The following is a 278937-nucleotide window of genomic DNA, read 5'->3' on the forward strand; positions in this document are numbered from 1 at the left end:
TCTCCATAGTGTTCTAGATTTTCTGACAATTTCTCTCAGTTCTAGAATCATCAGCATTCCACACACATGTGTTCTGGATTCCCTGGCATGGAAAAAGCTATGTCAATATTCCAGATCTACAAGCATTACAAAATGCCTTCATATTCTAGATCCCCTGATCCCCTAACATCCCAACCCACCTCCTATATTTTGACTTCCTAACATTCGAACATCCCCGTGTTCTGAATGCCCTGGCATATAAAAACATGCCCAGAGTTTAAGTATCATAGGCATTCCAGAACACTTTTAGAATCACTCACCTTTTAGACCTACCATTTGTGTTCTAGATTCTTTGACAATCTAGAACCCCCACCATTATGGATTGCTTGGAATGCAAACAAACTCTCTAGTGGTCTAGAAAGGCTGACATTCCAGAATATACCTATGCCCTAGATTTCCTAGCAATCCAGATATTTTCTGTTATTATTATATTATTATTATTTCAGAGAGGAAGGGAGAGGGAAAGACAGACCATCAATGATGAGAATCATTGCTCGGCCACCTCCTGCATGCCCTCTACCAGGGGTGGAGCCTGCAACCCAGGCATGTGACTTAACCAGGAATCAAACCGTGATCTCCTAGTTCATAGGTCGACGCTAAACCACTGAGCCATGCTGGCCAGGCTTCTGTGTTTTAGAGTTCTCAGCATTCCTAATCCCCAGCATGAAAAATATTCCTACTGATATAAATTCATAGGCATTGTAGAACATTCCCATTCTACAATTATTGACTTTCCAGGTCCTTCTGTCAAGAAACTTTTACAGTCTGGATTTTCTGGAATGCAGGAGAGAACCCTAACATTGTTCATCCACTAGAACTCTAAAATATTCCTGTGTTCTAGATTCCCTAACATTCTAGACCTCTCTCACCATGTTATAGAAGCCCTGACATTCCAGAAACTGGGATTCTACAATTAGCATATCCTAAAATCGCTTGCTACTCGTCTGGCCCACTCTCTCTCCTCTTCATTGGTCCAAAGAAAAGATGCTGAAGATTTCCCTGAGGAGTTGCCATAGTAACAGGCATTATTTGGGGGAAATCCCAAGGTTGTCCAGCTGGGCTGAGCTGAATCTGTCCCACATACCCTCTCAGGTGTGGGCAGAAAAGGGGCGAAAGACTGGGAAGACAGGGGTGTGGGCCAGATGTTTGCAGTGGTGAGATTTTGGGTACAAATGTTAAGGATGTGGCAACATCTGTGTTTCTGCCAACCTGTAGCCATTCATCCCCACTTGTGGTAACAAAACCCTGATTCAACTTTCAGAAACTCCTCTTCTACTGTCAACATGGGCCTGAAGTCACCTCTTGGCTAGTGAGGTCACATGACCCCTGGAACAAGAGAAGACCTCCATCCACTGGCCATAGTGATTGGTTCAGGGATGGGCGTCTGACGTCACTCAATGAGAATCAGTCTTGTGATTTTTGTGGCTGCTAGAGGAAATAAAGTTGCTAAGGAACTACCTGAACTACCTGAAGTTATCTTGGCACAAGAGGGAAAAACCTGACTGAGAACCCCTGGATCCAGCCATGCCTGAAGCTGATGTGTAAACCTATACATTTCTTTTCTTTGCTTAAAGCAGGAGAGACAGATGTCTCTGAATCTACAGCCTGGTTGGGCCCCATATCTCTCCCACCCTTTCCATGGGGGTCCCCAATCATCTAAGAATGTAAGCAAGGTGTTGGCAGTGAGAACTTTATTAGGAGAGGGTAACTTTGGCCCCAGAAAAAAAGGGAGATAGAGGAGATCTAGTAACAGTGACCATTCCAAGGAGACCCTGGCCCTGAACCCAGGGCTCTGACAGGAAGCGGGCAGGCACCTGAGTCTCTAGGACCTGAGCATTCAAAGGCACCATGGCAGCTGCGTTCAGAAGGAAGTTTCATTGAGCTTCATCTTGGGGGGTGCAAGGGGAGCCCCAAGACCCGTGGAGGGCCGGGGGGCTGGTGTTGGTGGCCGTCGGGTCTCTGGCCCACTGCGCACCAGTTCCTGGCAGCGTTCCACAAAGCTGCCTCCCCCACGGCGCCGGGCCTCAGCCTGTGGGGGGCTGGGGCTCCCACGGCGGCCACACAGGGAGGTGCTGCTGGAAGCTGAGTAAAGACTGAGGGGTGCTCAGAGTCAATGCAGGCCATGGTGAGGCAGCTGAGCCAACCCCCCTCCCAGGCCACCATATTCTGTCCTCTCCCCCAGTGCACAGAAGGGGAAGTGGAGTCATGCCTACCTGGTGAGAGAAGTGCGGGGTGAGGGGCTGGGGAGAGAGCCCCGCGAGGAAGCCAGTGGGGCCAGGTCACACTGCTCCAGCTGTTCCATGAGCTCTTCCTCCGTCAGGCCACCTGCTGGGGGCCAAAGAAGCGAGGTCAGGGGGCGAGACAAGGATTACAGGGCAAGGGACAAAGGTCATGTGCAAGGATTGAGGTTGGGATAGCAGAAAAGATGCAGAGGTCAAGGGACAGGGGTCAGAAACAGAGGGATTGAAAAGCAAGGGCAAGGAGGAGTTGGGGGGCGGGGGAGAAAGGAGCCAGAGGGTAAGGGTGTGGGGAGGGAGATGATGAGGAAGGGAGTTGGGGAGAAGCGTTCAGGGTGAGCTTGCGCGGCTTTGGACAGGATTGAGGTGGGGTGAGTAGTACCAGGGGCTTGGCCTAGCCCCTCCATGGCCGTGGTCAGGTCCCACATGGCCAGGCTGCCGTTGGCCTGGCCGGTGAGCAGGTAGCGCCGGGGCCGAGAGCCAAGCCTTCGGGACCCCTCACACTCGAGCACCGTGAAGGCAGTGGTGGGCGAGCCGTCCACGGAGCGCACGGAGCACACCCTGAGAGGGAAGGCGGAGGGGTCACCCTGGCCACACCAGGCCACACCAGGCAAGCCCCAGCTACGGCTTCCGTTCCTGTCTCCACCCCAAGCATCTTCATCCTTCCCCAGTCTGCTCTCTTGGGTTCTGGCCCTGGGGTCCTGCCGGCACATTCGCCCTGTGTCCCAAGGGGGCCTCAGGACTCTCCCTCGAATCTGCTGCTCCCTCTTCCCACCTCAGGGAAGGCCAGATTCTCATCCCAAGTGCCTCCCTCACCTCATTGCTGCCCTGGCGGTTCCGCATTGCCAGCAACTCTCCCGTGGCCCTCCTCCCCGCTCGAGGCGTGGCCCTGGTCAAGCCCTGCCCTCTCCAGCCAGGCACCTGTCCAGCCCCCATGCTGGGCTCTCAGCCTCCTGCCACACTCCAGTCCCTCCTCGTCACAGCTGCCACGGCTCCCAGTACATGCAGGCAGGACAGTCTCAGCGCCTCCATGCGGTCGACAAGGCCCTGCCCCTCTACAGCCCCACTGCTCACCTCCAGTTCTGAGTTCTGGCCCCCGGAGACCATGGGCACTTCACTGGCTACCCTACTTAGCCATTCCTTGCTAGTCTCTTCAGGAAAACCCTCCCAGGGCCTCCTTGCCAGGGTGGAGCTAACAGCTCCTTTACAGCTCCCTGGCCCCCGCCCCCGCCCAGGCCCCGTCCCACCCTGGCCACACTGAGCAGTCTCCATCTGAGGGCCACCACAGGCACCAGCTCCTCCACCTTCACTCCCAGCCATATGTGTCACACCTGATACTTCGGTACGTCCAGTCCCCAAACATGGGCCAGGCCCATGCTCCTCCCTGCCCTTGCTCCTAAAGGCCCCTCCATAGCCCAGCTGGCCTCTTGTCTTCTCCTTTAACCGCCCTGTCCACTTGACGGATGATCCTCACCGCTGACCCGTGGATGAAAGACGCACGAAAAGCTGGCTGGCGCTTGGCACCACCTTCTGAATGAACACTTGCTGGTCATCCCGCTCACCGTAGGGGCCTGGGCCAGACAGGGGTGAGAATCAGGCTTGCTGGGTCCCTGAGACCTCCGGGCCCCAAGGCTCTGCCCCAGCCCAAGACTAGATCCCCATCCCTAGATTGCTGAAGTTGGGTAGGGTCAGAGAGGGCTGGGGATCAGCAACAGTCAACAGGGTTGAGGGACATCAGGGATGGGGGTGATCCCAGGTCAGGTGGCAGTCAGCAGGAATCAGTGGGGGCAACAGAATTAAACAGGAGGAGCTGGGAGTAAAGGGAGCTCAACGGGGGTCAGATAAGGGGTCAATGGAGGCCAGGGGTTAAGAAGCACCAATGTCATTGCCAGCACTGCAGCCGCCATGCCCATCGGCCGACTCCAGGGCCAGGATCTTGAAGGAAGCAAGTGGGGTGGAGCCCGGCTGGGTGGAAATCATGCCACGGAAGCGAGTCACAGACCATGTCCGCACGTGGTTGTTGTCAGCACAGACTGAGGGGCAGGAGGGCAGCAGGTCAGGCTGAGCGGTGGTTGCCCAACCTCCCCCAGCCCCAGGAGAACCAACTTTCAAAGGTGTCAGGACTCAGAATTCTTCCCAGAATTCCAAAATCCTGTTGGCTCATCCTCCAAAATCATTCAGAGCCTGATCTCACCTTACCCTGTCTGCTGCCTCCAGCTGGTCCTGTCCATCTCATCTCCTACCAGGACTACTGAAGCGGCCTCCTGCCCCCATTCCCTGCTCCAGTCCTGTCCCCACAGCCTGCCCACATGCAGCCAGAGGGAGCCTGTGCACACCTGCTAAGGTCACAGCCCTCCTCTCTCAGAGACCTCCTGGGCGCCATCGGAGTCAGGCTCAAGGACAGTCTTTGTGGCTTACAAGGTTCTATCGACCTGCCCCTTCAATCTACCGTCTTCCTTACCCACTGGGCACAGGGCTCTTCAGATACATCAGACTCTCCCACCCCAGAGCCCCTGCCTTGCTTCTTCCCTCCGCCTGGAATGCTTGTCCCCACAGATCTGCACTGTTCACGCCCTCATTTCTGCTCAAAGATTCTTCCTCGGAAAGGTCTTCCTGGAACCATGCATGGCCTGTGACCCTGACACTCTCTAGCCCAGTGGTTCTCAACCTGTGGGTCGCGACCCCTAAGGCGGTCGAACGACCCTTTCACAGGGGTCGCCTAAGACCATCCTGCATATCAGATGTTTACATTACGATTCATAACAGTAGCAACGAAAACAATTTTATGTTTGGGTCACAACATGAGCAACTGTATTTAAAGGGCCAGAAGGTTGAGAACCACTGCTCTAGCCACTCACACAGCTTTGTTTTTCTTCATGACCCTCATCATTGACTGGTATCGATTTATATTTGTATTAATTTGTCTGCCACCCCTACTAGAAAGCCAGCTCCATGAGGATCGGGACTTGACAAGTCTTGTTCATCACTGTGTGCCGTGTGTGCCTGGCACACAGTAGGTGCTCAACAACCATTTGTAGAATTGATGAGTTATTCATTCTCCCTTAGACTGGCCCCTTTATACAGTATCCTCTGACTCCTGTGATTACTGGCCCAGGTCAAACTCCTCTCCCCTGTAGAGTTCCCTCCCTACACAATGTCTCTCCCCAGTGGGAACCCTCATCTCCCTGGCTTCATGCTCCCATCCGAGCCACCCCTCCTGCAGGGAGACGGGCACGTGGGGCAGCCCACAAGCCCACCGGAGATGAGATGCTTCTCTGACAACATGATCTTGGTGACGGGGCTGCGATGCACGGTGAAGGTCTGGAAGAGCTGCGGCCCCGAGCCCACCGTCTCGGGGTGCTGCACGATGACCCGCACGCCCCCTGAGCTGGTGCCATAGGCGATCTCAATCCAGTTCCCACTGTCACCTGATGAGGCACCAAGGAGGAAGAGAGGAACAGGGTCACAGAGGCAGAAACCAAGGCAGAGAGAGACAGAGAGATGCAGAACAGAGACAGTCAGGAAGCAAGGAAGAGAGAGAGATGATAAGGTGGTAAGAAGATGTGGAGATGGGGGAACGGGGACAGAGTGACAGGTCAGAGAAAGAGAACCAGAGACGGAAGTAAAGACGAAGAGAGGCAGAGCTAACATGAGAGGGAAGAGAGAGAGAAACTAGAGAAACAGGGAGACACAGGAACTGAGAAAATGAGTCATTAGGAGAAATATAGAGACAGAGGCAGACAGACATAAACAGGGATGGAATTAAAGAGAAACACAAAAAAAATAGGGACATATATAGACAGCAAGACAAGAAAGTGCAAGCCCATGTGTCTGAGGGATACCCCACCCTCGCCAACTTTCCAGATGGGAAAAGTTATTTTCCAAGTGTCAGAAACTCCATGGACCATCTGAAGGATTGGGGATAGGGAAAACATGGTTGCAATATTTTGTGCAGCAATTAAAAGCAATGGATTAGGATTATGCATCACCACATAGATGGATATTAAACTTAGGGCCAGGTGGGCAAAATAAGAGGACAATTGAGATAGACACCCGGTACCATTTACACAAACTCAAAACCTCTTCATGATGCCCATTTTGTAAGGACACATACACATGAAAAGACAAATGTTAATCATAATAGAATAGTGGCATATGATGGGGAGAGAGTGGGAAGAAAAGGGAATGAAACAAGAAAGTGGCCTTATGGGGGATGAGTGATAAGGTGAAGGGGAATATCATCAATAATATTTTGATAAGTTTACATGGTGACAGATACTGTAAGGTATAAAAATGTTGAATCGCTATATTGTACACCTGAAACTAATATAACTAACACTAGAGGCCCTGTGCACGAAATTTGTGCATGGGGAGGGGGGGCGGTCCTTCGGCCCAGCCTGCACCCTCTCCAATCTGGGACCCCTCAGCGGATGTCTGACTGCTGGTTTAGTAAACCAGCAGTCGGACATCCCTCTCACAATCTGGGACTGCTGGCTCCTAACCACTTGCCTGCCTGCCTGCCTGATTGCCCCCTAACCACTCCCCTGCTGGCCTGATCACCCCCAACTGCCCTCCCCTGAAGGCTTGGTTACCCCCAACTGCCCTCCCCTGCCGGCTTTGTCACCCCCAAATGCCCTCCCATGCCGGCCTGATGGCCACCAACTGCCTTCCCCTGGTAGCCTGATTGCTCCTAACTGCTCTCCCCTGCTGGCCTGGCCACCCCCAACTGCCCTCTCCTGCCGGCCTGGTCGCCCCCAACTGCCTTCCCCTGCCAGCCTGGTCGCCCCTAACTGCCCTCCCCGGCAGGTCTGGTCACCCCCAGCTGCCCTCCCCTGCAGGCCCGATCACCCCCAACAGCCCTCCCCTGCTGTCCTGTTCACCCCCAACAGCCCTCCCCTGCTGGCCCGATCACCCCCAACAGCCCTCCCCTGCTGTCCTGTTCACCCCCAACAGCCCTCCCCTGCTGGCCTGGTCACCCCCAACAGCCCTCCCCTGCTGGCCTGTTCACCCCCAACAGCCCTCCCCTGCTGGCCTGGTCACCCCCAACAGCCCTCCCCTGCTGGCCTGTTCACCCCCAACAGCCCTCCCCTGCTGGCCTGTTCACCCCCAACAGCCCTCCCCTGCTGGCCTGTTCACCCCCAACAGCCCTCCCCTGCTGGCCTGTTCACCCCCAACAGCCCTCCCCTGCGCCTGCTGGTCTGTTCACCCCCAACAGCCCTCCCCTGCTGGCCTGTTCACCCCCAACAGCCCTCCCCTGCTGGTCTGTTCACCCTCAACTGCCCTCCCCTGATGGCCATCTTGTGAGGACGTTACGCGAGAGCCACCTAGGTTTTTATTAGTATAGATAATATTATATACCCACTATAGGTAAACCTTTTAAAAAAGAAAGGGGCCTGCCAAACCAGTTTGGCTCAGTGGATAGAGCGTTGGCCTGCGAACTGAAAGGTCCCATGTTTGATTCCGGTCAAGGGCATGTACCTTGTTTGCGGGCACATCCCCAGTGGGGAGTGTGCAGGAGGCAGCTGGTCGATGTTTCTCTCTCATCGATGTTTCTAACCCTCTATTCCTTTCCCTTCCTCTCTGTAAAAAATCAATAAAATATATTTTTTTTTTTTAAAAAAAGGGGGGCCTTACATGAACACATGCTGTGAAGTCAGCTGTAATATGAACCTGTTCCTGCTAGAAAAAATGTACTGTGACCATCCCCTCCCCCCATACAGACAAGTTCATTTGAGGGGAAACAGAGACCGACGTGTGGAGGCTAACCACAAAGCTTCCAGAAGAACATACAGGGGGAGTCTTCACAACCGGGGGGTAGGCAGGTATCTTAAGGTCCAGAAAGCACTAACCATACAAAAATTAACCATTATGCTAAGTGAAAAAAGCCAGGCACAAAAGGTCACATATTGTGTGATTCCCTTGGCATGAGATGTCCAGAAAAAGGCAAATCCGGAGACAGAAAGTAGGTGAGGTTTCCAGAGGCTCTCAGGAGTACGATTGCTAACGAGTTCAAGGTTTCCTTTGGGGGTAATAAAAATCATATTCTGGAGTTAGACAGGAGTGATGGTTGTACAAACTTGTGAATCTACTAAAGAATCACCAACTGTATACTCTAAAATGGTGGATTTTATGGTGTGTAGATGATATCTCAATAACAACAAATAAAAATCAAGCTATTTCTCCATATTTGAGGTTAAGGAAACAAACAAAAAAACTGTCCCAAGGGAGAGAATTCAGCTTCGTCCACTGTAAAACGTGCCTCCTCTTTGTTTTACGGGCACGCAACCATCACGTCCTAATCAGAGAGATGGGAAAGAAACCCACAGATGGACGCCTAGTGGCCAGTTTTGCCCCTGGTGGAGAGGCCAGCCAGTGCTTATACACAATGGTGCTCAGTGAGCATTTGCTGAATGACTAAGTGACAGGTAAATCTGTCTCCTCTTCCGTTAAGTCTCAGTGGGTCACACTACCCAAGCAGTGGGGAGACAGCTACAGACGGGGTGGCTGCTGGTGGCAGAGGGGAGTCAGGTAAGAGCTTACTGGTCTTGGGGGTGAGGTAGACGCTGAGGGCTGTCACCCCATCTTCTGCTGGGTCCCGGTAGAGCTCGCTCACGAGGAGGTCATTGTCCTTCATGCGCAGGGGGAACTTCTGCACGTCTACAGTGGGCGGGAGGGTAAGAGGGGCTATTCAAGACGCCCAGCCTCTCCCGGCTCCCACTTCCCAGGGGAGGCCCGCAGGAAGCTGCTGCTCACCCACGTAGTAGATGGAGCCATTGCTGCAGCCCAGGAGGAGGAAAGAGCCTGCCGCGTCGTAGCTGGTGATAGGCTGCACCTCCTGGACCTGGGGGCGGCGGGGCAGGCTGACGCTCTGGATCCCTCCTGCCTCTGCTCTTAGCGGCCCCTCCTGGCATGCCCTCCCCTTCCCGCTCCAGAACCCACCGACAGTTTCCAGGCCCGTTTCTCTGCAGCCCTGCCTAGCGCTCTAGGCCTATTTCGATCTGTGTCTGTCTCTAAATGTCTCTTGGTCAGCGCTTCTGTCTCTTGGCCTCTCCTCGCAGCTATATCAATTTCTCTATTCAGCTCCGTCTGTCTCTCTGGGTCCCTTCATCTACCACAGGCATTCCATTTTGGTTCCTCTCTGCCCACCCTTCTCTCTCTGTCACCTCTTTCTCACATCCTCTCTTTCCATTTGCCTGGTCTCTCCCCCTCTGTCTGTCTCTTCCTCCCTCCTTTCTCTGCTTGTCTGTCTCTCTCAAACACTCACACTTTGGCGGAAAACAATACTGCAGGGGTATTTTTTATTTTTATTTTTTTTACATTTTGGACACAGCTAGGGGGAGGTGCAGAGAGAATGTCAGATGTTTGCACATCTCTCTGGGTTTCATACGCAGGGGGAATTTCTGCACACCTACACCATCTCCTCTCACCTGCTTCCCCATCCAGTGCCTGGAGAATCCGCTCTCCTTTCCAAACTCACCCCTTTCCTGTGAGCTGGCAGCCCCTCTTCCAGGAAGGCCTCACCGATTGATGCTCCTTACACACACCCAGGCTCTGGCCCCCTGCTGGGCCCGCTGGCTCTCTCCAGGTGGGGTGGACATAAGGGAACCCCGCCCTGGGTCTGTGCAGTCTGGATGCCTGGGAAAGGAACAGCTAGCGCTCTGACCTGCCAGTGCTTGGTGACGGCATTCCACACCCCAATGCGCCCTGTGTGGCTTGTAGCGATGAGCTGGTTCCCTACAAAGAATAAGGCCTCCACAGGAACCCCCAGATGGAAGACTCCTGTTGAGAGAAAGGAGCGCTCAGCCAGGGCCCTGCTTCACAGGTGAGAGGGGCATAGCAGGAAGAGGTCTGAGGGCCAGAGGAGTGAGCTGGCCAGAGTCCTTACAGGATGGAGGATTCCAGAAGGAATTACGGGGATTCTCCTGAGGATCGAGACTTGTTAGGGAACAGATTAGTTAACAAGTCAGAAATTTCTAATGGGAACACAGAGTCTCACAGGCTTGGGATTCCACTGGCATGAAGAATTCCAACAAAGTGAAGAAATCTATCAGGGCAGTGAATTCTGACAGAAGACAGAATAGCACGTGGGTGGATTTTTCTACCAAGTCAAGGAATTCTAGCGGAATACAGAATTCTAAAGGGTTGGAGCACCCTGATAATGCAAAGAATTCCTACGGGCATAAGAACTGTATAGTGGGGCTTTTTTTTAACAGGCCACAGTGCTAATGGGACAGAAAAATCTAACAGACGACAGGTGGGAAGAGAATTCTGCAGGGCAGAGGCTTGTGGTGCCATACCTATCTCAGATCCACCGCCTTCTGCCTGCAGAGCCCATAGAAGGATCTCGCTGCCCGTGGCCGCTGCCACCATCTTGTCATGCTCACCCAAAGCCCCACCGAGTACCCTGGCTGTGAGTGCCAGTCGCTCAATGGGCCAGTCCAGGCGGGGACTGGAAAACACCAGCTGCCAGCCAGAGGCTTCCTTCAGCCTGCAGGATTGGGGGGCATCATCAACCCTCACCCCAAGCCCTCCCCGTCAACAGGCTCAAAGCCTCCTGCCACCACCCTCCCTAAGCACCTGTAGCAGACAAGAAACTGAGTATAGGCCACGGCGATCCAGTTGTGGTGTCCACATACTAGGCGCACCATCCCTGGCTCCTCCGGCAGCCCTTAGAGGGGAGAGCAAGGATCAGAGAAGGGTCACCAGGGCCCCACTGGCTGTCCCAGCCTCCCAGGAGACAGAAGCATACCAGATGGGGAGGGAGGGGCTTTCTCATCTAGCATTCGGCCCAGCAACCCCGCGTTGCCCAGGTTGGGGGGCATGGTGTTGCTCCTTCGAACAGGCGCTGGCCGTCCCCCTGCCTGCTGGGGCCCCACCAGGCTGTGCCGGTTCCGCCGCTTCATTGGAAACACTATGGCAGGGAGAAGGGCAGAGTGACAGTAACTGCAGTAACTGTAATAAAGGCCACTTGGCAAGCCCTCAGGGTGTGGCTGACACTGATTTCCCCACGTGGGCAACAGTCTTCTGACGAAAAGAATTTAGGTGGTAACGGGGACACGGCATTAAGTGAAACTGAATCACATAGCAAGTTACTCCATTTCAGTTTCTTTCATCCCATCACAAATGAAGAATCAGTTTGGTGATGCCGTAATATTGATTTTCTCCGATATCTGCTAATCTTCCCTTTTTAAAAATGGAAGCCTGTTCCCTTGGTAGACAACAGCATCTAACCAGAGTTTAATAACACTTTATGTTTGGACCTTATTTTCACATTTACTTATGGTATAAAGGCAGTGATATAAAGCTTCTATTTAAAATCAATTTTTACAAAACAGGGTAAAGTGAAGTTAAGAAAACAATAGTATAGGTTTTCATATTTGGCAAACTTCATTAAGGTAGTAGGTATTGACTGAGGTTAGGGAAATAAAGCCATAAATTGAATTTTCCCACTCATTTCCTTCTACCAATCAGCAAAGCTTAATGGACGACAGTTCCCAATAACCATGTTTTCCATGGCCAGTGGGCTGGTTGTACCAAGGGCGAATGGAGATGAGTTAATAAATCCCCTTTAATAGTTCTCCCCTGCATGCAAAGGACCCAGTTCTTCCTAAGCCTTCCCACAAAAAAAATCAAACCTGGACCACAACGCCCATCGCATGCGCATGCGATAGAGCCTCAAGAGGTCCTATGGCTTCACTGGAAATGCTGTTTCCTACTTCCTTTCCCAGCATCTGATATAGAACTACAACTCCCATAGCGTCTCAGGGTTCACAGCACGGACACCCAAGGGCTGCAGCCTTACGGGAAATGTAGTCTTTATTCTAGTCACCCATCCCTTAGCAGTGCCCACCTGGTGGAGGCAGGTAACCATTGAAGAGAACGTTTCCACAAGAAGATCGATCCAACTCTTCCCGCAGCTGCAGGCGGCGAACTGAGGCAGGAGGACTTGAGGATGAGACTTGGGGATACCGAGGCCAATTCCTCCCTCCTTCCCCACCTTTCTCCAAAGAATACCACCACTCCCCTGAAACCCAGGACCCAACAAATCCAGTGCTGTCAGCTCTGACCCAACCTGCTTTCCGGAGAGAGAGGGATGAGGGAGCTCACTAGCGAGCTGGTGTTCTATGCAATTAGGATGCTAATGGGGCCCCCACTTACCCAGAGGAGTGAGCCCATAGAACTGGGCTTCGTGGAGGAGGCTGGAACCGTGGACACCCCTGGGTAGTAGAAATGACTAGGGGTTAGTGTCTGGGTAGTAAGAGTGGGCAGAGAATCCTAAGGAGAAAGCTTTCAAAACTGCACGGAGAATTCCAAGAAGGGGCAAAATTTGACAGGTGAACGTGTGTGTGTGTGTGGGGGGGGGATTTTAAAGACATAATTTAAATATGGCCAAGGAGCTTAAGCGAACATTCTGAAGGGAAGAAGAGATTTCTCGATGGGGGGACGGTGGGGGACTACCCTTTACCCTCCATGCCAACCTGGGGTCCAACTCTTTGGTGCGCAGGAAGTTGAGGATGGGGGCGAAAACGGTGGGGTCCCTGTCGATGAAGATCTGCGGGGAAGGGGTGCAGAAAATGGACGGTGCAAAGAGTGGGGCTGCGTGGAGATCCTGTCCCTCCTACCCGCCGCCCCACTTCAGGTCTCGCCCAACTCACGGCTCCGGTCTCATCTTTCAAAGTCGAGATGCGTCCGCTCAGGAGACTGCAGGGAGGGGACACAGCGCAGGTGTCACGGGCCGGGGTGTGTGCTTGCGGGGCGAGGGGGTTCGGTGCCCCCCTACCTCCTCCTCACGCCCCACACCCCCGCCCCTAGCACGCGCTCCCCATCACCTGGAGAAGAAGGAGTCTGGGATCCAGGTGAGAGTCTGACGGGAGGTACTAAATCTGTGCGGGGAATGTGAGCGGATGGAGATGATGTAGGGAGGGTGAGGGTCACTGCCCCCGACCCCGGACCCAGTGGATTCCCTGCCCTCCCAGGGCGCCAGTCGGGGCTCCCGCGTCTCCCGAAGAGGCGGAGCAATCCTTGCGGACCGGATTCCCCGGGGGAGGCGAGTGCTCCAGCCCCGCTCCCCGCCCCCGAGCGTGAGGCCTCGGGAGTCTCCTACGCTCACCTCTTGCCTCCCACGTTCAGATGAATCACCTCCCCCGGAGGTCCCCGGCCTGGGAAGCCCTCCGCTGCCGGCGCGGCGGCTGCCATGGCCCAGGGCGAGCCGGCCGCCCAAGCACCTACTTCCGGGTGTACCTCCGACCCCGCCCCCACCGCGTGCTCATTGGGCTATAAACTCCCGGAGACGTTGGCGATTGGACAAAGCACTCATCCGTCGCAGTTAAATTCTCCGCCTTCTTAAAGGAGCCCACCTTTCCTGTCCTGGATGGGGTGGAACTTGGCAGCTCCATGGGGAAGTTTAGTTAGGAGGGTTAGCAACACGTTCCTCCACCTCTCTGGGGTTCCCATTTTTGGAATGGCATCTAGGTGCTTTGTCCGGGGCACGTGCTTAGACCCCCAAAATGAGTCCACACAAGGGGGACACATTTACATGTTCTATGCAGCTGCAGCGGTTCTCAACCTGTGGGTTGAGACCCCTTTGGCGGTCGAAAGACCCTTTCACAGGGGTCGCCTAAGACCATCCTGCATATCAGATATTTACATGACGATTCATAACAGTAGCAACATGACAGTTATGAAGTAGCAACGAAAATAATTTCATGGTTGGGTCACAACATGAGGAACTGTATTTAAAGGGCCAGAAGGTTGAGAACCACTGCCAGCTAGTCTTTCCCCTCTATCCTCCCAGGCCCCGTGGAACGCGAACAAACCGGCAAGGACCGTCAAAGCCAAAAGATTTATTATAGGTACATACAGTATGCATCTGCCACACCGCCCCACACTCCCGGGCCCCAGTGGCTCCCCCAGGCGGTCGTGGGGGTGGGGGGCGGCCCACAACCCGGCTCCCTCACCCCCTGGGAGGAGCTCCAGCCTGGAGCATGCAGGGAGAGAGCTTCCCCGCGCCCTTCCCTTGCGAAGTGGCATTTACAGCTGGAGGGGGAGGAGAGAGGAAGACAGTTTTGAGCTTTGACGTCCCTCCCATTAAAAGCCTTCGCGGATGCGGGGCGGGGGGGGGGGGGGGGAGGGCAGGGAGGAGGTCAACGTTTTGCAAAAATAAACTAAGTCAGGAATTAACCGCATGGCTCTGAGGCGGCGGAGTACGGGGTCCAGGGCCCCTTCACTCCGCCTCCCCAGACAAAGATCAAGGCAGCATTGGAAGTGAGGTAAAGGCGGGGAGGGGGTGTTCCCTCCCCACCCCCTAGCACCCTGGATGGTCCAGGGGACCTCACCAGCGCCCCCATACCCATACCTAGGGCGGAGAGGGGGGCAGGGCTTATCGCCCCTACCACTCCAGCTTCTTGGGGCAGGATCTGGGTATCCGGGCAGGGGCTTGGCTCAACGGGCCCCTTACCCGCTCCCCCAAGCTCAGTTATTGCATAAAAATAATGGAGCCCCAGCACCTGGGGTGGGGGTGGCGAGCGGGAAGGGGCCGAGATATGGCTATAGGGGCAGCAATCTCCCCACCACTTTTTGGGGTGCAGGAGAAGTCCCCTCCTTTCCAGTGCCCGTCATGGCGCGTCCGTCCGCAGTGTTGGTGAAACTAGGGGCTCCAGCCCCTGCGGAAGAGAAAGTGTCTTTGTGCCCGCAGTGCGGAGAGGAGGGGCGGGAGTTGTGTCAGGCCGCGGGGATGGGAAGTCACTTCCGGCGCCCGCTGGCCCTGCGGTCCCCCGTCTCCCTCTTGGGGTTGCCCTCGTCTGTGGACGATGTGGTCGGTAGTGTCTGTCCCCAGCGGGCGATCTCGGTGTGTTCTGCCACGGAGGCGGCTACTGCCTCCAGCCAGCCATTCATCTCCTCCTGAAAAGGGACAGAGTCCGCATTTGGAATACAGGAGGCTGATTAGTATCAGCAGACACTTACAGCATGGTAATAATATTAATAGACACCTATAGAGAGAGCACTTACAGGCCCTGTACGTACTGTGCATGATCAATTTATGTAATTCTCACTATCACCCTATGATAAAAAGCTATTTTTATCTCCATTTATATTTTTATTTTATAAAGGAAAAATGCAGAATGTGTTTCATTAGAATGTCAGGATGAATTTATCTCCATTTTAAAGATAAGTAAAGGAGTCATGGAGAGAATCAAGGCCTATTTCATAGTCTCTTATGAAGATGAAATAAGAAGTGTTATGTTCAACATCTTTTCAACCCACCTCCATGCCTGCTCCTGCTTCCCTGACCTTTCCCCTCGCCCCAGCCCCAAGGTCCACTCATGTTCCTGTCTTTCTCACCCACCTCTTCCTCCCTTTCCCACAGGCCTGCCCACGTCCAGCCTGTGCTCTCCCCACTTGAGTCCCTGCCCTGGCCGCCTCCTGGGCTCCACACCTCCACTCGTGCCCTGTCTGATCTACCTGCATAAGGCAGCCAAAGGGATCTCTTATGCACCCCAGTAACCCTCCCTTGCTCAAAACTCTGCCAAGGCTTCCCAGTGCCCTTAGGACAAACACAGTCTCCTCTGGCCCACACAATCCAGGCCCTGGGACCCTTCTTCCTTGAACTTTCCTCAAGAACAATTAATGCTTTGCAATTCTGCACCTCCAGTTCTTTGTACTTGCTGTTTCTCTACCTATATCTTCTCCCTCACCTTTTTTAGCCAACTCCCTCCTCTTATCTTTCCAGTCTGACCTCATAGGTGAAGCAAGGGGTTGGACTTTGTCCTAAGAACTCACTCATTGCCCCCCTGGCTAGGTTAGAAACTTCTGGGCTTTGTGTCCATGGGCTTTCCCATTACAGCCCTGGTAACTCTGGTTTGTGCTTCCCCCTCACAGTCCATCACTCTGGAATGGGGACCAGCCAGACAGGTGGTGCCTGAGATCCAAGTCAGGGAGAGAAAGAACCACATCTCACCTCATCTTTAGCCTGGAGCAAAAACTCACTGCCATCCTGGGTCCTGCAGGAGGAAACACAGGACTATGGGATCTGGGGCAGGGGTATGCCCATCCTTCTAAACGTTTTTCAGGGGAGCAGGGGATTGCTGGGAGGGGGCAGCTGGGACTTGAATCCCTCCCTCTTGCCCATGGGGGTGGTGGTAAGGTGGCTCACTGGAGCTTGAAGACGTGCTTCTTCTTCTTGTAGTCACTGGCCACCTCGCTGATGGCCTTGTGCAGGCTGAGCAGTGGCTCCCCACCGTGCGTGCCCCCAGATGCTGGGCCTTTGGCGTCCTTGTAGAAGCCCAGCTCCCCCTTGCTGAGCACGCAGTACAGACTCACCCACGACCTGGGGCAATGAGAAATGCTCAAGGCAGAGCTGCAGCACTCTGCCTGGGCACTCTTCATCCACGGCTTTCATGTGCTGAATCCCTTGGGGCCTTTCCTCTACTAGGGCCATAGGCCTTGGGTGTTCCTGAGCTGAGGTCAGGATCTAAGTCTCTCAGTATCCTGTCTTTGCCCAGGCTGGCACTGCTGGGGTTGCCCTTCTGAATCCACTCTCACATTGAATTTCTAGAAAACAAGACTTAAGCTGTCTCCTCTATAAGCCTTTGGCTTGGGCATGTTCCTAGCCAATCCTCTACCTCCCAAGGAATCACCTGAAAGGAGAACTATTGGTCTACTGCCTGGAAAGAGGAATTAGTCTCCTCATTCAGCCAAAGCCTCCATCGAGGAGAAGACACCCATTTATTCCCACCTTGGCCTCAGCACAAAAAAAGAAAGACTACCTGAGACCACAGGCAATCTCAACCTGTGTGCTCATTTCATGCCACGGATCTAGACTTCACTCTGCTCATGGCCAGTGCCGCTACCCTTTTGGCTTCCCCTCTTCCCAGAGCCTGCCTCCCATTAGACAGAAAAGGGTTGGACAACCAGAACTGGACTTCAAGAGTTTGGGCTCAGGACCTTCTCAAATCTTCCCGCAACTTTAAACTTCGAGGGTGGGCCACCCATTCATTGGTTAGATGGACCTCTCCGGGCCCCACCTCACAAGTCATTGAAACCCTCTCCAGCGGTTCTCAACCTGTGGGTCGCGACCCCTTTGGCGGGCGAACGACCCTTTCACAGGGGTCGCCTAAGACCATCCTGCATATCAGATATTTACATTACAATCCATAACAGTAGCAACATTACAGTTATGAAGTAGCAACAAAAATAATTTTATGGTTGGGTCACAACACGAGCAACTGTATTTAATGGGCCAGAAAGTTGAGAACCATTGCACTAGACTTAGACCCCACATCCAATTCGTTGTCAGCTTTAACAAACTCCTGGTTTGGTTGCTATGAGATTGGGTCGCAATTTATTCCATTTTGGAGCATTTTCTTCAGGTCCCGCCCCCTCTAAGCTCCACCCGCTCACTCATTGGCCACACTGACTATAGGTCTCCTCTTAAGGTCCTGCCCACTCCGCCACCGGTTGGACGCTCTGACGTTAAGCCCCACCCTCCCTCCTTGCGCCCGCCTCTTCACTCATTGGTCACCCTGAGCTTGGGACCCGCCTTCAAAAGCCCCGCCCACACGCTCACCGGTTGGATGACTTGCGGTTAGCGTCGACCTCGCGCTTGCGCAGCAGGAAGCCCTCGTGCTGCACCGTGTGAGCGGGCGGGGGCGGGGGCGCGGGGGCGGCGCCGCCTTGGGCCGGGGCGGAGCGCGAGCGCCGGCTGCCCCCGCCCTCGCCACCCTCTCGGGGCCGCGGCCGCCGTCGCGGTTTGGGCCGGTCGCGCGCCCGCGGCCGGTCCGGCCTAGGTGTCCGTTCCGGGGGCTCAAGTCCGTTGGGCAGGCGGCCGGGGGGAAGTTCGCGAGGCTGAGGCAGCGACGTCTGTGTGAAGAGAGCGGGAGAGGGTGCTGTCCAGAGGGGGCGGTGGGGCCCCCTGTCCGAGGCCTTCGCGGGTCTGGGGCCCATCTGAGCGCAGGGCCGAGTGTCTCGGAGGCGCGTAAGGGCGGACGTCAGGGCGGGAGGCCAGCTCCTGGGGCCCGCGGGCCTCGGGAAGAGTCTGCGAGAACTCCCGCGGTTTGGAGTTCCTTGGATCTTGGGGAGGAGGGGCATGAAGGCGGGTGCAGGCAGGGGGTGTCCCCGATGTCTGTAGGGGGTCTAGGCTTCTCTCCGCATGGCTGTCTACCAGGGCGCTTGGGACCCCGCTGGCAGGTGTGGGGAGACTCTGGGGTGTGTGTAGGGGTAGGAGTAGAAATTAGGGGGCAACTCCGTCCCCTGAGAGCCTCTCTGCAGGGTTCAAAGGGGGGTGCCCAGGGCCAGGCACTGGTGTTTCCGGGACCCTGACCCGCGCTCTGAGTGGCCATCCAAGGCTCCACTTACCCCCGCAGGGAGCCCTGGTCCCGCCTCCCTCTCCTGCAGCTGCTCCACAATGTCCGCCAGGGTGGCCTTCCTGGGGCGGGACAGAAAGACCAATGGGGCTCGTGCCTTCCCTCCAGGACCCGCCTGGGGGCCGGACAGTCGCCGTCGCTCAGCCCGTCGTTGGCCCGCACAGCACCGCGGCTCCGGACACGGCTGCGGACGGAGGACGGAGCCTCTCCCCGCTGGAGTTTTAAGCAACAGAACGAGCAACATGCAAACGGGCCCTTTCCAGCCTTTGGACCCCTGTGGCCTCTCCCCACCCCCTCCTGACTCCCAGCCCCCGGCTCCCCTTTCCAGCCTGGCCACTGCGGTCCTCATCACTGTCTGGGGATGCGCTGGTTCCCCCACGGGACGGCGAGCCCCACAGAAGCAAGGCGAGGGCTTCCTGGCGAAGGCACGCTTCATCCTGCTCTGCCCAGCACGTGCCACACACAGGGCAGGCTCTCCGGAAATGTTCACCGAATGCAAGCTTTAAGAAGGGGCCGAGAAGTCACGGCCACTGCCCCGGCGGGTCTGGCTCAGTGGACAGAGCCTCGGCCTGCGGACTGAAGGGTCCCAGGTTCGATTCCGGTCAAGGGCACATCCCCAGTGCAGGGTGTGCAGGAGGCAGCTGATCGATGTTTCTCTCCCATTGATGTTTCTAACTCTCTATCCCTCTCCCTTCCTCTCTGTATTAAAGAAAAAAAAAGGGGCCGAGGAGTCAGGGCCACTGCCCTGGCGGGTCTGGCTCAGTGGGAGGGTCCTGAGTTGATTCTGGTCCAGGGCACACGCCCAGGTTGCGGTTGGAAGGCAGCAGATGAATGATTTTTATCTCATCATTGATGTTTCTCTCTCTCTCTCTCTCTCTCTCTCTCTCTCTCTCTCTCTCTCTCTCTCTCTCCCTTCCTCTCTGAAATCAATAAAAATATAAAAAAGTTAAAAATGAAGTTATTGTCACTGAAATGTATTTGACCCAGAGACCTCTTTCCGGGGACACAGCTGATGGGACTGATCCGCTAAAACACTGGTTAACTGTCCTTTGCTTCCGTGGATGGAACCGAGGCTGCGGGACAAAGGCCGCCCCTGCCCTCTCTCAGGCTCCGGCTACATCTCTGCAGAATGGATGCCACGGCTCTCCCTCCCAGCGCAGGTCTCAGCAGGAAGCCGCTCCACTTTGCCTCGAGGCTGCAGGACTCTCCGCCCCCCCCCCCCGCCCCCGCCCCGACACTGGGCCTCACCCCCTGGCCAGCTCGGCTCGGGCGGGCGGCTCCTGCTCGCTGGACTCCTGCCGCTCCAAACGCCGCTCCCGCCGCTCGCGCCGCCGCTCCATCTGCTCGTAGCGGCCCAGGGTGAGGCTGTGCGCCGCCTCGTGCTCCACCGACTCCTGCCGCTCTGGCCTGCGCCTCCGTGCAGTCTCCTCGGAGTGATCTGCCGATTCCTGGCGCTCCGACCGCCGCCTCCTGGGCGGCTCCTCCGCTCGATCCGCCGACTCCTGGCGCTCTGGCCGCGGCCGGACCTGCTCCGCTGGCGTGGGGGCCCGGGGCGTCTCCGCCGAGCCCTCCGGTGCGGCTGGTGGGGCCGCGGGCTCCGCCCTCCCCGGGACCTCCGGAAGCCGGTCGATGCGCGGCTGGAGGCGCTCGGGCTTGAGCTCCTGACGCACGTACCCCACCCGGGTCCGCACCTCAGCAGACAGCGTGTCCGAGGCCCGGCGGGCTAGGGGCTCCAAGCCCCTCTCGTAGCCCCCTGGTCGCAGCAGGGGTGCCGCCTTAGCTGCCAGTTCCGTGGGGTCCCCAAAGAACTTGCGCCCCAGCAGAGGGGTGGGCGGTTGCTTGCTCTGTTCAGCCTTGAGTTTCTCGATCTGGGGGTGGAGGGGTCAGGGTCAGGTGGAGGGCGTGTGGGTGTGTGTGGGGCGGGGGGGGGGGGGGGGCGGGTAGCAGCTCTGGGTTGTCTGCTCTCTGCTAGGAACTTAAGTCCCACTTTTCTCCAGCAAACACCTGGTATTCTTTTCAGAATCAGCTAAACCACACTTTTTCTGGGTGCCTCTCTGACCCCCATTGGCTCTTTCCTTAATGGTCTCCTCCCAGGACCTTAAGACTTTTGACTACAATGGTCTCTCCTCCTCATTCTTTAAGTCGCAGATCAGACTCCCCCAGGCCAGGCCACGTGCTCTAGCTCCCACGGCCTCTGTGCTCCCCCATCCCAGTCTGGACTGTCTCTGCCTGGTGACAGGTTTCTCTCTTACGGGCCCGCCCCCCAAGACTGGGAGCCAGTGAGGGTCTGTCTGGGCCTCACTTGACAGAGCTCTGAGCACGGAGAACCAGGGTGCCTGTCTCATATAGAGGGGTGGGGTGGGGCTGGGCAGGATCTGGGTGCTGACCGTGGTCAGGCGCCTCAGAGAGCTGAACCTTTCTTCCCAGGCTGCCGCTGCTTTGCGAAAGGCCTCGTGTCGTCGGATGAGCTGCTCCACCTCGTCCACACTGCTGCCCAGCTCCCGGCTCTGCAGGAGTGGCTCTTGGGCTGTCAGCCACGCATCTGCCACCACCGCCTCCTGGGCAAATTGGTGCACCTCCAGCACTGAGGAAAGACATGTGGGGTAAGGGTGCTGGAGGCACCGGTGGGCCCTTCACGGGGCAGTGGCTGTCTTCTCTGCCCTCCGCACCCCCCTGGCTTCCTCTATGCCAGCCTGCACCTCTCTGAGCTCTGCAGGAATGAGGCTGGGCTACTTCTGAGGGCACCAGCTTCTCCTCTAAATATCTGCCACCAGAGAGCTTCGATGTCAAGACAGCCCCTTGTCCACCCTGCCAGGCCTTCATGTTTGCTACTGGGGAGCTGTGAATAGTGTGCAAAGCAGGCCTGTGTCACCCTCTGGGCCTTTCTAAATGCACTGGAGAAGGTCCCTGTGCCCTGGAGCCATGTGCGTCCAGGCCCCACTCACTCTGCTGCAGCCACTCCCAATGGCGGTCCCACTTGTCCGACACTTCCTCCTTCCTGGTTCCCAGCTTGTCCAGCTGTGCCTGGATCTGGGAGTGGTGGGCAGGTGGGAGAGGCGTCAGGGTGGCTCCCACCCCAGTGGACACAGATAGCGGAGGGGAACCCCCTGCGCCCCTTCCCACCTCATCGGCCATGGCACTCTTGTTGAGCAGCAGAGAGCGCCCCAGCTCCTGGCAGGCCGTCAGCTCCGGCACCCGCGCCTCCAGCTCGGTCTTCAGGCCCTGGTGGTAGTTCATGAGCACCTCCACGGAGGACACATCCCTACAGCAGGCAGTGGCAGGGTCTGAGCACAGACAGCCTCCCGCCCCCCCCCCCCCCCATATACACAGCTCTAGTGGGGTCCAAACCCTGAGGCCACAGTTCCACACCATCTCCAGACTCCCACCTCCTATGAACAAGGCCAAGGTTCTCCCCTGGTTCAATGACTCCAACTTTTCCCAGGCTGCTACAATGTCACACTGTTGTGATTCTACGTTAGGCTTTCAATAGCCAACATTTTCCAATTTTCTAAAGCTATGCTTCTGAAGGTTCCTCCAGCCAGTGATTCTAACCTTCCAAGTCTGTGCTGTTCAACACAGAGCCACTGGCCGTGGTGGCAGATAAGCACTGGCAGTGTGGCTGGTCTGAACTGAGATGTGTTGAAGTATAAAGTACACACCATATTTTACTTACTATAAAAAAGCATCAAATATCTCAATAATTTTAATATTGACTACATGATGAAAGTATAGTTTTTGGGTTTCCCAGCTGAAATAAAATGAATTACTAAAGTTCATTTCACTTGCTTCTTTTTACCTTTTTAATGTGGTTACAAGAAAATCTTAAATTATGTGTGTGGTTCACATCTGTGGCGTTGTATAACACCAGGACAGTGCTGTTCTCAGCTGTCATGTGTCCAAAACAAATTCCACATTTCTGAATGTTCCACTAGTCAGCAAGTATAGCTTTATAAGACTTAAAATGCCCAAACTTACTTGTGAAGGTTTCACATTGTAATGATTTCTACCTGAGACTTAGACCATCGAGAATGATCTGATTCTCCTCTGAAATTCTCCAACTCTGTAAACTCGCCCGTCACTCCCCTGTGACTCCTTTTCCCTCCACCCTTGAAGCTAACTCAAATGATATGACACCTGAGATTTGTTTTAAAATAACTCAGCAAGGGGTGGGGGAGGGAGTACAGAGATGAAACAAGATTGGCCAAATGTTGATAGTTGTTAAAGCCAGGTGTTCGTCACACACACATTATCTATTATAGCTGCTTCTGTATATATTTGAAATTTTTCATAATAAAGAGACTTTGTAAATTCTGGAAACCAATCACTTCTCCCCACCTCTACAACCACCACACTGGGTCAAGCCACCATCATCTCTCACTGGTTTATCACAGCAGCCTCTTAACTGGTCTACCTGCTTCCAGCCTTGCTTTCCACACTATTTCTCATGAGGCATCGAGAGTGTTCTTTCTCAGATGTGCATCATATCTCATCACTCCCCTGCTCTAGTCCCTTCCACGGCTCCCATCTCACTCCCAGAAAAGGCAAACACCTCGCCAGACCCTATTGCCCCTCAAACCTCATTTCCTATCCTTTCCAAGCTCCCCCTCACTCTCACCATCCAGCCACAATGATTGTCTAGCTCTTCCTCAAACATGCCTGGCCACACCTACCTCACCAGGGCCTCTGCACTTGGAAACCCTTCTCTCCAAACTTACCCAACTCATCATCACTTTATTCAGGTCTCAAACCTGACATCCTCAGAAAAGCCTTGCCAGCTAGCACCTCATCCCCTTACCTTGCTTTATTTTTCTTCAGAGCACTTATCACTATTCTATATCTATATAATAAAAGCCTAATATGCTAAGTGTCTGACCATTCGTTTGACCATTCGACCAGTTGCTATGATGTGCACTGACCACCAGGGGGCAGACGCTCAGACCCGTAGGTTAGCTTGCTGCTGGTGTCTGGCTGATCAGGACTGGGCGAGACAGGCTGGACACGCCCTGGAGCCCTCTCATAGTCCCTCCCCAGCCACGATAGTGCACTGGTGGGGTCCCTTGGCCTGACCTGCACCCTCTCGCAAGGGTGGACCCCACGGGGGATGTAGGAGAGCCGGTGTTGGCCTGATCCCTGCAGGCCAGGCCGAGGGACGCCAGTGGTGCACGAATCCATGCACTGGGCCTCTAGTCTAAAATAATAATACATGTTTGTTTACGTATCTGTTGCCTGTCTCCACCCTCAGAATATAAGCCCCATTAGGGCAGGGCTTGGCCTTGCTCACTATCTGGCACACAGTAGTCATTCAATAAATATTTGCTGAGTAAACGAATGTAGACGCAAGGCCTCACAGTCACAGAAACAATGCTATGTGAGTGCAGGCTTAGTTCCTAAAACCTCCCATGTGATCCTCTTTTCCTCATCTGCAGCTGGACCCAGAGGGTCCAGGAAATGGCTCGCAGGGCAGCGTGATGGAAGGACCTAGCTCCCCATCACTTGGTTCAGGCTTCTGCAGGGCACCCACATGAACCATTATGTAAGCAACAAGTTCATGTCTACCAGGTTAAGCCACACATACAGTCCACACCTCCCTGTCCCTATCATGGTTGCAGTCCGTCCCATGCCATGACACCCTGGGAAGGAGAGAAGGCACGAAGATGCCCTGTGCTCTGAGCCCCCAATATTAGGCCTAACAAGGGGTCTTAATACACATAAAGCATTTATAACAGTGCCTGGCACACAGAGGTGCCTTGCAGGTATTGGCTATTGTGATTCTTACGGGAACAGGACCGCTGATGGGCTGGGGGTGGCTGCCCAGAGCAAGGTAGGAAGCCTGAGGTGGGATGAGGAGCACCTGGGCTTGTCAGCTGCCCCAATCTGTCCGGAGATGCCATCCATCCACGAGAGCAGGTCCCGGGCCTGGCTGTGGAATCGCAGGGCATCGGCTGTGGAGCTGACGTGCAGGCGGGCGTCCTCGCAGGCTGCTAGCAGCTCCTTCCAGCCCTGCATCACCTCCTGCTCCCGGCTGGCGATGGCCTCCGCGTGCTCACCTGCATACACCGTCCGCAGCTGTGCTGCCCCCTCCTGCAGCTGCCGTACCTGAGGGGCACGCCAGGTCGAGCACCAGGCCTCCATGGAGTCCAGAGCACCATCCCTCCATGGGGTCCAGGCTCCGCCCTCTCTTTCCCCCTTCTGCTGGCTGGGTACAGAGCTTAACAATGTAAGAAGCTCGCACCCTGGTGATAGCACAACTGGGTTTCCCTTATCTGTTGCCTTTCTTTTTGACTTACCTGGGTTCTGACTTCTTTTAGACCTACCACCAGATTTCTCTCAGTTCACGCTCTGCTTTCTTTTGGTCTGAGGCTCTATGTCTAGTGGGTCTGTAGACATTTCTCAGGCCCACCTCTGTCATGGTTCAGGCTGATCTGATTTCTTTCAGGAAATTTCTTTCCCTCTCAATGTTTATGAGACATGCTGTCCATTTTTTTTTTCCACTCAATTTTTTTCAGACTCATTACCTACCTGCTACTGCCCAAATTCCTTCAGATCGGCTATTTGGTTACTGTCAGGTCTCCTGCCCAGTTCCCACTGGTTCTACTGTGTGAGTTCTATTGGACTCACTGTCTGTTGATTCAACCTTAGAGCGATCACCACATTTCTATCAGATCCACCACTTAATCACTATCAATCTCTCTGCCTGGTTTCTAAAAGTCATCTACATATTTATGAACAAATAACTGTCCAATTTCTGCCTTCCATTATGCCTGCAACCCCGTTTCCTTCCGTTCTGCTGTCTGAATTCTCTTAGGCCCACAAGTTTCATTTCCATATGATTTCTCAGCTCCATCTCCCAGTTCCTGTCAGACCCACTGCCTGATTTCTATTAGCTCCTGTGCTTTCCATTAACTACACCCCATTGAAAATTGTTAAGGAAAATCATATGATTTCTATCAGAGACCTGCTGTCTACTTTCCATCTGCCCACAGCCACATTTCTCTTAACCCTTCCACAATCCCCTTTAGACGATCTGAATTTGGGTAAGATTCACTTCACAGTTTGGAGGAGAATCCCTGCCCAACCTGCATTGGAAATACTGTCTAATCAGACATACTGCACCACTCTTTTCTGCCACTGTCTGATTTCTGGGTGCCATTTCCTACCTGCCCACCATCTAATTTCTGCCTGTTCTGTAGTATCTGCTCCACCATCTAATTTTAAAATGCTCTACAGCCTGATTTTTGCCTGCTGTGTTGCCCACATCCCTTGGCCATGCTGCCCAGGCCCTCCCACCTTCCCTCCTGGCCGCCGTCACCCCACCTGGGATACGAGGAGCTGCAGGTCATGCTCAAAGGCTCGAAGAGTCCGCTGCATGGAGCTGGCACTGGGTCTGGGCTCAGGCGGGGTGGTCAGGTGGGGCAGTCGCCTCCGCTTCTCCTCAATCTGCCCCTGAAGCTCCCTGGCGTCACTGAAGAACTTGTGCAGCTCCCGAGAGGCAGCCAGCAGCTGGGCCCGGGTGCCCATTAGCTCCAGCAGCTCAGCCCAGGCCTCATTCAGCCCATCCTTCCACTCAGCCATCGTGGCCGCTGCCGTATGGCCACACTCGATCAGTTCATCCACCATCTGGTTCACGGCTGCCAGCCGCTCCCGCCCTGCTGTGCCGGTCTCGCTGGCGAACTCTGAGAATTTCTCCTGCAGCACCTGCCACCAGGAAGTGGGGGGCACAGCATGGGCACAGGTGTATACACCAGGTCCCTCCAGCCCACCATCTGATGGCAGGTCAGAGTAATAACAGTAATAATAATAATGAGTCATAATAAAACATAACATCTAACACTTATGGAGCACTTTGTAGCAATAATAGTAACAACAATAATAAAAATAATAAGGTGAAATAATAATAACACTCACTGTGTTAGGCATTGTGTGTGCCAAGTACTGTCCTAAGTGCCTTACGTTACAGGTATCCCCCTTATCTGGGGTTTCACTTTCCAAAGTGTCCGTTACCTGCCGTCAACTATGGTCCAAAAATATTAAATAGAAAACTCCAGGAATAAACAACTTATAAGTTTTAAATTGTCGCCATTCTGAGTAGCATGATGCCATCTCAGCCCATCTCGTTCTGTCCTGCCCGGGACGTGAATCTTCCCTTTGTCCAGCCTCTCCTCCCTTGTACACTCCCCGCCTGGAGTCAGTAGCCACTAGGTTCTGAGCTTGATGCTCACGTTATCACAATGCTTGTGTTCAAGTAAGCCTTAGTGCACTTAACAATGGCCCCAAAGCTCAAGCGATGTATTGCTGGCAACTTGGAGATGCCAAAGAGAAGCTGCCCAATGCTTCCTTAAGTAAAAAGGCACGTATGTGTAGAAAAAACACAGTATATATAGGGGTTGGTACTATCCGTGGTTTCAGGCATCCACCGGGCTCTTGGAACGGACTCCCCGTGGATAAGGGGGACTACTGCATATTAATTCGTTTGGCTTACAGCAGAGCCATGAGTAAGTGCTATTATTATCCTCGTATTACAGACGGAGAAACGGGGGCCCAGAGGACCTCAGTCGCATACACAGTAGCCTCTGGTGTTCTTGTTGTTACTGACCGTGACATGCTCAAAGTCCTGGCCAAGCTCAGGCGAGCCAGCCACCACCTCCTTCTCGGCGATCCAGTGCTCGAGCTCGTCCACCTGGCGGCTGAGCTGGTACAGCCAGTACTGCTGCTCCAGGCCCACCCTGCGCTCCTCGCCCAGCTCCTTGAGCGCCACATACAAGCGGTCCACCTGAGACTGCCGCCGGCTGATCTGCTCGCTGGTGGGGGACAGGGCGGGGCAGAGATGGAGCCCCTGAGGCTTACAGGACAGAGCTGAGGCCCCTGCCACCCTCCCAGGGCATGGCTGTCTCCTCTCAACCTTCAGGTAGGGCAGTGCTCCCTGGGACTCCTCCACACAGGACTCTGTTTTCTGTAAGTGTTGGAGTCCGTCAACCCAGTACTAGCATCTCAGCACTCGGGGGGAAACTGCCTCCTTACGCTCCCTAAGCTCCCACCCCTCCCCACACACAGCCTTTCTATCTGCGGCCGGGCCCCTGCCCTCCAGTGACTTGGATGGGGCTCCTGACTGCCTGCTTGAGTCCGCAGCCAATCCTCCTCACCTCCAGGTTTGTGTGGACGGAGGTCTAGCCCTGTGCCCCCTCTCCGATCTCACCCTGGTCCAGGCCTCCCAGATGTGACTCCTACTCCCGACCTCAGGGAGGGCTCCCGCCTGCCCACCTGTCCGGGTGCCCCAACTCCAGCAGCGCCCGGCACTGGCGCGACAGCTGCGCGATGCTGTCCTCGTAGTTCTCCACGCCCTGCTCCAGCTGCAGGTGCTTCTTGAGCAGCTGCAGGGTGCTCTGCTCGTCCTGTGGGCACACGGCGCCGCGGTGAGGCGGCGGCGGCCGGCCCCGGGCTCCAGCGCCCCCAGACCCCCGCACCCCTAGCCCGGGCGCACCTTGCCCTTGTCCTCACTCATCATGAGCAGCTCCTGCTCGCCCAGCCACGCCTCCACCTCGGCCAGGTCGAAGTAGTACTGCTCCACCTGGAAGGCGGCGTCCAGGACCTGCTGCCGCCGCTCGGCCGCCTCGCGCAGTCCGGCCCAGGCGCTCTGCAGCTGCTCCTGGCCGCGGCGCACCGCCTCCGCCTCGGGGCTGCGCAGCGCCGCCAGCGCGCCCGCGCGCTCCAGCACCTCCTCCAGGCGCGGCCCGTGCGCCTGGATCTCCCGCCGCAGGCCCTGGGGACGCGAGGTGGGGGTGCGTGAAGAGCCGCGATCGGAAGCCAGCCAGGAACGCGTGCGCTTCCGCAACTGGCACGTCCCAGGAGAGGCGGGCAAACACCGCACATCAGCCAGCCAGGGCCAGGCCCCACACAAGCCGTTACTCATTCGCTCACTCGCTCAGACCCCGTGTGGCAGGTGGGAAAGCAGGCACAGGAGGCGAACACGTCACCCTGAGAACAGGTAGCTCGTAGGGGGGTGACAGGATTTGAAAACAGGCTCCAGAACCAAGACGCCTGGTGACACAAGAGAACACGGGCCTGGCAATCAGGCTGCGTAGGGACAATTGGAGTATAACTTGTACATAGCAACGTGCACAAATCTTAGGGGCACCCAGATCAGCACAGGGAACACTCCATCACCCCAGACTTTCCCTCCACCAGCTCTGTCCTTGTGGAGTACCTTATTTAACCTCTCCTGGGCCTGTTTCCTCATGTCCCTTCAAATGGAGATAATAATAGTCAACACTTATTGAGTGGCTGCTAACTGCCAGGCACTTTGCTGAGTAAGGGCTTTACATAACACAGCCGCTCATCCAGTCTTCACTCCAACCCCATTCTCATTGTAAAGATGAGGAAACTGAGGCACCAAGAGGTTGAGGAAAACGGCCAAGTCACATGGCTAGTGGCCGCCTGTGTGGGTGTTGTACCATGCTGCACTAAGAACTGTGCCTGGCACACAGTGGGTGCTCAATCAATATCAGCAACGATTGTTCTTTTAACAGCCCCTGTGGGCCCAGCCCTCTCACACCCGGCTGAGCTCCAGTTTTAAACATTCAGTGCACTTGAAAGTGGTGAGCCGGCTATGCGCGTCCCCAGCACCGTCCACAGCAAAGAGTAATTTCATCAAGACGGAAAAACAAAATGTGAGAAAAACTCCAGCCTCTTAAAGAGCTCCATCTGGTGCAGCATGATCACGAGCCTTTCAAAATAATTTGTGTACCCACCTCCCCACCATCCTTGCAACTTTTTTTTTGTTTGTAAAAAGGGGTACTGACAAACCTACCTCAGGGGGTCATTGTGCAGATTAAATGAAATAACCTACATGACCCCTAGGACAGTACTTGGCACGTCATCTTTAATCAATGCATTTTTGCTGTTATTATTATTATTGTTATTATTATTATTATTCCTCTGTTATGTGCCTTACTTTGAGCTTTGGTAAAAGAGTTGCTTTGACCAAAGGTTTTCTCTCCTAACCGATTGGAGAACCACTGCTCTAGACCAACTCTCTACTATTTAGACCTGAAAACTGAGGCCCAGAGAGTGCAACAGAGACCTAGTGATTTTAGAGCAGTGGTTGGCAAACTGCGGCTTGCGAGCCACATGCGGCTCTTTGGCCCCTTGAGTGTGGCTCTTCCACAAAATACCACGTGTGGGCACGCATGTACAGTGCGATTGAAACTTTGTGGCCTATGTGCAGAAGTCGGTATTTTGTGGAAGAGCCACACTCAAGGGGCCAAAGAGCTGCATGTGGCTCTCGAGCCGCAGTTTGCAGACCACTGTTTTAGAGGCTCAAAAGCCCCACGGTGCTTAGCTCAGAAGTCAGCACTCTCTCACTGATCCTCTCTGTTCTTGCTCCCTGTGGGCGTTTTGAGATTTTGTTTGTTGTTTTTCTTTTTCGTGGCCCAACAGCCACTCCCCTTCTAGTCAAGGGACTCTGACTTTCTTTTGGCGAACCTCCTTGCTTCCGTCTCATCACAGGTAATTAAGTTAAGGCTGGCTCCACCTGCTGTTCAGAGAGTGGGCCCTCAGCCGGGACCAAGCCAACCTCAGCAGGCTAAATCCCTGCCTTCCACGATTAGCTCAGGAAGTAGACATGTGACTCAAGTTGAGCCAATAAGAGTTATTCCTGGAACTATTGCTGATTACTGAGACTGGGCATCTTTTTAAAGAGAGAAATTTTCTTCAGTTTTGTGTGGGACATAAACTTGAATCTGTTGGAGGTCTCTTACCACCAGGAGAGGAGAGTTGGCTTAAGAACAAAACTAATGCAGAACAAACAAAGAAGCTGAGCAGAGCAATTTACGACATCATGGGAGCACCTGGACGCATCTGTACCTGCTGTGTTTTCAGCGACAAGATCCAATTAATCCCGCCTTTTGGCTTTAAGCACCTTGAGCATTTTCTATCACTCAAATGCAAATGTGTCCTAATCCCCTCCAGCGACCAGAATCCGCTCACCTGGTTCTTTTTGATGTACTGCTGGACGGCCTGCAAACCATTGCCTCGCTCCATCTGCATGGCCAGTGGCAGCCGCTCCTGGACCCATGCCTGGAGAGGATACAGGGAGCCGGTCAAGGGGAGAATGCATCCCAGGATCCCTGCATCCCAGCTAAACTGTGAGCCACCTGCACAGGATCCAAGGCCCTTTGTTGCCTAAGAGCCTGCTCACATCACTGGCCGCCTCTCTGGACAATGCCCCGTCTTACTCTCTGCACTCAAGCCAGGCCCATGCCTACCTCTGGCCTTTGCACAGGCAGGCTTTCCTTCCTGGAATTCCTTTCCTCCTCCCTCAGCAAGCTCATGTGTACTCTTTCTTCACATCTGAGCACAGACACCCCTTCCTCCAGGAAACCCTCCCTGACTTCAGACTTGACCAGTTGCCTCCTCTGGGCTCCCATAGCCCTCTGACCACCCCCCCCCCCCCCCAAATCACAGTCCTAACCACCCTGTGACTATCTGGGGACAGATAAGTCTGTTTTCCCCTTTGGATTCTGAGCCTCTGTGGGCAGCAAAGGGGTCTGCCTTGGTCATCCCCGTGACTCCAGCATCTTCCAAGCACAGGGCTGGAGCCAGAATGAATGAATTAGTGAGTGAATGAATGAATGAGCAAATCAGGAAGTGAGTGACGGAAAGGAAATGAATGGATGAATGATGAGTGAATAAATTAATAACAAGTAAATGAGTGACGTACAAAAGAATGAGTCAATGAATAAATGATTGAAAGCGAGTAAATGAATGTGAAAAAGCGAATGAATAAGTGAATGAGTGAAAGATTGAATTACTGAATCTCGGGTCTCTTAAAACCCTTGAACCCGCCAAGGTCCCTTGGCCTCGCCCCCGCCTCCACCCCGTTGGCCCGGCGACCCTCCCCTGGCCTCACGCCCCGCCCCGTGACCCTGGTCCCGCCCCCTCCCGCCCCGCTCCCCGCTCCTGGCCTCACCAGCTCGTCGTCGAGGTCGTGCGCCACCTGGTGCAGCTCCTTGGAAGCGAGCAGCAGGCGGCGGCGCTCCTGCAGCGGCTCGAGCAGGCGGACCAGGCGCTCGCCCACCGCGCTTTGCCGCTCGCCCACCAGCTCCTTGCTCGCCGGCTCCAGCGGCAGCGCCGCCGTCTGCGCCTGCAGCTCTCCCACCTCTCGGTACCACTCCTCCACCTGCGACTCCATGGACTGTGGGAACAGGGCAGCGTCATGGGCCCCGCTCTCCCTCCCGACCCTGCGGGGGCTCTCCAACACCGTGACAGTGACAGCAGGGCCTCGCTGCGCCCACCAGTCCACTCTGCCCTTGCCCCAGTCCCTCAGAAGCCTGCCCTCCTCTCTGACCTGCAACCCGCTTGGCTAGTTCCTGCCTCAGGGCCTTTGCCTTTTGCTATCCCCTCAGCCGCGCAGGTACTTCCTTGTCAATTAGATTTCAGATCAAATATTACCTTCTCCAAGAGGCTCACCTGACCCCTTGGACTAAAGTCGTCCATTAATTCTTTTAGTTCTCAGAAAAACCTTCACGGTTGATGGTATCCCTGTTTTACGGAGGAGAAAACTGGGGCCCGGAGAAGTTAGGTAATCTGTCCAAAGAACCAACATTTCCAAATTGCAAAAATAAATACAAAATTCTAGCGACTTAAATGGTTGATGTGATATAGGATAGGCACAAAGTGCAAAAGCAGAGGAGAATTCATCGATTTTATAGAAGCCATTTCAAATCTCCAAGGAAAAGATTCAACAAATGGTCATAGGCCAACTGGCTAACCAAGTTAGCTGGATCTCTTCCTCACTCTCTATGCTGAGAACAATTCCAGATGGATTAAGTGGAATAAGTAAACCCACAAGGTAAATGGAATAAGAAAACCTGGGCAAATGGTTTTATAATCTTGAGATGGAGAAAATCTTTCCAAGCACAGAAACCATAAAGGGAAAGATTTACAAATTTGGCCACATAAAATCCTTCACATCAACCAAAGTTTCTAGATGTAGTTAAAGGCAAATGACAAACTGGAAAAATATTTAATATGTATTAAAGCAAGGAATACTGTCTTTAATAATCAAAGAATTCCCCTTTAAACTACTCCCTTTGTTTCCACAGCACTGAATTGGGTGTTTTTATTTGTAGGTTTTGTGTTCTGTTTTTGTTCTGCATATATATATATATATATATATATATATATATATATATATATATATTGATTTCAGAGAGGGGGAGAGAGATAGAAACATCAATGATGAGAATCATTGATCCGCTGCCTCCTGCACGCCCCCTACTGGGGATCGAGCCTGCAACCCGGGCATATGCCCTTGACTGGAATCAAACCCGGAACCCGTCAGTCCCCACTGAGCCAAACCTGCTAGGGCTTGTTTTGCTTTTCAACCCTATTCTTTTTTTCTTTTTTTTTTTTTTTTAAATATATTTTATTGATTTTTTACAGAGAGGAAGGGAGAGAGATAGAGAGTCAGAAACATCAATGAGAGAGAAACATCGATCAGCTGCCTCCTGCACATCTCCTACTGGGGATGTGCCCGCAACCAAGGTACATGCCCTTGACCGGAACCGAACCTGGGACCCCCCAGTCCGCAGGCCGACGCTCTATCCACTGAGCCAAACCGGTTTCGGCACAACCCTATTCTTTTTTTCTTCTTCTAATCTTTATTGTTGAAAGTATTACATAAGTCCCCTTTCCCTCCCATTGACCCTTCTAGCCCCTCCCCGCCCCTCCCTAGGCCTTCACTACTCTATTGTCTGTGTCTATGGGTTATCAACACTAATAAAAGAGAAAAATGGTAATTGGCGTACGACGATACCCTTTTCATTGGCTAATCAGGGCTATATGCAAATTAACTGCCAACTAAGATTGGCAGTTAACTGCCAACAAGATGGCAGTTAATTTGCATATGTAGGCACAATGCAGGGAGGCGAAAGGGAAAGCAGGAAGAAGCCCCCTGCCACTGACAGTGATCAGAAACCCAGGGGGGAGCTAAGAGCTGGGGGGCAGGGCAAAGGCGGCCCCAGGGCCGCCTTTGCCCTGCCCCCCAGCCATGATCGGAGAATCAGGTGCCTTTTCCGCCCTGGCCAGTGATAGCAGGATGTAGGGGTGGAGCCAGCGATGGGAGCTGGGCACAGTCGAAGCTGGCAGTCCCAGGAGGTAGGGGCCCCTTGCCTGGGCCTAAAGCGAAGCCCACGATCGCGGGGCCGCTGCAGCTGTGGGTCCCCGCTGCCCGGGCTGGACGCCTCAGCCAGAGGCATCCTGCAGGGGCAGGGGCGGAGCCCGCGCAATCGTGGCGCCCCCTGCTGCCACTACAGGTCCCCGCTGCCCAGGCCGGACGCCTAGGCCAGAGGCGTCAGGCCTGGGCAAGGGGCCGATCCTGCGATTGGAGGGTGATGGGGGTCAATGCCTGAGGGCTCCCAGTATGTGAGAGGGGGCAGGCTGGGCTGAGGGACACTCCCCCACACACACCCAGTGCACGAATTTCGTGCACCGGGCCCCTAGTGTATATATATGCATACAAGTAATTTGGTTAATCTATTCCTACCTACCCACCCACCCACAAGGTTTACTCGTAATCTCTTCACACCCACCAACCAGGTTTTTTATTGGTCTCCTCTTCCAGAATGTGAGTTTCATGAGGGCAGAGGCTGTGTCAATTCACCTTTGTATTCCCGAGTTCCTAGAACAGTGCCTGACACATAGCACGTCCTTCAACTGTGATTTGTTCAAGGTACAAATGAATGACATCAACAAGGAAATACCACCCAGGAGAGAAATGGGCATCATATGTGAAGAGGCAACATACAGAAGAAAAAATAAATGCATGAAACATGCCTAGTCTCACTAATGAGCAGAAAAATACAATTAAACAAGGTATCCTTTTCTATTCATCAGATTGCCAAAGGAAAAAAAATTAAAAGGTCAATAACATCTAGTGTTGACAAAGATGCAGGGAGATAGCACACTCAGCCACATGGGCAGTGGTGTAAATGAATAGAGCCTTTTTGAAGGGCAATTTGGCAGGTCCTATCAAAATGCAAACTGTGTCAAAATGCTTTGATCCAGCACCTGTATATCTGATTCTAAAAATATATCTAAAGAAGTACTGGCACATATGCACAAAGATGTCTGTCCAAAGATGTTCATTGTAGCAGAGATGTCTGTCCAAGGATCTCATCATAGCAGAATTTATAATGGGAAAAATTGGAAACAACCTCAATGTCCATTAGGAGTGAAATGGTTAAACAAATCCATAACAGTATTGAATGATAGCCGAGACTTACTGCCAAGAGGAAAAGCAATTTTCAACATACATTTTAATATATATTTGTAGTGGATTGCACATGCCTAAAACTTCCCCGGAATAGCCCACTTGGTATGGCTCAGTGGTTAAACATTGACCTATGAACCAGGAGGTCATGGTTCCATTCTCAGTCAAGGCACATGCCTGGGCTGTGGGCTCGATCCCCAGTAGGGGCATGCACGAGGCAGCCAATCAATGATTCTTATCATTGATGTTCCTGTCTCTCCCTTTCCCTTCCTCTATGAAATCAATAAAAAATATTAAAGAAAAAAACTTCCCTGCAATAAACAAGAATTAATAACAGATGGTACCTATTCTGGGGATGGGAATGTAGTGAATGGGAATGAAGATGAAGTAGACTTCTCACACAGGGTTTTTATATGTTTCCCCCCCCCCCCTTATTTTTACCCAAGGATATGTTTATTGATGAGAGAGAGAGAGAAAGAGAGAGAGAGAGAGAGAGAGAGAGAAAGGGAGCGAAAGAGAGGGGGGAAGGAAGAGATTTTATAGAAACATGGATGTAAGAAACATTGATTGGTTGCCTCCCATAAGTGCCCTGACTGGGGATGGAACCCAAAAACTAGGTATGTACCCTGAGTGGAATCGAACCCACAACCTTTTGGTTATGGGACAACACTCCAATCAACTGAGCACCTGACTAGGGCTATATGTGTTTTTGTTGTTGTTACTATTCACCCGAGCATATTTTTTCCATTGATTTTTAGAGAGACAAACTTCTATGTGAGAGATACACATGGATTGGTTGCTTCCCACACATGCCCCGACCAGGGCTGGGGATGTGCCTGCAGCAAAGGTATGTGCCCTTGACTGGAATCGAACCTGGGACCCTTCAGTCTGCAGGCTGACGCTCTATGCACTGAGCCAAACCGGCTAAGGCAGTTTTTTGATGTCTGAAACATAAAATGTATTTATTTAAATTTTTAAATTAAACATGAAAAACAAAATAAAAACATTAAAAACCCCAATAGGTAAATTTGTAAATGCTAGAAAGAGGTCAAGAAGGGTGCACACCAAATAATAACTGAGGTTCTCTTTGGGGTGTGAGACTGGGAGGTATACTGAAGGGAGGCTTTGTTTCACTGAAGACTTGTAGGTTAGTAAGATCTTTTACTCAAAGTAATATGCACATATGACTTGTGTGATTCTAAACAGATGGGGGGAAGCTAGAAAAGAAAACAAAATAACAATGAATTGAGTGGTAACAGATTAGGGCAAAAGACTATAAGCCAGAGCTTAAAACTTAAGAACCACGTCAAGATTTTTGTTCTAAGGTTCTTTAGTGCAGAGCTGTTGGTTTTGCCTACTCACCACCCATCTCTTCCTTCCTTCCCAGCACCTCAAATCCCACTCTCAGGTCCTGAGCTTCTTGGGCAACTAATAAAACCTACAGGGCCAAGGGTGACCACATGACCCAAGCCTGGCCAACCAGACACTGAAGTCACCCTGGCCATGGGATTGGGTTATGCGACCTATGCTGGGCCAATGAAAACCCTCTGGCTTCCAGAAGAGCTGATGAAATCCAGTGGGTCCAAGAATGGTCATGTGACTCAGGCATGCCAATGAGAATACTGAATCACCATGGCCACAAGGGTTGGGTAAAAGATGGCATGTGACCTAAAACTGGCCAATGAAAACTCTTTCCACTTCTGTTGGAACCCTGTGTGAGCTCAGAAGGGGTGCTCTCTTTCCCACGGGGTTCCTGAGCTGATAGAAGGTAGACCTGCTATACTGCGGGCCATCTTGCCATGACGGGAAACAGGCTCCCAACAATGAGGCCAACACGGAGGGAAGCAGGGTGCAGAAGCTGAAACAGAGATGCCTGAGGACATAATTTGAGTAACTGACCCAGCCATGCCAGAAACTGCATACCTTCTGAATCTTTCAGTACGGGCGTCAACATATCCCTTCCTAGCCTAAGTCAATTTGCGTTTAAGTCCTATGAACTGCACGACAAAGGGTCCCAGCTGATACAGTTCATATTCTGTAAGGGTCATAAAAATGAGTGAAAATCAAACTATAACAAGTCAAAACCATCTAAGATGGAAATTTTTAAAAGGCTTCATCATAAGCTACAGAAATCAAAGAAAAATAAAATAGTAACCCCAAAAACCTTTTTCGCTAGGAAAATGAAAATGAGAGTTCAGGAAACTCTTAAATACAGTCTGAAATGTGAACGTTATAAGTTCCACTTCCCATTAAATGAAAACCCGTCCACAACCTCCAGCAAGTGACCATATGACCTAAGACGGAATGATTCCAGACATTGACACTTTCCTACTTCAACGAACATGCCACGTATTTTGAACACCCATTTAATGTATATCCTTTCCTGCAAACATTGGCAAAGAATGCAGAAGCACACTGGTCATTATACACACAAAAAGATGGCCAGCCTCTTTCTATGTTCAGGGCAAAGCAAATTAAAATAACGACACGACAGTTATCTGTCACTTCCCAGATTAGCAGAAATGGAAAAGCTTGCCAATGCCTAATGGTGGTGATGCAGGGAAGATGGATGCTGCTAGTCGCTCTGCAGGTGTCCCACTGCCTTTTCAGGAGGGTGTTTAGCAATACCTACCTTTAATGCACAGACCTTTTGGCCTCAGAGTGTCACTTTAAGGACCTTTTTCTCCAGAAACACTTGCACCTGGGCTCAAATGCGTACAGACAGAGATGTGTGCTGCAGTACTATTAATGCTAGCAGATTGGAAACAGCCCAAAGATCTCTCAACAGAAGGCTGGTTGAAGACAGACTGCCCAACTGGCCCATGGAATACCACGCAACAATTTAAAAGGATGGTATAGCCATCGATTTTGTGACAAGAAAGGACACCGAGGGTATTTTGTCAAGTAAAAAGGCAAGCTTCAGCATGGTGTGTGTGCCATATGTATGTGTGTGTGCACAGAGTATTTCTGGGAGGATAGAGAAGAAACTGTGGAGAGCAGTTACACCCCTGGAGAGTGTGACTGTGGGTGTGGAGGGGAAGGAGGACTTTTTCCTTTTCACCCTCCTGCTTGACGTTCTTACCATGACAGCAGTAACAGGTAACACATCCTGATGCTCGCTCCATGCCAGGCCCTGCCCTAAGCACTAGACAAGGAACAACTCATGGATCCCTCACAACAGCGTATGAGGTCAGGAAGGCGGGGAGGGGACGATCGATGGTTTTGTTCACAGTTGGATCCCAGAGCCGGGCGCTGTGCCTACACAGAGCAGGTCTCTGCAAATGCGTGTTGGCTTTGTTTGACTAGTCGCCCTGCTGTTGTCTTCTCTTAGCCGGGTAGCATTAAAGGTTAACATTAAAAAAATTAAACCAGAGGAGCCACGAAGTACTGATACACCCCACAACATGGATGGCGTTTGAAAACACTGTTAAGTGAAAGAAGCCAGACACAAGGCACCACATGTTGTATGTCTGCACTTACGTAAAATGTGCAAAATGGACAGGTGTCTGGAGGCAGAAAGTAGATCAGTAGAGGGAGCTGATGGGCACAGGGATTCTTTATGGGGTGATGAAAATATTCTGGAATTAGTGGTGAGAGTTGCTCAACTTTGCAAATGCACTAAAAACTACTGAACTGCTCACTTTAAAAGTGTGCACTTTATGGTATGGAATCAGATATCAGCTTTATAAAAAAGAAAAAAAATTTAAGACAGAAGAAGGAGGAGGAGGAGGAGGAGGAGGGGGAGGAGGAGGAGCAGGGGTGGGGGTGGGGGGAGAAGGAGGAGGAGAAAGAGGAGGAGGGGGGAGCTCAAAAGAAAAGCCTATTTCCAAAAAAGCCTCAGGCGCCGGCTGGTAGTGACACAGTCAGTCCTAACCCCAGATCAATCTGATTCCTACTCAGATCCACCTTGCTGCCTTCCCATTTACCAGAGAGGGAAACTGAGGCTCACAGAGGAGCAGTCCCTGGTCCCGAGTAAAAACTGCCAGAGCCAGAATTTGATCCCAGGATTCCGTGACCACAAAACCCTAGTGGTTCTCCGTCTCTCTGCTTCTTTGTAAGTGGGGACCTGGAGGCTCACAAAAGTGAAGTCACTTGCCCGTGGTCACATGTTGGTGGAACGGACCATGGAGCTCCCGAACCTGGCCTGTTCCCCAGGGCCCAGGCCAAGCATGTCAAACTTGAGGCCAGCAGGCCGCATGCCAAAGGAGGCATGCAGTCTGCTGGCCAGCCCAGCGGCGAGTTTGACATGCTCGCCCTAGGCCATGCTGAGCTCGATGAAGAAATGTGGCACACAAGAATGAAAACCGGGGAGGAAGGTGTTTCCTTGGCTAGAGAAGGAGCCGTGCTTAGGGTGGAGGGTGGTAAAGAGTCCCCAGGGGTTCAGCCCAGCAGCTGCAAAGCCTCCAGCGCACTTCCCTGGCTGAACCCTCAGATGGCAGGAGATCAGTGTTTCCCCCCAAAGCAGGAGCCAGTGGCTGAGCCAGACCAGCTGGCCAGGCCCCTGAGGACTGGGAAAGTGGGGGCTGGGGATGCCACCATCTGGCCCCTCAGCCAGAAGGACAGTTGGGCAGGAGGTGCTGAGAGAGGACTCTGGGTCACATGGCCTAGACCTGCTGCAGCGGCTGGAGATCGAGGGAGAGAAGCCGAGATGGGAGAGACAGAACAGAGAGAAGCAGTCACAGGAGAACTGGGGGAGCAAGACAGAGAGAGGGAGAGGGAGAGAGGGAGCTGGAGAGAGGGAGCTGGAGAGAGGGAGGGAGGGAGAGAGGGAGAGAGGGAGAGAGGGAGAGAGGGAGAGAGGGAACCAAGTCCAGAGAAAGGCTGAGGGGAGACGGATCATTCACACATCCACCCCCCTCCAGCGGGAGCCAGTACCTCCCCAGCCCAACCTGGCCCTGTAGCCTGAGCAGTGGAACAGCCAGGATATGTGTCCAGCTGGGCCACCCTCTCCCTCCGGCATAAGCCCAGTATCTGTGCTCTCCAGAGGGCCCCAGGGGACAACGGGCTTTGGGAGGCCCCTCCCCTACCCAGCGGCAGCTCCTGAGGCCCAGCTGGGCTCCATCTGGGGACCTTGGCCACTGAGTCACTCCTGCCTCGAGCTCAGGCTCCCTCTGCTGGGGAAAAAGGCCAGGCGTCCTCTGCTGGCGCCATTGCCAAGGCTCTGTGACCTAGAGCGCCAGCCTCCTACCACCTCCACCACCCGACCCCCTTTGTCTCCGGCTCGCCCTTAAACAATGGGGACCCCACTTCACGGTCTCCAGGGCTTGGTGGGGCTAACGCTAACCGCACCCCATGGGTAGGGAAGAGCCGGCTAGAAGGCCCCAAATCCTTCCTCTGAAAACTGAATGGCCAAAAAGAGAGACAAGGATGCCCAAGCTCACCAGTTCCCCCCCAAAATGCAAATGCAAACACCACAGTGAGATGTTTCCGTCCTTGAGAATGGGACAAATCTAAGGGCCTGACACCAGGCATGGGTGAGCTGGAAGGAAGCAGGGACTCCCGGTTACCATCACTTGAGCAGGCAGTTTGGGAAGATTAAGTGAACTGAAGATGGTTCTGACTTTGGGCACTATATTAATGCTTCATATTATCACCCCCCAAATACATTTACAAAAAGCTGTACAGACAGGGAAAATGCCCGCATGGTATAAAACAGAAACAAATGAAACAACTCCTTCACATAATAATATAACCACTGTGAAGATGAAGAAATAACTAACCCCAATAACTTTTGAACACAGTATAGTGGTATCTCCTCTGGTTGAAGACAATTAAAATGTAAAAGCCGGTAAACAAATACTGAATCCTAGATTTGTTGGGTCAGCAATCCTGAAACCACTGTCTGCATTGTGTCCTGTAATCTTCATAACGTCCACAGCAGGTCAGTACTGCTATCATGCCCATTTTACTGAAGAACACACTGAGGCACAAAGAGAAGTAATTCCCAGGGTAAGTCACAGAGCCGGGGCTTCTCCCCAGGCAGCCAAGCTCCAGCATCCATGGCCTCGACCGTGATGCTGTGCTGCCTCCACAGTCCTGCTGTCAAGGAGTGGCTTAGCAGTGGGGTCCACCCATGGCACAGAGGAGGCACTTGAGGCTCAGAGCAAGAGGAAAGCCACTTGCCTAACATCACATAGCTGGTAAGTGGCCTAAACCCAGATCTGCCTGAGTCCTGAGCTTGTGCCTTTACCCACCACAGTAAGAGGCCTGGGAAGAGTTAGTCATCACAGTGAGGCCACTCATCACCCCAGTAATAGCTGCTGCTGGGCTGGCTGTCTTCGGTTGCCACTCCTGACCCACCAGCAAGCTTCTCCACCCTGCTCTGTGCCCCAGGGGCCTGACCTGTACGCACCCTACCCTCTGGCTTCCAGGTGGGGTGGGGCCCAGTGCAAAATGAAAATGCAAGGCCCCTGTTCAAATACCATTCAGAACTTTAAGACAGCGACAGCAAGCATTTAACCAGGTGTGGGACCCTGTGGGAGTGCATGCACCCATGAAGGAGGCCCTGGTTGGGCTATGGGGCACAAGCAGGAGGTGGATGGAGAGAGCGGAGAGAGCAGAGAGAAGCCGGGATGTCATTTTCCGGCTCCTCCCTGCAGCAGTGCCAAGGGCTGGCTGCCATTCCTGGCCAAGGGCCCCAGCTCCCACTTGGCTCTCCCCTCCCTTTCCTCCCCTGGCCTCTTCAGGGGAGGTAAAGTCTCCAGCTTGAACCCCACCCTGCTCACCCTCTCTGTGGCCTCCCCATTCCCTGCCCACACCGTTGTCAAGACCCCTGTCAGGACCCTCCTCAAATTGACCTCAGTGGAGCATGCTTCTGTTCCAGGTTGGGAACCTGACAGTCACAGACCCCATTTCCTGGGAGTTCACCACATCCCAGTGCACAACCTCGCCTGCTCTGGGAGGCCCTGATGTAGTTCTGCCTGAACGTGATGACAGAGGCTCAGAGAGGGGTGGAACGGTGCCCTGGCTGGGGTTTGAACCCAAGCCTGTCTGCCTCCCTCGCTGCCCACACTTTCCTCCCTCGGCCCCTGACTGCTGGTACTGCCAGCTCCCTCCACTGACTGACCATCTAGCCACCACTTGTCTCTGCCGATATTCTGGGCGATCCCTCATCGCAGACTTGGGGCTGAGTCATCCCCATGTGTCCACTGCCTGTCCAGCCCATGGAGTCCAGCCCATGGATCAATTTTTCAGGGGCCAGTGGGAGGGTCACCTTCCCTGCTGTGGTCTGGGAGTATCAAGGGAGGAGGGTGGATGAGAACTAAGCACGGCCCTGAATGGTCATGGACAGCCCTTCCCTGATAGGGCTGCTGGGAGGAAGGGGTATCTGTGCCTGGCATGGAAGTACATCAGAGGTTCTCAAAGTGTGCTCTGGGGACTCCTGAGGACCCCAAGATCCTTTTAAGAGGTCTGCAAGGTAACAACTCTTTTAATTAAAATACTAAGGTGTAATTTGCCTTCATCATTCTCTCCCAAGTGTAGAACCAGGTTTTGCAGGCCCATGTGGCCCGTGCCCCTAGAGCAGAATGAATGCAGCACAGATGACAATCCTGCGCTTCCATTAAGCAGGACACAAAAGAGAGTTGCAGCACGGAAAGCAATGCCAGTCTTCTGACTACATTTTCTTTTGTTTTGAAAATATAGTTATTCCCTTTTTAAAAATATATATATTTTATTGATTTTTTACAGAGAAGAAGGGAGAGGGATAGAGAATTAGAAACATCAATGAGAGAAATCGACCAGCTGCCTCCTGCACGCCGCCCACGGGGGATGTGCCCGCAACCAAGGTACATGCCCTTGACCGGAATCGAACCTGGGACCCTTCGGTCCGCAGGTGGACGCTCTATCCATTGAACCAAACCGGTTCAGCTAGTTATTCCCTTTTTAAAAAATATATTTTTTATTGATTTCAGAGGAGAGGGAGAGAAACATCAATGATGAGAGAAAATTATTGATTGGCTGCCTCCTGCATGCCCCCTACTGGGGATTGAGCCCGCAACCCAGCTATCTGCCCTTGACCAGAATCGAACCTGGGACCCTTCAGTCTGCAGGCTGATGCTCTATCCACTGAGCCAAACCAGCTAGGGCTAGTTATTCTTCTTAAAAGAAGACTTTTGGGTTAATGCTTTTGGGTTTATCATTGCTATTTTTAAATAAATCAATAATTTAAGTATATCTGTTTTAATTTTTAATGTAGTAAATATCAAATAGGTATAATCCATACAAACAAAAGCTCTTTGGATCTCAGTGACTTATGGGAGGTAGCGGTGTCCTGGAGACCAAGGTATTTGAGACCCACTGGTGCAAATAAATCAATGACACCACGAGCATCGTATTCAGATGTTGTCTCTTCGCTCCTTTGCCTGTCTCCCCCACCAGATTGTGAGCCCCATGAGGGCAGTGATTTTGTCAGTTTTGCCTGCTGCTATATTCCAGCACCTAGAAAAGCATCTGGATACAGTAGGTGCTCAATAAAGATTTGCTGCATAGATCAATGATTATATACTAATTGGCATCGTTATACTTTTGAGTCAACTTTTTCTGCCAGACCCTATGCCAAGCACTTCATACGCATAACCATCCAGAAGGTGGATCCTAAGGACTATGAAGGCTATAGGGACCTGGGTTTAATCCGGCCTCTGCCACTGGCTACCCTGGGCCAGTAAGGTCACTTCCCAGAGCCTCGGTTTCTCTTCAGTCATGGCCAGGCATAGTTCCTGGCATGCACAGGCAGGAGCTGGCACACCTTGGGAGGTGAGAGGCAACACCTACAGTTGCACCTCCTGCCACTTACGTCACGTGGTCAGACACTGAGCGTCCCCCAGCTGTGTCTGTTCTCTGAGAGCCCCCGTTTGGCAGGGAAGACCCTGGCCAGCTGTGTCCTTGGCCCTGGTGCTCTCCCTCCTGTGCTTGTTTCCCCATGGGTGAAGTGGGGGATATGCTAGTACCAATCTCCGAGGGCTGGTGGGAGGTGTCAGTGAGAGCTGGCTGGGAGACCGGGCGAGGAAGCACTACACAGACGTCATTATTACTCGGTGCACAGCCAGTCCCCTCCCTCTGGGCCTTGGTTTCTCGATCCAGGAAGCGGGTGTCCGGGTCTTGTGAAACCCTCGGTGTACCAGTTATTCACCCACTGCTTCTTGGCTCTGAATCCTTGCTCTCCCCTTTGTACTCCACGCCCTAGGGGTCCTAGCTGCTTCCAACACTTACTACCAGCTGGATTGCCCCAGTATTCCCTTTCTGTTCCCAGTTCTTCTAACACGATTGAAAGAAGTCCCTGTCTTAAATCCCCTCTGTTTGAAATACCTCGAGCGAAGTCTAACCCGGCTCAGGCCCCACTGTGGCACAGAAAGCCCCCACGGGTCAGCCAGGCCCTACCTGCAGCTTCTTCAGCTGGCTGTTGACGGTGGCCAGGTCCCCCCCAGGGTCCACGTCTTGCAGCTGGCTTTCCATGTGAAGGAGCTTCTTGTCCAGCTCAGCAAAGCTCTGCACCAGCTGGTCAGCCTTGCTGGCCTCAAAGAGCTGCCGAGCCTTGGCCTGGGTGGTGCTCTCCAGCTCGGCCCAGCACTGTCGGATCTCGCCCAGCTTCTTCCGCACGGAGGCGGCCAGCTCTGGCTTCTCCTGCATCAGCTGCTGGCCCTCCTGCCCCAGACAGTGGGAGTCAGGAAGTGAGGGGGAGGGGTGGATGGTGGGAAGGGACAGGAAAGTATGGGGGCAACAGGACGGGATGCAGGGAGAGATGTGGAGAGAGCGGGAAGGAGTTGGGGACACACAGACAGACATGACGGGTGGATGTAGAGATAGGTGAAGGGATTAAAGAAGCCAAGTTGTGGGAAGAGAGACAAGGAGAAAGACAGACAGGCAGATAGACAGAAGCGTGGGGAGGGCGACAGAGAGGCACAGAGACATGGGAGCAGGCAGACAGTCATAAAGTGATAGCCACAGAGACAGTCCCATAAGTTCAGAAACATGGGTAGAGGGCCATAAAAAAGACGAGAGAGAGAGAGACAGAGAGAGAGAGAGAGAGAGAGAGAGAGAGAGAGAGAGAACTTCCATTAAACTCAAAGTCAAGAAGAGTGGCTTTGCCGTGTGCCACCATTTAGGGGGCACCTATGGCCACTTAAGAGTTTAAGGCCCACCTGGGTGTCTCTGTTTGAGTCAGAAGAGTGGGGATACCCAGGGCTGCAGGTCTAGGGGTTCAGCCAGAATAGGGGGTAGTTTTGGGGGTTGAGCCTTGGAGCAAAAATCTGCCTGGGTCCCACCAAGACTGAAGTCAAACTCCAATATATGTAGTTCTAGAGCCGTGGTTGGCAAACTGCGGCTCTTTGGCCCCTTGAGTGTGGCTCTTCCTAAGCCTTAGGAGTACCCTAATTAAGTTCATAGCAATGTACCTACCTATATAGTTTAAGTTTAAAAAATTTGGCTCTCCAAAGAAATTTCAATTGTTGTACTGTTGATATTTGGCTCTGTTGACTAATGAGTTTGCAGACCACTGGCCTAGAGCATATTAAAAATAACAATACCAGAGCAATTAGAGCTCCTGGGTGCCTGGCTTTGTGTTAAGCACTTTATGTGCACAAGAGCCCAGAGAAGTAGCTATATTCATTATTTTCTTAATTTTAAAGCAGAGCCAACTGAGGCTCAAAGAGATTAACACAATTCCCCAACACACAGCTGGGAACAGGCACACACAGACACATTTAGAACCCAGGGTTGTAGGAATGCAAAGTCCACTTTAACCCTAGCTCCCTAGGGCTGCCCCAGCCTGTCTACTTGATGCTCTATCCTAGATGCTCCAAAAGGTGTGGAAGGAAGCCTGCTGGGGGAGGCTGCAGGAAAGGGGAAACACAGGGGTGGGCAAAAGTAGGTTTATAGCTGTGAGTATGCGGTTTTTCTTCTTGTATTATTATTTCTTTATTCATTATTTTATTATTTATTTGTATTATTTGTCTTGTTATTGTTATTATTTTGTATCAATTATGATTTATCTTCTAGGTAAATAAAGCTATTGTAGCAACCATAACCTGCATGTCTTTTTCCCTAGGAACAAATGTAAACCTACTTTTCCCCTCCCTAATATTTAAAAGCTAGGAGGGTATGGGCACCATTCAGAAGAGAAGCTGCCATTTTACAAATGGACGATCAAGGCTCAAAGAGGTTACACGAATTGCTCAAGGCCACATAGCTAGAAGCAAACATGGCAATGATCTGAACCAGTTCACAGGTGTGACAGCAGCAGGCTGGTGGTGAGAAGTGGGCTTCCTGGGGGCCTTTGGCGCCTGGCACAGGAAGAGGGACCTTCTGCATCCTCACCCTCTCGATCTTCTCCAGCCACTCCTTATTCTGAGCCAGCTCGGCCATGAATGCCTGGTGCCGGAGCCATCTCTTATGCAGCTTGTGACCATCTTCCCGTGTGCCATCGCGAGCCATCAGCATCTTCTCATGGATCCAGCCATCCAGCTGTGGACAGGAGGAGGGGCTCAGTTGGTTCTCCCAACCTGGCATAATTCTCATCCCCTCCAGAAGTCCCAAGTTGAGGGCCAGGACTGCTAGGTTTGGGGCAGGGGAGGAAGGGATGGAAAATGTTTGCAAGTGAAGCTTTTATATGCATGTGTGTGGCGGGGGTGGGAGGGAGGGAGGATGAAAGGGTCCCCAGAATGCCCCAGTCCTTATCCCCCTTGCCCTCAGGGCAACCCTTCCCCATAAGTCCTAAGCCCCAAGGCAGGGCTCCTGAGCCAGTCAGCCTTGTCCCACTCACGCCCAAGTCCTCCAAGCTAATTTAGCTCATTTTCAACTCAGCCCCCGGAGCCACCCCCACCCCCCCACCAACAGCAACATTTAGACCCTTTGATTCAGTCTCAGCCACCTCCAATAAGGACCAGTTCAAGATCCCAACCCACTCCTCAGGGTATCAAATGAAGCCTCCATACCTAGCTCCAGCCCCCCTACCCCCCAATATGACCAGCTGAATCCCTAAACAATCTCCCAATTAGTGCCAAGTCTAGTTCCCTCCAAACTAGCCCTCCAATCTGGGGCAGGCCCATCCCCCACAGCTCATATCCAGCCTCCTTAATGAGCCCACAGGACTCCTTAAATCTGGCCATGAGGATCCAATCCAAGACCACAGTTCTCCCAAATCATAACCAGTCCTAGCCCCCTATCAAAGTCAACCCCAATGCAAGCCACAGGGTGCCTACTAGCTCCCCAAATGAATCTACCCTAAAAGCTAGGCTCAGACTCCCCAACATGGACTAGATAGAACCTCCCCAGACAGCTAACTCCCTAACTAACGGCAGTTCTAGTCTCCCCACTCACCAACAAAACCAGTCATGCAAAATGCAAGGACTCAGTGGGCCCCTCTCACTACCCGAGCAGGACCAATCACAAGGGTGCTTTCTGAGCTCCCAAATAAGACTTGAGCCCCAAGCCCCAACCTCCCCACTCATGACCAAAACTGGCACCTGAGAATGTTTGCTCCTCCCCCTTCTCCACCTCCCCCCAGTCACAAGATCCTCCTCCTCCCTCCTGCCAGAAAAAAAAAAAAAAAAAAAAAACCACCAAAAAAACATGGACTCTAGCTCAGCGGTCCCAGGAGGCAAATGCAGTCATAGCCAAGGACAAATCCCCAACTGGCCAAACCCCACTCCTCGTCCCCAGAGCATATGCTCCCCAGGGGTCCTGGACAGCCTCAGACACACACGCGCGCGCACACACACACACGCACATACACTAGAGCCAAGGCAAAGGCGGAAACCCCTGACTCAATTCATCGGTTCCCACACACGGTAAGAGTTTGCCAATGGAGGCACAGATCGCAGTGAGGACAGCCTCTGAAGGACATGGTACTCTGTCATCAAGGTAAAGCAACCAAAAGTGATTGACCCCATCACCAAGGGCAAAGACAGTCCCCAACAACCTGGGGAAAGCCCCCCAAACCAGAGCCTCTCAAAGCCAGAGCAAGTCCAAGACCCTCATCGTCCAAGGCAGACCCCCGCAAATGTGAGTCGCCCCGTCATCTAAGGCTAATACAGATCCCGAAAGATCCTAGGAAAAAAACCCCAAAGGGTGAGTCTCCCAACCCCAGGAAAAAATCTCCGATTCCCCATTACCCAAAGGAGAGCACCTTAGAGAGGTTGAGACCGCCCTAACCCCCGGGACAAGTCCACACTACCCCAAGAGTATCCTTAAAAGTCCCCCCGTTTCTGCCTCGGTCCCTTGGGACCCGTTCTCCCAGTCCCGCCCGCAGCAGCACCGCGGACAGCTCCTGGCGTCCCTGTGCCTGCGCAGGGTTAGGGTCCTGGCGTCCCGCCAACCCGCCCCCGCGCCCCTCCCTCCCGCGGCCCGGAGGGCGAGCACGCGCCCAAGCCCCCTCCCCCGCCCGCCTCGACGGGGGCGCGCATCAGCCCCCGCGCCCCACGCCCGGCGCCCCCGAGACCTGAAGCGGCGTCGGCGTTGGCTGGGTCCCTGCGGCGGGCGGGCGGGCGGGCTGTCGCCCCTTCACTGCAACGGCGGCGGCAGCGGTGGCGACAGAGGCTCTCGCGGGCGCGCGCCCCCGCCTCCGCCCGCGCACCGCGGCAGCGCGCCCGCCCGCGCGCGCCCCCTGCCTGCCTCCATGCCAGCCTCCTTGCAGGGCCCCAGTTGGGGGTGGAGGAACATGGGGGTGGGGGTTCTGTGCCCTCTCAGGTGATTGCTACTTGGTCCAGAACCTTCTCACCATGAGAAGGGGGAGGAACTGCTGGACCAAATGAAATGTCGGGAGCGGGGTCTATGTGAGGGGGGGAGCATAGGGTGGGGCGGGATGGGCTCCTGAGCCATTTCTAATGGGAAGGGGCTCAGACTCCGGGATACCTCGGTCACAGGGTAGAGGAGGGGGAGGGGTGTGGAACATCTATAAAACTTCAGTCCAGAATAATATCCAGTGGGAAGGACAGGGGCCGGGAGTTCCTGAATCCATTTCCAGTGGGCTTCCTGAGGCCCAGGCCCATCTCTAATAAGCTTCAGTTATGTGGGAGTGGGGGTTGCAAACGTGAGAGAACAGTTTAACCATCTTCAATGGGGGGATCAGGGCCTAGCTCTTGGTTGGGGGAAACTAGGTACTGGATCATCATGTGGGGGGAGGGCAATGATTCTGGGTCAGGTGGATGAATGAGGCCGGAACCATCTCTGTATGGGGGTTACAAAAGTGTTTCCTGGGCCACCTCTGGCCATCTCTAATGTGGCCAGAATCCAAAACGTTTCTATGGGATGCAGGGGGCGGAGGGGGAAGCAGTGTGACTCCTGAACCTTCTCTAATGACTGGAGAAGGGATCTGATTTGGGGCGATCCTTATGGGTGTATAGATCATCTCTAAGGGGGCAGAGCTTGATTCTTGGACGCTTTTAAAGGGGCAAAGGCTTGTTTCTGGACCATCTGTGACCGAAGTTGCGCTCCGGGCTGCTGGTCCACTCACGCTCCCCCCACCCCCTCCAGTCTCTCGCTCCTCTCTCCTGCAGGCAGCAGCGCGCTCCTTGCAAATCACCAGAGGAAAGGGAAGGTGAGATCGGCGCACAATCCCGCGGGACCCGAATGCGCGGACGCGCGCACCGTTGCCAGGGGCTCCCGGGATCCCTCCCTCCTTCCCCAAAGCCCGCGTTGGCGGGGGAGGAAGCTACGGAGCATGCGCACGGAAGGGCTCCGCGTGCCTCCCGGTGGCTTGGCGTGAAAGTCGCCAGGCGACCCACTTAGACGGGGCGTCCCCACCCCCACCGCCCCTCTGCCCCGGAGCACTTTCCTCCCTAGGAAAGAAGTCACTGTGCCCAGCACCGCTGGAATTCCTACCTCCTGGCAGTCTCGGAGGAAGTGCTGCAGCTCAAGTTGGTCGTGTAGCTTCTGCATCCACTGGTGGGCCCGAAGTTGGTTTTCTTGGCTCCTAAGGATGGGGAGATCGGGACTGGGGAAAACCTGAGTGGGAGCACTGGCTGTAGGGCTGTGAGGGAGGGCATGGGGCTTGGCAGGGAGAGGGAGGGGGAGGGGGAGGGGGAGGGGGAGGGGGAGGGGGAGGGGGGAGGAGACAGCAAGGTGGGAATAGGGGAAGAGGCAAAGAAACATCAGTGGGGTAGAGCCAGGGACAGAGGTGGAGAGGTGCAGAGAGAGAAAGACAGAGACACAGACATCTAGGAAGAAAGAGATACAGACAGTGATAACAGAAAACTTAGTGAGAGAGATTGTAAAGGCCTAGAAAGAGGTAAACAGAGACACACATAGACACAAGACCAGAGACAAAGAAATAAGCAAAGACCTCAAGGGGGGTGGTTGACAGAGACCTAGAGACAAAAAGAAAGAGACCAAGGTAGAGAGAAAATAGGAAAAGGAAAGGAAAGAAATGAAGCAGTATTATTACCAGAGACAGAAAGAGAGGCAGCAGTAGGGGGGGGGGGGGGAGAGAGAGAGAGAGAGAGAGAGAGAGAGAGAGAGAGAGAGAGAGAGAGACACGCAACAGAGTTGGGTAGAGGGAAAAGAGCAGGGCCTGGGGAAAAGAGGGGCTGGAGCTACCGGGAGGGTGGACCCTTGGCCTGAGTGAACTGACCAGACTTGACCCAGGCCCCAGGCCCACAGTGTAGGGTAAAGTGCCCAAGAGGCCTGGTGGAGGGGCTGGGAGCATCTAATTTCACTGCGCCTTGAACAAGCCACTCCCACCCCGTGGCCTGCGGCTGGCTGCCCTCTCTGCCCGAAATGCTCTTCTCCCAGACATTTACTCAAATGTCACCTCAGTGAGGCCTTTCTGACCACTCCCCAACACTTTCTGTCCTTCTTTCCTTCTTTATGGTTCTTCCTTGCATTTAACACGAGCACAATGTGTATGCTATTTGTTTATCTTGTCTTTCTCCCCCAGGAGGATGTCATTCCATGAGGGCAGGAATTTTGGTCTGTTTTGTTCACAGCTGTATCCCCAATGCCTAGGAAAAGAGTCTGGCACATGGTAGGTACTCAATACATATTTGTTGAATGAATGAATGGATGAATGAGAGACAGAGAAAGAGATGACAGAAACAAAGGTAAAGTGTGTGTGTGTGTGTGTGAGAGAGAGAGAGAGAGAGAGAGAGAGAGAGCGAGTGAAGGCAGAAAAACAAGGAGAGGGAGAGGGAGAGGGAGAGGGAAGGAAAGAGACACAGAGATGCACGGGTAGATCGAGGCTGGAGGCCAAGAGACAGAGCAGGTGAGAAAAAGTTGCAGAGAGCCAGGGCACGGTTGGAAGAAAGCATAGGAAGGGCCAGAGACAAACAAGCAAAGGACTGACTTTTTCATGCCCAGACTCAGCTCAGAAGCCGATCAAATGCCTCTGAAAACGAACTGAAATCAATCCCTCCAGGCCATCACCCATCAACATGTCAACCATGAGTCCTCAGGTTGAGGAAAACCTCCTGGAGGGTGAAAAGTGGCATGGTTCAAATCCCATCTGGGCCACTTCCTGGCTGTGACCTTGGGCAAGTGAATGACCCTCTCTAAGCTTCATGTGCACTATGCAGATAAGGACAGCACCGGGCACCCAGGCTGGGCCAGGGTCCAGGCTAGGCAAGGCCCACAGACAGACGAAGTGACTTGCCCAGAATCTCACAGGCTGAGGGGCGGAGCTGGGACTAGGATCTGACTCTGTCTCAGCCCAGGGCCCCAGCCCCCAACTCTGCATGGCTGTGCCCCACTTTTGTGTGTGGACAGTAATGCCTCCCTCCATGAGTGGATGTTTTATCACTTCTACCTGATGGGAAAGCCATCCCTAGACCAGTAAATAACTGGAGCTGGGAGGAGGGGTGCAAGAATTGGGTCTGTCTCAATTCCTGCTGTGCTCCCAGCCTCACCCAGCACCAGCCTTAGGCAGATGCACCCTCTGGGCTCACACAGCCCCCCTGCAGTTCTCCCATCCTGGCCCTGATCACTGGGCCATCCTTGTCAGACAGTGGGCGAGCTCTGTGAGGGCAGGAATCGTGTCCTATACTGGTCACTGCTCTGCCCCACACAGGGCCCAGAACACAGTACAGACCCTACCTGTTTAATTGGCTGAAGAATAAATGAATAAACAACAGAATGAAAGGAGCAACTAATGACTGAAAAGGGATGAAGAGTGAAGCAGAGAATGACCATCCTTCAGGTTCTTCCTCCTCAGTTCTGCAGGGCCCAGCATATAGCAGACACTCAAGAAATAAGAGACAGCCCATGCCCTAGCTTGTTTGGCTCAGTGGATAAAGCGTCAGCCTGCAGACTGAAGGGTTTCGGGTTCGACTCTGGGCTGCAGGCTCAATCCCCAGTAGGTGGTGTGCAGGAGGCAGCCGATCAATGATTCTCTCTTATCATTGCTGTTTCTATCTCTTTCTCCCTCTCCCTTTCTCTCTGAAATTAATAAAAATATATATTTAGCCGAAACTGGTTTGGCTCAGTGGATAGAGCGTCGGCTTGCGGACTGAAGGGTCCCGGGTTCGATTCCGGTCAGGGGCATGTACCTGGGTTGCGTGCACATCCCCAGTGGGAGATGTGCGGGAGGCAGCTGATCGATGTTTCTCTCTCATCGATGTTTCTAACTCTCTATTTCACTCCCTTCCTCTCTGTAAAAAATCAATAAAATACATTTAAAAAAAATATATATATATATATATATTTAAAAAAAGAGAGAGAGATAGCCCTGGCAGGTGTTTCTCAGTGGTTAGAGCATCGGCCCACACACCAAAAGGTCTCAGGTTCGATTTCCCAGTCAAGGGCAAGTACCTGGGTTGTGGGGTCTCCCTCCCCTCCCCCGCCTGGTCGGGGCATGTGTGGGAGGCATCCAGTTGATGTGTATCTGACATCGATGTCTCTCTCTCTCTCTCTCTCTCTCTCTCTCTCTCTCTCTCTCTCTCCCTCCCTCCCTCCCTTCCTCCCTCTTTCCCTTCCTTCCTCCCTCCCACTCTCTCTGAAAAGCTTGAAAAAAATATCCTCTAGTGAGGATTAACAAACAAAAAAAAGAAACAAGAGACGAAAGAAGGGTCAGGCCTGGAGTGGGGGACACTGGATCATGAGTTTTTGGCCTCAGGACCAGAATCCCCTTAAAAGTTTCCTTTAGAAAGCTCCAGCCTTGGAAAAGGAGGCTGGGGCCTTGGGGTGTGGATGGTGGTAAACAGGTGTGCTTTCCATCAAGAGATGGGAAGACATGCCCGCCGGTGTGGCTCCGTGGTTTAGCATCAGTCAATCCATGAACTAGGAGGTCATGGTTTGATTTTAGGTCAGGGCACAAGCCCGGGTTTCAGGCTCGATCTCCAGTTGGGGGCGTGCAGGAGGCAGCCGATCAATGTTTCCCTCCCATAATTGATGTTTCTATCTTTCTTTCCTTTCTCCTCTGAAATCAGTAAAAATATTTTTTTTAAAAAAAGAGATGAGAAGACACAGGGAGGGCCGCCGAACCCTCTGCCAGCCTGGATCAGGGCAGAGAGGGGAAAGCTGGGGTCACCAGGAGGGGCAGAAACAGTGAGAGTGACAAGGAAGTGTATCTGAAGGAAACCCTATAAAGGACTCTACTTAAAAGCTGAGATTTTGTTTTGCTTTGTTCAGGGTCTAGAATAGTGCCTGGCACACAGTAGATGCTCAATAAATGTCTTTGCTTGATTAGTATAAGGACAGTTAAGAGACAGGGCAGCGGTGACAGGTAGACAGTGACACACAAACACACACTCTGCATACCACTTCCTAGAGAACCACCCGGTGTTCATTCCCAATATTTGACAACCAGCATAGCAGGGGACACCATCCCATCTGAAAAGCTGGGACAGGACCTGTGTGTGGCCATGAGCTAGGAATCCGGGGATGTCCCGGGTTCCCAGGGAGGGGCCAGAACAGCAGGGCAGATTTGGGGCATCCAGGAAGATATGGTAACATTTTCACAACCAGCCCCGCTATCCCAGGCTGAGGGCAGGGCTCCGGAGAGAAACTTTTCATCATATATCCTCTTGTATCTTTGGGTTGACAACCACCAGTTAGTTACCTTTTCACAAAATGTCAATTTAAATAAAATCGAAAAGCAATATAGAATTAAATAGAAATCAGAGAGGGGCAGAGAAGCAGAAACTGTGGTAGGAAGGAGCGGAACCTTGGCCTCCTCACCCCTCCCCTTCCCCCTGGGACTGAGGGACCTACTTCTCCAACAGCTGGGCCACAGCCTCCTGGGCCTGCTCCCCGTAGATGTTGCCCTGCCTCAGCAGGCCCTCCGCAGCCTGCACGGCCACATGCATCTTTTGCTGGTTCAGCTCCATGGTGGTGAGAAAATCCCGGTGTTGTTTCAGTGCCTCCTCCACCGACTCCACTGTGCCCGGGAGCTCCAGACCCGACAGCGCCAGCTCCTGGGAAGGGTGGTACACAGGTCAGATACTCTCCCCACCTCCCAGCCCCCCATTCCAGGACATGGGAGAGGTGGCCAGCCTGGGTTGCCACACCGCTCTCTTCCCTCTTGCTTCTGGCATCAAACGCATCAGGTATGGTCCCACCCCACCCAGGGCCTGTGCTCATGCTGGTCCCTCTGTCTGGCAGTCTGTCCCTACAGATAACCCCATGGCTGGCTCCTTCACTTTCTTCAGATCTCTGCCAGAAATATCACCCTTCCCCACCCCAGCCATATCCCTCCCCCCTGCTTTATCATTTATAGCATATACCTGACATAATATCATATATGCATTCACTCATGTATTGTCTCCTCCCCCGCATATGTACACACACACTAGAATGCCAGCCATGTGCAGGTGGAATTTTGTATTTTGTTTCCTTATGTGTTCTCAGCCCCTCAGGAGTGCCTCCTACTGGGGAGGCACTTAAATACTTGGTTAATTGATAAAGATGGAACTGGTAAAAAGGGGGCGCGGGTCAGAAAGGGTCTCTCAAGGCCACCTCAGCTACAATGTTTAGTAACCCTATGAATCTAGGGCAGTGGTTCTCAACCTTCTGGCCCTTTACATACAGTTCCTCAGGTTGTGACCCAACCATAAAATTATTTTCGTTGCTACTTCATAACTGTAATGTTGCTACTGTTATGAATTGTAATGTAAATATCCAATATGCAGGATGGTCTTAGGCGACCCCTGTGAAAGGATCGTTCAACCGCCAAAGGGGTCGCGACCCACAGGTTGAGAACCACTGATCTAGGGGCTCCCGTCTGTCCCCCCAGATAATCCTCCCACGAAGTCAGCTTTCTCTAGGTGACCACCACTGATCCCCGGAAGTTGGCCCTACTCTTGGACGATCTGAAAACTGGTGTTCTATCTTGCCCAAATCCCAAACTTGGTTCCCAAGCCACAATGATCTCGAAATTGGATGGCTGTTCCCAGAGAACCAGCACACTTGATTCTCAGGCTACAAACACAGTTCCCGCCTCCGGAGAAGCCGCAAGCTGCCAGCCCCATACGATCATCTGCTAATCTAAGCACCCACACCTCATGATCCACAATCATTTACTGATCCAAATAATCTCTCTGCCTGAATTACCTCCTTCCATAGTTTTTACCCTCTGTCCTCTGTTAGGATAAAGATTATCCACCCCAAGATTTTTTTTTGAACCCCATTAACCATCACCAGTCATCCTCATACTCCATTTCCTTCCAGATAAGTCACAAACACAGGAAGCCACTCCAATGAACAGCCAAGTGCATTACTCACTCAGGATGGCCCACAAACTGTTAGTCACCTCAGCTAAGACATCAGCCCTCCCATCCTAATCCTCAAATTCTGTTACACGCATGCCCACACATGTTCACACCGGATGATGCACACATGCAACTATCTATACCAGATACTTTCCCCACTTCCACTCACCTCCAATAGACACAAACCCAATGGTCCCCGCAAACACACGCCTCCATTCACTTCCCTGTCGCGTCAGTTCCGCACAGTCTCGGACCCCGACCCGGACCCGCGTGAACCCCCAAGCTGGCACCTGGTTGCGCAGCACGGCCAGCGCCTGGCGTAGGTCTCGCAGGAAGAGCTGGTAGACGTGCGCCTGGACTAGCGCCTCCCTGCGCGCCTCCCACAAGCCGAGCAACTTGTGCCAGCCAAGTTCGAGGTGCGGCAGCCACTCGTCCAGCGCCAGGCCTGGGCCCAGCTCTGCGCCGTCGGCCGCCAGCAGCGCCTCGCTGGCCGCCACGATGTGTGCATAGTCCTCCTCGCGCTGGTCCACTTCCTCCTTGAGGGCCGCGTGGCGCGCCAGCAGCGCGTCTGCCTCTTCCAGGCTGCCGGGGAGGGGTCCCTCGTCACCGCCCGCCGCCTCCTGGGCGCGCACCAGCCAGTCCAGGAAAGCGTCCAGGTCGTGAAGGAAGCGCTGCAGGCGTCCAGCCGCCGCCACCGCCTCGCCGCAGGCCTGAGCCGCGCTGGCCAGCGCTCCCCACTCGGCGCCCAGTTCTTCCGCACCCTGGTGCAGGCGCGCAGCCTGCGCGGGGAAGCGCGCGGCCAGCAGCGCTGCCTCCTCCAGGAGGGCCGCCTGGCGCGGTTCCAGCGCTTGCAGAGCGGCCTCCAGGCCGCTAAGGCGCCACTGTAGGGCACCCCCGGCGCGGGGCGTGCTCTCCACTGCCCTCCGCTTCTCGCGCACCTGGGCACGCACCTCGGCCACTTCCAGCACGTGGTTCTCCACCAGTAGCACCGCGCTCGCCTGCTCTTTGCGCTGTTCCACCAGCTCCACGATGCGGTTCCACCTGCCCAAGGGAAGGAGGGTGGCTCGAGGGGGACAGGGCCGCCTCGTGGGTGTGGAGGGCCCACGGACCGAGGGTAGAACCCAGCCACTGTGTGACCTTGGAAAGACTTTATATTACGGAGCCCAGTTTCTGCCCGTGTAAAAATGGAACCCTACCCGCACATTTGCTTAGAGCAGCGGTTCTCAAAATGAAATCTGAGCGAGGTCAGACTATCTTCATAACAACGCGAAGACGCTATCTGCCTTTGCACGCTCATTGTCTCCAGGGTGCACAGTGGAGTTTTCCAGAGGCTGCAGGACAAAGACCCAGCACGGAAGCAGACCCGAGAATTCAGCTGCCTTCTTTTAAGCCACAATAAAGAGATTTGCAAAAATGTCAAACAATGCCATTCTTCTCACTACACCTTTTGTTTTGAAAAAAATAGCTTTTTTTCATGAAAAAATTAACATAATAGGTTTAGTATTATTTTTAGATGACAATATTTTTATTTTTTATTTTTTTTTAAGATATTTTATTGATTTTTTACAGAGAGGAAGGGAGAGAGATAGAGAGTTAGAAACATCGATGAGAGAGAAACATCGATCAGCTGCCTCCTGCACATCTCCTACTGGGGACGTGCCCGCAACCCAGGTACATGCCCTTGACCGGAATCGAACCTGGGACCTTTCAGTCCGCAGGCCGACGCTCTATCCACTGAGCCAAACCGGTTTCGGCAATTTTTAAATTACTCAATTTATTTACTGAGTCACACCAACCGGGCATTAATTCCTAATATAGTAAATATTGATAGCTATAACCCACTAAATTAAATTATTTGGGGTTAAGACTCCAAATAACGTAGCTTAGTGGGTTATAGCGTGTAAAGAGGGTTATAGAGTGTAAGAGTGTAAAGAGGTTCTGAGACCGAAGAGTCCACACACCATTAGTCATCTCAGCTGAGACATCAACCCTGTGGGAAGTGCTAGTTGATGAAATTAGATAATACGTTGGGTTCAATGAAAAGTAATTGATCAGGTACCATGAACCAGGTGCTGAGGACAGAGTGATGCAAAAGGAAACCTGTTTTTATTCCAAAATAAATTAATGGAAAAATTATGTACTGCTGTGTGTCCTCGAGCAAGTGATGACACTGTTCTGGCCTGAGTTCCCCTTCATAGACGGTGTGTGGTCCAGGTTACAAGCATAGGATCCTAGCAGGGTGGCCTGGAGTCAGATCTGAGATGTGTACCCTTGGCCAGTAACCCTCTCTATGCCTCAGTTTCCCCATCAGTAAAATGGACACAATCATAGCATAGCACCTGCTTCATAGGGGTGTTGTGAGGGTCAAATGAGCTCTGATCTATGAAATGCTTCAAACAGTCCCTGTTTGCTGCTGTTACTGAGTGAGGATGCTCTTTGGAACACATCAAGCTCTTCTCTGACTCAGGGCTTTGCCTCAGCCGCACTAACTGCCAGGTCACCATCCTCTAACTCCGGCATGAATCCTGACAATTCTCTAAATAGCTTGTTCATTTATTAGTTTGTTACCTCTCTGCCCTCTCCAGAATGGACATGCCACAAAGGCAGAGATTAGGACCCAAGTTCAAGTTCTGCTCTGGCCAGATTTGCCATGGGACCTTCAGCAAATCACTTCCCTCTGTGACCCTCATTTCCCTCATCTAGAAAATCAGGATAATAATGTCCATCTCACTGAGTGTGAATGAGGTCACGTGGCTAAAGCACTTGGCAGACAATCTCACTAAAGGCGGCAACATTCTTCTTATCCTTTTAAGCCCTGATGCTTCCACATTGGCAAGGCTACAAGGCTATACAGTCACTGGATATAGCTACCATATAGCACAGCAGTTAAGAGCACAGTCTTTGGAATCAGACAAATCCAACTTCAAATCTAAGCCTGACTCTCTAATTTGCTGTGTGACTGTGGGCCAATGTGTTCACCTTTCTGAGCTCCAGTTTCTTCCTTTCTAACATGGAGTAATCTATACCCTACAGGGTTGCTGGGAAGACTGAATAAATGCGATCAAGCCCTAGCAAGTTAGGCTCAGTAGACAGAGCATGGGCCTGCAGACTGAAGGGTCCCGGGTTTGATTCAGGTCAAGGGCACATACCTCAGTTTCAGGCTCGAACCCTACCCCTGGTCAGAGCATATGCAGGAGGCAACCGATCGATGTGTCTCTCACATCGGTGTTTCTCTCTCTGTCTCTCCCCCTTCCTTCCACTCTCTCTAAAAACCCATGGGAAAATATCCTTGGGTGAGGATGAAATACTAATAAATAAATAAATACAAGCAAGAGCCCAGCTCTGGATTCAGACGGAACTGGATTTGACTTCCGCTTACTAGACTGAGTAATCACGTGAAGGATTTCACCTCTCTGGGGCTGCGTCGGAACCCTGCCCACACTGGGAGAATTGCTGGTAGTGTTCTAGGTAGAAAGGTATTCATTTGTTACTATTTTTAAAGAGCCCTGAATTTTGGAATCTTTACTATGAAAACTGGAATATTGAGAGTTAAACTGAAGTGTATAAAATGCTTAGAAAAACTTCCAGGAGATATTAAATATACAACAAATTATTTCCGAACAAATAAATTAATAGCCCACTGAAATGTACTATATCCTCATTTTATCACATCATCACTAGCCCTGGGAATTAACCTTTTTTTTTTTTTTTTTCAAATTTGGGTGATTTACCAGGCCATTATCACCTCAGAGGTTTGAAATTGTCCATTCATGATTTCCACGGTCGAGTGAATGAGGAAAGGAATGATGGAAGGAACTGTTTTGAGGTGCCTGGAAAGCCTTCCAGCCCCTACCTGCTGTTGAGATGGTCCTGGCAGGAGAGCACCTCGTCTGAACTGGGGTGGCCTCCTTCCACCAGCTCCTGGACCGTGTGGTTCACATCCAGGACACGGCCCATCAGACTGTTCATCTCCTGGTCCAGACTCTCAAATCTGCAGAAAAAGGATGGACATTTTCAGAGAGGCCTAGACCCTGGGGACCTGACCACTTTTTGGCTTTTATCAAACTGCCTTCTCCCAGGTCTTCTAACTCTCCAACCTCACCTGAGTTCCCAGGTTCCTTTGTCAGCTCCTCTTCTTTCTACCTGCTACTTAAATGTCCGATCATCAGGGCTCTGTCCTGGGCCCTCTGCGCTTTCCCTCACACCCTGCCTGGACCACCTCACCCTCTCCCCAGCCTCAGTCCTCATTCCCAAACTTATGCCCCCACATCTCAGTCTCCTGCCCCAGCTTCTTTCCTTTTGAGCTGTCTCCAACCTCAAAGCCTGCTGTACACCCCCTCGGGGTCCTTACTCCCAGTGTGACTCAAACTCACTTCAGTATCTCCCCCCAGCTTGGTACTTCCTCTGGGTCCCCATCTCAGGAACAGCCCACTACCCACCAGGCCAGAGCCCTGGGCCCTGTTTTGGACAACTCCCCACTCCCAGTCTGTCCATCCTCATGGCCTGTCCACTTGGGTTCCTGCCCTGGTCTAGTCCTGTCCCCTCCTACCTGAGTCCCCACCCCAGCTGCCTCTTTGGGCTCCCAGCCACCACTGTCACCCCCTCAAACCCACCCTCCATATAGCAGCCAGGAAGATCTTTTAAAGCTGGACAGGTCCTCCCTTGTTTAAAACAATACCCACAGCACCCTAGCGGGTTTGGCTCAGTGGATAGAGTGTCGGCCTGCGGACTGAAGGGTCCCAGGCTCTATTCTGGCCAAGGGCACATGCCCAGGTTGTGGGCTCTATCCCCAGTAGGGGGCGTGCAGGAGGCAGCCAATCAATGATTCTCTCTCATCATTGATTTTTCTCTCTCTCTCTCCCTCTTCCTTCCTCTCTGAAATCAATAAAGAAATATATGAAATAAAATAATCCCCAAAGCTGTGGCACAGGTAACTGGTCACAATAAGGACAGGGACCTGACCTGTGTTCCCAGCAGTGCCCAGCACAAGACCTAGAACAGAGCAGCAGTTCAGAAAGTACCTGCCGAGGGAAGGAATGGATAAACAAGGTGCTCAGAGAAAGAGGTGCAGAGGGTTCATCCACTAATTTAGCTCACTCCTGAGTTAGCCAACAGGCAAAGCAGTAGCTACAGGGTGGTAAGTGCTGTGAAGAAACGTAAAGCAGGGCAGAGAGTGACAAGGGCCAGAGCGAACTTACCGGCGAGGGAGGTGACATGTGTACATGGCAGTGGGAGTCCCGGGGGAGGGCCCAGGCTGGGCTGTCCCGGGAGGAGCTTGGGTTAGTTTTGGGCCAGGTGACTATAAGCCTCTTAGCAGTAACGGCAGCAGCTCCTGGGACGCTCCCTGTCCCCAGGCATCTGCTAAGTGTTCCATGCTTAGGCGCTCATTTATTGTTCACCACAACTTGTGGGGTTGGGACTATCATTCCCGTTGCACTGGAACCCTGACTCCAGCTGGGCTAATACAAGAACTGTTGAACCAACGAAGGTGACAGGTGAGGAAGAGGACCCTGGAGTCCCACAGTGCGCGCTCACCGGTGCTGTACCACCTCCACGTCGTCGAGTGAGTCGGGGACGCGCATGCCAAGCAGCCATTGCTCCTTCTCTCCGATCCACAGCTCGCACGCGTGCACCTCGCCGAACATGCGATAGACAGCGAGGGCATCCCGCAGCCACTGGCGCCGCAGCGCAGCCATCTCGGTCACCTCCGCGAACAGCTGCTCGGTCTCCACCACGCGCACCTGCAGGGCCACTACCAGGGGCCCGGCGCCGCTAGCGCCCCCCAGTGTCGCCAGCTGACGCCGCAGGCTGGTCACGGGCCCTCGATGCGCCTCCACCTCTCCGGTGAGCGCCCGGTGCTGGCGTGCCAGGCGGCGACTGGACGCCTCATCGTGGCCGAAGTCGCCGGCAGCTGCTAAGCGGTAGGCGTCGCGCAGCCAGTCCAGGAGCCCGTCGAGGTCAGCGCCGAACTGGTGCAGCGCCCGCGCCTCCTGCAGCCGCCGCTCGCGCCGCGCCGCCGCCTCTTCCAGCCGCTGCCAGCGCCGCCGCGCACTCGCCGCGCGCTCCGCCAAGCCCACCAGGTGCACCGCCTCGGCGCCCGAGCCCTCGGCGCCGCCGGCCGCAGCCAGCTCCTCGCCGCGTCGCAGGGCCTGCTGCAGCATCGCCCGCCGCCCGCCCAGCTCTCCCTGCAGGATCTTGTGTTGCGCCAGGAGGCGCGCGGTGCTGGACAGGTCGTGTGCGCCACCCGCTACGCCCGCCCCGCCGCCGCCGCCGCCGCCGCCGCCGCCGCCTGTCGCCTCTAGGAGGCGCTCCTTGTCGCGGGCCCAGCTCTCGGCCTCCTCGAGCTCCTGAAACAGCGCCCACAGGCTCCTCGAGGCCTCCAGCTCCGCGCGCCGCCGCGCCGCCTGCTCCTGCAGCTCTGCCAGACAGCCGTGCACATGGTTCACGCGGTTGCAGATGACCTGCGGGTCGCAGGGCTGGTAGCCTGAGCCAGGAGAAGGGGAGGATCCCGGGTTGGGCTCGGGCAAGAAGGCACCAAAGAGGGGGTGGTGCCGGCTACCTGACCATCCCTTGGCTCAACTTCACCAGAGGCCAGGTTATGGGTCCCCTCTTCCAGGCAGCCTTCCCTGACACCCCGAGTCTGGAGCAGCCGCTTTCTCTGGCTCACCTAGGCTTCTCTGCTTCCCCCATCCTGGCCTTGGGCCCTGGGCTATCATTGCCTGATTTGCCTCCTGCACTGGACTGGGAGCTCCTTGAGGGCAGGGCCTGCGCTGTCTCATCACACCTCAGTCCCCACCATTGTCCAGCACAGGGTGGAGCCCAGAGCATCAACTTAATGAAAATAGTGACTTGACTGAATGATGGATGGAAACTGAAATTCAGAGGGTCCTAGAATCAGTATATTTTGCATAAACTGTGTTTCCTTCAGAACTGGGTCAAATGAAACTGCTCTACTCTTAAGCCATTTTCTGGGTTCCCTCTCTCATTCTCTGTTGCCTTACCTATTTACCCCCAGTGATGGCCTGAATTCCCTTTTTCTTCAAAAGATTCGTTTTCACTCAGCCAGCATGGCTCCTATGAACCAGGAGGTCATGGTTGGAGTCTCGGTTGGGGCACATGCCTGGGTTATGGGCTCGATCCCCAGTGTGGGGTATGCAGGAGGCAGCCAATCAATTGATTGTTTCTCATCATTGGCGTTTCTGTCTCTCTCCCTCTCCATTCCTCTCTGAAATCAATAAAAAATAATTTTTTTAAAAAACTAACTTTCCTCCCTGACCTCTAGTCTATGATCCCAAAACTAATAGGTTGCAGCCAGCATTTCTTTAATGTAATAGCATCAAATGAATAAAAAACATCAGAATCCAATGCACAGGGTAAGGGGTAGCATTTTTAGAAAACATTGGGGTGTGTGTGTGTGTGTGTGTGTGTGTGTGTATGAGTGAACTCTGGGTCATGAGTAAATGCATTTCTGACTGGGTCACAGCACTACTAGATGGAATGTGGATTTCTTTAATTCTGGACATTCACAGAAATTGACTCAAAAACCAAGGCATCCAACTAAATAATAAATGGAGACAATGTATCCAGCCCAATGTCACAGTGTCCTTTAGTCTCACAATCACCCCATGAGGTCAGCATCCTTACTAGCCCATCTTACAGATGAAGAAACTGAGGCTCAGGGAGGGACGCTGCTTGCCCAGGATCAGCTAAGACACTCTGGACCACTTGTCAGGCAGTGCAGCCTCCTGTCACCATGACAACACACATCCCCCACTAGCCTGTTTGCTGTTTTCATGGTGCTGCTGGTTGTCACCAAGTACCAAGATCTCACAAGAAGATGGTGGCCTCCTGTGACAAACAGCCCCAAGGTACAGGACAGGGTCCCCTCAACCTCTCCTGCGGCTCTGATGCGGGTGAGAGGGGCTGGGCCAGGACTGAGATGTCTTCACCAGGGCTCGGAAGGACAACTCACTTGCTCTTAGCACGTGACCCAGCCTGTGTGAGTCAGAAACTCTCCCACCACCTTTCAAGCCTATAGGCTCTTCCTTTCCTAACAAAGCTCCAGGATTTTAAAGGGTCCTGACTCCAGATAAAGGAACAAGACAGATCAGCCTCAAAACCCTGTTATAGGCTCTGCAGCCCTGGGCCTCAAAGCAGCTCTGGCTGATGTCAGTGCACACAGGGAGCACACGCAGCGTACGACATCAGACAAGGCACTCTGCAGCTGTGCCCAAGTGGGACAGAGTGCGATCCCTCCGTCCCGATGTCCGGGCACACACAGCAACAAGGTCACCCCTTCACCCAGCTAAGGTGGACGATTTCTTCAAATTCCCGAGAAACAATTAAGATGTGCAATCATCACCTCGCCCCCACTTCCTGACAGCATCCAGTCTGCAGCAAGATACACTACACAAACGCATCCCAAGCCACTGACACAGGCCACATCCCATAACAAGCCCTTCCTAACAGCCTCTTACTAAGATTCCCCAAGGTCTGTGCAAAGAGCCAACAACCCAGCTTGTTTTGACTGACGGGGTTCCTGGTGGTTTTGGCTGGAGGAAAATGACATCAGTAAATTAGAATTTTAGTAGAGTCAGCCTCAGTTTTGCCTCTTGGCATCCATGCCCCTGCTTCTGGTCATGGTGGCCCACCTCCTCTCCCCCAGGCCAAGTCTTTGGAGGGAGCTGACCCCACTCTTGGCCCTGTGGTGGGTACATCACAAAGATGTGGCCAATTAGATCACTGTATAGTCCAGGGCCACTCTGCTTGTCTGAGCCACGGGGATGGAACCCACAGCGGGCTAATGAAAGCTCCCCCTGGGCCTTTTGTCAGAACTATTGGGAACGGGGCACCTGACTCTGCTGGAGTCTGGGGGCTGCTGAAATGTAAAAAGGGGCTGGGTGACCCCAGGTCTACACCACAAGGGAAAGGGCTGCCCAACAGTGACACAAACATAGAGAACAGAGTCAGAGAGAGAGAGTCTTAAAAGCATCATTGAACCATGCCTGGATCCAGCCCTTCCTGAAGCCATCTCACCTCTCGGTGGACATTTCAGTTATATCAGCCAATACATTCATTCCCTCTTCCTCCTCAATGCTCATTGAATTGAGTTGCCATCACTTGCTGGTGAACAGGCCCTGACAATACATTACATTACACAGTCCTTTTACGATACTCATTGAGATCCAGCTGTAAGGGCTTAGCACATAAAAAATGCTCGATAAATGGGAACTATAGCTACAAACTCTCAAAGCAGGAATAAATCACATGGTTCAACCTCCTACTCAAGGCACTAATTTCTCTGATGATACATCCCCGATGGAGTGGGATCCTAGTCTGTGCTTGGATGCTTCCAAAGACAGGGAGCTCATCCCTTCCTTCTCCCTCTCAGGAGTCATTCGGCTTCTAATAGCATCAGCTATGGAAGTCTCCTCCCCAAGTCCCAATGTCAGACTCACCCTGAAGCTGGGAGAAACGCAGAGCAGCAGCGTTGAGGGCCTCCACCCGCTCGCTCTGGGCAGCAATGTCCCCCTCCAGCAGACCATGCTTCTGCAACAGGTCCTCTGCCTCCACCAGGTGCTGCCCACACTCCTGAGACAGCAGCTGAGCCTGTAAGAGGGGCAGCACTGAGGATATTTTTGGCATTGGCCCTGGGCCACTCTGCTCCCCCCCCCCCCCCAATGACCCAGGCAGCCCTCTGCTCTCCTACACCATCGCCTGAACTCTGACCTTCGTCTCAGCCTCCTTGTCTCTGCCCTCATTTCTCTCTCTGAATGTTCCATCGCTCATCGTCTCCACGTTTTGGGGCCCTGGCTGTCACGATGTCTGTCTCCTGCTCTCTGTGCCGTCTCTATCCTCTCCCAGCTCTCTCTGCCTCCACCTCTTTCTCCCTTACACTCTGTCTCCATCTCTCTCTGTCTTTATCTCTATCACTATTTCTTTATCTCCATGTGTCACTGTCTGTATCTCTCTCTGCTCCCATACTTCTTTTCTCCATCTCTCTCTGTATCTCTCTGTGTGGTCTTTCTCAAGTAGATGCCATCTTCCTGTGCCTTTCTCTGTAGCCATTTAGATTTCCATTGCTAACTTTGTGTCTGCTTCTCTACCACTCTCTCTAGTGCCCCCCCCCCCTTTCCCCTGGAATAATCTTTCTTTCTGTCTCTATATCTCTGTGTCTTTTTAGTCTACTCCTCTCTGTGTCTCTGTCTCTTTCTCTGCCTCTGGTCTCTCCCTGTCTCTTTTTCTCACTCTTTCTCATTGTCTCCCTTCTTTCTCTTTATCTTTCTGTCTCTCTCTCCTTCCCCCTCCCTGTCTCTGGTAGCCCTTTCAGTGCCTAGATCCCTCCCGCCCCTCCTGGCCCACCACACCCACCCTTGGCCCCAGTCTGGCCCCCACCTGCATCTCCTCCATCCAGTCCACCATGTACACCATCTCCTGGAAGACCTTCTGCAGGGCCAGGTTCTGCTCCAGCCGTGCCCGCCGGGCGCCCACCAGCCCGGTCAGCAGGGCCCACTGGCGCAGGACGCTGTCCCGCTGGGCAGCCACCCTCCGGGCGTCATAGTAGCCCTCGGTCGCCAGTGCCTGGGCCAGCTCCGCCACGCCCTGCACCCGCTCCTCGTAGGCGGCGATGTCCGCCTCGATCGCCTCGTGCTTCTTCATGGCGGCCTCCACGGCCGGCAGCTCATAGCCGAAGTTGTCCTGGGGCAGGGCAGACGCAGACACTCACCCACGCGCCTCAGCGGCCCAGGGTGAACTTGGAAAACGCCCCACCTACTTCCGTTACCCTGGAGACCAGCCCCATCCTTCCCTGTTACATTTCTAATCCTAAACATGTTACCTAGGAAACAGGCCCATCCTTCCATTTCCCTAAAGATTGGGGACCAGGCCTACCCTATCCTGTTACCTAGGAGACCAGTTCTATCCTCCTGAGTTACCGTGGACACCAGGTACAACCTCCTTTGTCACTTAAAAGATAATTAAATACTCTCCCTATTCCTGAAAAAATACGAATTCTGCCTTCTCTAGTTACCCGGGAGACTAGCCTCGCTCTCCTGTTCCCCTGGATATCAGGCCCTCGCTCCAGCCCTCAAACACCAATCACCTAGGGCAGTGATGGCGAACCTATGACACACGTGTCAGAGGTGACACGCAAACTCATTTTTTTTGGTTGATTTTTCTTTGTTAAATGGCATTTTAAATATATAAAATAAATATTAAAAATATAAGTCTTTGTTTTACTATGGTTGCAAATATCAAAAAATTTCTATTTGTGATACGGCACCAGAGTTAAGTTAGGGTTTTTCAAAATGCTGACACGCCGAGCTCAAAAGGTTCACCATCACTGACCTAGGAGAACTATTTTCCCTTCCTACCCTCTTGTCACCTAATCCAAAACTTCTCTGTTGCTTAAGAGATTAAGTCTTGCCTGGCCAGTGTGGCTCAGTAGTTGAGCGTTGACCTATGAATCAGGAGGTCACGGTTCAATTCCCAGTCAGGGCACATGCCTGGGTTGCAGGCTCAATCCCCAGTAGGGAGCATGCAGAAGGCAGCCAATCGGCGATTCTCTCTCATCATTGATGTTTCTATCTCTCTCTCCCTCTCCCTTCCTCTCTGAAATCAATAAAAAAAATATTTAAAAAGGAAAAAGTGTCTTAAAAAAAAAAGATCAAGTCTTCCTCCCTAGTCCCAGAGCATCAGCCCCATCCCTCCCAAGCCCCATGCCCAGTACCTGGGAGACCAGGCGCTGGTTCTCGTTCAGCCAGCTCTCCCTCATGGCCACCTTGTGGTCGAACCTCTGGGCCAGGAGTCCCAGCTTCTCCTGCCGCGTCAGCTCCGCCCGAAGGGCAGCCTCCCGCTCATGCTCTGCCTTCTCCAGCAGGCCCCAGGCCTAGGGAACAGAGGGGCAGGCAGACTCCAGTAACTCTCCTCGTTTAATGGCCCCGCTTTCTCTAAGGTGAGCATGTCAAACTCGCGGCCCATGGGCCACATGCAGCCCACAACAAATATTACAGCAGCCCAGCCAATGTAACGGTCTGTAAGAAACATTTTAATAAAATGCCATAACTTAATTTTTACAATATCCTGTTATACATAATTATTAATAACGAACTCAACATTCGCCAATGACTGGTTACTATAATCGTGTTGCATTCATTTCCCTCATGCACCTTAGTGCAGGCACGCCATTTCTCTCCACTAATACTAGCAGCGAATATGTTAGTTTTGTACTGACTTGTTTGGTGTGCGCAACAGGAAATATTTCGCTTTCGGAGAACAAGAAAAATAGGTTTGTTTGCATTACGCTTATTAATTTGTGCAGTTATTCAGTGTCTGGTAAGTTAATGTTCAAGAAAAAATGTTAATTTTTATTAAAATGTTCTATTATTTTATGTTAACAACTAATCATTTATTTCAGCCCTTTATATTCAGCATGTCTCTATTGAAATAAACCTACGTTTCTATGAACATTGAAGCTTTTGTTTTTTTGCGCCACATAAACCTAAACCTTGTTTATTTGGCCCGTGTGAGCCTTTGAGTTTGACATGCCTGGTCTCAGGTCACTCCTAGGAATAATGGCACTTTTGTGCAAATTAGAGGAAACACATTGCTTCCTCATGACCCGTTACTGCTGGGAACTGTCGGAATGAATATCCCATCCACAATGTCTACATGGGAAGTGCTCCCCTGAGCGGGGAACACCCTACACAACTCCCCAGAGCAACGCTGCCTCCCACATCCTCAGCCTCACCTTGTCGATATCCCAGATGCCACAGCCCTCCCGGGGCACGTAGAGGCGGCGGTTGCAGGCACGCAATTTGCTCTGGATGCTGAAGAGCAGCACCTCCAGGTTCCCCTTCTCCTGAAACCTGAGGGTGCTTGAGCTCAGGAGCCCGCCTCCACACCTCCACCTGCTGCCCTCCCTCCCAAGCTGGGCCTCACTTGGCGGGCTTCTCCAGGGTGCAGTAGGCCATGAAGGCCTGGAGCTGCTGCTGCACCCCGCTCAGGGAGTTGGCGAACTTCTGGTTGCTGATGAGGCCCACAGTGCGGCGGATCCAGGCCAGCAGCTCGGTCGCCAGCTCCTCGTAGCGCTCAATGATCTTCTCCACTTCCAGCACCTGGTCCAGGACCTGGCCCACATGGGAAGCTGGGGTCAGCCTCACGCAGGTGTGCCCCATGGGATTCCCAGGCTCCCACCCACCCCATTCCTCGGTTCCTCATACCTTCCCAATCCGCTTCCCCTCCACAGCCAGAGCCTTCATCTTGGAGAAATAGTGGTAGAAAGAGACCACATAGGTGATGATGGACTTCTCATCCGGAGCCTCCATGTTGACATCTGGGGGTGAGGGGAAGTGGGGGAGCATGACAGTGAGCATTCAAGCAGAGGGATAGAAGTTATTGGGGCGGGAGGGAGAACCCACTCTTTTAAAAAAATTTTACTGATTAATTTTAGAGAGAGAGAGGACGAGAGAGAGAAATAAACGTCAATTTTGATGTTCCACTTAGTTGTGCATTCATAGGTTGCTTCTTGTACATGCCCTGACCGGAGATCGAACCCACAATCGTGGCATAGCAGGACAATGCTCTAACTAGCTGAGCTACCGGCCAGGGCAAGAACCCACCAGCTGTGTGACCATGGGCAAAATAACCAACCTCTCTCTGTTCCTTAATTTTTGTATTTGACAAATGGGGACCTACCTCATGGGATTAATAGTTTCTGACATATATAAACCACAATAGAGAAAGTTTCTATTATTGTTAGCATTTTATTTTTTGTTAACCCTCACCAAGAGGATATTTTTCCCATTGATTTTTAGAAAGTGTGGAAGGGAAGTACAGAGAGAGAGGCATAGGTGTGAGAAAGACACATTGATTGGTCGCCTCCTGCATGCTTGGGGAGCAAACCTGCAACCCAGGTATGTGTCCTTGACCAGAATCAAACCTGCAACCCTTCAGTGCTCGGGCTGATGCTCTAATTACAGAGCTCACCAATCTACCTTCCACCTCAGGGCCTTTGCACACACTATTCTTCTTTTAAAAATATTTTTTTATTGATTTTTTACAGAGAGGAAGGGAGAGGAATAGAGAGTTAGAAACATCGATGAGAGAGAAACATCGATCAGCTCCCTTTCTGCACACCCCCAACTGGGGATGTGCCTGCAGCCAAGGTACATGCCCTTGACTGGAATCGAACCTGGGACCTTTCAGATCGCAGGCCGACGCTCTATCCACTGAGCCAAACCGGTTAGGGCATATTCTTATATTCTTATTGTCTGGAACACTGTTTCCTCTTCTATGTGCCTAACTCCCACTCATCCTCCAGGGCTCAACTCAAATTTGCTCAGACAAGTCTCCCTGTTCATCCTGTCTAGAGTTGGTCTCTTGTTATTCTTCCTCGGAGCAGCTTATCATTTCCTCCTAGTTCCTTCCAAATTTCTTATCATAATTTGCAATGAGATATTCACTTATGTGATTATGTCCTTATCTGCAGTTTGAGCTCCAGGAGCACATGGACTCTGCCCGTCTTTCTAACCACTCTCCCTGCTATGCCCAGAACACAGTAGGAGCTCAATAAATATTTACTAAGTGAATGATGGTTTATGAGGTTTGAGGTTAAGGACATGGCATTTGGAGGCAGCGTGAGTTTGAATCCAAGCTCAACCACGTACTGCACGGTCCTTAGAAAATAGACCTGCCCGGCTGGCATGGCTCAGTGGTTGAGCGTCAACCTATGAACCAGGAGGTCACGGTTCAATTCCCAGTCAGGGCACAGGCTCAGGTTGTGAGCTCAGGCCCCAGTGTGGGGTGTGCAGGACGCAGCCGACCAATGATTCTCTTTCATCATTGATGTTTTTATCTCTCCCTCCCTTCCTCTCTAAAATCAATAAAAATATATTTAAAAAGAAAGAAAGAAAATAGACCTAAGTTCTCTAAGCCTCAGTTTTCCCATTGCTACAGCAGGGACAGTCACAGTGCCTGCCGCCTAGGAAGACTGTAAGTATTATAAAGACTAGCTGCCACAGAAGAAAAACTCAACAAATCCTAATGACCATTTTAATTAATGCATGGAACGCGCAACCTTATACGCAGCCCACCTCGTGAAACTGATGTTCACTACACACCTACCATGTGCTAGGCACTGAGCACTAAATACGGCTATACAAGGCAAGCAGAGGAATGCTTAGGACCATGAAGTCTGGAGTCAGAAGTCCTGTTTACTGGTTTTCAGTGTGACCCCGTACAAGTGACTTCACATCTCTCACCCTTTAGTTTTCATCGCTTTAAAACAGGATTAATCAAGTTTGTCCAACCAGGTCAGTGTGAGGATGAAAGGGAACAGTTTTGATCAAATTCCCAGCCATGTGCTTGGCACAGAGTAGATGCTCAGAAAAAGAGAGCAGCTGTTATTCCAGAGGTGGGGGATTGGTGTGGAGTGTGACTGTGGGTTGGGGATGAGGCTGAAGTCTGGGCTGGGGCTAGAGATGGACTGAAAACAGGAAGGGGCGGGGCTGAGGACAGAGCTGGGGATGGGGACAGACATCGGGATGGGCTGGGGATAGGTATGAGGTAGGAAGTGAGATTCATGGATGGGGAGAGGGATAATGTTGAGAAGGGCTTTGGGGTTAGGGATGGGACAGTGTTGGAGTTGGGTATGTGTTGGGTCTGGGGTTAGGGAGGGAGGGAGGGGTTTGAGGGGAGATGACTGAAGATGGATTTGAGAAAGGGGAGATAGAAATGGAAATGGGTTGGGTTTTAAGATGGAGATGGAGCCCTAACCAGTTTGGCTCAGTGGATAGAGCATCGGCCTGCGGACTCAAGGGTCCCGGGTTCGATTCCGGTCAAGGGCAGGTACCTTGATTGTGGGCACATCCCCAGTGGGGAGTGTGCAGGAGGCAGCTGATCGATGTTTCTCTCTCATCGATGTTTCTAACTCTCTATCCCTCTCCCTTCCGCTCTGTAAAAAATCAATAAAATATATATATATTTTAAAAAGATGGAGATGGCCGAAACCGGTTTGGCTCAGTGGATAGAGCGTCGGCCTGCGGACTGAAGGGTCCCAGGTTCGATTCCGGTCAAGTGCATGTACCTGGGTTGCGGGCACGTCCCCAGTGGGAGATGTGCAGGAGGCAGCTGATCGATGTTTCTCGCTCATCGATGTTTCTAACTCTCTATCTCTCTCCCTTCCTCTCTGTGAAAAATCAATAAAATATATTTAAAAAAAAAATAAAAAGATGGAGATGGAGAAAGTAAGGGACGTGGGGATGGGCAGGGGGAGGGGATGGAGGTGGGGAGGGCAGGGGGCTGGGAGGGAACTTGGGATTTGGCGTGGTGTTGGGGTAGAATGGAATAGAGTTTGGGATGGCATTGGGGATAGCAGCCCCAAAGAGGGAATCAGGACTGGGGTCATGCAAGGCTCACCTTCCGGGTCCAGCAGACGTGCCAGCCCCAGGTGCTGCTCAGCCGTGCGGAAGGCTCTCTGCAGGTTGTAGTTGGTGTTGGACTTGGTGAGTTTGCTGAAGTCCACGAGATCGGGCCTAGGCAGGGGCACAGAGTGGGCAGGCAAGAGGCAGGCTCCAGAGCCAGTGAGCAAACAGGCAAAAGTCATCCTTGTGTGAGTCCCGCCCAGGGCGAGGGCGGGAGGGGCATGGCCCCAGCAGGGAAAGCTGTGCGTGCTGGCACGTGTTTGCGCAGCACTTACGGTGGGCGTGAGCATTGCAGGTGTGAGGACACGTGTCTGTCAGACTTCAGGGTGCACACGGTCTGCTTGAGTGTTTCTATGCAGTGCTGTGCAGTGGTTAGAAGTGTGAGGGCTGCAGTCAGCCTGCCTGGGTCACACCGCAGCTCAGCCACTTCCTGGCTGTCATCTGGGCGAGCTACTTCATCTCTCCGTGGCTCCGTGTCGTCATTCTCATTTGTAAAATGGGGACAGTAATAGCATCTGCCTCATAGGGTCACTGACTATTCAATGACTTATTGGAAAGCATTTAAAACGATTCTGGGTACACAGAAAGCACTCGATACGTGTTACCACTGTAAGCTGGGCACCATTACAACTTGTGAGTTTCTGGGTGTGCAGGTGCAGCTGGGTCTCCCCTTGTGTTTATGGGTGTGTGTGTATGGGTTCTGGCTTCTGCCACACAAAGTCCCTCCCAGCCCCCTAGTCTCAGTTTCCACAATCTGTCACGTGGATGATCATGTGGGTGTGATTTGTCTGGGTGCCCACCTCTCAGCCAGGTCAGTGCCAGGCTCTGAGGGATGGCTCTCTGGGGTGCACCAAGAGAAAGGACTCTGATGGGAGAATGTGCTGTGCACACACTCAGGCGGACCGTCCACGGGGGAGTGAACTCTCCACCCTGGGGACAGCAGGCACAGGCTGTGTATGTCCTGAGTGCCTGTGTGCACACATCTGTGTGAAGGCTAGCATGTTTCCACGTGTGCACAGGGTATGTGGCCTGGGCAGAGGTCTATGTGGTGTGTGCACCTGCGTGTGTGAAGGGGAATGTATATGTGCACAGAGGTGAAGGCACAGGTCCCGTGTCTGTGATTGTCTGTATACATATATGCACAGGCATGTACCTGAGAAACGTGAGGCAGGGGGAGGGCAGGGCTGGGTTGCCACAGACCAGGCGGTACCTGTGCCGGTGAATGAGGGCGTTGAAGGCCAGGCCGTCCCGCCAGCTGGTGGTGAAATTCTGGATGTTTACCTCTGGGTAACTAGCAGCATGGAAGGGAGAGATAGAGGCAGAGATGGAGAAAGTCAGGAGGGAAGAGGGAGAGAGGGAGAGACAGACATGGATGGATGGATAGATGATAGATAGATGATAGATAGATAGATAGATAGATAGATAGATAGATAGATAGACAGATATAGATAGATAGATAGATAGATAGATAGATAGATAGATAGATAGATAGATAGATGATACAATGAGCCAGGGAGATAGAGATAGACATAAAGATAGAGACAGAGAGAGATTGAAACAGACAGGAGAGGGGTAAAAAAAAAAAAAGAGGGGCAGAGGGAGGAAGGAAGAGACAGAAAGGAGGGAAGAAGGGATGGACAGAGAGAGCAAGATACAGAGATGGGGAAAGAAAGGAGGGGAGAGAGAGACAGAAAGGGAGAGAGTAGGGAGGGAGGGGAAGAGAGAGATACCAAAGAAAAGCAGACATACAGGTAACCACTGATACAGGGAGAAACAGATCGCACTGCAAGACAGACAGCCCCAGAAGGATGAGGGACAAGGCCCAGTTTCCTTCTTCCTCCCAGGGGCTGCTCACCAGAGGGCACTTCAGTTACAGGCCACAGTCCTCCCTGAAGGACAGAGAGGTGGGAGTCCAGGGGACATGCCCAGCAGATCTGTGCACCTCCCTTCTTAACCCCAGTGAAGGCACCCAGGACCCTGAATTTCCCACACAAGTTGCCCAAGCTCTGGTGTGTGCCATGCTAGCCTGGCAAGTGGCTCTGTTCATGAAGGGAGAGTGACTGAAACCTGGAGCTGGAGGATCCACACAGGTGCACATGAGGCCTCTCGGGGTGCAGGATGAGTTGGGGGAAAGAGAAGAGAGCAGGCTGGGGACAGTCCACCACTTTCTAGCATTGATTTCTGAGGAGTCCAGTTCTAATTTGAACCTGGCTTCCAGATTGTTACACAGGTATGTTTTTTTAATTAGGTTATTTTAAAAATACATACATATACACATATACATGCATATATGTACGTACACATATATGTACACACGCGCGCACACACACACACACACACACACTCTCTAGAGGCCCGGTGCACGAATTCGTGCACAGGTGGGGTCCCTCAGCCTGGCCGGCGATTGGGGCCAATCAGGGTAGTCTCACCCAGTCCCTATCGGAGAAATTGGGGCTGGTTGGCTGGCAGGGAGGGACTGTGGGAGGTTGGCCGGCCTGGGGAAGTTGGCTGTGGGAGCATTCTGACCACCAGGGGCAGTTCTTGCGTTAAGCGTCTGCCCCTTGGTGGTCAGTGCATGTCATAATGACTGGTTGACCGGTTGTTGGGTCGTTGGGTCACTTAGGCTTTTATATATATATACTAGAGGCCCGGTGCACAAAAATTTGTGCACTCAGGGTGGGGGGGGTGGTCCCTCAGCCCAGCCTGTGCCCTCTCACAGTCTGGGACCCCTCAGGGGATGACCACCTGCTGGCTTAGGCCCGCTCCCCGGGGGATTGGGCCTAAGATGGCAGTCAGACATCCCTCTGGCAGCCCAGCAGCCCTCGGGGGATGTCCACTTGCCAGCGGGGAGCAGGCCTAAACTGCAGTCGGACACCTTTAGCGCTGCTGAGGAGGCAGGGAGGCTCCCACCACCACTGCTGTATTGGCAGCCATCAGCCTGGCTTGTGGCTGAGCAGAGCTCCTCCCATGTGAGAGCGTCCTGACCACCAGAGGGCAGCTCCTGCATTGAGCGTCTGCCCCCTGGTGGTCAGTGTGTGTCATAGTGACCAGTCATTCCCAGTCATTCTGCTGTTAGGGTCAGTTTGCATATTACCCTTTTACTATATAGGATAGAGGCCTGGTGCACAGGTGGGGGCCAGCTGGTTTGCCCTGAAGGGTGTCCCGGATCAGGGTGTGGGTCCCGCTTGGGTGCCTGGCCAGCCTGCATGAGGGGCTGATGGCTGTTTGCAGCTGGTCACACCCCCTTCAGGGTGGGGGTCCCCACTGGGGTGCCTGGCCAGTCTGGGTGAGGGGCTGAGGGCCGTTTTCAGGCTGGCGGGTGACTGAAGCTCCCAACCTCTCCTTTTTTTCTTTTTCATTTTTATTCTTGGATTTATTTACTTTCTATGGCTGTCACTGGAACTGAGAGCCAGCTTTAGCTCTGAGGCTTGGCTCTAGCTCTGAGACCTCGGCTGCTAAAAACAGGTATCTGGGTTTGTTTGGGTTCTATAATTGAAACACTGTTGCAGCTCCAGCTCTGAGGCCCGGCTGGCTGAAAGCAGGTTTCTGGGGTTTGTTTAGCTTCTATAATTGCAACATTGTTTCTTAGAATGCAGCTCAGAGGCCGGCAGCGGCAAGCGGGGAACGTTGGCTTCCTCCATCACTGGAGCAAGCAAGCCTCCTGTTCGTTTCAGCTGCCTGGCTGCCGGCCGCCATCTTGGTTGGCAGTTAATTTGCATATCACCCTGATTAGCCAATGGGAAGCATGTCAGAGGTACGGTTAATTACCATGTTTGTCTATCCTATCTAATAAAAGAGAAAAATGGTAATTGGCGTACGACGATACCCTTTTCATTGGCTAATCAGGGCTATATGCAAATTAACTGCCAACTATGATTGGCAGTTAACTGCCAACTATGATTGGCAGTTAACTGCCAACTAAGATTGGCAGTTAACTGCCAACAAGATGGCGGTTAATTTGCATACGTAGGCACAATGCAGGGAGGCGAAAGGGAAAGCAGGAAGAAGCCCCCTGCCACTGACAGTGATTGGAAACCCAGGGGGGAGCTAAGAGCTGGGGGGCAGGGCAAAGGCGGCCCTGGGGCCGCCTTTGCCCTGCCCCCCAGCCATGATCGGAGAATCAGGTGCCTTTGCTGCCCTGGCCAGTGATAGCAGGAAGTAGGGGTGGAGCCAGCGATGGGAGCTGGGCACGGTCGAAGCTGGCAGTCCCAGGAGCTAGGGGTCCCTTGCCTGGGCCTAAAGCGGAGCCCACGATCGCGGGGCCGCTGCAGCTGCGGGTCCCCGCTGCCTGGGCCGGACACCTCAGCCAAAGGCGTTAGGCCTGGGCAAGGGCGGAGCCTGCAACCGCGGGGAGCTGGGGGTCCCCTGCCCAGGCCTGACACCTCTGCCGGAGGCCTCAGGCCTGGTCAAGGGGCCGATCCGGTGATTGGTGATCGGAGGGTGATGAGGGTCAACTCCTCTGGCCGAGGCATCAGGCCTGGGCGGGGGGCTGAGCCGGGGATTGGGGGGATATGATGGTCCCCTTGCCCAGGCCTGAAGCCTGGGTCAGAGGCGTCAGGCTTGGGCGGGGGGTGGAGCAAGCGATCAGAGGGAGATGGGGGTCCCCTGCCCAGGCATGATTCCTGGGCCAGAGGCCTCAGGCCTGGGCGGGGGCCAGAGCCAGTGATCGGGGGGAGATGGGGGTCCCCTGTCCAAGCCTGACACCTCTGGCAGAGGCGTCAGGCCTGGGCAAGGGGCCGATCAGGCAATCGGAGGGCGATGGGGGTCTATGCCTCTGGCGGAGGCATCAGGCCTGGGCAAGGGGCCGATCAGGCGATCGGAGGGTGATGGGGGTCTATGCCTCTGTCAGAGGCGTCAGGCCTGGGCAAGGGGCCGATCCTGTGATTGGAGGGTGATGGGGGTCAACGCCTGAGGGCTCCCAGTATGTGAGAGGGGGCAGGCTGGGCTGAGGGACACTCCCCTCCCCACACACACCCAGTGCACGAATTTCGTGCACCGGGCCCCTAGTTATTAGATAGAATAGATATATACACACATATGTGTGCATATATCCTATATAATAAAAGGCTAATACACAAATTGACCAAATGACAGAATGACTGGTTGCTATGATGTGCACTGACCAGAAGCCAGGCTCACGGCTGGTGAGTGCAACGGTGATGGCAGGAGCCTCTCCTGCCTCCACAGCAGTGCTAAGGATGTCTGGCTGATGGTGTAGGCCCGCTCCCTGTGCAGGCCTAAGCGGTCAGTTGGACATCCCCTGAGGGCTCACGGACTGCGAGAGGGCGCAGGCTTGACTGAAGGAACCCCCTCCCCTGAGTGCACAATTTTGTGCACTGGGCCTCTAGTATATATATTTATTGATTTCAGGGAGGAAGGGAGAGAGAGAGAGAGAGAGAGAGAGAGAGAGAGAGAGAGAGAGAGAGAGAGAGAGAGAGAAACATCAATGATAAGAGAGAATCATTGCCGAAACCGGTTTGGCTCAGTGGATAGAGCGTCGGCCTGCAGACTGAAGGGTCCCAGGTTCGGTTCCGGTCAAGGGCATGTACCTGGGTTGCGGGCACATCCCCAGTGGGAGATGTGCAGGAGGCAACTGATCGGTGTTTCTCTCTCATCAATGTTTCTAGCTTTCTATGTCTCTCCCTTCCTCTCTGTGAAAAATCAATAAAATATATTTTTTTAAAAAGGGAGAGAGAGAGAATCATTGATTGGCTGCCTCCTGTATGCCCCCCACTGGGGATTAAGCCCACAACTTGGGCATGTGCCCTGTCTAGGAATCGAACTGTGACCTCCTGGTTCATAGGTCGACCCTCAACCACTAAGCCACACCGGCCAGGCTGTTAAGCAGGTTTATTTATCAAGGTCAGAAGAGTGGATGTGTTTTCTTTCCAGTCTATTAGTTCCACATGTAACTTTTGACACAGGATTTGAGCTGTGACTTGCACTCACCCCAAAGGAGCCCCCAAGGTTAGGGCCCAGTCTGAGTGGGGCTGGGGGAGGGGAGCTTACCCGGCTGTCTTCATCTGACACCACAAGAGTAGCGCATCCTTGGCAGAGCGTGTCTCTCTGTTGTCCTCCGTCTCGATTTTGATGACTTGAATCTGTGAGGATACAAAACTCAGCTTGGGGGACCTGGAGGGCTTGAAGCTGGGAAACCCACCCCCACCCAATTGCCAGGGAGGGAAGTGGGTAGCAGTAGGTGGAGACAGGGGTGGGGATCAGGAGTGGGCCAGGCCATCCACAACAGGGGGCGGGCAGTGGTGGATTAGGGTCTCAGTTTCCAGGGATGTTGCCATCCTTGATGTCTGGGCCACTTCCCTGATCCCGGCCATCATCATTTCCCGCCTGAGCTAGTGCAGTGGCCTCCATGCTGGTCTCCCCACCCAGCCCCACAATCTGTTCTTCAAGTGACAGAGGGACCCCGTGAACAGCCAAATTAGATCACGTGCCTCCTATCCTCAGCCTGTGGCTCCAGCTCACGCTGGGTAAAATAAAAGTCTCACAATCCCCTCTCGGTATGCTCTGGCCTCACCCTCAGCACCTCCCTCTCCTCCAGAGACCTCTGTCCTACCACTAACTCACCAGTGTCCTCCCTCCCCGGGGCCTTTGCGCTGGCTGTTCCTTTTGCCTGGGTCAACCTTCCCCCAGGTCCCCACAAAGCTCCACCTCCTCCTTGAGGTCTGCACTCTCGTCACCTTCTCAGTGAGGACTTGACCAACCACCTGATTTTAAATCTCAATATGTCTATCCAAATTGCACATCCCCCCTTTCTGCCTTATTATCTCCTTAGCATTTATCATTATACATTTTATTTCTTCATTTGGTTTACTGTCTCCCCAATATGGACAGAATTGTGTTGTCGTCGTCCCCCCCTCCCAAAATTCATAAGTTGAAGCCCTAACCCCCAGTGTGACTGTATTTGGAGATAGGCCCTCAGAGAGTGAGTTAAGGTTAAATGAGGTCATAAGGGTAGCACCCTAATGTAATGTACATGGTGTCCTTATAAGAAGAGGAAGAGCGCTGGCCAGTGTGGCTCAGGTGGTTGGAGCGTCATCCTGCATACCAAAAGGTTTCAGGTCTGACTCCTGTGGGGGTCCCACAGGAGGCAACAAATTGATGCTTCTCTCTCTCTCTCTCTCTCTCTCTCTCTCTCTCTCTCTCTCTCTCTTCCTTCCCCTCTCTCTATTATGAATAAGCATATTCTCAGGTGAGTATTAAAGAAAGAAGAAGAAGAGACCCTAGGCACAGGCCCTCACAGAGGAAAGATCATGTGAGGATGTAGCGAGACGTGGTCCTTGGCAAGCCAAGGAGAGAGGCTTCAGGAAACCAAAACTGCTGGCACCTTGACCTTGAACTTTATGAGAAAATTAATTTCTGTTGTTTAAGCCCTGGTCTGTGGCATTTTGTTACAGTCCCCCTAGCACAGTGGTCGGCAAACTCATTAGTCAACAGAGCCAAATATCAACAGTACAACGATTGAAATTTCTTTTGAGAGCCAAATTTTTTAAACTTAAACTATATAGGTAGGTACACTGTTATTAACTTACTTAGGGTACTCGTAAGGCTTAGTAAGAGCCACACTCAAGGGACCAAAGAGCCGCATGTAGCTCGCAAGCCGCCGTTTGCCGACCACGGCCCTAATAGACTAAAGTGCTCACTTCCCTGTAAGAGTTCCAGGACCACGTGACGTTTATGCCCTGGAGGACCCAGAATAAGAGCAGGTTCAAGAAACTTAGGGGGGTGCTCAACACTTGGGCCCTAGACTTGAGAGCTGAGTTTGACATTTAGGTACAACGTAGAGAATTAGGTGGCCCAATCCCTGGTTTTAGGCTCCAGCTACCAGCCACCCACCCCCCTCCCAATCCAATGGTCTCATTCCCTCATTCTGTACTGACGTCCATACCTGCTTCCAGCTTTCACCATTTTTCTGAGCTCCATTCCCAGTATCCAGTGGATTCATAAATGCCTCCTACTAATGTCCCCTGACCCTGATGACCACCATTCTCTAAATGACCTGTGTCTCTCCAAAACCTGATCTTTCTCCCTGGCCCTGTCTCAGGGTGGCTCCACTATCCTCCAGTCCTCAGGCCAGAGCCTTGGGTCTAGACCTGAACAGCTACCCATCCTTCCCATTCCCCTATGGCATGTCCACTCCCCCCATTACACCCCCCCCCCCCCCCGCAGCTTCTTTCCTACCTGTCCTCCTTTTCACCTCTCTATGCCCCACCCCCAGATCTAGCTCCAAACTCTTCCCTGGACTCCCAGCCCCCAATTTTGGTGACCACCTAATCCAGAGGGATCCTTCTAAATCTGACTATGCCTCGCCTCTTGATAAAACTCTCCAATCTCTCCCCATGTCAGACAGAATAAAATCCAAACTGCTTATCAGAGATCACCTAGGCCCTGGCAGCCCCTCTGATATCATCTCCTCAGTCACCTCTGGCCTCCTATTCTCTAGCCATTCTGGCCTTTCTGTACATCCAACATGCCACCTCAGGGCCTTTGCATCTGCTGTGTTCCCTATCTGGAATGCGTTCTCCCTTCAATTTCATATGTCGTTTAGCAAAGAGCTTCTCAGAGAGCCCTTCTCTGGTCACCCAATCTAAAATATCAATGCCATCAACTTAATACTTTATATCTTTTACTGACTTATAATCTCTTCTGCACAGCTCTTTTTTCTTCTTTGCCTAGAACTGGTACTTTTCCCATACACCCCTTGTTTATATTTTTATAGGTTTGTTTATTGTCCATCAACAAAGGCAGAAAATCTATTTTGTTTCTGAACTGAAGCAAAATTGTCGGAATTTGAATTCCAGCTCCACTACCCAGCTGTGTGATCTTGAGCATATTACTTCACTTCTCTGGGCTTGTTTCCTCACCAGTAAGATGGAATAATAAAAACTACTTAGTTTAGGGGGTTGTTGTATGTATTAAATGCCACATGCTTAGAACAGTGACTGGAACACAGTAAAAAACATAAAAATGATGATCATAGTGATGCTGGTGGTGATAATGATTTTTCTTTTTAATCCTCACCCGAGGATATTTTTCCATTGACTTTTAGAGAGAGTGGAAGAGAGAGGGAAAGACAGAGAGAAACACTGATGTGAGAGAAACACATGGATTGGTTGCCTCCTGCATGAGCCCCTGCCGGGGAGGACCCTGCAACTGAGGTACATGGCCTTGACCAGAATTGAACCTGGAATGTGCAGGTCGACGCTCTATCCATTGAACCAAACAGGCTGGGGCAATGATTATTATTTTTATCATTATTTTCATTTCCACTCCCTGGAACAGGGTTGCTGGAGCATATTAGAACTTGTTGGAGTGAATGAATGAACGAATGAATGGTTGAGTGGATGGGGGACGCCCCCCTCAGGCCCCACCTTAGGAGGCCGGCTGGGCAGGGAACACCTGGGGATCACCTGGAAGCGCAAGATGATGGTCCAGACCAGCCCCAGGGTCAGCCGGTGGTTCCCGTCCACAATGTCATGGGAGCCCACGTTCTCCAGGTGCACGCGCTGCTCCTTCAGGAACTGCAGAGCCTTGTCCACGTTTTCCAGGGAGTGGATCCTCATGCGACCGCGCGTGGGCCGTGGCTAGGGCGGCGGGGCGTTGGGAGATGGAGGACCAGACCTAGAACCCCGTGCCCCGGCACCACCCCTTTCAAAGACGTCAGCCCCGTAGTCAGGCCTCTGGATATCCAGGCCCAGACCAGACTCCTGCAGCCTCATCAAAGACCCGAGACCCAATCCTAAAGAATCCCCCCGCCCCCCCCCCCCCCGTCAGTGGGGGGAAGAAGTGAGGGGAGGGACATCTGTAATACTTTCAACAATGAAGATAAATTTTTTAAAAAAGAATCCCTCTCCTTCCCATAGCCTGACCCTTTCAAGAGCCAGTTCCCTTCCAGGCTCATTCCAGTTCCTGTGCCCCGCTTCTACCAAAGCTACACCTCCCAGCTGATAACTACACCTGAGCGCTAAGCTCCGCCCCTGCCTGTGGCCGCAGTCCGGCCCTTCCACTGGACTCCTATCCAATAGGTGGCCTTAGGCTATCAAAGTTTTGCCTCGAGTTCTACAGCCACACCCTTTCAGGCCCCGGCTGGAGCCTCGCCCATTCCTATCACGCCCCGCCCCATCCAAAGACTCTCCCCTGGTTCCTAGCTCCATTCCTTCCAAAGGCATCAGTTTCTATCCTATAGCCATGCCCCTCACGACTCTGAGCTCCAGGCTCTGGACTGGAGTGAATCTCCAGCTCTATCAGAACCCCATCCTGCGCGATGAAGCCCCACCCAAGCCCAGAAATACAACCGTAACCCACACAAGCCACACACATACAAGAGTTCTGTCGGGTCCCCCCACGCCCACGACCAAGGCATCCCCTTCCGATGACAGCCACACCCTCATCCACAGACCCCTCCACAGGGTTCTGCTGTTTTAGAGCCATTGTCCCCTGCCACTGCACTAGCCCGGTCCAACAGAGCCCCGCCCAAGCCCAGAGTTCCGCCCAGCCAGGGCCCTCACCTCCAGGTTCCTCACAACCAAGCCCCGCCCTATGCCGGAGCCCCGCCCCTGTGCCGGAGCCCCGCCCCTCTGCCAGAGCCCCGCCCCTGTGCCGGAGCCCCGCCCTGTGCCGGAGCCCCGCCCCTGTGTCGGAGCCCCGCCCTGTGCCGGAGCCCCGCCCCTGTGCCGGAGCCTCGCCGCCCGAGTGCAGGCGCTCTCACCGACCTGCGCCTTCCGGGTCGCTCCACCCATCCCTTAGCCAGGCCCCAGTCCTAGCCCAGCCAGAGACCCCAGGGCCAACCCCTCCCCCCCAGCCCCCCACGCCCCCTCACCAGCTGCTCCCCGGACAGCACTTCCAGGAGTCTCGTGAGCACGAAGCCGTCCCGGAGGTCGGCATAGAGGTCCCCGATGTGGCAGCCAACGCGGGCGAGGTGAGAGTTCACCCACTTGGTGAAAGTTTTCTTCTGCACGGCTTCCCGCTCATCTGAAGGACAGGCACTGATGAGCCCCCGTCTCCCCGAGGAACCTCCCCAGGAACCCCCATTCCAGCTTCAGCCCAGGCCCCCACCGCCCACTGTTCAGGCCCAGCTCTCCAAAACTATAAGGTCTTTGCGCAGTCGGCTCCTCCTCCCTGGGCCGCTGCCCACCTGAAGACAGCCTCCTTTGTCTTTTCAAGTTTCCTGAGATCCCTCTCCCTTCCTCTCTGAAATAAATAAAAATATTTTTTAAAAAAGGCCATCCCACCTGGCTCAGTGGTTGAGCATTGAACTATGAACGGGAGGTGACTGTTGGATTCCCGTCAGGGCACATGCCCCTGCTGCGGGCTCGGATCCCCAGTGTGGGGGTGTGCAGGAGGCAGTTGATCAATGATTCTCTCTCATCATTGATGTTTCTATCTCTCTCTCCCTCTCCCTTCCTCTCTAAAATAAATAAAACTATATTTAAAGTTTTCCTGAGATATCACATCCACAAGAAGCCTTCCCTGTTTTCTATCCCAGTTGGCTCTGTTCATTCAATAAATATTTGAGCGCCTACCATGTGTCCCCCACTGTTCTAGGCTCTGAATAAGGCAGAGTCCTCTGTCACAGAGCTCCGTATAGTTGGGGCACAGATAATATACTAGGGAGCCATGGAGGTGCCCCTGGGGGAGGGACAAGATGACAGCTGTGTTTCGGGAATATCTCAGGCTGCTGTCTGGGAGGGGGGGTCACAGAGGGCAAGAATGGCAGCCAGGAGACCAGGGAGGTGACTGGGGAAGGGACTCAGGAGAGAGAGATCCAAGCTGGAGGAGGGCAGAGCTGTGGGAATGTGAGAAGAGGGCATATTGGAGTAGAGATGGAAAAGTAAAACCTGGCTGTGGGGAACGAAGAGGAAGGACTATGCTACACTGAATGCTCCCTGAGGGCAGGAGCCCTGCTTCCCACTCCCTAGCAACTGGACTGCCAGCTAGACACTGCATATCCGACCTCCTTAGGGTGAGGAAGAGGAGGGTGACTGCAGAGGAAAGAGTGAAAAACAAAATGGACTCACCATAGCCAAGCTAACAAAATTACTTAAATTAGAATGGGCTGAAACGTGAGGAATAGATTTATTGTACTTTAGCTAGCCTGAGGACTTAACTTTTGAACTTTTCAGCTGTGCATCAATGCCTAGAAATAGATATAAATCCTACAGATAACCTTCCAAAGAACTTAGGAAAGAATGTTCATGAGAAGAACTTAGGGGGAAAATGTTCATGTGTCCAGACACTTGACACCTGGCAGGTCACCCTCTCAGACCAATCCAGAAGCTAGGAATGCAGGACTGATTCTTCTCAAGAATGCACTTTTTACTCAGCTTTCCTCTTTCCTTTGGAACACTCAGGGTCTTAGTAGTGTTGCCAGAATTGCAAATCTTAAGATCCTTGAATAAAACTTTGTCATTTAATTTTAACAAGGCCTCCTGATTCCTTTGCACTCAGGTGACACTAACGATGGGAGGGGAGGGGAAGAGTGTGTGCAACTGCTGCCTCCCTTGCTCACAGAGAGACGGTTTGGGAGTCTCCTGCTCATTTCTTAAACAACTGCTTTAGTATGAGCTACACATATTATAAAATCCACTCTTTTAAAGTGTAAAGTTAAAGTGTGGCTTTTAGTCTAGTCACAGAGTTGTGCAACCATCAGCACTGTCTAATATCAGAATATTTTCAACACCCCAAGAAGAGACCCTGTAACCATTAGCAGTCACGCCCCATTCACTCTCCTCTCAGCCCTAGGTACCATTAATATGTTTTCTCTGTTCTGGGCATGTTATATACGTGGAAGCACACAATAGATGGTCCTTTGTGTGTCTGGCTTCTTTTACTTAGCATAATGTTTTCAAGGTTTATTGATGTTGTCACATGTATCAGTATTTTATTGCTTTTTCTGGCCAAATACTATTACATGTGTAGATATACTACATTTTACTTATCTATTCATCAGTTAAGGGACATTCAGGTTGTTTTCACTTTTTGGTGATTATGAATAATGCTGCTATGAACATTCAGGTGCAAGTTTTTCTGTGGGCACGTTCTCAGTTTATCTTGAGTATATACCTGGGAGAGGAACGGCTTGATAATCTATCTTTACTCTTTTGAGGAACTGCCAAACTATTTTCCAAAGTGGCTGCACCATTATACATTCCCACCAGCAATGTATGGGGGTTCCAATTTCCTCACATCCTCGCCACCGCTTGTTATTTCCTAGGTATTATTATTATTATTATTATTGCCATCCTAGTGGGTATAAAATGGTGTCTCGATATGGTTTTGATTTGCACTTCCCTAATGTTTGGTTATTCTGCCTTTGAACGCTGATGCCCAGGCCCACAGCAGATTTGCCAATGCTGATGCCAAACGGAACTTCAGTGCGTCCCCAGAGTGGTGCCAGAACGAGGAAGCTGGATTCAGCCTGCCGCCAGGAGATGGCCGGCTGTGTGGCTTCCAGGGTCCTCTCTCCTCTTTGGGCCTCCATAGTCCCATTTGCAAATGAGGGATTTGGAATAGATCAGGGCTCCTTCGGTGGGTCCTGGGGGACCCTGGGTGTTTGGGGACTCATGCTTGGAGGACAAGGACCCAAGAGAACATTCTTTATTTTGTCATTTCACTTGATGAAATGACAAAATAAAGAAAACTAATAGGAACACATCCTGGACCACCTGGATGGCGACTTCATAAAGGACCATGCAGTGAGAGTTTGATTTTTGTGATTACGATCTTATTAGCACGGAGCTGAGCTGACATGTCCAGAACCGAAGTGCCCAGGGGACCAGGCGGGTCTGAAATGGGAAAACGAGGCCCTCCTCACAGGTTCAGCGCCCACGTGGGCCCGTGTCTGGAGTCTTGAAGATGGTGGCCCAGTGCTGCCATATCATGTGACACCATGAGGAGCCAAACATCTGTATTTTCTAAAGGCAAAAACTCCCTGTTTTTAAATGTTGCAACTGATTTACGTTTTTATAAAAACAGTAGGGGTGAAACCAAACATGTCCCCGAGTGCACTTCCAACCTATGATGACACGGAGTGTTTGCCATCAGTGAGTGTGTCTTCCGTTGCCCTTCCAGTGCCCCCACCACTTTTCCGCACCTGCTCCGTGTGGACTGTGTGACTGGCCTCCCAGCCCTCTAAGGCCTCAGACTTTCTGTTGTGTTTAGACAGCAGATGAGAGGAGAGAAGAAAGGCCTCCCTGCATGACCAGCTTCTGGCAGTACCTGGCTCCTCTCCTGCATCCCCTGCTCCTGCTGGGGAGGCCTCTTTCCCATCTCACCACTGCCTGCCCAGCCCCAGCCCCTGGGGGTCTCCACTGCCCACACCTCTGTATGTGGCCCTTCATTAAACTCTCCTCTGTTTCATCCCTTTGAGGGGGCCATTGGCTTCCTGCCAGGATCTAGCTGGCACAGGTACCTCTGGGCTGTCAAGACTCTGAGCCAAATCACAATTGTCCTACCTCTGCCATTGCTCATATTGAGTTATCATCCATATGCTCTTCTCCACTGTGGCAATCACCAATCACAAGTGAGATACATTTCCTTAGAATGAGACTTTAATTTATTCATATCTTTAATACATTGACACTTCCATGGGCAGAGGGAGAACTCCTTTATCCATTACTGGTTAAGGAGAAAGGATACAGAGAGACTTAATATGTAAGTGGTATGTTTTGATATTAGTCTGGGAATAGTTAGGAAGCTGGAGAATACCATGAATATTGGTGGAAATATGGAATATCATAATCCTCATGCCTGCTGGTGCAAGTTATAGACTGGGGCATCCATTTTGAAAACAACCAGTCCAATTAAACAAGTGTACACCCCCATGACCGAGCAATTCTTTCCCCTATGTGTCCCCAAAACTTTGTCACACTGGTTCACAGCACATAGAAGGATGTTCAGTGACGTGCTATGTGGGGATGGGGTGGCAAGGAGCTGGGTCAGGGTTGGAGACCGCCTGGTTGTCCATCACTGGGAAGGGAGGGGTCAAATATGATGAATACACACCCAGGACTCCATGCACCAGTGAGAAGCAACAGATTAGATGTACCCAGAGCCACATGGATGAGTCTTAAGACATTGCTGAATGAGAAAATCATGCAAAAAAATGCAATCTAGAATATGACAAAACTTGTATCAGTCAGCAACACCTGCACCCACAAACCCATACATCTAGGGCTCCCAGGTTTACGACAAAGTGACACTGACGTTCAGGAGGGAAAGGAAAGTCTTTTCAATAAGTGGAGCTGAGTCAACTGGATATCCATGTGGGTGGGGGGACCTGACCCACACACACTGTACACAATAAATATAATAAATGTCATTTGGGCTATAAATCTAAGTGTGAGAGGAATACAACAAGGCTTTTAGAAGAAAACATCAAATAATATCTCCACGGTCTTGGAGTAGGCAAATATTTCTTAAAGAAGACACAAAATGTTAGCCATCTGGAAAATAATTATTAAATTAGACTATATATAAGTTGAGAAATTCTGTTTATCAAAAGGCACCATTTAGCAAATGAAAAGATGAGCCACAGAGTGGGTAGAAAATATTCACAACACATACATATGACAAAGGACTTGGCCCCAGAATATATAAGAACTCCTGAAAAGCAATCCGAAAAAGGCAGGAAAATAGGCACTTCCCGGGATATCCAAATAGTCAATAAACATATGAAAAGGTGCTCCACCTCATTAGTTGTTATTAGTCATCAGTAAAATGCAAATTAAAGCCACAAGAGAATGCACACCACCAGAACGGCTAAAATTAAAAAGAATGACCATAGCAAGGTTTGGTTGGTTGTACACTCACACACTGTTGAGGGGAATGTAAAATGCTACAAACTGGCAATGTTTGTACCGAAGTTAGATATACACCTATCCTATGATCCAACAATGTCCCTCCGTGGTGGGTCTAAGCCATCCAGAAATGAGAGGTCTGCCCACCAAAAACATGTACTAGGAAGTTTAAAGCAGCAATAGCTTTATTGGTAATACTTTGTAATACTAGCAATTGCTAGTTTGCAATAGTCCCGTTTGTGAGAGCCCTAACCTAAAAGCAACCCAACTGCTCATCAAGAGGATAGGCTACAGCTTCGCCACCCTGTGGCATACTGTACCGCGATGAAGGAACACCTACATGTACAGGCAGAGGGGGATGAACCTTACAGGCAGAGTGTTGAGTGGCTGAAGCCAGACACAAAACAGTGCATGCTGCATGATTCCATTTATGTGGAGCTCAAAAACTAGCAAAAGGAATGTGCACTGTTGGAAGTGAGGAACAGATTTTATTCTTGAGATGCAGGGACAGAGAGGTGGCCAGAGTGGGGCTTGTCTGGGCTGCCATATTCTGTATCCTTATCTGCTGGCTGGTTACAAGAGGGTGCTCATTTGTGGAAATGCTGGACACTCAAGATTTACCAGCCTTTCTGTGTGCATGTAATACTTCAACAAAGAGTTAAAATATATGTCTGCACACACACTAATTAGCAATGCACATTTTTAAAGATCACCCACATGCGAAGGAAAAGATGTGCATTAAAAACTATTAGAATGGGCCCAGCTGGCATGGCTCAGTGATTGAGAGTCAACCTATGAACCAGGAGGTCACAGTTTGATTCCCGGTCAGGGCACATGCCCGGGTTGCGAGCTCAATCCCCAGTGTGGGGCATGCAGGAGGCAGGCAATCAATGATTCTCTCTCATCGTTGATGTTTCTATCTCTCTCCCTCTCCCTTCCTCTCTGAAATCAAGAAAAAATTATTTTTAAAAATTATTAGAATGGTCACCTATAGGGGAGAGGCATTGATGTGAGATATGGGAATAAAAGAGAGTAAATGAATAGATAAAGAGGAGAGGGGCCTCACACAGATGATAATGGCAATGGGCCACGACAGTGGAGCGTGATTAAGGGAACTCTCTGAGCAACAGGTCCAGACAATTTTTTTCTTTCTTTTCAAATTTATTTTTATTATTGACACTATTACAGATGTCCTCATTTCAGACAATTTCTTAGATGTCTTCATGCTATATATGTTATGGAGGACTCTGCTCAAAGATTTGGCTTTAGTTTGAATCGAGAAAAACTACGAGAGAAGCAGGCAAAGGGATGCAAATGGAAATGTATCCTAGAGTCTAGGTCATAGTAGCATTTGAGCAGCAACAAGGTTTCACAGAATAGTAGCATCGCCAAGTTACTGTGAATGTGAATGTTACTGGTTTTGTGGTTTTGGTCTGGAGTCTGATATCATGTGTTTTAGTTGTAGGGAACTGTAGGTATAAGAGATAGAAACAGAATTATGTGTTTGTGTGCATTTAAGAAACCACAGTTACAATAATTTAAGTAGACACAGGGAATGTATGAGAAATATTTTTTTCTTACAGGGGATCTCTACGTTTCTCTGGACTGGCTGCTGTCTGAGGTCCAGCACTGATGTTCTGTGCGTCCATGATCCTAAGATTTGAAAAGTCCCTGATCTTCATGTTACCCCATCCCACCTCTGCTTAAAATCTTACCATTGCTCCCTGGCGTCCTCACACCCTTCACTGTGGCCTACAAGGCCCTTCAATATGTGGCTCCTCTCCCATCATCATTTACTCACCATCTGTACCCCCTCACTCAAGTCGCTTCCAACTTCTGGAGATCTTGCATACGCTGTTCCCTCTGCCTGGAATAATCTTGCACTCTCTACCCAAAGTTCACTACTCTTTATCCTTTAGGCCTCAGTTTAGACATCTCCTCCCCCAGGAAGCATTCCTGGACTCTCCGGACTGAAGCCGGCACCTCGTTTGGGCTCCTACAGCCCCCGGGCTTCCCATCACAGCCCTGTGCCTGTGCCTCCCCCATCCCGGCCCTGACCCCTCTGGGTCATCACTATCTGGCTGCATCTAACTCTACCGCTGGACTGGGAGCCCTATAGGGGCAGGGCCAGAGCTGGCTCAGTCACCATTATGTTCCTCATATTGTCCAACAGAGGTCAGGCACAGAGCAGGCACTGAATATTTTGTGGATGAAATAATAAGTTCTGAAATTCTAAGATGATATGTTTTTAAGTGTCTAAGAATCTAAAGGTATGATTTTAAGTTTTCATGAATATATGTTTAGAATCTAAACAGTGGTTCTCAACCTTCCTAATGCCGCGACCCTTTAATACAGTTCCTCATGTTGTGGTGACCCCCAATTTCATTGTTACAAATGGAACATAATTAAAGCATAGTAATTAATCATAAAAACAATATGTAATTATATATGTGTTTTCGAATGGTCTTAGGCGACCCCTGTGAAAGGGTCGTTCGACCCCCAAATGGGTCGCGACCCACAGGTTGAGAACCGCTGGTTTAGATCATTCTAGGTTCCAAAATCAGAGGAAGCTGGCAATCCATGGCTTGAATTTGGTTCAACATTCTTTTTAATTGGGAAATTGCAGATAAACATCAAAGCTAGCAACTTTGGGCCTGGTGAGATCTGGTGTCCAGGGCATTTTTCGCTAGCTGACTACAGCCCCCAGTCCATTCACTCATCTATGTCACTTGCTTCCCCAGAGGCCTTTGAGTTCGACACCCTGCTCCACATATTTTAATTCTAAAGTTCCAAAAATCGTAGTATTGAAGATCCCATGATTGTCAAATGCTGAGTTACTAAAATTCTAAGATTCTGACTTTAGGGTTTCATGGTTTTATGATTATAACAATACTAGGGGCCCGGTGCACGAAATTCGTGCACTGGGTGTGTGGGCGGGGGGAGTGTCCCTCAGCCCAGCCTGCCCCCTCTCACATACTGGGAGCCCTCAGGCGTTGACCCCCATCACCCTCCAATCGCAGGATCGGCCCCTTGCCCAGGCGTCAGGCCTGGGCAGGGGACCCTCATTTCCCCCCATCACTGGTTCTGCCCCCAGCCCAGGCCTGATGCCTCAGCCAGAGGCGTAGACGCCCAACACCCTCCGATCGCCTGATCGGCCCCTTGCCCAGGCCTGACGCCTCCACCAGAGGTGTCAGGCTTGGACAGGGGACCCCCATCTCCCCCTGATCACTGGCTCTGGCCCCCGCCCAGGCCTGAGGCCTCTGGCCCAGGAATCATGCCTGGGCAGGGGACCCCCATCTCCCTCTGATCGCTTGCTCCACCCCCCGCCCAAGCCTGACGCCTCTGACCCAGGCTTCAGGCCTGGGCAAGGGGACCATCATATCCCCCCAATCCCCGGCTCAGCCCCCCGCCCAGGCCTGATGCCTCGGCCAGAGGAGTTGACCCTCATCACCCTCCGATCATCAATCACCGGATCGGCCCCTTGACCAGGCCTAAAGCCTCTGGCAGAGGTGTCAGGCCTGGGCAGGGGACCCCCAGCTCCCCGCAGTTGCAGGCTCCGCCCCTGCCCAGGCCTAACACCTCTGGCCTAGGCGTCCAGCCCGGGCAGCGGGGACCCGCAGCTGCAGCGGCCCCGCGATCATGGGCTTCGCTTTAGGCCCAGGCAAGGGACCCCTAGCTCCCGGGACTGCCAGCTTCGACTGTGCCCAGCTCCCATCGCTGGCTCCACCCCTACTTCCTGCTATCACTGGCCAGGGCGGCAAAGGCACCTGATTCTCCGATCATGGCTAGGGGGCAGGGCAAAGGCGGCCCCAGGGCCGCCTTTGCCCTGCCCCCCAGCTCTTAGCTCCCCCCTGGGTTTCCAATCACTGTCAGTGGCAGGGGGCTTCTTCCTGCTTTCCCTTTCGCCTCCCTGCATTGTGCCTACATATGCAAATTAACCGCCATCTTGTTGGCAGTTAACTGCCAATCTTAGTTGGCAGTTAACTGCCAATCTTATTTGGCAGTTAATTTGCATATAGCCCTGATTAGCCAATGAAAAGGGTATCGTCGTACGCCAATTACCATTTTTCTCTTTTATTAGATAGGATATATTTTATGTGTATAACAGTCCATTTTTCTGAGACATTAACATCCCAAGGGTCAAAGGTGCTAAGGGTCTAATGTTTTCAAGGCTTACAATTTTGAAGTTACACATCTCTGAGGGTCTTTGGTTATAAGTTTTAAGGCTGATGATTAAACTCTTCTGAGGTCCTAAAGCCACGTGAATACACAGTCGTAAGGTTCAAGGGTCTACAATTCCGAAGGTCTAAGGTTCTAAGATTCTATCTATAATAGTAAAAGCATAATATGCAAATCAACCGAACGGCCAAACAGCAGAACAACCGTCCGATGACCACGCAATGACACGCACTGGCGCCAGGCCAGCCAAGGCCAGTGCAATGCAATTGGTCGGGGGCCCACCATCGCCCCACCATCGCCCCACAGAGGGAGGCCCAGGTCACTGACGGGCAGGCTACGGCGGGTGGGCAGGGCCTCCCTCTGCAGGCGACCGAACACAGAGCCCTGGCCCTGCAGAAGGAGGCCCAGGCTACCTGGCCGGTGGCGTTGCAGGGGGTGGGTGGGGCCTCCCTCTGTGGGGCAATTGATCATGGGGCTCCTGGACTGCGAGAGGGCATAGGCTGGGCTGAGGGACCCCCTGTCTCCCCATCCCCCACCAAGTGCATGAATTTTGTGCACCGGGCCTCTAGTAACTCTATAATTCTCTGGGTTTTGTTTTTTTGTACTAAAACATCGAAGTAGGTGACTAACAACCCCAGTTGTCCCTGAGGGCTTCAGTGCTAAAGCAGGAAGGTTTGGTCATTCTTCTCAAAGTTCTCAGGATTCACATTTCTATTCAGAAATTCTAAAAGCTTAGGATTATAACCCTCTATGTATATTAGAGCTTAGATGTCTAAGGATCTGAGGTCCTAGGAGCCAATGATTAAAATTCCTAAGGTCTGTGACTATAAAGTTTTGTTTACAAGAGTCTCCTCCACTTCTAAAAGTCTCAGTTTCAAAGCATCTCCGAATCTGACATTCTAAGGTCCTAAAACCTGGCATTTCAGCATTTCAGGATTCTGAGGAATTCCACGTTTCTGGGACTGTACACGTCCCTAAGGACCTAAGACTGCACCGCTACATACAGCAGCCATAGGCCACATTTAAATCTAAACTAATAAAACTAAATAAAATTACAAATCCAGTTCATCAGGAGGCACTGGCCACATTTTAAGTGCTCATAACTGCAAGTACTAGTGCAGTTGGACACCCCAGACAGAGAACATTTTCCCATCATCATGGGAAGTTCGACTGGACAGTGCTGGTCTAAAGATTCAAGTTCTAAGTGTCGATAACTGTCTTCCCATCCTCCAGGCCATCTAGGAACAGACATTGAGGCATACAGACAACACCCCAGCAGCCCCCTCCCTCTCTTCCCCCACCCCGGTCCTCTTCCAGGTACCTGCCAAGGCCTTGATCCGGGAGCACTCGAAGAGTGAGGGGGCCGTGGGCTGCTCCCGCTCCCAGCCCCGGTCTGGGCTCTCCCAGCGGGCTGCAGGGTTGTTGTTGTTAGAGGCCGGCAGGCCTTCCATGTTGTCCACTTCCCCTGGTACCTGGGCCATCCGGGAGGGCGAGGCCTGGGGATGGGCAGAGGGAGGTTAGGGCTGGAAGCAGGGCCTGAGCTCAGGGATCCCACTTCCAACAGTGACTGGCTGTGAGTCCTGTCCCCTCTGTCGCCCTCAGTCTCCCTGTCGTTAAAGTGGCCATAATAATAATGACCATAATGCTCACCCTGACCACACCACAGGGCTGTGGTGAAGCACCTGGGTTAGCGGGCACAGCGGAGGGGCCTGGCAAATTGTCACTGTTGTTGTTGGTAGAATGATAACACTGTTATCAATAGAACTCTATAATGCAGTAATAACAAACATTATTGAGTACTTGCGCTGTACTCGGTACTTTATGTGCATTATCTTATTTAATTCCCACAAATTCCCTAAAGATAGGCTATTATTAGGCCTATTTATTATACAGAGGAGGAAACCGAGACACAGAGGGGTTAATTCACTTGCCCGTGGTCATTGCACCAATGGCTCCAATTCTTCCTTATAGCCACACCCTCTGTCATAGAACCCTTCAGTGTTCTCCTACGGTGGCAATGGGAGGGCTGGAGGAGTGAGGTGGGGGCATGCCCCACCCATTCACTCTGGGTTTGGCCACATGGCTTCGATGAACAGATTTAGGTGGAGGTGTGGGTGAGTTCTGACCCTAGGACTCAAGAGACCTTGCATGTTTTTGCTTGTGCTTGACTATGGCCATGAGAAAAGCACTGCAAGGCACTAGGGCCAGAGCCCCAGGTGTTCCAGCCAAACCAGCAAGAGCAGCCAACAGGCAACAGCCCCCTCCCCACCCTAACACACGAATAAGCCAGATGAGCCCAACCTAAGCCACTGCCCTCAGACTCTGTGGCTACGTAAAGGCTTACGAGTTTTCCGACGCGGAGTTGGAGGGCCGTTTCTTATGCAGCGTTATTGTGGCAACAGCTAGCTGACATCTCGCCTGACTGGAGCTGTGTTCTAGAACACTGCCAGATCGCAAATATGAAATTCGAGGGGGTGGGGTACATCAGACACACCTCCTCTGCCATCTGGGACCCCAGGCTTGATTCCAGCACTAAGAAAGGAGGGAACAGTGGCCAGGCCACTAGATTTTAGGAAAGCAGGTCTAGGTCTTAGTCAGTGCGGTGGAGATTGTCTCTTTTGATGGACACTCAAAAACCCATTGTTATTTTCCCCTTCTTCCATGGGAAGCTGGCACATGGCCCCTTACCACCTGTGTGCCCTTGGCTAAATCACTTCCCCTCTCGGCCTCCATTTGTCCATCTGTAAAAGGGTAATTACAATGGTACCCATTTCCCAGGGGTGTTTGAAGATGAAACTGGTTAATGATGCAGGGAGCATGGGAGCATGGGAGCATGGTCCTTGCTAATATTTTCATTCTCTGGTCACATAGCAAATCAAAGTGCCTGTGCTGGAGTCAGGCAGAAACGAGTTCAAGTCCGGCTTTATTCTTGCTGCATCTTTAACCCAGTATCTTTAGTTTGGCCTCTCTGGGCCTCAGTTTCTCTCCCTGTTAAACAGTGAACATAATTGTTTCCATTTCGGGATGGGGAGGCACTTCACACTTCGTGAGCTCTCAGGCCGCCCGGGAGCAGTCCCGGAGCAGCCCTGGCCATGACGCGATTGAATGGAGACAGAAGGTGGTGGGGGTGGAGGATGGGAGGGAGTGTCCTGTGGCCGCAGCAAAGGCTGGCGGGGCGCAAGGCTGAAGGTGGGAGCAGATGCTGTAACCTTTCAGCGGCCGCGCCTCTCTCCCTGCAGTCTCGCCGCCGTTCCCCCGGAGGAGGGCCTGGAAGGACAAGGCCTGGGTGGGAGACCCACGCGCGGCGCGGGGGCTGCGCTAGGTGGGGAGGTGCGGGTTCGTTCTGCCCTCGACCCTCGCCTCCCCCCAGCCAGGGAGACCCTGAGGGCTCAGGCCACCGCCACCGCGCGCGGGGGAGGGATGCCGGGGCAGGTGGGAGATGCCGCCGGGAGGGGCTGCCGCCCCCACGGTGCTCACCTGGGCCCGCGGCCGCGGTGCCGCCGTCCCCGCTGCTCGCGGCGCCCGACCGCCCCCCAGCCAGCGTCCTCGGCCGGGCCCCGAGCCGCCCCGCTCCGCTCGGCCTCGCCCGCCGGGATTCTCCGCCGGATCCGCATGCGCCGCCGCGACCGCCGCCGCCGCCGCGCCTCCCCCGCTCGCGCGGCCGACGCGCTCGCGCGCCCCCGGGACCCTCTCCCGCCCGCGTCCCGCGCCAGCCCGTCCTCCCGCTGCTGGCCCACGCGTGGCCACACGCCCGGCGCGGCGTGTGATACACAGGTCACTCGTGGGGCCAGAGGTAGCATCACACAGTCACATACTCCCACGGTCACACCGACAGGGTCTCAGCAGGTCACAGTGTGCACACCCCACAGTCACAGTGCCACGCTCATGGGGCGCAGGGAAACATGCAAACTCACACCGGGCCCACACCGTGTCCACACCGGGCCCACACCAGGTCCACACTGGGCCCGCACCGGGTCCCCCACCGGGTCTACACCGGGCTCACACCGGGTCCACACCGGGCCCACACTGGGCCCGCACCGGGTCCCCCACCGGGCCCCGCACTGGGTCCACACCTGGTCCCCCACCGGGTCTACACCGGGCCCACACCGGGGCCACACCAGGCCCGCACCGGGGCCCATGGATACAGAGCCCCACAGCGTCCCCCAGTGTCACTGAGGTAGCGCCGCCCCACCCGTGGGTGCCACACACAGCACAGTCACACGGTGTCCCACTCCGATGGGTGTCAGAGTGCCACATGCTCAGGGCACACACAGCTTCACAATCACACAGCACGACATGCCCTTTTACACACTCAACCTCATCACTCACTGGGTCACACCCCGCACTCACACACTCATCCGTCACGTCCCAGGAGATCGCAAACAGCAGCACAGCAGTAACAGCCACACTCAGAGGGGGTCTCCGCGTCACACACCCGCACATGACACACGCAGGGTCACCGGGCCACAGCCTCAGCCGCACGCTCTGGTGCCACGCACACCTGTCCGAGCGCACACCAGGCCCCGCAGTCTGGATGCATTAGCGTCACAGGCCACGCTGTCACACAGTGTCACCACCAGGTCACACAACAACATCAATGCTCCCACTCGTGGGTCACACGCAGTCCCCGCTGCACGCGGAGTTACACACAGAGAGTGGTTAAGGGTGTCACACAGCCATGCTCCCCTTCGGGGTGACTCACAGTCACAGTCACCGACACAAAGACTCGCAGCTGGTGTCCAACCCGCGCACACACACCGCCTCCCTCACTCTCCCCCATGGAGGCCCGGGCGCAGTGAGTCCCAGCCCACCTCCAGGCCCCGGGAGGGGGGGCGTGAGCGCCGAGGTCCCGTGGGCGTGGCCCGCCCTGGCCCCGCCCCACCCCGAGGTCCGGAGCGCGGAGGCGGGGCACCGGGCCCGCAGTTTCGTGTGGAGCAGGTGTGGCCGCACCTCCCAGCCTGAGAGGCGGGCGGAGGGGCAGTGCGGCGGCGGGCGGAGCGCAGCCGGCTCGGCCCCGCCCACTCTGGCTGGAGGGGCGGCCCGTTGGCCCCGCCCCTTGGCCCGAGCGGGCAGCCGGGGGCGGGCGGAGGCGTGGTCCTCGGGGCCGTAGCGCCCGCCCCTCCCGCTGGAGAAGGGCGCAGAGGGCGGCCCGGCAGCCGGTCAGTTCCCGCGCGTTCCGAGGCTCCGCAGACTCCCACCCGCACGACCTCGCAGCATGTCGGTAAAGAAGATTGCCATCTTCGGCGCCACCGGCAGGACCGGGCTCACCACGCTGGCGCAGGCGGTGCAAGCAGGCATGAGCTGGGGCGGGCGGGTGGGCGATATCTCGGGGTGCACGGGCAGAGCGCTAGGAAGGGACATCGTGGGTCTGGCCGAGGTTGGGGCGGGCCATCAGTGCCTTGGGGTGTGAGGACCCAGAGGGCACCGTGTTAGAATGGGGGACGCTATGGGATCCAGTTTTATGCGTTCAAGGAGTAGGAATGGGCCCTGGGAGGCTGGGGGACTCGTGACAAGTTTGAATACAGGCGCTTATGACTTGTGCTGTTACGGTGGTGGTGGTGGTGGTGGTGGTGGTGGTGGTGGTGGTGGTGGTGGTGGTGGTGGTGGTGGTGAGCACACCCAGAGAGGGCTTACTAAGCCTGGCCACGCTTGCCTCCCACACCTCCCTCTCTTCACACGTGTTAAATCCTCACAGCACTAAATGTGGGGTGGGATCTAGTATCACCTTACCTCACAGATTAGAAAACTGAGGCCAGGAGAGTGTCTTGCCCAATGTCATACAGCTGGAGAGTGACAGTGCTGGGATTTGAACCCAGCCCATGCTTATAACCACCAAAAGCCCACTGGTTCTTGGCATAGACACCAAGACTGGAGGTTGGAAAGGCTGGGGGGCAGGTGTGGGTTGCTGAGACCATCTAGTGGAGAGAGGGTCACAGAAACATGGGTGAAGACTTGGGGACCCCAAAAAGTCAGTGAGGCTGAATATTTAGAGTGGCCCCAGGAAAGGGCATAGTTGGGCAGCCTTGTGCTCCCACTGTCCAGACGTCACCAACACCCAGCTGGGCCTGAGACTTCCAGATATAGAGCCCCACCCTTGCAGGTCTTGGTGACTCTGAAGATACTGACTATCTGGGTGTCCCAAAAGGGTGGAGGCCACCAGGATCCCATTCTCTGCTGTCTCCTAGTCCAGCCCTCCTTGGCCCACTGCTCTCCCCCCTAGTTTGGATCTTGACTTGTGGGATCGGAGAGACAAATTTGCTGATAAACAATTGTGGGGGAGGAAGTAAGAGGAGAAGTAAAGAAGTGCTGAGTCAATAGGGAAAAATAATTAAAGGGGGGGAGGGTAGAAGTGCTGAGTCACCCAGAGGATTTGGTTCCCGTGTTACTGCCTTTTCCTTAATCCTGAATTCCACTGAAGTCTGCTCATCCACCCTGCTGGTCAACAATCATGGGGAATTGAGAGCTGGGGCTTGGGACGCCTTGCCTTCTCATCGAGGCTCTGACAAGACCCTGTACAGCTCAGAGCCTTGCTGTTGAATGAACTTGGTTTTTATTAACCCAGTGATTCTGTGGGGCTGAGCTCTTAACAGGCCTGGACTCTGGTGCTAGCCTGCCCACATTCAAACCCCAACTCTGCCACTTAACCACCTGTATGGTCAAATGCCTTGTCCCACCTAGGTATTTGTTAAGTGGGGATGAAACTAGTAGCATTTGCCCTGGGGTCTGTGATGATTAAATAATATAATATATGGTAAGTGCCTAGATAGAACCATGTCCAGCACATAGTTGGTGCTCAATAAGCATTCCTTAACTGAATGAACTTAAATCATGGCTGTATGATCCTGGCCCAGTTACCTAAAATGGCCTCCATTTCCCTATCCTGCAAAGGCATTATAATAATACCTACCTTGTAAGGTTGTTGCAGTCTGGTGCTTTTCAAACTGTGGGTCATAGTGAGTTCTACATATATGCAGTTGGTTACAACAGTATCTGAATGTATCACATGTTAAATATTGGTTTTATGGGTTTGTATATACAGGATTAGGCTGTGAAATATATTTTGTATTGAGGTTTGAGATTAAAAAAAAAGCTTAAAAGTGGTATTATCTCTGAAACTTATTCTCAACTAGTTAGGAAAACACTATATATATGTTATGTACACTAAATATATTTATATGCACATATATATAATTATGTATAAGTATATTGTATATACATATATGCACACAGACATAGAGAAGGGTAAAGTAAAAGCAATATGAAAATCTAGGTCTTGCAGCTTTTGTATAGGTCTGACTTTATTTCAAAATAAAAAACAGAAAACTAAAGAGGTTTTTTTAAAAAAAGGTTGGGAAATATCTTACAAATCCATTCTTTGTAAAGGGTAAAATCTGTGAATTCTAAACTCATACTGTTTGGTATGGTATGGTAGCCACTAACTTATATTTAAATTTACTGGTAAATGTTGGTTGTGTTAAAAATGTTGGGAGGAAAACCCACATTTATCTGTGGAAAGAGCTTAGCACAGCACTTCTCAAACGTCACTAATCACCAATAATGTAGCATTGATGGGCACCCTCGTGCTAAGATCATGTCAAAGTTCTCACTGTCTGTGAGACCTTGTTCTTCCCCCCAAAATACCCACAGTTTACCCTGATCTGTCTTAACCAATCCCGTGGCAGTTAAGCAATGCCCACCTTGGCACGCAAAAGCCCTTGCTCCCCCCAGATGCATGTGAGGGCAGCACAGGTTCTGTGTCCTTCCCTTATGACAGGTGGTCACATGGGATGGGGACACTGGGGATTGTGGTCTTCACTTTCTTTTCTTTAAAAAAATGTATTCATTTTCCAGTGACAGTGGACGTATAATATTAGTTTCAGGCACACAGCATAGTGAGTAGACATCCCTATACCTTACGGAGTTGACGATCTTCTCTTCTAGAGAAGACTAAACGGGGTTTCCCGACATTCCTCAGCCAGTAAGTGGCAGAATTAGAGTTTGAACCCCGGTCTTGGGGGCAGCAAAGCCTGTGCTTTTGTGTTTATAAAAAGTCAGGGAGGTGGTGGCAAATATGGCACAGTCTGTGGACCCATGGGACCCTTGGTTTACTCCAGGTCAGCATAAGTAGGGCCGTGAAAGAGGAAGCACACGGGCTGGTGGGGCCTGTGGAGAGAGGGTGAAGGGTGTTCCAGGCGGGGGGGGACAGCGCTTGCAAAGGCCAGGAGGCAGCATCATGGGTTTGAGGAACTGAAAGACATGCAGTGGTTGAAGAGGACAGTGGCCCCAGCACAGGGTGGAGAGGAGACAGGCCAGACCCTGAGGGGGCCGTAAAGGCAGCCATGATGACTTTATCTGAGGGCCCGGGTATCACAGGAGTGATATGAGCGGGGGCGGGGGGGGGGGGGGGGCACTTCTGTGGAAGGCTCTATCTGGCTGCCATGTGGAATATGGATTGGAGAAGGCGTGACAGGGGTCAGGAGAGCCTGGGAGGGTTACACCAGGCCAGGAAATAACATTGTGAGATGATTAACAGCCATTGTAAGGGAAAAAAGGCATAGTAACAGCCAGCACCCATATAGCACTCATTCCTATGCCAGGCACTCTCCTCAACTTTTTATTTGTTTTAGTTTTGCATTTTTTAAAAATTTATCTTTATAGTTGAAAGTATTACAGATGTCCCCTTCCCCCCACAATTTACGCCTTCTAGCTCGTCCCCCGCCCCAGGCCTTGTCTGTGTCCATATGAGTTCTTTGGTTAATCTCTTCTCATCCACCTACCTCCACCTTCCCTCTGAGACTCGATAGTCTGTTCCATGTTTCTATGTCTCTGGATCTATTTTGTTCATCAGTTTATTTTGTTCTTTATGAATGAGATTATGTGATTTTTTAAAAATATGTTTTTATTGATTTTAGAGAGGAAGGGAGAGGGATAGAGAGATAGAAACATTGATGATTGGCTGCTTCCTGCATGTTCCCTACTGGAGATCGGGCCCAAAACCCAACCATATGCCCTGACCCAGAATTGAACTGTTAACCTCTTGGTTCATGGGTCCATGCTCAACCACTGAGCCACACCAGCTGGCATAGTTTTAGTTTTGTATTTTTATTAAGATACAATTCACACACCATACAATTCACCCTTTTAAAATATACAATTCAGTCCAGCTGGCATGGCCCAGTGGTTGAGCGTCGACTTATAAACTAGGAGGTCATGGTTCGATTCCCGGTCAGGACACATGCCCAGGTTGCAGGCTCAATCCCCAGTGTGGGGCATGCAGGAGGCAGCCAATCATTGATTCTCTTTCATCACTGATGTTTGTTTCTGTCTCTCTCTCCCTCTCCTTTCCTCTCTGAAATCAGTAAAAATATATTTTAAAAGTGTTTTTGTTTAGAGCCAGAGGAAGGGAGAGGGAGAGAGAGAAACACTGATCTGCTGTATCCTGCACATCCCCCACTGGGGATGCAGCCTGAAACCCAGACACATACCCTGACTAGGAATCAGCCTGCAACTTCTCTCAGTGCATGGGATGCAGCCCAACCACTAGGTCACAACGGCCAGGACCTAGGAATTCTTTTATACATATATTCTAATACATGTGAATTTTGGGGGAACATATCAGTCCATAACAGAGCCCACCATTAATCATTTTATTTTTTTACTAGAGGCCCGGTGCATGAAATTCGTGCACAGGTAGGGTCCCTAGGCCTGGCTGGCAATCAGGGCTGATTGGGGCCTTCCTTCATTCCACACTTCCCCCTGGTAGTCAGCACATGTCATAGCAAGCAATCAAACTCCTGGTCTCCCCATTAAACTCCCCAGGTGACAATTTGCATATTAGCCTTTTATAGTGATACTAGAGGCCCAGTGCACAAAAATTTGTGCACTCGGGGGGGGGGGCCATCCCTCAGCCCGGCCTGTGCCCTCTTGCAGTCTGGGACCCCTTGGAGGATGTCCACCTGCAGGCTTAGTCCCGCTCCCCGGGGGAGCGGGCCTAAGATGGCAGTCAGACATCCCTCTGGCAGCCCGGGAGCCCTCGGGTGATGCCTACTTGCCAGTGGGGAGCAGGCCTAAGCTACAGTCGGACATCCTTAGCGCTGCTGAGGAGACGGGAGAGGCTCCCACCACCACCGCTGTGCTGGCAGCCATCAGCCTGGCTTGTGGCTGAGCAGAGCTCCCCCTGTGGGAGCGCACTGACCACCAGAGGGCAGCTCCTGCATTGAGCGTCTGCCCCCTGGTGGTCAGTGTGTGTCATAGTGACCAGTCATTCCCAGTCCTTCTGCTATTAGGGTTAATTTGCATATTACCCTTTTATTATATAGGATAGAGGCCTGGTGCACGGGTGGGGGCCAGCTGGTTTGCCCTGAAGGGTATCCTGGATCAGGGTGGAGTCCCGCTGGGGTGCCTGGCCAGCCCGGGTGAGGGGCTGAGGGCTGTTTTCAGGTTGGCCATACCCCTTCAGCGTGGAGATTCCCACTGGGGTGCCTGGCCAGCATTGGTGAGGGGCTGATGGCTTTTTGCAGGCTGGCCAAGCCCCCCAGTGGGGACCTTCACCCCATGGGGGTGTAGCCAGCCTGGGTGAGGGGCTGAGGGTCGTTTTCAGGCTGCCCACAGTCCCTTCAGGGTGGGGGTCCCCGCTGGGGTGCCTGGCCAGCCTGGGTGAGGGGCTGAGGGCTGTTTTTAGGCTGGCCACGGCCGGGGCCTTGAAGCAGGTATCTGGGATTTATTTATCTTCTATAATTGAAATTTTGTAGCCTTGAGCGGAGCTCAGGGCCGGCAGGGCAGGCAGGAAGCTTGGCTTCCTCCATTGCCAGGGGCAACCCAAGCCTCCTGCTCACTCCAGCTCTGTGACTGCCGCCATCTTATTTGGGTTAATTTGCATATTTTCTCCTGATTGGCTGGTGGGCGTGGTTTGTAGATGTAGCCGAGGTACACAATTTGCATGTTTCTCTTTTATTAGATTAGATAGATATCACCATTTGCAATACACTCAAACACAAAACATCCTTTGTCATTGTTTAAAAAAGGATAATTATGTTGTGAACTTTAAAATGGGTTTGTATGTGGGGAAGGGAGACACGAGTTATCAAAAATTCTTTTGGGAGGAAGCATACCAAGGCAATGTTCAAAATCTTTAATGACCACTAAGGCAGGGCCTGGCCCTGCAGAAATAAGGCCTGGGGGACCAATCCCAGCACTGGGCACCCTTTGGGCAACTCATGTCTTCCTCTGTGCCTCAGTTTCTTCCAGGACTATGGATGCCAGTGTGATGCCAGTCATTAACTCTTCAGTTGCCAGAGGGTGGAGAAGTCTGGGGGGGCTTAGGGAGGCCGTTGGAGGCATCAGTGCAGGTTATTTATGAACCAGCATGAAGGAATGGCCCAATTTTAACAACTACCTCAATATCAACTGTCGGTATGCCAGCAAAAATGTTTGGCGGCCCCTGCCTCAGAACAGGGGACCAGAAGGATGCATTGGAGGGTTCATGGTATCCTCCAGGAGCCCAGGAGTGCCAGCCCGAGAGCCTACTGACCTGCCTCTCTGCCCTTCTTTGCCCGCAGGTTATGAGGTGACAGTGCTGGTGCGGGACTCCTCCAGGTTGCCTTCGGAGGGGCCCCAGCCAGCCCACGTGGTAGTGGGCGATGTTCGGCAGGCAGCCGACGTGGACAAGACTGTGGCTGGGCAGGACGCTGTCATCGTGCTGTTGGGCACCGGCAATGACCTCAGTACTCGGCCCCCCCTCTGCCCACGGCCCCCACCTGCACCTCGGCCCCCAGCACCACCCCCACCCCCTGCCCCACCTCTGCCACCCCCACCGCCACCGCCACCCACCAGTGACAGCCACTCTCTGTCCCCTCTAAGGTCCTACCACAGTGATGTCCGAGGGTGCCCAGAACATTGTGGCGGCCATGAAGGCCCATGGTGTGGACAAGGTCGTGGCCTGCACCTCGGGTGGGTGGTGGGGTCACAGGGATGGGGCTGAAGGGTGGGGGGAGAGGGGAGTAAATGGCAGCCCGAAGGCCTTTGCAAGGTGGCATTGGAGCCATCCCAAGCTACTGTGCATTTATTGAGCACCAGTTGTGTGCCTGAACCTTGCTGCGAGATGCCAGGGACATAGTGGTGACCAAAACAGCCCTGGGCCTTACACTCATGTATCTCACAGATGACAGGGAAGTGGTAAACAGAGCAGTCATCAAATAGTGACAGGCCACAACTGTCAAGGTCGCGACTGGGGGGAGGCAGCCAAAGCAGAGAAGTCAGACCCAGGATGGGGGCCCAGGCAGAGAGGTCAAGGCCAGGATAGCGGGGAGCCCAGAGGAGGCACTAACACAGTCTGAGGTGAGGTTAAGGAGGGTGTTAGGGGAAGTGACAGAGCTGTGGATACACAGACCACATCTCTACCTTCACAGAGCTCTCCATTTATGGGGAGATGGGCATTAAAAAAGCAGTTGCCCCAAAGAATCCAAACTGAAGGCTGCAGGGTACGTACCAGGAGCAGTTAATGCTAACAGGTAGCTTTTATTGAGCACTTGTGTGCCAGGCACCATGTGAGTGCCTTAGAGATGAATGCCACTTCATCCTCACAAAACTCTTCTGAGTGCCCTCGTGGTGGCACATAGCGGGTACTCAGTAAGCAGAGGCTGTTGTCTCCCTTGTCGCTAAGGGAGTGGAGGCCCCCGGCTCACCAAGTTCACACAGCCTGTGGCTGCAGAGCTGGTGTGTGAGACCTGGCTGCCTTGTCTCCACCAGCCACTTCCCTCACCCCAGTGCCTCCCAGAAAGGGAAGTGACGTGAGGGAGGGCTGCATGGTAAGACAGCGGACTCTGGGCGGAGGGATCGGCCCGGTTGTGAAGGCTATGAGGCCAGAGTGTGGCTTCAGCAGAGCTGGTGAAGGGGAGAGTGGTGAGGTCAGAGGGCTGACGGGGCCTTGTGAGCCCTGATGGGCATTGGCATTTACCCTGAGTGAGATGGAGCCATGGATGAGCTCCAACCCCTCCGGGCGTTCACAGGCCCCTTCTGGCTGCATTCGGGGAACAGATTGTGAGGGCAGAGGCAGGGAGGACAGCAGACAGATGCAGGTGGGGTGGGAAGCGGTCAGCTCTTATGTGGCCTATGAGAGAGACATTTTGAGCCTGAAGCAACTGGAAGGCAGCGGCGAGCCCCTGCGGGGTTTTGTCCTGACACAAAACTGGCAGGCTGCGGGCCTGGCCAGGCTGTCCTGCCTTAGCTGACCCTACCCTGTGTCCTCCCAGCCTTCCTGCTATGGGACCCAGCCAAGGTGCCCCCAAGACTACAGGATGTGACCGATGACCACATCCGGATGCACAAGGTGCTGCAGGATTCGGGTCTGAAGTACGTGGCCGTGATGCCGCCCCACATAGGTGAGTGGGGCCAGGACCCAGCAGCAACGCCGCCACCAGCCTGCCCCCTCCTGTCCTCTGGGGACATCTACCAGGCCTTGCCTGGCTCGCCTCAAATTGCAAACCTTCCCCTCCACACTTCCTGTCCTCTTTCCTGCTTGTTTTATCCTCCTTTCTAACACATTTTTCGGTTATCTCTGTTGAACAAACCATTCTCGTTTATTATGACTCAGTACCCAGAGCTGACTAGGCTCAGGGAGGCTCACACCTGAGGTTGCTCAGTTGCAGGAAAGCTTCCTCCCAGACACGCTGGTGGTTCATGCAACCCGTATGCAGCCTCCCCTAAAGTCAGATCTCAGTGCTGCTCCCGCCACATTCTGTTTATTGGAAGCAAGTTCCTAGGACAGGCCCAGATTCAAAGGAAGGGGGCTTATATTCACTACAGGCCATCATTTCTTACTTATTGTGTGTCTCCCTCACTAGGGTGTCCACTGTTTGGAGGAACGGATCTTGTCTTGGTTAGATCACAGCTGTGTTCCTAGTGCCTAGATCAGGACCTGGCATATAGTAGATGCTCAGTAAACATTTGTTGGGTGAACTAATACAGGGGAACCTCCTCTCATGATGGTGTTGTGGAGGGAACCAGTAAGCTGCACCTGTGCCCTCTTGCCCCTACCGGGTCTGGAGTCCACACTGAGAGACAGAGCCAGACACGGGGAGAGAGCCATTCGTTCAACGGATACCTCTGGCACTTGAACTGTGGCCCTGGCCACCATGATGAGCACTGGCAATAGAGCCTCTCCTCTCATGAGGCTTACATTTCTAGTGGGGGAGATAAAACCCCGCAGGGGATCACAGCTGCCTTCCAGTTGCTTTAGGCTCAAAATGTCTCTCTCAGGCCACATAAGAGCTGTATATTACTGGCGGGCAGTGCTACAGTGAGGGAAGAAACAAACACAGTGAAGGGAGTAGTAATGGTGGCCGTTTAGGAAGCGTAGGCTCTCTAAGGAGGTGGCTTCATGCACTGAGGGAGAGAGGACTGGGATAAGGGAACAGCAATGAAAAGACCCAAAGGCCTGACCTGGAGGAATAGTTCTGCTTCACGCTCTGCTTTCTGGGGCCCCGACAGGAGTGAGGGATGACATACCCTAGAGCAGTGGTTCTCAACCTTCCTCATGCCGCGACCCTTTAATACAGTTCCTCATGTTGTGGTGACCCCCAACCATAAAATGATTTTCGTTGCTACTTCATAACTGTAATTTTGCTCCTGTTATGAATGGTAATGTAAATATCTGATATGCAGGATGTATTTTCATTGTTACAAATTGAACATAATTAAAGCATAGCGATTAATCACAAAAACAATATGTAATTATAGATGTGTTTTCCGATGGTCTTAGGCGACCCCTGTGAAAGGGTTGTTCGACCCCCAAAGGGGTCGTGACCCACAGGTTGAGAACCGCTGCCCTAGAGGGTCAAGTAAGGTTCGGTGTTTAGATTCAATTAAGGGATTGTATCAGGACCCTATAGAGACCAAGGTCCTGAGCTTTGAATAAGCGGAGAAGCTGCCTAGTGGAGAATCTGGGTGAAAACTCCAGCCCTTGGCCTCTGAGTCTCAGATTCCTCATCTGTAGACAGGGCTCATATTACTTCTTGACCTGCTAGGTTTAAAGTAAGTACTCAGAGAGATCATGCCTAAAAGTTATTTTAAAACAGAGTACTTTTCAAAGTTGACCAATGTCTGCAACTCAAGAAAATTAACATGAACTCTATCATACCATTTAGTATCTATGTCATATTCAAATTTCCCCAATTGTCAAAAAATATCTTCTAAACTCCCCCCACCCCCAAACCAGGGTCCAATTGAGGCTCACTCGTTGTGATTAGTTGCTATGTTCTCTTAAATGTGAAACAGTCCTTCGTATCTTTTTTTTTTTTTTTAATGTTTCTTGTAACATGAACCAGGCCTGGTGTCTTTTTAAATGCCCCATGTTCTGGATTTCTGGTTATGTTCTCACAGATGCAAATTAAACATTTTTGGTAGGAATGCCATGAGGGTAAGGGTGTGTGTTTCTTAGTGCACATGATTCCAGGTTGTCCCTGTACTGGTATGCTGCCTTTGATCCCTAAATTAAGTTGGTCACTGGCAGGTGTTTGGTTGGTTTTTTTAAAAAATTATTGACCTGGGAAAACAACCTTTCTCAGAGAGGTGGTCCTGTTTAAAACACATAGCGTTAAAAGTGAGAGCAAACATATGAAGAACAGTATGCCATATACGCCAGGTCCCTTGAAACATCCCTGCAGCGACTGCGTCAAGCAGCAACGGTGGATCGGCTTCCAGCACCCAGGCATTAGTCTCTGACAATCATTTTCTGTAACCCATCCTGGTCTCTAATCTCATCGATAAAATGTGGGTGTTCAAAGTTCCTTCCAACTCATAGTTTTTGATAATATACAATTAGTCAAAATATATATAAGAAGGTAAGAAGTTGAGTTGGTTTATTTTTTATCAATTTTGCATTAATAGTTCCAAATGTTTTATATAGTTGAGAAATACACGAATTAAAATGGCACTGTTTTTTGTTTTTGTTTTTCTCTCTGTCAAATGCACCCGGATTTGTACCTGAACCATCCACAGGCATAGAATGGCAGTTTTATTTTCAATTATTTTAGGATGAGCAGTAAAATGTGAGCTCAGCTTATAACCACTGCATTACAGACTTAGGCAGAATGCTAGTCCTTTATAGTCTCACTATGATCAACACACAAATGCAACAGAAATAAAACCAAAACATCTCTCAGGCAGCGAAAGGAAACATTCACTATAAAGTTTTCAAAAAGGAGCAAGTAGAGAGGCAAAGGAGAGGCAGTTAACATGAGGGTGCTGACAGCTGCCGTGAGTCCACATGCGTTATACTGACCTGCTGCAACTCACTGGTGAAGCACAGGTAAGCCATGGCCACGCAGACACACTGCAGGAACACTGTGAAGGTCAGGATCAGCCGGCACCTCAGCCAGGACTGGACTTCTCTGGGGCCATTACTGCAGTCGTGGTCTGTCCGCAACAAACCACAAGGCAGCAGGAACTTATTCAGGGTTCCACTAGAAATATACACAGGGTGAGGAAGCCAAGACAGGGTGTAGCTCTTCAGTGAGAACGAAACTGAAGCATGCTGGGGCAGCCTGGCCGGCTTGGCTCAGGGGCTGAGCATTTACACTGATCCAGGAGATCACGTTTGATTCCAGATCAGGGCACATGCCCGGGTTGTGGGCTCCATCCCCAGTGTGGGGTGTCCAGGAGGCAGACAATTGACGATTCTTTCTCATCATTGATGTTTCTCTCTCTTTCTCTCCCTTTCCCTTCCTCTCTGAAATCAATAAATATGTATTTTTAAAAAATTATTATAATGCAGCCACTAGATGCCCTGTAAGTGCCAGGTCATGCCTGTCTGCTGTCTCCATGTCTCAGAAAGACCTAGTTGTACCCCTGGTATCAGGACACTGACTCCATATTCACAAAGTCAGAGAAATGTGTTTTTCCACTGCCTATAAAACACAGTCCCGTGCCTGGGCCATGTCACTCAGCCCTTCCCGAGGGGTCCAGAGATAGGAAAGCATCCAGATGGGGACACCCAGGGAAAATCTAGCCTTTGCCACTTGAAAGTGACTTTCTCTCTCCAAGATTCAATGTCCCCATTTATAAAATAGAATTAATAAATAGTTCCTAGCCCATTCTCTGCTGTATTTCTCCCCATCTAACATACTGTGTATTGTACTTTCTTATTAGTTGTCTTTAGCTAGCAAGTGTCTACATGCTGACAGCAGGAATTTCTATTTTGTCCCTTGCTGGGGACCCAGCACCTGACACATAATAGGTCATCAGAATTTGTCAGATTAATTAAATAAAGGGTATAGATTAGTGCTCTGCACGTGAGAAGGGTTTCACATAACATGGCTCTTAATACCATTGTGGCTGGGCACACTGTAGGCCCCCTGGGGCCACCATTGTAGTGATCACATGTTGGGGAACCGAGAAAGAACATCTTTACTTGCCCCTCATCTTTATTTTGCAGGGGACCAGCCACTGACCGGGGCCTACACAGTGACCCTGGATGGAAGGGGACCCTCAAGGGTCATCTCCAAACATGACCTAGGCCACTTCATGCTGCGCTGCCTCACCACTGACGAGTATGATGGGCACAGAACCTACCCTTCCCACCAGTATGACTAGGGCTCTGTCCCTGTCCAGAGGACAGCATCCTGGAGAATGTGGAACCAAGGAAGGCAGCAATAAAGCTTGAGCCAAGAGCTTCAGGTTATGCTAGAAGTTCCAACGCTGGCTTTGGGTATCTCAGGGTCTCTGTCTGCCGTGTGTGTAAGATTCTCTGGGTATTCCTTCATTTCCTCAGTTGCAGTTTACTGTTCTGCACCCGGCCCTCTGTGGGGACCTAGTGGGGACTGTGAGGACCCGGTGGTGACCAAGATAGCTGTGAGCTTTGCTTTCACATATCTCAGTCTGAAGTGACAGCCCACAGTGGCCAGGGCTCTGAGGGAGGAAGCACAGTGGGCTGTGGGAACCCAGAGGGGATACGTGACCTAACTTGGGGGCTCTGTTGAAGAGGGGAGGTCCTGCCTGAAACCCGGTTTGGTAAGAATGAGCCGGAAGGTCCTAAGGCGTGACGGCTTCTGGGCAGAAGGAGCCACATGAGCAAAGGGAAGGAGGCTGGTGAGCAGACGAGGAGCTACAGTTAATAATACTTTCCTCAGCGGTGAGGAGCAGGCAGCCCAACAGGCTGTTCCGTGGCTGCTAAATTGTGCAGAGTCATTGTAAAAAGTTTAAGCTATATCCTGAGGTTTTATGCAAGGACTGGAACAGGGGAGAAGTAGGGAGAGGGAACAGTCAGGTTTGGGCTTTATAAAGCTTCCCTTGGCTACTGTGTGAAGGTGGGTGGGAGGGGGACAAGAGTGGAAGCTGGGAGCCCAGGGGGACCAGGCAGAAACCTTGAGGGGAAGAGAGTGGGCAGAGCCTGAGTGGACCGGCCATGAGGGAGGGAAAGGTGGCAACCTGGACGACACAGGGCTGTACCCTGGGGACCAGGTTACCATGGGGCCTCCCTGAGATGAGGATCCTGGAGGAGGGGCAGGTTTGGGAGGCGGGAGGGGGAACAGTTGTCCCTTCTTAATCATGTCCCCATGGAGTCTACTGTCCCTGCCTTTATCCCCCAGTGACACCTTTCCCAGGCCCGAGTGAGAGCTGCTCCTCTCTTCCTACCTCCAACCTCTTCCCAGCTCCCACGCAACACCTCACCCCCACCTCCATCACTCACAAAATCCATTCGTCTTACTGCGTCTGCAAACAGCAGGATGACTTGGTTGTCAAATTCCAACCAGAGAGAACTGGTCTGGGGTAGCCTAGGGGAAACTGCCTCCCCTCCTCTTGGTGAAAATGTGGGGGGGTGGGGGGGGAAGGGAGTGCACTACTTGTTCAAACTTTCTGGGCACTGGCACTCTGCATTCCTGCCCTCTATTTCATTCTGCCACATTGTCTGGGCATTTAACAAACTTTCACTGGATGCCTGCTTGTGTCCAGCCCTCTGCTAGGTGTTGCTGTGACCATACAGTTGGTGAGCAAGATAACCTTGGTACCTATCCTCAGGGAGTGAGTCCACAGTCCAGGGAAAGGATGAGGGTTTCAATGGGGAAAACAGGATACTGTGAGAATCAATCCACCCTGGAGCGTCAGGGAGGGCTTCCAGGAAGAGGAAACCTTTGACATGATTTCTGATGAGAGGCAGCCTGGGAGTTGAGGGTCTATTTTCAGAATGGGAAACAAGTTGAAAGGTCCAGAAACCTTTTTCTTTTCAATTCTTTTTTAAAATGTATCTTTTTTAAAAAAAATATATTTTATTGCTTTTTTTACAGAGAGGAAGGGAGAGGGATAGAGAGCTAGAAACATCGATGAGAGAGAAACATCAATCAGCTGCCTCCTGCACACCCCGCACTGGGGATATGCCCGCAACCAAGGTACATGCCCTTGACCGGAATCGAACCTGGGACCCTTCAGTCCCCAGGCCGACGCTCTATCCACTGAGCCAAACCGGTTAGGGCTAAAATGTATCTTTATTGTTGAATGTTCTTACATTCTTTTTTATTGATTTATCCAGAAATATTTTTAAAGTTAACTTTTATTGAGGTAACTGGTTATTGCATTATGTAAATTTCAGGTGTACAACATTACAATTCAATATCTGTATCCTGTCTGGTGTGCTCATCATCAAAAGTCTAGCTTCCATCCCTTACCATATATTTGACCCCCTTTAATTCTCCCCTTTGAGTATTTGCTATGTAGCCGTCATTGCTGTAGGCACTGGGGATAGAGGAAAGAAACGGGCAAAATCTCTGTGTCCCTGGTGGTGGAAGGACCGGAAGCCGATTCAAAACCGAACTGGTGTGGCAGGAAGGTAGGGAGCAAGGAGTGTGCCCCGGGCCAGACCGTGAAGGGCTTTGTGGCGAAAGTGAGCAGTTTGGACTCTGTACCCCGGGTAGCGGGGAGCCGCGAACCCGTCTCCCCAGCGCAGGTGCCATCCGGGGAGAGGCAGGACGGGCGTCAGGGGGACGGGGACGGACGGCCGCCAGGAGCCCCGCTGAAGGGTCCCGAAGAGTGAGGGGTGGAGAGGTGACGTGCGGAGAGGGGCAGGAGGACAGGGGCAGCGAAAGGGGGCTGCGATCGCCCAGGCAACGTACGCCGCGCGAAACCATTGGCTGGCCTTCGGCGGCGGATCCTCCCCGCAGCTCCCGACCTCGGGCTCGGGTTCGCGGTCTCGGCTGGAGGCTCAGCCCCGCCCTCCCGGGGAGCGGAGCGAGGCGGCGCGGCAGCCGGTCCTGCTCTGCGCGGCCCCGGCCTGGTGTGAAGGGCTTCGGCGAGCAGCGCCGACGACGTGCGAGTGAGGACCGCCGCTGATGGGAAGGAAGCGGTTCCGATGTCCCCGCCCCCCCGCAGCCGCGGCCCCGCCCCCGGGGCAGTCGGAATTCTTTAAAAGGTCTCGGGCGCCAGGGCCGGGAGGGCGGGGCGTCCGTCTCCGGGTGACAGGGTTGGCTCCGCCCAGCCAGTCCGCGCCCGCGGCGGGCAGGATTCCAGCCAATCGCGGCTCGCGGCCCGGCTCGGGGCGGAGCTGGGTGAGCCGGAGGCCGGAGCGAGAGGCCCCCGGGCGGCGAGCTGAGGCCCCTGCCCACCGCTGGAGGGTCGCAAAGCTGCGGGTGTGGCCGGAGTGAGCCTGGCAGCCGAGGTGAGGGGCGGCTGCCTGGCCGGAGACCTGCCTTGGGTTGGGGGAGGGGGAGGCGCACACCGAGAGTCGTGGAGGCGGACTCTGGGTGGGAGTGGGGAGCGCCGGTTCAGAGTGACTGATAGGGTTTGGGGATCGGAGACTGAATTTGAAATCTTGGACTGGAGGCGAAGTTGGTGGGGCAGGATCTTCAAGTGGAGGGAGTTTGAAGCTGGGACCTGCGGTATTTGGAGAAGCGAGAGAACCAGGGAAGGAACTTTTGGGGCAGGGAATCTGGAGATTGGGACAGTTCCGGGCTCCCTGACGGGTTGAATTCGAGGGTCTGGTGTTCTGGAGAAGGTGGGAGGAGTTGGGGCTGGGATCCCCGGCACTTGGAGAAGCGAGAGAACCAGGGGCAAGCCGTCTTGGTTTCCCAGACGCAGTGGCGGAGAGAGGGTTCTGGGGACAGGCCTGTGTTCAGATCTTGGAGCCGGGGGGTGAGGGGGGTCTGGAGGTGAAGTGGAGAGTTTGCTTGAAAGACAGGAGAATAGGCGAAAGGTCTCAAAATCGAGAGACCTAGTGTCCCAAACGGAGTGGATGGGAGAGCATTTGTAGTCTTTGAACGATGTGTTGGCGCCTGGGTCCCTGGACGCGAGAGCAGTTTGGGGGAAGACTCCAGGCAGGGCCTTCTGGGGCCCGAAAGATCGGAAGAAAGCGATGTTAGAGCTGCAGCCTGGGTGGGGGAGGGGTGTTCCGGGCGCGGAGCTCTGACCCGCAGCCCTGGAGGCAGCGGAGGGCGGGGCCCCGCAGGCGCCGGGCAGCTGAACGTCCGGGTTCCCCTCCCCCACCCGCTCCCGGCGTCAGTGCGCATGCCCTGGGGAGGGTGGGGGAGGTTCTTCCTGCGGCGCGCGGAGCTCCCTGGGGATGGCAGTGCACGCTCGAGTCTACGTGTGTACCTGGCGGCTATTGGCCCACATTTCCCAGAAGCCCTAGGACCACGTTGGGGCGTGGCTGGCTGCTGAAGGGCGCTCCGTGAAGGGGGCGGGGCCTGCACAGGACCGAGGTCTGGTTGGGTAGGTCGGGAGGGGTGGGGCTTGGCGTGAATCGAGTTTTAGCGAGTTTTTCTGCGGGGCCTCACGGAGGGGGAAGCAGAAGGCGGGGGCGGAGGGAAGGCAGAAGGCGCCTTCTCTCCCGTTGGGAGCGCTCAGTCAGTTAGGAGAACATCGTGGACAGAAATAGACTCTGAAAGAAGAGTCTTGACAAATAGGTGAGGTGCCCAAACAGGACTCCCGGTGGCTTGAATGTAGTAGCACTCAATAAGTAAAATTATTGAATTAATAAATGACAACTCTTGTTCAGTGAGCATTTCCTGTGTGGTGAGCTCCGTGCATGTCACACGTGGGTCCTCCTTGACGATGTGCTGAGAATTTTTACAATCCCCATTTCATAGATGAGGAAACTGATGCCCAAAGAGGTCATGTCACATCACGTCCCAAAATCGCACAGGTGAGCGGTGTGAAAGGCAGAATTCAAAGCGAGGGTTCCCTGCCTCCAGCCTAGGTCTCTGTGTTCCACACCTGTCTTGTATGTGTCACATTTGGAGAAATGAGCGTTGTAGAAGCCCTGACCGGGTTGCCCAGTGGGTTAGAGCGTCACCCCCATACACCAAGGTTGAACTGAAGGTTTGAACGCTTAAATAAGTGGAACAACAAACCAATGTTTCTCTCTCCCTCTGCCCCTTCCTCTCTAAAATCAATCAGTAATTTTTTTTTAATGAGTGCTGTGGAAAGAATAGCTTTAAGGCTCAAAGGAACCTGAGTTGGGATACTGATCTTGCAAATGAGGAAACTGTGTTTCAAGAAGGAAAACTCACTATTCTGGGCGACCCAGCCAAGTAAGTGGGATTCAAACCCAGCTCTGCCCAGGTCTTATTTTTCTTAGTCACGTAAGAAATGGGATTCCTACCATCTCCATTTATTTTGTAGATGCAAAAACTGAAGTTCAGATCATTAAAAATCAACAACAACCATGCAGGAGATTCAGGATTTGAACTACTAGCCCTACTGTGTCTGACTGGCCCCTCCCTTTCCACAGGGCACCATGGTAGGAGGCTTGAAGAGGAAACACTCCGACTTGGAGGAAGAAGAGGAGGAGAAATGGGACTGGGGTCCAGCAGGCCTTCGAAGCTACCAGCAAGCCCTGCTCCGAATCTCCCTGGACAAAGTTCAGCGAAGCCTCGGCCCCCGAGCTCCGAGCCTCCGAAGGCATGTCCTCATCCATAACACCCTCCAGCAGCTTCAGGCCGCGCTTTGTCTGGCTCCAGCACCTGCCTTGCCCCCTGAGCCCCTTTTCCTGGGTGAGGAGGACTTCTCCTTGTCAACCACCATTGGCTCTATTCTCAGGGAGCTAGAGACTTCCATGGACGAGACCGAGACCCCTCAGAATCCAGTGGCTCCCCCCGGTCCCCAGAATGAAGAGCTGCCCCAGCCTGATCCAGTCTTCTTAGAAGCTCTGAGCTCTCGGTACCTGGGGGACTCGGGTCTGGATGACTTTTTTCTGGACATTGACACATCCACTGTGGAGAAGGAGCCTGCACTGGCCCCACCGGAGCCTCCTCACAACTTCTTCTGTACCCCAGGGTCCTTGGAGTGGAATGAACTAGATCACATCATGGAAATCATTCTGGGATCCTAAAACTTGGATGATTGAAGGGTGCTCCCTCCACATCTCAGCCTCAGTGGGCTGGATCCCTGAGTGTGTGTGTGTGTGTGTGTGTGTGTGTGTGTGTGTGTGTTGGTGGAGGCTTTAAGCAGTGGCTGGCCTCCTTTCCTCCCATATCAGGGTTCCATAAACTGTATTGCGCGCGTGTGTGCGTGTGTGTCTGGTTACCGAAGCCTTCTGTGAAGGTGGGTCTTCCTGAATTAATTTATCTGTTCCAAATGCCTTAATGAGACTCTGTTTCTAGGAGTCTGATTTCCCGCTGCCACATTTCTTCTGCCTTCTCCTCCAGTTCTTACTCCTTTTGTGACCACTGGGCCTCAGGGAAGATAAGCTGGGCCTGTCAAAGAATGACTGAGACTCTGCCTCTTGTACCTGGAAGGAGTAGGAGGGGCCGGCCTCCTCCCCCAAGGCTGAACCCCACCTCCTTGGCAGGACCCAGTCCCAGCAGCCTCCTGATGTTAACCAGGCCGGACCACGTGCAATAGGTGGAAACCAAACTGCTCCGTGCCGCGTTATTTAAAAGAAAGGCGGGTTTTGTGGTGGTTTGGGGGTGGGGTAGGGGGGAGGTTTTAATTGTAATTATTATTATTTTTTTTAATAAAAGTATTTTGGAAGGGATGGTATTGCCTAAAGTTTGTGAACAGTGGGTCAATGGGAGGTACCTGGTAAGTTCCTAGACACCTGTACGCCTTCCCTGTCAAAGTTGGGGCAGGTAAACCATTAAATGTAACATTTATTGAGTGCTTGTTAGAGCACTGTTCTACCCACTGTATTTGAATTGAGTCATTAAATCTTCACAGTTATATAGAAGTAGATACTATAATCACGTTGACTATAGGAGGAACCTGAGGTTCAGAGGCCAAGTCACTTGTTCAGGGTCACACAGCTAGTAAGAGCAGGGAGCTAGGACTCAAACTCCACACACCTCCAGAGCCTGGTTCTTCAGTAGCTCCTTGGTAGATTTAGACTCCCCAGCCACATGGGTAGACACAGAGGGAGAAACTGAGTCACATGAATTATATGTCAAAAGATAAGGCTTATCCTGGCCAGATTGCTCCGTGGTTAGAGCGTCAGCCTGCACACTGGAGGGTTGTGGGTTTGATTCCAGTCCAGGGCACGTACCTGGGTTGCAGGTCCGAACCCTGCCCCCCCATGTCACATATATGTTTTCCCTCTCCCCCTTTCCGTTCCCTTCCACTCTAAAATCAATGGAAAAAATATCCTCACTCCTTGAGTGAGGATTAAAAAAAAAAAGCCCGGCCGGTGTGGCTCAGTGGTTGAGCATCAACCTAAGAACCAGCAGATTCTGGTTCAATTCCTGGTCAGGGCACATACCTGGTTGCAGGCTTGATCCCCAGTGTGGGGCATGCAGGAGGCAGCCGATCAATGGTTCTCTCAGTGATGGTTCTCTCCCTTTCCCTTCCTCTATGAAATCAATAATAATAATATACAGACATATATATAAAAGATAAGACTTTCTGGCACTTAAATGTCAACACTTTCATTGTCTGAAATGTGCTGCTGAGGCCCAGAGGAGAAAAAATACTGTGTAGCCCAGGCTAAAGTTACGGCTCTGAGGACTTACTTGGGAGGTACAAGCCCGGGCTGGTGAGCGTGAGGGGAGAAAAGACCAGGGAAGATACAATGTGCTAACATTGCTACTGCACTGGCTATGCCTCCACAAAGTCTTGACGTGCAGCAAGTGAGTTTACACCGCTTTCGGGACTTTTCTGGAAGGGTTGCAAGGAGGAACCACACTGGTGTAGTCCACAGGCAAGGAAAAGGGGAATTTTGCCTGTGCTTTCTGACTTAAAAGCCAGGTTCTCACCCCGAGAGGGGCATTGCATCTAACCTGAAAGCAGTGGGGTAACTAATAGGTGGGTGCTGGGTCTTACCTTAACCTTTCAGTGACTTCTCACACAGAATAAAACCCCAACTTCACGAACACCTGTGAGGCCTGACTTGCCCACTTTCCCTTTCCTCCCTCCCTCACCTCCAGCCATTTTGGTCTCTTTTCATCCCAAACTCATTTTGACCCTGGGGCCTCTGCATCAACTCCCCAGAGGATGCTTCTCAGAGAGGCCTTCCCTGAGTTAATGTCCAGATGCACCAACACCCATCATATTCTGTTTGACTTTCTTAGTAGCACCCTCCCAATCTCCAGTTACTCATTACCTGTTTGTGGTTAGCCTCCTGGCCCAGTGGAAACTCAGAGAAAGGGGTTTTGTCGGTCTTAGCCCAGCTGTCTCCCTGGTGCATAGAACTATGCTTGGCATAGGTGGGCACCCTAAAAAATTATTTTTGCTATTGTTGAAAAAAATAAACTCCTGACTCTGCTAGGGCCAACGCTCCCTCCCATTTCTCAGAACTCATCTCCTCAACGCTCCTCACTCCTATGCTCCAGCCGCATCCTTCTCTGCCATCCTGCACACATACCAGCGTGTCCAAACCTCGAGACCTGAAGTAATACTTGCCTCATTGAGCCATCCTGCAAAGAGTGTAAAAGGGGGCCTATGCACACTACGGATTCCAGCTTCAAAATGACTCAAATTTACTGAGTGGCTACTGTGGGCCTGGCCCTGTTCCGGGCACGTGAGTAAAAGGGGCAGTTCCTGCTTTCATAAAGCATTGTAGTGGGGGGAGGCTGAAATAAAGGCACAGTACATAACAGAACACGTACGGTCTGTCAGGTGGTGATAAATGTGTAGGGAAGCAGCATGAATGTGATGGCGGCGTCACTATGCGGATGGATGACTACAGAAGGCATCGTGAAAAGGTGTGATTTGAGTAAAGACCTGAAGGAGGTGAGAAGTGAGCCAAGTGAATGGGGGGGGGGGGGGGGGGCTAATCCCGGCAGGGGAAACAGCCAGTGCAGAGGCCCCAGGTCAGAGCGTGATGGAGAGTTTTGGGACCCTGAGGAGGTCAGTGTGGCTGGAGCAGAGCGAGCAAGGGGGAGAGTACTAGCAGTTGAGGGGGACTAATCGTGGGCAGGGTCTGTGGGAGGCCCACAGGATGGGCGTGAGCTTTATCCTGAGATGGAAGCCATGGGTGGGACAATGTTGAACAGAGGGACAACCAGATCTGACTCACTTTTAAACAGTCTCTTTAAATGTCATAACGATAACCACAGTAAGATCAATAGCACCCCACTTTACAGATAAATAAACTGAGGCTCAGGAGGACCAGCTCCTGCCCTGTTCAAAGAACTGGAGAGCGAAGGGGAAGGCTGGCCCAGCGGAGAGAGAACCGGGTCCCTGAGGGCAGAGTCCACGTTCTCTAACCCTCCCCCGCCATCTCTCGGCGGGGGATGGGCCGCGGCCACCTCCGGGCGTGGCCAGGGAGGCCAGGTCCTACCCACTGTTCACCCCCCTCCCTGGGCTGGCCACGGCGGGATACCCCGGGCAGCGGCAGCCAGGAGCCCGCCCGGCGCCTCCTCCTCCCCAGAGGCCGGCGGAGGGGGGAAGGGGGAGGGGGAGGGGGCGGGGCGCTCCTCCTATTCCCCTCCCTCCCCAGCTGGCCGAGGCTCCTCCCAGGCCTGCAGGGCCCGGTGACTTCGCTTCTGGTTTCATTTCTCAAGGCCCCACCGCTCTCCTTCTCCCTTCCCCCAGCCCTTTGAATTCCAGCTCCTTCTCCACTTTCTGTCTCAGCTCCAAGGTCACCGCCTCAGGGAGGCTCTCCCTCTCCCGGGCCACCTGGCTACAGACACGTCTCCCCAGCCTCTCCATGAATGCCATCCTATTTGTCTGCCTGAGGTCACTGAATGGAAGCAGAGATCATCTTAATCATTTGTTTTCCAGGGTCTTCTCATCCTGCTCAGAATGAAAAACAAAGGTCCAGAGAGTGCTCTGAAGGGCCTGAACACTTACCTGCTCCTCCAGGCAGCGTACAGCCCGGCTACCCTGGTCCCACAGCCTGGCCCACAGCAAGCACACTCCCACTTCCAGGCTTTTGCACAGACTCTTCCCGCAGAGCCTTACTACCTCTCCTCCATGTCACCTCTTTTCATATTTCTTTCTCCACCCTCTCTCCTAATCCATAAGAAGTGAGACCTTGTGAGCCTTACCCAGTGCTGTATCCCCATCATCAACAACAGTGCTCACCACATAGTAGGTATTCAGTAAATACATGTTAATCAAATGACTCCTGTGAGCTCTTCCTCAGTATATGACCTGGAGCAAGCCTCTGAGCTTCCTCCCCCCCCCCCCAAAAAAAAAAAACATAGGTTATGGGCAAAATTATAAAAATTTGCCTTGTGAGGGGGCCTGGTTCTAAGTAGCACTGTACCCTCTTTTTTTTTTTAATCCTCACCTGAGGATATTTTTCCATTGATTCTTAGAGAGAGTGGAACAGAGAGGAAGAGACAGAGAGAAACATCAATGTGAGAGAGACACATTGATTGGTTGCCTCCTGCACTTATCCTTGACCAAGGCCCAGGCGGGGGAGGAGCCTGCCACCGTGGTACATGCCCTTGACTACAATCAAACCCAGGACCCTTCGGTCCCCAGGCCAACGCTCTACCCACTGAGCCAAACCGGCTAGGGCTGTACCCTCCTTTTATTATGAAAATCTTCAAGCACATAGAAAATATTTTTTTTAGAAAGTATGTATTCAGAGCACTTGAATACCCTTCCATCTAGATTTCATTGTTAACACTTTAAGTTTTCCTTATCTGCATATATACATTTCTTTTGCTGAACCACTGGAGAGTAAATTGCATGACACTCTACCCCTAATAGCTCAGCAGGCATCTCTTAAGATTAAGGACACATTTACCCTGGCCCCATAGTTCAGTTGGTTGGAGCTTATCTCCTTACATCAAGGTTGTGGGTTCGATCCCAGGTCAGGGCACATATAAGAATCAAGTAATGATAGTGTAAGGAGCCTCTGGGACAACTTCAAGTGTACCAACATTCACATTATGGGGGTACCAGAAGGAGAAGAGAGACAGCAAGGTTGGGAAAACCTATTTGAAGAAATAATGACAGAAAATTTTCCCTACCTAGCAACATATAGAAAACACCTGGCGAAAGACATAATAGACTTGTAAGTGTAGGAGACACAGAGTCCTAAACAAGAGAAACCCAAAGAGGCCCACACCAAGACACATCATAATTAAAATGCCAAAGGTTAAAGACAACGAGAGAATCTTAAAAGCAGCAAGAGAAAAGCACTTAGTAAGAAGAAGCAAAAGCAGAAGAAGAAGAAGAAGAAGAAGAAGAAGAAGAAGAAGAAGAAGAAGAAGAAGAAGAAGAAGAAAATGAACAATAAGATGGCAATAAATACATATCTGTCAACAATTTAATCTAAAAATCAAGATAAATAAACAAGAAATCTAATGAGCAAAATAAACTGATGAATAAAATAGAACCAGAGGCATGGAAACATGGAACAAACTGAAGAATCTCAGAGGGAAGTGGGAAGGAGGCCAGTTAGAGGTTAACTGTATATGCATTACCTATGGATACACAATAGGGTGGGGAAGGCTTGGAATAGGGTAATGGGGGGGAAAAGAAAGACATCTGTAATACCCTCAACAACGGAGATCTTTTTATTTAAAAAAAGAATCAAGCAATGAATGCATGGATGGGTGGAACAACAAATCAGTCTCTCTCTCTCTCTCTCTCTCTCTCTCTCTCTCTCTCTCTCTCTCAAAATCAATAATTTTTTTAAAAGTTAAAAAAAGAGTCCTAGTTGGTTTGGCTCAGTAAATAGAGTGTCAGTCTGCTGATGGAAGGGTCCCGGGTTCAATTCTGGTCAAGGGCACATGCCCAGGTTACAGACTTGACCCCCAGTTGGGGGTGTGCAGCCAATCAATGATTTTCTCTCATCATTGATGTTTCTATCTCTCTCCTCCTCTCTCTTCCTCTCTAAAATCAATAAAAATGTATTTAAAAAAAAATCAACCAATGAATGCATGGATAAATGGAACAACAAATTGGCATTTCTCTCCCTTCCTCTCTCTTAAATCAATCAATAAAAAAAAATTAAAATGAGATTAAGGACACTCACCTACCAACCACAATACTATTCCACATCTAAGGAAATTTTTTTTTAAATTTTTTTTAATATATTTTATTGAGTTTTTACAGAGAGGAAAGGAGAGAGATAGAGAGTTAGAAACATCGATGAGAGAGAAACATCGACCAGCTGCCTCCTGCACACCCCCCACTGGGGATGTGCCCGCAACCAAGGTACATGCCCTTGACCGGAATCGAACCTGGGACCTTTCAGTCCGCAGGCCGACGCTCTATCCACTGAGCCAAACCGGTTTAGGCAGGAAATTTTGTAATATGATGTACTATAAGTCAATATTCCAATTTCCCCAAAAATATCTTTTATAGTTGTTTCCCCCTCCCTTCTGCCTCAAGTCAGGATTCAGTGAAGGTTCACATGCTCATTTGGTTGTACAGAACAAATTATATAGTGCCTTTTATTCTGGAACATCCTCCCCAATCTCATTAATCCCTTTTTGTATTTTCTTAAAATTGAATTTTTGGTGGGCTGGCCCAGTTGAATCCTGCATTCTGTATTTGTCTGACTATGTTCCTGTTTCCTATAAGCTGAAGTTTGGGTCTGGAGGCTGGGTGAGATTCAGCTTATGCAATCTAACAGGAGACTCCACAGAGAACGTTGTGTATTTCCTATGCATCACATCAGGTGGCACCAGTGTCGGGGTGTCCCACTGTGATGCATGCAGAGTCTTGTTACCTGGTTAAAGTGGTGAGCACCACATCTCCACATCATAAAAAGGCATTTCCTTCTTTGCAGTGAGCAAGGAACCTGGGCAGTGATGCTTCGGAGCCGCCTGCCTAGATCCCGCTCCCCACTAACCTTTCACCCGAAGTTCTGAGCATCCATTGATAATCGTGGTTTGAATCAACTAGTATAGTTAGCATTTTTATTTATTTATTTATTTATTTATTTATTTATAATATATTTTTATTTATGTCAGAGAGGAAGGGAGAGGGAAAGAGAGATGGAAACATCAATGATGAGAGAGAATCATTGATTGGCTGCCTCCTGCATGCCCCCCACTGGGGATCAAGCCCACAACCTGGGCATATGCCCTGACCAGGAATCGAACCGGTGACCTCTTGGTTCCTGGGTCGATGCTCAACCGCTGAGCTACACCCGGCTGAGCTATAGTTAGCATTTTTAAAAATTTATTTTCAATTACCATTGACATACAATATTATATTATTTAAAATGTACAACATAGTGATTAGATATTTATATACCTTACAAAATGATCACCACAATAGGTCTAGTACTCATCTCACCCCATACATAGTGATTACAGGATTATTGACTATGTTCCTTATGCTATACTTTACCTCCTGTGACTAATTTTATAACTGGCAGTTTGTATTTCTTAGTCCCCTTTACCTTTTTTGCCCATCCCACCCCCGCTCCCATCTGGTAACCATCAATTTGTTCTCTGTATCCATGGGTTTCTGTTTTGTTTTATTTGTTTTGTTTTGAGATTCAATATATAAGTGAAATCATATGGTACTTATTTTTCTCTGACTTATTTTACTTGTATAATACCCTCTAGGTCTATCCATGCTATTGCAAATCTCAAGATTTCATTATTTTTTATGGTTGAGTAATATTCCATTGTGTATATTGAGACAGACAGCAAAACTCAGATCATGATAGTTCACTAGATAGAAATGATCCAATAACTTGTGCTGGTATTTTGGGTCTCACGATGCTGAGCATGTTTTGTGCTGGTACTAATGTCTAATATAATTCTATATTCGCAAACATGCCTGTTACCCAGAGGCAAGTATTTTTTAAATGGCATTTTTTATATCAGAAGGTGGTCAGACATGCTACAGAAATAACTGAAGTTTTATTTACCAGTCTATGTGAACTATTGATTCCTCTTGAAATTGTAACATATGTACTCCTATGTCAGTGTGTTTAGACTTTCAAGTATTTTAATTCATTTCTGGAAATGTAACATGTTTATAAACCTCTTGATTTCTAGCAATATATAGAAAACACCTGCTACTAAAAACACCTCACAAATTCTACTTGCTGTCAGCCATGGCTGGTATTCTGTCATTAGAGAATACACAGCAATATCTGATATGTTGCAAGCCTTCATAATAGCTTGAACTTTAAAAAGTTGTATCTGATGGATGTAAATTTGCCTCCCAGTTCACTTAGTGTCAAGAGCTAAAACTGTAAACCTAACTTTTTGTTGGGGTCCAGCCCCAGCAGGTCCAGGGGTTCCCAAAGGTGTGGACAGAGTCGGCGAAGAATGAAGGACACGGAGGCAGAGTTCAGGTGATCATCATAGCGAGGTTCTCTAGCCAGGTTCTGTCCAGGATCTCCAGCCAGGTTCTGTCTTTATTGTCTTGTTACATCTGTATTTATACCAGTTGATTTTAATCCTGTCAATTTCTATTCCAAAGGTTAGGGCGTTTCTTATCTCCATTCCAGGAAGTAAAGATTATGTAGCTTAAGCGTGATTGTAGTTAAAGTGATTAACTATCCGCCTGGCACTTAGCTAAGGGGTTTTATTCCCTCCCTAACTTCAGGGAAAAATCCCTACCTGGGGAAACAACCTTTCCTGGAGAGGTGACCTTGGTTAAAACACATATCTCTAAGAAGGGGGGCAAACATATTAAGAACAGTATGCCATATACGCCAGGTCCCTTGAAACATATGCTGTGCAGATGTTCCTTCCCTGCAGTGACTGTGTCAAGCAGCAAGGATGGACCGGCTTCCAGCAACTTTCTTTTATTGGTGGTAATAACTGAAAAAAATTATTTTATTTTTATGCTTAAAAAAAAAGAAATGATCGAGAGGTGTTTTTTTTTTTTTTTTTTAGGATTTAAAAATTGATGCTCAGCCGGCGTGGCTCAGTGGTTGAATGTCGACCTAAGAACCAGGAGATCATGGTTTGATTCCTGGTCAGGGCACATACCCTGGTTGCAGCTCGATAAATCCCCAGTGTGGGGCGTGCAGGAGGCAACTGATCAATGGTTCTCTCTCATCATTGATGTTTTTATCTCTCTCCCTCTCTCTCCTCTCTGAAATAAAACTATATTAAAAAAGAAAAATATTCCTTAAAAAAGAATAAAAAATAAAAATTGATTTTAGAAAGAGAAACATCAATCAGCTGTCTTGAGGGAATCAAACTGGCAACCTTTTGTTGCACTGGACGGTGCCCAACCAACTGAGTCATACTGGCCAGGGCCAAAATTATTTTTGTAATAAAGGCCCATAAGACCTGAGTGCCTTCTGTTTACCTGCCCTTCCCTTTTGGGAAAATTCAGCCTCAATTCACACCTCATAGTTGGGGCATTGCTCTACTGCCAAAGGTTCACCATTTCAACAATTCAACTTGGATATTGAAACTTCCTGGAATGAGCCTTCCTAGCACTGTTAGACCGCGCTACCCAACAAAATGGTTGCTCATCAATGCGTCCTTCGGATTGCTTTATGACCAAAAGGGGGAACTGGGAATGAAAAGGGGGCTATATAATAAATCTGGCAAAGTTCAGTGACAAAAAGTGAACAGGTCATGGGGGGTAGTCACACCACAGGTCTATAAAAGGTTTATCTTTGCCTTAAGCAGCCCTGTCCGTTGTTCCTGTGTGTTTAGGTTAACACACCTTTGAAATGCCTCTATTTCAGACACCTCTGAAGTGTAACTACCCTCACGAGAGCACATTGTTAACTAACTAACCTGTAATCCAATCTCCGCCTTGCTTTTTTCCCCACCTTCATGTAATCTTCCTTATGCGCTCTCCTTAAATCCAAATGTACGAGTATAAAAGGAAACGCAAACTGTCATTCCCTGGAGGATTTGAGATCTTGCTTCCTGGCATATGTCCTCAGTTTGGTTCAAATAAACTCATAAAATTTCTCTACAGGTTGGATATGTACCACATCCTGTTTATCCACTTGTCTATTGGTGGATACCTAGATTGCTTCCATATCTTGTAGAAAATGCTGCACAGTATATAGTTAGCATATTTGAAAGCTTACTTTGCCAGGAGCGTTATTCACAACTAACAGTTCTTCCCAACAGCTCCAGAAGAGTTGGCAAATGAGCTACTTGAAGAAGTTAAGTCCCATTGTCAGTTTATCTGACAAGTATTAAACTCCTGTCACCTGCATGCCACCCTGAGTGTCCCCCACTTGAATTAAGAGCCCGTGCTATTACCACAACAACTATTACCACTAATAAAAAAAACATGCACACCACTCAGCATTTTGCACAAATTATTCTGCTTAAACCACAACAATCCTCTGCCCCGACGCTATTTCCCTCATTTTAACAAAGATGCGGAAATCGAGACTCTAAGGAATTAAAACCTTTGCCCGAGGTTACACTTAGGGAATGGAGCCTAATATGTGACTCCAGTGGCAGCGCCCCCCCCTTCCGCTCCTGCCTTCTCCCTCTACCAGCAGTCGCTGAGTCTGGCACAGTGCTCTTGTAGACACGATCTTATTTTAATTTTGTAGGAGGTAAGCAAGAAGATCCCCATTTAACAGACTTCATGTGGCTCAGATAGGTCAAGACTTCCTAAGGTCACACAGCATGTGGTGAGTTCGAATGTGAACCGAGGCCGATCTGGCCTAGAGCGTAGATCCCCCGGTGGGCCGGGTGCGCGAGAAGCTCAATTGCGGGGTTTGGGAGGTGCAAGGGTAGGTGTGAGGGGTCCGCACCTTGGAAGGCTAAACACCCCGCCCTGTCACTGCCAGGGCAAGCAGCCTCCCCCTCTACCCTCCCCTCTTGCAGCCGCCGGGGCATGCGCCCTGAAGCCAACCTCCCCTCCCTGGAACCCGCCCACAGGCTCCGCCCGTCGCCGAAGGGCCAATCCCGGTGGAGGGCGGTCCGCACGGGCGGGGGCGGTCCCTGTTAGTAGTCAGGCGCCGGGAGTCCTGCGCCGGAGTCAGAACTGCGTCTCCCCACCCAGGCGCCGGTCGCTGAAGGAGAGCCAGCGAGCGATGGTGCCGCCGCCGCTTCCTGATTGGCTGCGGGTGGCTCCCTTCTCCTTCTGATTGGCAGCTGGTGACTGGGTATGTAAATGAAGGGAAGGGGTCTGGGTAGGAAAAGAAGGGGTACCAGGAGCGGGGCCTCTGGCCGGTTCGATCCCCGGGTCCGGCAGGTGCGCGCCGGGGCTGCCAGGACGGAAACATGCTGGACTCTAAGCGCCGTCCGCCTCGGCCGGGCCGGGTGAATCACGCCGCAGCCCCAGAAGGGGGCGGAGGAGCCGGCTCTCTGGCTCCGGCTGCGTGACTCACCCGCCTCCGCCGCCGCTTCTGGAGGAGCCGCCTCCACTGCCTTCCGGTAGCGAGAGAGGCAGAGAGCGCCCAACAGCCCGCCCGGGACCCCGGCCTGCGCGGCCTCCGGCGGCCAGCAGAGCAGCCGCCGGGACACGGCGATGCGGAGGGTCCCCCGGTCTAAGGGGCCGGAACCCCCGGAGGAAGGCCCGCCTGGTGCCGCTAGGGGGCGCGGGGACCGGGGGGCGGAGTCGGGGTAGGGGGCTAAATTCCTGCGGTGTGGGACTCCCAGGTCTGCGGGAAAGGAGGCGAGGACCGAGTTCTGAGTAGTGTGAGGGGTTAAGGTCCTCTGGACAAGGGCCCGGGGACTGGACCCTGCCGCCTGCCAGGAGACCAGAGGGGGGGGCCAGGGACCCCCCCACCCGGGGGGAAGTGTAGGGCCTCTTACTGCTCAAAGTGATCCCCGTGCCCATCAGGATTTCCTGGCAAGCTCCGTACACTCTGCCTACCAAATAAATCCTGAATCGACCAACTTTTTTCCATATCCATTACCATCTTCTACTGCAAACCACCGTCATCTCTCATCCCGAAGAGTGCAGTAGCCTCGGAATGGATCTCTTCCCCCTTCTCTCCACACCTCCATCTTCCTTGAAGTGGCCAAGGGGGAGCTTCTGGAAACCCCATCAATCCACACCACCACTCTCCCCCTGCTCAAACCCCTCAGTGACTTCCCACCACACTCAAAATAAAATCCCAACTTCTAGTCTCGGCCACCCACCTACCCCTCCCCCCCTCCCCACTCCTACTCTCTCGTCATTTCTGTGTACTGACCACACTGGTCCTTTTTTTTTCAGTTGACGCTCATCCTGCCTCAGGCAGGGTCTTTCTTTGCCTTTGCTGTTGTTCTCTCTTCCCAGATTGTTTCCCCCTGGTTATTTCTCGGGACTCATCATGCTTGAGGGCTCACCTCAGAGGAGCCTTCCTTGATCACTCCCCAGAACTTCCTAGCACCAGCTATACATTTCCTGTGTTTGTTAGTTTATTGTCTAATGCATGGTACTCAATAAATATTAGATTAAACTACGAAACAGCCCCTTTTGTAAGTAAAAAAAAAAAAAGTTGAATATTGAACACTTCACATGGTTCATTGGAGAAATAAATTACAATAGTTATTAATAATAGTACTTATTCATATGAGAAACTGCTATATACCAGGCACTGTTGTAGTGTTGTTGTTGTTTTAATCCTCACCCAAGGGTTTGTTTCCATTGATTCCAGAGAGAGAGGAAGGGGGGGGGAGGGGGAAGAGAGAGAGAGAGATATCAATTGTCTCCAGCACATGCCCCAACCTGGGATCAAGCCCGAAACCTTTTGGTTACGAGACATCTCTCCAGCCAACTAAGTCGCAGCAGCCAGGGCATAGTGTTTTGTATATTATCTTATAGATTCCTCAAAACAGTTCTAGGATGTAGATATTAATATCATTCATATCTTAAAGATTCCCTAAGAAAACGTAGGCCCAGAGAGGTTAAGTGACTTGCCCAAGGTCTCACAGCATTCGTCAGAGCCAGGATTTGAACTTAACATTGGCTTTCCATAACTCAGTGACTCTTCCCTCCCCACAGAGGATGCTGAGCAAGGGCTTGAAGCGCAAGAGGGAGGAGGAGGAGGAGGAGGAGAAGGAAGAGGAGAAGGAAGCCCTGGCAGTGGACACCTGGTGGCTGGATTCTGACCACCCCGCAGTGGCACAGGCACCCCCGGCCGTGGCCTCCAGTTCTCTCTTTGACCTTTCAGTGCTCAAGCTCCACCACAGCCTGCGGCAGAGCGAGCCAGACCTGCGGCACCTTGTGCTGGTAGTGAACACCCTGCGGCGCATCCAGGCGTCCATGGTGCCCACGGCTGCCCTGCCGCCTGTGCCCAGCCTGCCTGCAGCCCCTGGCATGGCTGACAGCCTGCTGGCCAGCTCCGACGCCGCCCTCTCAGCATCCATGGCCAGCCTCCTGGAGGACCTCAGCCACATTGAGGGCTTGAGCCAGGCACCTCAACCCCTGGCCGAAGAGGGGCCACAGGGCCGCCCCCTTGGGGGAGCCCCACCCAGCCTGGGTTCCTTGGACTTGCTGGACCCAGCCACTGGCTGTCTGCTGGACGATGGGCTCGAGGGCCTGTTTGAGGACATCGACACCTCCATGTACGACAGTGAACTTTGGGCGCCAGCCTCTGAGGGCCTCAAACCTGGCCCTGAAGATGGGTCAGGCAAGGAGGACACTCCGGAGCTAAAGGAGACTGAGCTGAAGGACACTGAGCTGGACTACCTCATGGACGTGCTGGTGGGCACACAGGCACTGGAGCGGCCACCGGGGCCAGGACGCTGACCGCAGGGCTGGGAGGGTGTCTGGTGACTAAACTGAGAGTTGATGGCTGAGCCACCTCTCCTTGGAAAGACACGGCTGGCTCCCCTAGGACAGAGATGGGGGCTTCAGAGAGACAGAATCAGTCACGGGCAGCTTCACCTTGGTCCCTTCTCTTAGACTGATGGGAGGAGTCTGGGATCAGCCCTCACGATGGAATGACAGGGCTTGGTGGCTGGATTGTGATTGGACCAGGCCTCGCGCTGGACTGACTCCCCTGAGGTCGTAGCCTGGAATATGGTTCTCCCTGCTGTGGAAAGAGACCCCAACCAGTTTTTTGAAATTAAAAACCAGTCCTTGGAAATAAGTCTGTATGTTTCTTTGTCTCTGGGCTAAGGCAAGGGTGAGAGAATAACCTATAACATTTATTGGCCCTGGACTGTGTACTGCACAGCTCCAGGCACTTGACATGTGTTAACTCATTTACTCATAGCAAGATGGGCATTTCCATTATCCCCGCTTCACAGCTGAGAACAGGCTCCAGGAAGTCATCACTGGAGGTGGGTTTCAAACCATGAGCTTTACCGTTTTATTGGCCCGAGAACGCCCCGGAAGGCGCTTAGCCAGGTTTCTCTGGTGCCTGTACACCCTGGTTGTGGATGCAGAGGAGCCCAGGCCGCCCTTCAATAATGAAGTCTAGTCCTTACCTGTGTGTTTTGGGGGCTGGGGTGGCGGCAAGAGAATAAGCCAGAAAGAAAAGCACAAAGCTGGAGGCCGGATGGAGCCTCTCCAAGGAGCACCAGAGGCAGCTCTCCAGGAAAACGGTGACAGAAAGGGAGACTCCAGCAACTTTTTAAAAATAAAATTCCTGCCCAGCTGGCCGGGCGTGGCTCAGCGGCTGAGCATTGACCTATGAACCAGGAGGTCACAGGTTGATTCCCTTCAGGGCACCTGCAGGGATTGTGGGCTCTGTCCCCAGTGGGGGGCGGACGGGAGGCAGCCGATCAATGATTCTCTCTCATCATTGATGTTTCTCTCTCTCCCTCTCCCTTCCTCTCTGAAGTAAATAAATATAAATGTATATTAAAAAGAAAAATAAATAAAGTTCCAGGTCTCAAACCTGAATTTGGGCACTAACAGGTAGCTCGGAAATAAAGCCACTGGGCTGGAGGCTTGGCCGAACTGGCAAGAAGAAACCCAGGCCCCAGCGAGCTGAGGCCACCTGCCTGCCTGCCTGCCTGCCGGCCTGCGCCGGGTGTCCGCGCCACCCCCGCGGTCCAGCCGCATTCCTGGCGGGGCGGGGCGCGGAGGCCTGGCTGGGGACCCGGGCGGCGTCCTTCCTGGCGGCCGTGGGGGCAGGGCAGCGCCCGGGGTGCGGGCCGCGGGGAGGAGCAGAGGCCAGGCGGTGAGCGCAGGGGCTGGGCCTCGACGGGGAGGCGCCGGCGAAGGGACACGGGGACCGTGGAGCGCTCACGCCTCTCCTCCGCCCGTAGCTGCAGGGAGGCTGGCGCTGGGCGGGAGCCGGGGGAGGCGCGCAGCCCCGGGCGGGAAGGGGCGGGCGGAGAGGCGCTTCCTGGAGGGGCAGAGGAAGTCGTGCCCATTTCTGGAAGTGGATGCGGCGGCCTGGGCGGGGAGTGGAAATGGCTCGAAAGGAGCGGGTGCCCAGGCTGAAGGTCTTCCGGGTGCCCGACTCCAGCCTCGGGGGAATGGGACTCCGACTCCGTGTGGACCCTGACCCAGTCCTTGGGACTTTAGTCGCGCTCAGCGATGCCCCCTGGTGCCCAGTCTGGGGTCTGTGACGTCGCTGCCTTAGATTTTCCCGAGATCTGCCCAGTGGTTCAGGAATCCCCCAGTGTGGGGTCAGCAATGCCCCCTGTTTACAAAATTGTGCGGGCCTGTTGCTGATGTCTCCCAGTGCCAAATTGCAGGATGCTCCCTATGCCTACAGACAGCCAACCGGTCTGTGCGTGATCCTCCCCATCTGCCCCCTGTGCCTCCTTGGCCGCCATGCTCCCCTCTCCCCAGAGCCTCTGGGTACAGTTGCAGACGTTGTGCACTGCACAAGACTCCATATTTAAGTGACTACCGCAAACGTCTTGGGCACCTGCATGTACATGTTTATGATGACGGGTTCCCAGCAGGTGGAGGTCAAGTGCCTTGGGGAAGGGGAGCTTCTTTTGTCCAAAAGCACCAGATGGGCTAGATGGCTGTGGTCCCCATTCCTCTGGTGCCCTCAGGTTTATGAACAGCTCCTGCCCGAGGACCTGCCCCACTGTCCCCGTGTCTGACCTCTGGATGATTGTACAGGCTCCCTGACTTTCTGGTGTGCACTTCTGTCCTCAGGCTCAACCCCAGGAAGCCACACCACCTCAGCCAGCAGATTCCAGGGCCCACACCATTCCTCGCTGAGCTGCCAGCCCTGGTGCTGCTGCTGCCTTTCACAGAGCCTCTGTGTGTTCCCACCACAACACTCCCCAGGCCAGCTCCCCTCCATGGACATTCACAGCGATCCCCACCACACACCCACTTCTTTCCTGTCCTTGGTCTTCTTCACCCTCCCTCCCTCCCTCCCTTCTTTCCTTTTCTCGTTCAGCAAAGATTTATGAGTACCTACTATGTGCCTGGCCCTACCTAAAAGGAAAATCTGACCACATCTCTCCCCTGCTCCGGGCCCTCAGAATGTATCCCAGTCCTCTAGGACCTGAACCCTGCACCTTCCAAGGCTCACCTTCCACCCCTGTGCCAAGTACCTAGGATGTGCAGTCCCAGCATGGAAATCTAATGATGTTTAGTCCATGATTATTGGTGCAATAAGCCGTACAGCAGCGGTTTTGTTGAGAGCCAGACCGCCTGTGTTGGAACCTCAGACCTGCCATTCTGTGGCCTGTGACCCTAAGCAAAGTATTTAACTTCTCTGTGCTTCAGAGTCCTCATCTCTAAGCTGGAACCGTAACAGTACCCACCTCACACAGCTGTTCTGAGGAAAGAATATTCGAGGACAGGGGTGGGCAAACTTTTTGACTCGAGGGCCACAATGGGTTCTTAAACTGGACCAGAGGGCCGGAACAAAAGCATGGATGGAGCGTTTGTGTGAACTAATATAAATTCAAAGTAAACATCATTACATAAAAGGGTATGGTCTTTTTTTTTTTTTTTTTTTTTTTAGTTTTATTCATTTCAAACGGGCGCGGGCCGTAGTTTGCCCACGGCTGTTCTAGGAAGAGGGAACAGCATGTGCAAGAATTAGGAGGTGAGGGACCCTACAACCTCTTCAGGGACCTGTAAGCTGCTGGGTTTGACTGAAGGAGGGGGAAGTGATAAGGTCAGTGATGGGGTTGGAGGGGTGAGGGACTTCGCTCTGAAGGCTGTAGGGTAAAGGGATCTAGGAGTAAAGGGATCTCTCTGGCTTCCATGTGCACGTGGTAGTGATGAGATGAGACGAGGCCAGGAGACCAGAGGGGAGGCCAGGAGCAGCCATGGGGAGAGGTGGAGGACTGATAAGCTGTGAATGAGGAGCCTAGGACGAGACCTCAGCTCTGGCTAGGAGACTGGGGGATGGGGGGCCAGGCCTGCGGTTGACACCAAGGCCAGAGAGGGACATGGTGTGTCAAAGCATCCACATGGCTTGGCCCTGGGAATGGAGCTCAGTTGAGAGGGCCAGGGGCAGGAGCAGGCATGAAGGACGGAGGTGAGGATAGTTTCCCTGGGCTGCACCGGGAAACCTGGCTCCTGCCCAACTCAGATTGGGTGGGGAGAGGGTGGTCCCTGAGCAGAAGCATCCACCTCCTTCCCCTGCCCTACAGGATGTCCTGTGTTTACTGAGGTGGCCTTGGCCAGAACCGGGACACTGGTGCCAACTTCTAAACTCAAGTTCCCATGGCCACACCCTCTCGGGTGCGGGAAAGCCAGAGACACAGAGAAAGATATAGAGACAGAGATGATGAAACAAAGAGACAGAGACAGGAACAAAAACAGGGACAAAGGGAGAAACAGACATAGAGGAGCACACAGAGAGCCATACCAGTTATGACAAAAACACACTAAACTAGGGAAAGGAGCTTCCTTCGCCTGCTCAAGGGCAGCTCACAGCTCACTTAACGGCAAAAGACTGGGTGCTTGGTACCTGCGATGGGAACAAGCAAGGGTATCTGCCCTCTGAGGCACAGAGAGAAACAGGAAAGCAGGCAGCAGACTCCCTGGTCTGTCTGACCCTGAGCAGACAGGGTGGATTTTCTTCCCGACTCTAGTCTGGCCAGTAGTCAGACTCCACCCTCAGCTACTTAAAACTTAAAACTCAGCTCTGACTTTGTCCCTCATGTTGGTACCCAGGGCTCTCAGAACAGTTTCAGCCCCTCCTCATGCCCTGATGACCTCTCCTCACTTTCCCTCACACTCGCCAATTTCTCAAAGGAGCTCCGCACACAGGCTATTCCCTCCACCTGAAACCCACTCTCATTTGTCTACCACTCACAGCTTTGCATGAATCCCTGCGTGTCCTTGTTGGGGCTGACGAGCAGCTGCTGAGCGACGGATGAACAGATTAGTCAGACACAGTTTGACTGTGCAAGAGAGGGGGGGGGGGGGGCTGGCTTTAGTAGCCAGAGCTCCCTCTTTTGCCTGCCTCCTTAGGCCTTTATTGGAATTTTTATCTTTAGATACAATCAGTAGGATGAGTAATCTTGGGAGGACACATGTTTACTCTGTCCTTAGGCAGGGGCATCCAGGGATTAAGCATAAGGATTCCAGTAAACACCGGGGGGTCTGCATATGCACAGGTTTGTTTGGAAAGGCCAAAGAATAATTAGGGGCGCCGCCTTCGACACTTCCCTAAGTCGGAATTCTGATGAAACTGGGCAGGTGGCCTTCCACACACTTCCCTTTTATCAGAATGTCCTCCTTACAACTTTCCAACCAAGTCTCATGTGCTCCTCAACATATCCTTCAGGTGCCAGTTTGAATGTCACTTCCTCCAGGAAGCCCTCCTTGATCATTCTGATAGTACCGAAATGCCAGGCCCCTCATATAGACCTAGATCCGTCTTTCATATCACTTGGGTCTGTGTGTAATAATAGACTCATCCTGTTGATCACTTTTTTAACGTCTGTCCCCTTTCAACTGTGAGTTCTGTGAGGGCGGTCACTGTCACTACTGTGTCCCCAGCACGGCCCGGCCCAGGGATAGATACAGAGAAGGCATCTGCTAGGAGCTGGTGAAGCTATAAACGAGATGGAGATGCTAAAGAGGGGCATGCTTAGTTCTGGGGGCGCAGCTACTGGTATGAACAAGGATGCAGTCCTCAGCTCTTGGACATTTCCTATGTGTTGAGCTCTCTTCGGATTCGGCTCCTTCTGCCCATAAAACTGTTCCCTTCCCTCTTCTCTAGTCTAGTTCCTATCAGTCATTCAGTCTCAGCTCACACGTCCCTTCCTCAGGACGCCTTCCCCGACCTCCCTTCCTCGGCTGGCACAGGCCCCTTTCCTGGGCTCCCCTGTCAAGGCCCTGATTGGCCTCTCTGCCTGCGAGTCTCCATCACAACCCTGGCCATTTTGGGTCTGTCCCCTGTTGGGCTGTGAACTCTGTGAAATCGGGCCCGGGCTACCTCGGTCATACGGTGTCCACAGCACTGCTCAGCGTGGGGCTGGGCACAGGACCAGGTGCTCACTGACCGCTGATATTGGATAAAGGATTGCTCCCTTCTCCCCTCTGGTGCTTTGCCCGTATTTGTACCTCCACCTGAAGCCCCTTCCCCACCTTTGTACCTGGCTCCCTTGTCTCAACCCTTCAGCTTGACTTTAGATGTCTCCTCCTCCAGGAATCCTTTCCTGAGTCTGCCCCCACCCCTGGAGTAAATGTCGGTGTGTCAGTGTCTCTAGTGCCCAGCAAATGTTTTTTGAATGAATACATGAACAGATGAATATTTGAATAGATCAATGAAAGCGAGGGGTGTCAGGGGTGGGGGGCGGGGGCAGATTGCAATGGTTGAGGGTCTCCTCAGGCCCATCCACAGCCCTGACCACACTGTCCCTTCCACCCCTCCTGGGCGGAGGGTTCTGGCTGGGTTTCGGCCACACCCCAACCCTCGCTGGCTGCCAGGCCTGGAAGGTTTTTCCCAGAGCTCAGCACATTCCTGCCTTCTCCAGTGGCTGAGAGTGGGCAGGGGACATTTTGGAGAGAAGAGAGGAGGCCCCGAGCATTCTGGGATCTTGCCAACCTGTTCTATGGGGTCCTGCCAACCTGGTCCCTATGCCCTGATATACAGTGTAGTCAAGGGGACAGTTCCTCAGAGGGCCCACTGTGCTGGGGTGAGAGCTGAGGCTGCACAAAGGGCCTGGTGGCCTTGCCTGGCTGCACAATGGGGCAGAAGCTGCTGATGTGCACTTTGGGGGTAATCCCCAGGCTCATAGCAGCTCCAGCCTCAGGCCTGGGCTCAGAGAGCTGTGGGCATCCGAGGCAGCAGCCAGGAGGGTTCGAAGGGCATGTGGAGGTACTTGTGCTTCCTATGCCGCCCCCCAGGTCCTGGTGAGTCAGGGAAGGCTGGGGGCCGGAGGCCAGGGTATCAGGGTGAGGCCTTGGTTGGGAGTTGGGCAGGTCTGGGTTCAAATTCTAGTGCTACCGACTACCTGCTGTGGGTGGTCATGGGTGTCACCCTCTCAGAGCCCGTTTGTCTGTTATATGGGGGGACAGAACCGTGTTGCAGCATCTTTGGGGTCCAGCAGAAATGGAGTTGGACCCCAGACCAGCCACTCCTGGCTGTATAGCTAAAAAGTGGGTATAATTTACCCACCTTGCACCCTTGATTCCAGGAGCAGGGCACAGTATTTAGCACAAGATAGGTGTCCCCTCAAATGGCAACTCCATTAGGCAGAGTCGTGGGACTCCCCTGTGCCTGTCTCACGCAGGCCAAAAGCCCGCTGACAAGGCTAGCTGTCCCCCTGATTTGTATGGATAAAAATGCAAAATATTTACAAGTAGCATTCATTCTATGCCAGATTCTTTAAAAGGTTTGTAGCCTCTTTTAACTCATCTAATCTTCACAACAAACCCATGAGGGTGAGCACTTTTACTATCTGTTTTAGGAATGAAGAAATGGAGGCCCCGAGAGATGCTGTTACTTACTGAAAGTCACATAGCCAGGCGGTGGCTGAGCTGGGAGAGGGAGTGGAAGTTTATGTTAGGGGCCCCAGGAACCAGGGGGGCCAGGCTTGTTTCTGAAAGCCAGGAACTCACGCTGGTGGGGTGCTCAGTCTCCAAGGGGCTGTAGCTATGCAAATCCCAAGAGCAGGGGCTCGTGGTGGCAGTCTCACCCCAGGCAAGGGAACACAGCTGCCTTGTGGCTCCCCACCCCCCTGGCAAGTGAATGTAGCTGGGAGGGGGGATGTTTGTTTCCCCACCCTCACCCCTGGTGATGTCATGCCTGGGCAGCCAATGGCTGGGGTCTTCCCCTTCTTCCCTCCCCATTCCTTTTCCCCCCCAGCCTGGTGCTGGGGCTGAGCAGACGAGGGACAGGAGCTGCTCTGGAGGTGTCTGGAGGCCCAGTGGTAAGAGATCAGCCAGCCAGCTCCCTTCCTGGCCAGGCTACTAAGCCTCGGGAATGGGACCTAGGGTCCTGGGAGGTGCTGGGAGGGTGCCTGGGGCTCAGGAAGCAGCGTGTTGTAGGAGTTGAAGGTACAGACTTTGAAGCCAGACCCTGGCTTCCAATCCCAGCGTTCCTCTCTCTCTGGCTGTGCAGCCTCGGACAAGACACTTCACCCTTTGTGCCTCCACTTTACTTCTCTAAAAGGGGCTGCTGAAGGGATAGGGCAGCGGCTTGGTCCCTGGAAGAGTGTGCTGGAGGCAGCGCTCACCTGGTGTGAGGTCATGGACTTTGTTCCTCATCCAAAGTTCCCCTTTGGTAGGAAAGAGTGCGGAGCCACCGGTGGGCAGAGGCTGGATATGAGATACTTTGAGAAGCACAGCCCGGACTCTCACTTGCTGTCAGAGACTAGTTTACATGACTGGGCACCTACTATATTCTAAGCACCTGCAATTATCTTACCAATTTTATATATATATATATATATATATATATATATATATATATATATATATTTTATTGATTTTTTACAGAGAGGAAGGGAGAGGGATAGAGAGTTAGAAACATCCCTGAGAGAGAAACATCGATCAGCTGCCTCCTGCACACCCCCTACTGGGGATGTGCCCGCAACCAAGGTACATGCCCTTGACCGGAATCGAACCTGGGACTCTTCAGTCCACAGGCCGATGCTCTAGCCACTGAGCCAAACTGGTCAGGGCTATCTTACCAATTTTCAAAACCATTCTTATTGACTGCATTTGACAGCTGAGAAAATCAAGGCCCTGGGAAGTGAAATACCGTGCCCCAGTGTTCCAACCTGAGAAGTGCGGGAGCAGGGATTGATTGAGGCAGCCGCAGGCCATGCCTCCCCTCACCTCACTAGATGGCCTCAGGTTTTGTCTAGGGTCCTGGATGGGTCAGGTCAATCTCCCCATCCCATTACCGAGGGCACCAGATGGCTAGTAGCTAGGGAAGCTGAGGCTCCGAGTGGGGAGAATGAGGTTGTCGCCAGCCATAGGGCAAAGCTGGAGGAGTCCTCAGCAGGCCCAGCTCAGCTAAAGGGCCCAGTGCCTCTCACCCCAGCCACCCTGAAGGGCATGAGTGGCATTTTAAATGACAATCTAGGCTGTACCTTTTCCGGGGAGGTGTTGTGAGCATTTAATTATCCAGGGACGGATCTTTGCACCTGGTACGTGCTCTAGAAATGGGGACTCGGAGTTCTGGAAGGTTAGGAATGTACCAGGATCGCACCAGAGGACCTGCTCAAGAAGTGGCTGCTGGCATCAGGAGGGTCCTGCCTTGCCTTGATTCACCATGGGAGCCCCATTAGATCTTCCTCCAACACAAGCCAGGGATGCCCCAAGGAACCTCCCACCCCTCCTTCCCTTGCCTAGTAGGATGGGCAGAGCTGGGAACAGCGTGCCCTGGGTGGGGTGGGCTTCCTTCCGGGGGCTGGGTACGTGGCTCAGGAAGGGCACAGTTGGGGCTAAATATAACCTGGGCTGGCCGCTGTCCTGGGCAGGGATGAGGGAGTAGGGTACTCTCCTGTCCCCACCCCTGCTGAGCTTCCTGTGCCAGCCTCTGGGTGTGACCTCGATGCCCTGCCTGAAGCAGGGAGCTTGTGGTCCAGGAGATCCTTTCCTCCGTCTCCACTACTTCCTACAAGGACCAGGCTTCTCCCACCCCCGACTCAGGATGCTATACTGCGTCCGGGACTCAGAGTTAGCTTCTGAGCCTTGGGTTCAAGTCCCGACTCTGTCACGGTGATGTCCTCTCAGCCCTCATTTACTCATCAGTAAAACGGGGTACCATGAGGCCTTGTCTATAAAGTGCCTGCCCAGCTCGGTTGGCACCACAGAGGTCCCTCTAAAAGTGCCTGTTTCTGGCACCTTCACAACCCCCACTTCCTGCCCCTGCCCTGCCCAGCCCTGCTCCTGCCCCAGCTGTTTTGCTCCTTGGGCCTCCTCCAGTGCTCAGGGCCACCAATGCTAGTTAAGGCGCAGGGTTGGGGTCAAGGGCACACATGCTAGCTGTGTGACCCCAGACCGGTCACTTTCCCTCTCTGAGCCTGTTTCCAATCCTAAAACAGCTACCACATCCAGGGTGATTACAAGGTCTATGGGTGTCAACACAGGGCCCAGTTTAGAGGAAATCCCCAGATGGAAGCCAGCCCTGCTTGGAGGAGCTTGGGGCTCAGAGGAGAGTCCAGGAAAGGACACGGAGACCCAGACCCCTAACAGAGCCAGAGAGGAGCCCTCTGACTTGGTGGGGTGAGGGGGCAGCCAATGGAGTGGGCATAGCTGGAACATTGAGGGGGTCCCTGTGTCCTCCCTCCTGGCCACTGGTGGGCTATGAAGGGCCATTGTGCAGCTGGGGGTGGTGGGCAGGGGCGGAATGTGACTGGGCACAGAAGATGGGCCATTGTTTCAGGGAATGTGCCGCGTGAGGCCTGACCTTTCCCTTGGGAGTGGGGGTTGGCATGTTGGCATGCCAGGTGGGGGCTGGGGAGACAAGACCAGAGCTGGGGGGAGACAAGGGGAACATAATATCCACCCCCCTTCCCCCAGAAGGGCTTCAGGGGAGGCTACATACTAATCCAGCTCTGCCCCCTTCTCCCTGTGCTGTGTGACCAGAGCAAGGTTCTTGGGCTGAGGGGCTAGGGCTTTCCGTGAGGTGGACAGTAGTCTTAGCACAGGACTGGCAAAGGGTGAGCACTCGATACCCATTAGTTATTATCAGAATAAGGGGCTGGAGCTTTCAGACAAGTTCAAGTCTGTGATGAGGGCAAGTGATTCCCCTTCTCCCAGGCTCAGGTACCCTCTTCGTAATGGGCTCAATAAGGGTACTGAGCTCCTAAGGGGGTTCTGAGGTCCACAGGCAATAACCCCTGTGGAACATCTGACAGTGGAAGATCAGTGCCACAGGAAGGTCTCAGTAATAACAGCAAGTGCGCATGAAGTGGCTTCCATGTGCCTGACACTTTATATTTAGTAGCTCGTTTGACTCTCCCAACAGCCCTGCAAGGGAGGTGCTGTCAATCATGCCATTTTATAGATGAGAAAACTGAGGCACAGAGAGGTGAGGTGACTTACCCACGGGGAGTACATGGGATGGTTATAATGATTTTATAGTGCATTTGGCCTCCTTGGCCCCTTGAGGTTTTGGCCTCGGGGGCTCTGCTGTCAGGGAGGCCTAGGAGTTAGTTCTGGCTTTACTGTTTGCCGGCCAACTGTGCCCTCCTGGGTAAAGGGCTTCTGAGGCGCAGGCTCTCCACCTGTGCTATGGAGATAAAGTGTTGACAGTGAAGGAAGGGCCAGGCACTCAGGGAGCAGTCCGAGGGGTTAGCTGACAGGAATGCTCATGTTTTTCTTCTTAGAGCCCCGGACCCGGGAGGCCCAAGGAGGTGACACTGAGGTGAGCCTGGCTGATGCACATGCCCCTCCCTGCCCCTCCATGGCCTGCCTGGAGTTTCATGCCTTTGTCTCTCCTTGGCAGGCAGCAAGACCTCAGAGGAAGGGTGCGCGTCCCACAGACGACTGTGCAGCACGCCAGGCTAGGCTCCTGTTAGGAGGGGGTGCCTGTGCCCAGGCGGCGGTGAGAGGACAGCTGGGGGGGGGGCCCTCCTCCCCTTGATACCACCTGGACCTCACCCTCTAAGCCCAGCCTCTTCTCCTCATCCTCCCCGGCCTCAAACCTCCATCTCTGTCCCCCGCAGGCTCAGAGGCAGCTGCTCCATGCAGAACTGAAGCTGGTCCTGCAGGAGAAGGGAGAGAGGAAGCAGGAGCCTGGGGCCCAGGTGACTCCTAGCAGCGCCATGGAGGTCAGGAGCCGGAGTGCTGAGGTGAGTGCCCATACGTCCTCCAAGGGGCACTTGTGGGGCCTGGGTGGAGGGCACAGACGAGGGCAGCAAGGAAACACTTCCAGACGTCCCTGTGCCTCAGTCTCCCTATCTATGAAATGGAAATAGTAACGGGGCCTATTTTATGGGTCACTGTGAGGAAAAAATATTAACATATGTAAAGTGTTTAGCACAGAGCCTGGCACAGACTAAGATTCAAAGCAGCTAATTCATTGGAGCAGAATGGAATTATACTAACCATGAGCTAAAGAAAATGTAGCAGCCAAAACCGGTTTGGCTCAATGGATAGAGCATCGGCCTGCGGACTGAAGGGTCCCAGGTTCGATTCCGGTCAGGGGCATGTACCTGGCTTGCGGGCACATCCCCAGTAGGAGATGTGCAGGAGGCAGCTGATCGATGTTTCTCTCTCATCGATGTTTCTAACTCTCTATCTCTCTCCCGTCCTCTCTGTAAAAAAATCAGTAAAATATATTTTAAAAAGAAAACGTAGCAGAAACCCTTCGTCGAAAGTGGCAGGATGGTGCAAGGGTTGAGGACACAGGGTTTGGACATATGAGTTTATTTTTTTTAATGAATATATATTTTTATTGATTTCAGAGAGGAAGGGAGAGGGAGAGACAGAAACATCAATGATGAATCATTGATCGGCTGCCTCTTGCACACCCCCTACTGGGGATCAAGCCTGCAACCCGGGCATGTGCCCCTGACCGGAATTGAACCCGGGACCCTTCAGTCCACAGGCCTGCACTCTATCCACTGAGCCAAACCAGACAGGGCTGGACCATGAGTTTAAATTCCAACCCTACCACTTCAGTTGTGCAGCCTTGAACAGGTGACCTGATCTCTCTAACCCTCAGTTTTCACATTCGTGAAATGGGGCATGGTCCCCCCATTCTGAGGCTGTTGAGGACTCTCACACCCGCCATCTGCACAAGGCCTGGCACCTAGGAAGCCTCCTTTACTCTCAGCTGCTGTCACTGTTAAGTAGATAATGCACTGGCATTGACTGTATTCTACCAGGTGCCAGGCACTGAGAGGGTCCACTTTTACAGGATCCAAGCGGGTCGAGGGGTGGCAGGCTGGGGGTGAAGTGCAAGGAGGTTACTTACTGCCTACAGAATAGTCTATGGGCTCTGAGGTCACAGTCCTGAGGTTGAGGCCCGTGGCTTAACTTGCAAGTCACTTCACTTCTCTGAACCGTTGTGTCCCCCTCTGTGACTGCCCAAGCTGTGGGGAGGATGAAACGAGATCTCACACAGAAAATGCTTAGACCAGGGCCTACGGGTGGTGGTGATGGTTATCCTGCTCCCTGCCACCTTCACCACGACTCTTCTTACCCCTTCTCTGCCCAACCCTCTGGTCTCAGGGCCACGCTGTGGGGCATCTGTCCAGGCTTGCTTTCCCCTCTCTAGCCCTGGGCTCAACTCCAGTCTGCGCCAATCTGGACGCCTTGCCCAACAGAGCATCCGTTTGGATGCCTGTTGCTTCAGGTCTCAGCTCACAATCAGACTCCTTCTAGTACACCCATCTCACCCAACTTTACAGTAGGGACACGGGCCCAGAGAGGGCGAAGTTCTCTCCCGGAGACACAGCAGGTTGGGTTTCCAGACAGTTGTGGAACTGAGGTCTCTCACTGCCTATTCCGGGAAAGTCCAGATGTGAATCCCAGTGTGCAGCTGGGCCAGGGCCAGGTCAGCACCATTGAGAGTAAATACCAGGAATGCCATGTCGCCTGTCCACCACTCATTACCCACGCACCCCCCTTTCACTGGATTCCCTCTCCCATGGGCGTTCTGCGGGTCTTGGGGTCAGAGAGTCCACAATAGGGCACAGTCTCACGCACATGCATGTTTCCAAGGAGGTCAGCCCCACGCCCGCCCCTCCATTCCATTCCTCTTAAGAGTCCAGCCCATTATTTGGGAGCCCATCCTCACCCGCAACCCTGTTGGGCTGTGATTAAAGCCCCGCCCCATAGCTCCTGAGACTGTGGGTGCCCACCCACCACCACAGACACCTAGCCACACCCCTCTCCTTACTGGCCCCTCCACCCCGGCCTCTCTAACGGAGCCCCACCCCCAGAGCCCCACCCTCCCCAACCCGCCCCGCCCCACTGAGAGCATAGCCCCTGCCGCTCCATCAGGCCCTCCTCGGTCGGGACTCTGGCCTCACCACACCGCCCCTCGCCCCGCCCCGCCCGGGGGGATCTGGGAGAGCAGCGAGCCAGCGGAGCCCTTGAACCTTTCCGAGAGCCCCACTGAACGAGCGACCCCCGGGTTTCCTTAAAGGGGAGATGCCAGCGTGGGTGGGCCCGCACGACCAGCCTGAGCCTCGCAGAGGGACATGTGCCCTAAGGAATGGTTTAAGAGACGCGGTTAAGCGCGATGGCGGGCTCTGGGCGCGGTCTGGCGTCCCGTGGCGACCCCGCACCGCCCTCCGCAGGAGCTGAGGCGGGCGGAGTTGGTGGAAATCATCGTGGAGACGGAGGCGCAGACGGGAGTCAGCGGCATCAACGTAGCGGGCGGCGGGAAGGAAGGAATCTACATTCGCGAGCTGCGCGAGGACTCGCCGGCAGCCAGGAGCCTGAGCCTGCAGGAAGGTGGGCGGGGCGAGGCGTGGGGCGGGGCCTTGCGCGGGGGCGGGGCCTTTGCGCGGGGGCGGGGTTAGGAATCTGCCCTGGGGCCCGAGCGCGACGGGCTGCCAAGAGGCGGAGTTAAGGTCGTGGGGCGGGGCTTTGTGTTTTGGCTTTTCAGCTGCTCTTAGTGGGCTGTGGAGATTCATTGTCTCAGAGCTGCTGTTTATTGGTTTTTGATCTTTTTGTGCCTCGGTTTTCTCATCTCTAAATGGGAATAATTCCAGTTCTTGCCTCATAGGGTTATTATGGAGATTAAATGAGTCAGCATTTGAAAACACTTAGCACATAGCTAAGTGGCACATAGTAAGCACTATGTAAGTGCTAGTTATTGTTTTTGTTGTTTGGGCTGGAGGCGGAGTTAACGTGGAGGGGTGGAGCGGGTAGCTTAGTAAGGGATGTCTTAGGTAACATGGATGAGACGGATGTGGTTTATTCATGCAACAACTATTATTTAAGGGCCTTTTATTTCCATATAGTATTCTAGGTGATTGGGTTACTGAAGTGAACAAAACAGATAGGGCGCTTACATTCTAGTGGAGAGAGACATATTTAAGCAAAAAAAAAAAAAAGTAAAGTATATAGTAAGTTAGGAGGCAATATGTGCCACAGATGCCAGGGAAGAAGCTGAATTTTTAAATAGGGTGAGCCAGGAAGGGAGGAAAGACCGGAAGGAGGTAAGGAGGTAAGCTGTGGGGCCATCTGGAAGAGCATTCCAGTGCAGACACCCCAAGCTGGGAAAGTGCCTGGCTTGTTGGAGGGAGAAAAAGGAAGCCAGTGTGGACAAAATAGTCAGTGAAGAAGGAATGAAGAGATGAGGCCAGAGAGGTGAGAGGGAGGGGCGTTTTTAGAGGACTTTATGGGCCATGGTGAGACTTCTGATTTTAATCTGGGAGGGTTGTGAGTGGAGAATTGACTGTGTTCAACTAGCATATTAGCAGGAGACTGTAGGCAAGCAGGGTGAGGAGTAGGGAGGCCAACAAAAAGGCTACTGTGATTATCCAGGAAAGAGATGGTGATGCTTGGGGCCACAATGATGTTATTGGAGGTGAAGAGAAGGGTTTGGATTCTGGATTTATTTTGGAGGAGGAGCCTTCACGCTGGATAGCGGGTGTGGTGGAAAGGGAGGGGTCAAGGAAGATGGTAGTCTTACAACTGGGGAATACTGGGGCTGGGGCTTATTTGGAGGAAGACCAGAACAGTTTGGATTTATTAAATGAGAAATGTCTCTTGAACACCAAGGGGGAGATGTGCAAGGGCAGTTGGATATATAAGTCTAGGAGGGAGGGGAGAGTGCTGGGCTGGAGAGATACACTTGGGAGTTGTCAGCATATTTATGATCTTTAAACTCCTAAATCTGGATGAGCTTCCCAAAGGGGTGAGTAGAGTGTGTGGATAAAGGGGTCTAAGGTCTGAACTCTGTGCTAGTGTGTCTTTAAGAGGTCGGGAGGATGGGGAGGAACCATCCTAGGAAGCTGGAACTTGACCACTGGACTTGGCTACTGAGAGGTCACTGCCTGGGACCTTGAGAGGGACAGTTCAGGGCTCTGGGATGCGGAATCACAAGTGTGATTGCAGAAGTGGAAATAATGCAGAGAGACAACCCAGTGCATTTTGCCCTTAAGATGAAGAGAGAAGTGGGCAGGAGCTCCAGGTGGAGTGATGTCAAGACAGCTTTTCATATGTAAGAAACACTGGCATGTTATGTGCTGATAGGAATAGTGTAGAAGAGGGGGACAAAACAATGATGGGGAGGGGGGGAGTTGCTGGAGGAATTGGCCGGAGCCAGGAGTGGGACCGTTCATTCCTCGGAACAGGTGGAGAGTGGAGTAAGTCACCACAGGAGGGGGGCGGAGGGTGACGAATCGGGTGAAAGCTTCTGGAAGTTGTCTCCTGATTCTGTTCTTTCAGTAAAGGAAGCAACGTCAGAGTCTGAACAGCTTCTCCCCTCAGTTGCCCATTCTCTTTCTTTGACCTGCCCCCTCTGCCAGTTCTGAGGGAAAGCAGTGGTGGCAGGTGGAGGGGAGGAGAGCAGGGAGGAGGCTTCATGCACAGGCTGGGGAGAGCGTGATGTCCGCTGTGCTGAGGGCAGATGGAGAGGACAGTGGGGGGTAGGACTTGGGCAGACACTAGCAGGCAGACTTTGAAAGGCCACGTGTAAGGTGACTGACTGGAGGGAACCTGAGCCTGCCGGGAAAAGAACCACGTCAGGCGTTTTACGTGAGCAGGGGGTGAGGCGCTGACTTCCACTGACATCCAGATCCAAAATTCCTGGTCTTGGCTCCCCAGAGCTTTGCCTCTTGACTGTCCCCTTTCCCACCTCCACCCATGGAAACTTCATTCTTTTAAAAAATAGGTATTTTTGTTTTATTGACTTCAGAGAGGAAGGTAGAGGGAGAGAGAGATAGAAACATCAATGATGAGAGAGAATCATGAATCGGCTGCCTCCTGCACACCCCCTACCTGGGGATGGAGCCCGAAACCCAGGCATGTGCCCTGACCGGGATTCAAACCTCCTGGTTCATAGGTCAACGTTTAACCACTGAGCCCACTGGCCAGGCATGGAAACTTCATTCTTTTCCCTCCCCTTCTCCTGCCTGATGTAGCTCCTCTCAGGACAGTCATGCCCTGTAAATGCTAGGGCCCTGGGCCCTGAACTCTGTAGACAGATGTCCCCCAAATTGGGGCATGGAAGAGAGGCATCTGTGGACTCCAATGCCCAGCCCTTTCCCCAGAACAGTTCCCTGACAATCCCATCTCCCCACTCTTCACAGCTCTACACATTTTTTTCCTAAATATATTTTTACTAGAGGCCCGGTGCACGAAAATCATGCACTGGAGGGGTCCGTCAGCCTGGCCTGCGCCCTCTCACAGTCTGGGACCCCTGGGGGATGTCTGCCTGCCAGTTTAGGCCCTCTCACAGTCCAGGGCTCTTGCAGTTCTGGACCCCTCGCTCCTTACCACCTTCCTGCTGGGCTCCTTAGTGCTGCCATGAGCCCGACTTCTGGCTGAGCGGCGCTCCCCCTGTGGGAGCACACTGACCACCAGGGGGCAGCTCCTGCACTGAGCGTCTGCCCCCTGGTGGTCAGTGTGTGTCATAGAGACCAGTCGTTGTGCCGTTTGGTTGATTTGCATATTAGGGTTTTATTATATAGGACTAGGGGCCCAGTGTATGAATTCATGCACCTTGAAAGGAACTGTGGGCTGTGAGGCTGCGGTGTGCACAGGGGCAGGTCTCGGCCCATTCTCTGCACCCCTGCCTGGCCCCTCCCACCATGGCCCCTAGTCCCCTGTCTGCCGGCAGCCCCGCTCCCGCCCCCGCTGCTCCCACACCGACCCCGCTCACACCCCCTGATGGCACGGAGCAATTTGGGCCGGCGCCAGCAGTGGGTGCAAGAGGCGGCTGCTGGTCCCGATTGCCCCTCAGGAGCAGGGGGAGATGGAGAAGCCTTGAGGGGTGATTGGGGCTGGCAGCTGCTGCTCACACCAGCTGACAGCGCCGAGCTATCGGGGCCGGCGCCAGGCAACGGCAGTGGGTGTGAGCGGGGCCGGCGCCAGCAGTAAGTGCGAGTGCCCGGCGGGACCGCGGCACAGGGAAGCAAAGAATTTTCAGTAACCAACAGAGGCTCGCCCTGATGATAGTGACCGGCGCCCTGACTTGGTCTGGTGACCCCGCTCACCTGCTCCACCATCCCACCACGGCCGCTGCCTGCCATGTTCTGCACTGCTGCCTGCTGCTGACGCCCGCCATGTTCCGCGTGCACCCCCTGGTGGTCAGCGCACGTCATAGTGACTGCTTGTTCAGTTGTTCCGCCCTTCAGTCTATTTGCATATTAGGGTTTTATATATATAGATTGATTTCAGAGAGGAAGGGAGAGGGAGAAAGAAGTAGAAACATCAATGATGAGAGAGAATCATTGATCGGCTGCTTCCTGCACACCCCACACTGGGGATCAGCCTGCAACCCAGGCATATGCCCTGACTAGGAATCAAACTGTGACCTCCTGGTTCATAGGTCGACACTCAACCACTGAGCCATGCCTGCCTGGCTCTGTACACATTTTTAAACCTGGCAAAAGATGAAGGGAACATTGTAACTATAAAGTTTAACTGTTTAAAACAGGGTCTGAAATGTGAGGATGGGGGGGAATGGGAAGGCGACAGGCCTGGTCCGAATGGGTGTGGATTTGCCCAGTGGGGAGGCGGAGCTAAGGCCATGGGATGGGGCTTCCTTCTTAAGTGTTCCCCGACTTCAAACAGGGAGGAGCTGCTTTGCTGCTCAATCTTGCGCTTGGGATAGGTGGGAGCCAAAGTTTTGGGCGGGGCCTCGCCGCACCGGTTCCAGGGAAGGGGAGGAACCAGGCGTGGGTGGGGCTGAGAGATGCCCACCCCTGCTCTCCTCGCCTGCAGGGGACCAGCTGCTGAGCGCCCGCGTGTTCTTTGAGAACTTCAAGTACGAGGACGCACTTCGCCTGCTGCAATGTGCCGAGCCTTACAAGGTCTCCTTCTGCTTGAAGCGCACTGTGCCCACCGGGGACCTGGCGCTGCGGCCTGGGACCGTGTCTGGCTACGAGATCAAGGGCCCACGGGCCAAGGTGGCCAAGCTGGTACGCGTGCTTAGCCCGGCCCCAGCGCTGGACTGTCCCGGCGATCTCGTCTCTGCGCCATGAACCCTACTCCCTTACACCGCGGGCCAGCCTGGCCCTCTGTCTTGTCACTAACCCAATGCTAATCCCACCCTTTGCCTCCTGTTCTGTGACCCTAAACTCCTCCCTGGGTGGGGGACCCACCCAGACCAGGGCCCTCACCCACTTTGGAGAGGTGTCCTCACTCTCAGCTCCAGGCTTGCGAGGGGTCCTGGACCAGGGGATTCCAAATCAGGATTCCAGGTTTCAGCCCGACTGCTCCTCGCTTACTGCTGAGTGACCCTGGACAAGTTTCTTTTCTTCCGTAGGCCTCAGTTTCCCATCTCTAGAATGAGGGTATTGAGGAAAATCCTGATTGAGGACCTAGAAGTCTTGGGTCCCAGTTTCCACATTCCTGTTGACTCACTGTAAGATTCTAAATGAATATCTTCGCCTTCAAGGGCAGTATGGTGAAATGACAGGCAGGAAGTGGGGATGGTGTTTGGGGGACAAAATGTCGAATCCATCACATCCCCAGCCTGGTACACCACCAGGTGGGGCTCCCCCTGTCCACCTTAGGCCTCACTGTCCCACTGCCTCCCGCCTCTCTCCTCTCTCCCCAGAACATCCAGAGTCTGTCCCCTGTGAAGAAGAAGAAGATGGTGGTGCCTGGGGCCCTGGGGGCCCCCGCAGATCTGGCCCCCGTTGACGTCGAATTCTCCTTCCCCAAGTTCTCCCGTCTGCGTCGGGGCCTCAAAGCCGAGGCTGTCAAGGGTCCTGTCCCAGCTGCTCCCACCCGCCGGCGCCTCCAGCTGCCGCAGCTGCGTGTCCGTGTCCGGGAAGTGGCCGAAGAGGCCCAGGTAGCGCGGCTGGCTGCCGCTGCTCCTCCCCCCAGGAAAGCCAAAGCGGAGGCCGAGGTGGCAGCGGGGGCCCGATTCACAGCACCCCAGCTGGAGCTGGTTGGGCCTGGGCTGCCGAGCACAGAGGTGGGCGTCCCCCAGGTCCCAGCCCCGAAGGGACTGGGGAAGGAGGCCCCCGCAGTAGAAGCAGCCACTGGCTTTGCCCTACACCTGCCAACCTTGGGGCTTGGAGCCCCCGCCGCACCTGCTGTGGAGCCTGTGGCTGTAGGGATTCAGGTTCCCCAAGTGGAGCTGCCCCCCTTGCCCTCGCTACCCAGTCTGCCCACACTCCCTTGTCGGGAGACGCGGGAAGGGGCTCCGGCAGCACTGACGGTGCCCACCCTGGACGTAGCAGTTCCTGCTGTGGGGGTGGACTTGGCTTTGCCGGGTGCGGAGATGGAGTCCCAAGAAGAGGTGCCCGAGGTGGCCCTGAAGATGCCCGGCTTCAGTTTCCCCCGCTTTGGGGCCCGAGCAAAGGAAGTAGCTGAAGTCAAGGTGGCCAAGGGCAGCCCTGAGGTCAGGGCGAAGGGGCCCAGACTTCGAATGCCCACCTTCGGGCTTTCTCTCTTGGAGGCCCGGCCCACTGCCCCCGAAGCCGGGGTTGAGAGCAAGCTGAAGCTGCCCACCGCCAAGATGCCCTCCTTTGGCATTGGGGTCTCGGCGCCTGAGGTCAGGGGGCCTGCCGTGAAGCTCCCCAAAGCCCCTGAGGTCAAGCTCCCCAAAGTGCCAGAGGCAGCCCTTCCAGAAGTGCAGCTCCCAGAGGTGGCCCTTCCGAAAGTGTCTGAGATGGAGCTCCCAAAGGTGCCCGGGATGGCGGTGCCCGAGGTGCGACTGCCAGAGGTGGCCCTTCCGAAAGTGTCTGAGATGAAACTCCCAAAGGTGCCCGAGATGGCGGTGCCCGAGGTGCGACTCCCAGAGGTGGCACTTCCCAAAGTGTCTGAGATGAAACTCCCAAAGGTGCCCGAGATGGCGGTGCCCGAGATGCAGCTCCCAGAGGTGGCACTTCCGAAAGTCTCAGAGATGAAACTCCCAAAAGTGCCCGAGATGGCGGTGCCCGAGGTGCGACTGCCAGAGGTGGCCCTTCCGAAAGTCTCAGAGATGAAACTCCCAAAGGTGCCCGAGATGGCGGTGCCCGAGGTGCGACTGCCAGAGGTGGCCCTTCCGAAAGTCTCAGAGATGAAACTCCCAAAGGTGCCCGAGATGGCGGTGCCCGAGGTGCGACTGCCAGAGGTGCAGCTGCCGAAGGTGTCAGAGATCCGGCTGCCGGAAATGCAAGCGCCAAAGGTGCCAGATGTGCAGCTTCTGAAGGCACCTGAGATGAAGCTCCCCAAGGCTCCAGACGTGCAGCTAAAAGCTGCCAGGGCAGAGAAGGCAGAGGGGGTGGAATTTGGCTTCAAGATGCCCAAGATGACCATGCCCAAATTCGGGAGGGCAGGGTCCCCGTCAAGAAGCAAGTCAGGCGAGGCAGGGGCTGAGGTCTCAGGGAAGCTGGTGACGCTTCCCTGTCTGCAGCCAGAGGTGGACAGCGAGGCTCATGTGGGCGTCCCCTCTCTCACACTGCCCTCCGTGGAGCTGGACCTGCCAAGAGCACTCAGCTTGGAGGGGCAGGTTCCAGTGGCTGACGCGGGCAAGGTGGAGCGAGCAGAAGGCAAGGCCGCACAGGCAGAGGGCAAGGTGGAATGGGCAGAGGGCAAGGTGGCAGCGGGGGTTGGGGAAGTGGCCTTCCGGATGCCCTCTGTTGAGATCGTCACTCCACAGCTGCCCACAGTGGAAGTCGAGGAAGGGAGGGTAGAGGTGATGGAGATGAAAGTCAAACCCACCTCCAAGTTCTCCCTGTCCAAGTTCGGACTCTCGGGGCCAAAGGTGGCCAAGGCAGAGGCTGAGGGGGCTGGGCGAGCCACCAAGCTGAAGGCATCCAAGTTCGCCATCTCACTCCCCAAGGCTCGGTTGGGGACCGAGGTTGAAGCGAAAGGGGTCGGGGAGGCAGGCCTGCTACCCGCTCTCGATCTGTCCATTCCGCAGCTCAGCCTGGATGCCCATCTGCCCACCGGCAAGGTGGAGGCGGCAGGGGCCGATTTCAAGCTCAAGGGTCCGAGGTTCACCCTGCCCAAGTTTGGGGTCAGAGTCCGGGACACTGAGGCTGGAGAACTAGTGCCGGGGGTGTCCGAGTTGGAGGGCAAGGGCTGGGGTTGGGATGGGAGGGTGAAGATGCCCAAACTGAAGATGCCCTCCTTTGGGCTGGCTCGGGGGAAGGAGGTAGAAATCCAGGGTGGGCGTGTTAGCCCGGGAGAAAAGGCAGAATTGATGGTCGGGCAGCTTAAGATCCCTGAGGTGGAACTGGTCACTCTGGGGGCCCAGGAGGAAGTGGGGGCAGAGGGGGCGGTGGCCGTCAGTGGGTCGCGGCTATCAGGCCTGCAGGTGTCCACAACCAGGCAGGCAGGCACTGAGGGCCAGGAGGGGGTGCGAAGGATGCCCCTGGGCATCTCTCTGCCTCAGGTGGAGCTGACCAGATTTGGTGAGGCTGGCCTGGGTGCCACCTCGGGGCAGCAGGCTGAGAGTGCAGCCCCTTCAGCAGAGGGCACAGCAGGCTACAGGGTCCAGGTGCCTCAGGTGACCTTGTCTCTGCCTGAAGCCAAGGGAGAGGGTGCTGAGCTGTTGGTGGGAGAGGGCGTCTTCAAGATGCCCACTGTGACCGTGCCCCAGCTTGAGCTGGATGTGGGGCTGAGCCGAGAAGTGCAGGTGGGTGAGGCAGCCACAGATGAGGGTGGGCTGAGGCTGAAGATGCCCACATCGGGGGCCAGAGCTGGGGCTGGGGTCGGGGGACCTGGAGACCAGCCCCCAGGGGCCGAACGATCCTTCCACCTTTCACTGCCCAACCTGGAGCTCTCGCCTCCTGCCATGGGCAGCCACGCTGAGTACCAGGTGGTAGAGGGTGAGGGAGACGCTGGGCACAAGCTCAAGGTTCGGCTGCCCCGGTTTGGCCTGGTGCGGGCCAAGGAGGGGCTTGAGGAGGGCGAGAAGGCCAAGAGCCCGAAACTCAGGCTGCCCCGTGTGGGCTTCAGCCAGAGCGAGGCTGCTGCTGGGGAAAGCTCCCCCAGCCCTGAGGAGGAGGAGGAGGAGGAGGAGGAGGGCAGCAGGGAAGGGGCCTCTGGTCGCCGTGGCCGCCTACGAGTTCGCTTGCCTCGAGTGGGCCTGGCTACTTCTTCCAAGGCCTCTCGGGGGCAGGAGGGCGAGGCAGCCTCCAAGTCCCCTGGTGGGGAGAAGTCCCCCAAGTTCCGGTTCCCCAGGGTGTCCCTAAGCCCCAAGGCCCGGAGTGGGAGCAGGGACCGCGAAGAGGGTGGATTCCGGGTCCGACTGCCCAGCGTGGGGTTTTCGGAGACAGGGGCTCCAGGCCCCACCAGGATGGAGGGGACTCAGACTGCTGTCATCTGAAGCCCCAGGACAGAGGGAGACTTCCCTCCTGTCTTCCCCTCCCCACCCCTTTTGTGTGTGAGTTAACCAGCACTAACCCTCAGAGGGCCAGGAGCCGCGGAGGCCTCCTGCCTGGCTCATTGGTAAGAGTGTCTGTATCTTGCCAAGCCATGTGAATAAATAATCCAGAGGTAGCCTTGTGTCTGGTCTTCTCTGTGTATTGGGAGGGTGTGTGTGTGTGTGTGTGTGTGTGTGCGCGCGCGCGTCCGGGGGAGAGGGGTTGGGGGGGGCGGGGGGGGGGTAAGGGAGGGTGCAGAGAAAAGAATCCCAGAGAAGGAAGGAGGGGGGACATGATCCTGGCCTGAAGGAGCCTGTGTAGGCAGACACAGGCCACCTCTGGTCTGAGGAGAGTCAGGGAGGCCTTGGGATGGGCGTAGTGGGAGGGGGGCCTGTCCTAGCCCTTCAGAAATCCCAGGGGCCCCTGAGCAGGACTCTGGGAAGTTCCCCAGCAGAGCATAGCAGCAGGACTCCTCTGCTGGGGACTCCGCCTGCCCTGGGGAACCCCCGCACTGGCCAGGACAGCCCCAGGGGCCCTGAGAGAGCAGACTGATTGCTACCCACCTGCCCTCTGCTGGCCACTTCTCCACCAACAACAGCGCCTCTGCATCCTGCTGTGCCTTTTCTGTCTGGCTGGTTTGACAGCCTGGTCCACCCGGCCCCACCCAGGAAGGCCTCTCCTGGGTTCAGAGCCTCCACTCAAGACATTTGGTTGCCTCGGAGGACTAAGTCCTAGGGGCTCAATCTCGGCTCCCAGGGACCCAACCTCACTCTGGATTTATGCCCCTAAGCTCCTGCCAGGGCCTACAGACACCCTCCTCCCCCCATCTCTCTGCCATGCCCCAGACTAGTAGGAAGACCTGTTTTCCCATTCCAAGTCTCCCCCTGATGCCCCCATACCCACTCCTCCACTCTATTCCCATCCCAGAGGATGAAGGGCCATGCCCTTGAGTTGTCACAGACCCTCCACTTACTCCAGTAGCTTCTCCCTTCAAGCCTGCCCCCCTCAGGTCACTACCCTGTCTCATGCTTTCTCTTTGTCTCCACCAAACATGCAGGGGTTATCTGCCCTCATGGCACCCACACCCCTGGGCCAGCTCAGCTCTGTAGCACATGGGGTTTTCCTCCAACAAGGGCTACCCCGTCCAGTGTCTGAAGTGACTTCTCTGTGATCACACTAAGGGCTTCCTCTGTCTCCCTTGTCCTGACTTCTCCGGCCCCTTCCTCCTTCCTGAACACTCTCCTCTCTTCTCCACTCCTCTCTCTCCTTGTGCCCTTTGGGCTCATCCACTCCCACACCCATCCTAGGCCCTTCACCCTCCCGGCTTCTGCCCCTCACCTCTGGGTGACAGTTCCCAAATTCTTTCCTGGGTGCATGAGGGGATCCACTGGCCTCCACATGCCTCCCCTGGACATCTCCTGAGCACTCGGAGGATGTGTGGGGTGGTGGTTCAAAGCTTGGCTCTAGAGCCAGACTTCTCAAGGTCAAAGCCTGTCTCTGGCACCCAACTTTTTTTTTCAATTAAATGGAGCTATTAAAATGTATGGTGTGCCCAGCCAGCGTGGCTCAGTGGTTGAGCACTGACCCATGAACCAGGAGGTCAGGGTTCAATTTCTGGTCAGGGTACATGCCTGGGTTTTGGGCTCGATCCCCAGTGGGGGACGTGCAGGCGGCAGCCAATGGATGATTCTCATCATTGATGTTTCTGTCTCTCTCTCCCCCTCCCTTCCTCTCTGAAATCAATCAAAACAAACAAACAAACAAAAAATAAAACGTGTGTTGTAAGGGTAAGGCTTCTAAAGCACTCAATATTAAATTCCCTAACCTGATCTTAGCATCCTCTCCTCCAAAGTGCTTCTGTCCATGTCCCCATTTCTGGGACACCTCCCTCCTCCCCCCCCAAACTTTTCAGTCCCTTAGCCTGGCCTCCTGGCCTCCTGAAAGCCTCATCCACAAGCCTCTTGCCTGTCTCCCCAACCTCTCCCGCCTGGGCCTACTCCAGGCTCAGGGCCTCCACTCTCGCCCCTTCTGATTCAGCTTTCTTCACACAAGTAGCTTTCTGACACTCAAAAGCCCTTCTGTGTCTCCCCAGTGCCCTCAGAACAATGTCCCAAAACTCCTTAGCTTGGCACTCAACCTGAATCCACCTTGGCCACACCTTCCCCCATGTCGCCACAGGCTGGGGCAGGTATTTTCTGAAAACACACACACACACACACACACACACACACACACACACACACACCCCTTTCGCCAGGAAAACCTGCCTTTTCTCACCTGTTTGGGAATGTTCCTTGCTTCTGCCTGAGGTCCACCATCAGACTCCCCTCTCAATGGATCCTTTACTTGTCCAACCTCTTCAAGATTCCGCCACTGGGTGGGGGAGGGGGTGCAACCTGCCACCCCACCCCCATTCCAGCGAGGGGCTCAGGTCTCCAACAACAGAACCGGAGCCACTTAGCAACGCTGGAACCCATTTGGGGGGGCCTGGGGCCCCTCGTCCCAAGCCAGGAGGGCTTTGGGGGAGGGGTGCAACTCTTGGCATATTCCCCGTGTGGCCCAGGGGGTTGTGAAGTGCCCGGGAGGTGAGGGCAGACCTCACAGGGGTAGTAGGCACGAGTGACGTTCTCTTTCCCCCGCTGGGGGTACCTCGAGGGCAGCGGCAGAGGAGGGCCAGGAGGCCTTCGACACAGAGGTGGGGCAGAGGCGGCGGCAGGGCGGCGTCTGGCGGCCGGGGCGCCATGGCCACCATCCAGTCAGAGACTGACTGCTACGACATCATCGAGGTGCTGGGCAAGGGCACCTTCGGGGAGGTGGCCAAGGGCTGGCGGCGAAGCACGGGCGAGATGGTGGCCATCAAGATCCTCAAGAACGACGCCTACCGCAACCGCATCATCAAGAACGAGCTGAAGCTGCTGCGCTGCGTGCGGGGCCTGGACCCCGAGGAGGCCCACGTCATCCGCTTCCTCGAGTTCTTCCACGACGCCCTCAAGTTCTACCTGGTGTTCGAGCTGCTGGAGCAAAACCTCTTTGAATTTCAGAAGGAGAACAACTTTGCGCCTCTCCCTGCCCGGCACATCCGCACGGTCACCCTGCAGGTGCTCAGAGCCCTGGCCCGGCTCAAGGAACTGGCCATCATCCACGCCGACCTCAAGCCCGAGAACATCATGCTGGTCGACCAGACCCGCTGCCCCTTCAGGGTCAAGGTGAGGGGCCGCCCTGGGTGGCGGCATCTCCTGTCCCGTCTCCTCCCAGCCTTCCCCAGCCCTGGGCGCTCTGGTTGTGAGGAGCAGGAAGACAGTGAGGGGTGACCGCCCAGTCCAGGTGGGAGACATGGTGGGCGGGACTAGGCTTGTGTGGGGTAGTGGGAGGAGGGGCACGGTGGGTCTGAATAGGTTTTGGAAATGGAGACAACAGGGTTTGCTGATGGATCTGATATGAAGTGTAAGAGAGGACTTGAGGGGGCACAAATGCCTGTTGGCCTGAGCAACTGGAGGGTGACAGTGCCATACCTCGTCACAGTGAGTTTGCTTGTCAACAAACACTTTCTGAATGTCTGCGCTGGGCCTGACCCTGTGCTGGGTGCAAGCTCCTGGGCTCGCCCATCCCACCCCCACCCTGTCAGAGCTCCCGGGCTCCCCCGTCCCACCCCCGACCCTGTCAGAGCTCCTGGGCTCCCCCGTCCCACCCCTGCCCTTGTGTCTGTTTCTGGGTTTGTTATTGTCCCCTGATGATAGGAGCTAGGAGCGCCGTGAGAGCAGGGCCAAGGCAATTTTGGCCACCACTGTGCCCTTGGCACCCCCCAGCACAGCGCTGCTGTGGAGTCAGGGCTACATGAATGTCAGACCTGTGTGGGTGCTAACAGTGCTTGATAATGAGGAGGACCTGGGCTGCTGGGAGGTGTCTTTCTAGTGGGCGACTTAGAGACGCATGGAGAGAGACACTGAGAGGGGAGAGACACAGACAAGCCATGAAGCGGCAAAGAAGGAACAAGAGATACAAATGAGACAGAAAGACAATGATTGATTAAAAAAAAATTCATTCACTCATTCATTCATTCATTCATTCTAAGCTCCTGCTCTGTGCCAGTCGCTGTTCAAGGCATCTGGGGACTCAGCAGTGAACAGACAAAATCCTGCCCTCATGGGACTCAAATCCTAGTTGGTTAGAGAAACAATGAACTCAATAAAAATATAAAACATATAGTTTGTGAAATGGTGTTAAGAGCTATGGAGAAAAGCAGAGGGCCAGGAAGGGGACGAGGAGGGGGAGGGGACTGGTGTTTGATAGGATGGTGCGGGGAGGCCTCCCTGAGAAGGTGACTGGAGTAAAGACCTGAGGAGGCGAGGGTGAGCGATGCGGACATCCAAGGAAAGAGCATTCCAGGCAGAAGAAACAGCCCTGCAAAGGCCTTAGCTGGGAATATATCGGGCTTATTGAAGGAACAGTGAGAGGCCCCCGTGGCTGGAGCAGGTTAGTGAGGGGGAAAGTGGGAGGAGCTGAGGGCAGAGTGGGACGGGCGGATTGTAGGAGCCTTCGGGCCTGTGGTGAGAGCTTTGGCTTTTATCACAGGATGTAGTAAAGCCACAAGAGGATGCTGAGCCGGGAGGTATGTGACCGACTCAGGTGTTCACAGGATCTCTCAGAGCACATGTGAGGAACAGGCTGGGGGCAGAGGCGGGAGCAGGGAGAGCTGTCTAGGCAGGAAATGATGGAGGCAGGACCAGGCGGGCTGTGGCTTTGATGCACAGTGAGCAGATTTTTGATCTGTTCAGAAGGTGGAACCAACAGGATTTGCTGATGGACAAGGTGTGGGGTGAGAGAGCAAGAGAGGGGTTTAATGCTCACAGGCATCCATTCTGGCGGAGAGAAACAGAAACAGAGGTACCGACACACAAAGCAGCGACAAAGGCTGCAGGAGGCAGGTAGCGACATAAGCGGTAAGACTAACAGACAGCGACAGACGAAAGGTAGAAGCAGACAGACACTGGGAGAGATGCCAGCTGAGGCCCAGATCGGTTGTCCCCACTCCATGCCTTGCCCACTGGGCGCCCTTTCCACACAGGTGATCGACTTTGGCTCCGCCAGCATTTTCAGCGAGGTGCGCTACGTGAAGGAGCCGTACATCCAGTCGCGCTTCTACAGGGCCCCCGAGATTCTGCTGGGGCTGCCCTTCTGTGAGAAAGTGGACGTGTGGTCATTGGGTTGTGTCATGGCCGAGCTGCACCTGGGCTGGCCGCTCTACCCTGGCAACAACGAGTATGACCAGGTGCGCTACATCTGTGAGACCCAGGGCCTGCCCAAGCCCCACCTGCTGCACGCCGCCCGCAAGGCCCACCACTTCTTCAAGCGCAACCTCCACCCTGATGCCACCAACCCCTGGCAGCTCAAGTCTTCGGCTGACTATCTGGCTGAGACTAAGGTAGGGGGGCAAAGAGGGCAAGCAGTGTGGGGGCTGCTGCATAAAGAAAAAAAATCTAGCCCAGCCAGCATGGCTCAGTGGTTGAGCATCGACCTATGAACCAGGAAGTCACGGTTGGATTCCCGGTTAGGGCTGTCAGAGCACATACCCAGGTTTTGAGCTTGGTCCCCAGTAGGGGCCATGCAGGAGGCAGCCGATCAATGATTCTCTCTCATCATTGATGTTCTAATCTCTCTCTCCTTCTCCCTTCCGCTCTGAAATCAATAAAAATATACTTTAAAGAGTTAACACGTATAAAGCACTTTAGAAAGTGCCTGTATTTAGTAAGGGTCTGAATCTGAGCTCTGCGCTCCGTCTTCCAAGGTGTGTGACTTTGGACAAGTGTCTTTGACCTCTCTGTGCCTCAGTTTCCTCATCTAGAAAATGAGAGGAGAAGAGCATTTACCTCCTAGGTTAGCCTCAGGGCGGTCTGGAAGCTTGGCTCAGCTGTGAGGATTGTCACAAGAGAGATCGGGATGAGACCAACGGTGGGACTGGGAGTTTGAGGGTCACTCTGGGGGCTGCTGCAGCAAGAGGGGTCTGGGTTATACCACAGTGTGACAGAAGGGTAGGGTAGCCCCTCTGCCAGCTGCGGATCTGGGGTCAGGCAAACGCGTGCAGTGTGAGGGATCTAAATGAGGCCCAGGGGACTGGACGTTGAAGGCAGCCTGTCTGCCGCCTCTGTGGCTACAGTCACACACCTGTGCAGAGTCTGGGAGAGTCAGCTGCAGGACCTGTCACAAGAGAGGTCTGGGTGAGACCAAAGATGAGACTGAAAGATGTGGCAGCTCCTCTAAGGGCTTCTTGCCTGGGGGTTGCCAAACTAGTGTGGAAAGGAGGTTCAACCACTGGGAGGCCCGGAGGCCTGGGATGGAGTGTGGGAGCTGTAGCAGCAAAAGGGACCTGGGTTTGATTCCAAGGAGGACTAGAGGCTTAGGGCGGTTCCTCTGCTAGCTGCTCGCTGGGAGGGGCTGGGCCCACAGTTCCGGGGAGGACTGGAGGTCTGGAGTGAGGTGTGAAACTGAGTGAGTGATAACTCTGGGTTAGATGACAGGAGGACCAAAACACACAGGCAGTGCACTTCCAGCAGGAACAGGGCTCTAGATTCAACTAGACGCAGCGGCTCTCAACCTGTGGGTCGCGACCCCTTTAGTGGTCGAACAACCCTTTCACAGGGGTCGCCTAAGACCATCCTGCATATCAGATATTTACATTGCGATTCATAACAGTAGCAACATGACAGTTATGAAGTAGCAACGAAAATAATTTCATGGTTGGGTCACAACATGAGGAACTGTATTTAAAGGGCCAGAAGGTTGAGAACCACTGGACTAGAGGGACCAGGTTTGGCCCTCCCAGCAGCAAGAGGGCTTCAAGTCAGATCACAGGCAGAACTGGAATCAGGATTCAGATGTGTGGACTTCATAGCAACAGGAGAGCCCTGGGCCAGACTGCAGGGCCTGCTGGAAGTTACAGGAGCGACTGGGGCCCACGGCCTCGGTGTGGTGTCAACCCCTGCCCACTGTGTGTGTCCCACCAGGTACGCCCGCTGGAGCGCCGCAAGTACATGCTCAAGTCACTGGACCAGATTGAGACGGTGAATGGCAGCGGGGCAGCTGGGCGGCTAACCTTCCAGGATCGGGAGGCGCTGGCCGAGCACGCTGACCTCAAGAGCATGGTGGAGCTGATTAAGCGCATGCTGACCTGGGAGTCGCACGAACGCATCAGCCCCAGTGCCGCCCTGCGCCACCCCTTCGTGTCCATGCAGCAGCTGCGCAGTGCCCACGAGACCACCCGCTACTACCAGCTGTCGCTGCGCAGCTGCCGCCTCTCGCTGCAGGTGGAGGGCAAGCCCCCCACGCCTGTGGTGGCTGCTTCGGAGGAGGGGCCCCCCTACTACCGCCTGGCGGAGGAGGAGGAGGCCGTGGGTCTCAGCAGCGTGGCGGGCAGTGGGCCCTTCTTCCGCGAGGAGAAGGCGCCGGGCATGCAAAGGGCCATTGACCAGCTGGATGACCTGAGCCTGCAGGAGGCGGGCCATGGGCTGTGGGGCGAGACCCCCAGTGCGCTGGCCCCACTCAAGGCAGCTGTGGCTAGCCTCCGGGTGCCCGACTCGGGCCCCGAGCCCATCCTGGCCTTCTACGGCAGCCGGCTAGTGGGCCGCCACAAGGCCCGCAAGCCGCCCACCGGCTCCAAGTCCGACTCCAACTTCAGCAACCTCATCCGGCTGAGCCAGGCCTCGCCCGAGGAGGAGGGGCCCTGCCGGGGCAGCGGCTGGGCAGAGGGGGAGCACCGCGGGGCCTCCGCAAAGCCGCCCACCATCCCGAAGCGGGCCGGGGACGGGCCGGACGTCAAGGACATGACGATGGATGCTGAGGTGAGTCAGGCGGGCAGGAAGGGTGCAGGTGGTTCTGGGGTCAGGGGTGCCCACAGAGCTCGGGGGGTGGTGGGGTGAACCTGGCCTTGGCTCCCCACACACGTGTTGCCAACAGCTGGTTCAGAGTCCAACACACACTAGCCCAACCTCGGATCATTGCCAGGCTCCACACGCTAACCCACACTCAGGACACAACTAGGATGTGCGAGGCTCTGCACGTACTAACATGCCGTCAGGCTGTGTGAAAACTCAGGGCACGTCACCCAGCTGGAGGAAGTGACGAAGGCCCCGCACATGCTCACCCACCCTCGGAAGATGTGACAGAGCCCCAGCAGGCACTAACACACCCTCGGGACACACTGGTCTCAGCACACACTATCGAAGCCCCAGGATGCGACGAGGATTGCAACGGTATAGAATCGTCTTCAGGAAGTGGCAAGGGGTCAGGTGGGAAGGAGGGCGTCCATGAGGGGCAGGATGGTGGCTTCTTGGCTGATGCCCTCTCTTCTACCCCACAGAGGCCGAGCCCTGAGCTCTTCGACCCCAGCACCTGTCCTGGAGAATGGCTTAGTGAGCCAGACTGGGCCCTGGAGGGCACCAGGGGCCCACGGGCTCAGGGGCTCCCACCTCGCCATACCCACCCACATGGTCCACCCCGGACCACCAGCTTTCTGCAGCATGTCGGCGGGCAGCATTGATGGTGACCCCACCTCTACCCATCACTGGTGGCTGAGCTAGCTGGGCTGGCATCCCTTCCTCAGAGCCATCCCCTGAACCCACACATTCTTACAGAAAGTTATCCAGAAATTCCCATTCCCCCACCCACAGTGCATGCCTGCACATACCCCCAAACACAGGAGGGCCTTGGTGTCTGGCCTGTGACCACCTCGATCAGAGGGGCACAGAGAGGTGGCTGCACCCTGTTGGCCCTGAGCACGTTCTTGGCCCTGCTGTCTCTGCCTATTTCAATAAAGAACTGTTCACAGCCCTGCCTCATGCCTGTCCTCGTGCTGGGGCGGGGGGGGGGGGGGCGGGGGGCGGGTTTCAGGCTGGTGCCCAGGCCTGCTCTCTGATGCTGCACCCAGTTGGCCATTGGCTCAGGCTGGAGGCTGGGCTCCCAGGACACTGGGACAGGCTGTGCTTGGCACACTGACCCAATCCCTAAATATGCACAGTGCCTGGCACACAAGCACACGAGAACCACCCACAGAACACTGTGTCCGGCAGGTGCCCATCCAAGCTTGCCAGATGCCAAGGTCTCATTGTGTGTTTACCTGTCCTTGTCACTACAGGCTGGCCATGCACTTGGCTGGTGCAAATTCACACTTGGTGCATGTGCCAGTGCTTAGACATTCGAGTCCACCCTTGGGCTATGGCGATGGTTCATCTGCTGGGAGCACGCCGAGTGTGTGGCACACACTAACCCGTGCTGGCTACAGGACGCTCAGCATACACTTAGCATGTCATCATACACTGCATGCTCAGCACATGCCAGCCCATGCCAGTTACACATGCCAGCTTATGTGGTTACACGCTGAGAGCTCAGCACATGCTAAACTAGTGGGCCTCATGCTGTATGCTCAGCAATGGCAGGCCACCCCTGAAGACTCAGCACATGTCAATCACATGCTATGTGCTAGGTACATTCCAGCACATGTTAAGAGCTCAGTGTACATGCTCATGTCCCCACCAGAGGCCCATGCTGGCTGTCCCCGATCCCGACGACACCCTGCCTCACACCACTCAGTCAGGCAGAGACTGTACAGACAAGTTGTTTACTTCTCATTAGAACCTGGGCCCTCTTTGCTCTGGGAGCGGGAGGAGGCCGGGGGACTGGCCCAGCATGCATCCCCACTTCTTCTGGGGCTGACCCCTCCCCCAGCTCAGCTGGGATCTGGGGCCACAGCGTCAGGCCGCCGGGGGCCAAGGTAGAGGTGGGAGAGCAAGGGGGTCTGTGGAGCCACAACGGGACAGACAGAAGCAGGGCTACGGGGACAGGGACCACGACCCAGGGCATCTGGGTGTGTGGGGGCCTTGAAGGCCTCAGCCTGTCTGCTGGGACAGGTCTCAGAGCAGGCGACAGGCATTGCCCATGCTGTCGACTGAGGCGTCGAGGTCGTGGCTGTAAGGGGAGTCCCAGTCCCTCAGGAAAACAGCCTCCAGCTGGCTCCGCAGGCCGCCCTCCCCGTTCTGTGTCACCAGCAGCGAGGTGCCCGCCGTCTCTGTGAAGTAACTGCCAGACCAGTTGGAGGTTCCTACAGGGAGGGGGCAGAGTCAGGGCCTGTGGCAGTGCCTGGACCCCCTCCCAGCCCCCGGCGGTGCTCGGACATTCACCGATGTAGGCGGCGCGCTCCGTCACCATGTACTTGTTGTGGTTCACTCGGGCATATGGGATCCGGGCCTGGGCCTTGTCCGCAGGGACCACAAAGAGTTTCTGGGGGAGAGGGGAGAATGGGAAGCTGTGGGAGGTGCAGTGGGTTAGAGACGCCCCCGGGTATGGGGTAGGGAATGGGGACAGGTCTGTAGGATTGGGGAATCCGTGAAAACCACAGGGCCAGAGCAGGGTCTGGAGGGGTGGCTTTCAGGCAACGCCGGCTGGGAGGCCCAATGACTTCATTTGCCACCGTTCCCTCTCTAGTGACTCCCAGAGGGGCTCCTCTAGAACGGCCCCGTAGGCCGCACCTCAGATGTCCCATTTTCCAGACAGCCTTCCGTGACCCCTCAGGCTGGGGCAGGTGTGTCCTCTGGGCACTCCCATCCCACCCTCACCCTCCACCCTGCCCCCCCAAACCTGGGCCTCACGCATGGTCTCCCCGTCACCGCGCGGTTCACTCTGGGCTGTCTGTTAGGAGAGCTCCACAAGTACTATGTGCCCGGGACGGCCCAGCACGGGGGCTGAGGAGTGGGTTGTGGCAGGTGCTTACCACCTGGATGTCGGAGTGGGTGTGGTTGTCACGCAGGGCGGCCAGGGAGAGCAGGAAGGCTCGCATGGACGGCTCAGAGTGACCCCAGCAGCTGACCAGCAGGCGCACCTTGATGCCCCGCTCGTAGGCAGCCCGCCGCAGCCCATCATCGATGGCAGGCCAGAACCTTGGGGCGGGGGTGCAGGGTACAGGTGGCTTTATCCGCAAGCCTCACTCTTAGCTTTATGGAGCCCCCAAACCCTAAGACCACTCATCTCTGACTCCAGGTCCTGTTCCTGCCTCCTTAAATACCACATCCTTTACTCCCTGATTCTGGCTCCCCTTCCTGCCCCCCCAACCCAGCCTTTCCATCATCTTGTCTGCTGTTCCTACTACTTTCTCTGAGCCCCCCAACCCTGAAAACTCTTAGCCCCCATTCCCCAGGCCCTCATCTGTCTCCAGCCCATGCTCCCTGCTTCCCACTCCAGAAATCCTGCACCCCCTGCCTCTGGCCTCCAGTCCCCATCTCACTCCCCTAACCCCAATATTCTCATCCTTTTCTCTGACCCCTCCGCCCTTGTCTGGAGCACCCAGGCCCCTCTCCCTGTTACCTGTCTTCTCTGCCTCCCCCCATCGCCTCACCTCCATCTGTCCCCTTGCCTCGGCTTCACTGCCTGCCTTCTGGGCCCCTCCACGCCCTCTCCCACGCCAGCGGCTCCCTGTCCGCCCGCCCAGCAGTACCTGCGCGGGTGGGAGAACTCCATGGTGGGCAGGTAGTTCATGACTGCGATATAGACGAAACTCCGCGCATTGTCCACCACGTTGAGCAGAGCCTTCAAGTCTGGGGTGCGGCCACTCGGACACAGGGGTGGGGGCGCACTCTGGGGGCGAGGGGACAGGTAAGACGTGTGCCATGCCAGGGGTGCCATCACAATGGACCCGTGTACAGGCAGCTTGTCACTAGCCGGGTCCTGTGGTCTTGCTGAATCTGCAGCCTCCAGGAAGGGGAAGGATGCTTATGACGTCCACTTCACAGGTGAGGAGACTGAGCCGCAGAGAGGGTAAGTGACTTGCCTGAGTCACACAGCTGATAAACAGAGCCAGGATTGAACCAGGCTGTCTGGTTCCAGAATTTATGCTCTAACCCAGTGGTTTAAGACGAAAGGTCCCCGATCCAGCACTAACAGCATCAACTGGGAACTTGTTAGAATTGCAAGTTTGTGGACCTCACTACACATGGCCTCCTGAATGAGGGTGCTGAGGTGGAGCCCAGGAATCCGGTGATATAGCATTCCCGGTGGTGCTCTCTCTCTCTTTTTTAATTGATTTCAGAGAGGAAGGGAGAGGGAGAGAGAGATAGAAACATCAATGAACTGCCTCCTGCACGCCCCTTCTGGGGATTGAGCCCGCAACCCAGGCATGTGCCTTGACCGGAATTGAACCTGGGACCCTTCAGTCCACAGGCTGATGCTCTACCCACTGAGCCAAACCGCTAGGGCAGTCCCACTGGTTCTGCTGCACGCTCAGGTGTGAGGACCTCTGCTCTAAGCGCTTTCATCCCTGATTCACTCCCGGGCCCCCCTGAGGGCACCCTCGTGTGCCCATGCCACACCAGGCCCTTTACCCAGCTCTCTCCAGCCTCAGGACAGGTGAGCAAACTCAGGTTCTGAGAGGGGGAACCCTCAATTCCCTGTGGGAGACCACTGGAGTACAGGACCCCAGCATCCATACACCGTGTATGGCCCCCCCACAATGACTGGGCTTGGCCAGGTGACTTGTTTGGGGGGACTGAAGGACGAGGTTGGCCACCCCAACTAGTGAAAATATCAATAGCTAAAAAGAGCAGTGCCTTGCCCTAGACCAGTGATGGCGAACCTATGAACTCATTTTTTTGGTTGATTTTTCTTTGTTAAATGGCATTTAAATATATAAAATAAATACCAAAAATATAAGTCTTTGTTTTACTATGGTTGCAAATATCAAAAAATTTCTATATGTGACACGGCACCAGAGTTAAGTTAGGGTTTTTCAAAATGCTGACACGCCGAGCTCAAAAGGTTCGCCATCACTGCCCTGCACAGTGTGGCTCAGTTGGTTGGAGAGCATCTCATGCACTGAAGGGTCCCAGGTTTGATTCTGCTCAAGGGCACGTACCTCGGTTGCAGGCTCAATCCCTGGTGTGCGGGAGGCAACCAATCGGTGTGTCTCTCTCACATCGATGTTTCTCTCTCTCTGTCTCTCCGTCTCCCTTCCACTCTCTCTAAAAAAAAAATCAATGGAAAAATATCCTTGTATGAGAATTAACAAAACAAATTCCACAACAGCACTGCCTTGTCTAGAGTGCTCAGCATCTGCCACAGAGACAGCCGGCGCTGCCCACAGAACTTCTGCAGCGATGGAAATGTGTCTGGACCTGCACTGTCCTGAGGTGGCCGCTTGCTGCATGTGGCCACTGAGCACTTGGAATGTGGCTAGTGTGACTGAGGAACTGAATTTTCAGCTGGATTTAGGGCTAATGGGGAGGTATAGCTGGGTCCATGCAAGCCCTAAGAGGTTGTAAACATTTTCTAGATGAAATTGAGGCCTAGTGAGGTTGGGATACAGCCCAGGCCCCTGACTAAGTAGATTGAGCAGGAGTGAGGGCTAGTGGTCCGGACCCCCTCCCCACCAATCTCTGGGCAGGGCTGGATGGAGGCCGTGAGGGCATGTGGCCAGGGGGTGATAGGCCACTCTTCCTTCAGACTCACCGCCAGGTAGGCCAGAGCAGGGGTCCCGTTGAGGCAGATCTCCATTGGTGTCTTTTGATTGTAGAGGGTGTCATAGGACTGGGGCCAGGTTGACGGGATGGAGCTGCCCTCCTGGCCCAGGTACCAGTAGGCCTCAAAGATCTTGGTCAGGTCTTGGGCTAGACAACTGCAGTTGTACATGACCACGCCCAGCTCCTTGACCTGTGGGAGGGAAGTGCTGGGCCTGGGGTAGTGGCCTCATGTCCATAGCAGCCCCATTCCTTCCCATGCCCCTCAAAATCCCCTCTCCCTTCTTTTTTTTTTTAACATATATATTTTTTTTAATTGATTTCAGAGGGTAAGGGAGAGGGAGAGAGAGACAGAAACACCAATGATGAGAGAGAATCATTGATTGGCTGCCTCCTGCACACCCACACTAGGGATTAAGCCCACAACCCAGACTCATGCCCTGACCAGGAATTGAACCATGACATCCTGGTTCATAGGTCGATGCTCAACCACTGAGCCACACCGGCTGGACTCTCTCCCTTCTTTTTGCCCCTCAGCTCCCCCCAACCCCCAGACCTCCATTTAAAGCCCTGGAATGGGCATGAACTTGATTCAAGACTAATATCTTTAGTCAAATTTTTATGAAAATCAGTGTCACTCCAAAGCTCCAGGTTTCGTGAACCTTTGCATATGCTGTCACTTCTACCCTCCAATGAGGGAGCTCCTGCTTATTCTTAGGTTTCAGCTGATAGTTTCCTCCTCCAGGAAGCCTCCCCTGACTGCCCAGACTGCTTCAGGTATTCCTCTGAGCTCTCACGGTCCCTTGGGTTTCCCTCATCACTCTCTCTGGTGGCAAACCCATCCCCCCACTGGACTGGAAGGAAAGACAGCAGGGATGTCTCAGCCACAGCTGTATGTTCAGCATCTCCCCAAGGAGATGGTGAGATTAGGGACTGAGCAAATGATCACTGCCTGAGCTATGCCCTCTATCCTGTCTTGTGCTGGTTCCTACAGATCCTTCAGTTATCAGGTTAGTTAATGCCTCCTCTGAGAGCCCTTCTGATACCCCAGCTTGGGGCCCCCTTCCTGGCTCAGACCTCTCTGCTGGTGCTTCCCCCATCCCAGCCTTGACTCCTCTGGGCTGACACTACCTGGTGACTGGCCTGTCTCTGCACTGGGTAGTCCATCTGCTACCTCCGTGTTCCCAGCGTTACCCAGAGCAGAGCTGGGCTTAGAGGAGGCATCAGAGAATGAATAATGAAGCCCAAATGGGTGGACTGGGCCTTGAATGCCCTGGAGAGGGCCTGGCCGCTGTCACTGGGGACCAGAGGAAGCCCCAAGCTTCCATGACAGGTGGAGGGCAGTAGAGGGCTGGATTTGGGGACTTTCCTGGTAGAAAGTGGGAAGGAAGCCATTGAGGACTGGAGAGAGAACTCTGGGATTGAAGAGGGTGTAATTGGAGGCTGGGCACCTGTGAGCGGGGAGTGGTCTGGAAAGGCGGGTGGGCAGGGTGCAGGCAGACCTGGGTGAGGGAGCGCCAGTCCATGTTGGCACTGCCGATGTAGAAGTGGGTCTGGTCCACCACCCAGAACTTGGTGTGCAGGACGCCATGGGTCAGCTTCTGCATGTCCACCATGCGAACCTGGGCACCTGCAACCGACAGGAGTGGGGGTCAGGGGCTGGCTTGGACAGCCCAGCCCAGCCCAGCCTGCACCCAGCTGCCCCCAACTCACCGCTCTGCAGCAGGGCCTGCAGGTCCGCCTGGGGCTGGGGCCCGCTGGGCTTGCTCACAGCGATGCGAACCTTCACACCTCGAGGTGCCAGGGTCTGGAGCTGCCGGAGGACTTCCTCACCCTTGGGAGGGGGTGGGAGGAGCAGAGCCTCTGAGGGGCTGGTCCAGCCAGCTCTCCCGCCCCACACGGCACCCCATGGGGCTGTTTGATGCTGGGCTTCCAGATGAGATCAGGAGTGAGCAGGCTTTACATCAGCCAGTGTGCCCAGGGATGGCTTTATAGGTTAGGATATTAAAGCCTTTACTTGTTTCAATAACTGGCCGCTCTGAGCTTCGTCAGGGCCTCCCTGCCACTCCCGTGCCACTCCAGGGACCTTCCCAAGGTCCTACCTTGGAAGTGTCACTGCCTGGTACCACAGGGGCCTCCAGGCACTTTACATGATACTGGGGGTTTGGCTTAGGCTGGGGGTCTGGGAAGGTACAGGTGAGGCTCGGTGATGCCAATAACAGTAATAGTAACAGCCCACGACTCCCTAGCTCCTACTTGAGAGGGGCCTGTTCCAAGCCCCTTCACATCTGAACTCACTGAATTCTCACCACTCTCACTGAGGGGGCAAGTCTGAGTAACATCTCGAGGTGCAGGTGAGGAAGCAGCGCCGGAGGACTCAGTGGTGGCGCAGGACTCGAACCCAGGCTGTCTGCCTCCCAGGCCTGTGCTTGCGCTTTGACCCACTCCAGTGGGAGCAGCAAGGAGTGCGAGTACCTATCATTTCTAACTTTTGTAATTTTTTTCAGGTAGTGCTTAAGGAGCCCCACAGTGTGAACAAATTTTAAGCCCATTTCTCACAGAAAGAGGCAGCAGAAAGAGAAGAAAAGGGGAAACTTCTGTGATTTTCAACGAAGGGGTGATCCACCTAGACTGCTCCTTCCCAGACCTGGAAGCTTGATGGCTTTTAAGTTTGTCTGCAGACCACAAGCATATACTAATAACAAATGCTTATAAAGGGCTGGCTGTGTCAGGCGCCGCGCTGTAGTTTGCATGATTAGCCCGTTCCATCCTCCTAAGGGCTGGGTGCTATACACTGGCCCCGTTCCACAGGTGAGGAAACCGAAGCCTGAGAGTGGAAGTGACCTGCCCAAGGGAAGCGGCAGCCTGGCTAGAGGCTGGGCTGTTTCTCACGCGGCTCTTCCATTTCTTGGGGTGACAGGGTCGGGGCAGCTTGTGAGTAAGTGGCATCTGCCAGCCTACTCCCTCGTAACCAAACCCGCACCCGACACTCAGAGGCCTACAGGGGACGGTGACAAACACCCCGGTCCAGAGGGCCATGTGAAGACAGTTGCTTCCAAACACCTGTGTCCAACCCGTTGAATGAGACATGCCTACCTGTCTCCTGGGCTGCAGGAAAACCCCTTGCACCCCCACTCCTAATGCCTCCCACTGTCCCCTTGCTTCCCACCAGGGCCCGGTTGCCAGGTACCTGCTGTGCAGAGGGCTCCTGAGTGTGGGTGTCATTGTTGGTGAGGGTCCAGTAGAAGGAGGCGATGTCCAGGCTGCTGTGGGCCCGGGCGAGCAGGCCCAGCCAAGCCTGGCTGGTGGAGGGGTGGCTAGTGGAAGCCTCAGGGAAGTCCAGGCCCTCGGGGATACTCTCCACGAGCACTGCTCTGCGGGACGGGGGAGGGGCGGCTGGCATCAGACATAGCAGACCCCGAGCCCACCTGTCTGCCCACCCAGGATGGAAGGCTGTGTATTGTGCGTGCCTGTAGTCATGATTCTCTGAATTCAGGCATCTGTCTACCTGGAGGTGTGAAAGGAAGGTGTGTATGTGGATGTCCGTGGGGATGCCTGTCCGCAGATGTGGACAGATGGTGCAGTGTGTGTCTGTGTGTGCCTGTCTCTTCACAGACCTGGACAGACGATGATGCTGTGGCTGCCATGGGAACAGTGTCGGGGATGGGGGTGGGCACGGAGGGAAGAACCGTGGTGCACTTGGGAGTCTGCAATCACCCCACAGTCATGGGCACTGGCTGATGCTGAGGGCAGGCCCTTCCTGGTGTGTCTAAGTGTCCCTCACTTGTCAGGGCCTCTTCCCCCACCATTCCAGGCTCTCCACTTCCCCACTTACTCGCAGGGGTCATAGCAGGGTGCTGGGGGCTGGTTGGCTCCAAAGAGATGCAAGTCGCTGTATTCCCATAAGAACAGCTGAGTCATCAGGGCACCGAAACCCACAACAGCCAGGATGAGAACCAGCAGGACCCAGCGGGCTTTCTGTGGGAAGAGGCGGTCAGCCAGCCCAGGGGGCACAGCCCGGCCCATGCCTGAGACAGACCAAGGGGGGCCGTGGGCTCCTACCTTCTCGGCAGCCTTCCACGCCTCGATTTCATTCATGGGCAGCTCACTGACGGACTCCTCAGTAGGCAACTTCAGCTGGGGAACAAGGTGGTTTGGGGGTGATATGGGCGCCCCTACTCTCCCCTGTGCCCAGTCCCTCCCCGCTGGGGCCCCATCCACCTACCTCCTGATACATCAGTTTAGGCTTCATCTTGCCAGGCAGCCGGGGGCACGCAGAGTGCAGGTAGGAAAGTGGGTGTATCAGGGTCTCCAAACTGTGGGAACAAAAGCTGGCACTGTGTGGGGGTGTTCTGGGCTTTTGGATGACACCACACAAGGCGGATGAGTCTTGGGGCTCACGGGATCCACTGGGTTCTGTCCATGATCACGGGGGTCAATGGCACGGAGCCCGCCAGCCCAAAAGGAGGAAGCAGACCGCTGGTCAGCAGGGATTTCGAAATCCCTCAAGCTCTAACGCCTCTGCTCTCTTCCCAACGACATGCGGTAGCCGCCCTTTCAGTGCCCGCTCTGCAACCCACCAGCACCTTGCCTTCTCTGAGCGCTAATCTCGACATTCCCAGAGACAGCTTCGGATGGGGTCAGCTCGGCGAGCCCCAAACCTCTGTGCCTGGCTCTCCTAGCCAGGGGGCACTTTCCAGGTGCCTCCTCCGTTCTGACCCCCAGGTACCCACCAGCCAGCGCAGGCCGGGAGCCCAGGACCGTCCTGGGCCCCCCGCCAGCTCCCAGCCCATCCCCCCAGCCCGCCTCCCCTCCCCTACCCCGGAGGGGCCTCGGCTTCGGTCGGCAAGCTGCAGCTGCTACTCCGCGGGGCCCCAGCTTCTGCCCCAACAGGCTGAACTGGGGCGAGTGGAAGGCGGGGGCGGGACCCAGGAGGCTCCGCCTGTGCAGCAGGGAGTCTGCGCAGGGACCGGGGGCCGGGCCCGCAGGTATGGTCCCGCCTACCTGGCCTGGCGGGGAGAGTGCATGGGGGGCGGATGGACTCTGCTGCACCGAGCCCAGAGCCACCCGTGCCCGGCAGGGAAGCCACAGGTAAAGGAAAAGGACCCCGCGCCCCGCCGGGGCTGGGCTGGTTAGAACCTCCTGCCGCCCAGCGAAGACGCTGCGCTCTGATCCCGCAGGGGGCGCTGTGGAGGCGGCCGAGGGATGTTTCTCCGCCTCTGGAGTCGGTGAGAAACGCACTCCCGGGTGAGAATTTAAAAAAGACACCGCCCCCCCCCCCCATCTTTTCTCTCTACAAACCTTGTGAAGTTTGGTACCACGGGCATGCATTGCCTAATCAAACATAAATACATAAGATAATGTTTTTAAAACTTATAAAATACAATGGAGACATCAAAGTTGAGTGACAGCCCACGCTCTGGGTGGGAAGAGCAGGGCGGGGGAAGGAGACGGTGGGTTTTCTGTTGGAGTCTATTTTACTTGATTTATCATTTTTTTAAAAGCCAACTGATAGGGATTTTTAAAAATTTTGTTTCTGAATCCAGGCTCTGGCTCGCAGTTAGGCTGGGTTTCCTACCTCTCAGTCTCCTGTCTCCCAGGGAGATATAAATTGGAGAACCCTTCCCCACCCACTTCTGTCAGTGAATGGGGGGCAGGACCCCCTCCCCCCAGCCAGGCAGGAAGTTAACAGATAAATGCAGAAAAGCATATTTTTGAGAGAAGAGCGTCAGAAGTGGTTGCTTTGAGAGTGGGACTTGGGGGTGGGTTAGAATTGCATTTTAATATATTTGTATTTTCAGGATCCCAGGCTGGGGAAGGTAGAGCTCAGCTAGACTCATCCTCTCATTGCAGGGAGACAAATGGAGACGGGGCAAATGGATCCAGCAAGAACTGGCAACAGACCACGGTATCCTGAGATCACCAGAGCAGAAGATAGCAAGGAGACAAGTCTTAGAGGTGGTTGGTAGCAGGGTTTCAGGGTGGGGGAAGGAGGTATGGGGCAGGAAACAACTTTTGCCGCTTTTGTTTTTTTGTTAACCCTCGCCTTTTCAGAGAGAGTGGAGGGGAGGGAAGGAGTGGGAAAAGAGAAAAACATTGATGTGAGAGACACATGGACTGGTTGCCTCCTGCATGAGCCCCCATCAGGGGCTGGGAGTGAACCCACAAACCAGGTAGGTGCCCTTGACCCCGAATCTGAACCCATGACCCTTTGGTACTTGGGCTGACACTCTAACCACTGAGCACACCAGCCAGGACTTGCCGTTTATTTATTTGCAAAGGCCTTGGTGAGAAATGTATTAAGATTAAGGGGTTGGAACAGCAGATGTGAAATTAGGAAAGCTGAGATGAACAAGAGCAAAACTGAGGGAGCAGTGAGGCTTGGAGAGGTGAGGGACAGGACTGAACACACTGAGCCTGGGGAACCGGGACACCGATAATAAACCGAAAATAGGAAGAAAATAGAGGGAGTTCACTGAAAGGTTAGTGACCTTTTGGCTTTCAAATTCTACTAGTATAGTGATTACAGGGACTGTAATGAGGGGTTTAGTTGTAACTTCTGTTGTACTTTCATCAAAGCAAAACACTAGTACTGGAGAAGTGGGTTCCATATATGAGGATTCATGTATGAGCCGCCACACTTATGTGACCGTATGACCTTGAAAAATGACAATGCAATTGTGCCTTAGTTTCTCCATCTGAAAAATGGGCATGGTAATAATAGCACTTTTCATAAGGTTGTTCATGAATTTTACACATATTTATTGAGTACCTGTGTACTTGGGTATTGTTTTAGGCTCTGGGGATAATGCTGTGAACAAAACAGACACGAGGAAAGACAGACAAAAAGCAAAATAAGTAAATTATAGTAATAAGTACTATAGAAAATCAGGAAAGAGTGATAGGGGTAAGGGTGGGGTTGGGGTTGTTTGCAATTTTAATTAAGTCAGAGAAGCCCTCTCAGAGAAGGAGCTACATGGTCTTCCTGAGGGAAGTGCTCCAAGCAGAGGGCAGGCCAGTGCGTCTTTAGTACAGTAGGCATGCAGGAGAGGGAGAGATGAGTCTGGGAGGTGACAGGAGCAGGTCATACAGGGTTACCTGGACCATGGTGAAGACAGGGCCTGAGTAGAGGAGGGTTCTAACTTTGGTGTTGTAGTGGGTTGAATTGTGGCCTCAAAAAAGATATATCTGATGTGGGCATTACCCCTGGAACTTGTGAATGTGACATCTACAAAAAGGGTCCTTACAGAGAACAGACTGATGGTTGCCAGAGGGGAGGTGAAAAGGCGAAGGGATTATGAAGTACAAATTGGGCCCTGGCCAGTGTGGCTGATTAGTGGCAGTCTGTGCACAGAAGTGTCTCTCTCACATCGATGTTTCTCTCTCTCCCCCTCCCTCCCTTCCACTCTCTCTAAAAATCAATGGGAAAAATATCCTCCAGTGAGGATTAACAAACAAACAAAAAGAAGTACAAATTGGCAGTCACAGAATAGTCACGGGGAGGTCAAGTACAGCATAGGGAATATGGTCAGTGATATTGTAATAACTGTGCGTGATGCCGGGTGGGCACTGGAAATATCAGGGGAACACGTGATCAAGTATATGGTTGTCTAACCACTGTGCTGTACACCTGAAACTAACACAAAATAATATTAAATGTAAACTGTAATTGAAAAATAAAATTTAAATTAAAAGAAAAAAAAGTCTTTGCAGATCTGATCGAATAAAGGATTATCTGGGTGGGCCCTAAATCGAAGGGCAAGTGTCTCTGAGAGACAGAAGAGATTGGAGTGATGTAGCCGTAAACCCAGATATGCCTTGAGCCACCAGATTCTGGGAGCGCCAGGGAACAGATCTCCCCTAGAGCCTGGGGGGGGGGGGGGGGGCATGGCCTCGCTAACACCTTCATCTTGGGGTTCTAGCCTCCAGAATTGTGAGAAGACACTTCTGTTGTTTTAAACCACCCCGGTTGTGGTAACTTGTTAAGGCCACGTGGGCAACTGGTGTGGTTTGCAGGTTCCCCCTGGCTGTGTGGTGAGCAGACTTGGGGAAGGGGGTACAGGAGCTGGAGCAGGGAGACCAGGGTGGGGGCAGCCACTAGGAGAAGATTGGATGGAGTCTGGTTACATTTTAAAGGTGGGGCTGATGGGATCTCTAATCCAATTGGATGCAGAATCCAGGTAAAGGAAGGAGTGGAGGATGACTCCAGGGGTTTGAGCCCGAGCAACTCAAGGATGGAGATGCTAGTAGCTGAGCTAGGGAAGATTAAGGAGGAGCAAATTTGAGGAAAAGAGCAGGAATAAAGAATGAATGGCCCTAGCTGGTTTGGCTCAGTGGATAGAGCATCAGCCTGCGGACTTAAGGGTCCCAGGTTGGATTCCAGTCAAGGGCACATGCTATCTCTCTCTCCCTCTCCCTTCCTCTCTGAAATCAATAAAAATATATTAAAAAACAACAACTATCCAGGTGGATCCTTCAAACTAAAGGATTAATACATATCAAGCGCACAGAATGGGCATGTAAGAGGTTCTGAATAAATGTGATGTGTCAAGGCTAACAGCCAAAAAAAAAGAAAAAAAAGAAAGAAAAGAAAAAAGGCATCATTACTACCTCCAACCCCAGCCAAGGTGGTTGCAGTTCAGTTGTATTTAATTTTTAAAATGCACATAGGACGTCTATGGAGATTAAAATATGAGGCTCGGGCTCCTAGCTGGAGTGCCCTCCCCCCACATTCTAGTCTTCAGAAAAGGACTGTGAGTTCAGCTGGAGAAGTATCCGGTGCTCCCACCCCAGGTCCCAGGGGGAGCAGGCAGGATGGAACTGAAGGGCTGGAGCAGCAGGGCTCCCAGCCAGGCTGGCAGGTGCTGGCATGTCCTCAGCTGGTCTCCTGTGTTCCCAGGTTCCTAGAAGCCCCCCGGGCTCCAGTGCAATGACCAGGCTGGTCCTTTGCTCCCCTTCCTTGCACCTCTCCAGCCCAGGGAATGTCCTGCCCCTTGACCTGTGTCCTCCCCGCTTGTGTGACACCACAGACCGCAGGAAAGGAGGAAGCAAAACCCACAAGGCTTTTGAGACACATAGTACAGCTCCCCGAACACTCCACTCCTGGGTGGGGGGTGGGGTTGGGAAGATTTGGTCCCTCCTCCACAGCTTTGGATTGGAGAGTCCAGGGTTCAAATCCCACATTGTCACTTCCTTCGGGAGTCACCTCAGGCTTGGGGCTTTACTTCTCTGAGCCCTGCTGGCCTCATCTATGAAATGGGATCATCTTACAGTTTTAGACACTGTCTGGGGCACAGTGGCTGGGGGATCTCCGAATGGTATATGGGGGTGGATCTCAAAGTCCCAGAGCCCCGCATCCAGGTCTCAGCTCTGTGTGTCACTGGGAAAAGAGGCTCCCTTCTCTGAGCCTTACTTTCATTCTCAGACAGTGAGCCACGTATATACCAACCTCACATTTGCTGGGAAGTCAATGAATCCATCCACGGCAGGCAGGTAGCACAGCACACTTCCGATACAAGCTGGCTGGTGAGAACTGTACGTCCCCTATTTGATCACCGATAATCTTGTGTGTCCCCTGAAAAACGAAGTCTGTGTCTGGTTTATTCCTCTGCCCCCGCGCCCTGCCAATGCCCAGCATACTGTACACTCAAGAAATGTCTGTTAAAAACAGAAGAAATGGAGTAGAACGGAAATCTCTGAGAAAGGATTTTCTCAGCTGTCCCTCTAGACCTTGTGACACTTTTTTTATATACAGTGATAACCAGCTTGTGTTCTAAGCCCAGAACAGGTGGACCAGGAGCAGGTCATGGCATCTCAACCTGAGAGTAAAATTCAAGGTTGATTCAAGGTTGAGTGCAAAGGAGAGTGGGGGCCACTCAGCTGCTGAAGCGCACGTGGAGCCCCGGACAGGCCACACGCCAGGAAACACCCACAAACCCATGGACCTCCCATGTGGCTCAAACTGGAATGTTCTCGTGTTTAAAGGAGCCAATTTCCCCCTGATCATGCAGACCTCTTTGGACTGAACAATCAACTGTCTGTGGTTAAACAGACAGTTTCTGTCTACAGAAAACAAAACAGAGCTTTGGTTTTGTAACTTTTTTGTTTTTGTTTTTAGCAGAATCTTTATTTCAAAAGACTCCTCCCTAGAAGGTGCCGGCCTGAAAAAAAATTAAATAGGTCAAAATAAAACAAATAAAACCCATCATGAATGGGAATACTTCTGATTTGGAATTCAAAGTCTAAGCTGTCCCCTCCCTGTTAAAAACCCCTCTGTGGGTTCCCACTGCCTTCAGGACGAAGTGCCATGCCCTCTAGGGACCCCACCATTACAGATTCAGGTCCCCTTTCTGACACCAAAGCCATCTCCAACTCTCACCTCCTCCCTGAACTCCAGTCTGGAAGTCTCATGGCCTTCTAGATACCTCCCTCAAGGTGTCCCCAATCCCCTTACACCCGCTATGTCCCCAACTCCCCTTAGCATCTCTCCCAAATCTGCTCCTCCTCTGCACCCCCATTTCAAGGACAGCCGTCCTGCCCATCCTTCAGGTCTCATCCTGTGTGCCAGCTCCTCCAGAAATCCCTCCCTGACTCCGAGGGAGCCCTGGGCTTCGTCCTAGACCCCCCATGTGTCTACTTGGCCTCCTGACGGTCTCTCACCCACCCCTTATCTCTCCCACCCCCCTCCCTTATCTCTCCCATGGCTTCAACCTGGACTCTCCGGCCACCTCCTTTCCAGCCTTCACTCAACCCTTCCAATCCCCCTCCGAGTTTGACTTGCCTTCCATCCCCACTCAAAAACTCCCCGTGGGCCCCAGTGTCCTCACTGTGGATCTGAGTCCTGAACGATCTTCCCTAATAACTTACTCTCACCATCCTTGATGACCCAGCCATTTTTAATATCTTTCGGTTCCTTGAACTGAAACCACTTTTACCGCCAACCCTCCCACAGCTTCTCCTTTCATCTTGCTCACGTCTATCAACTAGAGTCCCATCTATTCCAGGAAGCTCTCCCTCACCCCCTAGTTGGTTCAGGTACCCCTTTTGGGCTCTGACAGTCCCCCGAGGTTCTCCATCCTAGCCCTGACCACTCTGGGTCGTCACTGCCTGGTGATGGAACTGTCTCCCACTGGACTGTGAAACCTACGAGGGCAGAGTGAGGCTGTCTCAGTCACGTTTATGTCCCCATTACCACCCAACACAGGGAGCGTACATGGCAGGTGCTCAGTGGCCAGCTTACTCATCTAGTTATTCAACTTGTATTTATTCAGTGACTACCTGCTGACAGGCCCTGTCTAGAAATTGAAAATACAGCATAGAACAGAAACAAAATCCCTGGTAAAGATGGCATTTGGGGGCGGAGGGGGCGGGAGTGAAACAATAGATAAATGAATGAAACATAAAATGTGTCTTGGAGAAAAAGAAAGCAGGGGAGGAGGATGGTGGTATTACAACAGAAAATGGTGGATATCTGAATTCAAAAATAACACAGCATATCTGGGGGGAAAAGCATTATTAGCCCTGTTTTTCAGATGCAGGGCAGGGCTCAGGGAAATGACTACCTAGGTTGCGTAGTGTCAGTTTGTTGGCCCGGAATTTGAACAGAGCTCAGTTCTGCTCCAGGATACTACACTGACAAACCAACTCATGGGCAGCGAAGAAACAGACTGTCTTTTCCTTGCAGCTCCAAGGGAGGCCTGCGCCTGTGAAAGTGCAGGATGTGGGGCTAGAGCAGGGGTGGGCAAACTTTTTGACTCGAGGGCCACAATGGGTTCTTAAACTGGACCGGAGGGCCGGAACAAAAGCATGGATGGAGTGTTTGTGTGAACTAATATAAATTCAAAGTAAACATCATTACATAAAAGGGTACGGTCTTTTTTTTTTTTTTTTTTTTTTTTTAGTTTTATTCATTTCAAACGGGTCGGATCCGGCCCGCGGGCCGTAGTTTGCTCATGGCTGGGCTAGAAGGTAGGGTTCCTTATGTTTATCAAACCAGGCACTGATCTAAGCAGTTTATACATTTAATTATTTTTTTTAAAGCCCCATTTAACAGATAAGGGAACTAAAGACCCAGAGAGATTAAGTCATTGGCACACAACCAGGAAACAGTGGAGCCAGGATTTGACCTCAGTCTGCCTCAGGCCCAGGGGTGGACAGGGGCCTCTCCTGTTGTTTACTATCTGCAGTTCCGTAGATGCCCTCCCCTCCTCCCTCCCCAACAGCAGATGAACCCAGAGGTGGCTTTGGCCTCTCAAAAACTACCAATATCCCTTTCCCTCCCAATCTTTGAGGGGGACATTTGAAGCGTCCTCCAAATAGAAAGGATATATGAGTGCAGCTTTAAGAAGAGGCCTCTGGCTCTCCTTCCAACCAGGCTGCTCTTGCCGATCCATCCTTGGTACTTTGCCGCTGCTTTGGGTCACATCACATCAAATGGTGTCCCTCTTCTCTGCCAACTCCTCCAGTGGCTCCCGCCCACCTCACTCAGAGCCAAGCTGATGGGCCCTCAGCACTCCACCGACCTCATCCTCCAGCCCTCTCCTCCCTCACTGGCCTCCTTGCTACCCCTTAAATATTCCATGTTCTTCCCTCAGGGCCTTTGTATTCGCTGTTCTCTCTGCCTTAAGGGAGAGCCACACCACTCTCCCTTAATCCAGGTCTTTGTTCAAACACCACCATATCAGAAAACCTTTTCTGCCCGCCTTATTTAAAACTACAACCTTTATCGTGCAGTCCCCACCCCCCCTCCTAAAACATCCTACAATCTACTTCCCTGTTTCTAATTGTCTCTTGTCCCTGCTAGGTTGTAAACTCCATGGGGCCAGAGATCTCTAGGTTCGTTCACTGATGTGTGCCCAGTGCCTAGCACAGGGTTGGCATGTAGAACGTGCTTTCTGAATAGTTGCTGAGTGAATAACTTCTGTTTTCATTCCTGTGTTGCAGGAGTGAACTGAGGCACAGGCACATTAAGCTATCTGCCAGGTCATGCAGCTATTTCAGTACGACATGCTAGAATCGCCCGACCGGCATGGCTCCGTGGTGGAGTGTCCACCTATGAGCCAGGAGGTCACACAGTTTGACTCCCGGTCAGGGCACACGCCCTAGGTTTCGGGCTCAATCCTCAGTAGGGGGCATACAAGAGGCAGCCGATCAATGATTCTCCCTCACCATTGATGTTTCTATCTCTCTCCCTTTTCTAAAATAAAAAATATATATATTAAAAAAAATAAATGCTAGAATCAAGATTGGAACCAGGGTGTCGCAGATCCCAGGGACACACTGCTAGCCACTGTCCTACCTCATGCAGGCAAGCTGACTAAATAAGATACTTACCATTCCACCTGGGGACTCAGGGTTGCTGACGTTTGACTGAGGTGTGGTGGGACCTGCCTCATCTCTCTGTATCCTCAATTCTAGAAGTCAAGGGAGGTCTGGGTCTAAGCTTCCTCTAGTCTCCCCCCACCCCCCACCCGCTCCTCAACTCACACCACTATACCAGCTAAATGCTCTCATTTTTGGGGTAGAGATCTCTCAGTCCAACAAGGTGAAGAGATAAGGATTAACTATTTACGTGAGCAAGATTCGTGATGGCTGATGGGCCACCCCCTCAAGTGTGGTGCTGTGGCAGATGTGAGGACAATATGGAAATCGTGATGTGGGGTGGCTGCCATGGCAGAGGGTATCACGCATGGTACACGGTGTGTGACTGACGCCATAGCAATGATGAAGAGGTGGGAGCAGGGAGAGAGCAACAGTGAGGAGGTGATGAAGGTGATTGGACGAGGGTGAGAGTGACATGGTTACTAACAATATTAGCCCAAATCACCATGTCAAGCTGGACATAACACAAGAATAAACTGGCAGAATCCTCCCAATCACCCCTGATGTAGGTGTCCTGTGTGCATTTCATAGAGGAGGAAGCTTGGATTACAAAGGTGTGACTGGTAGCCAAGGTTACCCAGAGGTTTAGTGGGGGAGCTGGATTCTGGCTCTACCCCGCATGGTGGTGAGTCTGTGACACGGGCAAATGCTGGAGATGTGGAGGGAAAGAACCCTGTAAGGCAGCGTTGCTCCTTACGGGGAAAACCAGAAGCATGAGGCAAGGAGGGTGACAGCTAGAGGAGCAAACGTGACATGGGAGAGATGGTGACATAGGGGCGAGGATAACACAGGGGAACATGAACGCGATTTAAGGTGAGGGTGACAGGAGACGTGCGAAGGTGACACGGGTGTATGATGACAGTTTAGCAGGCGACATAAGAAGCCGATGGCGACTACAAGGCACAACTGTGCGCTATGGTGGCAATGGGCGCTTCAAGGGGACAACAGCGAGTTAAGGGGTTTGATGGCGACAGAAGGAAGGTGACAGCGACAGAGGGGGAATGGTGACAATTTAAGTAAGGGAGGAATGGCGATATAAAAGGACCGAGAACAACATAAGGGTAGAGACGCATTACCGACACGAGGTGACAACACAAGGAGGGCAGCGGAGGCGCCGCGCCCCCAGATCGCACAGTACCTGCACTGCCCGCTCCCACTCCAGCACCCAGCCGGGCACGAACCCTCGGTGTTGGAGCTGGCCCCACACCCCCGCTGTGCGCAGGCGCACTCTGGCTGGAATGCGGGTCAGCGTGGGCCTCGCTTGTGCGTTTCTGATTGGCCGCGCTCCCCGCTAGTGCAGGGCGGGGGGAAGTGCCCTGGAGACTGTGAGTGATCACGTGACGGCTGTCGCCTTACTCTCGTTGGTGGCGGCCCTGGCGGCTAGAGCGGCCGCGGGCGAGTCAATCTCGCTTCCGGTGGCGGGAGCGGTGCTTTCGGGATGGATCTCCGGGCCAGGGGAGGGGGGAGTCTGACAGTTGGTTCCGCCCGGAGGGGCGGGCGGGCGGCGCGAGTGGGCGCGGGCCCGGAGGGCCAGGTGAGGCGTGGGCCGGGAGAGGTGGGATTGGGCAGGAAACGGTGGGGATGGATGGTATTTAGGCTCACTGGCGCTGCGTTGCGGTCCTGGATAAACGACTTTTTTCTTTGAACCTCAGTTTCCTCCTCTGTAGAGTGGGGGTCAGTATCTGACTATAGCTTCCTCCTTCTGGTTTGGAATGAGAAGTCAGCTCGCGCTTGGCGGAGCCCCGCGCTCTGCGCCTGGCACTGTGCTCACTCGTTAATATACTATTATTGTTAGTTGTGATGATGATGTTTGTGCTTGGCGGGGAAGATTGTTGGACTTGGAAGCCAACAGATTTCAGTTCAAGTCTCAGCTCCCCTAGCAGTGGGCCTGTGCCTTCGCCTCTCTGCACCTTATTTCTGCAGTGAGGGCTAGCAGTCCGAATATTATAGGGTCCTTGTGAGGATGCTGACGGAACGTGCGTGTGACGCTCCTAGCACAGGGCCTGGGGCAGTATTGAGTAGAACTCGCTAGACTCATCATAATGATTTTGAGAGTCATTGTTGTAGCTGGGACTTCCAAGGCAGTAAAAGGAGCGAGGAAGCTCAAAGACAGCAACAGGAACAGCCTGGAATCCGGAGTCGTCAGGGAAATCGACATCCTGCCACTTACAAATATTCCAAATCCCACGATTTTTCTTTTTCTTTGAAACTACTGATGCATTTTCCTCCAGTCAGTTAACTTGAGAAGGAAAAGTGGCCTGGCTGGCCATGAGACAGGAACTCTTCACCTGAAACACAATGGAAGCAGAACAGTCCATTAAATTGAGTGTGATTCCATATTGTCAGGTACATGGAACTCATCAAGTTACCTAATACTCGGTTCCCAGCTCACACTTTGCATAGGACTAGTATAAGTCAGTGACTGTCCTTTTCTTTTCCTAGCTCACTGAAGATTTATTTATTTTATTTAATGCTCGCAGATCACCTGCCGAGCATTGTTCTAAGTCAGTGGTTCTCAACCTTGGCTGCACATTAGAATCACCTGGGAATCTTTTCAAAATCCTGATTTCTGGGCCTCGTCTTCCGGAAATTCTGTTTCTTTGTTACTAATGTTGTGGCCCCACCCCAGAACAAAGAAACAGACTTTCCGGAGCATGAGGCCCAGAAATCAGGATTTTAAAAAGATTCCCAGTGATTCTAATGTGCAGCCAAGGTTGAGAACCACTGTTCTAAGTGCTTGTTGTTTATGAACTCATACACATATCACCTGTTGAGCATTATTCTAAGTGCTTGGTGTTTTTGAACTCATTTACTCTTTTAAGAATAGATACTCTTATTATTCTTATTTTATAACCAAGGGAAGTGAAATCCAGAAAGGTTGCCCCGCCTGCGTGGCTCTGGCACCGGCGTGGCTCAGGGTTGAGCGTCAACCCATGAACCAGGTTGTCACAGTTCAATTCCTGGTCAGGGCATATGCCTGGGTTGTGGGCTTGATCCCCAGTGTGGGGCGTGCGGGAGGCAGCTGTTTAATGATTCGCTCTCATCATTGGTGTTTCTTTCTTTTTTTTTTTTTTAAATATATATATACTTTTATTGATTTCAGAGGGGGAAGAGAGGGAGAGAGAGATAGCAGCAACCTGGGTATATACTCTCACCAGGAATCTTGGTTTATAGGTTGACGCTCAACTATTGAGTGATGCCGGCTGTGCTCATCATTGACGTTTCTATTTCTCCCTTTCCCTTCCTTTCTGAAATCAATTTTAAAAAAAAAGAAAGAAAGAAAATTTAAGCCCCAGAGTCAGGGTTAGGAAGTGGTAAATTAAGATTTGGATCCATGCCTTGTAAGGGCTTAGCACAGGTTATCCAGTATATGGCAATTACTTGAGTTTTGGGAGTGGTCATTTTTCCATTATTATTAATGTTATTTTCACCATTCAGAGAGCACTGGAGATGGGCTTTTAATGGTGGAGAGAGGAAACAGTCCAGCAGGGAATTCTGCAGCTGTAGGAGGATACCAGTACTTAAAGGCTTCTGGGAAGCATTAACTGAAACCTTGCAAAGACAGATCATAGTGCCTGCTCATAGTAATCCCTTGACCAGCAGTATCTTAGCCATTGAACTGACTTGGGTTCAAGTCCTGGCCCTGTAGTTACTTACTATGTGACCTTGGAGGTGCCATTCTCATCTGTAACACGGGGATCGTTTTCACTTTCTTCCCCTGTGGTTGTGAGGAATCACTGAGACATGTATATACTGTCCCTAGCACGTGAACATTCAGTAGGAGCTACTGCATGGGCACTGGAATCAGGGAGAACTTTTTTTTTTAAATTAAATCTTTATTGTTCAGATTATTACAGTTGTTCCTCTTTTTTCCCCCCATAGCTCCCCTCCACCCGGTTCCCACCCCACCCTCCCCTCTCCCCCACCATCCCCCCCCCCTGCACTGTCCTCATCCATAGGTGTACGATTTTTGTCCAGTCTCTTCCCGTATCCCCCACACCACTTTCCCCCCCAAGAATAGTCAGTCCACTCCCTTTCTATGCCCCTGATTCTATTATAATCACCAGTTTATTGTGTTCATTAGATTATTTATTCACTTGATTTTTAGATTTACTTGTTGATAGATGTGTATTTGGTGTTCATAATTTGTATCTTTACCTTTTTCTTCTTCTTCCTCTTCTTAAAGAATACCTTTCAGCATTTCATGTAATACTGGTTTGGTGGTGATGAACTCCTTTAGCTTTTTCTTATCTGTGAAGCTCTTTATCTGACCTTCAATTCTGAATGATAGCTTTGCTGGATAAAGTAATCTTGGTTGTAGGTTCTTGGCATTCATCACTTTGAATATTTCTTGTTATGCCCTTCTGGCCTGCAAAGTTTCTGTTGAGAAATCAGCTGACAGTCGTATGCGTACTCCCTTGTAGGTAACTGTCTTTCTCTTGCTGCTTTTAAGATTCTCTCTTTTGCCCTAACCTGTTTGGCTCAGTGGATAGAGCGTCGGCCTGTGGACTGAAAGGTCCCAGGTTCGATTCCGGTCAAGGGCATGTACCTTGGTTGCGGGCACATCCCCAGTAGGGGGTGTGCAGAAGGTAGCTGATCGATATTTCTAACTGTCTACTCTAACCTCTTCCTTCCTCTCTGTAAAAAAAAAAAAAAAAAAAAATCAATAAAATATATTTTAAAAAAAGATTTTCTCTTTGTCTTTTGCTCTTGGCATTTTAATTATGATGTGTCTTTGTGTGGTCCGCTTTGGATTCCTTTTGTTTGGGGTTCTCTGCACTTCCTGGACTTGTAAGTCTATTTCTTTCACCAGGTAGAGGAAGTTTTCTGTCATTATTTCTTCAAATAGGTTTTCAATATCTTGCCCTCTCTCTTCTTCTGGCACCCCTATAATTTGGATGTTGGTGCCCTTGAAGCTGTCCCAGAGGCTCCTTACGCTATCTTCGTATTTTTGGATTCTTTTTTCATTTTGCTTTTCCGGTTGGGTGTTTTTTGCTTCTTCGTATTTCAAATCTTTGACTTGATTCTTGCGATCCTCTGGTCTGTTGTTGGGAGTCTGTATAATATTCTTTATTTCAGTCAGTGTATGCTTAATTTCTAGTTGGTCTAAGCTCGAGGGTCTCACTAGATTTCTTGAGGGTCTCACTAAATTTATCGGTGGTCTCACCAGACTTTTTGAGGGTCTTACTAAATTTATCGGCGGTTTCTAGAAAGTTCTTGAAAAACCTTAAAAGTATGGTTTTGAACTCTGTATCCAGTTGTTTGCTTTCCTCCATTTCTGTCATTTGTGTCCTGTTTCTTTGTCTCTGCATTTTTTATTCTTCCCTGTGTTGGTAGAGTGGCTTTGTGTGCTAGGTGTCCTATAGGGCCCAGTGGCTCAGCCTCCCCAATTACTTGAGGTGGACACTCTTGGTGCACCCCTTTGTGGGCTTTTGCACAGTCTTGTTGTAGTTAAGCCTTGATTGTTGTAGGTATCACTGGGAGGAATTGACCTCCAGGCCAATTGGCTGTGAGAATCAGCTGTGTCTCCAGTGGGAGAACTTCTGTGCTGAAGACACCCTTCTGGGGCAAGATTTGCTTCAGTGGGGCTTTGGTGCTCACTGAGTCTGCCCCCTGAGTATGTCCCTTATGGATCTGAGGAGTTGTAATCTGGATGGTCCCACTCTGACCACTAGGTACACTGGCTCTTGGATCTAAGGAGGTGCTAATTTAGCCTCTGCCTGAGGCTACCCAGCAGGAGCTATGGAGAGATCTGCAGATTCTCCTTCCTTTTTGGGGGGTTTGGAGGTGCCCAAATGAGGCCCAGCTGTGAAGCAATGCAAGCTGCTGTGGGGCCTTGGGCCTTCTCTTGGAAGTTCTGGGTCTGTCTGGCCCAGCTGCAGTTTGTTAGGTAATTTTCAGATTGCAAAGGGCCAGGGCATTCATATGCAAAAGCGTCTGCCGCAGCTTGGGTGGGGCGGGGTCTCAGGGAATCAACAGGGAGGAGCAAGCAGCTATGGCTGATCCTCAGCCCTGCCCTAAGGGGCCCCGAGGTAATTGCTGCAAGCACCTCTGAGGGAAAGCCGCCCTCGTTTCGAGTTCTGCCTGCTGCCAGACCGTCCAGTCTCTCCCCACACGAGTCCAGGTCCCCAGAGACTTCCTGGACGGAGTTCAGAGCAGTCGGGAGCTTGTGACTCCTTCCTGATTCAGAAAGACAGCCGCGTCCTCAGGTGCCAGCCCCTTAACGTGCGCGCCTCCGTACCTCTGCACTTTACTTCCGCACCTCCTCTGAGTCTCTGTGTGCTTTTCTCTTTCCTTCTAGTTGTAGAATTTCCACTCAGCCAGCCTTCCTGTGGTTCTGGATGATGTCCGATTTGTCTTTTAGTTGTATTTTTGAAGTGGTTGTGGGAGGCAGCAATTTCCGGTGTTTACCTATGCCGCCATCTTGTTTTTTTCAGGAGAACTTGTTTTTGAATCCCAGTAAAGCCATTTGCTAGATGTGGCATTTGGCAAATGACTGCACTTCAATGAGTTGGTTTCTTTCATTGATCAAAATGAGTCTGATGCTAGTCCTCACTCATGAGGAGGTTGTGAGGCCTCAGCATGACGCCTGGCTCTGGTCCTGGTATATGAAATGTTTTTCTCTCTGACTTATTGAAGCCTCTTCTTGCCCTGCCCTTTGAGAGATGCAGGTATGTTATCTTTGTCCACTAGTAAAATCCAGGAGGGAAAGTGGGTGTTGGAGCGTCAAGTACAGGGTGGAATGATGTCTGTGATCATGTTCATCAAAGGATGCAGCAGGAGCCAGGGAAAGGCAGATGAATCCTAGCTGGGGGCAGAGGAGAGAATCTCACGTGTGGGGACTTAAGGGAAGCTTCACAAAGCAGGCAGCAGCAAAGCAGAGTGAAGGAGGGCTTGCCAGGAGAACAGGAGAAGATAAACATTCCGGGCACAAGTGACATTCTGTGTGAAAACTGGGAGGTAGGCAAAGCCCCTAGTGCAGCTGTGGGCAAACTACGGCCCACGGGCCAGATCCGGCCTGTTTGAAATGAATAAAACTAAAAAAAAAAAAGACTGTACCCTTTTATGTAATGATGTTTACTTTGAATTTATATTAGTTCACACAAACACTCCATCCATGCTTTTGTTCCGGCCCTCCGGTCCAGTTTAAGAACCCATTGTGGCCCTCGAGTCAAAAAGTTTGCCCACCCCTGCCCTAGTGTTAGAGGAAAGGCTAGGTGGGAAGCCTGGGAGTTAAGAATAGCCCATGCTTGGTGAGCATCAGACAGTGTCTCAGGTGCTTGGTACATAGAAACTCACAGCATTTGTCTAAGGCAGTGGTCGGCAAACTCATTAGTCAACAGCCAAATATCAACAGTACAACGATTGAAATTTCTTTTGAGAGCCAAATTTTTTAAACTTAAACTATATAGGTAGGTACATTGTTATTAACTTAATTAGGGTACTCCTAAGGCTTAGGAAGAGCCACACTCAAGGGGCCAAAGAGCCGCATGTGGCTCGTGAGCCGCAGTTTGCCGACCAAGGGTAAGTAAGGTAAGTAATGTTTGTATCTTCCCAGTTTACAGATGGGAACACTGAGGCTCGACGTGTAATTTGCCAAGGCCACACAGCTAGTAAGTGGTAGAGCCAGATTTGAGCCCTGCAGTCTGGTTACAGAGTCCTTACTCTTTTACTGTTTCTGTTCAGCCATCAGAATGCCGGGGGGAAGACAGGGGGTGGGGGGAGGCCAGATTGAGTGTGCTGGACAGAGGCCTTCTGCACCCCATAGAGGAGGTGGACGGGGATGAGGGCGAAGGGTCACAGTTGGGGGCTGGGGTGGGTGGCAGGGAGCAGAGGGAAGGATGAGGGCAGAGGAAATGGAGGATACGGCAGGGTCAGAGAAGAGGCTGGGGGCTAAGTGGGAAGTTTGGGCCAGGGCAGTGTGGGACGGATGTTCCTGGAGTCAGCATCGAATCATCAGGAGAGAAAGTTACTTCCTTTAGTTTCTTTTCAGTGCTGCTGTTAATGTCCAGGAGAAAGGTTTCATTGGTGCTAATATGTCTCTAACACCTTTCTAGCACCTGCTAATCTCTTAGGTGAAAATTGGCTTTTCATTTCTTCTCTGAGGCCCCTCATGATTTGGTGCCCCACCTGTCTGCCCTTGTCTCCTCTCACTCTGCTCGCTCACTCGCCTGCAGCCAGGCCAGCTGCTGCTGCCCCTCCAACATGTCAGACGGGCTCCTGGCTCAGGGCACTGGACTTACCTTCTGCTGGAGCACTCTTCTGTAAAACCACATGGCTCACCCCTCCACCACCGATGGGTCTCTGAACGTCACTTCAGAGTGTTCTCCCCGATCACCCTCTTTAGGATTGCAACCTCTTTCTTCCCAGGCCCTCCATGTTTTCTCCGGGACAGTAAAGGCTTTCTGACACCACACCTTTTTTTTCCCTTTTTAAAAAAATATTTTTATTGATTTTTAGAGAGAGAGGAAGGGAGTGGGGGAGACAGAGAGAGAAAGATCAATGTGAGAGTGAAACGGCAAAGCATTGATTGGCGGCCTCCTGCAGGCCCCCTTCTGGGCATCAGGCCCCTAGCCCAGGCATGTGCCCTGACTGGGAATCAAACCGTGACCTCCTGGTCATAAGTTGATGCTCAACCACTGAGCCACACCGGCCAGGCTGACACATCACATCTTAACTGTTCTGCTTCTTTCCTCTCTGTGTCCCCCTTTCCCCTTTCCTTACCTAAATGCCAGGCTCTGATTTCGTTCACCTCAGTATCCCTAGCTCCTAGAACAGTGCTTCACACAGGTTTTGAATGAATGAATGAATGAATGAATGGAGTATTTATGGTTAAAGTCTTGGGTAAGGGGTGTCTTTTTCCCCCCTTTCCCCGCCCCCTTCCTGTCTTTTTCTAGCTAGAAACTTTTGAGGTGTATGGAATAGAGCTGTGGACATTTGCTGTCCCTGGGCCTTGTCCCAGGCAGAAGTGATAGCTGTGGTGGCAGCTCTGTCCCAGGCTGACTTCCTGCCAGCTGCTCCAGTCTATTCCTGGGCTCTGAGCCCCCAGTCCAGGAACTCTCCTCTGGCAGATAGACAGGCAGCGAGAGAGGGACAAGCTCTCACAGCCGGTGGCAACTCATGAGCCCTCTCCCCTTGTTCTCTCTTCCAGGCTCCAGGGAGCTGCGTGAGGGCCAGTTCGACAATGGTCTCAGTGACCATGGGTGAGTCTGTGGACTTCTCTTGGGGCCCCCTCTCCCCGCTGCCCTTTTTGGGGTATGACCTTGTTGGGGAAGACGTGGTGGGGGAGGGAGGGCCGGTCACAGACAGGAACAGCTGTACTGGAGGTCCATGGAGGTGGGGCCAGGCCTGCTCAAGGCCTACCCGCTTCCTCTCTGTATCTTTGCCTCCTGCAGCCTCGTTTAGCCATAAAGAACTTGGGTATTGAAGTCCAGCAGATCTCCCACATGGCCTCTCAGAGCCTCAGTTTTCTCGCCTGTAAAATGGAGATACTAATACTTCCTACAACCTGGGATCTAATAAGGATTAAGGAGGTTATTGCCTGTAAAATCCTGGGCATAGTTTTTTTGCAGTTCCTTTTGCTTTAGGCAGCTAGCTACTCCCAACCTATGTGGTACTTTTTTTTCCCCTTAAGAGCTTGATTGACATACAGTTTATATTTTGTACAATCACTTGTTTAAAGGCTACAATTCAGTGATATATATATGTACATATATATCTTTTTCTTTTAAAAAAATGTATTTTTATTGATATCAGAGAGGAAGGGAGAGGGAGAGAGAGATAGAACATCAATAATGAGAGAGAATCATGGATTGGCTGCCTCCTGCACCCCCCCCACTGGGGACCGAGCCCACAACCCGGGCATGTGCCCTTGACTGGAATCAAACCCAGGACCCTTGCGTCCACAGGCCAGTGCTCTATCCACTGAGCCAGACAGGCTAGGGCTACATATCTTTTTCTATTCACAGATTTGTGCAACCATCACCACAGTCGATTTCTTTCAAAACATTTTCATCTTCCTCCAAAAACCCAATATCCATTAGCAGTCACTCCCTCCACCCCGGACCCTGGCTCCACTAACCCACTAATCCACTTTCTGCCTCTATGGATCTCTACATTTACTGTTCTGGACATTTCATATAAATGGAATCATTACGTGGTGCTTTTCGACACTTAGACAAAAGTGCCTGCTTTTGGCTGATGGAAACCAGGGCGCCCTGGCAAGCAGGTGCCTAGAGCCCATGCAGAACAGAAGGCAGCTTTTCCTCTGGTCAGGAGCCCACCTTTCTCAATTAGAGATACAGGCCTATGGCCTGGTGGGCAGGGGCCTCCTAGGGAGAGGTGTGGCTGTGCGTTTGTGCCGAGCCCTGCACTGCCACCTGAGACATCTGACCTGGAGTGTGTCTCTTTTCCTGCACTGAGCCTCAGTTGTCTCAAGCAAAATGAGCACAGCAATACCAATTTTTTTCTAATCTCAACTAGCATTGCCCAGCCCCCAACTGGTGTGGCTCAGTTGGTTGGAGTGTCATCCTATGCACTGAAGGGTTTCGGGTTTGATTTGATATTTCTCTCTCTCCCCCCGATCCCCGCCCTCCCTTCCTATCCCTTCCTTTCTCTAAGCATGTCCTTGCGTGAGGATTAAAATAAACAAACTAGCATGGAATGTTGGCTATAATATTATGTACCATGAGAAAGAAAAAGAATGTTGCCAATTAAACTGGCAGCCTGGCTGGGGTGGCTCAGTGGTTGAGCATTGACCTATGAATTAGGAGTTCACGTTTGATTACCTGTCAGGTCTGTCAAGGCACATGCCGGGGTTGGGGGCTTGATCCCCAGGAGGGGTCATGCAGGAGGCAGCCAATCAATGATCCTCTCATCATTGATGCTTCTCTCTCTCTCTCTCCCTTTCCTTTTCTCTCTGAAATCAATAAAAATATATTGAAAAAAACAAAACAAAACAAAAGACAACTGTGGCACACCCTCGATTGTGAGGTAGATCCTGGTTTCAGAGATATTTAAAATGAAAAAAAATATTTTATTTGAAATCAGTGATCTTACCTAACATCTGGCCTAACAGAGCAGGGTCAATGTGAAGGTCACACCCAAGAAAACAAGAAAGATGTTTAGAAACAGTAAGCCAGCGGCGAGGCGCCCACCCTCCCCCTGCATGCTTCCTCATTGGCAAAGTGGGGGAATCAATGCTGCTTAACCACGGTTGTCAGGCAGGCGTAATTCCATCGTCTGTGTAAAGCACTCAGCCCAGGGCCTGGCATTTGATAAGCATTTAATTTGTGGGAGCCGTTGCTGTTGTGGTTTTGCTGCGGCTGTTCTCTAAAGAGAATAATGTGAGTAATGAGTCCTGTCCACCCCCACCAGCCACCTCTGAGTGGATCCAGTTCTTTAAGGAAGCCGGCATTCCTCCGGGACCTGCTGTCAATTACGCTGTGATGTTTGTGGATAATAGGTAAGGGGCACCGAGGGGATGAGCTGAACTCGGGGAGAGGTGGGAGGAGACAGGGAACTGGCTGGCCCACCCTCCCTGGTCCACCGTGGCCTCACTGCTGACCCTCCCCTGCAGGATCCAGAAGAGCATGCTGCTGGATCTCAACAAGGAAATCATGAATGAGCTGGGCGTGACTGTGGTGGGTGACATCATTGCCATCCTCAAGCATGCCAAGGTGGTACACCGCCAGGTGGGTGCTCTGTGCCATCTTTGTTCCTGGGTTTGGGGAGGGGCAGGGCAGTGGTATAGCTGACAGGAGGCTTAGAAGCAAAGGCAGGCAGACCTGGGATCCAAGGCTGGTTCTACATTTGCTGTGTGACATTGGGCACATTGCCTAACCTCTCTGAGCCTTTGTCTATCTGTAGTATGCACATAGGCAAACCTATTTTGCAGGGTGGTTGTAAATATTACATTGTATAAAGCCTAGTACAGTGTAAACAGTAGGGCTTCAGTAAAAGCTGTCTGTATTATTATTATTACTAGAGGCCCAGTGCATGAAAATTCATGCACTGGAGTGGGGGGGTCCCTCAGCCCGGCCTGCCCCCTCTCACAGTCCAGGAGTCCTCAGGGGCGGGAGGCGATGCCCCTGTCACACCTCTGCTGCTGCCACTGCCGGCAGCGCAAGCCTCGGCCGGCCCTGGTTACCTGAGCCTTAGGTGGCCCTGGGCAGCTGGGGGGCTGAGGGGACTGGGGGACTCTGGAGGCAGGCATGTGCCTGGCCTTGCCACATGCCTGCTGCCCCGGTGGGGCTGAGGGAACTGGGCACCGCCATCTTGTGGTTGTGAGGGCTGCCATCTTTGAGGGTGGGGCAGTCAATTAGCATATTTCCTCCTTATTGGCTGTGGGTGCCGCCACCTTTGAGGGTGGGGCAGTCAATTAGCATATTTCCTCCTTATTGGCTGTGGGCACTGCCATCTTTGTGGGTGTGAGAGTCAAGTAGCATATTCCCACTGTATTCGATGGGATTGCTATTGTCATCCTACTAATATAATGATCAGGACCAGGTTTCTTCTCTGTCCCCAGGACAGAAGCTTCCTATGTGGGATCCAGTTGGTGACTTGGCCAACAATATGGTGGTTCCTTTCATTATTGGCCCCTCCGGTTGGCCCCTCTGGTTACAGTGTCCTTAGACTAATGATTTCACCTCCCTGAGTCTCTCTGAAACAGGTTTTTCACACACCCTGCTGCATAGGGTAGCTTTGGCCATCTACCAACTAGTGTATGTGGCAAGGAGTGCCAGGTTTGGAGTGAAGTGCTTGTGAAGTTACAATGGCTCACACTTAAACCATGTGCTTGCCATCTCTGCCCTTTATACCTATTAATTCATTTGCTCCTCCCTCCACTTGACCAAGAAGGAAACTTGCTTCAGAGCTGTACTCCAGCTTCCACATCGCGGCTGCTGGGTTATTCTCATGTCCAGCAGCTCCCTCCATCCCAGAGATGGTCTTCATAGTTCCACCATGAGAACAAGCCCCTACAGTGAGGCTTTCTCCAGCCAGGGGCATTATCTGAGTTAGCATGGAGATGGTCACAGAGCAGCACTTTTTTTTTCTTTAAACTTTTAAATTTGGGAATAATTTTTGATCTCTAGAAATGTTCCAACAATAGTACAGAAAGTTTCTATGTGTCCTTCACTCACCTTCTCCTAATGTTAACATCTTACATAGTGATGGTACGTTTGTCAAAACTAAGAAATGAACAGTAGTATGCTAGCATTAACTAAACTACAGACTTTTTGGATTTCATTCATTTCCATTGATCCCCTTTTCCTATTCCAATGCCTCACTGCATTGACTGATGTCTTCTTTGTCTCTCTCTTCAAAAATTTATTTGAAAGAGAGAGAGAGAGAAACATTGATTTGTTGTTCCACTTATTCATGCATTCATTGGTTGTTTCGTGGATGTGCCCTAACTGGGGATCAAACCCACAGCCTTAGCTTAATGGGTCTAACCAGCTAAGCTCCCGGGCCAGGGCTAAATTTATTTTTCAATTACAGTTGACACACAATATTATATTAGTTTCAGGTGTCAACACAGTGATTTGACATGACCTTGACAGTTTTGAAGAGCACTGGTCAGGTGTTTTGTAGACTGTCCCTCAGTTAGAGTTTGTCTGGTGTTTTCTTCTGGTTAGGAGTGAAATGTCTTGAAATCTTTTCTCTAGCAGCTCTCATACCCTAGTTTGGTTTAGATTTCTGAGTCCCCTGTTCCCTCACCTCCTGCCCCTGTCCCCATGGTAACCCAGGCACTTTTTTTTACAGGACATGTGCAAAGCTGCCACTGAGTCGGTGCCCTGCAGCCCTGGCCCCCTCCCGGGCGAGATTCGCCGAGGCACCCCCAGTGGTGAGTCCCATCTGCTCATTCTTACTCTCCTGCAGTGAGGGACGCACCTGGTTCTGCAGCGGTGGCAGCAAAGGCATCTGAGGCGCCCCTCCCTTAGGGGAAACGCACTGGGTGATGAGGGGCTGGTGGCAGCTCTGTCCTGTAAAGTCACTGCAAACACCACAATAGTGCACACTGAGTCATGCGCCTACGGGCAACACAAGGTTAGGTTCCTGCAAACCTCTGATCACCACATTTTTCCTTAGCTGATCAATACTGAACTTCTTTTATGCGTGTTTCCATTTAAAGACACTTTATTTTCTAGCTATTGTTGATTCATTAACATTGAACTGTGGTTAATAACACGATAACTCATTTCTGAACGGAGCTAATTTCACACATGTGTTTTTTCCATAAGGCACATACATCAGTGCCTCCTTGCATTTAGGAACACAGACAGCATTTCAGTGCTGTGCTTAGGGGCCTGTTTTAATCAGCAAAATCATAGACCATGGAAAGAACACTTTTTACAGTGTGAGAGCTGAAACAAGAGCACAAGCGTGTAGCTTGTTTGACCTCAGTTGGGAGTGTGGGTGTTGGGCGATTCAAGTTTTCCGCCATTCTATGCATGTCTGTGAATGACCACAGACGCCTATGAGTGTTAGTTTTGGGGGTTACAAGTAAATTTTAATGAAGAGGTGAATTTGAAAATATGGAATCTGTGATTGGTGAGAACCTGCTCTATTTATACTTTTGTTTCTTCATCCGTATAATAAATTTAAAAAAAAAAAACCTAAAAAATTTAACATGTGTATTTGTTAGCCTTTGCTACTTAGCAAGCCACCCAAAAACTGGTTTAAAACACCGGCATTTATTTCCCATGGTTTTATGACTTGGTGGGTCATTTCTGCTCTGGGCCAGCTCAGCTGGTCTCGACGGGTGATCAGGGAGACCTCAACACACATCTGATGGCTGGCTGGATGTCAACAGGGGCAATTTGGGCACATGCCTCTCATTTCCTAGCAGCTAGCTCAGGCTCATCCGTACAGTGGTGGTTGCAGGACTCCCAAAAGCAGCATGGGAAGGCAGCCCCCATTTTTCAAATCACCTCTAAGCCTCTGCTTATATAACATCTGCTCTTGTCCCATTGGCCAGAGCCAATCACATGGCTCAACCCAGAGTCATTGTGGGCAGAGCCTACCCAAAGGCATGGTCAAGGGAGGCTGAACAAATTGGGGGTTCGTTTCTGTACACATCTCTTACAACTTACCTGCAGAAAAGGGTTCAGATGACAACAGGACAGCTGAATGACTTCACAGACCGGACACCACGTGAGCAGCAGCGTCCAAATCCAGAAACAAGCGTGACAGTGACTCTAACCATCTCGGGTGCCCACCACCCTGATTTCTAGCAGCATAGGTTAGTTTTGCTAGTCTTTCAAGTCTATGTAAATGAAACTAGGTACATGTACTCTTTGTAGCATTCTGAATATCTTAAGTAATTTAAAATAAATTTTAAAAATTAGTTAAAACAAAAACACTAGTGGAAAAAATAGGCAATCAAATAGTAAGAGGAAACAGGCAAAGAAGGAAAGAGGGGAAGAGTTCTCCAAAACAGCATTCCTGATGTGGCCACTTGTATACACTTTATAATATCACATGTATGTGTCTGTGAGCAGCAGTCATGATGTCAGAGCACAAAGCACCTGATGTTAACATCCAGTAGAGACAGACAGTTGTTTTCCCTCTGCCTTAAATGGTGCTAACTTGCCATGATAAACACATCCCTGACTGTCCCCCTCCCACGCTGGGATTGGCCTCTGCTACTTAGCCTTACATGCTACAGCTCTCACCTTACTTATACCCTAGGACAGTGATGGCGAACCTTTTGAGCTCGGCGTGTCAGCATTTTGAAAACCCCTAACTTAATCCTGGTGCCGTGTCACATATAGAAATTTTTTGATATTTGCAACCATAGTAAAACAAAGACTTATATTTTTGATATGTATTTTATAGATTTAAATGCCATTTAACAAAGAAAAATCAACCAAAAAAAATGAGTTCGCATGTCACCTCTGACACGCGTGTCATAGGTTCGCCATCACTGCCCTAGGACATCCCTCTCTTGTTCTACAGAAAACAGGGTCCATCAGAGACTGTCCCCCACGCCCAAAGGGAGGTCACCTCTTTTCTTGCCCCAGACCAGCTGGAGCCAGACCCACATTCCCAGGCCTGGCTGAGTGATGCCTGCTCTGAATCCCAGCTCCCTTGTCTGTAAAGTTGGTTATCAGTAGGGTCTGTCTAGCACAGATGTTGGAGGGTTGGTGGTAGTGTTCATCTTTTCAGTAGATGCTTATCGAGGGCTGTGAAGTGCCAGAAATGTTGTGGGCACTGAGGATACAGCAATGAACAGGCAGTGTCTCCGCAGGGAGCTTGCGTGCTCTGGGACAATCCACCAGTAAACAAATAATGTAAGTTAATGTCGAGCAGTAATAAAGGCTATGAAGAAAGAGAGTGTGGTGTAGGGTAAGGGAGTACAGGTTGATGGGTGGTCTGGAAAGCTTTCGCTAAGGAGACCATCTGAGAGGAGACCTGCGTGAAGAGGCAGAGCAAACCTGTTGGCACTCCGGGAACTGCGTGCCAGGCCAAGGGGACAGCTTGGCTGAAGTGGAGTGTGGAGGGGAGGGTCGAGGTCCGTGCAGGGCTGCATAACTAACTGATGGGTGAAGTATGGTAGGGACCAGTCTGGTCTTGGGTCTCAGGAAAGATCCTCAGGGCAGGGAGGGGTAGGCTAGTTCCTGGAAAGACTGGCCCACCCAGTCCCCAGACATCCCCACAGGAGGACAGCACAGCCACAGAGGAACTCTGGCTGCCCCTTCCCCATTCAGTCCCAAGGCTGGTCTCCAGCCGGCCTCCCTCCCAGGCCCACTGAACTGGACTCTCCCCTTTCCTCCCTGCAGCCGCCTCCCGCATGATTGCCAACAGCTTGAACCGAGACTCCCCACCTGGAACTCCCCCCAGACGGCCAGATACCAGCACCTCTAAGATCTCCGTCACCGTGTCCAATAAGATGGCAGCCAAGAGTGCCAAGGCCGCTGGTGAGGGGACTGGGGCAGGTGGTGGGGGGAGCAGGCGGTGAATGGCCTGTGAGTGCCTGAAGGCCACCAGGTCCAGAGGGTTTGTAATTGATCAAGTCGCTGCATCTCTGGGGGCCTTGCTCTCCACGTCTACAGAATGGGGCTGGGGGTACCCTACCCAGAGACCGTCAGAAGCACTTGAGATGATGTATGTAAGCACAGGTGCACTGGTTCAGTCTTTTAAATTTTATTTTATTGTGGTAAGAACACTTAACATGAGGTCTACCCTCTTAGCAAAGTTTTAAGTGTACACAGCAGTACTGTTGACTGTAGGTGGCTCAGTCTTTTTTAACAGACGTTCACTGAGCCCTGCCCTGTGCCGGCCCTGTGCTTGATGCCTGGGGTCAAAGGCAGAGAAGCTACTGTTTCCTCACAGCAGCCAGAGGAGCTTTCAGAACCCTCAGCCAGACCTTTTCACACCTTTGTCTAGAACTGTCCAGGGCTTCCCATTCCAGCAATAAAATCATGTCCTAGTGTGGATTCCTCTCTTGTGTCTCCTCCCCTTGCTGCTGCCTCCGGCCCCCTCCAGGCTCCTTCCCCCTGTGGGGCCTCTGTCCCGTGTTCCCTCCTTCTGGAGCATGCTTCCTCCGCAGACTTCCGTGGCTGGCCTCTGCTCTTCTAGGTCTCAGCTTGAAAGCTGGGCTTGGGACTCTGGCCTTAGGGCTTTCCCCCTTTGTTGGACCCATCCCACAGCAGTGATGTTGGCACAAGTGGAACCTGAGGCCCAGGGCGGGGGCTTCGTAATCTGACCCCCAGCCCATCATGCCCTGTCCACCTCTTTCGCACCCAGCATGCTCCCTTTTGCTGGGGGCGTTTGGAAGTGCCCCAGCCCCCTTCTGGCCTTGTGATTTGCATGCCATGAAAAGAAAGTTAAAATTACTTTCTAAAGTATTGAAAGGTAGCCTGGGAGGACTGGCGCTCTTCCCCCTCGACACATTTGAGGGGATTCTTTTTTGTAAAAATGGAGTTAAAATTTAGTTATACAGATTGTAAGTTTACGACTTGATTAATTTTTGGAAGGTGAGCACACTGTGAAACCACTACCTGGTGGGGCTCTGTAACCTCCCCTCCCAACCCAGGTCCGAGGGGAGTCTGGGCTGGGAGGTGAGCCTGTTTGGGGTGGACAGAGCCACAGAGAATGGGAGGCCCACTGCAACCTGGGTGTCCGAGTACCTTCTGCCCTGTCTGGCTCAGACATCTGAGTTTCTCGGTGGTTCAGAGTCAGTGGTGATAGGGGTAGTTGGGAAAATAAGGGGTTCCAGTCATGCGGATGCATGGAGATAAAGGGCACATATGTGCCCTATGCAGGGCATCTAGTCCCTATCCTGGGAGAACATTCTATCCCAGAAGGCGCTCAGCCACACCCTCTTCCCCAGCTGCCCTGGCCCGCCGGGAGGAGGAGAGCCTGACCGTTCCCACCAAGCGACGCAGGGTCACTGCTGAGATGGAGGGGAAATACATCATCAACATGCCCAAAGGCACCACCCCCCGGACCCGCAAGATCCTTGAGCAGCAGCAGGCGGCGAAAGGTACTGGCCTGGCCTGGGTGTGCACTGGCATAGCCTGTGCTTCCCCTTTGGCCTCATCCCACTGGCACTGGCGGAGAAGCAGGCGCTAAAGGGACCCAGGGGACCTTGGACCCAGGGCGCAGTGATGGTAGCCGTAGAGGAGGGGGAGGTCACCACCCTGCCCTGTGTCCTGAGGTTAGTGTTGCAGGTCTGCTTAGTCCCTCAGCCTGGCACCCTTCACCGGGTGCGGGTGGGAGGGTTCAGGGGCATGGATTTGGTGATGGCTGCCTCTAAAGCTCTGCTGTGCCTGGCTGAGGGCAGGTGCCCCAAGAAGTGGGCACTGTCATTATGAGCCCGAGGGGTCTGGTTGAGATTCAGTCCAGCGCTGCGGCTTGTATTTGGTCGAATGGAGATGGTGCTCTGTGGACTCAGAATATAGTCTGTTCTAATGGGAAAACATGCAGAAGATGCAGAAGCATATATAGTAGAAACAGACTCTCTCCCTCTCTCCCATCTCCCCGCCTGTTGCTAACTTCCAGACTAACATCCATGAACTTACTTGCATCTGTATACATGTCCCACACAGATATGGGCGTTTTTTTCCTTCTAAATGTATAGCGTCACCCTGTAGGTATTGTTCTATTACTCTTTTATTGAGATCTTTTCACTTTAGTGTATGTACATTTACAGTCCATCCTCTGTATCCTTGAGTTTTGTATCGTGCACTCAACTAACTGCAGATTGAAAATATTCAGGGAAGCCCTGGCTGGTGTCCGCAGTGATTAAAGCATCGGCCAGTGCATCGAAGGGTTGCGGGTTTGATTCCTGGTCAAGGGCATGTACCTGGGTTGCAGGTTTGATCCCCACCCCAATCAGGGTGCATGTGGGAGGCAACCGATTGATGTGTCTCTCTCACATCAATGTTTCTCTCACTCTCTCCCCATTACCCCTCCCTTCCTTCTACTCTTTCTAAATATCAATGGGAAAAAATATCCTCTGGTGAGGATTAACAAAAAAAGGGAAAAAAGAAAAAGAAAATATTCAAGGAGGAAAAAAAAAGAGCCCAGAGATTTCCAAAAAGCAAAACTTGAATTTGCCACGTGCTGAGTGCTACCCTTGAGTCATGTGAATGACGTAGTGATAAGTAGGTGTCCCCTGCTTTGACACCATGGAAACAGAGATGATATGCAGATACCGTGTCATTTTATATGAGGGACTTGAGCTTCGCGGATGTTGGTATTCATGGGGCACTGGAACCAGTCCCCCTCAAATACCGAGGGACGGCTATGCTCATTCTTGCTGATGGTGGTTTAATATTTCAACAGTATTTATACATCATATCAAGCTTTCTGTTGGTGGCTATTTAGGTTGTTATTTAGAGAGAGAACGTGTTACCAATTCATCGGATTTTCTCAGAGGCCTTTGACCCCAAAAAAAGTGAGAGGGCCAAGTAGTGATCAAGAACTCTTCCCGCACACACACCTGATGAACTGGCACTAGGTCCAAGGAACAGATATCAATTTTAGTTCATCCTTCCCCCAGTTAACACCAGCCAGGAGCTGGTGGGTTAAGGTCAGTGTTAACCAACAAGTGCAGACAAAGCCGAACTGGGCCCAGTCTGTGCCTATTGTACCAGCGCTGCGTGGGGCCTGGGCTGCCATGTTGGGGTCTAGGCTCCCTTGTCTGCACATGCTCACCCGGGTCTGGGCCTCAGGGGCCGCTCACCAGGTGCTCAGTGATGGCCTTGCTTCCCTCCAGGTCTCCACAGGACGTCCGTGTTTGACCGCCTCGGTGCCGAGACCAAGGCAGACACCACGACGGGCAATAAAGTGAGTTGGAGACTGGGGAGCCACTCGGGGCTCTCAAGTTCTTGTCCTCCCTGGGTGTTGTTCCTGACACCTCCCACATCTCACCCCTGGCATACTCTGGGCCCATCTCAGGGCAGAAGACAGGGGGAAAATGTCCAGCCCGGGGTCTGGCTGACTCCAGGATGCTGCCCTGTCCCAAACCGCCCTCAGCATCATCCCCCACAGCAACCCCTCTCCTGGGCCCTGTCTCAGGGACACCCCGCTGTCCTCATTCTAGGCAGTGACCAGACGGATGGCGCCATCTGTCTTGCCTGCTCTGCCACCTCTCCCTGTCTGGATAGGGCAGTGGCCGCCTAACTGGTCACGTGCAGCTACTGAGAGCTCCACCAGCCCTTCTGCCACAGCAGCAGTGTGTGCTGCACAGGACAGGCCGCCGGCCGCCCCCTGCAAGCCCTTCACAGGCTTTTCCCCGGCTCAGGGTGAAGCCCACTCTTCTCCCTTTGGCCCTGCCGCCTGCAGACCCCAGGCATGGTGCGTGGGTAGGGGCACCCAGCCCGGACCCGCTGCACAGTGTGAATCTGCCACCGCCTGGCTGCATGGCCTTGGCCACGTCACGTATGCCCTTCCTACCGTGGTTTCCTGTACAGTACCCACCGCATAGGGTGAGCCTGCGGATTAAGTGAGAGGTACCTGCGTGGTGCTGTGGGGTCTGGGGCGTGGTAAGCACCCTTCAGTGTCACCAGCTGCAATTCCTGCCTCAGCCCCTCACCCACCAGGCCTCACCCGCTCTGGCCTGAGCATGATAATGGCACTCAGGATCATGTGGCTTGAAGATGGAGCCACGTCAAGAGCTTGTCCCAATGCCCTAACTGGTTTGGCTCAGTGGATAGAGCGTTGGCCTGCGGACTGAAGGGTCCCAGGTTCAATTCCGGTCAAGGGCATGTACCTTGGTTGCGGGCACATCCCCAGTAGGGGGTGTGCAGGAGGCAGCTGATCAATGTTTCTAACTCCCTATCTCTCTCCCTTTCTCTCTGTAAAAAATCAATAAAATATATCTTTTAAAAAAAAAAGAGCTTGGCCCAAGCGAATGCTCAGTGATTCTTACTCTGGCCTTGGGGACTTAGCCCACTCCTTTTGCTGCTGATTCAATCTTGAGGGTCTGGCTTAAATATTGGTGCTTCCGAAAGCTTCCCTGAACTCGGAGAAGAGACGAGGCTTCCCTGTCTCCTGCTCTCCAGCACCCTCCTTTCCTCCACAGATGTATCACTGTCGTAATTAGAGAATTACTTGTGTCATTTCCAGTGCCAGGTCTGTCTTTCCCTCTGGACTGTGAGCCCCCTGAGGACAAGGCCAGGCCTGTCTTGGGCACCCCTGTGTCCCCAGCACCACCCAGCACAGGGCCAGGTACAGAGACAGGACTCAGAAAATATCTGTCCAGTCATGACCAAATTTGTCTTTTCTCTCCTGTTCATCTGTAAACCTTAGCTGAGGTCTCACCTCTTTGAGGCGTGTGCTTTCTCCTCTCCTCCTTACTAGACCCACTTCTGGTCAACTCTCAGACCCCATCTCAGATGTCCCTTCTCCAGGGAGCCTTTCCTGAACTCCACCCAAGGTCAGGAGCCTCCTCTGGGCTCCCCCAGCTCCCTGACTTCCCTGTCATGGCTCTTGCCAACATCTATGTGTTACCAATGGGTGTTTCTCTCAACTTCGGCCTCCAGGAGGCCAGTAGGCACATGAGGCAGCTGTCCATGAATGCATGTTGAATGACTAAATGGCTCACTTGTTCTGTCTCTGACCTCCACAGCCCACGGGAGTCTTCAGCCGACTGGGGGCTACCCCAGAGATGGACGAGGATCTGGCTTGGGACAGCGACAACGACAGCAGCAGCTCTGTTCTACAATATGCCGGGGTCCTGAAGAAGCTAGGCCCGGGCCCAACCAAGGCCAGTCCCCAGCCGGTGCCGACTGTCAAAGCCAAGGCCACAAGCTCAGCGATGACGGCCAACACCCCTACATTGCGGCGCCTGGCCCTTCCCTCCCGCCCGGGGTCCCTGTCCAAAGTCAGCATCATCCAGAGACTGGGCAAGGCTGCCCCTGTGCCTGAGGCCCAGGACAGCCAGGTCACGAGCACCAAGAGTAAGTCATCAGCCGAGGTCAAGGTCACCATTAAGAGGACTCTGGGGCCCCGGGGGAGCGGCTCCAGCGAGGGCCTGGGGGCCCAGATGGACCATGCAGGCACTGTGAGCGTGTTCAAAAGACTGGGCCGCAGGACCTTCTAGCCCACAGGTGGGGCACAGGCCCCTCTCCAGGCTCTGACTCCATCAGTCTTCAGCCAGGGCCCACCCTGGGACGGCACTGCGGTCTCCTTCAGGCCTTCAGGCCGGCCCGAGCTCTGTGGGGCCGCATCCCGTTTACTGAGTCCGAGATGGTCGTGGTGGCCTGGCCTTGCCACTCTGGGACTTTCCCTTCTCTCGTGTCCTCTGTTCTGTCCTCTCTGACTGTGGCCTTGGCAGGGCCCTCTTTCTACCTCTCCTGAGTGCCAAGTGCCCTTTATCTCTCCTGTATCCCCCTCCCTCCCTCTCAGCAGCATCTGCTGCCTCAGACCCCAGCTTCTCGGCCTCTCGGTCCCCCAGAGCAGGTGTTGCCCGGAGGGTCTCCCTTATCCCTCCACCCTGCCGCTTCCTGACTTCCCTCCCGTCACTCCTCTGTCCCCTACCCCCCAACTTTAACTTCGTTTTCTCTCCCGTCTTCACCCTATTCATTTATCTTCTGTTTTCTGTCCCTGTGGTAAGGCCCGACTGTCCGCTGCATCCTGCCTGACCCTCCTGCACCTCCGGCCTCCCAGCGGCCCCCTCGTCGACAGTGGCGTCGAGCCTGTTGAGACTGTTAGCAGCCTCACTCCCAGGCTGGAGGGACCTCCCCAGACCCTGGGCTGCAGCTGGGGCACCTCCGTCTTCCTGCCCCGGGCATCTTTTCTCTGAAAGGCAGTGGCGGGTGTGGGCATGGGGCACTGGGAAGGGAGGCCAGTGCCGAGAGAGAAGAAAATAGCTGTTTTAATATATTTGTGACTTTCAAATATTTTCCTCCCCTCCTTCAAGGTGAGTCGCAGGATGGTTTTTCACACAAAGCATAATGTGGTGGAGGGGTCGAATGAAGGCTTGGGCTCTGTCTCTGAATGTCAGGCTCCCTGCACACATGTGGGCCGTGTCTCTGCTGCAGGCCCCAAGTCCAAGGGAGTACTGGCCACGGTCAGCGTTCAGTTGGGCCTCCTCCTCCCTCAACAGAAAGCTGCCTCGGTTCTGTCACTCTCTCCTCCTCCTCCCTAGATTTCACCTGTTTCGGTCTCTCCCTCTGTTGGTGGCTTTCCAAATTGCAGGCTCCATTTGAAGGTGAGGGGTTCACATGGGTTTGATTTCCACTTGTTTGCTGCTGCACAGCTCCTCCTCTGTGCCAGGCCTGTTCTGGGAGCTGGGACCTCTCCGTGAGCAAGACAGACAAGCCCCTGCCCATGTTGCTAACTGCTCCAGCCAGGGAGATGGGCGGTGGTGTGCTCACGGGGGATTGAGGGATGAGTGAAAGTGACCAGGGCCTCTTTACTAATTTATTTTTTAAAATATATTTTTATTGATTTCAGAGAGGAAGGGAGCGGGATAGAGAGAGAGAAACATCAGTGATGAGAGAGAATCATTGATCGGCTGCCTCCTGCAGGCCCCCTACTGGGGATCATGCCTGCCACCTGGGCATGTGCCCTTGACCAGAATCAAACCCAGGACCCTTCAGTCCGCAGGCCGACGCTCTAAACCAGCTAGGGCAGACCAGGGCCTCTTTAGATGTTAGGGGTAAGAAGACCTTTTGGGGGAGGTGACAGGCTGAGCTGGGAATGAGAGAAAGCAGCTACATAAAGTTAAGGAGGAGTGTTCAGGCAGAAGAAACAGCTGGGCAAAGGCCTGACTTGGACAAGGAACTCAGAGAGGCCAGTGTGGCCAGCAGAGAGTGAGGGACCTGCCCTTCAGCACAGGTGGGGGCGGGGGGGAGGGGGTGGACCAGAAGCAGATACCTGAGGCTCTATGACTCTGGGGTAGGAATTTGGGCATCACCCCCCAGAGCACTGAGGAGTTTGGGAGGGTTGGAGGCAGGCAGTAATGATCTGAGTTGCCTTCTGTGAAGCTGGCTGTGGCCCTGGGAGGAGGATAAATTGCTGGAAGGGTAAGGGTGGAGCAGGGAGGCCGTAGCCTGTCGAGAAGGAAGGTTGGTGGTGGGGAAGACAGAAGTGGCTGGGCTCGGGTGTGCCTCAGAGGAGCAGCAGGATGCTGCAGGGTGCGCTGAGACTGGGCGTTGGGGTGCGGGGAGGGTGGGAAGCATGGATCACGCCTGGGTGGGAGACTTGAGCATCTAGAGCAGCGGTTCTCAACCTGTGGGTCACCACCCCTTTGGGGGTCGAACGACCCTTTCACAGGGGTCGCCTAAGACCATCGGAAAACACATATATAATTACATATTGTTTTTGTGATTAATCACTATGCTTTAATTATGTTCAATTTGTAACAATGAAAATACATCCTGCCTATCAGATATTTACATTACGATTCATAACAGTAGCAAAATTACAGTTATGAAGTAGCAACGAAAATAATTTTATGGTTGGGGGTCACCACACCATGAGGAACTGTATTAAAGGGTCCCGGCATGAGGAAGGTTGAGAACCACTGCTCTAGAGGAAGGTACTCTTTGTGAGGCTGGGAGGCCGGGGAAGGAGGAGCGGGTTGGGTGGGAGGGCACTCAGCTTTTCAGCTTTCCACTTGACGGGTGAGCAGGCTGCTGGGGTTCGGGGCCACCTGGGCTGGCGGTCAGCAGCTTCGGGGAATTCTGAGGGTACTGTTGTGTTCAAAGCCAAGGGCTTGGCGACACCAGCTGACAAGGAGCATAAGAGAGGGGAGGACCCAGAAGGAGCATGGGGGCCCTATTCCCAATTAGAGAACGGGGGATCACCAAGGAGTGGTGGGGAGTTTGGAAGAGAACGTAGAGCAGGTGAAGATGAGATTAGACCTTATCCATTTTTTTTTATTGTGGTAAAATATACATGACATAAAATTTACCATTTTAGCCCAGCCACCATGGCTCAGTGGTTGAATGTTGATCTATGAACCAGGAGGTCACGGTCTGATTCCCAGTCAGAGCACATGCCCGGGTTTTGGGCTTGATCCCCCGTGTGGGACGTGTGGGAGGCAGCTGATCAATGAGTCTCTCTCATCATTATGTTTATATCTCTCTCTCCCTCTCCCTTCCTCTCTGAAATCAATAAGAATATATATTTTTAAAAATTATCATTTTAACCTTTTTTAAAAAATATATAAAATCCTCACCCAAGGGTATTTTCCCGCATTGATTATACTAGAGAGAGTGGAAAGGAAGGAGAAGGGGGAGAGAGAAAGAGAAACATTGAGGTGAGAGAGACAAATGGATTGGTTGCCTCCCTCGTGCACCCCTACCGGGGCTGGGGAACCTGCAGCTGAGATACATGCTCTTGACTGGGAATCAAACCTGCGACCCTTCCGTCCACAGGCCCATGCTCTAACCACTGAGAAACCGGCCACGGCCCATTTTTAAATATACTGTTCAATGGTGTTAAGTACATTCACATTGTTGTGTAACCACCACCACCACCATCCATCTCCAGATCTATTTTTGTTTGCCCAAACCAATCATCCATTTATTTTTAGTTTTTTGGGGGGTAATGTCATAGTGGGAGGCTACTGTGTGTCAGGCAGTGTCCCAAGCACTGGGCCTGGGGTGTGAAGGGCTGGATCAGTATGAGGGACAGTGGAAGAGAGAGCAGCCATAGACCCCTTTCCCGGTGAGGGCCCAGGCTTGGCCCTCATGTGGCTGAGGTTGGACCTCAGGACAGCAAGTAGTGGTGATGCCAGGGTTGCAGAGTTCTCCCTCTCATGCCCGAGCCATAAGGAAGAGCGCTCACACACACACAGACACACACAGACACACACACGCACACGCACACGCACTTGCCTTGCTGCTCTTCATCCTCCCTGCCCCCCTGCCTCACTTCATGGATAATTTTAGCAACTGCCAAGGTTAATTGGAAGTGTTTCAGTTACTAAATTTAAGAGCACAGGGTAATTTCTTGATATTTAATAGGAACTACAATGATGTAAACAAATGTATAGCTGATTGACCATGAAAAGTTTGCCTGCGTGGGTAAGTCATGTGACTGTGCTCTGTACAGTGGAAGGCCTCGCCCAGCCAGAGTGACAGGCCTGGGCTAGACGTCAGGGAGCTGACCGGGATCCTGGCCCCATATCCCCTACCCTGTGCTGCCTCAAGTACAGATTTGAAATAGGGTAAGGGTGGTCCTAGGAGAATGGTTTTGGATTTTCTAGAGTTATCTATGTTCCCTGCCTGATCAACTTGCCCTCAAGCATTTGCAGCTCTCGTATGCCATGGCCCATGAGAGTCACATCCCATCCTGCTACCCTTGGCCAGAGGGACCCAAGCTGGATGCCTCCTCTGCTGCCAGCCTCTCTAGAGCCCCAGTGTTCCACTCATTTCATTTGGTGATTACTCCCAACCCAGCCCAACAGCTGTGACCCACAGGGATGCATCATTTTTTCCTCTGGTTCTCTTAAATATTTTTGAGTATAAATAATACACATGGTTCAAAATGCAAAAGGTACAAAAGGCTTTACAGTGAAAAGTTTCTTCTTGAGTCTTCTGGCCCTCAAGTCCTCCCCTCAGAGGCCACCACTGTCACCAATGTATTGGTAATTCTTCCATTCAGAGATGTTTGTATGTGCGTGCCAACACACACGCACGCACCCACGCGCGCGCACAGAGGAACATGTACACACATCTTTTTAAAAATATATTTTTATTGATTTCAGAGAGGGAGAAATAGAAACATCAATAATGAGAGAGAATCATTGATTGGCTGCCTCCTGCATACCCCCAACCAGGGATCAAGCCTGCAACCCAGGCATGTGCTCTGACTGGGAATTGAACCGTGACCTCCTGGTTCATAGGTCAATGTTCAAGCGCTAAGCCACACCAGCCGGGCTAAGCGCTCACATCTTAATGGCCTACTCTACTTAACCAGTTCTTTCTGGAAGGGAATTAAAGTTGCGTCCAGTCTCTTGCTGTTATGTGAACTGCTGCAGGGAATAACTTGTTCTCGTGTGGAGTCCCTTCAGTGGTGAACTTGCAGAGTTCTAATGATAGCAATTCAGTGCAAATACTCTATTGGGTCAATAGCATATCTGAACCAGGCTCTCCCCCAAGACTATTGGCATTCTTCAAGTGATTTATTTATACATTTATCACCCCACTCCCCAAAGGAATTAAGAGCAGCTGGACTCATTTAATTGGAGAGTGCTGGAGGAAGCGGGGCAGGAGATGCTAAGAGCCAACACTGACTCCTCCAGGAAGTACTAAAATGCTTTGCTAAGTTGATGGACTTGTTGACTCCTCAGGGCCAGGGGATCACCATGAAAGTCAGGGACTTCATATTCTCATGCTGTGAACAGACATGGAAGTGGAGGGGTCGCTAGCCCATGGCTCTGGCTCAGTCACAAAGCCAGGTCTGAGCCAGCCCAGGAGGATGATTGTCGTTGAATGTGGTCTTCGGATGAGGTTACCTCTGGACACATTACCTCTCTGGCAGCTCCCGCCAGTAGATGCAAAGCAAGATGGGAATCTGCAGTGCTGCGGCAGCTGCAAGGTCCTGGCCAGATCCAACTCCCTTCCTCCAGTGTCTGAGCCTGGTTTGGTGAGATGTGCAAGGAGTCGAGTCACAGCGACCTTTGGCATCTGAGCTGACTTAGTTTGATGAGCTCTGCTCCTCTAGACCTGACTTTTAAGGCCTGACCATTACCTACCCTAAACTTGATCTAATTTGTGAACTCCAAACCAGGCCTTTGCAAACTGCATCAAACAGGAACAGACTTGATTTTTTAGAACAGTTTTAGTAGAATTACAGAAAAATAGAGTACAGTTAGTACAAAGTCCCATGTGCCCCATATCCAGTTTCCCCTATTAGTAATATCTTACATTAGTATGATGTATTTGTTATAATTAATGAACCTATATGGATACCTTAATAGTAACTGAAGTCCATGGTTATTCAGATTTCCTTAGTTTTAACGTCTTTTTCTGTTCTGGGATGCCGTGTTACATTTATGTTGACACACAAGGTGTTGTTACGTCTGTCTCCTCCTGGTTGTGGAAGTTTCTCAGACTTGTTTTTTATAATCTTGACATTTAGTTTTTTTGTTTTTAAATCTTTTCTTGCTTTATTATTATTATTATTTTTTATGACCTTGACATTTTGAAGAACACTGGCCAGGTATATCACAGGATGGCTCTTCATCGGGATTTTTCCTCTGGATTATAGTGAGGTCACATGCTGTTCAGAGGAAGAGCTCAGAGGTGAAGTGCCATTTTGTCACCTCATGTCTGGGGTGCATACTGTCAACATGATTTATCACTGTGTCCATCAACCCTGATCACCTGGCTTGATTACCGACCATTTCTTTGTCATATTGTTCACTATAAAGTTGTTCTTTCTCTCTTTCCATGTGGACTCTGTGAAAGGAAGTCAGTTCGCACAGCCCACACTAGGAGTTGGGGGGCTCATGCTCTACCTCCTTTAAGGAAAAACCCACATGAGTTATTTGGAATTCTTCTGCCAGGGAGACTTGTCTCTTCTTCTTATTCAGTCTTTTTTTTTTTTTTTTCATCAGTATGGACTTATGGATGTTTATTTTAGACTTTGGGTTGTAATCCAGTGCTACATTATTTATTTCATTGTTTACATTATTTCAGCTTTGGCCACTGGGAGTTCTTTCATTTAGCTCCTGTGTCCCTTTGACATACCTCCATCATTGTGTAGTGGGTATTTATTTTGGGGGGTGAGGTTGTTTGTTGGCACTTCCTTACTTTCTGGCACTATAGCTACTCCAGGTTCATCTTGTATATTTCCTGGCCTGGTCCTAGAGTGAGCCATTTCTACAAGGAGCCTTCGTGCCTTTTATTGTAGAACTAGTAGCCCTGCACGTAGCTCGCTGCCTGCCCTCGTATAGCTCTCTGCCGCTTGTAGGTCGGTCGTGACGTTACGGCGCCCTGGCTAATTTGCATATTCCTCTGTTATTATATTAGATGGTATTAGAAACCAAGATCTAGGGATGAGATTTAATATAGGAACCCAGTATAGAAAGCATGTTTAAAACAGAAAAGCAAAAACAAGCAAACAAAACAGAAAAGCAGTAATTTATTAGCATACATTTAAATGCTTTTTAAAATTAATTTATGCAAACAAAATTCAAAGGTACAAAAGGATAGATACAATAAAACTGTTCTGTGCCCAGTAGACTGGCAAGATATCCCAAGACTCAGTGTTGGGGAAGATGTGGAGTAATGGGAGTGTGTACACTGCTGAAGGAATGTCAGTTGGTATCAAGCACATAAAGAGCTTTTTTAAATTTTAATATATTTTTATTGATTTCAGAGAGGAAGGGAGAGGGAGAGAGAGATAGAAACATCAATGATGAGAGAGACTCATTGGCTGGCTGCCTCCTGCCTGCCCCTACTGGGGATCAAGCCTGCAACCTGGGCATGTGCCCTTGACCGGAATCGAACCCAGGATCCTTCAGTCTGCAGGCCAATGCTCTACCCACTGAGCCAAACCAGCTAGGGCATGAAGAACTTTTTATTTATGTATTTATTTATTTTTAAAATATATTTTATTGCCAAAACCGGTTTGGCTCAGTGGATAGGGCGTTGGCCTGTGGACTGAAGGGTCCCGGGTTCAATTCCGGTCAGGGGCATGTACCTTAGTTGCGGGCACATCTCCAGTGGGAGATGTGCAGGAGGCAGCTGATCAATGTTTCTCTCTCATCGATGTTTCTAACTCTCTGTCTCTCTCCCTTCCTCTCTGTGGAAAATCAATAAAATGTATTTTTAAAAAAATAAAATATATTTTATTGATTTTTTACAGAGAGGAGGGGAGAAGGATAGTTAGAAACATTGATGAGAGAGAAACATCGATCATCTGCCTCCTGCACACTCCCTTCTGGGGATGTGCCCACAACCAAGGTACATGCCCTTGACCAGACTTGAACCCCGGATCCTTCAGTCCGCAGGCTGACACTCTATCCACTGAGCCAAACCGATTAGGGTATAAAGAGCTTTTTAAAAAAACAAAACCATACGCACCACTTTATTAATCCCTGGCCGGGTACTCAGTGGTTAGAGCATTGGCCTGCAGCCTGAAGGGATTCCAGTCAAGGGCACGTACCTCAGTTGCAGGATCGATCCTGGGCCCTGGTTGGGGTTCACGTGGGATGCAACCAATTGATGCGTCTCTCACACTGATGGTTCTCCCTGTCTCCCCTCCCACTCTCAAAATCAATGGAAAAATATTCTCAGGTGAGGATAAACAAAAAAACACACATAAAAACAAACAAAAAGCCCACTTTCTGGAGATATAGTTCACATACCAGACAATTCACCCACTTAAAGTACACAATTCACAGAATTGTGATTCACCACTACTTTTAGAACATGTTTATTACCCCCAAAAGAAACTCCACCTCCCTTCACCATCATTCCCCAAGTCTCCCCATACTCCGCCCCCCACTTCAAGCCCTTGGCAACCATGAATCTGCTGTCTCTATAGATTTGTCTTTTCTAGATGTTTCCTATCAATTGAGTCACATAATATGTGGCTTTTTGTGTCTGGCTCCTCTCTCTTAGCATGTTTTCAAGATTCATGTTGTAACATGTGTCAGTACTTCATTTAATTTTATTGATGAATAGTATTGCATTGTGTGGATAGATTATAGTTTTCTATTTTGTTGATGGACATTTGGGTTGGTTCCACTTTGGGGCTATTATGAATAATGCCTCTTGTGAACTTCTGTGTGGACATATTTTCAATTCTTTTGGGTATATACCTAGAAGTCTAGTTGTTGGGTCATATGAACTGCCGGACTTTTTTCCAAAGTGTTCGCACCATTTTCCATTCCCACCAGCAGTGCATGAGGGTTCTGATTTCTCCACATCCTGCCACTTGTCTTTTTTATTACTGCCACCCTATTGGTGTGAAATGATATTGCATCATTCTGGTTTTGATTTGCATTTCCCTGATGGCTAATGATGTTAAACATCTCTTAAATATGTTTTTAAAATTGATTTTTAGAGAGAGAGGAGGGGAGAGGGGAAGAGAGATAAAAACATCAGTGAGAGAGAAACATCATCAATTGGCTGCCTTCTGCACGCCCTCTACTGGGAATTGAGCCAGAAACGCAGGCATGTGCCCTGACTGGGAATCAAACCAGTGACCTCTTAGTTCATAGGTCAGTGCTCAACCACTGAGCCACACAGGTTAGGCCGTGTTAAACTTCTTTTACTGTGCTTTTTGGAAAGAGCTTACCTTTAAAGTAATTGCGTAGTGTTCCCTCGTGTGTATGCACCTTGATATATCAAACCAGTCCCTTTTTATGGACACGTAGTTTCCAAGTTTTTTTATAAAACAAACAGTGTCTCTCGTGTATACCACATTTTACTCATGTGTGAACGTATCCATAGGGTAAATACCTAGGAGTTAAAAAATTACAGGGTAAAAAGGAATGTGCCTATGTTTTATAAGTTTGTATTTATGCCATTTGTGTATTTAAAAGTAAATATTGAGAATAATCAGAGTTGTTTGAAGGACATTTTAATTTTCCCTCCAGTGTTAACATCTAGCAGGTTCAGCCACATCAGAATCAGTGGCCACTTTATTTCTCTATTTTGTTTTGGTTACTGTTTTTGTGGGGGTTTTTTTGTTTTGTTTTTAAATATATTTTTATTGATTTCAGAGAGGAAGGGAGAGGGAGAAAGAGATAGAAACATCAATGATGAGAGAGAATCACCGATCGGCTGCTTCCAGCACGCCCCCCACCGGGGATCGAGCTGCAACCCAGGCATGTGCCCCCAAACAGAATTGAACCTGGGACCTCTCAGTCCGCAGGCCAACGCTCTATCCACTGAGCCAAACCAGCTAGGGCTGTTTTGGTTACTTTTGCATAGGCTTGATGTCAGGTTGAGGCCGGAGTTCAGAGCACATAAACCTAATTCATTGTTCCAAAATTACCCCCTAAAGCTGCCTTTCTGCTCCTCATATTTAGCACAGGGCTTGCTCCTAAGTGATCAGCATAGCATGTCCTGGAGATTGTGTGGCCTTCCTGATGATCTGTTAGGATTAAGAGCTTGACCTCTGCCGCTGCGTGATCTTTGCTTCAGTTTCCGCTTCACTAAGATGGAGTAATAGTAGCGCCTGCGTCCCAGGGTGGTTGTGAAGATTACATGAGTCAGTTCACGTGAAGGGCTTAAAACAGTGCCTAGTACAGTGTTATCTAATTTTATCTCTGAAATTGATGATATTCAGGGAAGATATTCAGGACCAGCAATAATTAGCACCACCACCTAAGAAACCCTTTTATGACATTCTCATGGGCTACAAAAAAAGAGCATTTTGGGTAACTTTTATTTTATTTTATTTTATTTTATTTTATTTTATTTTATTTTATTTTATTTTATTTTATTTTATTTTATTTTATTTTATTTTATTTTATTTTATTGATTGATTTGAGAGAGAGAGAGAAACATCAACCTGTTGCTCCACCCATTTATGCATTCATTGTTTGCTTCTTGTGTGTGCCCTGACCCGGGATCGAACCCATAACCTCAGCTCTAATCAACTGAGCTACCCGGCCAGGGCTGGGTAACTATTTTTATACTATAGGCCTGGTGCACGAAAATTCATGCACTCAAGGGGGTCCTTCAGCCCGGCCTTTGCCCTCTCTCAGTCTGGGAGTCCTCAGGGGATGTCTGACTGATGGCTTAGGCAACCAACAGGCTGATGGGGGGGAAGGTGCTGGCCAGCAAGTGGCCGGCCACACCCCTCATCGCCACTCCGCGCTCCCTCCCCTCCACCCCCCATCACTGTCCCCTCCCTCTGCCTGCTGGCACTTGCCTTTCTGCTCCTCATATTTAGCACGGGGTCATTCCGCCGTTTGGTAGATTTGCGTATTTATAATTGTGAACTTATAGAAAAGTAGCAAGAATAGTACAAGTGTTTTCTGTCGACTTTCTATTCAGATTTGCCCGTTTGCTCATCTGCCTTATTCTCTCCTCTCCCCTCCTCCTCTCTATAAGCATGCATACGTGCATAGGTACATATACATATGTTGTGTTTTTGAGCCATTTGAGAGTTAGGTTGCAGAGTATCTTGCCCTTTTACCTCAGAATACTTCAGTGCATATTTCCTAAGAACAAAAACATTCTCTTTGATAAACAGTACAACTATCAAAACTAAGAAATTTAACATGGATAAAATATTTCTATCTAAACCCCAGTTTCATTAATTGTCCCAATAATGTTCCTTATTGCCATTTTCCCCTCTGGCTCAGAATCTCATTGTGATCACATGTTGCTCTTTTTGATTAATTTTATTTTAATTTTTAAATTAAATTTATTGGGGTGATATTGGTTTAAAAAATTATATAGGTTTCAAGTGTACATTTCTGTGATACATGACCTGTATATTGCATTGTGTGCTCACCAGCCAAAGTCAAATCATCTTCTGTCACCATATATTTAGTCCCCTTTACCCTGTACTACCCCCTTCCCTCTGGTAACCCCATACTGCTGTCTGTTTCTATGAGTTTCAGTTTTATATCCCACATGTGACTGAAATCATATGGGTCTTAGCTTTTTTTGACTGACTTATTTCACTTAGCATAATATTTCCAGAGTTCACCCATGTTGTTACAAATGGCAATATTTCATCTTTTCTTATGGCTGAGTAGTACTCCATTGTATATATGTACCACATCTTCTTTATCCAATCTTCTATCGAAGGACACTAGGGTTGTTTCCATGTCTTGGCCACTGTGAATAATGCTGCAATGAACATAGGGTGCATATATCTTTGTGAATAAATGTTTTCAAAATTTTCAGGCAGATAACCAGAAGAGGGATTGCTGGGTCAGATGGTAACTCTATTCTTAGTTTTTTGAGGAGCCTACATACTGTTTTCCATAGTGGTTATACAGTTTACATTCCCATCAGCAGTGAATGAAGGTTCCTTTTTCTCCATGATCTCCCCAGCACTTGTTATTACTTGCCTTATTGATGATAGCCATTCTGACAGTGTGATGTGGTATCTCATTGTGATTTTGACTTGCATTTCCCTAATAGCTAGTGAAGTTGAGCATGTATCTATTGGCCATTTGTATGTCTTTTTGGGAGAAGTGTCTGTTCAGGTCCTCTGCCCAATTTTTTTCTCTTCCCATTGATGCTGAGTGATATGAGTTCTTTATATGTTTTGGATATTAATCCCTTGTTGGAGCTGTTATTTGCAAATACTTCTCCTATTTGGTTGGTTGCCTTTTTGTTTCAGCATTTATGGGTTGGAAGAATCAACATAGTTAAAATGGTCATATTACCCAAAGCAATATACAGATTTAATTCAATGCCATCAAAATCCCAGTGACATTTTTTAAAGAAATAGAATAAAAAAATCATCAGATTTGTATGAAACCACAAAAGACCCCGAATAGCCAAAGCAATCCTGAGAAAAAAGAACAAAGCCGAAGGTACCACACTACCTGGCTTCAAATTATACTACAGAGCAACAGTAATAAAAAAGCATGATAATGACAGAAAACACACAGAGACCAACGGTTGGCTCAGTGGATAGAGCGTCAGCCTGCGGACTGAAGAGTCCTGGGTTCGATTCCGGTCAAGGGCACAAGTTCGATTCTGGTCTAGGACACATACCTCAGTTGCAGGCTCAGTCTCCTCGGGCCCAGTCAGGCACATGTGGGAGGCAATCAATCAATGTTTTTCTTTCTTGTGTCTCTCCCCTGTCTCCCACTCTCTTTAAAAATATCAATGGAAAAAAATTTTAATTTAATTTTTAACAAATCAATGGAAAAATATCCTCAGGTGAGGATTAAGAACAAAAACCTCCAAAACACATGTATACGGGTAGATAATTTTGGATAAAGGATCCAAAAGCATACAATGGAAAAAAGAAAGCCTCTTCAATAAATGGTTCTGGGAAAACTGGAAAGCCACATGTAAGAGGATGAAACTAGACCAGCCGTGGGCAAACTACGGCCCGTTTGGAATGAATAAAACTAAAAAAAAAAAAAAAAAAAAAAAAAAAAGACCGTACCCTTTTATTAATGATGTTTACTTTGAATTTATATTAGTTCACACAAACACTCCATCCATGCTTTTGTTCCGGCCCTCCGGTCCAGTTTAAGAACCCATTGTGGCCCTCGAGTCAAAAAGTTTGCCCACCCCTGAACTAGACTATAGTTTGTCTCTATGTATGAAAATTAATTCAAAATGGATCAAAGACATAAATATAAGATCTGAAACAATAAATTACATGGAAGAAAACATAGGAACTAAACTTATGGACCTTGGTCTTAGAAATTTTATGAACTTGACCCCAAAGGCAAGGGAAATAAAGGCAAAAATAAATGAATGGGACTACTAAAAGCTTCTGCACAGCAAAAGAAACCGCCAACAAAACGTGGTGGTGAGTGGTTTCAGTTTACTTTTAAAGAGTGAATGTTTAAATAACAGTACAAAGGCCTCCCATTTTGCGGCTGACTCCAACCTGCAACTCAGCGGGAGCTCCAGCCAGGATGACTAGCGCATGTGGTGCCATCTTGTGGCAACAGCTCAAATAGAGTTTATAAATCACCTTGTAGAGCAGCTATGAGATAATCTTATTTATTTGTTTGTTTGTTTGTTAAAATATGTTTTTATTGATTTCAGAGAGGAAGGAAGAGGGGAGAGAGGAACATTAATGATAAGAGAATCATTGATCGGCTGCCTCCTGGGGATCAAGCCTGCAACCCAAGCATGTGCCCTGACAGCCCTGACCAGAATTGAACTGTGACCTGATTCCTAGGTCGATGCTCAACCACTGAGCCACGCCGGCTGGGCATTATTATTATTATTTTTTAATTTTTAAAATATATATTTTATTGATTTTTTACAGAGAGGAAGGGAGAGAGATAGAGAGTTAGAAACATTGATGAGAGAGAAACATCGATCAGCTGCCTCCTGCACATCTCCTACTGGGGATGTGCCTGCAACCCAGGTACATGCCCTTGACCGGAATCGAACCTGGGACCTTTCAGTCCGCAGGCTGACGCTCTATCCACTGAGCCAAACCGGTTTCGGCTGGGCATTATTTTTATTAATTGATTTTAGAGAGAGAGAGGAAGGGGGGGGGGGTGGAGTAAGGGACATTGTTTTGTTGTTTCACTTGTGCATTCACTGGTTGACTCTTGTATGTACCCTGGCCAGAGATCAAACTGGCAATCTTGGGGTATGAGGATGATGCTCCAACAAAATGACGATGATGCCCTTCCTGGTGGCCTAAAAAAGAGATGATATTCATATCATCTCAATTTTTCTTAATAAATTGGGAAACTGTGTTTTAAGTACTTTGCTGTTTCAAATCTTAGTATAAAATGAGACTTTACTGTATCTCACTCTGGACCCAGGCAGGTTAAGTCCAGTGCTGTGGGTTAAAGTGTGGGCTTGACTGAGACATCTTTGTGAGTGGATTTAGGCACCGCAGTATTCTGGCTGTGCCTAAATTTACTTCTGCAAAATAGGCTTTACAGAGACGTCCACCTGCAGGAACATTTAACAAGGTCATGTATAGTTCCCAGCATTGTGCCTAATATGTAGGAGTTCTTCAGTGAAGGTTAAGAGATTATTAGTATGTGTTCAACTTTTTGTGAGTAGACAAGTTCAGACCTGAAGTAAAAATCACCCCAGTTCAGAACTTTAACCTTCCTAATAAAAACCACAGTCAGTCAACAGATATTTCTGGATCCCCAATTCCTAACTATGTGCTGGGCATTGTTCTAGGAGCTGGGAAGACAGTGGTGCCCAAGACCAGGTCTTTGTTTTCCTGGGAAAATTTATATTCTGGTTTGGGGGAAGACAATTACAAAATAGACAAAAAAATTATGTGCTGTTAAATGCTAGGTAGGGAATTCAGAAAATCTAAAGAGATAGTGACAGCCTGGCTCTTTGGATTTGGGATGGCCAGGGAAAGTCAAAGAGGTGAGATTTGAACTGAGTTCTGAGAAACAAGGAGATGCCAGTCATGCAGAAGGAACAGCAAGTGCAAAGGCCCTGAGGTGAGAATAAGCTTGTCTTCTTAGAGGGGCATAGGAGAGGCTAGTGTGCCTAGAACATAGTGGTCAAGGGCAAGAGTAGCTTAGGATGAAGTGAGAAGGATAGGCAGGCACAGATCACATAGGGCCCGAAGGCCCTGGTGAAGCCTTTAGTTCTTACTCCACCTGGGATGGGAAGCCATCTATGTGTTTGAGCAGATCCATAAGGTGTTCAGTCTTGAGGGTAGAAAAAGTTTTATTCTAAGGTCTGCCCCAAAGTGTATTAGCATAGCACAACCACCAAAATGACCTGGGACTCTCCTGTGTGTTAAAAATTGAATGTGCATGGTGTCTTCTATTACAATTTTTGAAAGAGAACCATATTTCATAAAAAGAAAATTGGAACCAACATTTACAGAATCCCTGAGCCTTATCTGTACTTGTGCCAAACACTTAAAATGACTATAAAGGATCTTCCCAAAACAGTAGCATCTAGGGTGGAGCTTGGTAACTTCTGGCTGGGGGGTCAAAGATATTTCAACATTTCTGTATAACGCAGGAAATGCTTTTAAATAAAAACGTTTTCTTAACAGTGCCAGACTTTGAGAATTTGATCAATGCTATGGGATTTCTCCCCCGAAAAAGCTCTGTGTAGGATGAAGAAAGGGGGCATTCTCATTTCTCCTGCTTTCATCTCCTGTATGTCCACGTGTCAGGGAGGGTTCCCTGCCTCATCGCCACCTCCGCCACGGCCAGGGTCAGACCCCCAGACCTCCTGGGAATGGAGTAGAAGCCTCGCACTTGGGGATCCTAAGAGCTGGTCGTGCAGCTTGTCCAGTCACCACTCGGAGCCCAGTCTCTTGTGAGAAGGGTTGAAATGTCTGCTCCCTGGACATAAGGGGGCTTTGAGGAGATGCCTTCTTCCTCCCTCAAGGCAGGATCCTTAAGTCATTTTTTTCTGAATCAAGAGGCCTTTAAGTAGACTTCAGATGAGATGTTACTGACCCTTCTCCCCAGAAAAATGCACAGGCAGCCCATATTTATAGCTATGGGAGGGAGGTTCACAGAACAGATTAGAGGGTAGAGAACAATTTGTGGTTTTAGGGAATTTTCTCCTCAATCACCCTTGATGTGGAAATTGAGAGAGTGAGGCTGAGAATGATAATTAAGTGGTTTCCCAAAGCACGCAGGGGACAAGAGTAGGGCCAATACTTCCCAGCGTTCTGCATGATATAAGTGCAAATCACAGGTTCTTGTATCAGACTGTCAGGTTCAAATTCCACCTCTATCCCTAACTTCTCCTGGGACGGGTACTGCTGCACTAACCTCCAAGATCATGTTGATAGGAACAGAATAGCACCAGCAGGACTATGTTAAGAACAGAACCTGGCCCATTACAACTACTAAATAAATTCTGTTGATATTTTGCAATGAGGAAAGGTAGGCTCAGAGAAGTGAAGTTATTTTTTTAAAATATATACTTTTTATTGATTTCAGAGAGGAAGGGAGGAAGAGAGAGATAGATAGAAACATCAACGATGAGAGAGAATCTTTGATCGGCTGCCTCCTGCACGCCCCTAAGTGGGGATCAAGCCTGCAATCAGGGCATGTGCCCCAACCAGGAATTGAAGGCCGGTGCTCTATCCACTGAGATACACTGGCCAGGCCAGAGAAGTGAAGTTATTTTGACAAGGACATAGGAAAGGCATGATTAGAACTAGGGCCTGTCCATCTGCAAAGCCAGTGAACTGTTCACCTTTAGATGAGTGGTTTTACAAACTGCAAGGCATGAGCCAATAGTGGGCCAGAAAATCAGTTCGGCAGGGTCTCAAACAGCACTGGAAAAAAATATCAGAGAGCATCATTCATAAGGGTAAATAGTATTTGGTGACTTTTGTTTCATTATACTGTAAGTACACATATGTCTGTATTAGGCCTTAAAATAGTTTGAAAGTCATTACCTTTGACTACTAGGACTCCAACAGTTCAGACACAAGTGCACTGGAGGTTTCAGTGAGATAATCCATCCTGTGCCCTAGGAGGGGCTGGGATTTGAGCGGCCCAAGAAGACTTAGAGGTAGGGGGATGGGCTGTGAGCAGAGGAGCAAAGAGGGTAGGCCACAGTAACCTTGAGTCCAGATTGGCGCAGAAGGGCTAATTCTTGAAACAATTATTCCCAAAGGGCCTACTCTGTGCCAGGCCCTTTGCTAAGTACACAGTGATGACTGAGACTGTCCTGGTCTTTTCAGTCTTGGGACTCTGTGCAGTGAAGGAGAGAAACCTGTTACCAGACAGTAAGACTGAAATGGTTAGGGTTGTGGTGGTGTAAGCATTGGTCAGAGTTATCGACACTGTAATGGCCCAACACCATGAATTAGGAATACAGAGCAGTGAGTTCCAAGCTGAAAACCCATAGTTAAGGCCTAGTTCCAGCATTAGGTTTATCTAAGGCTCACCCCTGAGCAGGATTTGTGCAAGACACTCTCACACTTAGGTGAACCCAGGATTCTTCAATCCCAACCAGGCCTCCTAGGAGAAGTATGCCCTAACCAATGTATACTTGCCAAGCAGTGTGGTATACTAGAACATAAATTCACGATCTAACATGCTCCATTCAGCCTATACGAGAGATGGGAGTGTCTGCTACATCAGCTAATAAATGGGTCAGAATTTTGTGCAAAACGCTTCTCTTGCAGGGTGATTAAGGCCTTTGTAGGTTCAAGTTTCCCCATAAAAAAGTTATATCCCATATTTAATTGCATATGTGATGAGCAGATAAGAATATTTTGGCGTCCTAGAATGTCTAATTGATATAAACTATTCTGTTTACATAAAATAGTCCAATAGCCCAGTTACGCAGATATGATTGTCTCCATTTTGCAGATGAGGATACTGAGGCACAGAAAAAAACAGTGCAGCCTTCTGCCCAGCAAGAAAATGCAAAGCTGGGTTTGTGTGGTTTCAGAGCCTGAGCTCAACCACGAGGGACATACTGAAAAGACAACCTCTCCTGGCCCCAAGTGGAGGGCTCTTTAAGAGCCTTGGACCCAGGAAGAAAAGCGAGAGCCGCGTAAAACGAGATCAAAGCCTATGCAAATAAGGAGCAGGGGCTGCCGGGAAACATCGCTGCGGCTAGCCTCTGGGGAAAGCGGGCGTCAGTCGGAGCTACAGCGCCTGCTCGTTCCTACCCGTTCTTTCCGTCTGGCGCCTGCGCGAGGCACATCCCTAACGCACACCGGCCCAAACTCGCCTATTGTACGAAGGCGCTCGGCTCTGAGTCCGCCTCTTCCCTTTCCTTGCGCTTGCGCTCTAGCGCTCTCCGAGTCTAGTTCTCGCTTTTACGTCAGTTCCTGTTGTGGCGGGAGAAGGCGGTATTTCCGGCCAGAGGGTGGGACGGGGCGGTAAGCGGGGGCTCGGGGGAGGGGGCGGGGGGGCCGCGCCGCGCGAGCCGTTGGGTCTGGCTCGGAGAAGGCACTGCTGCTGCCACAGCCGCCACCGTCGGCAGGAAACGCAGGAGCGGACCTAGCGCAGCGCGGCGATGGGCGGGAGTAGAGCCCCGCCGGAGAGGCTGGGCGGCTGCCGGTGACAGGTGAGTGCGCCAGTGCGTGTCCCCGAACGCCCCCCCCCCACGGTGGTCTCGTCCGCCCCCCCCCCCGCCCCAGTGCCGCGTTGGGCCGTACCACCAGTGCCTGCCGGGCGGGGATCTTGGTCCTAGAGCCCCCCCTTCCGGGACCGAGTGGGGCAGCTGCGCGGGGGCGGTAGTTCTAGCCCTGAGGGGCCAGAGGCGGGGGCGGCGGGTCGTACCATTGAAGCGGCGGGGGGGGGGGCGCCTACCTAAGTGCGAGGCCCGAACCACTGAAGGGCTAGGGACGCGCGCCCTAGCATGTGTACACGGGCTTGGGGTAGAACTCGTGGGGTGTGAAGTGAGAGCGTGCCTGGTGGGCGAGCGCTAAGCCATCGAAGGGGCGCGCCTTACCCAGCGTAGGAGGCTGTACCTACTCGGGGACTTGGGAACAGTTCCAATTTCGCGTTGGGAGAGGTGGGGGCTTTTGGGGAGGGAGCTGTACCAAGTGTGGTCCAGGTAGTGCCGTCTGGGTTATACCACTGGGTGCTGCGGGGGAGCCATCCTGAGAACATAGCCGTCCATGGAAGTAGGAGGACTGTGATGTGTGGAGGCGTTGAGTGAGGGGCAGGGCAGGCTCAGTGGGTGTTAGGGGAGAGTTTTGGGAGGAGAGTAACGCTAGTGATCAGGAGGGGCTTCTGCCTCCTGTGTTTGGTGGGTGGGGCTTGGGGTTTACCCTGAGCTGGAGGCGGATCCTCCTTTATTGAACCTAACTTTTGTGGGGAACTGGATGGACACACTGCTGTCTACCCCAGAACCCTTTCATATTATTACGCTATTTTACTGGTACGGTGTGTGGGACAGACACCTCTGTGGCAAGTTCGATCTTTCCGTGGTTGTGGGGAGATGGCTTAGAAGCCGCTGTTGGAAGTTTTCTGAGCTTTTGGCTCCATTTAGGGAGCAGAAGGGGTACTGAGCTTGGATTTCGGGAGCTGTACTCCTGGACTTGCTTAAGACTTTGGAGGAAGGAGTGTTTGGTGGGACACCTCTCTTCCAGGGCAAGGTGGCTGGGGACATCTTGCGCCTTGGGATTCTGAGGACCCCCTTCCTCTGATCTGGAGGCCGCTTGGGCTCAGCAAGAGGCGGGGACTGGAGTACTTGGGTCCTCCATGTGTTGCCATTCAACCTTGTCCCTTTTTCCTGCCTCACACAAGCATGGGGAGTTTCGTTAGGGCCTGACCTTCGTTGATGGTGGATGTGAAGGAACCAGGCACCACCCAGACAGCGGCCCCTCTGTCCTCAGTGAGGCTGTCTCCCTGGTTGGCATTCCAGGCGCCCATCATGTTTACGCTCCCCACCAGGTGATAACAGTTGGCCTCGCCATTAGGTGGCAGTGAGGCTGAGCGCTGTTTTCCCAGCTGTTCCTCTTTGCATAGCCAAGGGGACTTGTGTTGGGGTGCCCATGGCCCAGCCGGAGCCAGGGAGGAAGACTGCTCTTTTGAAGGACTTGGGACAGCTAAACGCCCCACAGCTCTGCTTTCTCACTGTGGCTGCTGGGTGGGTGCTTGGAGCAGCCAACTCCAGATGGGAGGCCACTGCCCCTTCTCTCCAGGCCAGCTTGTGACCTTGGCTTGCCTGGTAACCTTTGCACTTGGGTCTGGAGTTCCCAAAGGCAGGCTGCAGTCCCTGACCGACCCAGCAAATATGAGCTGGTGATGTGGTCAGAAGGTCCACAGCATCAGCTTCCAAACTGGTGGGCTTTCCTGGATTGTGGTTTCTGGGGAGAGAATGGTTGCTGAGTCTGTTCAAGGCCTCAAGGCCGTGGGGGCTCTAGAATTTTCTCCTCTAGGAGTTAGTTTCTCTGGTTTCCTTTCAACCTGTGGGTCGCGACCCCTTTGGCGGTCGAACGGCCCTTTCACAGGGGTCGCCTAAGACCATCCTGCATATCAGATATTTACATGATGATTCATAACAGTGGCACCATTACAGTTATGAAATAGCAACGAAAATAATTTTATGGTTGGGTCACAACACGAGGAACTGTATTTAAAGGGCCAGAAGGTTGAGAACCACTGTTGTAGAGGGTTTGCCTGATGGGGATAACAGCAGCAATAAAAACAATAACCATGAAATTGATGGCTGACATTTATTGAGAGCATTCTGTGTGCCACATGCTGTTCAAAATGTTTCACATGGGTCAACTGGCTGAATATTCACATCCTAGAACTACAGGTACTGTTGTTATGATCTATTTTAGAAGGGGAAACTGAGGCACAGAGAGGCAGATAATTTCCAGAGCTAGTGAATAGCCGTGTTTATTGAACATTCACCGTATGTCTGGCATGTGACAGGACTTTTACACACATGATCTAATTTAAATCTCAAAATACTTCTATGGCTGGGTATTGGTTGTGCCCATTTTATAGATCCTTATAGGTAAGGAGAAGTGTGATACCTGCGTTACAGGTGAGGAAACTGAGACACTTGGTCTGAAGTGAAATGATTTGCCCCAGGTCTCACAGCCAGAAGTGGTAGAGTTGGGATGTGAATCGCTGGCCCTGTTTGGCCTCAGAGTGAACCTCTTGTCAACAAGTAACTGGGACATTGGTTTATTTGCACCCAGGGGTGAATATGGTGTTTCTGTCCATTTTGCAGAGTCAGAAATTGGGGCTCAGAGGAGGAATTACCTTGCCCTAGGTCCATCAGACCTAGGGGGTCAAGCCGGGGTTTGAATGCCTGTCGGCTTGTCCTTGGTGTCGTACTCCTAGCTCACTGGGTCCCAAGCTGGAGTGGGTCTCTGTCACCTCAAAGCTCCTGCCCTGGACCCTGCCAGCTGCGCCTGTGGGTGTTTCCTTCCTCTCATCTGCAGAGCCTAGGGCTACTGTGAGCACCTCGGTTGGCAGCCAGTCCAGCAGTCCTGGCTTGGTGGTAGAAGTTGGTCCATCTTCAGATTTGAGCCAGGGCATTTATTAACCCAGGGCAGAGTATGTGCTGGGAACTGGGGAAAGACAGAGTGATATGCAGGGGGTGACCCAGCTACCAGGGCACCTTGTTAGAGGTCTCTTAACAGGATGGTGTAGTGGCCATGTATGCAAGTCCTGGCACTTTCATGTTCTGGCTGTGTGACTTTGGGCCACAGTGTTCATCTCTGTGCAGTGGGCTCAAAACAGCAACCACCTCAGGCTGTTGTGAGGGTTAAATAAGTTAGTTCATGAGAAGCTCCTCCAAGAGTGCCTGGCACTGTGTAAATGCTTCGTCAGCAGTACTGAGGGCATCAACACCCCCCTCCCCCGCCCCCCCAATTCTCAGTTCTTTCTGGCACCCGGCTAGCCAGCCTTTCAGCTTGGCCCAGCTAGGATCCAGGAATCTGGTGTCTTGATCTGTAACCTCTATAAAGAGCTGCATTAAAGTGAATCAGAGCACAGCGTTCAAATCCAGCCCTTTCACTTGCTGGTTGTGTGACCTTGAGCGGGTTCTCAACCCTTCTGACCCTTTTCATCATCTGTGTCATAAGATAATGAAAACTCTCCCCTGATCGGTTGTTGTGAAGGTTTAATGGGTTAATTTGTGGAAAGCATTTATAATTGGGAAGGCATAACAGTAAGCCTACAAATAACATATCGAAGAAGAGTATATGACACATGGTGAGCCCTAGAATATCTTAGCAATTGTAAGTCTTTATTATTTCTGCTGGAATTTTGAAGGCCCTTTTCAGGTTACAGAGCCTTGTCAGATAACATCAGGAGGAGGACTTGGCCAAAATGAGCATCTTCGATTTCAAGATGAGGGTTGGGAGTGGGAGGGACATATAATCAAATAAAAACTGGCAAATGCAGTGCCCTGGGCCCATCTTTCTTCCACATAGTTGCTGCCCAGAGCCCCTTCGAAGTAAAAATTCCAGCTTCTCTTCAGATGTCGGCCTCTGCTGAGTCCTCTTCTTTCTTACATGTGTTTTTTATTGGCTCTTCACCACAGCCATCAGGAGTGGTGGGAATGGCCTTGGCCCAGATGAGGAATAGGCTTTTTGAAGGCTGTAAGGTGGAAGGTTGGGGAGGGAGAGTTGGAGAAGTGTTCATGGATTTGGGCCAGGCTTCGTAGAGCCTGGTAGGTCTAGTTGAGAAGCGTGGATTTGATCCTGAAGGCATTGCGGAGCTGAGGAAAGGCATTGCTTCAGGTGTTGGAGATACAGGGTGTACTTGACAAAGGCCCTACCCCCATGGAGTCAGGGGAGACAAACCCTTGGTGAATTAAACAAGGGGCAGGGTAAAGAGTGGGGCTAGGGGGTGGGCAAACTTTTTGACTCGAGGGCCACAATGGGTTCTTAAACTGGACCGGAGGGCCGGAACAAAAGCATGGATGGAGTGTTTGTGTGAACTAATATAAATTCAAAGTAAACATCATTACATAAAAGGGTACAGTCTTTTTTTTCTTTTAGTTTTATTCATTTCAAACAGGCCGGATCCGCGGGCCGTAGTTTGCCCATGGCTGGGCTAGGCAGTGAATTAAAATCAGGTGTGACTGGTGCTTTAGATGGGCTGTCAGGAAGACCTCTGAGATTGACAGGAGACAGACATAACTCAAGGCTGTTATGGGGGGACAACAGTGCAACAGTCCCAGGGTGGTCAAGCTTGGTGAGGTGCAGGGCAGGGTGAGTGAGGGAGGGTATTGGGAGGGGAGGCCAGGGGCTGGGGTATTCAGAGCCTTGCAGCCCGCCCTAAGGAGCAACTTGGTCAGATTTAGGGTGTTACCAGGTGCCTTTTGTCACAAGAGAGGTTCTCAGGCTTCTGGCTGAGGTAGGGATAGATTTTAGAGCCAGTCAGGGAGTTTCACATGCCTCCTACTTCCCCCTTGAGTAGAATCATTGCCTTAGAAATGCTGAAGGCCTGACGGTCGCCACCCTCCTCTGTGGTTTTCACACTGTGTTCCCCAGGGACCATGGCTGTTCCCTTTAGGGACAGATGGGGGGAGGCTCAATGGGCTGATTCGCTGCCCACCCCTCCCCAACCCAGATAGTTGGGCTAATATCAAGTAACAATGCAGAACTATAGTAATACCTGATAAAAACCACACCTGCTGATTCTGCCTTCCACTCAGCTTGTGCTTGAGGGCCTGCACCCTTCCTGGTGCTGCTCTAGAACTTGGAAGACCAGGTCTTGTGGGCCTATCTTCTAGTGGAGACAGGTGCCCAGCAAACAAATCTGTGATAGGACATTAAGTGGCGATCAGTGTTAGGAAAGCAAAGAGAATGGGGGTCAGGGGAAGGAGAGTGTGGGGATATTGGTATGTTTTATTTATTGATTTCATTTTTAATTTTTTCTTTATTATTCTTTGATAGTATGTTTTAGCTGGGATGATCAAGGAAGCCTTCCGGAGGAGGTGACGTGTAGGTAGGGACTGGTGTGTGGTGAAGGAGCCATGGGAGGACTTAAATGAGGACCCCTCAGACCAAAAAAGAATTGACTATGATTCTTACTTCACAGTGGTGAGAACTGAGGCCTGGAAAGTCTCGGTAACTTGTGCTGGGTCCCCCAACGTGGCAATATTGGGGCCAAGCTCTGAATTTGGACAGTGTGCCCCCAAGCCCAGGAAGGCTCTTGGTAACGGTGGGTGAGGAGAGCTTCTAATTCTGCACCTGAGCCTCAAACCTAAGGTTTAGCACAGCGAGCAAGAGCCTTGCTGTTGTTTTCCCCAGGCTCGTTCTGCAGTGTCTTCCCGGAGGGAGTAGAGCCCCTCAGAGCACATGCTTGGGGTCTCAGAATTTCCTTGGATTGGGAGGATGGAGAAAGTATGTCCTCTGCAGTTGATCTCCAAGCCTCTGGGGGACCCAGGGACACCCCTTCCTGGGCCTCTCTTTGACTTCCCAACCACCAGGCCTCTGGGCTGCACGGTGGGGTGGTTCCGTGGCAGGCTCTTCTGGACAACCAGCCAAGCAGCGAGAGGCCCTGCTTGGGGAGACAGCCCTCGGAGCAGGACCAGGAGGGAGGGAGAGAGGGAACGGGTGTGGGAGGCGCGGTGGGGTGGGACCTCAGCCTGGCCCCCTTGGGGGCAGGACCCACTGCCAACTCGGCACCCACAGCAAGGCCCGCTGTGCTGGGCTCGTGGAGCAGGGAACAGCGAGCCACGGCTGAGGGGAGACGACATGTCAGAGGTCCCTGCAGGAAGCTGTCCTGCCCAGGAAGCTCGTCCACAGATGCTGTAAGGGTGAGGCCAGAAATCTAAGCCTGTCTTGGTCTGTCCCTCATGGGCCCTTTCCGAATGGACTGGGGCAGCTGCCACTCCCTTGCCCCCTCCCCAACCTCTCCCAGCCTGGTTTCAGGCCGCCTTCATCTGGTGGCTCATTGTGAAGTGGTCTGGGCTGGGGCAGCCAGCCTGGGCGCGCGCTCTATCTACTCCTGGCTCCCCCTTGGCTGATGGGGATCCGTGGAGACATTATTTCATCTCGCTAAGCAGTGGTTCCCAACCTGGGGCACCCCCCGGGGGGCAATTCAAGAACAAGTTATTAACAGTGAACTTTTTGCATTTCTTATGGTTCTAGGGGCCTCATATACAGTATATAAATATATATTGTGACATATTTATGCATTTCAGTTCTCTATTATCTGTTTTGAAACTTTATTTGCTATTTTTCATATCACTTTATATTCTTTTTTTAACAATTTCTTAGTGATTTCTTCCTCAGTACTTCAACTATCCTTTCTTTTTTTATTTTTCTCTTTCATGGATGCCATGTTCTTTCGAAGTTTGTTTAGACCAACTTAATGGCCTTTTAGGCTTCCTCCGTGTGAATCGTTCGCTTTTTGAATAAGAATTGTGTGTCACAGGGGGGATCAGGACTTTAGAGATGCTTAGGTGGGGCGTGGCCAAAGAAAAGGTTGGGAACCACTGCTCTAAGGTGTATTTTGCTCCGCTGAAACGCGACCCTTCCTGCCGGGGCTGTAGGGAGGAGTCGAGCTAACGTGTTAGCGTGCCCGTCACGGGCCTCCTGGGAAGGCTCGTGATGGATCCGAGCTGCTGCTGCCTCTGCTGGTGGAGATTGTGAGGCGGGGGCTCTGGGTGCACCAGCCTGGGCTTGCTGGTGGGCAGAGTGGTTTGTGCTTGGAGCCTTGGGAGGGGATGGCAGGCCAGTTAGCTGAGGTTCCCTGCTGGGGAGGGCCCGTACAGAAAAATTACTCACACCCATGGCTGAGCCCCTGCTCAGCCGGACATGGCTCCGGCTCTCCGTACATGTCAGCTCAGACGCAGTAACCTGTGAGGTGGGCAGTAGTCACCTCCATTTGTAGGTGGGAGTCTGTGGCACAGAAAGCTACACAGGATGCCTGCGTTCTGAGAGCCAGCAGAGCGGCCCTCTAGGCCAGGCACTGCTCCAGGGTTTTATGTGGCTCCCTCACCGGTACTCGCCACAACCAGGGAGCTCAGCACAGGGTTCTCCCCATTTCACCGGTGAGGACACCAAGGCCCAGGGAGGTGATGGAATTTGCCCAACGTGTTCATGGGTGACAGACATAAAATTTGAACCCAACTCTATCTGGCTGGGGTCAAGTCTGCCTTAGTAAGACTGACTCTTCTGCCTCTTACCAATGTCATGATCACCGTTTCTGGGGGTTGTTTCTGTCATTTTAGTGATCTTTTGCTTTTTTTTTCTCCTAGGTAGAGCTGGCACAAACTAGGCCTCAGTTGTCCCAGAAATGACTGAATTTGCTCCATTTGATGCTTGCTTAGGAGATGGATGCGGCTGCCTCTCCCCACCCCCTATGCTCATGGAGCCCTGGCCTCGGCCAGTCCCTTCCTTCCCCAGAGCGAGGGGGAAGGGGTGAGGGTGGGAGGCACTCCCCACCCCCTGCCTTGGCGTCTGATTCCTGAATGGTCTCTGGTGTCAGCCCTTGGCTGTTTTTGGTCACTTGTATATTCCATTCTCTCATCATATAGTTTATGAGTCCCCGTTATGTGCCCTGTATAGTTTTGGATGCCAGGGAGTGGCACATAGTCTAGTGGAGGCGGCAGAGAAGTAGCATTTGCCTTTCGAGTGCTCAGAGTGGGTATGGCTGAGGAAGGAAACAGAGATCTAGCTGGCCTTGGTTGGCAGGAGGGGAGCTTGGAGAAAGCTCCTGAGGGGAGGCATCAGGACATGAACATAAAAGCCCAAAGGAGTGGGCCAGGCAAGGGGACAGCACGGGAAAGGTACCTCGATATGGTGGTAAAACTTAGCATAGGCTGCTGTGGCTGGAGCAGAAGAGAGGAGGGTGGCAGGGCACAGGTCCTGCATGCAGTCTGGGGTCCCCTAGGGCCATGCTTCTCAAACTGGTTTCTGAAGACCTGGGGGTGGCTGCGGCAAGTGTTCGGCATGTGATTTGGGATAGTGTTTGCAGGTTGTCTACTTTTTAAACTGTGTTTTCATTTAGATCAGTGGTTCTCAACCTTGGCTGCACATTAGAATCACCTGGGAATCTTTTTAAAATCCTGATTTCTGGGCCTCATCCTCCAGAAATTCTGTTTCTTTGGTATGGGGTGGGGCCACAACATTAGTAACAAAGAAACAGACTTTCCGGAGGATGAGGCCCGGAAATCAGGATTTTAAAAAGATTCCCAGGTGATTCTAATGTGCAGCCAAGGTTGAGAACCACTGATTTAGATGATATTTTTAGCGAGTGAATATAGGCATGTTGTGAATCATCTGGACGATTTCTTCTAGCCAACCAGTGACAGTATTCACTAGCTGCCACTTCCATAGCTCTAACTAACTGAGGCTCAGGCAGTCCCTTGACTTTGGAGTTCGCCTTTGTGTAATTGCTGCCTGTCTTCCAAAATGCTGGCCTCATCCCTAGCTGTGGGTGAAGCATGACTCATTGGGTCCCCATGGTGACCCTAGGTTGTTAAGAAAAACCATCTTAAAAAAAAAGTTTTTATTGATTTCAGAGAAAGGAAGGGAGAAACATCAGTGATGAAAGAGAATCATTGATTGGCTGCTTCCTGCACGCCCCCTGTTGGGGATTGAGACTGAAATCCAGGCATGTGCCTTGACCAGCAATCAAACCATGACCTCCTGGTTCATAGGTCGACGCTCAATCACTGAGCCATACCGGCCAGGCAAGAAAAAACATCTTTTGAAATAACATATGCATCTCCTCGGTCAGGTTGTATTAAGATACCATTTCATAGATGAGGATGCTAAGGTTCAGAGTGACTCATGCAGCCTGGAAGTAGTGGTCAGGATGTGAATCAGCCGGACCCAGGTGTGGGTTTGGGCATCTGTGCCCTGTTCCCCTCTCTGGGCTGAGTGTGTCAGGACTCAAGAGGGATGCCGTTGCGTGGGTCCTTCTCCTCGGCCCCTCCAGCCTCTGAGCGTCATGGTCCTCACCTCACCCTCACTCCTGCCTTCAGGCTCTGCTGCCTCATTAGCAGAGGTTCTGTAGAGTTGCATCTCTAACCTGTTAGCCACTAGCCATGTGTGGCCACTTAAAGTTTAAAAAGTTAAAATTAAATAAAAGTGAAAATTCAATTCTTTGGTTGTACTAGCCACATTTTAAAAAAATCATATATGAGTGTTTATTCCAATACTGTTGGCAGTATGGGAGAGCAGCAGGTCACCCGCAAACATCTGCTCCGTAGCAGCCATATTACAGAAAGTTTTGTTGGCTAAATTAGCCATCTCCTGCACTCGCCCGTGATCTTGGGCATGTGATTTGTTCTCTCTGGGTCTCAGTTTCCTCTTCTGAAGGATGGGGATAGTAACAGCATCTACCTCTCAGGGTTGCTGTGAGGGTTGGTATTAATCCAGACCAGGCATGTTGTGAGTACTCAGGAAATGCTAGCCGTGGATGGAACCCTGCTTGTTTGCTCCCAGGTGTCCTGTTGATGGGATGGGACGCAGGCCACCAGACCCTGCCTCAGAGCTCCTGGCCAGGGAGGCAGCAGGTGATGCTGTGGTGCAATGCCTGTGAGGGAGGAACCCCCTCAGCCAGGCCGGGGGCTGTGTGTGTGTGCATGTGCATGTGTTTGGAACAAGGTCTGTGTGTGCGTACGTGCATAAGTACATATGTACATGTGTTTGTCAGGGATAGCCCAGGTCTTCAGGGTGTCAGGGATGGTAAGGGTGGGCTGGCTAGGAGGTGGGAGGGCTTGGTGTCTTGGGTGCGAGAGCAGAGGGAGGAAGAAGAGTCTCAGCTAGGACAGTATGATCCAGTCTTCTTGGTTGTGTGATGGCTGCCTGGCCTTGGATACTCACTGAATCCTTCCCAGCCTCAGTTTCCCCATCTGTAGAGTGTATGTCCTCATGGTCGCCAAGTGAGCCAGGAGGTGGGAGTGTCAGGCCAGTGCACAGGGCTTCTTCTGGGGTCAGCTCCTAAGAAGAAGGCTGTGATACAGCCCCTGCCTCCCTGGGGTCAGGGGATTCCATGTGCGGCTCCTCCTCAAGCCAACAGTTCCCCATCTCTCTACCAGAAATAGCCACAGCCCTTACAGTGGCTTCCCAGTTCCTGCCCAGCCAGGCCCCTAGCTTCCTCCGTAGCCATGTGTGCCTCACTCCCCTCCACCACCTCTTGACTGTGTCTCACGCAGGCCACACCTTGGCACTGCTCCTCCTGGACCTGGCACACTCTTTCCCAGGTCTCCACATGGCTGCCCAGTCTCTTTCAGGCTTCTGCTTAGATTTCACCATCTCAGTGAGACTTTCCTTATAACTGAATACAAAATAAGAAACCCTTGCCCCCTTCCCAACCCCTAGTCCTCTATGTGCTGCTTTTCTCCATAGCATTTGTCAACTTCTGATTTCTAATCTTATAAAAGAGAAACATGCAAATTGACTGTACCTCTGCTACGCCCCAAGCCATGCCCACCAGCCAAACAGAGCAACTATATACAAATTAACCCAACCAAGATGGTGGCCAGCAGACACAGAGTGGAGCAAGCAGGAGGCTTGGTTGCCCTCGCGATGGAGGAAGCCAAGCTTCCCGCCTGCCCTGGCTGGCTGTGGCCTCCGATCAAGGCAACAAAGTTTCAATTATAGAAGATAAATAAATCCCAGATACCTGCTTCCAGCCAGCCTCCACTGGGATCTTGGGTGGCTGGGGGCTGTGGCCAGCCTGCAAACAGCCATCAGCCCCTCACCCAGGCTGGCCAGGTACCCCAGCAGGACCCCCACCCTGAAGGGGGTGTGGCCAGCCTGAAAATGGCCCTCAGCCCCTCACCCAGGCTGGCCAGGCACTCCAGCAGGACCCCCACCCTGATCCGGAACACCTTTCAGGGCAAACCAGCCGGCCCCCACCCATGCACCAGGCCTCTATTCTATGTCCTCCTGCTGGCAAGTGGACATCCCCCAAGGGCTCCCAAGCTGCCAGAGAGATGTCTGACTGCCAGCTTAGGCCCAATCCCCCGGGGAGCAGGCCTAGGCCAGCAGGTGGACATCCCCCGTGGGGTCCAAGACTGCAAGAGGGCACAGGCCTGGCTGAGGGACCCCCCCGGGTGCACAAATTTTTATGCACCGGGCCTCTAGTCTATAATAATAAAAGCATAAAATGCCAATTGACCGAATGACCAAACAGCAGAATGACCATCCGATGACCTTCCGGACAACCTTCCAGACGACCATGCTATGACACACACTGGCACCAGGCCAGCCAAGGTGGGTGCGATGCGATTAGTTGGGGAGGCCCCCGCCATTGCCCCACAATCACCCCGCAGAGGCAAGTCCAGGCCACTCTCTGCAGGGCGATCGATGGGGGTCTCCGTGATCAATTGCCCCAAAGAGGGAGGCTCAGGCCACCCGGCTGGCGGCGCTGCAGAAGGTGGACGGGGCCTCCTCTGCAGGACAATTAATCTGGGGGCTCCACAATTGATCGCCCCACAGAGGGAGGCCCAGGCCAGCCAAGCGATCACACCCCATGCCTGTCGCCTGCAGAGGGAGGCAACCAGTGGCAGGTGGGGCGGGGGTGGGGGGAGGCAGCGCCGCACAGATGGCAAGCAGTGGCAGCAGCGGGGCCAGGGCCAGCTGCAGGCACCCGGGGGAAGGAAAGCCCCGATAGGCCTTGATCGCCAGCCAGGCCTAGGGACCCTACCTGAGGTGTCCCAGACTGTGAGAGGGCACAGGCCAGGCTGAGGGACACCCCCCCCCCCATGCACGAATTTCGTGCACCAGGTCTCTCGTCTCTCTATATAAAAGCCTATAAGCAACCAAACGACCGCTATGACATGCCCTGACCACCAGGGGGCAGACGTTCAGTGCAGGAGCTGCCTCCTGGTGGTCAGTGTGCTCCCACAGTGGGAGTGCCACTCAGCTGACCAATGGGTGCCAGACACTGGGCTCTCGGCTGCAAGCGCCTCCACAGCAGTGCTACTACATCTCTTGGGCTGGCCTGCATGGATAGCGCCGAAACTGGCAGTCCGACATCTCCCGAGGGGTCCCGGATTGTGAGAGGGCGCAGGCCGGGCTGAGGGACTCCACTGGTGCATGAATCCGTGCACCGTGCCTCTAGTACTGTATAATTTGCCTACTTACTTATTTTAATGCCTGTCCACCCTCCATCCCCATCCCTATCCCCAGCCCTGTAAGCTCCCCCAGGGAAGAGAGTTCTGTTTGGTCACTGCTGCCTTCCTGGTGACCCAAGCAGTACTGATACAGCATGGGTGCCCTATTTGTGAAATAAATGAATGCAGGATTTTTGCTTCACCTTCACTTGGCAGAATTTTGAGCTCAAAAGCTGTGGTTCTGTTTGCCACCCTTCCCTTGCATTAATGAATGCTCTGGGCCTGGCCCTGTGCTGGGTGTGGCTAGGGACACAGTGGGGACCAGGATAGACCCTGTCCCTACTTTGTGGTGCTCTCATTCCAGTGCAGGGGTGGGGGTGGGGGGCACTGATACTCAGATGATCATACATGTGACTGAGCACAGTAGAGGTAAGTGCCGTGAGGGGACGCAAGGCTGAGCTCTGAGAGTCTGAACCGTTGTAGGCCAGGGGGCTGTTGGGAGGCTTCCCTGAGGAATGAGGATTTGGCAGGTAAAGATGAGTGAGCAGTGTGCCAGGGGGAGGATGGATAGTACGTGCAAAGGCCCTCAGGTGAGCAAGAGCAAGGAGTGTTCAAGGGACTGAGAGGGTAAAGTGTGTGTGTGCGGGGAGCACAGTGATCCATGAGGCTGGAGAACAGGCAGGGGCCACTTTCAGACGGTCTCTTGTAGCCTCCATAAAGGCCTTGGATGTGATCATCCCTGCTCGGGGCAGGGTCTGAGCTGTGTTTGTAGGGCCCCTCTGTCTCTGGTATGGTGTTCTCAGCATGTTTAGAGCCCACGGCTAGGCAGACTCAAATAATTGGCATGATTTCTGTGGGTGCTGTAAGGCCCTGGGTGGCAGGGTGAGGGGGTAGGTGTTGGGGCGGGTGGCAGGGAAGAGAAGAAATCTGCTGTGGTACTTATTCTTGTCCCGGTATCATTTGCAGCCCACCCACGTCTTCAGTCTGCCTCCAGTCCTACCTGCTCCAAGTAAACAGATGGGGCAGCTGGGGAAAGTGTGGTGTTTAAGAGGGAAAAAAAGTATCTTTAATGCTGCCTTCTTACCAAAGATGTGGAATAGGTAAAAAATACACGTATTATAGAAATGTGTAATATAGGAAGTGAAGGTCCCCATGTCTCCACCCATCAGAGGAAATAGTGATACTGGAAAGGTGTTGAGTAGTTGCTGTATTGGCCTCTGTTTGAAGAACTTAATGTGAATTAACTCATTTAATCCTCACAACAGCCTTGGCACTGTGTACTATTATTATATCTAATATACAGATGAGGAAACTGAGGCAAAGAAAAGGGAAGTGATTTACCCAAAGTCACACAGCCCAACCTCATAACTGAGGTTGAAATGCATTTGGTTTCTGAGGCCACCCTGACTGCTGTACCTATTATTCTTCCTCTATTGGCTCTTGGGCACAATTCCTTCTACCCATGTGACAGTTAAACATAGACCTCCTCTTGTCCCCCAGTCTGTGATACTTTTTCCCATAAGTTCCATTGTTGATCGTATAACTGCTTTTCTGAAAAGGATGCTTTAGATGAAATTTATACATGAATTGTCAGATGCATGTCAATCTCAGTAATGTCAGCAGGTGAAAAAATAAGTGTGTCAGAGTTGAGGCGACATTTGTTTCAGAAAAGAGATCAGGTTGGATATTCTGTTGCTTCATAAGCACATTGAATGGTGATGGTCAGTGTCGGTCCATCAAGTGGTTCTTGCGCATGAGATGCTATGGTGTGTCCTGTCAGTTGGACCCTCTTTAAGGGCTGGGTGCTGTGCTGAGCGCTTTCCATGAATGAGCCTTTGAAGGAGCCACTGCCCGCAGCCCCATTGCACAGAGGAGGAAACAGACTTGGGAAGGCTATAAAGTCAGGGAGCAGGGACTTGAGTCTGAGTCTGCCTAACTCCAAAGGCCGTGATGTGGTGCATTGTGGTGGGGAAGCCAGGCTGCCTGGGGTCCCATTCCAGCTCCATACATTTTGATCCAGTGATGGGAGCAAATCATTTCACATCTGTGACTTAGTTTTTTCATTAAAATGGAGGTAATAGTATAAGTGTCTGCCAGGGGGTGGACACAGGGTTGCTGTGAGGGTTGAATTTGCATGTACAAAGTACTTAGGTGAGCCTGGCATGTGGTAAATGCTATACAGGCATTCCCTCTTTTTAGTATTAATATCATATGGACCATTATGACAATACTAGATCCCTGTTGTGGACATTAGGTTGCTTCCAGGGTTTTACGAACCCAGCGAAAATACTCAGAGGAGCAGTTCTCCAAAGGGGTGGCTTGTCCCAGGGAGTATTTGGTAATGTCTGAAGACATTTTTGATGGTCCCAGTTCGGGGGAGGGTGTGCTGTTGGCTTTAGCAAGTAGAGACCCGGGATGCTGCTAAGGCTCCCACTGTACACAGAGCAATCCCCACAGCCAGAATCACTCAGTTCCCAACAGTACTATTGCTGGGGTTGAGAAACACCTCTGTGCTCTGTCATAAGCATTTTCTGCAGAAGTTCCTCCAAGGACATGTGTGTTTTCCACATGATCAGTTTTGCTAAAGTGCTCTTATAAACACGGTAGCAGTTTGCAGAGCTGCGGATGGAGAGTGAGGGAGTCGTTTCCCTCTGCCCGCCGCGTGCCTTTCGTCCCCATTCCTGCAAGTAGATGCTGATCCTTGAAGTTATTTCCTGAGCAAGTCCTCTGGGAGCTGCAGGTGAGGCGCAGATGAGAGGCAGGGAAAGAGCTCCCAGAGGGTATCCCAGCGCCAGGAAGGAGCCCTCACCCTACTCGCAAGTGCCTCGAGGCACAGAGCCTCAGCCTCCTCTTCTGCCTCCCTCATCCCATCTGTCTTGCCTGGTGTAGAAACCAGGTCAGGAAGAGGAGGCGGGAGAAAAAGGATCTGACAAATGGCAAAGAAATGAAAATTTAATTTATTTTGAGCCTGTTCTGGGCACAGCTTTACTTGGTACATATTCATTCCACAAATATATATTACGTGGCCACTGTGTACCCTGCATTGTCCTGTGCAAGGCTTTGAGATCCAGTGCTGCCCCAGATAGGCCAAAGCTCCTGCCCTTGCCATGCTGACATCACAGTGGGGAGAGGTTGGCAATAAACTGATAAGCTGGTAAATATGTACAATCACATGAGTGATGGTAAGTGCCTATGGAGAAAAATAAAGGTTATGGGGAGGTAGAATGGATGTACTTTTGTCTAAGGATGTTAGGAAGGCTTCTCAAAGAAAGTGAGCAGAGATTGAAGAAAGTGGCTGGGGCTATGTGGATACCTGGAGGGGAGCCTCCTGACAGAGGCAGCATGTGTCAGGGCCCAGAAGTAGGGGTGTGAGCAGGTACCACTGAAATGGAGTGTGTTTGGAGAAGTAAGGGGGTGACAGTGCAGACCTCATAGGGTCCTGGGGCTCCTGTTAAGGACTTCGGCTTTTACGCTGGGTTACCTGGGCACACCAGAGGGTTTGAGCAGAGGAGGGATGGGCTCTGACTCAGGTGGTCCCAGGGTCCCAGACTAGAGGAGTGAGGACAGAAGCACTAGAGTTCATCTAGGCCTCACAACCTTACTAAGTGGCAGGAACCACCCAGCTAGTTTTGCAGATGAGGAAACAGGTTTGGACGGACCCTTCCCAAGACTGCCAGCCAGGACGAGGCCGTCATCCAGGGCCTCTCTCCGCTTGGCCCTGCACCACCCTGTAGAACGCCTCTCGTGAATCTGACCCCCAGCACTCTGAGATGCAGCTTCTGCAGGAGCTACGGTTTGGAAACCATTGAGAAATAAGACAGATGAAAGTAAAAATGTCTTAAAGAAATTTTAAAATAATTATACAGTGTTTGAGACATAATGATAGAGTAAGTGAATGATACCCATGTACTCAGTGACTGGTTTAAAAAATAAAATCTGCCCAGCCAGTGTGGCTCAGTGGTTGAGCGTCAGCCTATGAACCAGGATGTCTCGGTTTGGTTCTAGGTCGGGGCACATGCCTGGCTTGCGGGCTCAGTCCCCAGTGGGGTGTGCAGGGGGCAGCCGATCATTGATTCTCTTTCATCATTGATGTTTCTGTCTCTCTTTCCCTTCCTCTCTGAAATCAATAAAAAAAAAAATAAAAGTAAAACCTGCCAGTGCAGTCAGAACCCCCTATTCAGTCACGTCCTCCTCCCTGCTCAGAGCTGATCGTAGAGTGTGGTGAGTCCATTCCCATTCAGCTTTCTTCTGTGCAAAATGTACTCCCTAAAACTCCAGCACTCTCCCTCCCCCTCTTAATTTTCCGGGCTTCCCTGTTCCCTCCTGGAGTGCCTGTCCCTCCTCCAGCAGGGTCTGGGTCATTGTATAGGTGGGTGCACTGTGGTGCACTTGCCTGCAACCACATAAGCCAAAAAGCTGCAGAGCCCGGGGTTGAAATTTGGACCCTTGACTCCAGATTCCTCCTCCTTACTCATTGGTAATCCAGCCTTCTTGAGGCAAAAATCCAGGCAGACCTGCCTTGGAGTCAGGGGAGTCCTGGAAGCCAGGAGGCCCAATTTTGGCTCCCCTGTATCTTCTGGATCCCCAAGGAAATACAGAAAAATATGTTAAATCCATTTTATGCAGTATGATATAACAACTGCAAAGCAGAGCCTGGTGTGATCACCGTAGAACAGCCGTGGGCAAACTACGGCCCGCAGGCCGGGCCCATTTGAAATGAATAAAACTAAAAAAAAAAAAAAAAGACCGTACCCTTTTATGTAATGATGTTTACTTTGAATTTATATTAGTTCACACAAACACTCCATCCATGCTTTTGTTCTGGCCCTCCCGTCCAGTTTAAGAACCCATTGTGGCCCTCGAGTCAAAAAGTTTGCCCACCCCTGCCATAGAACATTGTCAGCTCCCAGAAATAGCGCCCCCTCTCAGTTACTCCCAAATCTAACCACTCTCCTGACTTTTGGATAGTTGTTGTCTTGATTTTCTTTATGCCTAGTTTACAAGCTAGAACGGCATCCCTGAACAAGTGTCATGTTGCCTGTTCTGCACTTATATGAATGGACCCTTACTTGATGTGTTATTTTGTGTCTGGCTTCTGTCATTCAGCATCACATTCTTACACTTCACCCCCGTTGTATGTGTCAGTAATTTGGTCCTTTTTATTGTTGTTTGAATTAACCTCATTTTGTTTATCCTTTCTTTTGTGGGTGGACATCCAGTCTGTTTCCAGTTTTGGGGTTACTGTATGCTGCTATGAACAATCTAGTGCAGTGGTCAGCAAATTCATTAGTCAATAGAGCCAAATATCAACAGTACGATTGAAATTTCTTTTGAGAGCCAAATTTTTTAAACTTAAACTAGATAGGTAGGTACATTGTTACTAACTTAATTAGGGTACTCCTAAGCTAGCCTTTGCTAAAAACGTCCTCAGTCTGATTGAGGTATGTCCTCTGAGGTCGACCCCTTCCAACTCTCCCATCCACACTCGCCTTGTATACTTGTTTCATCTATCTCCTTTCGTTCATCCTCTCTATATGTCCAAACCATCTCAACATACCTAAAAAAATGTTTCATTTGATAATAATAAAGCCACCATCACAAAAACAATTACAGTTCTTAAATTGATGACAAAAATACCTGTAGGATTTGCAGCTGGTTGGAAAAATACAGGTAACTTTATGCTTCGAGTAGGTACTTTTTTTTTTTATTAGTGTAGATATGGTTATAACCATATTATGGCATATACAGTTTAATAATTTTTTCGAGTAGGTACTTTTGCCATCCACGCACAATTTGCAGACACTACTAGTGCTAACCGTGCACAATGAGACTGCTGACTGACTGGCTCACTTAACTCGTGCATGAATCACCCGCGTCTCCTCCCCCACGCTGCGTATCTGCGGCCCGCCTGCGCCGAGTCTCCCGTCGCCCGACCTACCGACACCCCCCACTTCTTCTAACGCCACTTCTTCAAAATAGACTCGCCCAGGCCAAAAACCGACTTCTCAGTCGCACTGTACGCACGTATTTTGTGGAAGAGCCACACTCAAGGGGCCAAAGAGCCGCATGTGGCTCGAGAGCTGCGGTTTGCCGACCATTGGTCTAGTGCATGTTTTTTTGGTAAACAAATACAGTCATCTCTATTGGGGGTTGTGGAATTGCTGGGTTATGGTGTAGGCATATGTTGAGTTTTAGTTCTTACTGCAAAGCAGTTTTCCATAATGGTTGACCATTTGATACTCCGACTAGCAGCTATTCCTTAACATCATTGTCAACACTTGGCTGTCAGCCATCTGGTGAGTGGGTTTAACTTGCATTTCCCTGTAACTAATGAGATTGAGTGTTCTTGGTTGTGTGGTGTCTTTTCCTGTGAGGCGCCTTGTTCTTTTCACCCTGGTGGTTCTCCTCCAGCTGACAGCTACAGCTCCGGCCCAGGCCTTCAGCAGACTCAGATCTGGACAGCCTAGGGAGCAGCAGGGAGTGGGGGTGGGGCCATGCAGGTACTCTCCACTGTGGGGCATGCTGCTTTCAGGCCATTGGCCAGGGCAGGCCCCCTGTGTGTGGACACTTGGCCTCTCGAGGCTGGTCTCTGACCTCCATCGCAGCTCCCCAGGGAGCAGGCCATCCTCTTGGCTGAGGTGCCTGGTGTTTCATCACCGCAGGACTGCGTCACAAACACCTCAGCAGAGGCGCCACCCTCAGTGGGAGGACAGGGCAGGATCCAGGCGGGAAAACTAGGGATCTTCCAGTTCTTCCCCCTGCCTTAGCCCAAGCTACTGCTGGCTTCTTAGTCGCTGAGATGAGAATGTAAAAAGTGACTGGTGTGCCGAGCATGGGCCAGGGCCTCCACCGCTGCTTAGCTGGGAGACCCAAGGTAACCAACCGGCTTTGCCTCGCTGTGCCTCTGCCTCCCCTAGGTGTGGTCACTGCCTCTCTGGTGGGTGGTTGGGAGCATTTAACACATTAAGCGCCCTGTCCGTCACTGGTGACTGACACTGTCTTTCTGTCCGGAAGACAAAACGGGCTGGGCGCTTAACGTGTTAAGAGAGACTCCATGGGAACGCTGTCACCCTACTCACAGCCACCCAGCTGGCAGTGACTCCCGGACTCTGCAACCCTGACCACTCCAGGTCACACGTGGCTGCCTTCGCTTCTCTCTTTCCTATCATGGCAGCCATGTGTTTGCGGGTCCTTAGGGGCTGTGGGCTGAACCTTTGTACACACTGGGCGCGTCAGTGCTGAATCACGGAGGCTCCTTGAGGTGAAATGAAGTTGCTGGGTTGGGAAGGGGAGAGGAGCGCTGAGATTGGACACCAGGCCCTGTCCTTTCCTTCCACAGCACTCTTCCTTTGGACTCTGGGTCCATCCCAGCCCTTTGGGAACTATTCCAAACTGAACTCCCTCCTGGGAAAGTGCAATATTGGCCCCTGTGTTGGGGAGGAATTCCCTAAGCTCCCACCACAGCTGCCAGGCCCTACGTGTGCTCCCAGGCACCTCTCCTGGCTTCTGACCTGCAGCCACGTGGACCCTTGGCAGTTCTCCCTGCTCACAAGCTCCTTTCTGCTTCAGAGGCTTTGCACTTGCTGTTCCCCTGCCTGAAATTCTTTTGCCTACATTTCAGGACTCACCCTGCTCACATGTCCCCCGCAGCATGTGGCGGACATAGCTCTTTTCCCTGCCGTCCTTTTCTCTCGCTTTATTTTTATTCTCAGCGGGGTCGCCACCACCTGCCATTGTTATGTGTCTGCTTCCCCCACCGAATGTGAGCTTTGCGGAGGCAGGGGCTGTGTCTTAGTGATGCTCTGTGTCTGGCACCCAGGATAGTCTCTAGAGCTTAGGACACCCTCAAACAAATGGGTGGCATGATTGGACTCTGGAAGTGTTTCTGTGGCTGTGTCTGTTCCTGGGCTGGGGAGTGGGGGCGTCTACTGGGGAGACTTGGATTCATTCACTGTGTACTCGGCCGATACCCAGACGTTGTGCTGGCTCACTGTGAGCACTAGCAGGTGTGGGGAGAATTGGTTGAGGAAGTGCACAGAGGGCACCCAGTGAAGCCTTTGAGGTCAGGAAGGCTTCTTGGAGGAGGAATCGGTTCAGCTGAGACCTCCAGGAGGGAGAAGTCACGAAGGTGTGGGGAATGGAGGCCAGAGGGAAGGGCCTAAGTGACAAGCAGGCAGAGAGTAGGATGGGGGAAGAGGGATTGGGGAGGTGGTGCCGGCTGTAATCATTGCCATGGTCATTAGCCTTTATTGAGGGCTTTCTAGGTGCCTCTTGGCTCACAGGGAGAGAAGGCCAGACTTAGATGGAATGTAGGAGCTGAGTGCAGAGGTTGAGAACCCAGGGAGAAGACTGGTTGGGGAGAGGAGAGGAGACGATGGGAGGTGAGGGAAGGTGGGGCCCGGTGGGAGCAGTGGTTAGGAAGCTGGGTGGCTGGGACCACCGTGGTCAGCAGGGTAGGAGACAGAGGAGTACAGGCGGGCGGAGGCCGGATCCTGAAGGGTCTTGAATCCCAAGCCTAGGAGCTTGTCACTTTCCCGAGGCAGTGGGAAGCCACGGGAGGGCTTTGAGTAGGGGAAGGACAGGGTTAGGTTTGAGGGTCCTTCTAGCTGTGGAATCGGGGAAAGCTAGAAGGGGAGCAGTCTAGGGAGCAGGTGTAGCGGGACCCTGCTGGGAAAGGATAGCGCTGGCCCTGAGCCAGACTCAGGGAGGGCTGGATGGAGAAACTGGTCACGTTAGTGATTAAAACAGACGGGTGGGATATTGAGGATTGAAGGTCTGACAGTCCTGGGTATTGGGTTCATGGGGTGTGAGTCCTTTGGGGTGCCTGTCATGCCTGCTGGTGAGGGGAGTCCCTGTTGCTGCTTCTGGCCCTGTCTTTGCAGGTTGGAGTTCAGAACATGATTTCTCAGCCCGCTGTTTACTTCCCTGTCACTGTTCATCTTGTCTCTCCCCTGCTTCCTCCCACTTACCTCCTTCCCTCTGCCCAGCCCGGCAGCTTGCCACGGTCACATGCCAGGCAGTAGTGTGTCCAGCCCACCAGCGCCCCTGGGGCACGGGAGAAAGCTGATGCCCACAGTGTCCCTAGAGGCAGCTGCCACTTCTCTGGGGGCCGCCGTAGCTCCTGACCTGCTGTCCGCAAATAACCCTAGGCGAGGAAAGGCGGAAGGCGCCTTGGGCTCTGTGGCTCGTGGCTCCTGCCCAGGCCTGCGGCTCCAGGTAGGGGCCCGGCTGGTGGCTGCCTCCTGTCCTTCTCCCCTCCACCCTCCCGCCTGGGAACCTGAGACAGAATCAGCAGCCTCGGCGTCTGTCAGTCTATCAGCTGCTGGTCCCTGAGGACAGAAAGGGAGGTCTTGGGGAAGGAACCAGGGCCTTGATCAAGCCCCCAGGACTGGCTCCTGGGCCCCAGACAGGTGTCTGCACAGTAGGTTCTTTTTTTTAAATAGGGGCAAGGAGGGACCTGAGGCTGGGGAGCAAAGCGGGGTGGCCTGAGGCAGGGGAGTGGGAGGGAGTACTTGGTTTGCTAAAGATGGCAGGTGGTTGGCCTGGTTTGGAAAGGAGAGAGTGAGTGAGAGTGTGTGTGTGCTGGGGGGTGGCAGGCAGATGCTGTTGGCTTTGAGCACTCCCTCAGGTGCCCAGGGCTGTCTGATTCATCTAGGTTACCTCAGTGTTGGGGCATGGGAGTGACGCCGGGGGTGGGGCCATAGCTCCCTTACCACCCTCCCAGCCTGGAGTGAGGGTGGGTGGATGGGCTGCCTGTGCTCAGTGTGGGTGTTGTGGGTGTTGAGCACAGGGTCTGGCCTGCACATAGGCCAGGGAGCTCTGATCCCTGCAGAGTAGGGCTCTGTGGCCAGGGTTGTGTCCTTCCTGCTCCCCCACCCCTAGATTGGGGTCACTGGAGACACAGCCACATCCCCCCCCCACTCCCACCCACTAGTTCTCCCACTCTCACTGGCTCCACCATGTACAGAACAAACAGCATCCACAGGGCCACAGAGTCTGGAGGTCCCCTGGGAAGGGGCTGGGGCCCAGTCTCCCTCCAACTCTGATGAGCTCCTCTCTTGTCTTGCAGATTGTGCTCTGTTCCTGCATGTCCTGCTGCCCTGACCTGTCCTGAGCTAGGTGACAGCGTGTCACGCTGCCACCATGAACGAGGTGTCTGTCATCAAAGAAGGCTGGCTCCACAAGCGTGGTAAGGGGCCACTTATGCCGTGGGATTGTGCATCTCTCTCTCTCTCTTCCTCCCCCCTCCCCTCCCCTCCCTTCCTGGCAGCTGATGTTGTGAGAAGCAGAGGTGCAGGGTCTTCACAGCATCCCAGCCAGTAGCTCTTTACCACTCATTTCATGAATTCCTTCAACAGTAGTCTGGGCAGAGGAGCTGTGGCTCTGCCTGGGGCCAAGTCTCCAGGTCTACCTAGATACGTTGCATGAGCCCGCAGGCCAAGCCTTGAGCTCTGCTTCTGCACTAGTGATTTCATTCATAGCCCCATTTTATTGGTAAAGAAACTGAGGCTCTGCAGACTCAAAGGTCCCAGGCTCGATTCCGGTCAAGGGCATGTACCTTGGTTGCAGGCACATCCCCAGTGGGGAGTGTGCAGGAGGCAGCTGATCGACGTTTCTCTCTCATCCATGTTTCTAACTCTCTATCCCTCTCCCTTCCTCTCTATAAAAAAATATAAGATAAAAGATATTTAAAAAAGAAACTGAGGCTCAGAGAAGGGAAGTCACTTAATTGAAGTAACACACTCATTCAGCAAATACTCATCGAATGTGTGGTTTATGCCAGGGTGTCCCAGGCCCTGGGGACAGTGTGGTGCCCTTATGGAGTTTCCATTCCATTGGGAGGTGGGGACAAACAAACAAATACGCAGACATGTGATGGTAGTGGTGATAAGTACTGTTGTGAAAATAGGAACTCTGAGAGGGAAGGGGCTGGAGAGAGATGGGTGGTCAGGGGAAGTCGTTCTGAGGAGATGAACAGAGGCTGGAGCAGGTAAGGGAGCGGGGTAAAGGTGACACAAGGACAAAAGTGGAAGTGTGGCTGGAGCAGAGAGTGAGGGAGGGAGAGCAGGAGGAAGTGGCACAATGGAACGCTCTAGGTGATTGGAAGCCGAGGGGGTTGTGAATCGTGGTGTGACCCATCTGGTTGTACTGGTGAGCAGCCAGTGACTGAAGGTATTTACAGGGTAAAGACTAAGAGACAGACCTCTAGGTCCCAGGCTGCGTGTCCATAAAACTGTGGCACTTACCGGCTCTGCTGCTGCGTGCAGCTGGGAAGGAGCACAAGCTGAGAGCTGGCTTGTCCAGGCTGAGGAGGAAGGAGGCAGGCTGTCCTGGCCTCCTGGACCTTCCCCTAGGGAGGGAGGGTTTCAGGCCTGCGATAGCTGCTCTTCGTGTACTTTCATTCATTCAGCAGACATTTATTGAGCAGCTGCTGTGTTCCAGGCACTTATCTGGGCACTGGGAATATAGCAGTGAACCAAACAGGCAAAATCCCCGTCTTCATGTTCATGTCTTACATTTAATGGGGAGGGCAGTGGCCATGGAGAAAAACCAAGCATCATGTACAGGAGGGGCTGTGAAACAGGCAGGGGGCACTGCCATAAACAGGGTGCTCAGAGAGAGCCTCGCTGAGAGGGGCCCATTTGAATAAAGACCCGAGGGAGGCAAGGGAGTGAGTCCCATGGCTCACTGAGGCAAGAGCATGAGGGTGAAGGGGACAGCCCACGAGTCTGGAGAGGGGAGTGGACAGGCATGTTTGAAGAGGGCAGGGAGGCTGACGGGGCTGGCCTTTAGGGAATGGGGAAATGCCCACCCGTCCTGCCCTGTCCTAGCTGCAGACAGCAGTGATGAGGGGCAGAGGCAGTTCCCCAGGCCAGGCCTCCCCCATCAGACTGGGCAGGGAGATCTATTCCTGTTGCCCTCAAAAGACAGGGGTGTCATTCAGGACATGTCAGTCTACCTCTCAGAATGGGCCTTGTGTTTGGGGCCATTGATGGAACTTTCTGAACCTGGGCAGATGTCAAGGTTCTAACCCTGGCTCTGCCACTTCCTCTTGGTGTGACTGTGAGTAAGCTGTCACCTCTCTGAGCCTTGGTTGCACATTTGTAAAATGGATTAACAACACAGGCCTCTGACGCTGTGAGCTCCTTGAGGGCAGGGGTTTGATCCAGTTTGTTTGCTGCGGTAGCCCCAGTGCCTAGAAAAGACATGGCATGCAGTAGGTGCTCAGTAACCAATTGTTGAATGAATGGTTGAGATTGTGTGGGGGGGGGGGGCGGGGGGGGGCAGAGACCAGTGTGGTCTGTGGGCCAGGGTCTCAAGCTCCTGATTTTCCCAAGGCCCATGGGTGTGGGCTGGGGTGTGGGTGCCCTGGAGGTGGCTGGAGGACTGTGCCAGGGATGGGGGTTTGTCTCTAGTCCAGGTCTGCTGAGAGCATTAAGTGAATCTCAGCCCCTCTCGGGCCTTCACTGTCTTCATTTGTGCTACAGGGAGACCAGATGAGCTATTGAGGTGGCCTACCTAGGACACACTTGCCTTGGGTTCGCACCACACACACGTATTTGTTTCACTCCTGGGCCTCTCAGTGCCCATTGTTCTGAGCAGCAGCTGGCAGAGATGGGCAAGGCAAGGTGGTTTCTGCTGACTGCAGTTGTTTTGGCACCTGCACTAACCCACCCCTGGTGTTTACAATAATAGCAGTCCCAGTTTACTTTGTGCCCATTCTGTGCCAGGCATGGGCTGTGCTGTAGGCAACCTCGATTTTGTTGCATTTTCTTAGCTGTCTTGTGAGGTGGGCATCTTACAGACCAGGACACTGAGGCTAAGCAGGAAGACTGACTCGAGGTTCCACTGAGAAGGTGGCAGCACTGCATCCTCTGACTTTGAACCAGTGCTTCCAAGGCCTGGCCCACAGGCTGCTTCTTGCCTGGTAAGGTCTGTTCAAGGAATGGCTGAAGTGAGAGCACCGTTATTGGAGTGGCTCATGCTATGTGCTGGTTCCCTTTCCAGAACAGCCTCTGCCAGGCCCCCCCAGGCTGGTCCTATCTGCCAGTTTAGAGGCAGCCAGTGTCGTGGTCAAGAGCGTGGACAAAGCAAACCCAGCTCCATCCTCGCTATTCTGGTCAACAGCTATGAGCCTTGGGCAAGTAATGGGACCGCTCTGTGCCTCAGTTTCCTCATTTGTAAACTGGGATTATTGTGGGGATGTTTTTTTCTTTCCTTCTAGGTTTCTTTTGTCTTCTTAGCTTGTTCTTAGTATAAAACACTATAGGTTAAGTGCCTGGATCATAAGCTCATCCCCAAACTAGTTTCAGATGAAGAAATAGAACAAGACAGTCTCCAGAAGCCCCCTGCCACTCCCGAGCAGTAACTCTCCTAATTTCCAATAGCATAAGTGAGTTTTTCGAGTTTTGTTTTATTTTTTTAAAAATTGAGGTGAAATTTACATAACACAATATTAACTACAGGCAGTCCTCAGGTTACATCGGACTCGACTATTACATAGTTTCGTGGTTACGTTGCCATCTCCCATTTACAGTATTTATTTAAAAAAAAATTCCGTCATTTCGACGTATGTATATATGTGCTTTATGTTTTTTATTATTTATTTATCACAAGTAAAGGTAGGGAATTGTTATTTTTCTTTTAAATTTTTTTTTACTTCTTTCACTTCATTACTGCTGTGTATGTGCTCCATGTGAGTGAGGTCGGTGCTTATGTAGGTGGGTTCCGACTTACGGCGAAAATCGCATTATGTTGACTTACGGCGAAAATCGCATTATGTTGCACCGTAGGAACGGATCTCCGACGTAACCCGAGGACCTACTGTATTTTCAAGTGTGCAATTCAGTGGCTGTTAAGTACATTCACAGTGTTGTGTAACCACTACCTCTGTCTAGTTCCAAAACATTTTCATCACCCTAAAAGAAGGCCCTGTACTCATTAAGCACTCAGTTCCCTTTCCCCCTCCTATCCCTGCAGCCATCAGTTTGTTTTGTCTTTATGGATTGACTTATTCTGGATATTTCATATAAATGAATCAAACTATTTGTGGTCTTTTGTGTCTGGCGTTTTTCACTTAGCATGATGTTTTTGAGGTTCATCCATGCTGTAGCATGAATCAGCACTTCATTCCTTTTTATGTCCAAATAATATTCCATTGTGCGAATATACCACATTTTGTTTATCCATATGTCTGTTGATGGACATTTGAGTTATTTCTTCCTTTTGGCTATTGTGAATAGTACTGCAGTGAATATTTGTGTACAAGTATTTGAGTACTTCTATATTTATGTAAATTACACAAATTAGATCAAATATCCTATATTTATATGCTAAAAGTCTATATAATTAGATAACACATAGATGTAAATAATCTGGGTTATATAGTCTATATTTATAATCTTCAGTGTATTCTATATTTAACTTTTAGAAGAAGTGCCAAACTTTTCCATATGGCTGCACCATTTTACATTTCCACCAGGTTTGAGTTTCTCCACATCCTCACCAACATTGTTCTTTTCTTTTTTTAATTGCAGCCATCCTAGTGGGTGTGAAGTGTTATCTCATGGTTTTGATTTGCATTTCCCTAATGACTGATGATGTTGAGCATCTTTTCATATGCTTGTTGCCCATTTTTATCTCTTTGGAGAACTGTCTAGTCAGGTTCTTTGCCCATTGTATAATCAGGCTATTTGTCTTTTTGTTGTTGAGTTGTAAGAATTCTTTATGTGTTCTAGATACTAAACTCTTATCAGATATATGATTTGCAAATATTTCTGCCCATTTTTTGTTTGTCTTTTTAGTTTCTTGATAATGTTCTTTGCATAAAAGTTTTTAATTTCAGTGAATCTACTTTATTTTTTCTTTTGTTGCTTGTATTTTGGGTGTCATATCTAAAAATCCATTTTCAAATCCAAGGTCAAGAAAATTTTTTTATAGCCCTGCAAGTGTGGCTCAGTTGGTTAGAGTGTCGTCCCATGAAGCGAACGGTCACAAGTTCGATACCCAAGTTGCTGGTGGGTTCCATCCCTGGTATGGGAGGCAACTAGACAACTGATGGATGCTTTTTCACATTGATGTTCCTCCTTCCCCTGTCCCCCTCCCCTCCCTTCCTCTCTCTAGAATCAATGAAGAACATATCTTCAGATGAGAATTAAAAAAAAAAAAAATTCTTGGTTTTTTTTTTTTTTTTTTTTTTTAAGAGAGCCCAAGGGAGAGAGAGATTGAGGGAGAGAGAAACATTGATTTGTTGTTCCACTTACTGATGCGTTCATTGGTTCTTTTATGTGCCCTGACTGGAAAACAAAGCCTCAACCTTGGCGTATCAGGACAACACACTTACCCACTTAGCTACCCTGCCAGATCCAAGGTCAGGAAGATCTACCCCTATGTATTCTTCTAAGAGTTTTATAGTTTTCTTATATTTAACTAGATCCTTTTGATTTAATTTTTGTATGTGTGATACGGTGTGAGGTAAGCATCCAATTCTGGTTTTGTTTTTTGTTTTTTGCATGTGAATATTCAGTTGTCCCAGTACCATTTGTTGAATGGTCTTGACACTCCTGTTGAAAATCAGTTGACCATGGGTTTTTTTGTTTGTTTGCTTGTTTTTGACAATTCTATTCCATTGGCCTATATGTCAATCCTTATGCCACACTGATTCAATTATTTTAGCTTTGTAGTGAAATCAGAAAGTGTGAGTACTTTTACTTTGTTGTTCTTTTTCAATATTGTTTGGCTGTTTGGGGTCCCTTGCCATGTGAATTTGAATTCCATGTAAATTTGAGGATTGGCTTTTTCATTTCTGCAGAAGAGGATGTTGGAATATCGTTAGGGGATGTGCTGACTCTAGATCGCTTTGGTATTGTTTTCATCTTAAATATATCAATCTTTCAATTTGTGAACACAAGATGTCTTTGAATTATTTAGGTATTTCATTTCTTTCAGCAATGTTTTATAGTTTTTAGTGCATAAATCTTTTACCTCCTTATGCTATTGTAAGTGGAATTGTTTTCTTAATCTTTTTTGGATTGTTTACTGCTGGTGTATAGAAACACAACTGATTAGCCTGTTCTTTTGCTGAATTTATTTATTAGTTCTAGTAATTGTTTCATGGATTCTTTGTGATTTTCTAAATATACAGGATCATGTCATCCTATATAATAAAAGCCTAATATGCTAAGTGTTCGGTCAACCAGTTGGCCGTTCAACCAATAAAAGCTTAACATGTTGATGATATGCTGAGGCTGCTCAACCGCTAGCTATGACATGCACTGACCACCAGGGGGCAGATGCTCCATTCAGTATGTTAGCTTGCTGCTGGGGTCTGGCCAGTCGCGACTGAGTGAGAGGGGCTGGACATGCCCTGGAGCCCTCCTGCTGTCCCTCCCCTGTGGGCCAACCTCCTGCGTCCCTCCCCGGCCCCAATCGTGCACTGATGGGATCACTAGGGCTGGCCAGTGCCCTCTCGCAATCCAGGACCCCTCAACGGATATCGGAGAGCCGGTTTCGGCCCGATCCCATATGCCAGGCCGAGAAACCCCACTGGAGTATGAATTCGTGCACCGGGCCTCTAGTCTTCAAATATAGATAGTTATACTTATTCTTTCACATCAGATGCCTTTTATCGTTTTATTTTTCTCTAACTAAAATGTCCAATAACATGTTTAATAGTGGTGAAAGTGGACATTGTTGTCTTGTTTCTGATCTTAGGGGAACCTTTTGGTCTTTCATCACTGAGTATGATGTTAGCTGTGGGTTTTTCATAGATGCTCTCTATCATGTAGAGGAACTTCCCTTCTATTCCTAGTTTGCTGAGTATTTTTATCATGAAAGGATGTAGGATTTTGTCAAATGCTATTTCTGCCGCAATAGAAATGATCATGTGTCTTTTTTCCTTCATTTAATATTAAATTGAATGATTTTCATATATTGAACCACCCTTGCATTTCTGGGATAAAACCCACTTGGTCATGGTGTATAATCCTTTTAATCTGTTGTTAAACTTGGGGTTTTGCTAGTTTTTGAACTTTATATACATGAAATTATTTAGTATCTAAAATTGAAAGAATTTAGTAAGTTAAAACCTATAAGATATACTTAGGACAGTATGTGGCACAAAGTACCACTATAATGTTATATCATCATCATCAGTATCATTTAATGCAGTGGTTCTCAACCTTCCTAATGCCTCGACCCTTTAATACAGTTCCCAACCATAAAATTATTTTTTGTTGCTACTTCATAACTGTAATTTTGCTACTGTTATGAATCGTCATGTAAATATCTGATATGCAGGATGTATTTTCATTGTTACAAATTGAACATAATTAAAGCATAGTGATTAATCACAAAAACAATATGTAATTATATATGTGTTTTCCGATGGTCTTAGGCGACCCCTGTGAAAGGGTCATTCGACCCCCAAAGGGGTCGTGACCCACAGGTTGAGAACTGCTGATTTAATGGCTAGCCCCTTAAGAGGAAACAGGGATTCAGAAGTGAAATGACTTACTGGCGGCCGCACAGCAAATATAGCCCAGAGCTCACCTTGCCATCTTATTTCACATGTGCCATGTGAGTTGAGGGCTTGGACACTCTTTGCAAAGTAAGCTGATGATAAGAGCATTTATTGAGTGCCTGCAGTGTGTGCTGGGCCCTAAGCAGGAGGCTGTATGCTTGTGATCGCATAGTTTTTAACAGTTTAAGATATAATTTACATACTATACAATTCAGCCTTTTATTTACTTATTTAAAAATACATTTGTATTGATTTCAGAAAGTAAGAGAGAGGGAGAGAGAGGTAGAAACATCAATGATGAGAGAGAATCATGGATCTGCTGCCTCCTGCACACCCCACACTGGGGATTGAGCCCACAACCTGGGAATGTGCTCTGCCCGGGAATTGAACCATGACCTCCTGGTTCATAGGTTGATGTTCAACCACTGAGCCATGCCAGCTGGGTGCAGTTCAGCCTTTTAAACTGTACAGTTCAGTGGCTTTTAGTACCCAGAGTGTGCAACCATCTCCACAATTAATATTAACACATTTTATTACCGTGCTCCTGCCTGCTTTCCTGTCCTCCCTCCTCCCACCTAGGTGCCTCTTGTGGTGCACAGTCTCACACACTGCTGTTCATGTCTATGGATTTGCCTAATCTGGACATTTTATATAAATATGCTCATCTAATTTGTGGTTCTTTTAGTTACGGTTCATCTGTGTTGTAGCGTGTGTTCATATTTTGTTTCTTTTTATGATTGAATAGTATTATATTATGTGGATATGCCATACTTTGTTTATCCATTCATTAGTTGATGGACTTCGGGGTCATTTTCACTTTTTACTATTATAAATAATGTTGCTATGGGCATTTATATACAAGTTTTGTTTCACCATCTCTATTTTTATCTTTTGAGGACTTAAATAGCATTTTATTTTATTGAAAACTTTTATTTTATTGAAATAAAATTGATGTACACTATCCTGTTTGTTTCAGTTGTACCTCAGGAATTTGATATTTACCAGGTGTACTGGTTAATAATGCGGATTTTTTTCACTAGATGGAGTTACACATGTTGATATATATGCAATTTGATATGTATGCTGTTTTGTTGTATTGACAACAGGCTTCAAAACTTCATATGACAAATTTTCAGAAGGTGTTAACATCATAGATATTTTTACACTTAAAATTGTAGATTTTCATGCCAAAAAAAAAGCATTTGTGGGAAGTTTTAATTCATTATTTTGAAGAAAAGTGCTGCTGAATACTTCGGGAAGCTTATGGTGAATATGCTCCATTTCAAGATACTTGTGAACGTTGGTTTAAACACTTTAAAAGAGATTATTTCGATGTGAAAGACAAAGAATGTCCAGGTCAACCGAAAAAGTTTGAAGACCAACAATTACAAGCATTATTGGATGAAGATGCCTGTCAGACTCAAAAACAACTTGCAGAAAGATTAAACGTTGCTCAGCAAACATTTTCTGATCGTTTACAAGCAATGGGAAAGATTTTAAAGGAAGGAAAATGGGTGCCACATCAACTGAACGAAAGACAAATGGAAAACTGAAAAGTCATCAGTAAAATGTTGCTCCAATGGCACGAAAGAAAGTCCTTTTTGCATCGAATTGTGACTGGCGATGAAAAGTGGATTTATTTTGAGAATCCCAAATGCACAAAATCATGGGTTGATCCAGGTCAACCATCAACATCCACTGCAAGGCCAAATCGCTATGGAAAGAAGACAATGCTCTGCGTTTGGTGGGATCGGGAAGGTATGGTGTATTATGAGCTTCTAAAACCAGGTGAAACCATTAATACTAATCACCACTGACAACAAATAATCAATTTGAACCACTCTTTCATCATGAAATGACCAGAATGTGCCAGAAGACACGGCAAAGTAATTTTGCTTCATGATTATGCACCATCACACACTTCAAAACCACTTAAAGACATGTTAGATGATCTTTCCTGGGAAGTATTAACTCACCTGCTATATTCACCAGACCTTGCTCCTTCAGATGACCACTTGTTCTGATCGATGTAACACGCACTTTCTGAGCAGCACTTCAAAACATACAAAGTGGAAAATTGAGTCTCTGAATGGTTTGCCTCAGAACAAGAAAAGTTCTATTGGGACGATATCCACAAATTACCTGAAAGATGGAAATGTGTAGTTAGCGATGGACATTACTTTGAATTAAGCACTTCTGATGTTTCTCTTGAAATTATAGTGTTTTCTTTGATTACAAAATCCTCCATTATTAACCAGTGCACCTAGTATATACATTATGAAATGATCCCCATGATAAGTCTAGTTATCATTTCTCACCTTACAAAGTAATTACAATATTTATTGACTGTGTCACCTATGCTGTACTTTATATCCCCATGATTTATTTATTTTATAACTGGAAGTTTGTGCCTCTTAATTTCCTTCACCTATTTCACAGCCCATCTCATTTTTTTTTTTATTGGAGAAGAGATCATTTTATTTTATTTTATTTTATTAATTAAATCTTTATTGTTCAGATTATTACATTTGTTCCTTCCCCCCCCCCTCCCATAACTCCCCTCCTCCCAGTTCCCGCCCCACCCTCCGCCCTCACTCCCCACCCACTGTCCTCATCCATAGGTGCACGATATTTGTCCAGTCTCTTCCCGCATCTCCCACACCCCTTTCCCCCCCAAGAATAGTCAGTCCATTCCCTTTCTATGTCCCTGATTCTATTATGATCACCAGATTGTTTATTCACTTGATTCTTAGATTCACTTGTTGATAGATGCATGTTTGTTGTTCATAATTTGTATCTTTACCTTTTTCTTCTTCTTCCTATTCTTAAAGGATACCTTTCAGCATTTCATATAATACTGGTTTGGTGGTGATGAACTCCTTTAGCTTTTCCTTATCTGTGAAGCTCTTCATCTGACCTTCAGTTCTGAATGATAGCTTTGCTGGATAAAGTAATCTTGGTTGTAGGTTCTTGGTATTCATCACTTTGAATATTTCTTGCCATTCCCTTCTGGCCTGCAAAGTTTCTGTTGAGAAATCCGCTGACAGTCGTATGGGTACTCCCTTGTAGGTAACTGAGTTTCTTTCTCTTGCTGCTTTTAAGATTCTCTCTTTGTCTTTTGCTCTTGGCATTTTAATTATGATGTGTCTTGGTGTGGTCCTCTTTGGATTCCTTTTGTTTGGGGTTCTCTGCCCTTCCTGGACTTGTAAGTCCATTTCTTTCACCAGGTGGGGGAAGTTTTCTGTCATTATTTCTTCAAATAGGTTTTCGATATCTTGCCCTCTCTCATCTTCTGGCACCCCTATAATTCTGATGTTGGTACGCTTGAAGCTGTCCCAGAGGCTCCTTACACTATCTTCGTATTTTCGGATTCTTTTTTCATTTTGCTTTTCCGGTTGGGTGTGTTTTGCTTCTTCGCATTTCAAATCTTTGCCTTGATTCTTGCGCTCCTCTGGTCTGCTGTTGGGAGTCTGTATAGTATTCGTTATTTCAGTCCGTGTATGCTTAATTTCTAGTTGGTTCTTTATCATAACATCGAGGGTCTCATTAGATTTCTTGAGGATCTCACTACATTTATCGGCGGCTTCTAGACAGTTCTTAAGAGACCTTAAAAGCGTGGTTCTGAACTCAATATCCTCCATTGACAGTTTTGTCCTGTTTCTTTGTCTCCGCATTTTTTATGCTTTCTTGGTGCACCCCCTAGTGGTCTTTGTGCGCAGTCTTGTTGTAGTTAATCCTTGATTGTTGTCGGCAATACCGGGGGTGACTTGACCTCCAGGCTAACTGGCTATGAGAGTCCGCTGTGTCTGCAGTGGGAGGGCTTCTGTGCCATCTCATTTTCTTCAGCAGACTTGTGAGGAGTGGGTTCTTGTAAGTGTGTGTGTGTGTGTGTGCGCGCACGCGCGCGTATATACACAGGGTGCTTGGATATTCACAGTTAGAACAAATAGAAGGGGTCAAGGGACACTTGGAGGGCACAGCAACAGTTATACCCGGACTGGCACAGTGTTTTGACATTTGATTCAACTGCACGGCTGTACTGGTGAATACCAGCCCATGGGGTTTGGCCTTACAGGGCCACAGGGCATGTGTGTTTGGAAGCTTGGGCCTCTCCTGGGACTGGGCCACGTGCTGGCAAGGATGGCTTGCTGTTGGCCACACGCTGAGCAGCTGGTGCCCTGGGCCACTGCAGCAGGCACCTTCCTGCCAGGCATGACCTCTGAATCACTGGGCCCAGCCTGGCACCAGCCTTCATCGGCAGGGGCGACCTCAAGGGTTTCTCTTGGAGAGGCACTCTCCTGCCTACCCTCATCCACCCTCCTCCCACCCCGGTGCCCCTTGTGAGGCACAGTTACACCGGGCTGTCTGCCCTGACCTCTCTCCCTCTCCTCTGCCTTCATTCAGGTGAATACATCAAGACGTGGAGGCCCCGGTACTTCCTGCTGAAGAGTGATGGTTCCTTCATTGGCTATAAGGAGCGGCCCGAGGCCCCTGACCAGACGCTGCCCCCTTTAAACAACTTCTCCGTTGCGGGTACGTCTTAGGGCAAGTGGCTGGGCCAAAGTTTGGGTGCTCCAAGGACAACTGGCTGGTCTTGTGGGCACATGGGGATCGGCTGTTCTTGGACTGTGGGCCTGACCAGGGCCTGTTTGCCCTATTTCTTACCCTTCCCCTGCTCCACCTACGTATCAGTTGGGTGAGGTAAAGTGGGAAGAGGGAAGAAGCCAGACATTTTTCCCAGCCTCTCCCCCAGGCAGCACTGCCTCTGTGGTTCCAGCTGCTGCTGGCCAGGCCCTGGGGTCCGGCTGGGGTCATGTGCCTCTACATTCTGGTAGCAGCCTGTTTCTCTGTCCCTCTAAACTAGAGGCATCCATGGCCTCCCTTTCAGCTGATCACAGGGCTAACCTCGCATCCTCCATCCCCTCTGTGGTATCCTAAATGATGCCTCTCAGCTGGACCCTGGCCAGTGAAAGCTCGGCAGGCCCAAAGCCCTTGCCTGGATCTTGCATAACCACAGTCCTGCCTCCATCTCTCTGCCCCCTGCCCCCGCGCCTCCCCCGCCCTCCCCCCCCCCCCCCATTCTGCTTCCTTCCTTCCCTGCTGACCTGATCGGTTACCACATCCTAAGCACATTTCAAAGACACCCCCATCTCCACTGTCAATCCTTAGCACAGGCCACCATTCTTTCCCACCTAGTTCCCTGCTCCAGCCTCTTGCCAAGTCTCACCCTACCCACTGTCTCTGGAACCCAGTCCTGGTCCCCTCTGTCCTGCTTAAGCCTTGTTCTGGTTGCTTTCCCGTATGCTGGTGACTCTGACATGGCTGCTGTCATTCCTGCCTTCTCACCTGAACTGCCAGCCTGTCTTGAGCAGCTTCCTCCTCATTTCTTCCTGGGTGTTCCCTAGGTCCCTCATACCCACCATGTCCCAAACTGGCCATCTAGTCTCCCCTTTCCTCCCCCAACCTCCCACTCCCTATCTCCATTCAGGGAGGGCCCTATTGTCTTCTAGTCCTCAGGCCACAGGCCTCGGCCTCATCCTAGGTGCCTCTCTCTGCCTCCCTCTGGCCTGTCTACCTGCTTTTTCCTCCCCTCTCCATGGCTCCACTCTGTGTAGCCCCAGCCTTCTCCCTGGGCTCCCAGCCTCCGTTCTCTCTCATCCTCTACATGGCAGCTAGAGGGATCTGTTTAAATCTGTCCATGCCCATTCCCTATTTAAGCCTCCCATAGCTCCCTGTTGCTCTCAGGACAAAGTCCAGATTCCTCACCATTCGCAGGCGGGCTCACTTCCCTGCTCCTCACACCATGAGCAGAATTTGCCATTCCCTAAGTGTGCTGGGCCTCTGGCACCTCCGGGCTGTGTACACGACGTACCCTTCTGTCGGACTGACCCACGTTCCCTCTTCCTTCAGAGTTCAGTGTAGAGATGCCCCTTCCTCCAGAAGTTGGCCCTAGGTTCCCCCCATCACAGTTCTGACCACTGAGCATCATTGTCTAGTAGTCTCTCTCTCTCTCTCCCTCTCTCTCTCTCTCTCTCTCTCTCTCACACACACACACACACACACACACACACACGATCTTGTGCCCCACGGGGGCAATTCCAGAGCTATCTGTCACTAAGGTGTCCTTAACACCATCTGGCATGCAGTTGGCACACAGGATGTGACTTAGGGGATGTGGGCTGTAGGCCAGCAGGGCTGTCCCTTACCCTCCTGTCTCTGTCCTTCCTCTGCCTACAGAATGCCAGCTGATGAAGACCGAGAGACCGCGGCCCAACACGTTTGTCATACGCTGCTTGCAGTGGACCACAGTCATCGAGAGGACCTTCCACGTAGACTCTCCCGATGAGAGGCGAGTCTGGGCCTCTGTGTGGCTGCCCTTTGAGAGTGGCAGGCCTGATGAGGGGAAGGGGTACTGATGGGCAGACTCCCCTGTACCCCAGTTTTTAACAGGTGGAGCGCAGGCCACATCAGGGCCTCTGATTATCTGGAGATGGGTGGAGGGTCAGGGAGCTGCATTGCTAATGCGCATCTCCATTGCTTTTGAGGCAGGCGGTCAGAGACTTTATCAGAAGAGATGATACAGGTTTACCTAGTTTAAAAATCATACAGTATAAGGAAGGTGTCTAGCTTCCCTCTCCCTTCTGTCCCACCCCCAAGTTAACTGCTCTCCTTATGTGCCCTCCAAGAGCTTCTTCCGGAGCAGACAGGCTCGCTCACTCCGGGAGGGCCTTTCACGCCCGACTCCCCTGGGTTTTCCTTGTTACACAAAAGGTAGCACTGTACCTGCACTAGAGCTCTTTTACTTGATTTGTCTTGGGGAAAGCTCTTGCTTCAGTCTGTAGTGAGCTGCTGCTGCATTTTTGTTTTTTTTAAACAGCTGCACTTGTATGCTCCCTAGTTCATAGAGCAATTCTTTATGGATGGTGACTGGGCTTGTTTCCAACCTTTGGCCCATTACAAGCAATGCCACAGTGCGGTACCTGTGTTTGTCTTGTTGGCATATGTGCTGCTAAAGTTGTAAGATGAATTCTTAGATGGAGGCTTGCTGGGTTATAGGGAATATGTATTTGTAATGTTGAGAAATGTTTCTATTAGGCTATGTCTAAGAGTCCACACAGCTTTGTGTTTGCAGATGTTTGGGTTTTTACCAATCTGATCAGTGAGAAATGGCACCTCAGGGTGGTTTTCATTGGCCTTTCCTCTGGGTTAGAGTTCCTTTCATATATTCAAGGGCCATGTGGATTTCTCTTTCTGAAATGCCTGTTCATAACCTTTGCCTGTTTTTCTATTGGGTAGTCTTTTTATTTCTTTCTGAAAGCTCTTTATGCTTTAGGAAGCTTAACCTTTTGTAATGAGTGGCAAATATTCCCCCCTGCCCCTACTTTATCCCTTTGAGCCTCTCTTTGAGAAATACTCCTTTAACTTGTCTCTGGGTAAGGATTCAGCTGACCCTCTGGAGAACCCAAAACAGTGCCATCCACGAGAATTTTCTGCTGTGATAGAAATGTTCTGTACTTGCAGTGCCCAAGCAGGTGCCCGTGGTGCATTTGAAATGTGGTTGGTGCGACTGAGGAATAAAATTCTTTTACTTAATTTAAATTTAAATAGCCACATATGACTAGTGGCTATACTCATAGACAGTGTATTTCTAGAGCATACACAAAACAGTATCACAAGACATATTACCACAATCTATACTGTAATTATTGTTGCATACCTTCCCAAGATCAAAAATATATTTGTCCCTTCAAGGGGAACAGAATTACCATCTCAAGCCAGCTGAGGTTACTCAGCTGAAAACTGAACCAAAACATAGACTGTCAGTAAAAGCCGATTAAGACCAATAAATGCATAGGACCTGAGTGTTGGCTGAGTTTTGGAAGTATAGGTAGGAAGGAGTTGGCCACAGAGATAGGAAAGAGAAGGTGACTCCAGGAAGAAGGACCAGCATATGTAGAGGTCTGGAGGTGAGATAGCTTGTCATTCCAGGAACATCGAGGGTTTTGTGTCACCAAAGAATCAAGCACCAGAGGTTTTGGGAGGGGAGGAGTGGAGAACCTTAAAGCTGGTGAGTTCAGCCAGGGCCTGGACTCCCGGTGGAGATCCCCAGGGGCTTGGCGGGTGGTGACTCAGTTGGGGTTTGTCACAGGTCACTAAAAGGTTCAAGGGGCCGACAAACAGGAAGCCCTTGATTCAGCGGTACCTGGCACACAGTGTGCAAGCCTGGAAAAGGAGCAGTGGGGAGCTGGTGAAGTGTTTTCATAGGCAAGAGACCTGCTCTGGTTTTCATTTTAATTAGATACCATGCCCTTCAGTGTGAGGAAGTCCCTTTCTGAAGACTGGGGGATAGGGCTGTGGGGCTGGGGCTACTCTGAGAGCAAACCCTAGCTTCCCGACCTTTATCCTAGTGAGGCGTGAGCCAGAAACCCAGTGAAAGGCAGTCTGCTCTGCTGTGGGCTGGCCTCACTGCCCCAGCCACATAGGCCCAAGCCTGGAGAGAGGTGGGGGGTGGCGGCAGAGAGCTGACAGGGGCCACACTGGTGGCTGGTCCTTGCGTAGATGCTGCAGTGGCCTGCTCACTGCTCCTGGTAGTCTCTCCTGCTCCCCAGTTGGCTCTCCTGGGCAGCTAGAGGGATTCCCTGAGCCCCGCCCTGCCAACTTATTTCCAGTGCACATTTAGTATAATAAATGAGGGTCCAGGGTGATAAAGGGGGACATATGTAATACTTTCAACAATAAAGATATTTTTTAAAAGGTTCAGATTCCTGTGCCCTGAGTCAGCAATTCAGCATTTGCCATGTTTGCCTCATGCTGAATCTTGAACTTCTGTTCATATATGACACTTACCTCCTTAATACCTCAGCAGGCATCTCCTAAGAATAAGGACATTCTCCTACAGAATCATGGTATCATTATCACATCTGAGGTGATTCTTTATAATATACTAGAAGCCCGGTACACAAAATTTATGCATGGGGGTTGGGGTGTCTCAGCCTGGCCTGCGCCCTCTAGCAATCCGGGAGCCTTTGGGGGATGTCCGACTGACAGCTTAAGCTGTTAGTGGGACATCCTTAGCACTGCCCTGGAGGTGGGAGCCCAGCTTCTGGCTGAGCGGCACTCCCCCTATGGGAGCACACTGACCACCAGGGGGCAGTTCCTGTGTTGAGCATCTGCCCCCTGGTGGTCAGTGCGTGTCATAGCAACTGGTCAGTCCACTGTGGTTGATTTGCATATTAGTCTTTTATTATATAGGATATCTAGTAACATCCTCCCCATAGCCATGCCATACTTGAATTTCCCCAGTTGTCCTCAAAATGCTATTTTGTAAAGCAGGATTTATTCAAGGTACGTGTTGTCTTTTTGGCTTATTTTAATGTAGTTCAGACCTTTCCCTTTTCCCCCACATGACATTGAATTTTTTTAGGTAAACCAGGCTAGTTGTCTTGTAGAATGCCACACTATGGACATGTTATCTTACTGACTTTTGGCACTGTTTACTTTGGTCTTCTGTACCCATATTTCCTGTAAACCGGGAATTAAGTCTGGAGCAGGATTGGCAAACTATAGCTCAGCCTCCTGTTTTGTAAATAAAGTTTTATTGGAACACAACCATACCCATGGCTGCTTTTTCCCTACTGTGGTATAGTTGAGTAGTTGTGATAGAGACCATGTGGCCTGCAAAGCCTAAAATATTTACTGTTTGGCGATATCCAGAAGTTTGTAGATCCTGGTCTTGGCAGGTATGCTTAATAGTGTATTACATTAGTGTGATCTTTTAAATGTAAATCTTATAATGTAATTTCTCTTCTTAAAAGTGAGTGGCTTTTAGTCCCACTTGGAATAAACCACAAAGTCAATGCTACATTCTACAAAGTCCTACATGGTCTGGCCCGCTCTCCAGCATCATTTCCTACCACTAGTGTCCTCACTTTAGCCACACCGGTCTCCTCACTGTTCCTTAAATAGGCCAAACACACTTTCTACTTGAGGACCTTTGCACTTGTTGTTCCCTTTGCTTAGAATCTTCTTCTCCCAGATATCATTATGATTCTCTCCTTGACTCCATAAGGTCTCTGCTCAAATGTCACCTTCTCAGAGTGTTCTGCCTTGGCCCCATATCTCTGTTACCCTTACCCTGCTATTTTTCCTCCATAGCACCTGTGTATTTATATGTGCTGGGAGCATTCAGTAAATGCTTGTTGAATAAGTAAAAGGATAACTAAAACTAATTCTCTGTTGGCCACACCCTGTTCTAAGATCTTTACATATATTAACTCATCCTCAAAACATTTTTAGGAGCCCTAACCAGTTTGGCTCAGTGGATAGAGCGTTGGCCTGCAGACTGAAAGGTCCCAGGTTCGATTCTGGTCAAGGGCATGTAACTTGGTTGCGGGCACATCCCCAGTAGGAGGTGTGCAGGAGGCAGCTGATCGATGTTTCTAACTCTCTATCCTTCTCCCTTCCTCTATGTAAAAAATCAATAAAATATATTTAAAAAAAAATTTCTAGGAGGCAGTTCCTCACCTGTTAAATAGGGTAATGGTAGTGAAATGGAGGCACAGGGAATTAGAATAAGAAAGATCGGGGGGGCCATCTCAGGGTATCTGTGAACAGAGGGGGACTTCAGATATCCTCCAGCTATAAACACCCCTCTGGGTCAGAGGACGGCCCTGGTAGGGAGAGAGGCCCCCCATTCGTCATCAGACCAGCAGTGACTTGAGTTGTTACTCCTGACACTGTGAAGTGGACAGACCTGTGTGTTGAGGGTAGACCTTCCACTTCCAGTTTACTGGGCTTCCCTCTGGGGTGCACTTAATCCTGCTCAGCTGGGGATCTCGGGGTTGGGGCCCAGGCTCTGGAGTCAGACCAGCACTGTGCCACTTTCTCAGTGGGGCTAGTTCCCTGACTGTCATGAAGAACAAAGAAGGAAGTAAATGTGAAAGCTGGCCTGGGGCTGCCCCATGGAATCCTGCTTGTTGGCACCTTTTCTCTTCTCCATCTCCTCGGCCCGGAGCACTGCTGTAGTCTACTCATGCCCGGTCACTGCCCCCAATCTGTGTCCTACACAGCAGCTGCTAATTTAAAACAAATTGGGTCCTGTCATCCCTAAGTAAACCTTCAGTGACTTCCCCTGATGTTAAGATGTAAATCTTAATACAGCAGTACCTGTAGCCCAGTGGGATCTGGGCCTGTCCTCCCTCCTACCCTCATCTGCTCTATCCCCTTCGCTGTCAGTTTCAGCTCCAGTACACCTGCTGGGCCTTATTTAGACACCCAGGCTCCCTCCTGCTCAGGGCCACACGGATTCCTTTCCATCCTGGCACTTTGCATGGCTGCCTCCTTCCCTCCATTTCATTTCATAGCCAGGTGCCAGGCGCCTGTTCTCGGTGCTGGGATTGCCCGTGTTCTAGGAACATCTTTCAAGCCCTGGCTTAGATACCACCTCCTTGGAGAGGCCTTCCCAGACCACCCTCTGAGAAGGAGCTTCCTGTTCTAGTCCCTGCCTTGGAACCATGATACACTTATCTTCTCCATCAGGCTAGGAGCTCCATGGGGCTTGTTTTCTGCTGCAGCCTCAGTGCCCAGAACCAGGCTGGCGCCCAGAAGGCAGGAAGTATTGCTGGCTGGCTGGCTGGGCCAATTCCTACAACCACTCCGTGAGGTACTTGCTGTGCTAGGCACTGCCTTAATGCTTTCTGTCTAGTGGCATTTCACCTTTACACAACCCCCTGGTCCCTGCTCTACATGGCAGCAGCTGAGGCACAGGAAAGTTAAATCGTCTCCCCAGTGTTGCCTCCGGGAGAGCCAAAGCTAAGATCATGCCAGGCCACCCGGCTCCAGAGTTTGTGTGCTCAGCCACTGTGTGGTGCCCAGTATATGTGGGAGGCAGACAGAGGCTGGAGAAGTGAGGCCACTCAGGGCCCCCTCACAGCTGGTTTGCAGCAGAGCTGAGCTCCAGGCTCTGGCTCCCGGCTCCTGAGCCTGTGCTGCACACAACTGGTGCTGCCTGGGGGAGCTTGGATCCACCAAATGTGTCTTCCTGGCCTCAGAGCTCAAGTGAGGGATAGGAAGGCTCCTGAAAGTTCCCCTGAGGGGAGAAGTGCTTTGGGGGTGGTAGGGCCCCCTGGGTCCCTGGGCCTCTGCTTGCTGGCTGTGTAACTGGGCCTGTCAGCCTCTCTGTGTCTCAGCCTCCTCGTTCATAGGAGGATGTTCATCATACCCTCTCCATAAGGTTGTCAGGCGGACCATGGGGTTACCTCAGGTAACGTGTCCAATCACTTTATGTCAGGTAAAGTGTCCTTTTACAAATTTTAAAATGCTCACTATGTGTGTACAACCATGGATTTAAGAAACAGTGAAGCCCTGGCCAGGTGGCACAGTTGATTGGGCATTGTCCCGTACACTGAAAGTTGGCAGGTTCGATTCCCAGTTAGGGCACACACTCAGGTTGTGGGTGTGACCCCTGGTTTAGGTGTGTAAGGGAGGCAGCCAATGATGTTTCTCTCTCTCCCTCCCTCCCACCATCTCTCCCTCTTTCTCTCTCTCCCTCTCCCTTTCTGTCTCTGGAAAAAAATAAAAATAAAAACATCTTGCCCTGGCCGGTGTGGCTCAGTTGGTTGAGCATCATACTGTGCTGGTTTGATCCCCGTGAGGGGCATGCAGGAGGCAGCCATTAAATGTAGTGCTCTCACCTTGACGTTTCTCTCCCTCTCCGTTCCTCTCTCTCTAAAAAAAACAACAAACAAAAAAACATGGCTTGGTGAATTTCAGGCCAGAAAAAAACCAACCCATATATCTTGGGGTGTGGATTAAAGAAATAGAGTGCACCTGTGTGAGTGGAAGGCCTTTGTGGGGGAGTCCCTCTCGAAAAGATCAACTCCCAAGGCATGGCTTTCCTTCCCTTGGCTCCTGAGTTCTGTCTCTTGCTGTTCCTTATTCCCTGAGCGCGTGGGAGCATGCCCTGCTCCATTCCCCTGGGCCTCCCCTAGGAAGCTGTAGCTTTCATCAGGGAGCAGTGGTGTGGTGCCAGGAGCTAGGTGGCTTCACCACAGCCTGGCTGTGTGACCTCCAAGGTGACTGTGCACCTCAGTTTCCACATCAGAAACATGCCCATTCCTCCACTGCTCTTAGGAGAGATGGAATGTGGTGGTTTCTGTGGCGCTGTTATAGTTCTCATGTCTCTTGGCGGGAAGAAGGTTGGTTCCCCTGGGAGCTTCCTTTTGAGGCGTGGAAGGCACATCAGCTCCAACTCTGGGTGGGAGCTCCCCTCTGCCCCAGACACCATGTTGCAAACCCTTGAGGAATATCCTGGACCAAGGCCCTTGCTTTTTCTCTGAATTTTGAGTGCTGCAACCTTGCAACCTCAGTCCAGTTGGAACAGGATGGGGAGCTTGTCAGGCGTTGGGAGAGCCCCAGTTACCCCCATCCAACCTTCTGTATCCCTGAGGGTTCCTAGGATCCCTGGGGGGCTGGGCAGCTGAGTCAGGGTGGATGGGCTAGGTCCAGGTCCTACCCAGTATAGTTAACATTTCTTGAGTTAAGCACTTTCTATGTGTGCGGTGCTTTGCACATGCAGCTCACCAGTACCTCAGTGTCCCCAACCTACCGCAGGGGGCGGACTGGGAGGGCGAGCTTGCCTGGTGGCAGTTACCGTTTGAGCCCTGGCCTGTGTGGCTCTGGGTCCCATGCTCCTGATCAGCAACTCTGCAGCCCCGAGAGGTAGCTCCAGAGGAGTCCCTTGGAGCTGCTTCCAGAGCTCCTGTGGTGTGGATGCGTGTTTATTTATTCAGGCTACTGTTTGTTTGTTTTTAAACTAGGCAAGGGATTCTTTCTTTCTTTTTTAAAAATATACTTTATTGATTTTTTAAAATATATATTTTATTGATTTTTTTACAGAGAGGAAGGGAGAGGGATAGAGAGTTTGAAACATTGATGAGAGAGAAACATCGATCAGCTGCCTCCTGCACACCCCCTACTGGAGATGTGCCCGCAACCAAGGTACATGCCCTTGACCGGAATCGAATCTGGGACCCTTCAGTCCGAAGGCTGACGCTCTATCTACTGAGCCAAACCGGTTAGGGCTATTCAGGCTACTGTTGATGGGCTGTCAGTGTTCTCCCTTATAAACAAAGACAAGAGTGCGCCATGTACCTTAGTCTGCAACTTGCTGCTTTTCATGTGACAGTCTCTGTGTATGAGATATATACATTTTTTAAAAAATATATCAACTTATCTCTTAGGAGATTGGTGATTTTAAAAAATCCATTGTTAATTTTCCAAGAAAGCAGTTATGATCTGATAAAGTAAATCATTTTTCAAAATACAGGAATATTAATGTAGGCACCGGAATTTATATTGTAATTGGTTCCAAAGAGGGCACAGAGTAAAACAAGTTGAGAAATGCCTGCCTGAGGCATTGGGTCAGGAAAGAAAGTTAGTACTGCTCTCTCTAATTGTGCCCTGGGCCTCAGTGTGCTCCATCAGGGTGTGCACGGGCCTCGGTGTGCTCCATCGGGGTGTGCACGGGCCTCAGTGTGCTCCATCAGGGTGTGCACGGGCCTCGGTGTGCTCCATCGGGGTGTGCACGGGCCTCAGTGTGCTCCATCAGGGTGTGCACGGGCCTCAATGTGCTCCATCAGGGTGTGCACAGGCCTCAGTGTGCTCCATCAGGGTGTGCACGGGCCTCAATGTGCTCCATCAGGATGTGCATGGGCCTCAGTGTGCTCCATCAGGGTGTGCACGGCCTCAGTATGCTCCATCGGGGTGTGCACGGGCCTCGGTGTGCTCCATCGGGGTGTGCACGGGCCTCGGTGTGCTCCATCAGGGTGTGCACGGGCCTCAGTGTGCTCCATCAGGATGTGCACGGGCCTCAGTGTGCTCCATCAGGATGTGCACGGGCCTCAGTGTGCTCCATCAGGATGTGCACGGGCCTCAGTGTGCTCCATCAGGGTGTGCACGGGCCTCAGTGTGCTCCATCAGGGTGTGCACGGGCCTCGGTGTGCTCCATCAGGGTGTGCACGGGCCTCGGTGTGCTCCATCAGGATGTGCACGGGCCTCAGTGTGCTCCATCAGGGTGTGCACGGGCCTCGGTGTGCTCCATCAGGGTGTGCACGGGCCTCGGTGTGCTCCATCAGGGTGTGCACGGGCCTCAGTGTGCTCCATCAGGGTGTGCATGGGCCTCGGTGTGCACGGGCCTCAGTGTGCTCCATCAGGGTGTGCACGGGCCTCAGTGTGCTCCATCAGGGTGTGCACGGGCCTCAGTGTGCTCCATCGGGGTGTGCACGGGCCTCGGTGTGCTCCATCGGGGTGTGCACGGGCCTCGGTGTGCTCCATCAGGGTGTGCACGGGCCTCGGTGTGCTCCATCAGGATGTGCACGGGCCTCAGTGTGCTCCATCAGGATGTGCACGGGCCTCAGTGTGCTCCATCAGGATGTGCATGGGCCTCAGTGTGCTCCATCAGGGTGTGCACGGGCCTCAGTGTGCTCCATCAGGGTGTGCACGGGCCTCAATGTGCTCCATCAGGGTGTGCACGGGCCTCAGTGTGCTCCATCAGGATGTGCACGGGCCTCAGTGTGCTCCATCAGGGTGTGCACGGGCCTCAGTGTGCTCCATCAGGATGTGCACGGGCCTCAGTGTGCTCCATCAGGGTGTGCACGGGCCTCAGTGTGCTCCATCGAGGTGTGCACGGGCCTCAGTGTGCTCCATCAGGATGTGCACGGGCCTCAATGTGCTCCATCAGGGTGTGCACGGGCCTCAGTGTGCTCCATCGGGGTGTGCACGGGCCTCGGTGTGCTCCATCGGGGTGTGCACGGGCCTCAATGTGCTCCATCGGGATGTGCATGGGCCTCAGTGTGCTCCATCAGGATGTGCACGGGCCTCAGTGTGCTCCATCAGAGTGTGCACGGGCCTCAGAGTGCTCTATCGGGATGTGCATGGGCAATAGTGTGCTCCATCAGGGTGTGCATGGGCCTCATTGTGCTCCATCAGGGTGTGCACGGGCCTCAGAGTGCTCTATCGGGATGTGTACGAGCAATGGTGTGCTCCATCAGGGTGTGAATGGGCCTCAGCGTGCTCCATTGGGATGTGCATGGGCCTCAGTGTGCTCCATTGGGAGGTGCACTGGGCCTCGGTGTGCTCCATTGGGGTGTGCACGGGCCTCAGTGTGCTCCATCGGGGTGTGCATGGGCAATGGTGTGCTCCATCAGAGTGTGCATGGGCCTCAGTGTGCTCCATGGGGTGTGCATGGGCCTCAATGTGCTCCATCAGAGTGTGTATGGGCCTCAATGTGCTCCATGGGGTGTGCATGGGCCTCAATGTGCTCCATCAGAGGGTGTATGGGCCTCAATGTGCTCCATGGGGTGTGCATGGGCCTCAATGTGCTCCATCAGAGTGTGCATGGGCCTCAATGTGCTCCATCGGGATGTGCATGGGCCTCAGTGTGCTCCATTGGGGTGTGCACGGGCCTCAATGTGCTCCATCAGGGTGTGCATGGGCCTCAGTGTGCTCCATTGGGACGTGCACGGGCCTCAATGTGCTCCATCGGGGTGTGCATGGGCCTCAGTGTGCTCCATTGGGATGTGCATGGGCCTCAGTGTGCTCCATTGGGGTGTGCACGGGCCTCAATGTGCTCCATCGGGGTGTGCACGGGCCTCAATGTGCTCCATTGGAATGTGCATGGGCCTCAGTGTGTTCCATTGGGATGTGCACGGGCCTCAGTGTGCTCCATGGGGTGTGCACGGGCCTCAGTGTGCTCCATCGGGGTGTACACGGGCCTCAATGTGCTCCATGGGGTGTGCACGGGCCTCAGTCTGCTCCATCGGGGTGTACACGGGCCTCAATGTGCTCCATGGGGTGTGCACGGGCCTCAGTGTGCTCCATCGGGGTGTACACGGGCCTCAATGTGCTCCATGGGGTGTGCACTGGTCCTTGGGGTGCTCCCTCTGATAGTGCATTGGGCCTCGGTGTACTCCCCATGTATAATGCAGGAGGAAGGGTGAGTGCTCTCCCCAGAGGCAACCAGGGCCCTGTATCAAGACCATCCTTTTCAGAGGTGTTTGTGCTTATGAGGTGTGTGCATAAATTACGTTTGTTTTGTTTCTAACTCCACTAGCATGGTACTGTGCTCTGTCTGCACCTTCCTGTTTTTACTTAAGATACCTTAAGTCATTCCAAGTCCGCAAATAGATCTGCCTCATTCTCTCAGCTGCAGGATGGTCCCTCTCCACCTTACAGAGCCTGTGAGCTCAATGCTGTTGCCAATATTCCTTATGATTTTTGTAACATTTTCTTCTCTCTAGTTTACTTTATTGTAAGAATATAGTATATAATACATAGAATGTACAGAATAGGTTTTAATTAACCATGTTGTCGGTAAAGCTTCCTACAACAATAGGGTCGTATTGGTAGTTAAATTTTGGGGGAGTTAATAGTTAATACGTGGCCCTCTCCAGTAGGCTCAGTTGGTTGGTGTGTCATCCCAGATACTGAAGGTTTGCGGACACTGAAGGTTTGCAGTTCGCTTTGCAGATCAGTTCCCCTCAGGGCACATATCTAGGTTGCAGTTCGATCCCTGGTTAGGGCTCATACTAGAGGCAACTGATGGATGTTTTTCTCTCTCTCTCTCTCTCCCCCTCTCCTTTTCTCTCTCTCTAAAAATCAGTAAAAACATACTCTTGGGTGAGGATTAAAAAAAAGTTAGTAAGTGGATTTTTCAACTGCGCAGGGGGTTAGTCAAAGATCAGCTGCAGTGCTGTTTGGTGTGTGTGGAAATGGAGGCTCCCGGGGGAGCAGCAGAGCAGGGTGGCCCAGGCTTGGCCTTGCATGACCTTGGGCAGGGGCCTCAGGAGTGCAGAACTGGAACACACGCTGCCTGGTAACGGGGGATGGGGGTGGGGGGTGGGGGCGGAGAAGGCAATTCTCGGGCTTATTTACATCACTGTGATTGTGGAGGTTGCCTGCTCTCTGAATTCTTGTATTCCTAGCAAATGTTTTGTTTTTCCAACTGTTCATGTGGCTGTTTTATAGACATAAGCAAAATCCATAGGGGTTTCAACAGATACTGCCACTTTTGTGGGGTGGGTAAAAAATGAGGGGTGTGGACAATTTCATTCAGCCTCCTTTTTTCTTCTTCTTGGTCTCTGGTCACTTTTACTTACTTTTCCCTCCCTCCAGACAGAACAGTTTGCAGAGATCTGAAGCACACGCTCCCCCAGTGAATCCTAATCATGAACAACAGACTAGCTAATGGCTCTGAAGCCAGGCTCCCTCTTGCTGGGGCTGCTTCCTTCTCCCCCACGCCCCTGCCCCAGTGGGAACCTCTGTCCCTGACCAGTCCTGGCAGAGCCCCTCCAGGGAGTTAGGTCGGTGCCTCTTGCCTTTTAAGATCTTCAGCTTCTCTGGCTAATGAATGCTTCCTTTTACTCTTGGTTTTCTTTAACAAAACATTGGTCACTTGTACACTTGAGCTTGTCATTTGTCCCGGAGAAACTTAGCACTGTCTCTTCCTCATTCGAGGCTCAGGGGGCTGAGGAAAAAGAGAGCTGCCCCTCTTTGATGAATTAATTGCTGCCTGACTTCAGGTGGCCATTCCTGGGAATAGATGGTCTCTGTCCTTATTGCGCTCTTGCTCTCTCCCACCCAGAGGTCCTGTCAGCTCTCCCCAGCTCAGACACATTGTGCCAAAATGCCCGAAGGTGTTTGGAGAGGGTGGGACTCAGGCCTTCCTGCCCAGGACTCACGGCTCCCCTGATCTGTCCCCACACAGGGAAGAGTGGATGCGGGCCATCCAGATGGTCGCCAATAGCCTCAAGCAGCGGGGCCCAGGCGAAGACCCCATGGAATACAAGTGTGGCTCCCCTAGTGATTCTTCTGCGGCTGAAGAGATGGAAGTGGCAGTTAGCAAGGCACGGGCCAAGGTGGTAAGTGCTTGGGGGGCAGAGCTGCCAGTAAGTGAGCACGCCTCCCCCACAGTGTTGGCCCTATCACCATGCAGAGTGTGAGGGGCCCCGGCCCGCCATGACTGCCCTGTAGCATGGGTGATCTCACGGTGTAGATGCCCCAGGGCTGCTCTGTGCCCACTTCCTCCTGAGAAGTCATTACAACTTGTCCACCCCTCGCCCTAGCCAGTTTAATTTAGTGGATAGAGCCTTGGCCCTTGGACTGAAAGGTCCTGGGTTCGATTCTGGTCAAGAGCACATATCTCGGTTGCAGGCTCTGTCCCTAGCCTGGTTAAGGCGGTGTGGGAAGTAACCAGTTGAGTGTCTCTCTCACAGAGATGTCTCTCTCTCTGTCTCTCCCGCTCCCTCCCACTCTCTCTAAATACACATATATCTCCATATCCTCAGATGAGGATTAACAGCAAGAAAAGACCCCCCCCCCCCCCGCCCCACATCAGAACCCTCCCAGGACCTCACGTCTGGGAGAGTTGAGTGCTGGGGGAGCCCTGGTCTGAAGGCCACTTCAGAACCAGCAGTTGCTGCCCAGAGCCTCCCTTCCTGCTCCTGCTGGAGCGTTTTGGCAGCAGTGTCCTTTGATTTTCCTTTTCTTTTGTGAAAATTTTCTCCCACGGGCTGTATGCCAAGTTGCACTGATGGGCCTGCTCTCTCCCCACCCCTGGCAGACCATGAATGACTTTGACTATCTCAAGCTCCTCGGCAAGGGCACCTTCGGCAAAGTCATCCTGGTGCGGGAGAAGGCCACCGGCCGCTACTACGCCATGAAGATCCTACGGAAGGAGGTTATCATCGCCAAGGTGGGTGCTCCCCAGGCTGCCCTTGGCTGGCCTGGGACACACACACACACACACACACACCACACACACACACACACATACCATACATACACACCATATGCACACACCACACACACACACCCCCCCACACACACACACCCATACATACACACCGCACACACACACCCCCACACACACCCATACACACACACCGCACACACCCCACACCCCCCACACACACACGCACCACACACACATCCCATACACACACACACACCCATACACACACCACACACACGCGCCACACACACACACACACACACACACCACCACACACACAACCCATACACACACACACCACACACACCATGCACACACCACACATACACACACACCATACATACACACCATATGCACACACCACACACACACACACACACCATATGCACACACCACACACACACACACACCATACATACACACCATATGCACACACCACACACACACACCCCCCACACACACACACACACCGCACACACCCCCCACGCACACACCACCACACACACATCCCATACACACACACTACACACACACACACACCGCACACACCCCCCACGCACACACCACCACACACACATCCCATACACACACACTACACACACACACATACACACACACCACACGCCACACACACACACCACACACCCATACACACACACACCCATACACACACACCACATACACACACCACACACACACACAACACTTACTTGTGCCTTCTGCTGCCAACGTCTCATTTCTTCGCCAACCTATTCCTCTGGGTTCAGGCCTATAAATCTCCAGCCTGGCCTGCCTGCTGAGCCCCCGCCCCACACTCTGGGCGCCTGGGCAGGGACGTGGAGAGTCTGGTCTCATCCAGTAGGCACTGTCAGGGCCTGAAAGTAGGTGTCCCCATAGGCCGTGAGGGTGGGGGCTTGGCTCAGGGTGTCTCAGTAGGAGGCTGGGCCAGGAATGGAATTATATTCCTTTTTTTTTTTCTTTAAATGGAAAATTCCTAACATACACAAAATTTTTAAAAGAAAAATAAATATAATGGACTCCCATGTAGCCTTCATTCAGCATCAACAATTATCAACATTTGGCCAATCTTGTTTTGTTAGCTCTGTCCTCCCCCTTCTTTCTCCTGGAGTATTTTAAGGCATGTTTTAGACAGCATAGAATTTACCCGTACGTACTTAGAGATGTATCTGCAACAGGTGAAGATGTTAAGTACTGTAATTGTGGTACTGTGACCATATTCAACAAGATGAACAAACCCAGTGTCATTGGTCCAAGGCAGGGTTTCTCAGCCTCAGACACTGGGGCTGACTCCTTGCTGTGGGGTCATGCTTTGTACTGTGGGTGTGGAGCAGTGACCCGTCTCCACCCAGGAAAGCCGTAGCTGCCTTCTGCCCTTCCCCCTGAGTTGTAACAATCAAAGATGCCTTCAGACATCGTTACCAATTACGCCCTGGGCGTAGACTTTCCCAGAGGTGGTTCAGGCCTGTCAGCAGCTCTTGGTGACTGTGGAGCCTGTGTTAGAGTCAGCGGGAGGGCTTGTCCAACCAGAGCCGGGCCCACTCTGTTCTGGTGGGTCCGAGGAGGGGCCCAAGAGTCTGCTTTTCTCCAAGTTCCAAGGCAGCACTGATGCTGCCCCTGTGGGGACCACACAGAACCGTTACTCCACAGCCTGGAGTCCTAATTCTAGATCCAGTTTTTCTGGCAAGAACATTTATAGGTGGTGATTCCCACGGCCTGTGACATCACCTCAGGAGTCTCATAATGTCTGCTTGTTCCCTCTTAGGGATGTTAGAATTGTTCTGTGGGCTCAGGAGGCGACAGCCTGATCCCTTCATTGTAAAGTCCCCACCACCCTCTCCGCTTGTGGTTTGGAGAGCAAACCACTGAATGTCCTTGCCTTGGCCCCTTGTTCCTTAGGGCTTGTGGATGGCAATGTGCCACTCCTGCCCTTCTCGCTCTGCATAATGGCTAGGAATGGGGTTGTCGTTCACCCATGCCTTAGGCTGGGGGCATGCATGCTGTCGCCCACCAGCCCCTCACCTGGCCTCTGTCTGTCTGCAGGATGAAGTCGCCCACACAGTCACCGAGAGCCGGGTCCTCCAGAACACCAGGCACCCGTTCCTCACCGTGAGTGGGACTCCCTCAGACCCATGCACATGGGAGCCTCCAGGCCAGCCCCTTTGGACAGACTCAGGGAACAAGCCCAGCCCTGCTGCTGGGAAGCACAGACTTAGTGTCGGCAGGTGACTGGGCCAGGTGTTGCTGGGCTCCCCAGGTGGCCTGAACCAAAACCCCAGAGGTGGCAGCTTCTTCCTAGACAATGGCGTCATGTCAGCACCTCAGACGACAGGTGAAGTGACATTGCAGGTGCCCAGGAGAGCGTGGCTGCCGTCTCTATGAGTCTGAGGCACTTAGCCCAGCTGGTCAAAGTGGGAACGTTATTTTTTGTTTTTATTTACAATGTAATACAGATGTATCATTGTGCTGCCTGTCAACTTACACTGAGCAGACGCCTCTTTGGGCTGCAGCTATTAGTTAAATGGACCAGGTTGAGGATGGCTTATGGGTTGTTTCTGTACCTCGGTTGCTGCCTAGGTGTTCCGTTAAGCCACAATACTTGTTCACGTAAGATCTTACGAGGTACTTCCAGGCAGAAGACAGAAAACAGTGGAGTTCAACCAAGGGTTCTGAGCCACCCTCTTTAGAGCTCCTGAGAGCAGTGTGAGAACCACTCTGTTCGCAGATCTCCTGCCCAAGCTCAGGATCAGCTCCAGCTCCCAGCCAGCAGACCTCGTGTGTGTGTGTGTGTGTGTGTGTGTGTGTGTGTGTGTGTGTGTGTGAGAGAGAGAGAGAGAGAGAGAGAGAGAGAGAGAGAGAGAGAGAGAGAGAGAGGGAGAGCGCTTAATGCATTTGACTGTAAAATAGAGGAGGAAGAGAGATGTGAGATGGCTCTGCTTGCTCACAATAGTCTCTCTCCTGACCTTGCCTCTTGGAAGCTCAGTGGCGGCAGAGGACAGGTTGTTCAGCACAGTAACCTCTCCCGGCCCTCAGAGCCATGAGCCCCCCACACAGCCCAAAAGGCGGAGCTGTGGGTTGAACCCCCAGACTGCCGACTCCCATGGCCAGGCCGGGGGGGCGGGGGGGTGTCTAGGCTGAATCGGCAGAGCCCCAGCCACTCTCCCTTCCCGCAGGCGCTGAAGTACGCCTTCCAGACCCATGACCGCCTGTGCTTCGTGATGGAGTACGCCAACGGTGGGGAGGTGAGCCGTGCTGCCCGCCTGGATTTCTGGGTATCTCGTTCCCAAGTTGGGGGGAGGGAGCTGGAGGGCAGAGGGAGACTTCCCGGGGGTCAGCTGGTCCCGTCCTCCGCTCCTAGAGGAAGGCATCGTCATCTTCATTTTTCAGGTGGGGAAACAGCTCAGAGAGGTTAGCGGCTTGCTCAGATTCACACAGCTGGTGGGTGGGATACAGACCGAGTCCCGCGCTGTGGCAGGGCTGTGAGGGAGTTGGATGACAGTGTAGAGGATGTTCTTGGAGGACGACCTCCAGAGAAAGCGTACGAGGCCTCTGCTTTCCCGATCCTGTCGCAGAGCATCAGCCGCTCGCTGGCCCCCACTCCGTGACCTCCCTCCTCTCCCGGTGTGACTCCCTGGCTCATGATCCTGGCCTCATCTGTCCCCTGTGGTCTCACAGCTGTGGCCGCTTGCTCATGACTCGTGTCCTCTGCTTCCTCGCTGTCACTCCCTCATTCACTATCCCCTTCATGCAGGATGGCCCAGGACTGTCCCCTGCTCTCCCTGCGGTGTCATCCTTCACGTGAACTCTTCTCTCAGTTGGTCCTTTTTGGTTGTCACTTGCCGGTTCATGGAGTAGATGTGACGTTTTCACTGGCCCTCCGGGCAGGGTTCCATCCTTCCCTCCTCTGGGCCAGGGGCCTGATGTCCTGCCCCCCTTTCCCTCCTCCGGCAGCTGTTCTTCCACCTGTCCCGGGAGCGCGTCTTCACGGAGGAGCGGGCCCGCTTTTATGGTGCAGAGATCGTCTCGGCCCTGGAGTACCTGCACTCGAGGGATGTGGTGTACCGCGACATCAAGGTGAGTGTGTGGTCGCCTCCTGTGGAGGGCCCAGGCTGGCCCAGGGCACACATGCAGGACCCACGCCAGGGAGCCAGGGAGGCTGAGCTTCCCCCCCAGGGAGGGTCTGTCTTGTCCATGTGCCTGTGTCTAGCTCCCTCTGGGGCTCAAACCCTTCCGCTGTGGCCCCTAATAGTGATTCCACAGCAGGCAGCCCTGCATGAAGTCCCTTCTGAGCCTCTTGTGAGCACAGGCTGCTGAGCAGTGGACGGTGTAAATTGGTACAGGCGCTTTAGAAGGCAGTTTGCAGAATCCACCAGCAGTGGACGTGTGCACACCCTGTGAGCCAGCCATTGTGCCCTAGGCATATGCGCACAGGAGCAGGTACCTGTGTGCACCTCAAAACGTGGACACACTCCTAGCAGCACTGGTCATACTAATCCCAGGTGTCCGCTGTCAGAAAATGGATGAAGTCCAGGTGTGTGTTCACACACGGGCTCCCCAGCAGTTAGAGACCACACTTCAGCCACACACAGCGTGGACGCGTCTCACAGACTGACGTTGGGAAAGCCAGGACAGACGGGACAAATCTGTGTTGATGACAGGCATATGTATAGGCAGGAGAAATTGCAAAAGAGAGCAAGGAAGTAAAATTACTTCTCTGTCCGGAGCAGGGGATGGTTAGTAATAGGGAAGGGGCACATGGGGTGTCTGAGAGACGAAGTGATCTGTCTTGACTTGGAGGTTTTGCACAAAGGCCCACTAAATGGCCCCTTGTGTGAAGCTTAGGAAAAGGAGAGAGAGACTGTCCCTCACATCCAAAGTGGGGAGAGGAGGCAGGGTGGGGCAGGACCCAGCCCTGTTTTTTTTCCGGCTCCCCCGGGGGTTGGCCAGGGACTGGGGAGGTGTGAGCCTCAGAGGGTGAGGGCTTAACCCTGTGCTGGGGTGTATCCCATAGCTCAGCCTGGAGCCCATGATGTGACAGCCCCCTCCAGGGCAGGGCTGGGCACCTGGGGTTTCAGGGAGGTGGCAGGAAGCCTGGGAAGACATGTTCCTGATACACTGACTTTTCCTACAGCTGGAAAACCTCATGCTGGACAAAGACGGCCACATCAAGATCACTGACTTTGGCCTGTGCAAAGAGGGCATCAGTGATGGGGCCACCATGAAGACCTTCTGCGGGACCCCCGAGTATCTGGCACCCGAGGTGTCTGGGGCTGTGATGCCGAGGGAGGCGGGGCCCCGGGACCGGATGCTTCCCCCACCTAGACGCTCTGAGGGCCGGGGTCCAATTCCTTAGATTGCCCTCCCCAGCCCCAGGCAGGGCCTTGTCCCCACTGGACCAGTCAGCTCCTAGGTCCCAGAGTATGGTCCTGGCCCCTCATTGCCCCTCCCCATCAGGTCCTGGAGGACAACGACTACGGCCGGGCTGTGGACTGGTGGGGGCTGGGCGTGGTCATGTACGAGATGATGTGCGGCCGCCTGCCCTTCTACAACCAGGACCACGAGCGCCTCTTCGAGCTCATCCTCATGGAGGAGATCCGCTTCCCGCGCACCCTCAGCCCCGAGGCCAAGTCCCTGCTGGCTGGGCTGCTTAAGAAGGACCCCAAGCAGAGGTGAGGGCTGGTGACTGCCCTGCGCTGCCCAGCACCACCTGCTGCCACCGTCCCCCCAGCCCAAAGGGGCAGTGTCCACAGGCGCACGCACTGGTGGGTGTGCTGTGTGGTCCCCACAGCCCCTGATAGTCCCCACAGCTGGCACTCGGAGCACTCCCTGGGGTCAGGCCTCTCTCTCGCTCTCTGCCCGCACTACCTTGTTTTATGGGGCTGCTGAGGAGCAGGGCAACCCTGATCTGGCCTTGGGTGGCCCAGTCATAGGTGGCAAAGCCGGGATGTGAGGTGGCCAAATGCCCTCTCAGTTCACATTCTGGTCTTGGCCCAAGTTGCAGTCCCCTGGCTCTGGCCCTAGGCACGAGTTCCCGCCTGGCCTCCCTTTCCTCCTCTGTGAGGTGGAGGTCTGTGGCCGGGACAGGCTTATTAAGGTTGTTCAGGGCCTGCATGTCACAGGCTCAGGCCTGCACCGAAAGCGTCTCCCAGAACCTGGCTGCCCCGGGAGGCGGGTGCTCATGGCCGTCTCTGCCCAGGCTCGGCGGGGGGCCCAGCGATGCCAAGGAGGTCATGGAGCACAGGTTCTTCCTCAGCATCAACTGGCAGGATGTGGTACAGAAGAAGGTGAGTGCCACCACCCACTGCTGCCAGCAGGAGCTCGGCCCCTGTGGGTGAGCTTGGCCAAAGCCGCCTGGCCACAGGGTCCTGAGCCAGGGCTCCTCTCCTCCGCAGCTCCCACCACCCTTCAAACCTCAGGTCACATCCGAGGTCGACACCAGGTACTTCGACGATGAGTTCACTGCCCAGTCCATCACAATCACACCCCCGGACCGCTGTGAGTGTCTGAGCCCCGCGTCCCGTGGGCTGGCCGGGCGGTGGAGGGCGTCTGCTGCTGACCCAGTTTTCTGGGAGGAAGCTCGCAGGGTTTTTACTGTTAGTCGTCTGTGGGCCCAGTGAGGCTCACCACAGCTACTGGGTCCCCCCTGTTCCAGTTGTCCAGGCAGAGGCCTGGGTAGGAGATGCTTGGGGAGTCGTCAGTACCGAGATGGCAGATCCACAGTTGTATTCCCAGACCACCCAGGTCTTTGGAGCCGGATTATTCATTGACTCTGTAGCTGTTTGAGTTCTTACTCTCACCCGCCCAGCGCTAGGCTCTGCTGGAGACAAGGCAGTGATGGAGTCAGCCCTGGGCCTTGCCTTCGGGGAGTGCTCATTCCAGGTGGGGTGACAGCCCAGAGTGGTCAGGACAGTGTGTAGGAGCACAGGGACTGGGGAAGCCCAGAGGAAATGCCTGGCTGCGGGTCAGGGAGGGCTTCCTGGAGGGGGAGACATGGCAGCTGAGACTCAGTCCTGGCAGAAGGAATGGCTGTGGGACGTCTAGAAATGAGAGCGTTGCAGAGGTCAGAGTAGATGGGGAGGGGAGAGGCGAGGGGGTGGGTGAGCAGGATGGCCTTGGCCCCTGGGAGGAGTGGGGATTGTACCAGGGCTATGGAAGGGCTTTTTTAGGAAGAGGAACAGAGTTGCATCAGGGCTTTAGAAAGACCTTTGGCTGCATGTGGAGGGTTTGTTTTGGGTGGGAGTGGTCGCCAGGACAGGAGCTGCTAAAAGAGGTGTGGGCAGACCTCGAGGTAGACTGAGGTGTGGTAGGGGAGGAGGAGGAGAGCAGGGAGCTGGTGGGATGCTGAGGTGGCTGAGTGAGCAGCTCCGAGACCCTGGAGCCAGGGCTATGACCAAAAGGTGTCTGTCAGGGAGGAAGTCTGGTGGACACCTCACCAGCTGGAGTTTCTGCCTGTTGTCCTTCCTGAGGTTGATTCCCCTCTGTCCCCCTCCCCGGGAGTCTGGCTGGGGTGCTGGGCCCTCTGAAAGCCCGTCTTCCCAATCCACCTCCACTGACCCCTGCAGATGACAGCCTGGGCTCTCTTGACCTGGACCAGCGGACTCACTTCCCCCAGTTCTCCTACTCGGCCAGCATCCGCGAGTGAGCAGTGCCGCCCGCCTGCCCGCCGCCGCCGCTGCCCCCATCACCACCACCACCACCACCACCACGGACATGCATGGCTGCCGTTGCCGCTGGGGCGGGGGGGTTTGTCTTTTTGTTTTTTTGGTCTTTTTTGTTTGCCTCTCCATCCCTCACCCCTTACCCCCATTTCTAGTTTTCAGCCCTCTGCCAGACTCCTCTCAGTGGACCCCGTGGCCCTGCCTCCAGGATCCTGTCCTGCCCTCACTTTTGCGCCCAGATCAGGACTGGGGAGACTGCCGCTGCCCCAGGACCTGGCCTTTGGGCAGTTTGGGAAGAGTTTGGGTTTTGATCAACACAAGCCCCAGTGAGGAGCGAAAGCCGGGGGGCCCTGCCTGCTATCGGCCGGGCGCCCACGGCTGCCTGCTCTGTGCTGTGCCGCCCTCAGAGGTGCGGACAGTGCTCTGGGGCTGCCTTCCATGCCTGTCGTTAGGCTCCGAGTGGCCTGGCAAGGGGACAGCCCAGCCCCCTCCCCACCCAGCAGCAGAAAAGCAGTAATGTCCAGGCCCAGGCGGGGGCCTTTGGGAGCTGCAGGAGCCGAGGTCCAGGGCTCCCTCGGGCTGGGGTCAATTACCTGGTGGGGAACCCAGAGCGGCCAAGGGGATGGACGCTGCCTCCCTGTGCCCCACGCTGCTCTCCTGACCCTGTGGACGAAGTAGGAGGAACATTTGGGGCCCAGCCTTCCCACCCCAAGCCCCGTGCCTTACCAGGGCTTCCTTCCAGCCAGCCTTACCTCCTGCTGGACCTGGGCCTGGCCCCTCCCGGAATGGGGGCCAGGATTGCCCCTTCTCTCTGCCTGGGGTGGAGGGGTGCCAGCCTCGGCTGTTACACATCTCGCACCGAGACAGTATTGGGCCCCATGAACTTGGCTGAGGAGGGGGCAGGGATGGGCGTCTCTGGTACGTACTGGGGTGGGGGCCTCTGAGAAGGAGGCTCCAGGCCACCCCCTCCCCCAGCCCCACGTTCTGCAGCCTTAAGGTGAACGTGTCAGTGCTATGGGCACTCGTGTGCGTGCGTGCGTGCCTTGGATTGTGTGCTGTTGGTGTCCTTGTGCATCTGAGACGGTGCACATGGGGTGTGTGTGTGCATGTGTGCTGGGTATGTATGTGTGAGAGCAAGCGAGTCCCGGCCTCAAGTGTGTGGTGTGTGTGCGTATGTGTGTGGACTCAGGCCCCTGGCCCTGACCCCAGCATTTCTTCCCAGGGGGAGGGGCGCTGGCCTAGTGTGAGAGCCACACGTGAGGTCCACTTGCTGCCCTGTCTCTCCCCCTTCCCCACCAACATCTCCGGGTGTTTGGAATGTAACTTTGTGGTTTTGATCTTCCCACCTCCTGTACTAGGTAGTTCACCGAGAGATGTGGGGTGGGTGGGGCTGGTTTGGGGGAGGGAGGTCTCTTCTTTTTGTGTGTGTATGTCATTTATCTGACAGTTCTCCCTCTTCCCCACTGGCCTTTCCCTGTTCCTCATATTTGTACGGTACAAGCAATAAAGACTCTTTTCAGACCAGGCCCACCACCCTGGGCCTTTCCTTGCTTATGGAGTGGCCCCAAGTGCCGGCTGCCTCCCGCTCCCATTGCTGGTAGGCAGGGCCCTTTTAAGTTGTGCAGGCGGAGAAGG

The 278937-nt window shown here is 52.1% G+C and overlaps 10 protein-coding genes and 1 long non-coding RNA gene across 26 annotated transcripts in view; 7 read left to right on the plus strand and 4 right to left on the minus strand.

The window, feature by feature from the left end:
- Positions 1-1715: 1715 nt before the first annotated feature.
- On the minus strand, positions 1716-13518 carry SHKBP1 (SH3KBP1 binding protein 1). Of its 2 annotated transcripts, none has more exons than XM_059666515.1 (18): positions 13387-13518; positions 13106-13159; positions 12932-12977; positions 12755-12828; positions 12435-12493; positions 12127-12207; positions 11026-11187; positions 10854-10944; positions 10574-10764; positions 9940-10055; positions 9030-9117; positions 8817-8933; positions 5534-5704; positions 4154-4309; positions 3751-3847; positions 2659-2837; positions 2253-2364; positions 1716-2132 (listed from the first exon to the last, which is right to left on the minus strand). In XM_059666515.1, exons 1-18 carry the CDS (start codon positions 13470-13472, stop codon positions 1901-1903), a joined length of 2112 nt encoding a protein of 703 aa, XP_059522498.1. In that variant the 5' UTR covers positions 13473-13518; the 3' UTR covers positions 1716-1900. The 2 variants fall into 2 exon arrangements, with proteins under 2 accessions (XP_059522498.1, XP_059522497.1); XM_059666514.1 differs by having other exon boundaries at positions 2253-2367.
- Positions 13519-14104: 586 nt separating this feature from the next.
- On the minus strand, positions 14105-95588 carry SPTBN4 (spectrin beta, non-erythrocytic 4). 3 transcript variants are annotated; one of them, XM_059666516.1, is made up of 36 exons: positions 95427-95588; positions 93271-93445; positions 82793-82944; positions 81384-81557; positions 77968-78059; positions 73169-73249; positions 71954-72069; positions 68758-68870; positions 68477-68664; positions 68286-68403; positions 67266-67424; positions 65933-66235; positions 64996-65146; positions 61073-62021; positions 59391-59528; positions 55828-56578; positions 54042-54244; positions 49722-49812; positions 46218-46364; positions 44283-44546; positions 31602-31826; positions 30620-30709; positions 28116-28394; positions 27896-28026; positions 27231-27435; positions 25952-26332; positions 24489-24733; positions 21761-21899; positions 21583-21667; positions 21025-21221; positions 19886-20505; positions 18630-18699; positions 17842-18134; positions 16429-16602; positions 16234-16276; positions 14105-15176 (listed from the first exon to the last, which is right to left on the minus strand). In XM_059666516.1, exons 2-36 carry the CDS (start codon positions 93428-93430, stop codon positions 15018-15020), a joined length of 7686 nt encoding a protein of 2561 aa, XP_059522499.1. In that variant the 5' UTR covers positions 93431-93445; positions 95427-95588; the 3' UTR covers positions 14105-15017. The 3 variants fall into 3 exon arrangements, with proteins under 3 accessions (XP_059522499.1, XP_059522500.1, XP_059522501.1); XM_059666517.1 differs by lacking the exons at positions 27231-27435; positions 27896-28026; positions 28116-28394; XM_059666518.1 differs by lacking the exons at positions 49722-49812; positions 54042-54244; positions 55828-56578; ... (13 more) ...; positions 93271-93445; positions 95427-95588 and adding an exon at positions 48340-48447.
- Positions 95589-97043: 1455 nt separating this feature from the next.
- Positions 97044-109656, plus strand: BLVRB (biliverdin reductase B). The gene is made up of 5 exons (XM_059666519.1): positions 97044-97243; positions 103508-103672; positions 103809-103898; positions 105200-105328; positions 109381-109656. The coding sequence occupies exons 1-5, from the start codon at positions 97165-97167 to the stop codon at positions 109536-109538; spliced, it is 621 nt and encodes a 206-aa protein (XP_059522502.1). The 5' UTR covers positions 97044-97164; the 3' UTR covers positions 109539-109656.
- A 2728-nt stretch (positions 109657-112384) lies between these two features.
- SERTAD3 (SERTA domain containing 3) lies at positions 112385-115908 on the plus strand. Of its 2 annotated transcripts, XM_059666522.1 has the most exons (3): positions 112385-112593; positions 114020-114075; positions 114664-115908. In XM_059666522.1, the coding sequence occupies exon 3, from the start codon at positions 114670-114672 to the stop codon at positions 115261-115263; it is 594 nt and encodes a 197-aa protein (XP_059522505.1). In that variant the 5' UTR covers positions 112385-112593; positions 114020-114075; positions 114664-114669; the 3' UTR covers positions 115264-115908. The 2 variants fall into 2 exon arrangements, with proteins under 2 accessions (XP_059522505.1, XP_059522504.1); XM_059666521.1 differs by lacking the exon at positions 114020-114075 and having other exon boundaries at positions 112387-112593.
- A 10275-nt stretch (positions 115909-126183) lies between these two features.
- On the plus strand, positions 126184-129252 carry SERTAD1 (SERTA domain containing 1). The gene is made up of 2 exons (XM_059666523.1): positions 126184-126333; positions 128163-129252. Exon 2 carries the CDS (start codon positions 128166-128168, stop codon positions 128907-128909), a length of 744 nt encoding a protein of 247 aa, XP_059522506.1. The 5' UTR covers positions 126184-126333; positions 128163-128165; the 3' UTR covers positions 128910-129252.
- Positions 129253-136371: 7119 nt separating this feature from the next.
- Positions 136372-152075, plus strand: PRX (periaxin). 5 transcript variants are annotated; one of them, XM_059666524.1, is made up of 7 exons: positions 136372-136423; positions 139835-139872; positions 139954-140052; positions 140174-140299; positions 142757-142913; positions 147357-147553; positions 148195-152075. In XM_059666524.1, exons 4-7 carry the CDS (start codon positions 140273-140275, stop codon positions 151900-151902), a joined length of 4089 nt encoding a protein of 1362 aa, XP_059522507.1. In that variant the 5' UTR covers positions 136372-136423; positions 139835-139872; positions 139954-140052; positions 140174-140272; the 3' UTR covers positions 151903-152075. The 5 variants fall into 5 exon arrangements, with proteins under 5 accessions (XP_059522507.1, XP_059522509.1, XP_059522508.1 ...); XM_059666526.1 differs by having other exon boundaries at positions 139954-140010; XM_059666525.1 differs by lacking the exon at positions 139835-139872 and having other exon boundaries at positions 136373-136423.
- A 2594-nt stretch (positions 152076-154669) lies between these two features.
- Positions 154670-160902, plus strand: HIPK4 (homeodomain interacting protein kinase 4). The gene is made up of 4 exons (XM_059666534.1): positions 154670-155145; positions 157005-157361; positions 158941-159774; positions 160293-160902. Exons 1-4 carry the CDS (start codon positions 154681-154683, stop codon positions 160470-160472), a joined length of 1836 nt encoding a protein of 611 aa, XP_059522517.1. The 5' UTR covers positions 154670-154680; the 3' UTR covers positions 160473-160902.
- A 631-nt stretch (positions 160903-161533) lies between these two features.
- Positions 161534-180050, minus strand: PLD3 (phospholipase D family member 3). 4 transcript variants are annotated; one of them, XM_059666531.1, is made up of 13 exons: positions 179951-180048; positions 174881-175006; positions 169658-169748; positions 169495-169569; positions 169268-169410; positions 168623-168806; positions 167146-167266; positions 166935-167062; positions 165425-165625; positions 163419-163558; positions 162699-162864; positions 162109-162208; positions 161534-162029 (listed from the first exon to the last, which is right to left on the minus strand). In XM_059666531.1, exons 3-13 carry the CDS (start codon positions 169682-169684, stop codon positions 161842-161844), a joined length of 1473 nt encoding a protein of 490 aa, XP_059522514.1. In that variant the 5' UTR covers positions 169685-169748; positions 174881-175006; positions 179951-180048; the 3' UTR covers positions 161534-161841. The 4 variants fall into 4 exon arrangements, with proteins under 4 accessions (XP_059522514.1, XP_059522516.1, XP_059522515.1 ...); XM_059666533.1 differs by lacking the exon at positions 174881-175006 and having other exon boundaries at positions 179951-180050; XM_059666532.1 differs by lacking the exon at positions 179951-180048 and having other exon boundaries at positions 174881-175015.
- Positions 180051-180238: 188 nt separating this feature from the next.
- Positions 180239-214906, plus strand: C15H19orf47 (chromosome 15 C19orf47 homolog). 4 transcript variants are annotated; one of them, XM_059666537.1, is made up of 11 exons: positions 180239-180346; positions 187964-188015; positions 190189-190276; positions 190391-190505; positions 192577-192658; positions 195597-195734; positions 197150-197302; positions 199040-199110; positions 200894-201224; positions 201881-214247; positions 214467-214906. In XM_059666537.1, exons 1-10 carry the CDS (start codon positions 180251-180253, stop codon positions 201967-201969), a joined length of 1215 nt encoding a protein of 404 aa, XP_059522520.1. In that variant the 5' UTR covers positions 180239-180250; the 3' UTR covers positions 201970-214247; positions 214467-214906. The 4 variants fall into 4 exon arrangements, with proteins under 4 accessions (XP_059522520.1, XP_059522518.1, XP_059522519.1 ...); XM_059666538.1 differs by adding an exon at positions 182251-182345 and having other exon boundaries at positions 180285-180346; positions 187963-188015; positions 200894-214247; XM_059666535.1 differs by having other exon boundaries at positions 200894-214247.
- LOC132216890 (uncharacterized) lies at positions 212915-220365 on the minus strand. Of its 2 annotated transcripts, XR_009448813.1 has the most exons (5): positions 219976-220365; positions 218257-218385; positions 215443-215543; positions 213921-214020; positions 212915-213041 (listed from the first exon to the last, which is right to left on the minus strand). It is a non-coding gene; the product is annotated as an uncharacterized LOC132216890 (long non-coding RNA). The 2 variants fall into 2 exon arrangements; XR_009448814.1 differs by lacking the exon at positions 218257-218385.
- A 35709-nt stretch (positions 220366-256074) lies between these two features.
- Positions 256075-278937, plus strand: part of AKT2 (AKT serine/threonine kinase 2) — a 23837-nt gene continuing 974 nt past the window's right edge. The window contains exons 1-11 of the mRNA XM_059666540.1: positions 256075-256186; positions 268601-268754; positions 269456-269587; positions 271688-271753; positions 272818-272886; positions 273596-273718; positions 274776-274904; positions 275099-275313; positions 275841-275928; positions 276037-276139; positions 277207-278937. The exon at positions 277207-278937 is cut by the window's right edge and continues 974 nt beyond it. Of these exons, the coding sequence (XP_059522523.1) occupies positions 256086-256186; positions 268601-268754; positions 269456-269587; positions 271688-271753; positions 272818-272886; positions 273596-273718; positions 274776-274904; positions 275099-275313; positions 275841-275928; positions 276037-276139; positions 277207-277286 (1260 nt within the window). The 5' untranslated portion in view covers positions 256075-256085 and the 3' untranslated portion in view covers positions 277287-278937. The remainder of the gene's footprint in view (positions 256187-268600; positions 268755-269455; positions 269588-271687; positions 271754-272817; positions 272887-273595; positions 273719-274775; positions 274905-275098; positions 275314-275840; positions 275929-276036; positions 276140-277206) is intronic.

This window comes from Myotis daubentonii, chromosome 15 (genome assembly GCF_963259705.1).
Source record: "Myotis daubentonii chromosome 15, mMyoDau2.1, whole genome shotgun sequence".
NCBI classification, from domain to species: domain Eukaryota; kingdom Metazoa; phylum Chordata; class Mammalia; order Chiroptera; family Vespertilionidae; genus Myotis; species Myotis daubentonii.

Bases quoted from the DNA above. Each gene is read 5' to 3' on its own strand.
- SHKBP1 (XM_059666514.1), bottom strand. From the start codon at position 13,472: ATGGCAGCCGCCGCGCCGGCAGCGGAGGGCTTCCCAGGCCGGGGACCT. The intron at 10,056-10,573 runs GTATGGCACCAC...TTCTCTCAACAG, and splicing joins AGGCGGTGGATCTGAGATAG to GAGTCTTCCATCTGGGGGTT. The intron at 8,934-9,029 runs GTGAGCAGCAGC...CGCCCACTGTAG, and splicing joins TGGCTCCATCTACTACGTGG to ACGTGCAGAAGTTCCCCCTG.
- SPTBN4 (XM_059666516.1), bottom strand. From the start codon at position 93,430: ATGGCCCAGGTACCAGGGGAAGTGGACAACATGGAAGGCCTGCCGGCC. The intron at 78,060-81,383 runs GTGATCCCCAGG...GTATCCTCACAG, and splicing joins CCATCATCTTGCGCTTCCAG to ATTCAAGTCATCAAAATCGA. The intron at 68,665-68,757 runs GTATGAGGAACC...CATGTGGGCCAG, and splicing joins AGGGGAAGCGGATTGGGAAG to GTCCTGGACCAGGTGCTGGA.
- BLVRB (XM_059666519.1), top strand. From the start codon at position 97,165: ATGTCGGTAAAGAAGATTGCCATCTTCGGCGCCACCGGCAGGACCGGG. The intron at 103,673-103,808 runs GTACTCGGCCCC...GTCCCCTCTAAG, and splicing joins GGGCACCGGCAATGACCTCA to GTCCTACCACAGTGATGTCC. The intron at 103,899-105,199 runs GTGGGTGGTGGG...GTGTCCTCCCAG, and splicing joins GGTCGTGGCCTGCACCTCGG to CCTTCCTGCTATGGGACCCA.
- SERTAD3 (XM_059666522.1), top strand. From the start codon at position 114,670: ATGGTAGGAGGCTTGAAGAGGAAACACTCCGACTTGGAGGAAGAAGAG.
- SERTAD1 (XM_059666523.1), top strand. From the start codon at position 128,166: ATGCTGAGCAAGGGCTTGAAGCGCAAGAGGGAGGAGGAGGAGGAGGAG.
- PRX (XM_059666524.1), top strand. From the start codon at position 140,273: ATGGAGGTCAGGAGCCGGAGTGCTGAG. The intron at 142,914-147,356 runs GTGGGCGGGGCG...CCTCGCCTGCAG, and splicing joins GAGCCTGAGCCTGCAGGAAG to GGGACCAGCTGCTGAGCGCC. The intron at 147,554-148,194 runs GTACGCGTGCTT...CTCTCTCCCCAG, and splicing joins GGGCCAAGGTGGCCAAGCTG to AACATCCAGAGTCTGTCCCC.
- HIPK4 (XM_059666534.1), top strand. From the start codon at position 154,681: ATGGCCACCATCCAGTCAGAGACTGACTGCTACGACATCATCGAGGTG. The intron at 155,146-157,004 runs GTGAGGGGCCGC...CTTTCCACACAG, and splicing joins GCTGCCCCTTCAGGGTCAAG to GTGATCGACTTTGGCTCCGC. The intron at 159,775-160,292 runs GTGAGTCAGGCG...TCTACCCCACAG, and splicing joins ACATGACGATGGATGCTGAG to AGGCCGAGCCCTGAGCTCTT.
- PLD3 (XM_059666533.1), bottom strand. From the start codon at position 169,684: ATGAAGCCTAAACTGATGTATCAGGAG. The intron at 167,063-167,145 runs GTGAGTTGGGGG...TGTCGGTTGCAG, and splicing joins GCAGGCCCTGCTGCAGAGCG to GTGCCCAGGTTCGCATGGTG. The intron at 163,559-165,424 runs GTGAGTCTGAAG...CCTCGCCCCCAG, and splicing joins CTGCTCTGGCCTACCTGGCG to AGTGCGCCCCCACCCCTGTG.
- C15H19orf47 (XM_059666535.1), top strand. From the start codon at position 180,251: ATGGATCTCCGGGCCAGGGGAGGGGGGAGTCTGACAGTTGGTTCCGCC. The intron at 190,506-192,576 runs GTGGGTGCTCTG...TTTTTTTTACAG, and splicing joins CCAAGGTGGTACACCGCCAG to GACATGTGCAAAGCTGCCAC. The intron at 199,111-200,893 runs GTGAGTTGGAGA...TGACCTCCACAG, and splicing joins ACACCACGACGGGCAATAAA to CCCACGGGAGTCTTCAGCCG.